Source organism: Ictidomys tridecemlineatus, chromosome 1 (genome assembly GCF_052094955.1).
Source record: "Ictidomys tridecemlineatus isolate mIctTri1 chromosome 1, mIctTri1.hap1, whole genome shotgun sequence".
Taxonomy (NCBI): Eukaryota; Metazoa; Chordata; class Mammalia; order Rodentia; family Sciuridae; genus Ictidomys; species Ictidomys tridecemlineatus.
In genome coordinates, this window is record NC_135477.1 from 84,162,712 (window position 1) to 84,451,069 (window position 288,358).

The 288,358-nt window shown below is 37.7% G+C and overlaps 7 protein-coding genes and 1 long non-coding RNA gene across 30 annotated transcripts; 3 read left to right on the forward strand and 5 right to left on the reverse strand.

The window, feature by feature from the left end:
- Positions 1-7,321: 7,321 nt before the first annotated feature.
- LOC110598511 (uncharacterized) lies at positions 7,322-51,277 on the reverse strand. 12 transcript variants are annotated; one of them, XR_005728566.2, is made up of 5 exons: positions 23,766-24,377; positions 20,156-20,285; positions 19,696-19,789; positions 14,385-14,570; positions 7,322-13,903 (listed from the first exon to the last, which is right to left on the reverse strand). XR_005728566.2 is itself a non-coding variant. In XM_078043515.1 (2 exons), the coding sequence occupies exons 1-2, from the start codon at positions 23,659-23,661 to the stop codon at positions 22,681-22,683; spliced, it is 798 nt and encodes a 265-aa protein (XP_077899641.1). In that variant the 5' UTR covers positions 23,662-24,389; the 3' UTR covers positions 20,663-22,680. The 12 variants fall into 12 exon arrangements, 1 of the variants encoding a protein (XP_077899641.1); XR_013436589.1 differs by lacking the exons at positions 7,322-13,903; positions 23,766-24,377 and adding exons at positions 42,814-42,958; positions 51,123-51,277 and having other exon boundaries at positions 14,380-14,570; XR_013436599.1 differs by lacking the exon at positions 7,322-13,903 and having other exon boundaries at positions 14,380-14,570; positions 19,718-19,789; positions 20,220-20,285; positions 24,197-24,405.
- On the forward strand, positions 23,253-93,466 carry Fam169a (family with sequence similarity 169 member A). 6 transcript variants are annotated; one of them, XM_078043479.1, is made up of 14 exons: positions 23,253-23,392; positions 37,830-37,942; positions 43,990-44,124; positions 46,137-46,236; positions 46,557-46,642; positions 50,308-50,479; positions 68,723-68,902; positions 76,615-76,743; positions 77,246-77,358; positions 80,303-80,342; positions 80,829-80,979; positions 84,448-84,604; positions 88,046-88,249; positions 89,235-93,466. In XM_078043479.1, the coding sequence occupies exons 3-14, from the start codon at positions 43,993-43,995 to the stop codon at positions 89,781-89,783; spliced, it is 2,013 nt and encodes a 670-aa protein (XP_077899605.1). In that variant the 5' UTR covers positions 23,253-23,392; positions 37,830-37,942; positions 43,990-43,992; the 3' UTR covers positions 89,784-93,466. The 6 variants fall into 6 exon arrangements, with proteins under 6 accessions (XP_077899605.1, XP_077899619.1, XP_077899625.1 ...); XM_078043488.1 differs by lacking the exon at positions 23,253-23,392 and adding an exon at positions 23,628-23,822; XM_078043491.1 differs by lacking the exon at positions 23,253-23,392 and adding an exon at positions 23,628-23,817.
- Positions 68,109-101,469, reverse strand: Nsa2 (NSA2 ribosome biogenesis factor). 2 transcript variants are annotated; one of them, XM_078043548.1, is made up of 6 exons: positions 101,314-101,469; positions 99,521-99,708; positions 99,277-99,427; positions 97,633-97,812; positions 94,913-95,105; positions 68,109-69,695 (listed from the first exon to the last, which is right to left on the reverse strand). In XM_078043548.1, the coding sequence occupies exons 1-6, from the start codon at positions 101,314-101,316 to the stop codon at positions 69,649-69,651; spliced, it is 762 nt and encodes a 253-aa protein (XP_077899674.1). In that variant the 5' UTR covers positions 101,317-101,469; the 3' UTR covers positions 68,109-69,648. The 2 variants fall into 2 exon arrangements, with proteins under 2 accessions (XP_077899674.1, XP_077899668.1); XM_078043542.1 differs by lacking the exon at positions 68,109-69,695 and adding an exon at positions 93,957-94,177.
- A 77-nt stretch (positions 101,470-101,546) lies between these two features.
- On the forward strand, positions 101,547-164,846 carry Gfm2 (GTP dependent ribosome recycling factor mitochondrial 2). Of its 6 annotated transcripts, none has more exons than XM_078043458.1 (22): positions 101,547-101,732; positions 106,080-106,161; positions 108,021-108,105; positions 111,742-111,799; positions 112,672-112,769; positions 114,469-114,594; positions 115,646-115,734; positions 120,200-120,288; positions 125,031-125,091; positions 125,336-125,515; positions 128,872-128,952; positions 130,199-130,347; positions 131,698-131,838; positions 131,921-132,020; positions 133,472-133,655; positions 138,534-138,610; positions 140,792-140,930; positions 143,162-143,341; positions 143,644-143,759; positions 147,898-148,080; positions 148,978-149,134; positions 164,495-164,846. In XM_078043458.1, exons 2-21 carry the CDS (start codon positions 106,099-106,101, stop codon positions 149,104-149,106), a joined length of 2,328 nt encoding a protein of 775 aa, XP_077899584.1. In that variant the 5' UTR covers positions 101,547-101,732; positions 106,080-106,098; the 3' UTR covers positions 149,107-149,134; positions 164,495-164,846. The 6 variants fall into 6 exon arrangements, with proteins under 6 accessions (XP_077899584.1, XP_077899592.1, XP_005329007.2 ...); XM_078043466.1 differs by lacking the exon at positions 164,495-164,846 and adding an exon at positions 162,148-164,205; XM_005328950.5 differs by lacking the exon at positions 164,495-164,846 and having other exon boundaries at positions 148,978-149,575.
- Positions 149,373-174,608, reverse strand: Hexb (hexosaminidase subunit beta). The gene is given in 15 exon segments (XM_005328951.5): positions 149,373-149,495; positions 149,497-149,536; positions 149,868-149,972; positions 150,117-150,207; positions 151,073-151,247; positions 153,851-153,923; positions 155,111-155,197; positions 155,848-156,028; positions 158,338-158,467; positions 161,037-161,138; positions 164,705-164,815; positions 165,089-165,135; positions 166,911-166,976; positions 170,360-170,505; positions 174,260-174,608. Coding segments are annotated over 15 exon segments (1,629 nt in total). The 5' UTR covers positions 174,514-174,608; the 3' UTR covers positions 149,373-149,474.
- A 52,468-nt stretch (positions 174,609-227,076) lies between these two features.
- On the reverse strand, positions 227,077-228,219 carry LOC101961156 (solute carrier family 25 member 53). The gene is given in 3 exon segments (XM_005328952.4): positions 227,077-227,275; positions 227,277-227,592; positions 227,595-228,219. Coding segments are annotated over 3 exon segments (978 nt in total). The 5' UTR covers positions 228,058-228,219.
- Positions 228,220-232,213: 3,994 nt separating this feature from the next.
- Positions 232,214-240,465, reverse strand: LOC144376303 (uncharacterized). The gene is made up of 2 exons (XR_013436609.1): positions 240,256-240,465; positions 232,214-232,403 (listed from the first exon to the last, which is right to left on the reverse strand). It is a non-coding gene; the product is annotated as an uncharacterized LOC144376303 (long non-coding RNA).
- On the forward strand, positions 239,748-252,386 carry Enc1 (ectodermal-neural cortex 1). The gene is made up of 3 exons (XM_005328953.5): positions 239,748-240,230; positions 243,666-245,468; positions 249,773-252,386. The coding sequence occupies exon 2, from the start codon at positions 243,679-243,681 to the stop codon at positions 245,446-245,448; it is 1,770 nt and encodes a 589-aa protein (XP_005329010.1). The 5' UTR covers positions 239,748-240,230; positions 243,666-243,678; the 3' UTR covers positions 245,449-245,468; positions 249,773-252,386.
- The last annotated feature ends 35,972 nt before the right edge of the window (positions 252,387-288,358 follow it).

The following is a 288,358-nucleotide window of genomic DNA, read 5'->3' on the forward strand; positions in this document are numbered from 1 at the left end:
AAACACAACCAAAAAACTTATTTTCCTAAATAGTCTTATTTGACGTTCTGTACTACTTTGGGGGATTTCAACTTAAATCTTCCTGTAAGAATCACCTAGAGAATTAAAAACAAAAACAATTCTCACAGCCACTTCCAGAGAGGTTCACTCAGTTGGTTTGAAGTGGAGCCCAGCTGTACTTCTTTTTATTTGTAAAGTTCCTCAGGCAGCTAGGATAGAAGATTTACTGATGGAGTTCATTGACTTACACCCCAGGGGCATTTCCTTTGACCTTTCTTTTAACAGGAAGATCAAGATTTCCTAGGGATTCACTGGTAATCAATCTCTTTTGGCCATCTGGCTGCCTCCCTGGGTCTTCCTCCAAAATTCTAGCAATATATAAATGTCTCCACCCCTGACACGAGAATTTTACCCTTCACTTTCATCACTTTTTGAAAAACTATCCTTAAAGTTTTACAAATAATAATTTTTTGTAATTTTGCCTTTACGGCTTACTATAAATGTCTTTTAAACAATCTTTCCAAATTTACTGTTTAATATTAAATATATATTTATATTATACATATAAACACATATATTGAATGATGAAAATCATTCAAAGAATCTTATTGTGGGATAGATAACTTTTATTACACATTGCAAATATATAAGGGCACACACACACACACACACACAAGAAATTGACAGCCGATATATAGAAGCATAAACCCAAATGGCCAATTAACATGCGAAAATATTCTTTTTTTTTTTAGAGAGAGAGTGTGGGGGGGGACAGAGAGAGAGAGAGAGAGAGAGAGAGAGAGAGAGAATTTTAACATTTATTCATTTTTTCTTAGTTCTCGGTGGACACAACATCTTTGTTGGTATGTGGTGCTGCTAAGGATCGAACCCTGGATCCCCAGCCCCGCGAAAATATTCTTAATCTCATGGTAATTAGATAAATACACACTCAAATAAAAGTAAAAGTGTATCTTGCATCTTTTGTCAGAAGTCTGACAAAGGCCCATGAAAGCTATGGGAATGTTCATACACTGCTGATTTGAGGACAAGTTGGTACCATCACTGTTGAGAACAAGTTGGCAGCACTGAGTGTATTAGTTAGCCATTGCCATAATAATGGTGTGTAAAAATCATGCCAAGGAAGCAAAGATTTCTTAAATAGGACACAAGAGGGGGGAAAGAAAAGGAATGAAAGAAAACTTAATGAAAGAAACCTTTAATAAATTAAACATCATTAAGTATTCATTAACACCATTAAAGAAATGAAAAGACTCTTCAGACTAGTGAAAACATGAACAATACTATATTGTACATAGGACTTGTATCCAGAACACATAAAGAACTTCTACAAATCAATAAGAAAAAAGACAAAAAGAAATTAAAAGAAAAATGTGAACAGGTGCTTCAAAAAAGAGGATACTCAAATGTCTAATAAGTATATTTAAAAAGATATGCTATTAAATACCAAAATAAAAGTAAAAGGATTAAAAAATATACTATAGAAACAACAAAAGGGAACAAGAATGGCTTAAATGTCAAAGTAGACTTTCATATAAGAACCGTACTAGAGGGGTTGGAGTTGTAGCTCAGTGGTAGAGCACTTCCCTAGCACATTAGAGGCACTGGGTTCGATTCTCAGCACCACATAAAAATAAATAATAAAGATATTGTGTCTACAATAATCTACAACTAAAATTTTTTTAATTAAAAAAAAGTTACTAGAGATAAACAGACAATTTTTAATGATAAAATGGTCAATCAGTCAGAAAACTATAACAACTATATACATACATCCCTAAAACGGAATCCTAAAATATAAGAAACAAAATCTGACAGAATTGAGTAAAGAAATAGACAAGACAACGACCATGGGTTTAAATCTCCCACATTCAATAATCCAACAACAGAAAAATACACATTCCTCTCACGTGCACATGCAACATTCTAAGATAGACTATGTTTTAGGCCATAAAACTCATTTCAATAAATTTTAAAAGATCAAAATCATACAAACTATATTCTCTGATAGCAATGGAATGAAACTAGAAAAATAATGTACAAAAATTCTGAAAATTTTGTGAATATATAAAAATTAAACAGGCTCCTAAATAAATAAGGAGAGAGACATTACTATTGTTTTTACAGAAATGAAATGGACTATGAAGGGATACTATGAATAATTGTACACCAATAAGTTAGATAAACAGATGTTTTTAATGATAAAATGCTTCATTGTTCAGAAAGATACAATAATTATATACCCCTAAAACTAAGTCCCAAGATACAAGAAGCAAAGCCTGTTAAAACAGAAAAATTTTTAAAAACACACAAACCAGCAATAAATAAAATAAAGATCTATCAACAACTAAAAACATATATATTTTTTGAGAGAGAGAGAGAGAGAGAGAATTTTATTTCCTAGTTTTTGGTGGACATAACATGTTTGTTTGTATGTGGTGCTGAGGATCGAACCCTGGCTGCACGCATGCCAGGCGAGCACGCTACTGCTTGAGCCACAACCCCAGCCCTTAAAAACATATTTTTTAAAAATTAGTAATCAAAACTACTTGCAAAATAGCCCAGGCACAGATGACTCTACCTCTGAATTCTGCCCTGTTTAAAGAAAAATTAACACTAGATCTTAAATTAGTGTTAATTTAAACTGCCAAAAAACAGAAGAGGTAATCATTCTCTGAGGCCAGTTTTGCTCTGATAACAAAGCCAAAGACATCACAAGGAAAGAAAGCTTTATGAAAATAGGTGCAAAAATGCTCAGCAAATACTGGAAAACCAAGTTTCTTTCTTTCTCTCTGTACTGGGGAATGAACATGGGGTACTTTAAGAGTGAGCTATATCCCCAGACCTTAGTATTTTTTCCTTTGAGGTAGGGTCTCACTTAGTTGCTTAGGACTTCATTAACTTACTGAGGCTGGCTTTGAACATTTGATCCTCCTGCCTCAGGCTCCTGAGTCACTGGGATTACAGATGTGTACCACCATACCCTGCTGGAAAACCAAATTTCTGTATCATATAAAAAGCATCATATGGGGGCGGGGGATATAGCTCAGTTGGTAGAGTGCTTGCCTCACATGCACAAGGCCCTGTGCACCAAAAAAAAAAAAAAAAAAAAAAAAAAAAGCATCATACCCTTTGATCAAATGGAATTTATCCCACAAACACAAGGTTGGTTTAGACACTTAAGTTAGTCAACATAATGTAGTTTATGAATAGAGTAAAAGAATAGACAAGGAAAAATCCAACACACTTTCATGATTAAAAACACACAACAAATGTTATAGGAGGGAACTTACTTAGCCTACTAAAGGGATCTGTTAAAAACCCAGAGCTAACATCATAGTGAAAAACTGAAATAGACACACACAAAAACACACACACACACACACACACACAAAAAAAAAAAAAAAAACAAAAAGCCAAAAAACTGAAAGCTTTTCCCCTAATATCAGGAACAAAATAAAGATGTTGGGCTGGGGATGTGGTTCAAGTGGTAGCGCGCTTGCCTGGCATGTGTGCGGCCTGGGTTCGATCCTCAGCACCACATACCAACAAAAATGTTGTGTCCACCGAAAACTAAAAAATAAATATTAAAATTCTCTCTCTCTCTCTCTCTCTAAAAAAAAAAATGATTTAAAAAAGAAAAAAAAAAAGATGTTTGCTCTCATCATTTCTATTAAATTTTGTACTAGATATTCTAGTCAGAGCAAATAGACATAAAAAAGAAAAGGAATCAAAATTGCAAAGGAGAGCCAGGCACACACCTATAATCCCTGTGACTCAGGAAGCTGAGGGAGGAAGATTGCAAGTTCAAAATCAGTTTCACCAATTTAGCAAGTCTGTAAGCAAAATGAAATATAAAAAGAGCTGGTCTGGGCGTGGTGGCACACACCTGTAATCCTAACAACTTGGGAGTCTGAGGCAGGAAGACCATGAGTTCAAAGCCAGCCTCAGCAGATTAGTGAGGCACTTAGCAACTCAGCAAGACCCTGTCTCTAAATAAAATATAAAAAAGGGCTGGGGATGAGGCTCAGTGGTTAAGTACCCTGATTCAATTCCTGGTACCAAAAAAAAAAAAAAAAAAAAAAAAGATTGCAAAGAAGGAAATAAAATTTATATTTGCAAGTGCAATGATCTTGTACATAGAAAATTCTAACAAACAACACACACAAAATTTTTTTGAGGTAATAAATAATCAAAATTTTGGAATAAGAGATCAATATTTGCCAAATATGATGGTGCACATTTGTTATGCCAGGGACTGGGGAGGCTGAGTCAGAAGGATCCCAAGTTCAAAGCCAGCCTCAGCAAAAGTGAGGCACTAAGCAACTCAGTAAGTCCCTTCTCTAAATAAAATACAAAATAGGGTTGAGAATATTGCTCAGTGGTTGAGTGCCCCTAGGTTCAATCCCTGGCACAAAAAAAAAAAAACCAAAACAAAACACAAAGAAAAGAGAAATCAATATCCAAAAATCAGTTGCGTTTTTATAAACCAGCAGCAATAAACAATCTGACAATTAGACTGAGAAAACAATGTCACATATAATAGCCTCAAAAGGATCAAAAGACTTAGAAATAATCTGAAGGAATTTGCACACTAAAAACTATAATACTTAAAAAAATAAGTAAAATGCAGATTTTTTCATTTGTATTCTAGATCTCTTGGTTTGGAATCTTTAGAGGGAGAAGATATAAAATTCTAAATTTTAGGGCTGGGGATGTGGCTCAAGCGGTAGTGCGCTCACCTGGCATGCGTGCGGCCCAGGTTCGATCCTCAGCACCACATACCAACAAAGATGTTGTGTCTGCCGAGAACTAGAAAATAAATATTAAAAAAATTCTCTCTCTCTCTCTCTCTCTCTCTCTCTCTCTCTCTCTCTCTCTCTCCTCTCTCACTCTCTCTTAAAAATAATAAAACAAAATTCTGAATTTTAATTATTAATACATACTAATTATAGAAATTAATGGGTTTATTGGGACATTTCAGTATCACACTTTCAACACACCAAGACTCTGAATTTTTTCCCCCAGTACTAGGGAATGAACCCAGCGTAAGTGATCTACCACTGAGCTACATCCACAGTACTTTCTGCAATTTTATTTTGAGACAGAGCCTTGCTAAGTTGCAATGGCTGGCTCCTAACTTGTGAACCTCTTGAGCCTCAGCTTCCTAAGTAGCTGGGATTTACAGGAGTGTGGCAGGAGTCTGAATTTTTAATACTGAAGTTTGCAATATGTCTGGAGAGGCCAAGGAGGCAGGCCCCTCAACGAAGGCCTCTTTCCACTCCATCCCCCACCCCAGCTCTAATCAGTTCTCTGGGAGCATTTTCAGAACAAGGACAGGCTGAAAAATTGAAAGGCATTGTGCATTGTTTCAGCCTTGGTGTGGGGGAAGCAGAAGACTGTCCTTCCGGAACCCTTGACAGGACAGGCCTTTCTCAGTGGGGTGTGTTTTGTTTGCCTTGAAAGTTCATTTCTGTTCTTGTCTATCCTTTTTGCTCCTTTCCAGTATAAAAGGATTCAAGTGTGTTGTTTGATGTTTCTTCTCCCCACTAGTCATCCTTGTAGATCTGGAGAATTCAGTTTCACGGGTTTTTGTGTGTCTGACTGATTTTGTAATTGAAGTCAGAGTCAATGAGTCTTTGCTTTGTTTTTTATTGATTACAGCATCTATTGCTTCTGTATGCAGATTTTTTACTTTGAAATCATGTTATATTAGCTACAAGACAGATTTGGCTGTTAATCTAATCCTTTGTTTGGGAAACTAAGTGACTTGAAGGAGGTCAACCAGTAATGTCGCTCCCTTCTGCATTGCAATATTTTTGAAGTTAGTAAATGAAGCTGGTGCAGGGAATGTTGCCCAAAGCTTGGTCTTTGTCCCTGATGCCAATTCAATAATGAGGATACGGTTTTGAGAAAAAGGAAAAAGACGGTTTACTGCTTGACTAACAAAGGAGAAGCACAAGGGATTCCTGTCCCAGAGGTTGTGATTCTGCCCATCAGGGGGAACGGGTTTTTTAAAGAGTGATTCAAAGGCTACATTCCACATGTTCTCTGTCCTGAGTTGTGATTCACATAGTCATTTCTGAGATCTTCTGGTGCCATCCCCAAGCCCGAATGAATTACTTTTTCCTGTAGTGGGTATATGTTCAAGGACAGATAACTCTGCCTAGGATGCCAAAGAAAGGTAATCTTGTTTCCTCTGGGATTAGGGAGAAGGAGAGATTAGAGAGGAGGAGAAAATGAGAGAAAACAACATGCCCTGTTTAACAAAAGTCTCAGTGGAAGGGCTATATTTAAAGTATAGGACTGAGGATATAGCTCAGTTGGTAGAGTGCTTGCTTTACATGCACAGGCCCTGGGTTCAATTCCCAGCACCACAAAACAAACAAAAAAATAAAGTATAAAGTAGCCCACTGTTTCAGGGGCATTAGAGGGATAGGGAGAAGGATGAATGGGGGAGGGGTGGGATTATAATGTTTTTCAAACATTAGTAAACACAGGTGTTTATAGTACATATGCTTTGGTAAAAGGGGTACTTGTATAAAACTTTCTATAACAATGTTATAGAACATTTTTTTTCAGGTTGATATCTAGTTTCCATTAAGTATAATAAGTAATCATTGCATATTATGTGTTATATATCATAAGTTTCTTAAATAAAAAAAATTAAAATTTTTCTTATTAAAAAAAGTATAACAGTGACCCAGCTATCCTATTCCTTGGTCTATATCTCAGAAACTTAAAATCAGCATACTATAGTAATGCAGCCACATCAATGTTTGTAGCAGCCCAATTCACAATAGCTAAACTGTGGAAGCAACCTAGATGCCCTTCAATAAGTGAATGGATATAGAAACTGTGAGATATATATATATATATATATATATATATATATATATATATATATATATACACACAATGGACTATTACTCAGCATTAAAAGAGAATAAAATATGGCATTTTGCAGGTAAACGGATGGAGTTAGAGAATATTATGCTAAGCAAAGTAAGCCAACCCCTAAAAACCAAGCCTAATGTTCTCTCTGATAATGGATGCTGTTCCATAACAGGGGAGGGGGGGAAATGAAGGAACTTCAGGCAAAGGGAGGAAGGATAGGGAGAGTACATGGGGGCAGGAAAGATGGTACAATGAGATAGACATCATTACCTAAGGTACATGTATGACTGCACATATGGTATGATGCTACATTGTGTACAACCAGAGAATGTAAAGTTGTGCTGCATTGTGTACAATGAATCAAAATGAATTCTGCTGTCACATATATTTAATTAAAATAAATAAATTAATTTTTAAAAAAATATTTATTTTTTAGTTTTAGGTAGACACAATTTTATGTGGTGCTGAGAATCGAACCCAGTGTCTCACGCATGCTAGGCAAGTGCACTACCACTTGAGCCACATCCTCAGCCCTTAATTTTTTAAAAAAGTATAACAGTGGTCCACTTTGCCTTTAGAATATAGCCCTTGATATTAGATACAGAAATAACAAACCCCAAAATAGTAAGGCCTGGGAAAAGAGTGTGAGAAAGAAAGCCATACAATGAGGGCATTGATCCTCTCCCAATACATTCTTTCCCAGTGATACAGTGATAAACCAAATCCTAGGGAGGAGGTGTCCATCAAACCTAGAAGGACAGTCTCTGGGAACAGGCCAAAGCATTGATCCTTCCCTAAACAAATTCTTTCTGGATATCAACCACTGATCCCAGGCCCTCCACCTAGTCTTGAATAAAAGGCTGAGATGATCCCTGAAGTTTGTGTAGGGCCCAGTATTTATATGCTAACACTTGCTGCTTATTTTTTTTAAATTGGTTGTTCAAAACATTACAAAGCTCACGACATATCATCTTTCATATATTTGATTCAAGTGGGTTATGAACTCCCATTTTTACCCCAAATACAAGTTGCAGAATCCCATCGGTTACACATCCACATTTTTACATAATGCCATATTAGTGACTGTTGTATTCTGCTACCTTTCCTATCCCCTACTATCCCCCCTCCCCTTCCCTCCCATCTTCCCTCTCTACCCCATCTGCTGTTATTCAATTCTCTCCCTTGTTTTTTTTCCCCTTTCCCCTCACCATCTCTTATATGTAATTTTGTATAACAATGAGGGTTTCCTTCCCTTTCCATAAAGTTTCCCTTCTCTCTCCCTTTCCCTCCCACCACTCGTCTCTGTTTAATGTTAGCCTTTTCCTCATGCTCTTCCTCCCTGCTCTGTTCTTAGTTGCTCTCCTTATATAAAAGAAGACATTTGGCATTTGTTTTTTAAGGACTGGCTAGCTTCACTTAGCATAATCTGCTCTAATGCCATCCATTTCCCTGCAAATTCCATGATTTTGTCATTTTTTAGTGCTGCGTAATACTTCATTGTGTATAAATGCCACATTTTTTTTTTATCCATTCATCTATTGAAGGGCATCTAGGTTGATTCCAGAGTCTAGCTATTGTGAATCGTGCTGCTATGATCATTGATGTGGCAGTATTCCTATAGTATGCTCTTTTAAGGTCCTCAGGGAATAGTCCGAGAAGGGCGATAGCTGGGTCAAATGGTGGTTCCATTCCCAGCTTTCCCAGGAATCTCCATACTGCTTTCCATATTGGCTGCACCAATTTGCAGTCCCACCAGCAATGTACCAGAGTACCCTTTTCCCCACATCCTCGCCAGCACTTGTTGTTTGACTTCATAATGGCTGCCAATCTTACTGGAGTGAGATGGTATCTTAGGGTGGTTTTGATTTGCATTTCTCTGACTGCTAGAGATGGTGAGCATTTTTTCATGTACTTGTTGATTGATTGTATGTCCTCCTCTGAGAAGTGTCTGTTCAGGTCCTTGGCCCATTTGCTGATTGGGTTATTTGTTATCTTATTGTTTAATATTTTGAGTTCTTTGTATATTCTGGATATTAGGGCTCTATCTGAGGTGTGAGGAGTAAAAATTTGTTCCCAGGATGTAGGTTCCCTATTTACTTCTCTTATTGTTTCTCTTGCTGAGAAAAACTTTTTAGTTTAAGTAAGTCCCATTTGTTTATTCTTGTATTTAACTCTTGTGCTATGGGTGTCCTATTAAGGAATTTGAAGCCCGACCCCACAATATGTAGATTGGAGCCAACTTTTTCTTCTATCAGATGCCGTGTCTCTGATTTGATATCAAGCTCTTTGATCCATTTTGAGTTAACTTTTGTGCATGGTGAGAGAAAGGGGTTCAGCTTCATTTTGTTGCATATGGATTTCCAGTTTTCCCAGCACTATTTGTTGAAGATGCTATCCTTCCTCCATTGCATGCTTTTAGCCCCTTTTTCAAATATAAGAAAGTTGTAATTTTGTGGATTGGACTCTATGTCCTCTATTATGTACCATTGGTCCTCCTGCCTGTTTTGGTACCAGTACCATGCTGTTTTTGTTACTATTGCTTTGTAGTACAGTTTGAACTCTGGTATCGCTATACCTCCAGATTCACACTTCCTGCTTAGAATTGCTTTTGCTATTCTGGGTCTTTTGTTTTTGCATATGAATTTCATGATAGCTTTATCTACTTCTACAAGAAATGCCATTGGGATTTTGATTGGCATTGCGTTGAACCTGTAGAGAACTTTGGGTAATATCGCCATTTTGATGATGTTGGTTCTGCCTATCCATGAACAGGGTACATTTTTCAATCTTCTAAGATCTTCTTCTATCTCTCACTTTAGGGTTCTGTAGTTTTCATTGTATAAATCTTTCACCTCTTTTGTTAGGTTAATTCCCAAATATTTAATTTTTTTTGAGGATATTTTGAATGGAGTAGTTTTCCTCATTTCCATTTCAGAAGTTTTGTCGCTGATATACAGAAATGCCTTTGATTTATGCGTGTTGATTTTATATCCTGCCACTTTGCTGAATTCATTTATTAGTTCTAGTAGTTTCTTTGTAGACCCTTTTGAGTCTTCTAGGTATAGGATCATGTTGCCTGCAAATAGTGATATTTTAAGTTCTTCTTTTCCTATTTTTATGCCTTTAATTTCTTTTGTCTGTCTAATTGCTCTGGCTAGTATTTCAAGGACTAAATTGAATAGAAGTGGTGAGAGAGGGCATCCCTCTCTTGTTCCAGAGTTTAGAGGGAATGCCTTCAGTTTTTCTCCATTTAGAATGATGCTAGCATGAGGCTTAGCATATATAGCTTTTACAATGTTGAGGTAAGTTCCTGTTATCCCTAGTTTTTCTAATGTTTTGAACATAAAGGATGCTGTACTTTGTCGAATGCTTTTTCCGTATCTATCGAGACGATCATATGGTTCTTATCTTTAAGTCGATTGATGTGGTGAATAACATTTATTGATTTCCGTATATTGAACCAGCCTTGCATCCCAGGGATGAATCCTACTTGATCATGGTGCACAATTTTTTTGATATGCTTTTGTATTCTATTTGCCAGGATTTTATTGAGAATTTTTGCATCCAAAAATTAGAGATATTAGTCTGTAGTTTTCTTTCTTTGAAGTGTCTTTGTCTGGTTTCGGGATCAGGGTGATGTTGGCCTCATAGAATGAATTTGGAAGAGCTCCGTCTTTTTCTATTTCTTGAAATAGCTTGAAAAGTATTGGTATTAATTCTTCTTTGAAGGTTTTGTAAAACTCCGCTGTATACCCATTCGGTCCAGGGCTTTTCTTGGTTGGTAGTCTTTTGATGGCTTCTTCTATTTCTTCCTTTGTTATTGGTCTGTTTAAATTGTGTGTGTCTTCCTGACTCAATCTGGGCAGATCATATGACTTTTTTTGTTTTTAACTTTTTTTTTTTTTTTTTTTAGAGAGAGAGAGAGAGAGAGAGAGAGAGAGAGAGAGAGAGAATTTGCTTTCAATATTTATTTTTTTAATTCTTGGCAGACACAACATCTTTGTTTGTATGTGGTGCTGAGGATTGAACCCGGGCTGCACGCATGCCAGGCGAGCGCGCTACCGCTTGAGCCACATCCCCAGCCCCAGATCATATGACTTAAGAAATTTATTGATATCTTCACTGTCTTCTATTTTATTAGACTATAGGGTTTCAAAATACTTTCTAATTATCTTCTGTATTTCTGTAGTGTCTGTTGTGGTATTACCTTTTTCATCCCATATGTTAGTAATTTGGGTTTTCTCTCTTCTTCTCTTCATTAACATGGCTAAGGGTCTGTCAATCTTATTTATTTTTTCAAAGAACCAACTTTTAGTTTTATCAATTTTTTCAATGTTTTTTTTGTTTCAATTTTGTTGATTTCTGCTCTAATTTTAATTATTTCTTGTCTTCTGTTATATTTGCTGTTGTTTTGCTCTTCCTTTTCTAGGGTTTTGAGATGTAGTGTGAGTTCATTTATTTGTTGTTTTTTTCTTTTTTTGAGGAATGAACTCCAGGAAATGAATTTCCCTCTTAAAACTGCTTTTATTGTGTCCCATAGATTCCGATATGTTGTCTCTGTATTGTCATTTATCTCTAAGAATTTTTTGATCTCCTTTTTAATGTCTTCTGTAACCCATTGATCATTCAGTAACATACTGTTTATTTTCCATGTGATGCAGGATTTTTCCTTCCTTCTTTTATCATTGATTTCCAGTTTCATTCCATTATAATCAGATATGGTGCATGGTATTATCTCCACACCTTTATATTTACTAAGAGTTGCCCTATGGCATAATATATGATCTATCTTTGAGTAGGATCCATGTGCTGCTGAGAAGAACGTGTATCCAGTTGATGATGGTTGATATACTCTATATATGTCGGTTAACTCTAGGTTATTGATTGTGTTACTGAGTTCTATAATTTCTTTATTCAGCTTTTGTCTGGAGGATCTGTCTAATGGCGAGAGCGGTGTGTTTAAGTCACCCATAATTATTGTGTTGTGGTCTATTTGACTCTTGAACTTGAGGAGAGTTTGTTTTATGAACGTTGCCACACCATTGTTTGGTGCATATAAATTGATAATTGTTATGTCTTGTTGGTGGATGGTTCCTTTTAACAGTATATAGTGTCCTTCTTTATCCCTTTTGATTAACTTAGGTTTGAAGTTGATTTTATTCTATATGAATATGGCTACTTCTGCTTGCTTCCGAGGGCCATGTGAGTGGTATGATTTTTCCCAACTTTTCACCTTCAGCCTGTTTATGTCTTTTCCTATCATATGAGTCTCCTGAAGGCAGCATATTGTTGTATTCGTTTTTTTGATCCAGGTTACTAGCTTATGTCTCTTGATTGGTGAATTTAGGCCATTAACATTTAAGGTTACAATTGAAATATGATTTGTACTTCCAGTCATGTTTATTTATTTATTTATTTTAGTTTGGCTAGTTTTTACTTTTTGGTTATTTTCCTCCCCCTTTACTGAGATACCTCCCGCTGTTAGTTTTGGGCACTATTTTTCAATTCCTCTTCTTGTAGTATTTTGCTCAAAATGCTTTGCAGTGCTGGTTTTCTGGCTGCGAATTCTTTTAGCTTTTGTTTATCATGAAAGATTTTAATTTCATTGTCAAATCTGAAGCTTAATTTTGCTGGATACAGTATTCTTGGTTGGAATCCATTATTTTTCAGCATTTAAAATACATTGTTTCAGGATCTTCTCGCTTTCAAAGTCTGTGATAAAAATCAGTCGTTAACCTAATTGGTTTACCCCTGAATGTAATCTGCCTCCTTTCTCTCGTAGCTTTTAATATTCTCTCCTTGTTCTGTATGTTGGCCATCTTCATAATTACATGTCTTGGAGTTGGTCTATTATGGTTTTGAATGTTTGGGGTCCTGTAGGCTTCCAGGATTTGGCAATCCATTCCATCTTTCATCTCTGGGAAGTTTTCTTGAATTATTTCATTTAATATGTTGTCCATTCCTTTGGTTTGAATCTCAATGCCTTCTTCTATCCTCATGACTCTTAAATTTTGTTTTTTTTATGACATCCCATATCTCTTGAATAAATTGCTCGTGGGATTTAAGCATCTTTTCTGTGTTGACTATATTCTTTTCAAGTTGATAAACTTTGTCTTCATTATCTGATGTTCTGACTTCTACTTGATCTAGTCTATTTGTAATATTCTCGTTTGAGTTTTTAATTTCGTTTATAGTTTCCTGCATTTCTAAGATTACTGTTTGATTTTTTTTAAGATCTCTATCTCCTGGTAAAGCTCGTTCTTAGCCATTTGAATTTGTTTGTTTAATTCCCCAAGGATCTGGTTACACTTTCAGCCCCACTGTGTGCCCTATTTCCCGAACGACTGAGCATTCTCTCTATCGTTCATCTAAGCCCCAGTGCTGTGGAGCTGTGATCTGGGAGTCAATAGTTTAATTTTTCCAGACCCCTTTGGTGGGCACACCCTCGGAAGCTGGTGACTAAGACCTTGGTTGTCGCCACTGGTGGTAATGAGAGTTGGGGGTCGAGAATCCCCTGTTTCCCTCAGCCCCTACAATCACGACCCCTCCGCTGGCGGTAGGAGGAGTTGGGGTTCAGGAGTGCCCTCTGTTTCCCTCTGCCCCTACTGTCAAGTCCTCTCTGTTGGCGGTTGGGGGAGTTGGGGGTGGGGAGTCTTCTCTGCTTGCCTCCGCCCCTACAGTCACACCCACGTCACTGGTGGTAGGGGGAGTTGGGGGTCGGGAGTCCCTTGGCCCTTACGGTCACGCCCATGGAGAGATTTTTGAAGTTTCCCGGTTGTTTGTATCTGGTGTGGGTGGGAGTCACACACCTGCTAAAGTAGATTCCGCTGAGAAGGAATCTCATTGTCGAACTTTGGTGACTTCCCCTCTCTGCGATGGCGGGCCCCTGGCTCCTTGGCAGAGTGTCCGAAGGGAGGGGTGAGACTGGCTTGTCTCTGGTCTGACTCAATCTCTGGTTTTAGTTCCCAGTTCACTATTTCTTTCTTTTCTTTTTTTTAAAGAGAGAGTGAGAGACGAGAGAGAGAGAGAGAGAGAGAGAGAGAGAGAGAGAGAGAGAGAGAATTTTTAATATTTATTTATTTATTTATTTATTTTTTTGTTCTCAGCAGACACAACATCTTTGTTGGTATGTGGTGCTGAGGATTGAACCCGGGCCACACGCATGCCAGGCGAGCGCGCTACCGCTTGAGCCACATCCTCAGCCCAGTTCACTATTTCATAAAGGCTTGGTTAGAGGCCTCCTGCGCCGTGCGGGCGGGGCCGTTCACCTGAGGCGGGCGGGGCCGTTTGCAGCGCCGGGCCACTGTTCACAGAGCTGGGCCAGCGGGAGCCGTTTGCAGAGCCCGGCAGGCAGCGGCCGTTGGAATGTTCGCCGCAATGGGCAGGCGGCGGCCGGCAGGACTGGACCTCTGAGCCACGTGGCCGGGATTCACTTGTCTGGGACAAACTGACACCTCCAATAAACTTACTAATTCCTGGCAGGTCTCCTTTCCGCGGAATTTTGCTAGATGTTTCTCAGCAGGTAGAATCTAGGCGTATTAATGTGTCTCTCTGATCCCGTTACTGTGAAGGTACTGAAAGTGCTGCTTCCTCGCCGGCCGCCATGTTGGGTCCACTTGCTGCTTATTTTGAAAGGGACTTGTTTTATTCTCTTCCTTTTTTTTTTTTTTTTTTAAAGAGAGAGTGAGAGAGGAGAGAGAGAGAGAATTTTTAATATTTATTTTTTAGTTCTCGGCGGACACAACATCTTTGTTTGTATGTGGTGCTGAGGATAGAACCCAGGCCGCACACATGCCAGGCGAGCACGCTACCGCTTGAGCTACATCCCCAGCCCTTATTCTCTTCCTTTTGAAGCTAGATTTTTTTTTTTTTTTTGGCATTTCTGGGGATTGAATCTTGTGCATGTGAAGCAAGACTCTACCAACTGAGCTATATCCCTAGCACTTGAAGTCAGATTTAAAGGCAGGTTGTCAGTGTACCAGGTAAATCGGGTCTGATGGAGAAAATGGAGTCCAATTACAGTCCAGGAAATTGGAAACAGCCCCTGGGAGAATGGAATATAATACCTCTCCCCAAAACTTTTTTAATGAAGCAACTCCTGAGCAGACTGGGAGGTGCTAATCTATACCCCCTGGGCTGCGGAGCATTCCACCTAGGCCCCTCCAGCCCACCTGCTCACCTCCTGGTCATTCCACCAACATCCCCCAGTCATTAAGCAGGATGAGGGGAAATGAACCAGATAAAGGAGAAGAATGCAAGAGACTAAGGGAAACTTTACATGTAAAAAAGGACAGGACTTCCTCATCCCAGGATTCTGCCTATGGGTCCCCTTCTTCCAGGGCAGGGGGAGTCTGGTTTACTCTCCTTTAATAAAGCTTTTTTTTTTTTCTTAAGCTTCTTTTTTTTTTAATATTTATTTTTTAGTTCTCGGCGGACACAGCACCTTTGTTTGTATGTGGTGCTGAGGATCAAACCTGGGCCGCACGAATGCCAAGGGAGCACGCCACCACTTGAGCCACATCCCCAGCCCAAACTTCTTATTTTCTACTCCACACTTGCCTTAGTGTGCTTCCCTGGTGTTATACTTCAAGACTTGAGGAAGCATGACAAGGTACTGCACTGTTCCCCTCCCTAGCCTGGGAGTGGGGAACAAGACAACCTTGAGTTATCTGTTCTCCATAGGAAGGAGATGTCACCAGAAGAACAAGGAAATGACTATGTCCCAAATTAACAAGTTAATTTCAACACACCATCAAGGTGCTCCTGGGACGCCCTGTCAGAGCACACCTGAAATGTAGCCTTTGAAGAGCGTCTTTAAAAGCCCTCAGGTTTTTCTGATGGGTAGAATCACAGCCTCTAGGACAGGAGTCCCCTGTGTTTCTCCTTTGCTAGCAAAACAATAAAACTTCTTTTTTCCTTTTCTCAAAATCGTTTCCTCTTATTGGATTGATGTAGTGGACAAGGACCGAGATTTCAATAACAAAAGGACAATATAGAAAAAGGATAAAAATCTAATAAACAAAATACCATCATCCACCCAGCAACTCACTACCCTATCTTACTTGTTTCTAATCCATCTCCAACTTCTGATGTTAAGATTTTTATATAAATCTTCGTGATCTAAATATTCTGTGAATATATCTGCATAATTAAGCATAATTTTAAAAGCAAAAGTGGAGTCATTATTTTTAAATGGATGCTTTTTCTATTTAACATTTTCCCATGTCATTCTTCAGCAATATGATTTAAAGACTGTATAACATTCTATGATATGGATGTTCCAACATTTATTTAACAACTGTCTTATCATTTGGTTTTCCCTTCCTTTCCTTGCCACGAATGTTTTCTCATTACAAACAATATTGAAATAGTCTTGCAGACAAATCTTTGTGTTTATCCTTAATTAGTTCTTTGGACAAATTCTAAAAGGAGCATTTTACTCCATTGAGGATTTTGTCCCTCTTCGTATATTCCTTCATTGGGCCCTTTTAGATTTTGCTTGGGCTGTGTTTTCTCCTCCTTCCTCTTTAAGCAAGGTCCCTTATTCCATGGCTTCAGTTACCATCCCTGTACTGATGACTCCCTTTCTGTATGCTTTAGTCCAGTATCACCCTTGAGTGAGGTCCTAAAGACTTCACTATATTGGATGTCCCACCCAGACGTCCCAAAAGTACATAAAATTCTATGTAAACAAAAGGGAATTCATGAATTTAACTCCCCTCCCATTCTCCTTCTAAAGGGATTCCTATTTCAATAAATAACAACACTATGTATCCAGTAGCTGGAGCCAGAAATGTAGCAGGCTTCCCTGTTACATTGCACATTCTGCCAAGTCCTTGATTTGATCTTCTACTTTTGAGCTCTTTACTTTTCTCCATCCTCACGGTCACTTCTAGACCACACTGCCATTTCTTTGCTAACATACAAATGTGGTCCTATCACTCTGAAATTTGAATTCCTTAAATGGCTCACTATTGTCTTGGACTTATGTCCATGTTCCTTACCATGGCCTATCAGAACTTTTAAAAAAAAGATAACTGGTCTTACTGGTCATGGTTGCTCACTCCTGTAATCCCAGCAGCTCAGGAGGCTGAGGCAAGAGGATTGCGAGTTCAAAGCCAGCCTCAGCAAAAGCAAGGCACTAAGCAACTCAGTGAGACCATGTCTCTATATAAAATACAAAATAGGGCTGGGGATGTGGCTCAGTGCTCAAGTGGCCCTGAGTTCAATCCTTGGTACTGAGAAACTGATGTGACTCCATTTTTAAGAAACCAGCTTCTACCTCAAGCCCTGTCCTAAGGAAAGGGGCATGACTCTTGTCCTGGGAAAAACCCACAGAGCACTCCTAAGCACATACCCACCCTGCTGAGTTGTTTGTCTAGAAATAACAGGAGAAATCTGCTGCGCCAGGTGTCCCTGAATCAGTTAAGCTAGGTGAGGACCCATAGCAACCCCCTAGCAACCTCCAATCAGCATAAGACAGGGAAAATACCTGGGATGTCAAATGACCCCCCAGTAGTTTATGGTGGTTGATAACATGTTTGGAAACCATGTATACCTCTTGTGGCCTAAACCAATCAGTTCAAAGGAATCCCCCTCTTGAACTAACCAATCACCCCTACCCAACTTGTTTCCGCCAGTGAATGTGCTAATCAATGTTAAGTGTTGTTGTATGATTTTCCTGTGGTATGGGATGATTTGCTGTGTGATGTTATGATGCATAGAGTATCCCCCCAAAACCTATAAAATCTCACTCAACAAATGACCAGGACTCACTCCCTGGGACCCTTGTGAATCCAGGCTCGAACTTGCAATAAAGACTCTTATGTGATAGCATTGGATTTGGCACCTGGAGGTCTATTGGGGTCCCCCAAATCTGTCATTACAGTACCAAAAACCAAAAAAAAAAAAAAAAAAACCAGATAGATAATTGGTCTAGCCTGTTTCTCCAGCTTCATTTCTTGACATCCCACACTCTGCTATAAGCTATCATTCCACCGGCCAAGTTCTTATTGGCTCTACCCATCCTGTTCATCACATTATCCTAGCACAGGATCTATCCATCTAGCATAGTGTCTGGCATAACAGACATTTCAAAAGCCATGTTTTAAAAAAGCAGAAATATTGTAGGGCAATGTTTTAATATAAATACATTCTAGAAGCTGGATATGCAATGATTGAGAAACTGTATAGTTAAGCCAATAATCCAGCCTCTAAAAGTGTAGAGTAATTCAGAACAAGGGTCAAATTCCTTCTCCACAAACTTAGGTCAAATTCTTTACCTCTCTAAATCTGTTTTCTCACCTGTGAAATAGGATAATATACTCTACCTTAAATTAGACATTTTGAAGATCAACTAAGATCCCTAACCTAAGTGCAATATTTAGAACCTCTGGTATAAAAGTGTTTGATAAATGTAGTCCAATGATTATGACAATGGTGATCAGGATACATCACCTCCATACAGGGGTTCTGCTTTACATACCAAACTGTTACAGGGTGCATAGTTTTTTCAGTAAGACTTGCAGTTTGCTATTAGCAATTTTTAAAATGCCTCTGGTTGCATGCAATAATATAGGTGAGATTTTTTATTTCTTTGATTAATATCAGTATACCTAATATAATATATTCAAGGTATTTGCACATTTTGACTTTCTTTTGAAAAAAGTTCCAGTGATATCTTTGTGCACTTAACTTTTTTTCTTCTGACAAGATTCCTTTGAATAAATTTACAGGAGTGACATGATAGGTAATATATTTGCATTTTCATCATTTTCACATGTATTGCCAGGTTTCTGTCTATAATATAGACTACGTAATTTTAGAATACAGTCTATACTCTGATTCTTTATCTTGCTTTTAACTAAAAATGAAAGGTGTAGCTGGGTGCAGTGGTGCATACCTGTAATCCCAGTGGCTTGGGAGTCTGATCATGAGTTCAAAGCCAGGCTCAGCAATTTAGTGAGGTCCTAAGCAACTCAGTGAGACTTTGTCTCTAAATAAAATGTCAAAAAAGGATGGGCTGGGGTACTGGCTCAGTGACAGAGCACATGCCTACCATGTCTGAGGCACTGGGTTCAATTCCCAGCACCACATATAAATAAATGAATAAAATAAAGATCCATCAACATCTAAAGAATATTTTTTAAAAAAGGGGGGGCTGGGGATGTGGCTCAAGTGGTAGCGCGCTCGCCTGGCATGTGTGCGGCCTGGGTTCAATCCTCAGTACCACATACAAAGATGTTGTGTCCGCTGAAAACTAAAAATAAATATTAAAATTTCAAAAAAAAAAAAAAGGGGGATGGGTTGGGGATGTGGCTCAGTGGTTCAGTGCCTCTGGGTTTAATCCCCAGTACCAAAATAAATAAATAAAGGTATAATTACATTTTTTTTTTTGGTTTATTCTTTATCTACTTGGTATGGTGATGACTTATAGTAACTTGTTCTGGACTCTTGCAGTCATTTGAAATCCCTTCTCCCAGTAATATTGGAGACTAACTGAAGCAATGTCTGAGATGAATAATGCACTATGCGAAGAACTAGAAGATATTCTTTTCATAGACAGAGATCTGTATGTCTTCATCAAACCCTAGGTAGGTGAGGCAAAGGGCAGTTGTCTAATATAAGAGCAAAATCAAAGGATACTATGTGTAGGACATAGATACTACAGAAGGGTGCTTTTCCTCCCTTAGCTATATGAAGAAACAGTTTTAAACTTTGAATATTAGCTAGGATTGCAATTGCTGGCAAGCAACAAATAGGACAGCAGCTCCATGATACCATTATTGTCGAAGGTTCCCACCTCTGGCCTCCAGCATGCTTATTAGATAAATTTCATTCTCAGGATCACAAAATGGTCACTCTGCTCCCAGACCTGGTAGGAAGGAGGAGAAAGTACAAAAGGCAGTTATATGCCACTTGAGTCCTTCCATCTATCCTTCCTTCTCTCTTTCCAGGAAAGCAAACACTTTCTTGGAATCCGTTCTAATCATCCTTTGCTTACATCTCATTGGCTAAAATGACCATATTGCTATCACAGGTGCAGGAGGAGCCTGGGGAGGAAAACAGTCTCTAAGTGGGGCATATTGCCACGCTGAATGAAATTGAATGTCTTAAAAAACAGGAGAAGAGATAACTAGATAATTTGTAGTATTTATAGTGGATGTAAATCTGAATGTAATTTTTTATTAGTAACGTGGAACATACCATGTTTTTTCTCTTCAACCCCAACTAAACTTACCAAGGACTCTGTCTTAAACTTTCTTCAAAGGCAAAAGAAATAAATGCAGCTGGGCTTCTCAAACCTGTTATTTTTCTTGTTTTTCAGATTCTTCTTCTCCCATGCATAGTATTACTCAGGAATTTGAAATCTGAAGATATTAATAATTGACAGAGAAAACCAAGTCAGAAAACTGCTTTAAATCCTGAAAGTATTACTGTTTCCTTATACAATAGGGGAAGATATAAAGCATTCTTCTTTTAATGCCAGGAGAAATGATTGTTTTCTCAGTTTCTCATTACCACCACTGAGAGTATTAGTTCATTAGTTGGTTGATTGGCAAATAAAATAGATCTAGAAGTCTCTGGGCTGCCTCAGTCATCAAAATTTTCTTAATGTGATTTTAAGAATTTATTTTTATTTATTTATTTTTTAAAATCATACTATCATTTATTTTATTTTATTTTTTAATTTTATTGTGTGTTTTTAACATTGTAGGAAACTAGAAGGTTTTATTTTTGAGAGAGAGAGAGAGAGAGAGAGAGAGAGAGAGAGAATTTTTTAATATTTGTTTTTTAGTTCTCTGTGGACACAACATCTTTGTATGTGGTGCTGAGGATTGAACCCAATCCGCAAGCATGCCAGAGGAGCGTGCTACTGCTTGAGCCACAACCCCAGCCTGATTTTAAGAATTTAAAACATATATAAAGGATCCCAATTCTACCCTATTATGTTTCAAAATAATAAATAAATAAATAAATAAAAGGGCTGAGGATGTAGCTCAGTGGTTAAGTGACTCTGGGTTCAATTCCCAGATTCCTCCCCCTCAAAAAAATTAACCATGATTTTAGTTATTAGGAATTCCTCATCCCCAGTACAACTAAAGGGCTCTTTTTTGAATTATCTCTATAAACACCAAAATCCAGTGTTGTGACAAGCTTCTCTTATTTAAGATGGTTCCATTCTTATTTAAACATATAATAAAAATACAATGAAAATTCTTAACATGCTTCCTTCTGCTTACAACATAACAATTAAAGCAAGCATATGCAAAAACAAACAAAAAAGCAATAACCTTTTTCATCCTTTACAAACTTTTCAGATGAAAGCCTCAAAGCATTTTTCAAAATATTTAGGTAGTGATTTACAGCATGTAATAATCTGATAAAGACCCATTTTTTAGCCCCTCCCCACTAAGATTTAATATATCTCAGGCAAAGAGAGAAGTAAATGGTGACTTTTTTTTTTTTTTTTTTTAAACTCTTAAAGCAGGGTCATGTTACAAGTAGAGAAAAGAGGATTCAGATAGTGCCCTAATGGAAGCTGGGTCCTTGATCCACATAGGCAAGAGAGAGAACTTCTTGAGTAGGTCTAAACAGGATGGTTGCTCTAGGAAGGGGGCTGGGTTTAGCTACCCTGACATGTGCTGTTGAACCCAGTCTTTTGTCTAGCTGGGTGAACTAGTTCTGAGTCCTACTAGAGGGACCAGACATTTGGGAGCAAGGTCTGCAGGGGACAAATTAACAAAGGTTTCTAAAAGAATGGCTAAAAGCCAACCACATATTGGCATTTCAAACTTTATAAACAAGGCACATTGGCTAGCTTTACACTAAGACCTGAGGTTTCAAAACCCACAGGGAATAGTTTACCTGCCAAAAAACCATTATCTTTTCAAAATGGCAATTGTTTGGGATTACCCAGTGAACTCCTTACATACAGCTTTAGAAATATGTTCAGAAATTATGTAACTACATTCTTCCATGATTAGCTGTGGATAGAACTATTCAAAATTCTTGTTCAATTATGTCTAGCTCATTGTTACGCTACACTAAAAATGGTAAATGTTTGATGTGTAATATTCAAGATCTCTAATTAAATATTACACTTTAAACACAATAGCTATAAGGTTGATTCTTACGTGCAACTAGGGGCAGAAAGCCCATTTGTAAAAACAACAACAAAATTGGAGACAAATATGGCTATGTCAAAAAGTATTTTTTGAGATATTTATTGATCTTACTGATTAGTAAATTTGTGAAACTTTGGCGTTGTGATTGCTGAATATATCCTGAAAATGATAAGCCATTTAAAACTTTTATATGGATGAACTGAAAATAATTCCATGGCCCTTGGACGATTAATTTTTTTTCCCCAGAGTTTATGTGCAAGAAGTCTTAAGATTATTCAAATAGAGTACTTTTTCTCAGCACATTTATTAAGTATAGTTAAACCATGCGTTCATTGCTTAAAGAAAATTGACCATGCTTTCAATGCTTGCCAGCTTATTTTTCCTCAGCGGGAGTGTAATTAGCAAAAAGGCCCTGGTGAAGTGAGGTGGGAGGATAAGGGGAGTAAACAAGAGTGGAGCCCTTTCTCCAGTCTAAGGATCGTTTATATTCATTAGGTTCTGAAATAGGAAAGGTCAACATCGAAATTGATGGCTCCTTATCTCAAGATGAAGTCAGGGGTGTAGGACTTCTCCAGATTGTGACTGGAGTCCATGATATATTCTCTCCCTTGAGAGTTGCTAGGTGGCAGTGGGATGTTTAGGAGGGAGGTGTTGGGGCGGAGGGAGGTCCGCGGTCCTCGCAGGCGCCCTCAGCATCCGCGTCCCCAGGCCTTATCAGGCCCAGATGGCCGCGCCCCCCAGGGGGAAATTTCTCGAGGTCCTGCTCGGGGCTGGAGGCGAAGTCGGCAGGGTTGTGCAAACGGGATTCTACAAAGGCTGACAATAAAGAAATAGCAAATTCAGCACGTATCCCCCGGGGCTTATCGCATCTATTTTTATATAAGCGCCAAGGTCATTCTTTAACGCCAGGCCCTAGCCCTGAGGGGTAGCGCTGCCAGGTGACAGCGCCCGACGCGGGGAGGGGTCACCTAGTCGTTCCGGGCCCTGTCTGGCGCACACCTGCGGGGCGGGCGCCTGACAGCGGGCCCGGAGGGAGGCTGGGCGGCGTCCCCGGCGCCGAGGAGGGGCCTCGTCGCGCGGGCTGACGGGGGGATTCGCGGTGGGCGCGGCTGCGAGGGCTGGAGGCGCTGCGGCGCGAGTGCGTCACGCCGGCGGAGGGCACGGTGGGCTGCGGCCGACCCGCGACGAGGAGCCCGGCGTCGCGGGCTAGGGGCAGAAGGCGCCGTACCCGCCCGGGCAGCGCGGCCGGGAATCGGCCGGGGGTCGCCAGCGAGCAGCCGCAGGCTCCATTCATTCGCGCGGCTCCGCCTCCTTGCTCGGGCACCGGCGGCTCGCAGGACGCGTCAGAGGTGAGTTCGCTGCTCGTCCCGGGGGGCGGGGGGGCCGCGAGCGAGGCCGAGTCTCCCACACCGACCCCACGTCCCCGTCCGCACCCGACCCCGCGCCCACCGGGAGGCGACTCAGGCCTCGAGCTGCGGGCGCCTCGCGGACTCGGCCCGGCGCAGGCCCGCGCGGCCGCCCGGGCCTGAGGCGCTCGTCCAGCTGGTGGCTGCCGGCGGGGGCCCGCAGGGGCGCGTGGCGCCCCCAGGTGCGCCGGCGTCCGCGTCGGCGCCACCATTTTGTGTGAGGGAATGCCCCCCTCGCCTGCCTTCGCTCGGCGGCGGTCGCATTCCGTGTCGCAGCTGCTGCTGGCGGAGCCCCCTCCCCTCCTACGCTTCCCACCTGGAGCCCGTGCGTTTTCGCTGACTGCCTGGGCCGGTGGAACGCAGAGCTGGTGAGGTGCGGAGCTTAGGCGTGTGGGCTCGGGGTCTGCCGCGCAGGTGGCCTCCCAGGATGCTCTGACCACCCCCTTACCTTTAACTACTCTGCCCTACCGAGGTATTGTGTGGAATCTGCCCCCTCTGGAATTCGGGTCACTGCAATCTTGTACTAATTTCGTTCTCAGCGGTCCGGTCCGTTATGCAGTTTTTGCAGAGGCCTGTGCCTCTGGAAATGGAAGGATGAAACCTTGAGCCCTGGATGGTTTATGGCCCAGGGGTCTAGATTAGATTTGATCCCAGTATTGTCCTTGGGGAGAAATGATGAGACATTTCATCATTTCAGCTTCAGGAAGTTGGTTTGGGTATATTACCAGTAGATTCCAAGATAACCACCTGATGCAGGCCCCCTCCTCCTCTGGGAAATCCTTTCGAAGCCCAAATTTAAACGCTTCTTGTGGATGTTTGAGGGGGTTGGGAAGTGCTGAACGGGCTCCTAGAGGAAAAGTTTGGTGGTGCTCCCAACTGTTACACGATTCGTCATTGTCAAGATTTCTGAGAATTTGGTAATTCTTGTTTTGGTTCCTTGTTTTCTTGTGAACGTATTACTTAATACTTAAGTACTTAGTGGATTATGTCTTCCCCATTGATATTTTATCTCTGCATCACAGACTGGGATTAACATCTGGAATGGAGGCTGTTGCATAATACCTAGATTTGAGCTCTGGAGGGAATTCTCCAAAATGAATTTGGGTTTAGTGTACCATATTTTTATTAATTTTTTTTTTTTGCGCATTGTAGGATGTAAAGGTACTCTTGGCGAACTCTTGTTATTTTACAATGAAGTATTTACAAGAGGAAAGACTTTTAATGACTAATGTAGGATGGACCACACTCATTTGTATTTTTTTTTTTTTAAACCTTGTTTGGGGTTGGAGACAAGGAATGAGAAGCACCTGGAAAAGCCCATTTGTAATAAGACTTTCAATACAAACAGAAGTAACAGTCTTTCCCAGGAAGCTTGTAGTTGTTATAGTGTATTGTTTTTAAAATTTATGAGCTCATCAGTTTGGGAACTTAGAAATAGCTTATTTGAGTAGCGACATGGATTCTCCACGTGAATGATTATAAATTAGGATGTTTTGCCCATGGGTTTTAGATTTTCAAAGGTTTCCTATTAGTCTGACTTTCGAAATAGTATTCAAATTGTTACAAGTAGTATAATTTCTTTAATAAATATATATTGTAAAAATATGTATTATTGTATATTATTATTTAATAAGTATATATTAGAAAACTCTAAATTGGAGAAAACAAAGTATTTAATAATTGAATGCTTTTGAGTAAAATTATCACATTACTCTCCTTATAAAATTATCTTAACATTTTTTTTTTTTTTTCCTGTTCAGTCAGGGACCCTCCCATTAATTCTGTCTACAAAAAAGTGATTGCATATCCTTTACCATCCATGGCATAATAAATACCATGCTTCCCATTAATGATATGTTTGCTCCATAGGGAGGATTACTGACTGTGGAAGGGTCCTTGACATTTAGGGAATTTAAATAAGCAAAGACTACCTGCTCCAGATTGCCACTGATCTGTCTGGGCCTATTGTAGGTCCTTGGGGGAATGGGTTGTTCTGGCAAAGGCACCTTGGAGTCAAACACAACTCTTACACCTTCACAGTGATTCTGTTACTATGGAAGTCAGAGAGATTCATTGACTTGGAACAATTGTATTTCATTGACTTGGAATTTGGAAATGATGTTGGTGTTCTTATTATTTTTAAAGTAGGTTGAGATTTTGAGCATTATTTTACTACTTGAGAAATTGGAAGAAAAAAAATCTAATATTTTTCTCCATAAGCTCCTACCTAGATAGCTCTTCAAGTCTTGTTATGTTCAGTCCTCTGCCTAAAAATACAAAAGATTTACTTTAAAAAAAAGTAATTTGAGTATAAAATAATTAAATATTCAGGTGGAGGTTGAGAAATCTGTCAGTGATTCTGTAGAAAGGATTGTTGGTTGGGTAGGAAGTTAAATGAGTATTCATATTCTGTCTTTTTTCTTTTATGATTCTAAGTGGAAAAAAAAGGAATGGAGTGATGATTATTGTGTTCTCTTCACACACCATTAGGCTTCTGCTTTGTTTATCTGGCCTTGAAATTTAAATTCTAAATTTGGTGTGCCTCATTGGTAGAGGGATATTTCACAGTTCCTTCAAAGACAACAACTTAATGTAGAGTTCCATGAAGGGAAATATGTGCTTTAAAGATACTCAGGGAAAAACTGACAATTTACTAAAGACATAAAATAATCATTAGACAGATGGAGTTTTAGAGCTGGTATATGAGGGCAGAGGTTGTGGCTCAGTGGTAGAGTGCTTGCCTCCCACGTGTGAGGCCCTGGGTTCGATCCTCAGCACCACATAAAAATAAATAAGTAAAATAGAGCTGGAATATGATACCTTAAGGTTAATGTACTGTAAATAAGGATCTTTTATTCATCTAGTTTAAGGTATTACAAAATTTGTGACTACCTGGGTTTCATTCACATGGACTTTTTTTTTTGTACTGGGGATTCACAAATGCCAGGCAAGTGCTGAGCTACATCCTCAGCCTCTGTATGTTTTTTTTTTTTTTTTTTTTTTTTTAAGAGAGAGTGATAGAGACAGAGAGAGAGAGAGAATTTTTTAATATTTATTTTTCAGTTTTCGGCGGACACAACATCTTTGTTTGTATGTGGTGCTGAGGATCGAACCCGGGCCGCACGCATGCCAGGCGAGCGCGCGCTACCGCTTGAGCCACATCCCCAGCCCCCTGTTTTTTTTTTTTTTTTTTTAATAGTTTTTTTTGTTGTAGATGGAGACAATACCTTTATTTTATTTATTTTGATATGGTGCTGAGAATCGAATCCAGTGCCTCACACTTGCTAGGCAAGCGCTCTACCACTGAGCTATAACCCCAGTCCATGTAGACTCATTTTGTTTAGTTTTATGCTAAGCCAAAGGTTGTATTTATTTACTCAACAAACTTATGTTATAGGACACAAAGAAATAGGTCTTTCTATCATGTCTGTTGTTTAGAGAAGTAGTGTGGATTAAAGTGTTAGAGGTTTTCTTAAAATTGAAATGTACAGAGAATTTTGAAAAATGAATGGGAACAAATCAGTTTTGTAAATTTCATTTTTTAAAAAAGTGTCAAATTGCATGTTGTCGTACTTTGTTACTTGTGAGGTATGAAAATATTTTAATTTGGAAAATTCATTCTAGTAAGATTTTTTTTCTTTTTTGGTATTGGGGATTGAACCCAGGGGCACTCAACCACTGAGCCACATCCCCAGCCCATTTTTGTATTTTATTTACAGACAGGGTTTCCTGAGTTGCTTAGGACCTAGCTAAATAGCTGAGGCTGGCTCTGAATCTTCACCTGCTCCCTTAGCCTCCTGAGCCACTGGGATTATAGGTGGGCACCACTGCACCGGCCTCAAGTAAGATTTTAACGTGAGCCAGACACTCTTGGTCTGGGGATCAAATCCTGAATGTGCTAAGTAATCTAGAAATTTGCTCTTATATGTGGGACATGCATTCAACACTCTCTCCTGTGAATGAACTTATCAAAGTGATATGGATATGGAGAAAATGGGTGCATTAATTCTTTCTGAATGAGTCCGGAAGGGCTTTACAAAATAACAGTTGAACTTGGTCTTGAACAATAGAAGAATGAGAATTTTCCAGAAGTTTTTGGAGGTGTGGGACATGATGAGAAATGGTCCCAGCAAACACTGCAGCAGTTACAACTGGTTTCCTTCCACAGCATTGAGGTCCAATGGTGGGTTGGAGCCTGCTTGTGAATAGATGTGTGTGACCTTATGAGTTTTGCTTAGCGATGATGGGAACCACTGATGGATTTTAGAAGAGTTGACAGGATTTTTTCTTTTTAAAAAAATCATTCCAACAGCAATTGAAAGGCTAAATGTAATGAAGAAACCAGTTAGGAACTCTTGTGATCTCTGTAAGGCTCTGAAACAAGGCAGTGGCAGTGATAACAGGAGGGGCTAGTTCTAAGAGACATTTGCTGAAGTAGGAAGGCAGCATATTTGATGGAAAGGGCTGTGCTTAGGTGTCAGAAAAATTGGGTTCAAATCAGGGTATCAGGGTCCTGCTACTTATGGTTGTATAAATGTGGGACAGTTAGCTATGCTTTTTTGAGACTTGACTTTAGCTATAAAATGAATGTGAGACATCCCTTGTAAGCATTTTCTAAAAAACTTTCTTTTGTACTTGCAGATGGACAGAATGCCTTTATTTTATTTGTTTATTTTTATGTGGTGCTAAGTATTGAACTCAGTGCTGTACACATGCTAGGCAAGCGCTCTGTTACTGAGCTACAGCCCCTATCCCCCACCCCACTTTTCTTTTCCTTTTTCCTCTTTTTCACATATGAGAGAAAATACGTGACTCTTGACTTCTGAGTTTGGCTTATTTTGCTTAACATAATGTTCTCAAATTCCATACATTTTCCTGCATATGACATAATTACATTTTTCTTATTACTGAATAAAACTCCATTGAGTACATACACCACATTTTCTTTTATCCACTTATTCTTAGACACCTAGGCTGATTCTATAATTTGGCTGTTTCGAATTGTGCTATTATAAACATGGATATGTATCACTGCAGTATGAATACTAATTCAGTAGTAAATACTGAGGAGTAGTATAGCTGGGTCATATAGTGGTTCCATGTCTTTTGAGGAACCTCCATACCGATTTCCATAGTGGCTGTACTAATTTACAGTCCCTCCAACAGTGCAAAAGTGTTCCTTTTGTCTCTACAGTCTATCATTTATTATTGTTTGTATTTTTTTTGGGGGGGGGTTATTGGGCATTGAACTCAGTGGCCAAGTATCTCTGAGCCACATCCCAGCCCTATTTTTTGTATTTTATTTAAAGACAGGGTCTCACTGAGTTGCTTAGCACTTTGCTGAGTTACTGAGGCTGATTTTGAACTTGTGTTCTTCCTTCCTCAGCCTTCCCAGCTGCAGGGATTACAGGCATGCACCACAGTGTCCAGCAATAGGCAATAGCTTATTTCTTTTATGCACTGAGTATTATTATTTATCCATTAACTGAAGGACATTTTAAGCAACTATGAATAAAGCTTCTTGTTCTTTGGCTCTTTTAATGAACAAACTATTTTGATTCAGGTTATGCTGTCTTTTATATGAAAGTATGGCTAATGAGCTACTCTTAGCAGTAAAGTGGACATTTGGACTGCTTATCAATACACATTCTTTTACATAATTCACTTTTGGAAACATAGTCTATATGTTTTTATCATGTAGTGGCTAGAGATGTGGTTTCATGGTGTTTCAATGGTTTATCTGTAATTCTGAAATCCAAGAAGTTCTCGAAATTGTAAGCAACAAGTGATCCTCCTCCCAAGCCACTGGGATTATAGGCATGAGCCAGGATTCGTGGCTATTGTTTATATATATATATTTTAAATTTATTTATGTATCTTTTGTCTTGGGTGGATACATTAGTTTGTTTTTGTGTGGTGCCGAGGATCGAACCCAGTGCCTCATGCATGCTAGGCGAGCACTCTACCCCTGAGCCATCACCCCAGCCCCTGTTTATATTTTTAATGATTGCCATTCTGACTAGATTGAGATGAAATCTCAATGTAGTTCTGATTTGAATTTCCCTTATTGCTAATTATGTTGGACATTTCCTGGTTATTTGTATTTTTTCTTTTAAGAAGTGCCTGTTTAGTTCAGTTGCTCATTTATTAATTGGATTTTTAAAAAAGTTTTTTGAGTTCTTTATATATTCTGGATATTAGTTCTCTATCAGAAGATCAAGTATATTGAAATGATTAGAAATAACATAATAACTCACTGCCTGACATCTGTGATCTGTATGTAATAATAATGTCATCAAATTTTGTTTATGGTGATGATAAATGGTTATGGTCATAAAGGAAAGGAATGATTGAGTGTAGGATGATTCCAACAGGTCTTAGCATACAGTACGGTCAATATATGTTTAGTTAACATAGATTGTGGAAAGGGGAAGAAAGAATTAAGTTTAGAGAGGGAGAGATTCAACTTTGACATTATTTTTTTTAGCGTTTTCTGAGGAAGAATCTAGGTAGAGGTATGGAGTGAGCTGTTGCAAATAGAATAACTTCTGCCTGATTTATCTTTCTGGGACTCAATTTTCTCATGTGTAAAAGAATAGTTAGAATCTATCTGAAAGTGTTATTGACAGAATTAAATGTGATGACATATCTAAAGGAGAAGCTAGTATTATCTGTGACATTAGGCTACTTCTTAGAATCTAGTTCAGTGGTTCTCATCTATTTTTCTCCCTTTTATTAAAAAATATTTTTTAGTTGTCAATGGATCTTTATTTTATTTATATGTGGTGTTGAGAATCTAACCCAGGGCCTCACACATGCTAGGTATATGCTCTACCACTGAGCCACAACCCCAGCCTCTTTTTCTCCCTTTTGTTATCTCCTCACTTCCACCTGATGCACAACATTTTGTTGAGGTACATTTCTAAGTAGTATTTTACTTTCTCATTTTAAAAATTAAGCTTTTGATATGCATGAGAATGAAGTGTGGGGATATAGCTCAGTTGGTAGAGTGCTTGCCTTGCATGCGCAAGGCCCTGGGTTCATTCCCCAGCACCACCACCAAAAAAAAATGAAGAAAACCTTTAGTCATTGCTATTGTTTATGTTAATGTAGGGGAAATGTACTTTATTTGAAAAATTGAAATAATTCTTGTTAGTCCCTTAGTATGTATCCTCAGATAAACAGCCAATCTTATGTTAGATTTGGTACTGTTTTTTTTTCACTATTTCTACTCATGAATGGAAAATATACGCAAAGTAGCAAAAAGCACTGAAATTTTAGGTGTTTTAATATTTGGCTTTGGAACATATAAAAATATTGACATTAATTTCATGAAAGAAGAAATTAAAACAATTCTGGAAAAATTTTGTCTGGACATATTAACTTTTTGTATCAGAGTGGCTTTCAAGAGTGGGGGAAGGAGCTGGGGATGTGGCTCAAGCGGTAGTGCGCTCGCCTGGCATGCGTGCGACCCGGTTCGATCCTCAGCACCACATACCAACAAAGATGTTGTGTCTGCCGAGAACTGAAAAAAAAATATATTAAAAATTCTCTCTCTCTCTCTCCTCTCTCACTCTCTCTTTAAAAAAAAAAAAAGAGTGGGGGAAAAAGCACATTTTATTTTATAATATGATTCATATAGTTTTACAGTTTCATGTACAAGTGACCTCAGTTGAAGTCTAGGGATTCTTGGTCCTGCTTTTCAGAACTGTCTCATATTGGCTTGGATGGAGTCAAGAGAAGTTCTTGTGCTTTTGAGAATACTGAAAATGGGAAGTTTCTCTGATCCTAGTTGGAAACAAACCAGCTATAACTAATAGTATTTCTTGACTAGCTACTGGTTGGTCTATGTTTTTATGTAGTGTGATTCATTTGTGGTGAAATCAGTTGTTGGGAAGTGCTAGTTCTCTTATGTTTTAAAGATTGGTAGAATATACTTTTTTTTCATTTGCATATTAATTCTTCAGATATTTGAAGGGTAGCTTTCTTGCTACCCTTCAGCAAGAATTATTTTTCCCAATTTCTGTTCTTCATCTATAGTGCCATGGTTTAGAGCTTCTTGGCCACCTTGGTGTTTTCCATTGGAGGCATTCCAGTTTTTCAGTGTTGAGTTCTCTCATAATGTATCCTTGAGAAGGGGGTAAATATTGCAGAACTGAATCATCATAACACTGATAATGAAGCTCAATTCTGTATTTATTTTGCCTTAATTTAAAAAAAATTTGGTTATGTTTCATAATGAATCTAGTATCACTAGATATCAAGGTCTTCTTATTTGTATCCTTTAGTAGTGGACATTTAAAAGACCAAATGAGGTCCCATGATGGATGCCTGTAATCCCAGCGACTCAGAAGGCTGAGATAAGGATTGTATTTTCAAGATGAACCTCAGCAACATATTGAGGCCCTAAGGAGTTAGTGAGACCCTGTCTCAAAATAAAACATTAGGGCTAGGGATATAGCTCAGCTGGTAGAGTGCTTTATGCGCAGCATGCATAAAGCCCTGGTTCAGTTCCCAGCACCACAAAAAACAAACAAACAAACAAACAGAAAAAGCAATAAAAAAGGACTGGGAGGGAAGCTTGGGGCAGAGGCTTGGGGAGCTGAGGCAGGAGGATTGTGAGTTCAAACCCAGCCTTGGGAATTTAGCAAGGCCCTAGGCAATTTAGGTAGCTCCTGTCTCTAAATAAAATATAAAAAGGGCTGGGTATGTGGTTCAGTGGTTAAGCACTCTCCGATTCAATCCCTAGTTACACCACCCCCAAAACAAAAACAAAAACAAAACAAAAAAGCAAACCAAAAAGAAGCTACAAGAATTATAGTGAATTCTATTGTTTTCCGTAACTCTTTTTATTTTTATTTTTTTGGGGGGGCTACTGGGGATTGAACTCTGAGGCACTTGACCACTGAGCCACAACCCCAGCCCTATTTTGTACTTTATTTTAGAGACAGGGTCTTGCTGAGTTGCTTAGTGCCTCACAGTTGCTGAGGCTGGCTTTGAATTTGTAATCCTCAGACTCTTGAGCTGCTGGGATTACAGGTGTGCACCACTGCGCTGACTCTTTAGCTCTGTTTTGAAGTAACTTGTTACGTATTTGGTAGGCATTTTGCTTTCTCAGATTTATATGTTCCCCTTCATTTTTTAAGCTTAAAGGTTAAGATACTTGGCCTTGTTTTTGGTTGCCAGTTTGGGAGGTGGAGGTAGGAAGATTGCCAAGTTCAAAGTCAGCCAGCCTCAGCAACTCAAGGCCCTACGCAATTTAGTGAGACTCTTTCACAAAATAAAAAAAGGGTGGAAATATGGCTCAATGGTTAAGCATCCTTGGGTCAATCCCTGGTACAAAAAAATAAATAAATAAAAAAAAATAAAAAAAAACTCAGAAAATGTATCTAGTGATTAGACTGATCAACAGTAGAAAGTCTGAAGAAATTATTGCAAGGTTTTAAAAATCTAAACTCCTCAGGAGACAGATTGGTTGTCTTCTATAATAATTGTATTTCACTTAGATACATTATGGTTCATATGACTTTTGGTTTTTACGGGGGAACCTGCACATCAGGTTAAAACCTACTGGAGATAGGTCTCTTAGGTTCCGAGCCTGCCTCTGCCCCTTGGGCAGTGTGCTTAAGTGCTCATCATCTGGAAAGTGAGCATAGGAATGCCTGTCTCATAGGATTGTTTTGAGGAATAAGTGAGATATGTAGGATGTTCAACCCTATACAAGGTAAGCAATCAGTAAATGGTGCTTCGATTATCATCAGAAACATACCTTCTGAGTTTAAAAAAATACTTACAAATGAAATTTTGGCCCTTTGTAAATTAAGACCTTTCTTCCCAGCTTCCGTCTCTAAATAAGCTATAAGTGCTTTGAAGGAATGTAATCAAGTGTAGAACTCTGTTATTAATTAGAAAGGAAATCAGAGATCATTTCTACTTTTTACATGTGTGGAAAAAAATGGTTTTGCTTTCCTGGAGTTTGGGCTTTGTAGAATAGAAAAAAATGAATCACAGTTTTGTGTGTTAAGTATTGGTACATGATAAGTATATTAAAAGAAGTGTAGTCTACCCTCTTTTTCTATGGGTTCTGCATCTGCCCATTCAACCAAACTCCAGTCAGCAATATTTTGGGAAAAAAATTTGTCTATTGAACATGTACAGACTTTTTTCTTGTCATTTCCTAAACAGTATAATAAAACGACTATTTACATAGCTTTTAAATTGTATTCAGTATTTTATAATTTTTGTGGTGCTGGGAATTGAACCCAGGACCTCACAAATGCTAGGCAAGCACTTTGCCACTGAGCTACACCCTGGTCCTTTAATTGGTATTACAAGTAATCTAGGGATGATTATGGTGTATCAGAGGATGTACATAACTATATGCAAATACCGTGCCATTTTATGTAAGGGACATAAGCATCTGAGGATATTTGGGATGGGATTGGGTCTGTGAACCAATTGACTGGACACTGAGGGACAAGTAAAGCCATTTAGTTCTTTCTGTCCATCCATGTTATACATGACTGCTACATAAATTGTCTTAAAGCATACTTTTGAATGTTTCTTCCCTTCTCAAGTTCCATTAACAGCCTTTTGCTTGTATAGCAAATAAAACCCAGATTTTTTTTTTTGGTACCTGGGATTGAACCTAGGGGTATTCAATCACTGAGCCACATCCCTAGCCCTTTTAAAAAAATATTTTATTTTTAGATGGGGGCTCACTAAATTGTTTAGGGCCTTGCTGAGTTGCTAAGGCTGGCTTCAAATTTGCTATCCTCCTGCCTCAGCCTCCCAATCTGCTTGGATTACAGGTGTGCTCCACTATGCCCCAAAAGCCCAGACTCTTTTAGCCTGGTATTCTTGATCTGCTGTCTTCTGTCCTCAATTTATTTTCCTTTTATTTCTGCTACTATTTGTCTTTTTGTAAATCCAATGACTAACCATTCTCAGTATGCTTTCTGGGTTTCATTTATCATCTTCCTTCCTTCCCTCCTTTTAAAGGGCTTCCCCACTGTCGAAAAGCCATCTGTTGCTATTTATCTAACAGAAAATCTTTGTTCATCTGTAGCAGCTCTTCCTCCTAGTACCAGAATGGTTTATTTATTACAAAATTTTATTTGTTCATTCGTTCTTTCATTCATTTTTCTCAGCATATATGTTTGGAATTTAGGAAATCTAGCTCTCCTTTTGTTTTGTACCAAGGATTGAACCTAGGGGCACTTTACCACTGGGCTACAACCCCATTCCCAGCCCTTTTTATTTTTATTTTATGACAGGTCTTGCTAAGTTGTTTAAGGTTTCACTAAGTTACTGAGGCTGGCCTCCAATTTGTAATTCTCCTGCCTCAGCCTCTGAGTTGCTGGGATTATAGGTGTGTGCAGTGTTGGAGAGGTCTGGAAAGGAAAAAGAAATGACAAAGCTATGCTTCAGAGATTGCTGTTTTTCCAAATTGGTGTTGTACTCTGCATATAGTGGTAATCCTGGTTGCATTTCTTAGTTAATGGGTTAAGTAGCTTTGTATTGTTGTGACAAAATGCCTGAGATAATCAACTTAAAAAGAAGAAAGGTTTATTTTGACACACAGATTCAGTAGTTTCATTCCATGGTTGCTGGCTCCCTTGCCTTTCACTTAAGGTGGTATATCATGGTGAGAACTAGCAGAACAAAGCTGCTCACCTCACGTGAGGTTAGGAAGCAAAGAGAGAGGAAGAAGTTGGGCTCTAATGCCCTCTTCAAGAACTGCTTCAAGTGACTTGACTTCCTCTCAAATAGGCCATACCTTTCAATTCCAGCACTGCCCCCATATCACCATAGGCTGGCAACCAAGCCTTTAACACTTGGGCTTTTGGGGGAAATTATCCACACCATAACAGTTACCCAGTAGAAATGGTAGAAGTGAGGAATGCAGTCCAGTGGTGGTGATTGTGACTAAACAGATTCTTTTTTTTTTTTTTTTTTTTGATATGGGGGTGCCAATGTCTCGGCTTGGCACAGAATCACGAGCCACCACACACCTTGTAGATTCAAACAGCAATCCTTTATTCCCGAACTCACACCGGCCTCTACACAAACAGGTTCTCCTCCAATCTCCAATATGCCGCCCCAAAATACCCTACGCCACCCCAAAATACCCTACGCCACGAGGCTTTTTTCCCAAATCCCTTTTGAATCTCAGGAGAACTCAACGGGAACAAGCAGCAGGAACACCCTAATCCCAGCAGCAATAATCTTCAACCTCCAACTTCCCTAAAACCCCTATTCTCTTAAACCGGGAACGCCTTAAACTCAAGGAGCGGGGAAACTTCCTCAAACCTGATCAGCTCTAAACCCGGATCCGCCCTGGTCTTTGAGCAAGGTCACCTTACTAAAGCATGCATGCAATCAATGTCCCATCGAATGTCCTCTAAGCAGCATGGGGTAGCTGGCAAGGAAATCTCGATGTGTCATTCCTACTTGGCAATGGCCCTCAGCATGGGGGATTGAACTCAAGGACACTTTACCATTGAGCCACATCCCCAGCCCTATTTTATATTTGTTAGAGACAGGGTATCACTGAGTTGCTTAGTGCCTCGCTTTTGCTGAGGCTGGCTTTGAACTTGATCCTTCTGTCTCAGCCTCCCAAGCTATTGGGATTATAGGCGTTTGCCATAATGCCCAGCTCTTTTTTTTTTTTGAGGCAAGATCTCACCACATTGCCTGGGCTCAAGGGATCCTTCTGTCTCAGCCTCCTGAATAGCTAGGACTATAGGCAATGAGTGCTATCATGCCCATCACAAATGCAAACTTTTTTAAAAATATTTTTTAGTTGTTGATTTTTAAATTTTGTTTATTTATATATGCGGTGTTGAGAATTGAACCCACTGCCTCACACATGCCAGGCAAGTGCGCTACTGCTGACTGAGCCACAGCCCCTAGCCACAAACACTTTTAATATATATTAGCAATTAGTTGCAGTTTACTTCTTTCTCAACCTGAAATCTTTGCTTCTACTTAAAAAAATTTTTTTATTCGTTCTTTTTAGTTATACATCACAGTAGAATGTATTTTGACATACATACAGGGAGTATAATTTCCTGTTTTTGTGATTGTACATGATATGGAGTTATACTGATCCTATATTCATTTATGAACATAGGAATGTTATGTTCGATTTATTTTATTGTCTTTCCCATTCCCATCTCCCCTCCTTTCCCTCCACTCCCCACCCCCATTGTGAGTCAGCATCTGCATATCAGAGAGAACTTTCAGCCTTTGGTTTTTGGGATTGGCTTGTTTGACTTAGCACCATAGTCTCCAGTTCCATCCGTTTACTGGCAAATTTCCTAATTTTAATCTTCATGGCTGAGTAATATTCAACTGCATATATGTACCACATTTTCTTTATCATTTGTCTATTGAGGGGCACCTAGGTTGGTATCATAGCTTAGCTATTGCCTCCACTTGTTCTTGTATTGTCCAGTAATTTGCCCCCAATCACAAAACTAGTAATCCTATCAGTTTGGCTCAAGAGCACACAACCTTTTATTTTTATTTTTTTTTACTTTGAAAATAATATAATTTATAAAAGTTATTTTGTAAATTACATTTGGTTACAAATTTCAGAATGTTAATTATGACAAGTTTCAAAGACTTTTTAAAAAGCTGTTAAAACTGAGTAAATAAGACATTTTCTTAACAGTTGATATTTTGGGCACTAATTATTTTAGAAGGAAGGCTCTTTTGTGAGGGCTTGAAGTTCATCATGAAGAGCACACACACCCTTAATGAGCATTTTATACTACCTTCACACCTACAAAATCCTATGTCATACGTCTCTGGATTTTGTTTTTGAAACTCTATAACATCAAATGCTCAGTACATATATATTTAAATGGTTTTTTTATCTAAAAGGTTTTATCTGGACATGAAGAGAGAATTAAAGCTTTAGTTAGAAAAATCACCTGCAAATGCCCTTTGAGAAATATTAAGCAATTTTTAGCCATCCTAGGGCTCCTAAAAAGCTATGCTTTTAGTTGTACCATTGTATCAACAGAATAGATATTGGAGTTAAATACTAGCTCCACTGCTTACTAGTTTTGTACAAGTTATTCAACTGCTTTGTGTCTTAGTTTTCTTGTCTGACAAGCGAAAATAATTAAATTACCCACCTCATGGAATTGCAATAAAAATTATATCAAGGAATTCATATCAAATGTTTAGAGTCTGACACATAGTCCACTATTGGATTAGTGATTATTACTTCAAAAGATGGTTTTGCTTCCTACTTGAATAAAAGAAGCAACCTTTTTTTTTTTGAACCTTGTGTAACTTTCCCATCTTTTACCTACAAACTTATAGAGAGTTCTCAGCTATATATAATTAAATCTTTTTCCCTTCACAGAGAGCAGAAAGAGATTGCAGAACGAGGTTGAGACCTTCCTGAAATTTGGATAGTTGTAGCAGTCTGTTCAGTTACTTCATTTTGGTCATACTCAACCTCAGCTCAGAGTGGAGGTGAGTGGTTGGATGAACCTAAGATTTGGGGCCTTTTATCTGACAAGAGGGCTAGATGAATAAGAGGTAAGTAAGATGAAGAGATGAATTGATATATTGCAGGGCCTACATTATAGAAGAAAATGTTAGGGGGGGGAAAGGAGAGGAATTATAGTAAAGGTTCAGAAACAGGCTTTCTGTGTAAAGCTTGAGAGCGTTGCTGATTGTGTTGCCTGAATACCTAGCTTGTCCCCCACAGTGGAGTAATAGTCCTTAGAGGTAGGATCACGGCTTGAATTGGTCAAGATCATTATATTTTTTCCGAGAATCCTTTCAGCTCTCCAATATTCACACGTTTATTTTGGATCTGTTCCTCCCCTTAAATAATCCCAGATAATAACCTAGGGAATTGTGCAGGAATTTAAGAACTGAACATATAAATAGATTCCTCTTTATAGAATACAGTTGACAACTAGTAATCAACAAAAAAAATAAGGTAAAAATTAAAATATAGCAATTTATTTCCCAACTCTTTTTCATGTTATTTTTAGAGCATTCTTTTTTTTCAAATAGTTATAATTCCTGGGCAAAAGGGGTGAAATTATTAAAAGTTGGATACAATCAGCTGGAGCTAGTGGTGCTGTCAAGTTCTTATATAAGAGGTCTGCTTATTACGTTTTTATACAGGTTAACCAGGATTTAATGAGCATACCATTTGCTTAATTTATAAATTAATTTGGACACTTTTTACACTTCACTGTCCATTCTGTGTCAATTTTTTGATGAATTAGGTGGCTTAAGGCTATATTAAGCTTTCTCAGCTATATAGAATGTAGTTAGGCCTTTTGGTTTATCTCAGGGGCAGAGTTTACAGTACTTGACAAAATTTGATCTGACAGCTTTATAGTTACATAACCTAGAAGAGAAGTTTAAAAACAACAAAAAGAGGAAGAATTGGGAATTTATCTTGGCAGCGGAATCTAGAGAGAGATCTAGACTTTATACCCTTCCCTTGCCTCTCTAAACTAGGGCAAAACCATCATAAGTCTAATAATTTACATAGTCTTTAAGTTCACCAAGATTTAAAGAACCAATTATCCTAAAGAGGTGAAAAGGTCTTTAGGATAATCCTGTCCAGTTGCATCACCTTACCAATGAGAATACAGAAGCCTAAAGAGTAAAGAGGGTAAGTAATTTGACTGCAGTCATAAAGCTGGTTAGTGGCAGAGCAGACCCAGGACCAAGGTCACAGAATTCTAGTTCTAGTGTTCTTTCGGGTAATATGTGAATAGAAGATCTGTTAATAAGACAATTACTAGAATATTTTACAAAAATAAATTTTATATAACCATAACAAAATACAATAATGTTTGATTTTGCATATTGAATAAAAATATTTATATTAGAAAATGTATCTGACTACCTAGGTTCATATTCTTGCTTCACTAGTGGTATGATATGGGTCAACTTTCTTAAACTCTAAAACTGAGTTTCTTCATCAATATAATAGAGCTAATCAAAGTATTTTGTTATATGTTAAATGTAAAAATCTCCTTAAAGCGTGTCATATGGACAATTCTCAGTAAATGTTTCCTGATTTTGCTACTGATACATAATCATTTCTAGTTCTTTCAACATTCCTTTAAATTTAATAAAATTTAGCATTGAGCATGACTGGTAAAGAAAATAATGGTGGATATAAGGACAGATTTACCTTTTTTCCTTCTAAAATATTTTAGAAGGTAGGTGTGTGGGGGGGTGGATTTAGACTTGAAATTATGGAAATATTTTTTTGTATTAAGAATTTAGGATGGATTTTTTTTTTTAGAGGGAGAGAGAGAGAATTTTAATATTTATTTTTCAGTTTTCGGTGGACACAACATCTTTGTATGTGGTGCTGAGGATCGAACCCGGGCCGCACGCATGCCAGGCGAGCACGCTACCGCTTGAGCCACATCCCCAGCCCTGATTTTTTTTTTTTTTTTTTTTTTGTACTAGGGATTGAACCTGGGGTACTTTGCCACTGAGCTATATACCTACCCTTGTTTCTTTAAAAATTTTTTGAGTGAGTGATCTGTGTTGCTTAGGGACTTGCTAAACTATTGGGGCTGGCCTTGAGCTTGTGATCCTCTTGTTTCAGCCTCCTGAATTGCTGGATTACAGGTGTGCACCACTGTGCCCTGTGATATGGTTGTTTTTATGTATTCATAACTTTTATTTTTTCCCCCAGTGCTCTTCTGTATGAGAATTGAGGGTATCTAAATTCCAGACTCAAGAAATAAGTTATTTCTATCTAAAAACAAGTTATTTTTCTACATTAAAACCTTAATCTAGGGCTGAGATTATAGCTCAATGGAACTAGCACATGTATGGCATTGATTGAATCTCCAGCACCACATTAAAAATATAAATAAATAAAACAGAGGTATTGTGTCCATCTCCAAACAACTAATATATATTAATATATACAATAAATTTTTAATCTACAAAGATTTAAGAATGAAGGATAATGAGTTGTGTTTTCACACTTGAGTCACGGTTCACTTACTTTTGACCTATGGGAAAGTGGAGGGAGAGAGCTGACTTGTGATGAGCAATCTCATAGGGACAGGGCATTGTTTTCTAAAGTGTACTGTTACTCACATTATGTAGTGGTTTAGGAGGTGTTTATAAATGGTATTTGAATGACCATTTAAGTTATGATTAGGTCTTTTAATGCCAGTTAGGAAACTTTATAATATATCAAATTGGTTGTCATAGGTCTTAATATTTAAGGAGCATACAATGTTTCCAAAAAAAGCAAATTGAAACTCTGATACACAATATCACATAGATGGACCTTGAAAGTGTTATGCCAAGTGAAAAAAGTGTGTCCTTTTCACTTTTTGTATGATTCCACTTGAAAGGTTCTTAGAATAGTCAGATTCATAGAAGCAGGTTATCAGAGGCTAAAGAGAAGGAGGAATGGGAAGTTACTGTGTAATGAGCACAGATTTTCTATGTGAGGTAATAAAAAAGTTCTGGAAATGGATAGTTCACTTACTTTTGAACTTACTTTTGGTTGTTGCAAACATTGTGAATGTACTTTCTGTGAATGAATTGAACACTTTAAATTGGCTAAAATGATACATTTTGTATACTTTACCACATATGTATACTTTACCACAGGGGAGACAGCATTATGATGAGATGTGTATGTGTGTATAGATTATTAAAAGAAGTGGTTAAGAAGAATATTAAATAGTGACATAGGCGCTTGGCAATAGAAAAAGGTTGAGGTAGTACAGAAATTATCGAAGTTTGGGCAGCACTGGGATAGAGATCAATGGACTGGGGAGACCTGTAGCCTATGTCTCCAGTCTTCCCCTTGCCATGAGCTAGGAAGGTGGGCCTATACATGACTTACATACACCATATTAGTGAGAAGCCAAGACCTCTGAGATTGTTTGGTATCCTGAAGTTCTCTGATTTTTGTGTTATGTCGTTGAGTTCTTTATTCAGAATTCCTATTTTACCCATTTCATAGAATTTTGTCCTTTTTAATAAAATTTAAGAAAGAAATGCATATTTAGAACTTTAAATGTGGCACTAGCATTTAATCTCTTAAGAACCATAATATTAGAGCAAAACATGAAAAAGAGAAAAATCATGTAAACTTGTTTGATTGCACTTTTTAAAAAAAAAAATCTTTATTTATTAATTTATTTTTTATGTTGTGCTGAGGATGGAACCCGTGCCTCACATATGCTAGGCAAGTGCTCTGCTGCTAAGCTACAGATCCAGCCCCCTTGATTGCACGCTTGTTACAATGGGTCCATCTTGTATTTCTTGCTTAGGCTGCCATATTGTTGTTGATTTTTTTTTTGATTTATTTTTTAGTTTTAGGTGGACACAGTATATTCATTTTTTATTTTTATGTGTTGCTGAGGATCTAACCCAGTGCCTCATGCAAGCTAGGTGAGCACTCCACCACTAAGCCACAACCCAGCCCCCCATATTATTTTAAAATATATATTTAGTTGTAGATGAACACAATATTTTTATTTTATTTATTTTTATGTGGTGCTGAGGTTTGGACCCAGTGCCTTACGCATGAGAGGCAAGCACTCTATCACTGAGCTACAACCCCAGCCCATGCCATATTGTTTTTATGTGGTGTAATCAACTTTGCTTTTTAGACTTTGGTCTGCAAATATTAATTTACAGTTCACCCGATTATAATCACTCTTAGCAAATGAAAATCTTAAATGTGTTTAAAATTTAAGATTTTAAATTTTTAAGTAAAATTTTAAATTTTAAACGTGCCTTATTTTGGTAGGTGTTATTCAAGTGAATCTTGTGAATTGTTTTAATATTAATCCTCTTGTACTTTATGTAGTCAATATCGAATATTAAACGTCTCAGTATTTTACTAGGATATTTGGATCTTTGTTATAAATATTTAGGCAGTTGGATATTTGATATTTGGAATCCCATCTATAAGAGGGGAGAAACACATAATAACATTCTCTTAACTAGGATCCTAAACAGTGCTTCTTTTTATCTGCTGTTGGCCATTTGTTCTATGTTTATGGTTTCATCTAAAATTTCAGTCAATTGTTGGATCTGACTCTGGAACATAATGTGTTTCCTTAGTTTGCTTTCACATATTGAATTTATTTTATTTATTTTTAACCTTCTTTTTAGTTGTAGATGGACACAATACCTTTATTTTATTTATTTAGTTTTATGTGTGCTGAGGATTGAACCCAGTCAAGACTGAGCTACAACCCCAGCCCGACATGTTGAATTTATGATTCAGATATGAAAGAGTTGCGCAGGCTAACACTTAAGTTTCTTTTACCAGGACCTACTATTTCATTTTGTGTCCTTTCCGAACGGATACATCTTACCTTATCCACGCTTCTGCCATGCTCCTGCTCTCTCTTGAAATTCATTGGTGTTTTCCTTTTCCCTCTTCTTAAAATTTGGCTAGAAATCTTGTTTCATAGGGATTTCCACAGTCATTTCATAAATTTGTTTGTTTGTTTGTTTCCCCTAAAAGGGAAAATTTAAACATTTACATTTATTAACAGCTGGACTGAATTTGGGTATTTTGACTTTATGTTTTTATATCAAGGTATTTTAGCAAATGGTTTCCAATTTAGTATATTTGCAAATAGTAATGCTAATTCCTTCTTCCCTGCTGCCCCACCCTATCCCCTTCCATCAATCAGTACTAATTGCTTTCCCTTGTCTGGTTGCATTGGCCAATACCTACATAATGTTCTGTAGTGGCAGGGGAGTCTGTATTTTTCTGAAATTTATAAGTTTCTTTATCATAGTGCAAAAGCCTATAGTGTTTCCTCATAAAACTAAACTATAAAACATTCCAAAATGAAATAAAAGAATAACAGGTTGGTTTTGTGTGTGCATGTTTTTATACATATTTATGAGATATAATTTTCATATAATATTTATCCATTGCACAATTTAATTAATTTTTTAGTACATTTATGGGGTTGATTTTTTAAAAAAATATATATTTTAGTAGATGAAAACAGTATTTTTATTTTATTTTTTATGGTGCTAAGAAGTGAACCTAGTACCTCACACATGCTAGGCATGTGCTCTAATAACTGAACTATAACCCCAGCTGTGAGTTTTTTAAAGTAAGTTTGTAGGTTTTGTAACTATCACCACAGTCTAGTTGTGGAGCATTTGCATCATTCCAAAAAGTTTCCATGTGTCCTTTTACATTGACTTATGTTGAGGGGTATATGAGGATATATTTACATGGATATTTTTGTGTGTATCTGCATATAGTAATGTTTTATACCTGTGTAAATCATTTATTTTTATCATTTAAGGTAGTGTCCAATAATTTCTCTTTCATTGCCTGCTTTTAGTTAAAAGGAGTAACATTAGAAAGTTTTCTTTTTGACATACATGGTTAAATCATGTGTATTTTGTTATAGTGAAATAGGAGGGTTTTGTTACAATAAAATGTGGCAGTATTACAATAGAATTTGTAAAGGAAAGTGGCATTTTATATTCTGAAATGTGTTGTTCCATGTTGTTTGTTAAAGAGGATGGCATTCCCTGTGGATTTACTGAATAATTGCAGTCATGAGGAATTGGAAAATGCTGCTGAAGATTACATGTCAGATTTAAGGTGTGGGGACCCTGAAAATCCAGAGTATTTTTCTTTTCTCAATATTACGGTAAGGCATTTTGCGGTGATTTTTTTTTTTTAATCAGTCTTTTCAGTCCAGTTTTTACATGAACTCAATATCCTTTTTAAAACGATCATTTAAGAGTTTTAATCATTCAGTTTTGTCCAGTAAAATTTATTAATATTGGTTGATTAATAGAGCATCATGATCAATTTTGGCTTTTTTTTTTTTTCCTTTGATATTAGACACTGAACCCAGGAATGTTCAGCCATTGAGCTACATCTTCAGCCTTTTTATATTTTATTTTGAAACAGGGTGTTGCTAAGTTGTTTAAAGCCTCACTTAGTTGCTGAGGCTTGCCTCAAACTTGGGATTCTTCCACCTTAGCCCTCCTAAATTGCTGGGATTACAGGTATACACTACTCAAGTCCATTGATGATCAGTTTTTTTTGGTACTGGGGATTAAATCTATGGGTGCTTAACCACTGAGCCAGAACCCCAGCCCTTTTTTTATGTTTTATTTAGTGACAGGGTCTTGCTGAGTTGCTTAGTGCCTCATTAAGTTGACGAGGCTGGCTTTAACTTGGGATCCTCCTGCCTCAGCCTCCCTAGCCATTGGAATTACAGGTGTGCGCCACTGTGCCTAGCTATGATCAGTTTTTAAAAGACAAAATCCTCAGGTTTTCACAGGTTATTGCTTAATGTTTTTCTTTTGATCTTCAAAATCAAATGTAAGAAGTTTATCAATTTTGCTTAGACTGGTTATCATATTGGAGCTGACTCAATTAAATTTACTTTAGATTTAGAATTTGTGAGTTTAAACATTTGTTTATAATTAAAAGAATCAGCAAAGTCGGCATTGGTTATAAATACCTGTAATTCTAGCGAATAAGGAGGCTGAGGCAAGAGATCACAAGTCCAAGGCCAGCATTAGTAGAATAGTGAGAGACCCAGTCTCAAAGTTGTAGATAAAATTCCCAGTACAATAAAACAAGACTGGAAAAAAAAATCAGGAAAATACTACATTACATTATTGTGTAATGAATCTTTTCTTCCTCTTTTGAAAAATAGTAAAATCAGATTTTCTTGTCAGTAAGCCATGGTACATTATGACACAAAGATCATTAGACTTTGAATCATTTGAATTCCATTGTGAACTGAGGTAAGCAGATTCCTTTAATCTCTGCACCCCAGTTTTTCCTTCTAGAAATAATGTTGATTTAAAGGATTTGTAATTCTTCCCTACCATCATAATGATCAACATTGAGATATTGACTTTAAGTGAAGAATTAGTGTTAGATTAATGCAAACAGAAAAATGTAATTATATGTAACTTGCTGAAAAATGAATTACCAAACTGGTTTATTTTACTAGAAAATGAAATGTATCCCCCTGATGTAGTCTATTTTAAATAAAGATAATTTATTATCTTTATTTAAAATAAAGATAATAAATTATCTTTATTTAATTATCTTGATTTTCAGTGACTTGGGGGCCTATTGTATACGGCTTTTGTTTTTATTCAGTGATATGACTAGAGCCTAGTAATATTTATTGAAATAAATTTTTGTTTTTATTCCCCCAAGACAATATAATTCTTTCAAAAGGTATTGATTTTACTTTTTTTTTTTTAAATAAGAGACTAGGAGGGGCTGGGGCTGTGACTCAGTGGTAGAGTGCTCCCCTAGCATGCATGAAGCACTGGGTTCGATCCTCAGCACTACATAAATGTAAAATAAAGATATTGTGTCCACCTAAAACTAAAAAAATAATGTTAAAAAAAATAAGAGACTAGGAATATTGTCTTCTGTCAAATGAAATTATATAATTAAAATTAATATAAGAAAAGTTTGATACTTTGATAAACACTTTGGTGTTTTTTGTCATGTATTTTCTTAACAGACTTTAAAAAATTCTTTTCAGTTATACATGACAGTATAAGATATTTTGATGAATTATACATACATAGAGTACAACTTCCCATTTTTCTGGTTGTGCATCTTATGGAATTACATTGGTTAACAAACTCTTCACTAATCTTTTCTCAATTGTCATTTCAGATACCTATTAGCCTGTCAAACGTAGGCTTTGTACCTCTTTATGGTGGAAATCAGACCCAGAAAATTCTTGCTCTTTTTGCACCTGAAGATTCACTCACAGGTCACTCTTTTGCTTCATTTTTGTAAATCGAGGAGTTTTTCAACAAACTATTAGAAATTTATAAACATGATAGTGTCATGAAGGAATTTGTTTTTGAAAACTTGTTTCAAATTTTAATTTTAGAAAAATGTAACTCTTAATTGCTTATAATTTAGTGTTTAATGGATGAAATAAAATAAATGGCATAAATTGGACTGTATTATGTTATAAAGTAGAATGTATGGGTCTATTTAAGAGTATCTATAAACCTTATCAGATAATAATATTATAGACTTTAACACTTAAAATTTAAATGTTCATGATTGTTTATTCTGTTTTAGCTGTGGCACTTTACCTTGCTGATCAGTGGTGGGCTATTGATGATATTGTGAAAACATCTGTCCCTTCTAGAGAGGGTCTTAAGCAGGTAATGATCTTGTAAATCAATATTTTCTATCAACAGTGCTTGTTTTTGAAGTTATGGAACTCTTTTCCATTTTAATATAATCTGGTTATATTAAGACCTTAGAGTTTTATTTTATGATCAAACCAGCACTCAGGTTGGGTTTTTTCTATTTTATGTGATTCTGAAAATTTCTGTGAATTGGGTTAGGGAGACTGAATACCTGTGGGTTAGTTGAGCTGTGGCATTCTTTATCCACTTTAGCTTCTGATTTTCTTATTTGGAAGAGGAAAGCCTAATTCTTTTTGTGTGGTTACTTAACTTCTCTGCCTCTAGGAGACACTGACCAGGAAACTTGTTCTATTAGTTGGGCCTCCTCTAGTGACCTGTTTCGGGTTCTGAACAGTGGAGTAACCAGGCTCTGGTGAGAACAAGCTTCAAAAGCCTCTGTGGGGTGTGGAGTATAGGCCAGCCAGAAGCCATCCACTGCAGTGTTTGTTACAGAAGGAACCCTGGCTTGCATGCTGGTGTTGAAAAGATTTAAGAGACATTTCAGGTACTATGGTTTTTAGAAGATAACTAGGTCGGGGAGGGGAAAGTCCACAGACACCAGTTGTAAAAATATTTGAGGAATCAAGGTCAAAGATTGTAGACATGTTTGGTGGCTGGAAGAGTGCCATTTACAATGAAAGAGAATAGGCCCCTTCACTGGCTAAGGTACATCAGATCCTTCTTATTTAAGGAGAATACTGACTTTATAGGTAAGCACTACTATTCAATAATAGGTACAGAGATCCTTGTTAATTATGCCTAAGAGGAAGAGAGTTTTGCTGAGAGGAATGAAGTTAACATATGCAAATATGTATTCTGATAATTCTTTCAAGGTTTTTAGGATAGGCCAAGTGTCTAAAAACTTGTCAAATCTGGAAGGTGTCAGCTATTTCTGTTTACTTTTATGGGATCATTGGACTGTTCAGAAGAAACAAGGAAAGCATGAAAGCATGTCAAGAAACTACAAAATCTGGGAAAAGAAAGCAAGAATCTTGCAGGTTACTGAGGTGTTCTCATTTCTTCCTTTTGGGTTTAAAAGTTTTTTTTTTTTTTTCTTTTCAATATTTGGAATTGAACCCAGGGTACAGTACTACTTTACTACATTACTACATTCCCAGCCCTTTTTATTTATTTATTTAGAATTTTGAGATAAGGTCTTTCGAAGTTGCCTGGGCTAGCCTTGAACTTGTGACCCTCCTGCCTTGGCATTCTGCTTAGCTGGGATCATAGACATGCACCGCTGCATCTGGCTTGAGATTACAGCTTTGAAAGTGATCACGCTTGTGATTGTAGGAAGAGTATAATACAGTCAGCATTTATCCTTTTGGATGTTAATTTTTGAATTTGCCTTGAAATTTCAGAGCAATAGGCACCTCTCACAAAAGCTAGGAGAATGTGTATACGTGGGCATCTGCCAGTCTGATAAAGAACTTTGAACCAAAAATGAAGGGAAGGAGGGAATTTATAACCTGCATAAAGCCATCAGATGGAAGGAGTAGATAGTAATAGAGGAGAATAATTTCTTCTCAGGAATAGCCCCGATAGATAGAGGAAATGTACATGTTAAGAAAGGTGTATAAAAACTTGACTGAAGTTTGACATATTATACAGGAATGTTAAAGGCTGGAGAAGGGGAAATCTTACGCAGCCCATGTAGCCTCTCCTACACAAGTAAAGAAACTATGAAACCTTCAGGTATGAATTGGATTCCTACAGTAGGTTTCCTCTAACCTAATTACTTTATGACAGCAGCATCTTTTGAGAAAGTAGGAAAATGAGTGAAGTAGCACTGCTGCTGTTGCCAAATCCTGACCACTATGGAAAAACAGGTTGGTAAAGTCACAGGAGGGCATAATCGTTATTTTTAATGAACTCATGACCTCAAGTAAATGACTTTACTTGAAAACTAGGAACTCATTTCCCTCTGTCTCATATATTGTGGTAAAATTAAATGGGATTATAAAGATCATAACTATGTTCCTGAAACTAAGTGCTCATTTATATGAAAAGGAAGTCTTCAGTTACATACTGCAAAAGTTTATCCCTTTTTCTGTCCTGGTCACCATTACTGGGAGGAAGACATAGGTGGCATACTTATCAATTCTGCCTGTCACAGCACCCAAAAGGGGATCTAATCTTTGAAAGGTAGCATTAAGAAACACAGAGAAGGGGCTAACATGATGAAATTAAACAGGAAAATCTGTAAAGAAATACCTTAGTTAAAAAAAAATAAGCTATATATACACACCATGAATACCAAATTGAAACAGCAGCTCATGTGAAAAAGACTTTGGCTTTAGTTAATTAGTAAAATGAAGCTACAGAAACCTTAAATCCTATTGCCTCATTGGCATCTTCAGTATTTATTTCTACAGTTCCTGTGTGCCAAACATGAAGAGAGATTTAGGGATATGGAGCACTTCCAAGAGAGGACTAGAATGGCAGAAGTACCACACATTGTATTAGATAAGCTTTTTCCTTTAGTTGTTCCATTCCGTACCTTTGGTGTGAAACTTAGGAGAATATCATGGCCATCTTTAAATATTGGTGGTCTGTATGGCTGCAGAATAACAAAGTATAGTCTTTGGGAGCTAGATTTCAGCTTAGTATGGGAAAGAATTTTGATCAGAGCTGGGCAAGGAAAGAACAGGTTGCTGACTATGTTAGTGTTAGTCAATGCTGTCATTTCTTGTTGTTTGGTATGGGAGATCTCCTGCCAGGGATATTTTTGAAAGTAGTGTGTGCATATGCTTAATCCTTTCTTCTCTTCAATTGACTAATCAGAGGATGAACTTGTTCTTATTTAAGGAGACTTAAGGGAAAATAGACTTTATGTAGAGAACTCTTTTGTTTTTAGCATGAAGTACTATGAGGGGTGGTGAGAAACTGACTCCTTTATGTTAGAAGGTTGTTGGTATTATTGGGGTACCAGTGACCATGTGGTCCTGTGTGTATGAGGTGAGGCTGTTTCCATTCTGTCTTTGCCCCAAGAATGTTTCACTGGATGTTTTTGGTGTTAGTGTCCTCACTCATCTGGTCTAGGAGAAGGACATGGGGAGTGGTATGGAATATTCTTACAGTTACAGTAAGAAGAATTGTTAAATGAACATTCACCTGGAAAAGGTGGGACAGATGTCTTTCCCAAGGGCTTAATTATGGCTTCCTTCATCAAATGAGGTAATAGTTCTTAAAATCTTTAGGGAATAACATTTTTTTTACCCCCCCCTTTTTTTTTTTCCATTTTCCTCATTTTATGTGGAGGATGGAATGGGGTAAAAGGGTTGAAGCAGGTTATATTGGGGGAGGGGGCTGCATTTAGGGCTGGGAGACCATGGATCTGCGTGGCTGGAAGCATAAAGACAACACTGAGCCCTGAAAGAGATGCTGGGTGTTTGGTGTGTTGGGAACCTGTTTTATCTGTTTTAGAATTTGCTAAGAGGCTGTATTCCATGCATAAAATGTGTCTATGAAAATAGATTGTCTCATCTCTGTGATATAAAATGTTTTATAAATTGTTTTAAATGTATTTGAGGTGCTCTGGATACCAGTGTGAGATGTGGGAGCAGGAGCAAGGTGACTAGCCGTACTAATGGCTGCATATTGTAACTGCTGTGCCTGCTGTTTGACTTTCTTTGTAGGTGAGCACTCTTGGGGAGAGAGTGGTTCTATATGTTCTGAATCGAATTATTTATAGAAAACAGGAAATGGAGAGAAATGAGATCCCATTCCTGTGTCATAGCAGTTCTGATTATGCTAAGATTCTGTGGAAGAAAGGAGAGGCCATTGGGTTTTATTCAGTTAAGCCTACAGGTGAGTCTTTATAAGTTATTTAAATATATATAATGGAAATCTCCATTTTAGAACCCTACTGTGTCAGTACTGTTAAATTAGTTTCTACAGTGCGAATTGAGGTGATTTTATTTAGTATTTATTTCTTGGGAGTGCTTTGATTCTACTATCCCATGAAAGTGAAAGTTATTGGGAAAGTCTTTTGGAAAAATAAATAAATAAAAATAAACATTTAGTAAAGGAGGGACAGTTTTTCCACATACACAGAGAAAGGGGTGTAGTTGAGCCTCAAATTTTTCTTTCTTACCCTTGCACTTCCTTTCTTTCACAGGTGGTTTTTTACTTTGATTTCTGCTGCTGTGACTATTACTGGCTCCTTCTAAAACCCCTGGGACCTAACTAAATGCATTGTTCATTTCTGCTTAGAATGATTCATTCAGTTTGACATATTAATGAACACCCTAATTGTCAAGAGAAACATAGGGTTTTAAAATATAGAGAGGATATAAACAGCTTCAAAGTTGTCAGTCTCCTAAAACCCAGCTCTTCCCTGCTATTAAAAGCCTAGTGTGGCTTCACACTTGTTTATTCAGTTCCCTCCAGCCCCTGAGCAGGAAAGTTGAGTCTGTTTCCTCTATGTGCATGTACACCCATGCTTTCTTACCTCCAAGTCACCCAGTCTGCCTTGTTCTGTCTGCACCTTGATCAAGAGACTGTTTGCAGAGATCAGTTGTTAGTTTCTTTCTTTTTTTTCATTACCAATATTCCAAATAGAGCTCTTCTGGTCAGATCCAGTCTACAGATCATACTGAATTAACTGCTGAGTTGAAGGACAGTTGTGACTAATACCTTAATCCCATAATCACTACACGTGTGACTAGAGTTAACATTTAAAGCAAGGCCACTTTTTTCCAATAATAAATTATTGTGATTATAATTTTAAATGTTCTTTGCTTTATAGTAAATACTTTGAGTCTCTTTTATATGTTATATTATTCTTGTGTACCTTTGAAATAAACCAAGGATTTATGGAACTTCAAAATAATATTGAGTATGCATGAGGAAACAAGAATGTTGAATGGAAGTATAGTGCTCTTTTGAATAAAAGGCATTGGTTTAAATGTTTTAATGGTTAGAGTTGAGGTGTCGTTTAATTGCTTTATGTTTTATTTTATGTGAGGTAATGTGAGGTAATTCCTATGGGAATTGGAGGTTTTTTTTTTTTTTTTTTCTCCTTTGCCCCTAATAGTGGCTCTAGGGGTTTCCTACCTGAAATCAGCTAATAGACATTTGGAACACAGATTAGTTTATACCCTTTTTTATTGAGAACTTGCTTTCTATGCAAAACACACAGTTAACTAGTATTTCTGATCAATATTTGACTCCAGAAGTGTTTTTCTGTTTGTTTCATGTGAATATTGGGCTCCTTCTCTTTTGGGATCTGACCTCTGTTCCATGTTATGATAGTTTACTCCATTTTATATCCTGGAGCTTCCAAGCATTTTCCATGCCTTCTTCTAATTGCCTTATATTCTTAGTTTTGTCTCCCTGGACCAGGTAACAATAGAATTAGGTATGCTTGTATTAGTCTTTGAATCATTTTCCTAAGACTGATTTGTTTTCTATTTGTTGCCAAATGTACATTGTATCCATTAAGTCATATACTACTGGTACAAAGGAAAGTAACAACAAGATTCCCCTCCTTAAATAGACAACTAAAATGACTTTCTAAAAGATAACCTAAGTCAGGTGTGGTAGCACATGCCTGTAATCCCAGTGACTCAGGAGGCCAAGACAGGGGATCGAGTGTTCAAACCCAGTGTCCGCAACTTAGCGAGGCCATAAGCAACTCAACAAAACCCTGTCTCTAATAAAATATAAAAAAAGATGTGGATCATTGGTTAAGAAATTGTCTTTTTATAAAAATCAAGATTTAACATGTAGAACACTTGATTAGTTTCCAATAGATTTTGGGTTTAGTTGTATTGCTGCTATTTTGTAAGTTGTTACAGTCTATTTGCCTTTCAGTTTTATCCTTTAAGATATTTGGATTGACCAGGCTCTGAAGTTCTTTGAATCTGCAGTTAGAAGTTGGAATATCCATGGGCAGAAATCCATGGACTCAGGGCTGCCTTTAAACGAAAAAGCTGAATTTAAAAGAAATATAGTTCAGACCTTAAAGTTGAAAGACTGTGTTGGGAAAGCGGGAGTTATTTCCTGTAGTCTTGTGAAGAGAAGGCTCATCAAGAATAAATGAAGAGCTGGGCATGGTGGTACATGCCTATAATCCCAGCTTCAGGAGGCTGAGACAGGAAGATCTCAAGTTCAAAAGCCAATCCCAGCAAAAGCAAGGTGCTAAGCAACTCAGTGAGACTGTGTCTCTAAATAAAATACAAAATAAGGCTGGGGATGTGGCTTAGTGGCTGAGTGCTCCCGAGTGCAATCCCTGGTTACCTGTGCCCCCCCACCCACCCCTCAAAAAAGGAAATGAAGAGTGTTTCATCATCTAAGCTCCAGGGCTTGACTGTAAGGCCATTCTAGGGTGAAGGTTACTTCTCAGTGGGCAAAGTTATGAGAATAGCCTTAAAGCTTTTCACCTACTCAGATTAACATTTAGAGTCAAGTGCTTTCTTTAACTCATTTCATTTTCTTATATTTTATTCTCAGTAGTTAAAACTAAGAAGTTAGGGCATTCTCTTGGTTTTACTTCCTATATGTAGACTGACCAAAGTCTAGATTCTCAGACATTAAAAAAAAAAAAAAAAAAGGGGCTGGGGATGTGGCTCAAGCGGTAGCGCGCTCGCCTGCCATGCGTGCAGCCCAGGTTCGATCCTCAGCACCACATACAAACAAAGATGTGTCCGCCAAAAACTGAAAAATAAATATTGAAGAATTCTCTCTCTCTCTCTCTCTCTCTCTCACTCACTCTTTCTTTAAAAAAAAAAAAAAAAAGAAGAAGTGAAATAGGTCTGTAGTGGGAACCCAGTCTGTGTCAAATTGGGATATATACATTGTTTTTTGAGTAATATTTCCATGCTAAGTTAATTATTAAGCTGAATAATAAGCAGCAGTTTTTCATGTACTTTACATAATCTTCTATGTCTATTGGCACAGCCCTTACAGACCACTTGGGTAGTATTTGTTTTCTTTCTGTATCTGTCATTATTACTTATTGGGATAGATCACATCTTCACAGCATCTATAGTTATCAGTGCCCTCTGTTAAGTTTGGTTTTGATTATGCTTGTCTTGTTTTTAAGCCTCTAACAACAGGTCATGAATAGCAATAAAAGGTATTTATCGAGCTCTGGACTAGGCACTTGGGAATTAATTTCTTTCATAGCTGCACTATAGCATACATCCATATCACAAAGGACTTCTTTTTCTCTTCTCATGCTATCTTGTGGGAGGGGTTCTTATCTTGGTAAATGGAATTATTTAATTTTTATAATATTGTGCTTTTACCTTTTTTCAAAGGGCCCAATACATACCAAGTTGCTCCAGCGTTTACCATGGTATTAGAATACTCATAGTGCTTTCTCTCAGAGATTAACCATCAGACCATCTTCATTTTCTTTCTTAATGGCTGACAGTGTGTCTTTGGAAATTCTAAAAGGACCAATTCCTCTTTCTTTCTGGTTATCAGCAATAGATTTTAATATGTAGTTTACTCTAGTTTTACTGCAGGGTCTCTCGTGTGCCCTTTAGAGTGCTCTGAATAAAGTTACTGTGATGTAAAAGCTACAGTGCCATAGACTCCCATCATCATCTTAATGATTGTGAATTTTTTAAAAGCACATGTTCTATTTCCTTACCTTCCAGTTTACGGAGCAAATTCAAAACAGGCGGGCATTTATTTCAGTGTTAAATCCAACACCACTGATTTCTTTTGTCTTAGAATAGGTGTTTATAGGGGTTTCTTCTTGAAGTTTAGTAATCTTACTTTGAAAGTTTAATTTTAAACCATGTATTATCAAAGTAAGCATATTTGCAATTTATCATATTAAAACTTAACATTATATTTTAAAATCCTAAATTCTTAGAAACCTTATTTTCCCACTAACACCAGTCTAGCTATATGCACAGACCTTATATTTAATAGTAATGATATTAGCAATAATGATAATATTTCAGGGCATAGATGTTGCCACTATGTAAATGGTCTTAATTTCTTGATGTTTCACAGTTTGACATTTTTGTTCGTAAATAATAATTTTATCAGTCTCTTGTTTTCGTTTTTTAAATATGATTCCATTGTATATCTGTAAGTACTATATTTTTTAAGTTACAATTCCAAATTTTTGGAAGTCATCTATTTATAAAATAATGTACCTAAGGAGCAACCAGAAATTTAATTTAGAATTAACTAGAAAGAGTAAGAATAAGAATAAGAGAATAAGAGAAAAAAAAGAATAAGAGAAGTTAAATTATTTTTCTTTATTTGGTACCAGAGATTGAACCAGGGGCACTTAACTACTGAGTCACATCCCCAGCCCCTATTTTTATTTTTTATTTTGAGACAGGATCTTGTTTAGTTACTTAGGGCCTCGCTAAGTTGCTGAGGCTGGCTTTGAATTTCAGCCTCCTGCTTTAGCCTCCCAAATTGCTGGGATTATAGTTGTGTGCCACCACACCTGGCTACAGAGGCTATTTCTTAAGTTAGAAAATTTTATATCCTTGTTGACTTTATTTTCCTTCTTTTGAGGATTCAGAAGGAAAATAGTGTATCTCTATTTTAAATGTTGGTATCAACATTTAAGTGGAAATTTAGAAAAATAAATATGGAAAAATAGGCTAAGAAATAAAGATGATTACATATAGTGGATCTATGAATATTTAGCTTTCTTTTTTCAAATATAAATATATTTGAGGTTGGTGTTGTGGCTCAGTGAGGGAGCATGTGTGAGGCACTGGCTTTGATCCTCAGCACCACATAAGTAAATAGATAAATAAAATAATTATGTCTATCTACAACTAAAATATTAGTATATGTTTTAGTATTTTTAGTTGTAGATAGACATAATTATTTTATATGTCTATATTTGGAAACTTAATTCTATTAAAAGAATTATTATTCTACGTTTAAAAAAATTATGGTTTGGTGGACAAGTTTGTTTACTTAATAATATTGTTAAAGGAATTATTATTACACATTTTAAAAAAATTATGGCTTGATTTTACTTCTATTTTATTGCATAATTACCAACCAGCTTTTTATCATTGTGAGGATTATTATTAACTTTAATTTTTAATTAGTAGACTGTAACCTGTAATTATATCACTGAAATATATTATGGTTGTTTTGTTTTCAGTCAGTTGTAGGGCTCACAGACTAAAATTATATTTCTTTTTTTTTTAAACAAAACAACAAGCAGATTGGTCAAAAATAGCAGTTTACCACAAAAAGATGTCTGAGAAAATACATTCTCTTTTGTTTTTAGAGATAAATATATTAGTAATATCTTCCAAGTTTAAAAATGTTTCTTATAATACAGGATTCTTTTAAAAGGACAGATACCTCCCTAACATTAAGAAAAATATTGCTTCCAAATGAAGAGCAACAAAACATAGTTTCTACATTTCAAGTCAAAATCTGTGATTGACTTGAAATGTAGAAAACAAAACAAAAAACAAAACTGCAGACTAATTTAAGCTTGTAACTTCTTTTTTTTTGGGGGGGGGAGGGAGGTACCCCCTGAGTTCTCAGGGACACTCGACCAGTGAGCCACATCCCCAGCCTTATTTTGTATTTTATTTAGAGACAAGGTCTCACTGAGTTACTTATTAATGCCTCACTATTTCCTGAGGCTGACTTTGAACTCAAGATCCTCCTGTCTCACCTCCTGAGTCCCTGGGATTACAGGCATGCGCCACTGCCTTCTGCCATCTTAAATGTATTTTTAAGATAATTTTTACAAGGATTCATTCATAATTAAAAACATTCCACTGCAAAATACTAGTAAAGTCTTCAGGAAGCTAGACCAAACACTTGTTCTCTGACTTCATATCTTCCCCAGATGCCTACAAGATTTTATTTAAACAGTTCTGAGGGACAGTAAGTTTTCCTGTCTCTGTTTAGATGTATTACAAATTTGTATTTAGGTTATCTTTTATATCTTTTCCAATTTTTATTTATTTATTTATTTTTGGTACCAGGATTGAACCCAGGGACACTTAACCACTGATCCACATCTTTTTTAAAATATTTTTTTTAGAGATAGGGTTTTGCTGAGTTGCTTATGGCCTCGCCAAGTTGCTAAGGGTGGGTTTGAACACTCGATCCTCCTGTCTGGGTCTCCTGAGTATTTTTCATGGGTATTAACTTTCGCTGGGATTACAGGTGTGTGCCACCCACGCCCGACTTAGACAACTAAAATGACTTTGTAAAAGGTAACCTATTTAAGGGGATGAATCTCATTCTTACTTTCCTTTGTACCAGTAGTATATAACTTAATGAATACAGTGTTCATTTGGCAACAAATGGAAAACAAATCTGTTTAGGAAAATTAGATTACTACCTTTCCTGAACCAGTACATTCCCTGGTATTCACAGTAACCATAGATGCTAAAGCCACAGGTAACATTTGTCTTGGACTTGTCTTTGGCATAGCACTGAAGAGTTAAAAGAAGGCACTTAATGAAAAGTAATTGAAAATGTTCCTGCTTGCAAAATCACACACTTTGTAATCTTTCCATTTGGGGGTTTGTTATGTGATAAAAATTTGTCTGCAACAATAGTTTACAAAAGGATAAAAATTGCAGAAAAAGGTTTCTTATGCCAAAGAAAGAGTAAAAGAATTCTAGATCAATGTTAATATTTTTAGCTCGTGCATGATACCATTCAAAATTCATTCACATGAGGTACAGAACTTTGTATTCAAAGTTTCCATCCAAGTTGCATTTATAACTGGGAGTTGAGACACATATCTTAGTCATATTCTGTTGATAATAATACCATATTGCAGAATGAGTAAATTTTAAAGAAAAGATGTTTTTTTTTTGGCTCACAGTTCTGTTCCAGGGGTTACATCAGGTGATGGAATAATCCCAAGGTGGCACAGGCATCACATGGTGAGAAACAGGGAGCATGAGAGACTTATCCTGACTGGCTTTTTGGTTTGTTTTTTTTAAGCAGAAGCAACTCTCAACCCATTAATCCATTCATGAGGATAGAGCCCTGGTCACCTCTTAAAGGGTCCATCTGGTTCCACCTCTTAGTATCTCATGTGTATTAACTTTCAACATGAGTTTTGGATGAGACATATCATCCTCAAACCATTGCAACCTCCTTTTTTTTTTTTTTTAAACAAACTCTTCTCAGAAGAGTTTTATAGTTAAAATTTATATGCTGGCCCAGTAGTAGAGCTTATGCCTTTCGTGTATGAGGCCCTGGGTTCAATCCCCAGCACCACAGAATCAAATCAAAATCAAATCAAAACAAATCAAATCAAAACAAAATAAATTGGGTGGCATTTTGAAGAACTTTGATTGGCAGGGCATTGGGTCAAGATATGGCTATAGTGATGATGCTTTAGTTAAAGCTGAGGATTGGTTCTTCATAGAACCAAGTCTTAAAATTCACTAGGAACATTAAAAGACACAGAACAGTGAAAGCAGTACTGAGCAAGAAGAGCAGTGGTGGAGGCATCACAATTCCTGATTTCAAAATAATAGTAATACAAAAAAGAACAATATAAAAATGTTAAAATATATAAATACAGTAACAGAGCTATAGTAACAAAAACAGCATGGTATTGACAGCAAAACAGACATAAAGGCCAATGAGGGATAGAATAGAAGAGGGAGACCCACATGCTTACAGTCATCTGATACTCAACAAAGGTGCCAGAAATATATTTTGGAGAAAATATAGCCCTTTAAACAAATGGTTCTGGGAAAACTTGATATCCATGTGTTAGAAGAATTAAACTAAACCTTATCTTTGACCCTGTACAGAAGTCAAATCAAAGTGGATCAAAGTACCTAGTAATTGAGCCAGAAACTATTGAAATGCTAGAAGAAAACAGGGCCAACATTCCCAACATATTGACTCAGGCACCAACTTCCTTAACAAGACATCTAAACCTCAAGAAATTAAAACAAGAATCAGTAAGTGGGGTTATATCAAATTAAAAAGATTATGCAAAGGAAATAGTTTAGAGCATAAAGGGAGAGTCTACAGAGTATAAGGAAAATCTTTGCCAGCTGTTCCTCTCATAGGAGATTAATATCCAGAATACATGAAGAACTCAACACCAAAACAAACAAAACAAAACAAAACCTCCTCATCTAATTAATAAATGGGTAAAAGAGCTAAAGAGACATTTTCTTAAAAGAAGAAATAAAAACAGCCAACAAATACATGAAAAAATGTTCAACATCCTTAGCAGTCAGGAAATGCAAATGAATACAGCATTGAGATTTCATCTCCAGTTAGGGTGACAGTGATAAAAATACAAATAGTAAATGCTGGCATGGATGTCGGATGTGAGGGAAAAGCAATACTCATACATTGTTGTTGGAACTACAAATTAGTAGGATCACTTTTTTTTTTAAGAGAGATTTTTTTTTTAATATTTATTTTTCAGTTTTTGACGGACACAACATCTTTGTTTGTATGTGGTTCTGAGGATCGAACCTGGGTCACATGCATGCATGCCAGGCGAGTGCGCTACCCACTAGAGCCACATCCCCAGCCCCATAGTAGGAGCACTTTGGAAAGCAGTTTATAGATTCTTCAGAAGACTAGGAATAGAACCACTGTATGACCCAGCTATCCTACTTCTTAGTGTTTATCCAAAAGAACTAAAATTAGCATACTTCTGTGATACAGGCACATCAGTGTTTGTAGCAGAACAACTAATAATAACCAAGTTATGGCACCATCCTAGGTGTCTGTCGAGATGAATGGATAAAGAAAATGTGGCATATATACACAAGAGAGTTTATCCATAAAGAATAATGAAAGTAAGACATTTGCTGGGAAATGTGGACCTAGAGAACATCGTGCTAAGTGAAATAATCCTTATTCATTTAAGGGTCAAATGTTTTCTCATGTGGAAGCTAGAGAAAAATAAGGAGAAAAATGCATGTGTGGGGGGGGTATACTGTGAATACAGGTGAGAGATCAGTACTAGAGGAAGGGTATTATGGGGGGAGGTAGGAGGGTCAGGAGAAGGAAGGAATTGTGGAATGAAATTCACCAAATTATTCTGTTGTACATATATGAATATTCCATAGTGAATTCCATCTTTGTGTATCTGTAAAACACCACTTTAAAAAACAATATATTTGAAGGAAAACCAGTAGAGGAGAGAAGTGAACAGGGGGAGGTTGGAGGGGAGGAAAAGAAGAAGTACTAGGGACTGAAATGGAGCAAATTATATTCCATGCAGGTATGATCATGTCAAAATGAGCCCCACATATATATAACTATAATGCACTAATAAAATAAGAAAAAAAAAAGGATGGTGTTTTGAACACATGCATGGACCATCCTCTGTTCCCATTTTCATTACCACTAAAGAGACAATAAAAACATAAAGGAATATTCATTGAGGGCTATGTTACTTTACTTGAAGGAATTATCAAACTGAACTCTGTAGTGCAGTGTATTTTCATGGTACTTTATTGCCCTTTGTTATCAATGCCTTTAAATTCTATTAAAAGGAGCTTACATGGACATCTTGAAACATGATTCTGAGACTCTCTTTAAAAATAGAACATAAACAGCATAAATCCAAAATGGCATAGTGAAAAAGAGGGTAGGTGTAACAGCAAATATTATAGTCTGGGAAAAGGTTAAACTTGTGGAAATGGAATGCTGAAATCTGAATCTGGAAGTCTGGAAGCAACCAAATTTAAAAAGGTTTCTGCAACAAAAAAAGGACATTAGTGGAAAATTTGTTGAAATTCGAATGAAGTCCATAGTAAATGGTTTAATATCAGCTTTCTGGTTTTGATAATAGTATTTGGCTATGGAAGATGTTAATATTAGGGGAAGTTTGGGAACAGAGGTCTTTGTAATAGTTTTGTAATTTTTGTGAGTTTAAAATTATCTTAAATATATTTTCAAAAAGTTAATATTGACAATATGCAAAAATTTACATCCTTTGTAATCATTGAAACTTAAGATGGAAATGTTATATGTGTGAATATGTGATATTTCAAAATTATTTTAATGGTTACATGACCAAAAAGCTTTCTTTTGAGGAATTTGACAAGGTTAAGAAGAAAATAAAAGTCTAAAAATATTAAGTGCTTCTTCTGGGAAAGGCCCCAGGGTCAGATTAGCCTGCCTTGGTGCTCATGGTCAATATGCCCCACTATACATTTCATGAAAATGAAAACAAGATATATTAAAAGGATGTTCATTGACCTCTTGGATATTAAAATTTAATGCAGAAATCAGGTGCACTGGTGCAAGCCTATAATCACACCAGCTTGGGAAGCTGAGGAAGGAGGATAGGGAGTTCAAAGCAGCCTCAGCAATGGTGATGTGCTAAGCAACTCAATGAGACCCTGTTTCTAAATAAAATACAAAATAGGGCTAGGGATCTGGCTTAGGGGTTGAGTACCCCTGAGTTCAAATCTTGTTACAAAAAAAAAAAAAAATCAGTGCAAGGAAGATAAAATTGAGCAATTAAGTAGAACGGAGAGCAAAACAACAATAAAGCCCTAAATGATGGACCATACAAAAGAAAAAAATAGAGGAACAATGTGAATAATAGATGTTCGAAGAAGAGAACAGAGAAACTAAAAGAAATTACCAATGAAATAAAAACATTTCCAGATTGAGCATCCATCATGATGAAGAGCAGTAGACCTATATTAAGATTATTATAAAATTTCCAAGGATTTGGGATAAAGAAAGGACAGTGGGTTTCCAGAGAGTGAAAGATTTATATGAAAGATCTAAAATCAGAATAATAATAATTTCTCAAATGCAGCACTTTAAGATATTGAGAAAAAATATTTCTAGGGTAATTCTGTGCCTCAAGTTTCAGTGAAATGTGAAAGCAAAAAATTTCTAGTTGACCAGTCTCAATGATTTAGCCTTCATGCATTTTTCTTTTAGAAATGAGTAGGGTTTGTGCTCTACCAAAAAGCAATAAAGAAAAATAGAAAGATTAGGAAACTAAGGAGAGAAAAGGGACCCCCAGATCCAGAGCTGTGTCATAATTCTGGACCTGTTGTTTCCAGTGTGGCCAAATGCAGCTTTACATGGCAAATGCAGAAAGGAAGAAACAATTACAACACATGGCTTAGTTGTCTGAAGTATTTACATAGATATGACTAACTAAAATTAGAAATTACTATTTTGGAATGACTGTATAGGGGCATGTGTAGGAGGTATGTTTATGGTAGAGCTGAGATCAGGGTCTGTGAATCTATTTAAGAGTTAAGTTCTCTTCCATACTGGGAAGTCAGTTGATTTTGCTTAAAATGAAAGAAGTAGCAGCAAGTCATTGGAAGGGGTTGATGTAAATAAGAGAAAGACCAGGTAAGTATCTGGAGGATACAAAGTATATTTAGAAATCTGGATCAGAGAGGGGGTTGGGTCACAGAACAGCTTTTTTTCCTAAAATGTGTTCTAGGGCTATTGTACTTGTGTAACTTTAATTAAAATAAGACCTAAATATTTTCTTTTTTAAATTTGTTCTTTTTAGTTATACATGACAGGAGAATCTGTTTTGATATTTATGCAAGTATGGAAAACCAAAATCTTTCAAAAGATGGAACTATGCCCAGAGTCTAATCAATGTCTACCACAAAACTAGCTGAACTTTAATAATAATCTTCAGCCGTCCCATCAATTACAAGGGCTGTTAAAAGGGTTATGCTGACTAGAAAACAATGAAAGTCTTATATTGTTATTAATACTAAAAATCTCACTTTTGAGATGGCCTTCATATTCTCTTTGAGTGCATAATTCTTGCTTTCCTAATTTTTAACGACTTTTTGCCTTGTCAGGAAATGTATAAATATATACATTCATATAAGCTGACACCACACTTTAATGTGGACAAGCTGAGAGAAACAAACAAAACCCCCAAAACCAAAATTAGCATTTTGGAAATTCACTTGATTATTTGGCTTCAACTGAACCATTTGGATCTACTCTGAAGAACCATACTTTGGGGAAGCACAATTCAAACAACTACTGTAAGATTAATTCACTAAAGGGATTTGTAATTGGAACTACGGGGTGTACTTGTTCGTTTTTTGCCAGTTTTTAAAAATATGTTTTTAGTTGTCAGCAGATTATCTATCTATCTATCTATCTATCTATCTATCTATCTATCTATCTATCTATCTATCTATCTATCTATCTACGGTGCTGGGGATTGAACCCAGGGCTTCACACATGCCAGGCAGGTGCTTTACCACTGAACAGCAGCTCCAGCCCCATACGTTTTTTAAATAGTTTTTTTGTATTTGGCCACAACTCCTCCATTTTATTATTTTTATGTGGTGCTGAGGATTGAATCCAGCGCCTTGCACATGTAAGGCAAGCACTCTACCATTTAGCCACAATCCCAACCCCTTATTTGCTTTCTGTAGTCTCCATTTGAAATACCAAATATAATGGAAGTGCTTTTCCCCCTCCTCAGCTGCGAGTCGGTTTTCCTCATGACTTTTGGTCTTTTTTGAGGGAGATTTCCCGTCTTCCTATATTTTTGGACACATTACTTACTTCCTGTTTACTAAAATTACGATTTCTGGTCTATTTTAAGATTATTTTTATATTGAATGATAAAGACTGATGATACAGCTAAAGGCAAAATGTAGCTGAAGTTGGTGGTTATATGTTAGGGACTTAGCATCTTCCCAGGTCATAGTCATTTTCCTAGGGAATAGAGCAACCCAAGTGGGAGTCTGGGGCTCCTGAAATGTGCTGTTAGAAATGAAATAGGTTTTTTATTCAGGTAAAGATCTAGCTATCTAAAAAGCATACCTCCTTTAAGGGCTTTGTTTATTGAGGAGATAGTATTGAGACACAAAGATGACCAACTGGTTATGGGTTCATCCCTCAAAGTACCAAAAATCTAGTGAGCAAGGCAGAAAACTTTAGTCAGTAAACATCTAATTACAGTCCAGTTTGTTAAGTGGTGTGTTTGAGGTGCATTCATTGAAGAGTTAATTCTAGCTGAAGAATTGTGTCACTGAGAAAATGATATTTAAAATGTATCCCTTTTAAATAGTAGGTTGTCAATAGTTCGAGAAATTAAATTTTCAGTGGACAGTACAGTGAGTCCATTGCCTGTGTGTGGGGAGGGAGTGGTGGAGCAGGGTTATCTAGTTGATTTGGCGTGGGTACCTAGGTATTGGCCATTGACTAAGACTGGGAGTACAAAAGGAGGAGCAGTTTTGGTGATATTTGTGTTCAAGTCTGACATGGAAAGGTCAGTGTTCCTGTGGGACATGCAAGTAGACATACATACTTGGAAATGTAAACTGGTGGATGTGGGAGAGGCATGCATATGTATGTGGACCCCAGAACTCAGTATAATTTTTTCAGTGTGGATGAGCTCAGTCAGAACTGTTGTTTAAAGGGCTGGGACTGTAGCTCAGTGGTAGAGCGCCTGCCTCACATGTGTGAGGCACTGGGTTGGATCCTCAGCATCACATAAAAATAAATAAATAAAGATATTGTGTCCATCTGCAACTAAAAAAAATATATTAAAAAAACACTATTGTTTAAAGAGTGTGTAAGTGTGAATATTGATGTAGGGATGTCAGTTACTGAAAACAGCCTAAGGTTAGCAGACATAATCAGGAAATGGGCTGGCAAAAGGTATTCCCCTCAGATGTGATCATTGATTTTCTGAAAGTTTAAAAGGAAATGTTAATCTGCTGACAGAGAAAAGTCACATGAGGCTGACAGGAAGTTAGGAGAGAGAGCTAAGAGGGAGAAATTGAGAGAAAGTAAAAATTTCATAAGCTCTGTCCTTAGGAAATTTTAGATTTTAGAGGAGATAGCAATGAATGGACAAGCCGATGATATTCTGTCAGGTGCTATGAAGAAAAGTCTAGTGGATTAAAAGATTAGAATGTGTATGAGTGGATATCATTTTTAAAATAATGGCTAGGGAAACCTTTCTGAAGGAAGGATTCAAGGACGGGTTCTAGACTTTTTGCTCTGGGTAACTAGGCAAATGGTGGTGAGGTTTTCTGAGAAATTGGTGAACTGGTGGAAGAACTGTTTTTAGAACAGTCTATGAAAAATCTGACTAAAGGGTTTATTGGAGTCACGTGTATAAATTGCTATTTTGTTTTATTAACATCTATGATGGATTTTGAGACATTCATATATGGTATCATTTGCCCATTTAAGGTGTATGATACAATTTTTTTAGTGAATTTACACAATTGTGCAATTGCTACCACAACCAATTCTAGGTAGTTTTCATCACCCCAAAAGAAACTTTGTACTATTTAGAACATTTCAAATAAATGAAATAATATAATATGAGCCTAGTTGGGTCTGAATTCTTTAACTTAGCATAATGTTTTCAAGTCTCATTTGCATTGCAGCATGTATCAGCACTTCATTCCTTTTCATGATTAAATAATATTTTCTTATATGATTCAACAGTTTTGTCTTTAATTAGTTGGTTAACTTTTTGATTTTAAAGCTATTTTGAATGATGCTGCTATGATGTTTAAAGATGTGTACATGTCTTCATTTCTCATTCTATTTTCAGTTACTCTCTAATTCCAGAGCATTTTCTTTCTTTTTTTTTTTTAAATTCTTAATGGGGATCCAATCCAGAATCACGTGCCGCATTCACTCACTCACTCATTTATTTATTTGGTGCTGGTTATCGAACCAGGGCCTTGTGTTTACGTGGCAAGCACTCTGCCAACTGAGCTATATATATACCCCAGCCCCCAGAACATTTTCATTACTTGAAAAAAAGAAAAAAAGAGAATCCTTGTGTTTATTAGCAGTCATTCCCTTTTCTCGTACACACAGTCCCTGGAAATAGCTAATCTAGTTGTTGTGTTTGAGTTGTAAGAGTTCTTGGAATTTGGAATACAGTTATTCTGATATGTAATTTGGAAGTAATTTTTCCCATTCTGTGGGTTGTGTTTTTATTTTCTGGATGGTTTTCTTTGAACCATGTAAGTTTTTCATCTTAATACGGTCCATTGTATCTACTTTTTCTTTTGTCATTTGTGCTTTTAGTGTTCTGAGAAGACTTTGTCTAACTCAAGGTGATGAAGGCTTACACCTTTGCTTTCTTCTAAGATATTTATAGTTTAGCTCATTAATTTAAATTTATGGTCTGTTTACTGTTATGATTTGTATATGGTACAGGGAAGGGTCTAACATCATTCTTTTGAGTTTGTGAACATTCAGTCTTTCTGGCACTGTTCATTGAAAAGACTTCCCCCTATAAAATTGTCTTATTCCTCTATAGGAATATTAATTGACCATAAAAGAGTGTTTGTTTCTCCCTCACTTCTGTTCTGTTGAACCCTGTATCTATATTCCTGCCATCAGTGCACTGTCTTGATGACCATAGATTTATAGTAAGTTTTGAAATTGGGAAGTTTTTTGCCATAATTGTTCTGGTATTTAGGATCTTTTTTATATCCATGTGAATTTTTGGATTAGCAAGTTAGTTTTGCAAAGAAATCTAGCTCGGAGTTTAAACCTATAGGTCAGTTTGGGAAATTTATTTTTTATTTTAAATTTTTTTTTTTTAGTTGTAGATGGACACATTACCTTTATTTTTTATATATATTTTTTTATATGGTGCTGAGGCATGAACCCAGTGCTTTATGCGTGCTAGGCAAGCGCTCCACCACTGAGCTACAACCCTAGCCCAGTTTGGGAAATTTTGACATTTTAATGTCAAAATTTCTTTTCAGCTTCATGTACATAGAATCACTTTTCTTTTACTTAGGTGTTTTTGATTTCTTTTAACAATGTTTGTAGTTTTTTAGTTTTTATAGTTTATTAATGGATTCCTTAATATTTTTGCTCATACAAAATTATATCATGTATATGTAGGTAGTAAGAGTGACCATCCTTGTCTCATTTCTGATTAGGCAGAAATATCTAGTCTTTTACTATTTACTATGATGTTAGCAGTATATTTTTTGTAGGTTATTGTGAGTATTTTTATCATGGTTATTGGGCTTTGTCATGTTTTTTTCTCTGACTGTAGAAATGTTCATGTGTCTTTTGCTTTCTTTACATTTATCCTGCATTATAGAAGTTAAAGATAGACATTAGTGTTTGCATAAATGGCAGAAACCTTGAGAATGGAGAGCATTTGTAGAGAGGAGCTCAAAGATGGAATTTTGAGGAATACAAATATTCAGATTATCATATGTGCTATGAAATTTGATTTAAGTTAATAATTTCAATGAAATCTTCACCTGGTACCACAGGTTGTGTTTTTTGCTTTTTTTTAAAACTAGGTAATTATGCTTTCTGCAACTGTTGATATTTCTGGTAACATGTACATTGAACCCTGGAGAGGTTTAAGTATTTAAAGTATAGGCAAGTGAAGAGAACCAGAATGCTATTTTTAAGATGAACATGTATGTGATGAGTTGATAGTAGTAAGAACTTTAAACTTCATGAACACTATAAGTGAGCATTTTAGATTGAAGAATTTACCTTTTCTCACCTAGAAGTAATATTACTGTGAAATAAGACAACTTATAGGAAAGTTCCTTCGTGTAATTAGTATTTTCTTGTAAGAAACTCAAGGCATACACAATTAACAATTATAGATCTTTGGGTTTTGTATTGAAAACCAGGTAGATAGTGCCTTTTCTTATTTGTCCTTCTTGTGTACTTTGAACTTGAACTGCTACTAATAATAATGTTTCTTTTGCTATGAGAAAACTGTTTTCAAGGCATTAAAAACTAGTAATGGTCATTTAAGCATGTTGATGGAACTACTTTTAGGTTAATGTAAGATACTTAGTCCCCTAGAAACATTCTAAGTCCATGTTGGTAATTAAGATCTAAGTATATTATAAAATATTCATTATGTATTCTAAATTTATTTATTAAAAAAATTTTTTTTAGTTGCAGATGGACATAGTACCTTTATTTTATTTGTTTATTTTTTTATGGAGTGCCGGGGATCGAATCCAGGGCCACACGCATCCTAGGCAAGCGCTCTACCAATGAGCGACAACCCCAGACCTCTACATTTACATTAATTGATTGTCTTGGAGATTGTTATAAGAAGTTATTGAAATTCTCCAATTAAATCATAAATCATAGATTAAATCATAAACAATTCAATATTATTTGGTTGAACTGTAAAGTCTTTTGTTTTACCAGTCAACTCATCAAATGATATGATTGGTAGAAGTCAGTGAGATATTATCTGACATTTTGTTTCTTATTGGAACTACATTGTTAGAATTTTCCCAAATACTATGAATTAGTTTATTTGAGGCAAGAGGGAGAATATTGATTTTTTTTAAATTATGAATTCTAAAAGTAATGGAAAGTGGGAAACCGTGTCATCTGTCCTCAACTTGCAGACTGTCTTCATGCATATTAAAGGAGTTCAGATATCCATTTGGGGTGGTAAGAACCCAAATGTATATACCAAGATTCTTAAAAGAAATCAGCCATACTTTACAATAGAGACATACTTGGAGACCACAAATCATTTCATGACATATAAAATGTATTTAGAAATATATTCACAGAAAAAGTTTGCCGACTTAGCCATTTCTAATGTCCCCAATTAGTCTAATTCAGAGTTCTTAAAAGTTTGAGAACTAAATATTTTCTGTTATTAACAAATAGATCAAATGAGATGATACTCATTAGGGAGAAAGTGAAGGGCAGTGTTGAATGTTCAGGTTCTAAAGTTTGAAGTAAATATTTAAGGTTACAAAATCATCAAATACTGTTTTGAATTTGAAATTTTGATATTTGAGTTTGAAAGTTGTATGTCTATAGACAATGATAGTACATATAGTACATATAGTCAAGTATACTGTTGACTATATGTATACTGTTTACATGTCAGTAAACAGTATTTGTCCTATGTTACATAATGCTGTTGGCAAAGAAAATACATAGTTCTCCTTGTATGTATACATTGTGATAAGTAGTAAAAGCTGGAAAACACGTTATAAAATTTATACATTGCTCTAACCTTCTTGATGTAGAAAAAAATAAATGTTTTTGGGAAGATTGTTAACTCAGTTTCACTAAATATATATGTACTTTTTAATGTGAAAAATTGTTGGGTTTCTGTTCTTACTACCACAGGAAGCATATGTGCCTCATTTCTTACCCAAAGTTACCAACTGCCAGTTCTTGATACAATGTTCATAAGAAAGAAATTCAGAGGCAAAGATTTTGGGCTTCATATCCTGGAGGACTTCGTAGATTCCTTCACAGAAGATGCACTTGGTTTGCGATATCCACTGTCTTCTCTCATGTATACAGGTCAGTAGAGTAAGTTGAAAAGGGTGAGCTGGTCTTATTGTCACTTCCAGCTTGTTTCTGCTGAATGTTATATAAGTGTATATTAGCAATATTAAATAGATTTGGAATTTTTTACTCTTTTAATTTTATAAATATGCCTTGATCTCAGATATATGACTTTTGGGGATTATGGTGGCTCATACCATAAAATTCACCCGGTTAACATGTACAATTCAGTGATTGTTCACAGCTGTGCAGCTCTAAGTACTAACTCTAGAACATTCTCATCACCCCAAAAGAAACCTTGTACCAATTAGAAGCCATGCTGTATTCCCCTCAACCCCCTTTTTTTAACATCCCATGATAGGCAACCTCTTATCTATTTTCTGTCTCTGGATTTAGCCATTCTGGAGATTTCATTTAAATGAAATCACGTAGTATATGACCTTTTGTATTTGGCTTTTTCTTAGCATAATACTTTCAGAGTTCATCCATGTTGTAGCCTGAATTAACTTCATTTCTTTTTATGGCTGAATAATATTCCATTGTATAGATATACAACATTTTGATCCAGAATGATTGCAGTATTTTGTATTTCCATAAACAGTATGTGAGTGTTTTAGTCAGCTTTTTCATCACTATGACCAAAAGACCTGACAAGAATAATTTTAAGGAGGAAAAGTTAATTTGGAGGTTCATGGTTTTAAAAGATTATCAATCCAGAGATGGCTGACTCCATTCTTCATGGCCTGAGGCGAGGCAGAACATCATGGTGGAAGGGTGTGGTGGAGGGAAGCACCTGGGAACCTGACACCTGGAAGTAGAGAGAGAGAGATATACTGACAGAGACAGACATAGACAGAGAGATATCACTTGCTCTGCTCAACTAGGACAAAATATATACCCTAAAGGCACACAACCTATCTACCCTCCATTACCACTCCAGTTAATCCCTGTCTGGGGATTAATTCACTGATTGGATTAATGCTCTCATGCCCCGATCATGATCATTTCACCTCTAAATTTTCTTACATTGTTCCATATATGAGCTTTTGGGGAATATTTCATATCCACATCATAACAATAGGATTGCGTACATTCTCTACCCTCTTGCCAACATTTGTTATCTGTTGTTATTACAGTCAGCCTAGTGAATATGAAATGGCATTTTATTGTTTTGATTTATGTTGAGCATCTTTTCATGTTAGCATTGACCATTTATATGTCATTTTTGGAGAAATGTTTATTGAGTTCTTTTGACCATTTTTTTTTTCATTGGGTTATTTGTCTGTGGTATCTTTAAAAAAAATTTTTTTTAGGTGAAGTTTGACACAATACTTTTATTTATTTTTATGTGGTGCTGAGGCTTGAACCCAGGGCCTCACACCTGCAAGGCAAGCACTCTACCACTGAGAAACAGCCCTAGCCACTCTCTGTGGTAACTTTTTAATGAACAAAAATAAAATTCCAGACACAAAAAGGTACAAAGAGGGCTGGGGTTTGGCTCAGTGGCAGAGTGCTTGCCTCACACGTTATGAGGCACTGGGCTCGATCCTTTATTTATTTATTTTATTATTTTAAAATAAATAAATAAAGGTACTGTGTCCATCAAAACTAAAAAAAAAAGAAAAAAATTAAAAAAGTATAAAGAATGAGGTAACAAGTACTTATACACCTTTCAGCATGTACCTTTCATGAGAAATGCATTGTTGCTACTACACTTGAAGCCTCTTGTTCACTCAGTTGAACACATTCCCTTTCATGAGACAGGTGCTATTCTGAGTTTAGCATTTACTTTTTCCATGCATTTCTTAGACCTTTAATACGTATGTGTGTATTATAGATTATATTATATATTGTATATTATATTGTTTTATGTATTTTAAGACTTTATACAAATATATATTCTGTGAATTCTTTTGAAATTTACTTCCTTATTCATCTTGTAAGTTTGTGGAAGTCATTAATGTGGATTCATTATAACTGTAATAATTTTCAATATTGTTTAGTTTCTATTGAATAAATATACCATTTGGTGATGTTTTAAAAACCATTAGGTGATTTAAGCCCATACAGCTCCCTCTTTTTTTTTAATGATGTAAGATTTAATCCTGGAAAATAATTAATTTAGAAATATAAAATATTATTTATTACTGATTTTTTTTTCAGTCCAACATCCGATGTTTATTTCTACTGAAAACCTTTTTATTCCAAGTCCTCCCTCCCACTCTAATATCAGAAGTGATCCAAAAAGCTGGATGTTACCTGCCCATTTTGAATCATTTTCTCTCTAGCTCCATTTGGGGGAGTAATATGGGCATTGCATGCCCTAGGATAATTCTGAATTAGATTATTTTAATTACCCCTTTACTGAATTTGGGAGAGGAATGCAAAGACATCCCTTGCAGGTAGATTACCTTCTTAGTATTAGTCTTTTCTATGATTTTGTAATGACAAGAAGAATGAATTATAGAGGAGTATTTGCTAATTTCTGTCTTTTTGTGAAGTCTTGATGAGCTCTTCATTTTTCCTTCAGTTTAAATAAGAGAGTTTCTCACAGTGTTTTATTGATATCATCTATATAATTTTGTAAGAATTTGAAATATGAAAATAATTAAAAGTATAAATTTTATTGGCACATTGTAATTATACATAAGAGTAATATTCATCGTGACATATTTGTACATACTCGTAACATAATTTGGTCATTTTCATTCCCCACTGTCTCCCCTTTCCCTTCCCTTCTTCTCCTTCCTTGTCCCCTCTCTGTCTTCTTTTTGGTCTTCCTTCTAATACTCCTATTTTAATCTATGTGGTCCCTGCATCACTATATTTCTCTTTCTGACTCTGTTGGAAGAAACAGTGCTTACTACATTTGAAAAGGTAGATGTCATTCAATTTTTAAACTTTATTAGTAGTTCCTTGATGTTGCAGTAGTTCTTTGGTGATTTCCAGTTGCTTCCAGTAATACTTTTGGATGTTTTAGGAATATGTTTTACATTGCAAGTTTTTTTTTTTGTACCAGGGTGCTTAACCCCTGGGGCCACATTCCCAGCCCTTTTTTGTATTTTATTTGGGGACTGGGTCTCACTGAGTTGCTAAGTGCCTTGCTAAGTTGCTGAGGCTGGCTTTGAACTAAGATCTCCTGCCTTTGCTTCCTGAGTCACTGGGATTACAGATGTGTTGTGCCTGGCTGCATGGCAGGTTTTTAAAGAAAGAGATAAATTTGTTCACTCTCCAAATAGGTAGTGAGTGCCAGGTGTGGGAGGGGGAGTTGATCTAGAGTAGATGATCACCTTCATATATGAAATTGGTTTGCATAGTACTGTAGATACATGAAATAAATAGGCCAAGATTTTCTACAACTTAGTTAATGTATGATTTTTGAAAAATTTGGAGCTATTTCTGCTGCCAAATAGAGTCTCTGACTTTTCACCAATTAAAAGAAGTTTTGTGGGCTGGGGAGGCTCAAGCGGTAGCGTGCTCGCCTGGCGCTCGTGCCGCCTGGGTTTGATCCTAAGCACCACATACAAACAAAGATGTTATGTCCGCCGAAAACTAAAAAAAAAAAAAAGAAATAAACATTAAAAAAAGAGATTCTCTCTCTCTCTTTCTCTCTCTCTCTCTTAAAAAACATAAAAGAAGTTTTGTAAATACTTATTGAGATTATTACTAATTGAGCATTCCTAATCTGAAAATCTAGAATCTGAATTACTCTAAATTTGAAATTTTTAAAGAATTGATATAATGCCATAAGGTGAAAATTCTACACCATGAAATTGTTTCATGCACAAAATTATCTAAAATGTTGTGTAAAATTACCTTCAGGTTATGTGCATAAGGAGATTATAAAACATAAATGAATTTTGCATTTTGACTTGGGTCATATCCAAGATATCTCATTATGTGTATGAAATATTTCTACCTCTTTGTCCTCCCAATATCTGAAATTGGAATCACTCTGGTCCCTAGCATTTTGGAAAAAGGATACTCAACTTGTAACTTAAATTTTCCCTTGAGTGACATAATGCAAATTGAAATAGCTGTCAAGAACAACAACAAAACAAGGTAATACTTTGAATAAATTTAAGGGTTATTAAGATTAGAATGTCACATATCCAAAATCTACCTTAGTTCATCTTATCCTATTTTTATTTTATTTTATTTTTTTGTCCTGTCAGTTTTTTTTTAAATATTTTTTATTATACATAGTATAACTTCTCATTCATCTGGTTGTACAAGACACAGATCATGTAATCATGTATACACTATATGGTAATAGTGTCCGATTCATTCTGCTATCATTCCTACCTCTTTGCCCCCTCCTCTCCCTTCACTTCCCTCTGTCTAGTCCAAAATACCTCTATTCTCCCCCCACCCCATTTTGAATTAGCATCTGCATATCAGAGAAAACCTTTGGCCTTTGGTTCTTTAGGATTGGCTTATCCTATTTTTAATTTAACAATAATTTTTATATTTATGTTAATTTGTTAAAAATTTTTGTTTTAAATATTGATTTGGTCACATTTTGTAACTTAATAACTGAATTGCTTCCACTAAATAGGAAGTACAGTCAGAAAATGTAAGATATGAACGGTATTTCAGTAAGAAGTTTACCATTTTGTCCTCTCAATCATCATTTCTGCTCCTGAGGCAAATAATATTGCCAGTTTCTTATGTATCTTTGCAAACATACTTCGGTGTATACAAACTGTGTACCTGCCTAAATGTTAGACTTCATACAGCAGACCTTATTTAAGCAACCTTATTAAGCAAATACATTATTTACTTAATGTATTTTATTTCATATGAGTGATAAAGGGCGTCCTCTCTCTAGAGAATGGGGAATGGGGCTGAAATCTCCAAGCTTATTTCTATCATGGCTTTACTTTCTGGTGACCAGTCTCCACCAAGAGTTGCTGTTTTGGAACAGAAAACACTCTTGTCACCCAGGAAATTCCAAGGAATTTAGGAGCTCTCTGTCAGAAACAGAGGTCAGAGACCAAATATTAGATCAAAGGATTCTCTGGTCACCTTTATTCACAAGGGTGTTAGGAACTGTGTTTCAGGAACCAGGGCAGAAACCAAAAGGTTTTCTTTTCTTTCTTTCTTTCTTTTCTTTTTTTTTTTTTTAATTTTTTTCAATATTTATTTTTTAGTTGTAGTTAGACAAAATACCTTTATTTTTTATTTTATTTTTTTTAGAGAGAATTTTTTAATATTTAGTTTTTGGTGGACACAACATCTTTATTTTACTTTCAAAAGCTTTTCCTAATAATCACATCACTCAGGAAATTACAAGAGTTTTAGGGGCTTTGTATCAAAAGACTGGAGTCAGAGATTATAATTTAAGTTTCTTACGTTGCTTGTTTCTGTACTGTGCTATGGTTAACCGCCCCTCCCCCCCCAAAAAAAACCCCAAACAACAACAACAACAACAACAACAACAACAAAAACCAAAAAAAAAACCCAGGGGATAGAAATCGGAGGTTGCTTTCTTCCTTATGGTATATGTCCATCAGTAACCATCCTTGTCTTCCTTACCTAGGTGACTGAGCAGTTACAGCTTGATCACCCCTAATCGGAAAACCTGAAATTTGAAATGCTCTAAAATCTGAAATTTGCTGAGCATTGACATGATGCCACAAGTGGAAAATTCCACATCCAATTTCATGTGATGGATTGTAGTCAAGATATAGCTCACTAAGAATATTGAATAAAATTGCCTTCAGGCTAAGTATATAGGATAGGCATGAAACATAAACAAGTGTTGTGTTTAGACGTGGGTCCCAACCCCAAGATATCTCAGTGTGCAGTGCAAATGTTCCAAAATATGAAGCAAAGCCTGGAATCCAAAATACTTCTGTCTGAAGCATTGCAGATAAGGGGTATTAGATCTGTAATACCCAGAACATTGCCAGTGAGTATGTACAGGTGTATGTGTGAGCTTCCCTCACTCAAAAGTCCGTTGCTCCATAGAAACCTCTCTTGTAACAATCTATGGGCACCCTCTTTGTGGCTTGAAAAGAGGAACAGGAAAATGCCCAGTTATATGTCAAGCTGAACTTGGGGAGGCCTACAAATATGAATTTCCAGTAGACATTTATAATTTATTCATATAATAGAATAGTATACTAGGGTCCATTCATCCAAGTATACAGATTTTTAAAATATTAAGATTTTGCCTAGTTGTTTTAGTTTATTTTTAGAGAACTAAATACAGGTTGAGCATCCTTAATCTGAAATAAATAATGCTCTGACATCTAAAACTTTTTTGAGTAGCTTTGGGCTCTAGAAGTTTTGAATTTGGAATTTTTAGTTGAGGGATGCTTAACCAGATCAAATATTTTAAATTGCAGATAGCTCTGAAATCTGGAAAATGTCAAGAATTTTAGATTAGGGATAATCAATCTGTTCAACATCTGTTGTAGATGCCATTGATTTTCTCTTTGAAGCCTTTCCTCCCTCTTTCTCCTTTTCTTCCCAGAGGTAATTGTACTCCTGAAGTTGGTATGTATCCTTTCTGCTCATGGTTTCATATTTATGTTCAAATATTGTTTTTTTTTTTTTCAACCAAGAGATATTATTGGCGGGCTGCCCGAAGAAAAGGAGAGGCAAAGAGCAGAGAGAGGAGAGGAGGAAGGCAGAGAGAAAGAAGAGAATAGTCAAATATTGTTTATTGTAATTTTATTTTTTATTTATAGTTGGACACAATACCTTTATTTATTTATTTAATATGTGGTGCTGAGGATCGAACCCAAGACCTCACACGTGCTAGGCGAGCGCTCTACCACTGAGCCACAACCTCAGCCCCATTTATTGTACTTTTTAATTTTTTTTTTTTTTGGTGGTGCTGGGGATTTAACCCAGGGTCTTGTGCTCGCAAGGCAAACACTCTACCAACTGAGCTATATTTTCAGCCCCCTTTGAATTTTTTTCCTCCCAAGTTTTTTTTGTTGTGTTAAATATATGTGTAAAATAAAATTTAACATTTCTTTCCTCCCTCTTTCTTTTGGTACTGGGGATTTAACCCAGGGGTGCTTAACCACGGAAACCATATTCCCAGACTTTTTTATATTTTATTTTGAGACAGGGTTTTACTAAGTTGCTTAGGGCCTTGCTAAATTGCTGAGGCTGGCTTTGAACTCCCTCACTCTGCAGTTGTTTCTCCCTTGTGGTTATTGTGTATATTATTGTTTTGAACATTTGTTTACAAATATCTGAGTTTCTGTTTTCAGTTCTTTTGGGTATATATACCTGAGAATGAAATTTCTAGGTCATATGTTTAACTTTCCGAGGAATTGCTGAACTGTTTTCCATAGTGGCTTTAACATTTTTGTTTCTTTAGTTTTTTTTTTTTTTTCTCCCTTGTGGTACTGAGGATTGAACCCAGGGACTCATGCATGCAAGGCAAGCAGTCTATCTCTGAACTATATCCCCAGTCCCTTTTTAGTGTGTTTTTAAACTTTATATAAATGATACCATTTTGACATGTGCTGATTGTTGTTTTCGATTCATCAGTGTGTTAAAACTTGAGATTTTATAGGATTTTTCTGGAGATTTTATAGGATTTCTCCTTATATGAGACTGTTTCATACTTTTCTTGAGTTGCTTTGGTCATGTTTTGATATCAGGGTTATTCTAGCACTGTTTAGCAAGCTTATCTTTGATCTTCTGTTTTTCAAAACAATTGATATTTGAGATTTCTAGAAAATTCTAAATATTTTTTTCAGCTTGCAAGCAATACTTTGAAAAATATCCAGGAGACCATGAACTTATTTGGGAAGTAGAGGGTGTTGGACACTGGTACCAGCGAATACCAGTCACCAGAGCATTACAGAGAGAAACACTTAAAATTACAGGTGAGAGTGTTTTCAGCTTGAACACAGTTCAGTTTAAAAAGAAGTGTCTTATAATGGTGGTGTCTTACAGTCCATAGTAATGGTGTGTTACAAGATCTTTCTAGTAACAAACCTTCTTGTCTGAATTTTTATTATACATTGACTTTCAAGTCACCAGTAATGAAGGGACCTAGAAGAGCCCAGCTGAATGTAACAGCCCAGTGGGAATTGATGGGTACAAAAATGAACACAGATTACTGAAACAGCATAGAATAGGCTTCTGGGGGCCAAAGTAGTGTGTCATCACAAGCATCTCTCCCTAGCACCATTAAAATGTAAGGTAACTGAGAATCTTCATAATAATAATTCATTATAAGGTGCTATAGAGGAAACATTTGCATCTAAATTTTTAGTACCTTTCTGTTTAGATTGCTTTTAAGAGTGTTTATGAAAATCAGTACAAACAGTATTCTATAAAACCAAATATTGATTGGGTTATAATTCAGAAACTTTCTGCACACAGTGGGTTCTCAGAATGAAGCCAAAAGATTTGTGTCTGGAGAATATGGTCTTGCAACTGTTCCAGAGTATGAAGTGGGAACTGAGGAAAATCAATCCAGTGAGATGCAGCTAACTGTAGGTACATTGTATGTTCATTAAAGGAAGTAATAGTGAGTGATGTTTCCATTTCTTTAAAGCAGATTAAGTTTACATTTAGTGTGGGTTTTTTTTTTTTTTTTTTTTTTTTGATACCAGGGATTAAACCCAGGGATGCTTAACCACTGAGCCACATCTCCAGTCCTTTTTAAAAAATATTTTTTATTTAAAGACAGGGTCTCACTGAGTTGCTAAGTGCCTTGCTGAGTTGCTTAGGCTGGCATTGAACTCGAGATCTTACTATCTCAGCCTCCTGAGCTGCTGGGATTATAGGTGGGTGCGTCCAGCTGTATTTAAGTTTTAAATGTTATAGTTAATTTCTAGAAACTTAGATATTTCATCTTCATTAGTTTTCTTGGCACCTTCTGTGTATTGTTTATTAAGTACTTAATTTGCTTTGAAAAATACTGCTAATCATATTAATACTAATTTTACAAACTAATTAAAGGAAATCTAGAATAAATAAAAATAATATGGAAGACAATAATAGTACAATCCTGCTGCTCAGTTATAGTGCTGTTATAATGTATACTTATTAGTATACATTATCAGCATGTATTTATATATATTTTTATAAATATATTTATTCTCAAATAATTCTAGTTGCTTTGTTATTAATAAAGATAATTAAGGCCCATATTAAAACATGAAATAGCACACTATATTCTTTTATGTAATATAATAGCATTTTTAATTTCCTTAACATAGAACATTTAAGTTTTTAACTTTTCAATTGGTTCAGGAGCAAAAACATTTATACATGAATCTTTGTGCAAATGTAATTATTTCCCTGCACATAGGAATTTCTAGAAGTGGAAATAATAGTAGGTTAACAATTATGTAGTTTTTTTTTTTGGCAAGTTTGAGGCTATATGTGCTAGGTCTTTGTAGAAGGGATATACTTTACAAATGTTAGGTATGCTGCTAGTAGAACAGGTTTCATTACTGAATTCACAGGACTTAGCAGATTCTTGTCTAGAACTGATGTTTTTGGTACTGTAGAAGAAGTTCCTGTTCTTTTCTGTTATAGCCCAAATTCCTCAGATACACAAAGGTCCATTTAGTATTTGCCAAATATAATAAAATCAAAGAAAGTGGAGTCTTCCTTTTCCATAAATATATTGAAGGAAATTATTTATTTTAATATTAAGTTAAGCAATTTTAAATGTGTCATTTGAATGAGAATACATTGTAGTGATACTTTGTCTAAGGTTGAAAGCATAAGTTTTCTTTCACTTTAGAAATTCCGATTCTTCATATTAGTTTAAGGCTTAAATAGTTCAAGGAAAATATTTGTATCTCTTTAGCTTTATATTTAAATCTCTTTTTATCAGTAACCACACGGGGATGTAGTTATTTACTACATGATTTATTATGTAGGTGATGATGGTGTTTTTTTTTGCTTTTTCTTATTTAGATACATAAAATACTAAATGAATTGCTTGTATATCTTTTCGTATCTTTTATTTATTCATCTTTATCTTTTCTAGTTGAACTATAGACTTTTTGAAGACAAGATTTTTTATCATACCATTTGTCTCAGTTATTCCTTTGTGTTCTATAAATATACTAAATATCTTTAGACACAAATAATTTTACATATTTGTGGGGTACAGTGTGTATACATGTATACAATGTGTCATGATCAAATTATATCCATATGCATCACTTTAGTCATGTGTCCTTTCTATGTGTTGGTAACATTCAGATTCCTTTCATGTAGCTATTTTGAAACATTATTAATTACTGTCAACCATAGTTTAAATAGAGCTTCTGAAGTCTGCATACCTCCTATAAGGTAGGATTTCAATAAGTGTGACATGGAGAAATGAATGGATGATGGTTAATAATGGAGTAGATGTACTTGGGCATACAAAGATGGTTCTTGTATACATGGGAAATAATAATCCATTGTTGGAAACAGGTAAGTAAACAAATATACTACAGGACAAAAATTGTCTTAATTATTTGAGCAAGTGATTAGAGGTATATATCAGGGGAAGACTTTAAAAGAACATATGGGAGTTCAGTGCTAAAAGTTCTTATGGCATTTTGGAAGATATCATGTAAAAAAAAAAGAAACTACATAGATGTGAAAGAAAATGGCATGTTTAATATAAAAGAGATGTTTGTTACTGAAAAGTTTGCAAGTTTGTATTCTGTGCAGTAACAAACCATTAAAGTTTTAAAATTACTATTTTAAGCAAAGCTGTGACATAGTTTGTAATTTGGGACCATCATTCTGTCATTGTGGTAGAAAAAATTAGAATGTTATTAGAACAAGGTATACCAGTGAGGAGGCTGTTGGAATAGTTCACATTAAAGATAATTAAGGCCCATATTAAAATAATGGACAGGGTAGTTCTGAGATATTCAGCCACAATTGACAGGCTTTGTGATTGACTGATTGATTGATTGATTGATTGAATGAGGGATAGGAAGAGGTAGTCCTGCTTCATAGGTTTCTGGCTACAATGATTGAATTGCTATTACCATTAGCCTCCATAGGGAATAATGTTGGAAAAAGATAAGGTTCATTTTGGGATAAACTGTATGTGAAATTGGATGGGCTGTCCACACAGGAGATAATTCCTTTGGAAACAGTGTTTTGGAAATCAGGGTAGAAGATGGGGAGCTTAAGTTGTATGTTTAGATTCATTAGCAAATAAATATTAAGATAAAGATAGGTAAAAAAAGTGAGGTGGCTGAGGACAGAATACTGGGAAACTCCACATAACTTATTAGATACTTAGGTTCTTAATAAACTGAGGCTATAACATAACATTTTCACTTTCAAAGTAACTTTAATGAAAAGTGCTAGTTGAAAAAGTTAAATTTTTTTCTTTCAAACTGAATGAAAATAAATTTATAGAGGGAAAAAATAATTTCAAATGTTAGATTTTAATCTATATCTCTATTTTAGATTGATTCTCTAAAGGAGACCTTTGCAAGCACGTCTGAAGGTAAGAAATTCATCTGATTCATCATAAGTGTTTGAGATACTGAGGATCAGGCATGTGTGGGACTAGAAGTGAAGACTTACACAGTTCTAAGATCCACATCTGGGTCCTGAAGCCATTGCTGCCCCCGGTTTTGCTGTGTATGAGCACTGAGGATGCTGTTACACCTCTCTCTTCCTTTTTTTCTTACTTGTGAAATAAGGACTGTAATGTATGACAGTATCTCCCAAAATCATTTGGAGAGTATGTAAGAGAATATGCAAAACTTGCTTTCAAAAGTGAGGGTAATGTGAAAATGTGAAGAATAAATATTCACTAAGTTATTTTAGATAAAAACACCTTGTTTTCTTAGCTTTGTTAGGAAAGGGTAAACTTGTGCAGCAGTGGGGATGTATGTAAACTATCATAGTTCTTAAACTTTTGTGTATTTTAATAGATAATCCTTCTGCATAGCCCCAGTTGAGTACAGTTTTCCTATTTTTAACTCAGGTCATGAAAAAACACCTGTTTCTACTCGTACTCGAAGCAGTCATCTAAAGCGGCCAAAGATTGGAAAGCGGTTTCAGGATTCTGACTTTAGTGGTTCTCAAGGGGAAGATGAAAAAACTGCCCAGACCTCACTGACAGCTTCAGTAAATAAGTAAAGAATTGTTTATTTTACTTCCATTATTATTATTTTATTTTTTTCTTTTACTTCAGGTGGGGACTATTTCATTGTGAGCAAATGCCTTTGGTGTGGGAGTTTATCTTTGGATTCTTCTACAGGATTATTGATTATGCTTCCCAGAGGTGTTTCCTTGACATTGTGATAAGAACAATTGCTAGTAACAGAGAATAAACTCTATTGAATAATCTTTCATGTATGAAAATAAAGAATATTTTAGTCATTGTATTATCCCAGCTGTCATTATCACCATTTTGAATTCAGTGGTGTAGTTTTTAGTAATGACTGAAGCTTAGTCAACTTTTAAAAACCCTCAATTTTCTTTTTTCAGCAGGTGGGGGTGCAGAGGGTACTAAGTGTTGAACTCAGGGGCACTCAACCACTGAACCACATCCCCAGCCTTATTTTGTGTTTTTATTTAGAGACAGGGTCTCACTGAGTTGCTTAGTGCCTCACAGTTGTTGATGCTAGCTTTGAACTCATGATCCTTCTGTCTCAGACTCCTGAGCTACTGGGATTACAGGCATGCCTGGCTAAAACCCCTTAATTTTACTTTATAATTCATCCATTTTATTGGGCTATTGGATATAATTTCTAAGTGATAACCATAAATAATGCAGTCAGTTCTTCACAGACTTAGTAGTCAACTGAATCAACAGAACACTTTGGGTGGAAAATCTATTCTCTGCCTTCCTTGTGTCTTAATAAGATTTTAAATTTTATAATAAAATTAGACTTCAGCTTGAATAGATCTGTCAACCATTCTGGAGTCAACCATTTAGTTATTTCATAGCTTTGTTCTTTTTGCTGTCAGATTGTTTTGTTAGATAGAGGATTCTGTAGTTGTGTTAATTTCATTATGTAAAGAATTGGAAATTTTTGTAATTAAGTATTTAAAGGTGTTATTTTAGTAAAGAATCTACAATGTTAAAAGCAATATTTAAATCTAGTAATTAGTGAAAAGAATAAGACTTTAGACAACCCCAGTGTTTTGTCACTGAGCAGTGTTTTGATGTAGTACCCTTTTAGAAGGGAATATAATAGTGCATTTTAAATTGAATATCAATTATTGTGTAATTTGTTTACTTTTCATAAACAGAACAATAACAGTAAGAATAAACACTCAGATGCTACTTTAGGCATAGTGAGGAGTACAACATCATCTTTGCCCTTGAAGAATTTACTGCCTCTTGGTAAAGACAGACATGTACATAGCTAGGAGCACTACAGGCTGGATTGTGATAGAGCAATAATAAAACTGAAGAATGCAGGGGATGCAGAGAAAAAAGGGAGTATGTTCAGTTGAGGGAATGAAGAGATTTGGCGTTTGAAGTGAGGGTTTCAAAGATAAAAAGACAATCAGCAAAGTTGGGAAAGAAAACTTTCTAATCTGAAAGTTCACCAACTATGATCTGCAAGCCAAATTGCCACTGGATTTTTAATTTTTATTTATTTATTTATTTTTAAACTACTGTAATTTTCTTTCATTGCTGGGAATCAAACCCAGGACTTTGCACATTCTAGGCAAGTGTTTTACTGTTAAGTTATACCCCCCCAGCTCTGCCACCTGGTTTTGTCCTATTGTGTTTTTGTAAATTTTTTATTGTAAGATATCCATGCTCATTAGGTTTATGCATCTTTTATTTTGATTGTTTTTTGGATTAGGATTGCAGAGCTGAGAAATTGGAACAGAGATCATGTGGCTCACAAAGATTAAGAGAAAAGTTACTGATCCCCTGATACAGACCAGAGCTGTCCAATAGAACTTTCTGCAATGGGTGGCGATGTTCTCTAGGTAGTGTACCACGAAGTGTGGTTAGTGCAGCTGAAGAATTGGATTTTTAAATTTCGTTTAATATTAATTAATTTAAATTTAAAAATAGTGACTTGTCTTATGGCTATTGTACTAGTACAGATCCAGACTAAATGCACAAAATTAGGAGCACTGTTGAGTAGGATAACTGATACATAAGGTGAATGATAGCATCTGTTTAGTAGGAAATAAAAAATAATGCTCTGGTAACAGGCCTTGAGAGGAGGAGATACACTTTTAATCAAAGAGCTTGTAAAGAGCCCTCCAAGTTTTGCTTTTTCTTTTCTTTCCTTTTTCTTTTTTTTGTAATAGATTGAACCCAGGGTCACTTAACCACTGAATCATATCCCCAGCCCTTTTTAAAATATTTTATTTAGAGATAGGGTCTTGCTGATTTGGCTTTGAACTCGAGATCCTCGTGCCTCAGCCTCCCAAACTGCCAGGATTACAGGCCTGTGTCCCCAAGTCCAGCTACCCTTCAAGTTTTCGAACCTGGTCTGTCACAAGTAAAAATAGGTATATTAGAAAGACAACTATGAGAGCTTTGATGAAGAATGCTGCAGGTCCAAAGTTGAGTTGAGAAGTTACAGTGATCAACAGAGAATTGGGGATTGAAGCAGAGCCTTGAAAATGGCAATAGAAAGTGATTTTCTGGAATATCATTTTGGAGTTAGTATTAAACCATTATAACTTTTTATCCATGCTGATATGTTTGAGTATGACCGAGATGTTTTTAATAATTGGGCTTGGGTTGTTGGTCAGTGGAGCATTTGTTAAGTATGCAGGAGGCTCTGGGTTAGATCCCCATCACCACAAAAATATATAATAATAATGCCAGTATCCATAATTTTGGACTGTTCAGATAAACTTGGGATACATGTTCATTCTAATAGAAGGAAGAACTGATAATATACAGGTAGAATAAAAGATAGGTCTAATTCACATGATTGAGAAGAACAATAATGTGGGAAAGAGAACAAATTTATGAGAAAATGAAGAGATTAGTTTTCTCCCTGCAAGTTTTTCCATTTGTTGGCTGGAGGATACTGTTTGAATCTCTGAAATGTTACTTTGTTAAGAAAGGATTCCTGGGGGTCTCAGTGGCTCAGGAGGCTGAGACAGGAGGATCAGGAGTTCAAAGCCAGCTTTAGCAATGGCAAAGCCAGCTTCAGCAACGGCGAGGCACTAAGCAACACAAGAGACCCTGTTTCTAAATAAAATACAAAATAAGACTGAGGATGTGGCTCAGTGGTTGAGTGCCCCTGAGTTCAATCTGCAGTATCCCCCCACACACACACCAAAAAAGAGAAAGGATTCCTGAAATTTTTTTTGGAGGGGGTGGTACTAGGGATTGAACTCAGGGGTACTCACCCACTGAGCCATATCCACAGCCCTATTTTGTATTTTTAAATAAAAATACAAAATAAAATAAATATAAATAAAAATACAGGGTCTCACTGAGTTGCTTAGTGCCTCCCGTTGCTGAGGCTGGCCTTGAACTCGTGGTCTTCCTGTCTCAGCCTCCCAAGCTGCTGGGATTAGAGGCAGGCACCATCATGCCCAGCAGATTCCTGAAATTTTATACCGATCCTTAAGAGAACAAGGAAGAATGGTTTTCTTTTGTGTTCTAGATTAGAGTCTACTACACGCCCCTCCGAGAGCTCAGAAGAATTCCTGGAAGAAGAACCTGAGCAGAGAGTGAGTGAATTTGAGGATGAAAGTCGTGATAAAGATACACGTCCTGCACCTGAAACCCAGCTACGAATAGAAAAGCAAGATGGTGAAAAGGTATGAGGTCACTTGTGAAATAAGATGAATGAACGTAAAGTAAGATTTTCCTAATCATGTATTGGTAGAATAATATAATGATATATTTTAAATAAGTTACGGTTAGTGTTAAGAAGGAGATAATAAATAAGGGCACCCAGGTGCTACACTTGGGAGAGAGAATAAAGTTACAAGAGTAATTTATATCAAGCTGAGTTTATAGAAATTTGAGTTGTATCACATATGTAGGAATAATCAAGTACTAAGATGCTTCAGTGTACTTCAAAGAAAGGAAGGAAGGACTTGGGGATGTAGCTCAGTGGTAGAATGCCTGTGGGCTCAATCCTCAGTACTACAATAAATAAATAGATAATAACATGTAAATTGATTTGTGGAATTAAATACACTGAAGAAGTACACAATTGATGTGACCTTACAGACCAGTTAGATTGCTTTTAGGTCCAAAATGCTCTTAGTTGCATCCCTATTTTGGATAGAAGTATAGGAATCAGTTATCCAAAATAAAAAAAATATTTAACCATGATTGATCTTACAGATTCCTATAAAAATAACCTTTTACCCCCTAAAACTGGAGAAAACAGGCAAAGCCTTTATAACTAGTTCAACTATTTATCTGCTTGATTTCTGTTGTTCTTCAAATATTCTTATCCTCTTTTTTCCTCCTGTTTCTGTTCTCTTCTTTTTCCAATAGCTTCAAACCTTTGCTCTCTACAGATTCCTTATTTCATATGTATTAGAGTTTCTCAAAAAAAATCTTTTAAATTGTTTTCCAAATCTGTATATCAGGTGAATAACTACATAACTGATTTTATTTTATTTTTTTAAGATATTGCATCCACCTATAACTCTTTATTTTTTTTTAAAGAGAGAGAGAATTTTTAAATATTTATTTATTTATTTTTTTTTAGTTTTTGGCGGACACAACATCTTTGTATGTGGTGCTGAGGATCAAACCCAGGCTGCACGCATGCCAGGCGAGCACGCTACCGCTTGAGCCACATCCCAGCCTTATTTTATTTTTTTAAGACACACCAATTTAGCTACTACTTCTTTAGCATTTTTATTATATGAAATTGAGAAAATAAATTAAAATACATATGGAAAAATAAAGAAAAGCACTTTTGAAAAACCCAAGATTTGTATGCATCTAAATGATGATAGAAATAGATATTTTGTTTTCTTCTCCCCCTTTAAACTCTAGAATAAACTGTTGTATCTACAATCTACTGTACCTCATATAACCTGATTTATTCACTCAGCAAGACATTGTCATCAGTGACAACTTCCTTTTTAATGCAGATGGCTTCCCTTACCTGGATTAACTACTTTCCCCACCTAGAAATTCTCTGGTTCCCTGTCTTTATAACACTCATTTTTTTTTTTTAATCTCTGCAGTTTTTTTTGTAGTTATGTATGTATGTGTGTATGTATGTATGAATGACTCCTTTTTACTTTGGTCCTTATTATGGACATTCTAGAAAACTCGGAAAGATTTAGAAAACTTTATGGTTCATGGTCTCTCTTTTGAAAGTACATTCAATCTAATGACTTAAACTGTTATCTCTATGGGGATGGTCAGTAACTCTAGATTTTCAATATTTATTCAGATTCTGGTCCCATAATGCCACTTGCCTACTGAATATTTCTATTTAGACAGATATCTTCTGTCATCTTAAATTAAACTCAAATCTCTCTCTCTCTCTCTCTCTCTTTTTTTTTTTTTTTGTAGGAGGGGATATTAGAGGTTTTGCCCAGAGGTGCTTTACCATTGAGCTACATCCCAGCCCTTTTTATTTTTTATTTTGAGACAGGGTATCTTTAAGTTGTTCAGGTCCTCACTAAATTGCTGAGGCTGGCTCCAATTTGCTATCCTGCTTTCGCCCCGTGTAGCTTGGCTTCTGGGTATGTGCCACTGCACCAAGCTCTAGTCCTTTTTTTTTTTTTTTTTAAATTATTATTTCTGTATTGAACCTGGTTTTCCTCGTTTTTATCTTTCATTCTGTTTTCAAACTTAAAACTTAATGGACTGGCCTTTTCATTTCTTACTTTCAGTTACCACAGTTTATTTTTTTAAGCATTTGATTTATCTAATTTTCTTCCTTTTAACATTCTCCCACTCTGGTTGGTCCTTTTATTAGTTTATTATAATTACCTTATGTGTGCATCTGATTCTGTGTACCACCTGGTATAATAATAAAATATATATTAATTATAGAAAAACTTTTACTTTAAGCTGGTCACGGTGGTGCCTGCCTATATAATCCCAGCTGCTCAGGAGGCTGAGGCAGAAGGATCATGAGTTCACAGCCAGCCTCAGCAATTTATCGAGGCCCTAATAAACTCGATGAGACTTTGTCTCTAAATAAATATTTGAAAAAACAGGCGAGGGATGTGGGGATGTGGCTTAGTGTTTAAGTGCCCCTGGGGTCAGTCCCTGTTACCTGGTAGTAAAAAGAAAGAAAAGAACACTTTAGAAAAAAAAAATTTAAATATTTTTTTAGTTGTCAATGGACCTTTATTTTTATTTATTTATATGTGGTGCTGAAGAGTGAACCCAGTGCCTCATACCTGCTAGGCAAGCGCTCTGCCACTGAGCTGTAACTTCAGTCTTAGAAAAAAAAAATTTTATAGAAAAGATAAGTCTCTGACTTCAACCTCTCTTTAGAGAACTTTCCTTAATATGCTTTCAGAAATCTTGTATTCTATTTCTGAATACTCAAATGTATTTGTTTCTAATTTTTAATATGGTAATAAAATTTCTTCTAATTATTAGACTTGTCACTAGAATTAATTTGAAATATTTATCATTAAATAGAAATAAACTGATAAACACTGGAAGAAGAATTTCAGAAATTGGAGGATTTGTGTTATCTGATCGCCTTCCCATATTTTAATGTGATGCAAGTAGTCAGATTGTTCAGAAATGATCCTGGGTTGACTAACAATGAGCTAGATGAGAATGGGGTTCTCTTTTTTTCCCAGTAAGAAGCAGCACCCAAACTCCACTTTCCAGGAGACTTTCACTGGCAAGATAAAATAATTTCCAACAGGTCTCAAAGATTCCAGGTGATGAACCTTAAAAAGTCTAGGCTCCCTCTGGGGCCTTTTTACTGAACAAGTTCCTCTCATGATTGTCAGGCAAGAAAGAAGAGCAGGAAAGTTCAGGGTCTTTTCACCAAATTTTAGACCCATACTCCTGTCCTATCTCCATTAGAACACTGGGAGTATGAGCTATTTATGGGTTCTTTATTGACCTTTCCTCATTAGTTTCCCTTTTCCTCCAGTAAGACTATTACTGAAAGAGGGTCAAATAATAGTTCTGATACCATATAATGTTTTAACTCCATCATGAGTCCTGAAGGATGATAGGAACTGAGAAGGGATGAATCTTGCATACCAAAAAGTTTGCTTTAAGGTCTCTGCTTTTCCCTCCTGCTATAGGATTCTGAATTAGAGCCTATGAATGGTGAGATAATGGATGATACTCTTAAGACTTCACTTACAACGGAAGAAGAGGACTCCATTAGTGAAGGTTTAGAAGAAGAATTGAAAGCACAGTCTTGTAATTCCAGTGAAGACACTGTAAATCTTGTTCCACTGGTGGTAGAATCCTCAAAACCTCCCGAGGCTGTTGCACCAGATAAGGTAAGACAGAAATAACCCTATTTTTTTTTTTAAATCATTTAAAGTGTGCTATTGTAAATGCCATTGAGGATAGAGGGGATTGCATACTATATTTTCCTCCAGCTTAACTTGTACAGTATCTGCCTTCTGATTTCAATCCCTAGCAACTGCCCCCTGCCCAAAAGGCACATCTGCTTTATGATAATGAAATGAATTTTTACTTTATTTACTTAGGGAATGCTTAGAAAAGTGGATAAACATGATTTACCAAATGTCAAGTATCCTATCTGCTTTCATAGTCTATGACCAATATAATTTTAATTAATGAGGCAGAATAGATTAGTGGGAAAAAAACCATGGTGTAGTATTTGAAAAGAAATTTCTTTTACTTTTAAATATTCTAACTAAAGGCTAAAATATTATATTACACTGATTTACTAGTCTGTCAACCTAATTGCTGAATAAAACTTACATTGCTTTTACCTAATGAAACCATAATCAGATTTAGTGGAGTAGCATAGTGTTAAGCAGTTCTTGGTTCTGGCTCCAGTACCACCAGAGACTAAACTCTTGGAAGTAATTCATGGTTTTGCAGAATCTTGGTATAAAATTTTAAAATGTCAGGCTGGGGTTGTTGATCAGTGGTAGAGCACTTGCTTTGCATGTGTCAAGCCCTGGGTTTGATCTTCAGCACCATATGAAAAAAAAAAAAAAACAAATAAAAATATAAAGATATTAAAAAAACTTTTAAAAGTCCTAAATACTCTTTGAGGTAAAATAATTATTATATCTAGTAGTGTATTAAAATTACTATGAAAAATTTTTTAAATAAATTGTATTTGGAATATGCAGATGATTAACAAAAATAATGTATACTGAATTCTTTTAAATTGTAGTTCATTACAGATTAATGTGAAAATAACTCATTTTAGAACTATATTGCAAAAGATGTGCAACTATATTGAACTATATTGCAAAACACAAAACCCAAATTTTGTGTTTTCAGACTCCACATATAACTGATACAGAAGTGTTGGTAGACCAAGGCCCATCTGATGACAAAGGGCACACCGAAGAGAAACTGTCTCCAGTTTCAAGAAAGAAAGCACATTTTGGAGGTTCAGACAAGGTTGACAGTATCTCAAATGAAGACCGATCTGACAGTGGTTTTCCAAACTCCGTGATAGCTGAATTTTCTGAAGAACCGGTATCTGAGAATTTATCACCCAACACTACTTCCTCACTTGAAGATCAGGGTGAGGAGGGGGTGCCTGAGCCCCAGGAAACATCTACTGCTCTTTCTCAGAGTTCTTTGATAGAGGTTGAACTTGAGGATGTGCCATTTTCACAGAATGCAGGACAGAAGAACCAGTCAGAGGAGCAGTCTGAAGCATCTTCTGAGCAACTGGATCAGTTTACACAATCAGCAGAAAAAGCTGTGGATAGCAGCTCAGAGGAGATAGAAGTGGAAGTGCCTGTAGTAGATAGGCGGAATTTAAGAAGAAAGGCCAAAGGGCATAAAGGACCTGGTAAGAAGAAAGCTAAGCTGACCTGAATGAAGAAGGAATGTGTATGATAAATCTTCTTTGTAACATAATTGTTGTTTTTAAAACAGTGATTAATAAACAGCATGGAGCACAGGACAAAAATTTCTAAAATTTCAATTTGAACTGGAATTTATGATGCAGTTTTTCTCTCCCTTTAGGACCTGTGGTTCAACATTCTTTTTAATTTTTCAGACTATTTTGTGTAAATAGAATTTTTTATTTTTATTAACCATATTTCAATTTTGGGAAACCAGATCATATTATATTTTTCTTTAGCAGGTGGGATACTTGACCATAAATATTTCAAAAAAATATAAATTTAAAAAGTGAGTAGTCGGCTTTCCATTACTTGTAAGGATCATAGAAATCTTTTATACTAAGGGTTTTAATAGTGAAACTTGGTGAAGGGTCTAGAAGTTTTATCTTGGATATCAAAACTAATTCCCATTTTTTAAAAAGTTGGCACACCTCAACAAAAATGGCAGTAAATTAGAGTAAGTAAAACCTTAAGTAAATTACAGCCCAGAAATAGAAACTTATGTCACAGGTTTATCAAGATATTTTGGTTCTCCTTTTAATCTTAGTTGGGATGCAGTTTCTTCCTTTGACTTCAATGTTTGCAGAAAGCTACATACAAAATATACTTTTGACTCTGACTAGTAACAGAATTGCTAGAGATTTAATTAGCATGTGGGGAAATTTTTAAAATTCCATTTGAAGTAGTAGTTTGTTGTAATTTTTGTATTACCTTTAATCAGGGAAACATCCTAACTATAGAATTTAGGGATACAGTTTAATTTGGGCTATCTAGTCTTTATTTTTTAGTTGTAGATGGACACAATATCATTTTTATGTGGTGCTGAGGACCGAACCAAGGGCCTCGCACGTGCTAGGTGAGTGCTCTATCGCTGAGCCACAACTCCAGCCCCTATCTAGTCTTAATCTAAGATAAATGACCAATACGTTTGTTCCTACCCAATTAATAGCTATACTTCAGAAGATCCTTTTCTGAGCTTTATCCTTAATTCAGTAACCCTATTTTCCATCAGCTTTCATCTGGTCCTCTCTCATTGTGATTCTTCAGTCAAAAGATCTGCCTGCCTGTCAGTTTATGCCCTTGGTAACCATTTTTGTGTAGAATTGGAACTGTACCCACAATCTCAGGCCTAGATGGCAGGAGAAAAGCTGCCTTGGGAGCTGTAGGTACAATAGCTTAAATCAAATTGAAGGGTTCAGTTGTCCCTTTGGTCTTGCTCACTTTTAGATTTGTTCTGAGTATTGGTTGCAAGATAGCTTCTGTATGTACTTTTTGGTGCCACAGCAAAGTCATTAATTTGCTTAAAAAAATTTGGAGGGAAAAAAATCCCTAAACTTAAGTTTTTGTATGGCAATTTGTTTTAAAATAAACAAAATAGTTACTCTTAGAATTGAAAGAGAATCTCAAAATAGATCCCAATCTTTGAAAGTATTATGTGAACTTCAATTTGCACTTTATGTTGAGAATGTTTTGAGATCCTTTCAGTTTGTTCTTGACAGCTTGTAGATTCCTGTGTGAAACATGTTATGACTTTCTGTCATGATTTGAGGTGCTATGGATTTATGTTGAAAGTTTATTCAGTCTTAAGTCAGGTGGTCTGATGATGTCGTGTCATTAAATTTTATTTTGGAATATTGATATTTAGATCAATTAGTTAAATTTTTAAGCAGGCAAAACAGTAAGTCCTTCCTGTTCACATAAGATCTTGAACACTTGTGTTCTCTCTTTTCTTTAATTATTGGTCAGAGGAAATTAGATAATTCTATTCTAAGTGAAAATGAAAGTACTTTGGTCATTTGTTTTCTCAGCATATAAGTGTGACTAATGCTAGTGAACCTATCCAATATTCATGCTATTTTACAGTTTAAGAAACTTGTTAATATCACAACTAGGAAGGTAACTTAGATCCTGGTAAGATCCGGAAAATTCATAGTTTCCATCTTTCATTTGTTAAAATAGACTTAAACTTTTAGATAATTTACTGATTTACTAATTTTTTTTTGCTCATTGCTGTCTTTACTTTCTTTAAAACTGGTATAGTTTTAAAAGAAGATTGTACTCACAACTCTTGGTGTGTGAAGTCTCTTATTCATGTATGATCACTGGGGACTAACAGTGTAAACACTTGTTCAAATCTTTGCTCAGCACATGAGAAAATGTTATTATATCTATGATAGTTAGAAAATGTTATTTTTGGGTTATAGATCATAGAGCAAAAAGTTAGATCACATGGAGAAACCTAACTTTTCTTGTTTAGTAATTTATGTTGATATATACAGTTTATAACAGTTTATCCTGAATAGAGATTCTAAATAAACTTAATCAGATACTTGTAGTTTTTGCAACACATTAGAAAAACTTTCAGAATTACAGTAGACTGTAATGTGATTTCAACCAGCTAGTCTAGTTGTTGAGTGTTCAGTCACATTCTACATAGTCCTTTGTGAACTGCTATTTTCTATTCAGATGTCTGCCAAGAAAGGAATTGACTTTTGTGTATATACGTATATATTTCCTTGTGTAATATAAAGCAGATGGTTATTAGCAAAATTTTAGTTCTTTCAAGTATAAATTATTCAATTGCTAGACCTCACAGAAATTAGTATATTTAAAAATTAACAAAGCTCCTCTACAACTTTTAAAGGTGAGAGGCTCTATTACGATTTTTTTATAAAATCAAACAGCATGACTTAAAATGTGTTTATATTCATGGTGTTTCCATACAGTGCAGAGATGGTAAAGATAACATCTAGTTATTAATGGTTTGCTTTTAGCAGATTACTGTAACACTATTTAAAATGGTTTTAGTGACTTTATAAAAAGTGTCTTGAAGGTTTATGATTGAGTCTTTACCTAATATCTAAATTATCTGCTCTTATGTTCCACTTTATCCTTGGGGGTTATCTTCTAAGGTTAGGTCACACCAGCAAACTGCAAGATTTTAATGTAAATAAAGAATTTATACTGACACTACTCATCTGTGTAACAATATTTTAGAAACAGATTTCTGCCTTGTATGTCCACTAGTAGCAACATGGTGTTTCAGGTGTGATCCAGTCTTTTTACAGGTGATTTATTACAAATGTTATGCTTGTTTTCATATTGAGTATCAAACCTCCTTTTTACAAGATAATTTGTTTCTTTAATTTGGGTCTAAAAATTGAGTAAACGTCCTTTCTGTAGTATTCAGTTATTACCTAAAGTTAATTTTTTCCCTCTTCTAGAACTTAATTCACACATTACCCATTTTTATTAGTGGCAAAATCATTTGTTAAATTCTAATTTAAGAAGGGTTCAGCTTCTGTCAAATGATTCTATTGTACTGAAACATCATTTACATGGAAGTAGCCTTCCTTTTCCTATGTGTTCTAGAACTTCGATTATGTTTATAAAACTTAGGAAAAATGAAACATTATTCAGAATAGCAAGTCTTAAAGAATACTTTTTTTTTTTTTAAAGTTTGAAAATAGTTGTTAATATAATTTGTGATTGTTTTCTGGTCTGTTTTAAAATTCTTTCATTTTACCCCTACTTTCATTCATGAAAATGTGTTTAGATACTGAATTTGTTTAGATATTCAGTTATTTTGTTAAAGAAATAATCACTATTGGCTGTACTTTGCAGACTTAAAAATAAAACAGAATTTAAAATGTTGTGGTGATTAATGTAGTATATAGATACCCTAAAGCTTAGAGTTATGACCATGTAATTCAAACCACGGAATTGAATTAGAACCCTAAAACATGACCTTTTTATTTACATTAACCAATTAATTGCAAATAATTTTCTCTTTAGGGCATTAAAGTGGAATTATCCAAAATTTTTAGTACCATTCTGAAAGCACAAGTATATATACAGAATATAGAAAATGCTAACATAAAAAAGTATGTTAATTTACTTACTGAACAAGATCACTGATGAAAAGATGTATCTAAGAGGTCTGAATTTTTTCTACATTGTAAAGTCTGCTTTTCTCTTAGATATTTTTTCAGTTATACTGGTGGTTTTTTCAGAAATGACAGATCTGCATTGCTGAATATCCACTCTTTAATGCAGATACTGGTATTTATGGGTTTGCTTTTTCAATTGTTGATTCTTAAAAACATGTAAACCCTTAACATAAACCCCCAAATAAAGAACAACCTGCAAACTCCCTCATTTTAATGTTTTTTTTTTTTTTTAAACAGTTTAATATTAAGGCTGTTTGGTAGTATTCAGAACTATCACTGTACAGTAATGGTGGTTTTCCTGATTGATTTGTAGTCTTATAATAATTCCAAGAAGTGTAAAACTGTTGTCAAACAAGTAAGACCGCATTTATGCATCCGTCATTTTCAGGATTATTGGTAACCTGGGCATATTTCCCTGATGGGGAGAAAAAAAAAAGATGTGAGAAATGTTAGCTAATAAAAATTAAATATAATTTCACTTTGGGTGCTGGGGATCAAACCCAGGGCCTTGTATATGCTGGGCAATTGCTCTAACACTGAGTTATATCCTAGCCCCCAAATTTAAAAAATATAAAATTAAACTCTTAATTATAATATTCCTAAAATACATCTAATAACCACTTTTATTAAATATGAATAGAATAAGATTTTTAAGTCATTCAAGACCAAGTTGTGTTCTGAGTATAATTTTCTTAAAATATTTTTTTAGTTGTCAATGGATATTTCATTTATCCATCCACATATTTATTTATTTATAAATAGTAATTGGCTCTATTCTATTAGTTCATTGCATTAATACGCCTCTACTTTTCTGACTCTTCCTTAAAAATGCACCATGTTGAGATCAGTTGCCAACATGAATTATGAACCAATTACAAGAATTTCGGGTATATTCTTCCCTTTTGAAGAACATCACAGTTTAAAGGTACTTTAAGCACTAAAAAGAGTTTAAAATTGCTGCATGACAAATTACCCCTTATTTAAATGAAACCAATAAGCTCAATTTTAAAACTTGCTATATAAAGTAGTGTTCCTAAAGATTTACATAAAGTTTTAGCTCACATAGCTCTTCCACATTAAAAACGTGTGCTCTGTACTATCAACTTGAAATGTAGAACACCAATAGCTCCATATTCAAAAATTGACTTACCCCAAATCACTTTGCCTCCTTGTGTTACAAGGCCCAACTCGCTGACATTCACCTCAATGACTGTACCTTTGGTAATAACACCCAAAGTTGTATACAGTGGGGATGACGGATTCTTTTTCACACCAAGTATTGGTAGGCAAAAGGTGGCTTTCAGTTCAGGATGTGTTACATGGGCCTTCTTGAAACGTAAGCCCTAGTAAACAAACATAAGCTATGAGTCCAAAATGTTAATGATGAGTAGTCCTTTTTACTTATCTTTTGCACCATCAAAGAATCATTGGTTCAAGCAAAGGGGAAGAAGGGTGCATGGGGGCAGGAAAGATGGCAGATCGAGATGGACATCATTACCCTAGGTACATGTATAACTGCACATACGGTGTGACAATCATAGAAAGATAAAGTTTTGCTGCAATTGTGTACAATGAATCAAAATGCATTCTGCTGTCATATATAACTAATTAAAATAAATTAATTAATCATTGGTTCAATAAATGTCAAATCTTTCAACCTTTCAAATAAAATACTATTATTTCTAATGACTAAAAAATTAACAGGATAAATGTGAAGAAAAATCCTACATATATACTCCTGCAAAGTTTTTACTATGTAACAGTTACCTAGAAAAATACTCCTATTTTGACTTTGTCTAGTCATCTGTACTTATTGAAAATTTGGTACATGCCAAGCACAATGCTAGAGCTGATGATACATGATAACCTTACCATATGCCCTTCCTTTCTTTCTGTTAAATGATGAAACAAGGGTCAGCAGTCTTAATGACTGTTTCCTGATTAAATGAGCTGGGTGGAGGCCTGTAATCCCAGTGGCTCAGGAGGCTAAGACAGGAGGATCCCAAGTTCAAAGCTAGCCTCAGCAAAAGCAAGGCACTAAGCAACTCAGTGAGACTCTGTCTCTAAATAAAATACTGAAAGGGCTGGGGATGTGGTTCAGGGGTTGAGTGCCCCTGAGTTCAATCCCAGTACAAAAAAAAGAAACCTGATCAAATGATGGAAAGGGAGATAAATGAAATCAATCAAATGTAAATGTCCCAATTCTAAGTCTCCATATACTTTAGCTACCATGCATGATACAAAAAGGGGTGGACTGTCAGTTTTCTTCAATGATAACAGGTACAAGAGTGGAGAGCACCCAGAGAGGCTTTGTTACAAATATGGAACCACCCAGCCATCTAGATAGGATCTTTTGGAGTGTAGTACTTATGTCACCATACTTTGTAGTCTTTATTTTTACTTATATGGTGGGAAGGGATAATATTAAATCAGGTTCTTAGTAATAGTTTCTTTAAATATACTTATAAGAATAGCCTGACTAATATAGTGTCTCCCTATTGAACCCGTTGCCAAAACATTCAGAAAATTTTGAATATGAAATTGAAAACAAGGGTAGTTGATGATATAATCCAAAAGTAGATGAATAAAATAACAGTAAACATTTTAGGCTTTTCAAGTCATATAGTCTCTTGCAACTCTTCAAGGGAAGGGTGGGTATGCAATGTATACACAAACAGGTGTGACTATGTTCCATTAAGACTTAGTTTAGGGCTGGGGATATAGCTCAGTTGGTAGAATGCTTGCCTTGCATGCACAAGGCCTTGGTTTAATCCCCAGCACCACAAAACAAAACAAAACAAAACAAAACAAAAACAGTAAGACTTAATTTACATAAACAGACTGCCAGTATTTTACTTAATCTATTAAACAATCACCCTGAGCAAGAATTAATACTAGCTTTCTGATTCCTTGTTTTAAGCAGGCTGGTTTTCAAGGCATTTTACAAAAATATATTCAATTATATCTTTCCTGAAGCAGGGGTGGGCAAATGATGATTAGTTTAGGGGCATGTTAACATCACTGACATCATAATAAAGCTACTTTTATAGCTATATTATATGGTAGTATTCAGAAACTACTACTAATGGTAGTCGTAGTTTGTAGTCTTGATTGATTTGTAGTCTTATAATAATTTTAAGGAGTGTAAAACTGTTGTAAAACCAGTAAGACCGCATTTATGCATCCATCACTTTCAGGATTATTGGTAACTTGGGCATATTTCCCTGAAGGGAGAAGAAAAAAAAAGAAGAAATATTAGCTAATAAAAATTAAATTAAATTTTACTTCATGGTGCTGGGGATGCCAAGCACAATGTAGTTTTTTTTTTTTTTTGGTCTCTTTTTGCAGTGCTGGGGAACATGCTAGCAAGTGCTCTACCACTGAGCCTCACCCCTAGTCCTCTTCTCTTTTTATAATGATTACATACTGAATGTTTTCAAAAGCATTATTATATTTCCCTGACTAAACCAGAAGTGACTCAAAACTGTCCTCAAATTTTCTAACTGATCTTAAAGACGTGTTTGAGGCCTAGCAGTGTCAGACATATAATAGTCACTTATTGAATGAGTAGAGTGTAACTGTGTGGATAGAGAAAGTTCTAATATATCATGTTTCAAGGAATTCGATAAAGATGTCTATTATGAAAATTCTTTTTCACTTGAAATCTCCATTTATGAAGTTAAAGACAAGATTCTTGATTATAGTGGAAAAAGTGCTAAGTACTTACTCTCAGAGTAACAAAAATAGCATAAAAACATTTTTTAACCTGTTTTTCAAACAAATTTTAGGAATTTCAGGAAGTTGTAATATACTTTATCCAGTTTAACAAGGACTAATATTTAGGTGACTAAACCCTTGCAAAGGACTTACCATTGGCCTAATGAATCTTTCATATTTAGGTGGTTTTCTTGTAAAGCCATCTCCAACAAAGCAGACTTTAGTAACCATCCTCTTCCAGGCCTTCTTTTTTCTCTTTCCTGTTCGAATCACTTTTAATACTTCTGTTTCTCCCTGGGCACGAACCTTGGGAAGGGGGACTTCCCATTTTCCCTAATGATACACCAGAGTTAAAATCTGTATTGTAAGTAAGACTATAGCTTAAATATGTTTTTAGTTGTTCAGAGCTGTAGATTCACTTTTTTCCTTAACCATTAGCTTATGGTTCAGTTGTTTTTTAAGTCTGTATTCATGGGTATGTTAAATAATTGGTTTGTTTAAGCTAAAAATCTTATTGCCCTGTTATGGGTAAAAAATACCATCTGTAATAAAGTAGTGACTTCTATAGAGCATATATGCATTACTACTAGTTTGTAAAATTGGAAGACTGTTTCCATTTAATGTACTTTGCATTTCTACTGCAAATGGATATTTAGATTGTAGGAGATAAAAGTCCTTCACTAGATGTTTTATATCTCCTTAGAATACAAATTCATGTGCATGTGTATAAACATACATATACATTAACATTCACACACTAAATATATAAAACATTATTTAACACACACTGTAGCAGTATAAGGCAGCATAAAAAATTTTGGACTTATTTCTGAGACATGGACAGGTTCTAGGAGCAGCTCTACCATTTTATAGTTAAGTGACCATGAAGAATGATTTATCATCATCTATACAATGAAAGACTTTAAGTAGATAACCACTAAAGTTTCTTTCACTGTTAAAGTCATGCCATTCAAGGCTGGGGATGTGACTCAAGCGGTAGCGCGCTCGCCTAGCATGCGTGTGGCCCGGGTTCGATCCTCAACACCACATACAAACAAAGATGTTGTGTCCACCGAAAACTAAAAAATAAATATTAAAAAAAAATTCTTTCTCTCCTCCCTCCCTCTCTCTTAAAAAAAATAAAATAAAAAAAATAAAGTCATGCCATTCTAGTTTTGGATATTTACAAATCAAAAAAAAAAAATAAAATAAGGCAGTAAGACTTAAAAAATCAAGCCTGGAGACTACAAACTCATTCTAATACAGATACTGCATATTTTTGTGTTTCTGTCAACACATTTCACATTTAAAAATATCTATGCCCCCCTTCACAGAATTTTATGTTTCTATGGCAAAAGTAATCTGAATTTTTATTGAAATCAAATTATTTAGGGAATTTGTAATTATTTTCCATTTGAACCTGTGCTGGCACTGCAGAGCAATAAAACCAAAAGTAGTTGTGTTTACTCTACAACAGCATAGCATTAGGAGCATTCAAGTACAGGAAGTCATTAAATATTGAATTTTAGATTTACTCGTTATTCGCTTAATTTTTTAACACAAAAGATATGACATTCTAATACATTTTAAAAAATCATTAATATCTAAAAGCCGGTGATAAGTCAATTTTTAAATATAAAATTTACAAAAATTTTAAAGACTTTTAACATCTAAATAATGGTAATAATACTTTCCCTTCATGTTTCAAATTAAACTGAAAATATAAACTAAGAACTTCAAATTTAAGTAATTCTCCCGAACAAATAAGAAATAGAGACTTAAATATTTATTGCTTACCGCCTTTTCTTTTCGCTTTTGTTTAATCATGTTGGAAAGTACTTTTGCTCTAGTCTGTCCTTCTCTGTCCAGGAGATAGGCAGGCACTGCTCCCTGTGGAGTCTTTTCATCATTCTTTTGTTTGGTGTTTCTCTTTTCATGCATCTTAATACTATCAAGAAAGAAATATATTCAAAATTATCTGTTTAATGACTATTATCCAAAGAATATTAACTTGTTATAAGAAATAAATGGGTTCACTTACGTCTTTTTCATTTGTATTTTCTCAGCATGGCGCTGTTTATGGTAGAGCTTAGCCTTCAGGCCAATCATTTTTTTTGCCTTCTTTGAACGTTCATGAGCCTCTCGACTTTCCTTCTTTCTCTTTTTCTCATGGTAATCCAAACGGTATCCATAACGTTTACGGTGTAATTCAATGTATTCATTTTGTGGCTATAAGTATGCAAGAAAAGTTAATTTTTTAAAGTAATGACAAGATTACTCCAAAATTATTTTACAGCACATAAAGTACACATGATATCATATCATCCAAATGTTCTTGTGTAAGTGACTCTGGTATTATTAAGTTTATCCACATGATGTAAGTTAAATAAATTTAGCTTAGATGATATGAAGTAGAATTTACATCTGTAATAATCTCAGTGACAATTACTGTTCACTGAAGGGAACTGTCCAAAACCCACTGGATCACTGAAAAGATGAGCTGACTACATGATTTTCTATTGGTTTTTCTCTGACATAGGTAATCTGTGAATTCAATAACATTACCATTATTTTGTACTTTTTATTTTAAAAATTTGGTCCATTAACACCATAAGCTTGCCCTTTTTAGGTGTAGGTGTACAGTTCCAGGTTTTGAGCAATTATTCAGTTCTGTAATCACTGTAATAAAGATAACGAATTTTTTTCCATCACCCCCAAAAGTTCCCTTTGTATTACTTTGAAATCAATCCCCTTTCCTAACCCCCAATCTGATATCTATTTCTATGGTTTTGCCTTTCCCGGAACAGAGTGCTAATGGATACAAGGAATTTGATTTCAGTCCCCCTTCACCCTCTTTTCCTCTCTCCCCACTTTCTCTTTACTGATCTTCCTTTCACACCTTTCTTTCTTTATTTTTGATTGGTACTTTCTACATATACATAAAGGGGAAATTCCTGAATCTGGCCTCTTATTTCAGAATAAGAATTTTGGGATTCATTCACCTTGTATCAGTTCTTCAAACTCTTTTATTGCTAAATACTATTCCATTCTATGAATGAAACACCATTTGTTATTCAATGACCAGATGATGGATGTTGGAATTGTTCACAATTTTTGCTAATCAGGAATAGTTTAATAAACAGTTATATGCTGGTCTTGTCTGTTTACTGCTTTACCAAAGTTGCTTGGGAGTTATATATGGGCTCAATTTTGCATTTTAAACAACAGTTGTTTTAAACACATAGCCAGAGTCTATCTGGATTTTAAGACTGAAAAAATAATGATGCAAAGCCAATTCCAGCTCAGAGAACAAATTTAAGTTAACGAAAGTATTGTTTTCAACTGCTATCACATAAACTTTGCATAAACAGGGAAGGATGAGGAATTTCATTTTAAACAGAGATGCAGTCGAAAGAGAAATGATTTGGCAGTTAAACCCAGCTCCGTAGTTCATTCGCCATCTAGCCTTTGACAAGGACCCATCGGTTTCCTCAGCAACAAAATGGGATGGCGCGATTAATACCTACCGTGGAGTTTTAACTCAAGGCTCAACCACATTCCAAATGGGCCCTGGCACTGGTGACCACACACGTGTTGAAACCAGGAATTTAACAGAATGAAATCTATTTCGCTCCAAGACTCGTATTCTGACCAATACTTCACTATTTCTCAAAGGTAAAGTTTCTTTTCCCTGGAGCTTACTCCGCGGCAGCTACCCCTCTTCAGCATTACGTCTCCGCCTGCCACTTCTCCCTCCCCGCCCCATTACCGTGGGCTCCGAGGCTCCACTTACTCAAATGCCTTATGCCGCGAGCGCCAGAGACAACTTCTTACCATGATGACAGCCGCAGAGCTCCCGGGTGCAGTCTCCGGGGTGAGTAGAAGCTCTCAATCTTCGGGTACCCAAGACCCAAAAGCCGACTCCGCGCAGTGCGGAAGCGGAAAGAGCTACCCTTCAAATCTGCCGAGTGAAGAGCACGCGCAGCGCAACCGTTCCGAGCCTCTCTTCACTTTAAACGAGAAGGGCGGAAGTTGCTGGTAGGCGGTATTTGGTTGATGCACCACCGGAAGTGCCGAAGAGAAGCTGCCTGAGGAGTCAGAAGGATAGGAATCTAGGTTCTCTGGTTGGTAAGAGGGTGGACGCTGAGTTGGTTGAAACGTGGGGCTATTGCAGACTTGAAAGTAGTCGGTGCCTCTTGCTCCTTACAACCTTTCGAAAAGAAGGTGGCCTCTAGTGCACGACTGAGTGCAAGGTGGGTACCGCCCCGAGAGACTACTGTGACCTGTGTGCTGTGACCCTGCCCGGCGCTGGGCACTGCTGACCTTCCTGGCTGCTTCTGACGGAGCCAGCCACAGAGATGGACGGCAGGGCCTCTTGCCCACCGCTCCTAGATTTCTCCTCATTTATGGACGTTTTTTCCTCTATTCTTCAGCGAGGATGACTGATGTTTCCTCCTGTCATTATAATGTATGTACAATTAAGGATATAGAATATAGAAGAATGAAAGTTTATTGTATGGGAAAGTAAAATTATTGGAGTTTATCAACTGCCAGAAAAGAAATAGACTATTGGTTTTCTGGAATTTCAGGACTAATTCCAGAATTTTCTGAGACCTTTTGGTGCATTGGAGGAAGACCTGGGTGGACTTGCTTTGCAGTGCCCCTTCAGTAACACCAGGGAAATAATTCACAAGAAAGTACATTTAAGAACGTTGTTAGTTTTACCTTTTTATTTTGCACCGAAGTTCTCTTAATTACCCTATAGTTTGAAACCTTTTTCATTTATTGGAGGAAAAATAACTGTACCAAAGGAGAGTATTCGTTTCATTAAAACAGTGCTTTGGATGTAAGGCTCCATCTTCTTAATGAAATCTTACTTTAAAACAGACCTAATACTAACTAGCTTAAGTGTATTTTCACGTGCAATAAATTATATAATCCCTCTACTTTGAATATGCTCCCCTTCCCATTGCCTTCCCTACCTACTTTAGGTCTTTGCTTAAATGTCATCATTTTAGTAAGAACTTTCTTGACCTTACAGTTGTGCCCCAGTTCCCTTATCTTGCTTAATTCCACCTATCACCATAGAAAATACTGTGTATTTTATTTATTCTCTTGTTTATCTGCATCCCTTGAGTACAATAGGGGCAGTATGAAGACACAGCTTATTTGCTTTTGTTCATTGCTTTAACCCCAACGCCTAGAAGGCAAAGGTAGACAGTTCTTATTGAATAAGAATTCTTAGGCCAAATCCTGTGGTGTGCTATGTGAAATACTGAAGTGCAGAGATTTTAAGTGATTTATCCAAGATTTCAGAAGACTTGGGACTCTAGCAATATCTCTGATTCTAAACCTAGTTTCAATCTTTTTTTTTTTTTTTTTGGTAAGACTTTTGTAGTGTAACAATGTGGAAAAATGCATATACTGTATATGAACATTTCAGTGGGTTTTTAAAACCTGAACATGTTAGTGTGGGCGGCACCCAGATCAAGAAATTACTTTAACTTGTGTCCCAGAACCTACCTCTTCCTTCTTTCTTGTTATTAGCACTCCCAAGAGTAAACACTATCCTGACTTCTAACATAATGGATTAGTTTTACCTATATATTCTTGACATAATTGAAACCAGATGGGATAAGTTTGTATAGATTTTTTTCCCCTAACATTTGAGATTTATCCTTATTGTTTTCTGTTGTTATAGTTCTTTTATTAGATTGTGGAAAATTTAATCAGTTGGTTTAAATTAATATATGTTTTCATTTATAATTTCCTAAATCATTAATTACCTTTTTCTTTCTGAATCAGGAAGGGAAAGTAAGTGAAGTTAAAGGTTGAGCAATTAGCACTCCTTGATTTGTATAAAATAGGGAAGGCAAAGATATGGCTATGTTGTTTATCATTTGTTCTTACTTTCATCTATTATTGTGGGATAAAAATAAGCCAAACAAATCAATGCTAGCAAAATGTTCTCTTAAAAAACTATTTCCTGGGGCTGGGGTTGGAGCTCAGTGGTAGAGCGCTTCCCTAGCTCGAGTGAAGCACTGGGTTCGATTTTCAGCACCACATAAAAATAAATAAATGAAGGGCTGGGATGTGGCTCAGTGGTCAAGTGCCCTGAGTTCAAAATGAATGAATGAATGAATGAATGAATGAATGAATGAATGAATGAATGAATAAAATAAAGATATTTGCCTGTCTATAACTAAAAATATTTTTTAAAAACAGTATTTCCTGTATATGTGTCAGTAATCAAATTGGATTTCATAACTATTTTGTTAAATCTACCAAAAGTATATAGTAGATACCCAGTCTTGAAATTGTGGTGATCAAAAGCATATAATGATATTGATGTATGGTTGGAAAAGATGAGTATTTAATGGCCTTTGCAAAAAATTGTGGACATCTTTGATACTATTTCAGACTTTGACAAATGATAGTTTCATAAAGATTAGTTACAATATAGAATCAAATTATATTAGTTAATCTTTTGTGCTCTTTTGTATTTGTGTCTGTTGTATTTTAGAATAGATCTTTTATTCAAGCATGATTTTGGAAACAATGTATTGATTGGGAAATCTCTATTTACTGAGTTATGAAACCTTCCAAATACACATATCATTAAGTCATATCAAAAAAATCAATTCATTAGTATCACCATTGATTTCTTCATGAATATCTTTTAAGTTAGGCTGTCAAGCCTACAGTGACAGATGCCAGTTTTTCAAGGTTCTGTTATCATTTGAAAGCTTGAACTTGATCACTGGCAATAAATACTATCAATTGCTTTCTTTGAAGTGAATTATCATTTTAAAGAAAAAGTCTACAAAATACCCAAGTTTGAATAACATTTTTTTTAATAAATGGTGTTCAATGAAAAAAAATTAGCAAATGCAGCTTGCAACTGCATTTTATGCATCCTATTTGATTTCCCTATCATATAGGTACCCTTGAGTGTGTTTTCAAGGGTTGAGATATAATAAAATTAAGAATTTTTACTGCCTCATCAAGGATATTCTTAATTTAAACTTTTATTTTTATTTATTTATTTATTTTAAAGAGAGAGAATTTTTTTTATTGGTTGTTCAAAACATTACAAAGCTCATGACATATCATCTTTTGATTCAAGTGGGTTATGAGCTCCTATTTTTACCCCAATACAAATTGCAGAATCCCATCAGTTACACATCCACATTTTTACATAATGCCATATTAGTGACTGTTGTATTCTGCTACCATTCCTATCCCCTACTATCCCCCCTCCCCTCCCCTCCCATCTTCCCTCTCTATCCCATCTGCTGTTGTTCAATTCTCTCCCTTGTTTTTTTTCCCCCTTTCCCCTCACAACCTCTTATATGTAATTTTGTGTAACAATGAGGGTCTCCTTCCATTTCCATACAATTTCCCTTCTCTCTCCCTTTCCCTCCCACCACTCCTCTCTGTTTAATGTTAATCTTTTCCTCATGCTCTTCTTCCCTGCTCTGTTCTTAGTTGCTCTCCTTATATAAAAGAAGACATTTGGCATTTGTTTTTTAAGGATTGGCTAGCTTCACTTAGCATAATCTGCTCTAATGCCATTCATTTCCCTGCAAATTCCATGATTTTGGAGAGATAGAATTTTTAAAATTTATTTTTTTTAGTTTTTGGTGGATACAACATCTTTATTTTATTTTTATGTGGTGCTGAGGATCGAACCCAGCACCCTGCACATGCCAGGCGAGCGCACTACCGCTTGAGCCACATTCCCAGCCCGCCTCCTAGTCTTTGGAAAGCAAAATAATTGCCAGTTTCTCCTAGGCAGGGGTGGGTACAAATTATTTTTATACTTCATTCTGTATATTTACATAAAAATGTACTTTGGTTGGTATGGTGTTTTTGCAATTTCAATAAATGGATTTCAATAATATCTCCATATCTTTCCTTAAGAATTAAAGTGTATGAAAAAATAAAGATCATTTTAAGTTTAAGAATCTTATTTCTCTGCCTGGAGTTGGTGCTCAGTGGTAGAGCGCTCATCTAGCACGTGTGAGGCCCTGTGTTCAATCCTTAGCACCACATAAAAATAAATAAATGAAGGGCTGGGATAAATAAAATAAAGGTATTGTGTCCAACCACTTCTAAAAAATAAATGTTTAAAAAAATCTTATTTTTCTATAATGAGGGTGGGAGGAATGGAGGAACTTTGGGAGGAATGGAGGAACTCTGGCTAGGGCAATGGGAAGGGAGGGGTCATGGGAGTAGGAAAGGTGGTGGAATGAGATGGACATCATTACCGAAGTACATGTATGAAGACAACAATGGTGTGACTCTACTTTGTGTACAATCAGGGAAATGAAAAATTGTTCTCCATTTGTGCACTATGAACTGAAATGTATTCTGCTGTCGTGTATAACAAATTAGAACAAATAAGTAAATAAATAAAAATTTAAAAAAAGAATCTTCTCATATTTAGTCAGAATTTTAATTTTTGAATGATACATTGAGTTTTTGATACCTAAAATCATTCCTATTTTCTAAGAGTAATACATTTTTACCTTATATAAGACTTATATGTCTTACAGACTTGTAATATATAGTTTTATGATTTTGTATGTTTTTTTCAGAGAATAACAGAGGATCAAGATGTTGGCCTACTTGAGGATATTTGCAGTGAATCATCAGAAAATATCCAGTTTGCACATTAACGTAAGCTTTTCTTATAAAATTAAATGTAACAATCTCAGTTATTTTACTCCTAAAGGCCCAGTATATCTCATTAATTTTTTTTAAAATTTTTTTATACCTTTGTTTTATTTATTTATTTATTTTTTATGTGGTGCTGAGGATCGAACCCAGCACCTTGCACATGCTAGGTGAGTGCTCTGCAGCTGAGCCACAACCCCCACCCCTGTCTTAGTCTTTAAGCTCTGATTTAACTTCTGAATTCCCTTCAAAATACTATAAATTATTTTGTAAACTGGCGTATCTTTAATATACTTTAGAAATGTTAATCCTCAAATGAAACTATACTCTTTATTAAACTAGATAAGAGACTGAAATTTGTCTGACTTATTTCTCTTCCAGCAGTGACTAAACAGGAAGTATAGGAGAACCTTTAACAAAGAAGAAGCTTCCTTATCATTAGACTATAATTTAATTTTTGCTACTTTAAAATCATCTGTGCAGCATTTTAAAAATAAATCTATATTTGTACACTTTTGATGTCAGTAAGTGGCTCAAGGAGATGCACAGTTTTGTTCAGTATTTTTATTGACTATACTTTCAGATTATGTACCTTGAGACATGTAGTTGCTGAATCTTCTTATCCCAGTTATTATGCAGTAGAAATTTAAATAGTATTGAGTTTGTGCTCTGAAATATTTTCTTAGGATAAAAGTGTATTATTACCAGAAACTCAATAAATAATATAGAAGGCACAGGTATTCATTCCACAGTAGCATAAAAAGCAGATTATGTGCTGGACTTGGTGATACACACCTGTGTTCCCAGACTGAGGCAGGATGATCTCGAGTTCCAAGCCAGCCTCAGCAACTGTGAGGCGCTAAGCAACTCAGTGAGATCCTGTCTCTAAATAAAATACAAAATAGGGCTGATTTTGTGATACTGGGATTTGGACCTGCGGCCTCAAGCATGCTAGACAAGCTTGGCTCAGTGATTGAGTGCCCCTGAGTTCAATCCCTGGTACAAAAAAAAAAAAAAAAAAAAGCCCCTAATCATTATACATTCTAATAGTTCCAAATATATTGGCAGTTGTTAAGTCTGTCTCTAGTAGTCTAGGGGTGCATTAGGGTGGAGAATATCCATGTTGACTTGAGAACATTCCAAGAAGAGAAGGGAAACAAATGCTTTCTTGGTCTTATGTAGATCTGTTCCAACTCGGGGATTTTCCATTGCAGTGCTGCCCTGGGGAAACTTGAAAACATGCTACTGCCCAGTTACCCCAACTCTCCTTTCCTTTTCTGTACCCAGTGTTTTCTAGGTGATTCTCATGTGTAATTGCTATTTTAAATCCTAAAAACAGCAAATGGTTTTGAAGTTCATGACTCTCCACAAACTTCTAGCAGCTGTAGAAGAGAACCAATATTTATCCAGGGGAAGATAGATAACCTTTTAAAGTATTTTTAATTCCCTTATGTAAACATAAGTGTCCTGGTTTTCAAACTGTAGCTATCAGAATTACCCAGAGTGCTTGTTGAAACCAGATTGCTGTATCCTGTACACAAGAGTTAGATTTTCTTGTCTGAAAGAGCCTGAGAGTTTGCATTCCAGATAAGTTCCTACTTTATGCCAGTGATGAAGGTCTAGGAGAACCATTGTTTTAAGGTCAGCTAAAAAGAGTAAATCAGTTTTAATTTATTCCTTATTCTTTTTTGTAGTATAAATTTGGGTCATTACTTTTTAAAATAATTGGAATTAATAAATTGGCACTATAAGGTGATGCAAAATATTTTCTGACAAAGCATAGTTACAAGGATAAACCACTGTAATAATAATTTGTAATGCTAAAATAAAATTAATATCAAGTTTCTTTTTCTTCTTACTAGAATATGTGCTGCTGTAAAAGAAGAGCAAGTTTAAAAAAATCAGAACTGCATGTACTTTTTGGAAGAAATTACAGTTCCTTACCAGGTACAAATGTTAGAATTCTCATTTTACCTCAGCTGCTTGCTTTCTCTGTTCTGTTTCTGATTATCTTTCACTTTCTTTTGTTTGTAAAAATCTCCCTTTTTAGGGGTCTCCAATTATTATTTACTTTTCGGCTATTTTCCTGAGATTATGAGGAATAGAAGTATTCTGATAGATGAGAGAAAGGGTTACCAGCAAAGTTGTGCTCCTCAACTACTGGACGTGATGATGAGCTGAGCAAAGGGAGGGTTGGTGGCTTTAGTAGCTAGCAGATAAGTTTAGCATGTGAGCCTACTGTAGAGTGCCTTTGCCACAAAATATTTATTTTCCAGTTCATTTCTGGTTTTTATGCAAAGATGTTTTCTGTCAGAAGAGGCTTGTAAGTTCTTAGAAGTAGTTCTTATTAAATATTTATCTAGAATAGCTTAAACATATGGCTATTAGAAGCTGGAAAGCTGAGGAGGTAATTAACTCCTAATGTGTTTGAAATAAGCAAACAAAGTAGACTCCATAACACTATTATAGTGTTGCTGTTCTCATTACCTCTTTGTTAGGTGAGAATAGAGTAAAAATACTGATTTGTTGTTGACTTACAAGGACATGTAAGTGTAATGGCTACATTATTTGTGTGTATAAAGGATTTAGCAGAATAGATTTTATTTTGATCTTCAGACTGCAATGAGATTTGAAAAATAATATAAATTCTTATGGAAATTTGGAAGAAGTGGTTTAAATAGCAGGAAGATACAGATTAAATTTACACATTTGACTGTGTTGTTGCTTTAATATTACTTACTAAGCTATTATAAGTATGAAATTGGTCATTATGTACTTTATTTTTTAATGTAAAATGCTACTTGGCTTTTTAGAAGTATTAGATTACTACAGCTTCTGTTCAGTGATATCTCCTAAGCCATCCTTAAAGGTATGATTCCTCAAGACAGGGATGCCCTCTCTTACCACTTCTATTGAACATAGTTCTTGAAACACTAGCCAGAGCAATTAGACAGACGAAAGAAATGAAGGGCATAAATATAGGAAAAGAAGAACTTAAATTAGCACTATTTGCCGATGACATGATCCTATACTTAGCAGATCCAAAAAAATTCAACCAAGAAACTTCTAGAACTAGTAAATGAATTCAGCAAAGTGGCAGGATATAAAATCAATACCAATAAATCAAAGGCATTCCTGTATATCAGTGACAAATTCTCTGAAATAGAAATGAGGACTACTACTCCATTCACAATATCCTCAAAAAAAATAAAGTACCTGGGAATCAACTTAACAAAAGAGATGAAAGAGCTGTACAATGAAAACTACAGAACCCTGAAGAAAGAAATACCTTAGAAGAAGACCTTAGAAGATGGAAGGATTTACCTTGCTCATGGATTGGTAGAATTAATATTATTAAGATGGCCATATTACCAAAAGCACTTTACAGATTCAATGCAATTCCCATCAAAATCCCAATGATATTCCTTGCAGAAATAGAAAAAGCAATCATGAAATTCATCTGGAAAAACAAGAGACCCAGAATAGCTAAAGTAATTATAAGCAGGAAGAGTGAAATTGGTGGTATTGCAATTCCATATTTTAAACTATACTATAGAGCAATAGTAACAAAAACAGCATGGTACTGGCACCAAAACAGGCTGGTAGACCAATGGTACAAAAGAGAGGACCCAGAGACAAATCCACAAAATTACAACTACCTTATATTAGACAAAGGTGCTAAAACCATACAATGGAGAAAGGATAGCATCTTCAACAAATGGTGCTGGGAGAACTGGAAATCCATATGGAACAAAATGAAATTGAATCCCTTTCTCTCACCATGCACAAAAGTCAACTCAAAATGGATCAAGGAGCTAGGAATCAGACCAGAGACTCTGCGTTTAATAGAAGATAAAGTTGGTCCTAATCTTCATCACGTGGGGGCAGGCCCCAAATTTCTTAATAAGACACCTATAGCACAAGAGTTAAAACCAAGAATCAACAAATGGGACGAATTCAAACTAAAAAGTTTTTTCTCAGCAAGAGAAATAATATGTGAGGTGAATAGGGAGCCTACATCCTGGGAACAAATTTTTACCCCTCAAACATCAGATAGAGCTCTAATCTCAGGAGAATACAAAGAACTCAAAAAGTTAAACAACAAAAAAGCAAATAACCCAATCAACAAATGGGCCAAGGACTTGAACAGAAACTTCTCAGAAGAGGATATACAATCAATCAACAAATACGTGAAAAAATGCTCACCATCTCTAGCAATCAGAAATGCAAATAAAAACTACTCTAAGATACCATCTCACTCCAATAAGAATGGCAGCCATTATGAAGTCAAACAACAATAAGTGCTGGCGAGGCTTGGGGAGGGGGGAAGGTGCACTCATACATTGCTGGTGGGACTGCAAATTGGTGCAGCCAATTTGGAAAGCAGTATGGAGATTCCTTGGAAAGCTGGGAATGGAACCACTATTTGACCCAGCTATTCCCCTTCTCGGACTATACCCAAAAGACCTAAGAAGAGCATACTACAGGGACACAGCCACGTCAATGTTTATAGCAGCACAATTCACAATAGCTAGAATGTGGAACCAACCTAGATGCCCTTCAATAGATGAATGGATTAAAAAATGTGGCATTTATACACTATGGAATATTACTCAGCACTAAAAAATAAAAGACCATGGCATTTGCAGGCAAATGGATAGCAATAGAGCAGATTATGCTAAGTAAAGTTAGCCAATCCCTAAAAAACAAATGCCGAATGTCTTCTCTGATATAAGGGGACTCAAAATGGGATAGGGAAGAAGAACATGAGAAGAAGACTACCACTAAATAGGGAAGAGAGGTGGGAGGGAAAAAGAGGGAGAAGGGGAGTTGCACGGAAGATGGAAGGAGAACCTCATTGTTATACAGAATACATATATGATGTTGTAATGAGAAAAAAAAAAGTGTGTCACATTAGATTGGATAGAGAGAAAGGATGGGAGAGGAGGGGGGGAGTAGGGAGGATAGGAAAGCAGCAGAATAGAATTAACAATATGATTGATGTATGTACATTCCATGTGTGTATTATATGTCAAAATACATTTTGCTGTCATGTATGACTAAAAAAAATAAAAATAAATCATATGGGTAAAAAAATAAAAGGTATGTTCCTAAGATTATTGAAGTAAGGAAGGTTCCTCATTGTACAAACATTAATTATCACCTCACATGAGAATCACTCTGGCCTCTTCAAGCCTTAGGAAATGCATCTAGGACTGGGCATTTAAAATTTTTTTTTGATTCAGGATCTACTAGTCCCTTACTGTTACCATTATGAACACTAATTCCAATTGTACAATTCTATAAATAGAGGTTTAGTAGGTGACAAAGAGTAAATCTGTATTTTTTTAAGAATATGATCTAGAAACTGATGTTTAAAAACTTTTACCTTGTACAATTGTAAATTACCATAGCTTTTTCTTTACCAGTTGTAGGAATGTAAATTTTAGTTAATTGAATTTTATTTGGCTTGAATTTTACTTTATTTACAGTCACAGTATTTACTTTATTTAAAAATTTTTATTTGTAAATTCAAGGAAAATTTGATTTTTAACAATTCAATTTTAATCTTCTTTTCATTAGGCTTAATAGGAAATGATATCAAATCTCTTCATTCAGTCATTAATCCTCCTATAGCTAAGTAAGTACTATAATTGCTTTTTTTCCTATAAGCTCTTGAGAAAAGTTACAAGTTTTCTTTGATGGGCATTATTCATACACACTGTAATTTCTATGACTTTCTACCCTAGCTAGCTATAAATAGTTGATATATATCTTAGAAATTATTTTCTTGCCAGGTGTGGTGGTGCATGTTTGTAATCCAAGCAGCTCTAGAAACCGAGGGTAGGAAGATTTCAAGTTCAAAGCTAGCCCCAGCAACTTAGCAAGGCTCTGAGCAATTTAATGAGACTCTGTATTAAAATAAATAATAAATAAAAAAGGAATGGGGATATGGCTCAGTGTTTAAGCAAACCTGGGTTAAATCCCCAGTTACCCACCCACCCCCAAAAAAGTGATTTTTTTTTCTCAATTTAAAATTTTATGTGTAACAACAGTACACTTTTCATAGAAATGAGCATAAGGTATTCTCAAGGTTATAGCTGGCCCTTTTGTTATTTAGCTGTTTTACCAGATAATGTTGTAGAATATACACTAAATCTGTTTTTCATTTTTCTAGTTTTTCTGTAATTATATGTAATTATATAAATAATAACCCACTTTGCTAGGCTTGGTGATGCATTGTAATCTTAGCAACTCAGGAGGGCTGAGACAGGGAGAATCACAAGTATGAGGCCAGCCTCTGCAACTTATACCTTCTCACAAACTAAAAAATTAGAAAGTGCCAGAGGTATAGCTCTGTTGTAAAATTCTTCTGGGTTCAATCCCAGTACCAAGAAAAGAAAAGAAAAATACTAACCAACTTTGAATTTTGCATAGCATAGATATTTTGATTTTACAGTTTTATTAATGTACACTTCATAATGCCTTTTTTTAAAAATTCTTTTTAAACAGAATCCGTAATATTGGAATTATGGCTCATATTGATGCAGGCAAAACTACCACAACAGAAAGAATATTGTACTATTCTGGATATACAAGATCACTGGGAGGTTAGAATGGATTCCTCCTCTCCCCATCCCCATTAGCCAAGGCATCAATGGAAAATATTTTGATTAAGAAGTCAATATAGAGAACTTGAGTATGGTATGGAGTCACTGATGCCTAAACCACAACATGAAGATAAGGTAGTTGCAATACCCACTAAAGGGTCTTTTTAGATTCAGTTAAACATTCAGACTCACAAGACTGTTTTGAGTCCCATCTAGTACTGATCTACTTAAAAGGATATAAGACAAACTGTAGCTTACCAACAACATGAGTATTTCTTTCTATGAGAGCTACCCTAGTTTAGAAAACTCGTGCTCTATAAGAATGAATATCTCTTGTTACAACTCCATAGGCAATTTCCAGGTTGGAGATAAGGGACATGCCATACGCCCTTGGGCAAGCTCAAGTTATTTATCTCCAAGTAATAGTTCTTCTCAATTCACATTTAGTTTACCAGTCAGAAGTTATTTTTTTACTGTTTCGCCTAGTAAGTTGACATCCTTCTATTATCTGGTTTCTAGAAGGAAAGAACTGGAAAGTTAACCAAAGATTCTCTTATATAAAAAGAAAGGATTTTGTTTATTGTTAACCAATAATAGTAGTTTTCACCTAAATGTAGAATTTATTTTGTAATTGTAACGTGGAAATTGTGGTTCTTGGCTAGGCATGGATCTTCATGTAGATTTTTTGTTTGTTTGTTTGGTTTTTAAATAATGATTCCCTAACCCCTCTCTGGAACATTCAGAAGATCTAGTTTATGATATGCACCACATTGGGAACTATTTCTCTAGACTCTTGGCATTGGCTGAGACTTACTATTTATGGAGGACTCAAGAACTCCAGGATTTGAATGTTCTTGATGATAGGTTGCTAAATGTGCAGCCATTCGAATTTCTCATAGAATTTCTCTTATGTAAATGGACATACGACAGAAAAAGTGGAACCTTGCTAGTTTTCCTCCATTGTGTCATAAAACTTTTAGTAATCCTTCCCTCATATCCTCAGACTACCTACCTGTAGTAAGGGTTGATTTCAAATCGTCATTTTTAAAAAAATATTTATTGATTTTTAAGTTTTAGGTGGACACAATATCTTTATTTTACATTTATGTGGTGCTGAGGATCAAACCCAGTCCTCGTGCATGCTATGTGAGCACTCTACCACTGAGCCACAACCCCAGCCTCCGTCATTTTTTTAATTGTAAAAAAGTTTCAACAATTTTTGGGTATAAAATTCATAACATTTTAACTATTTTTTAAAAAAAATTTTTTGTAGTTGTAGGTGGACAGAATGCCTTTATTTTATTTGTTTATTTTTATGTGGTGCTAAGGATCGAACCCAGTGCCTCACGCATGCTAGGCAAGCGCTCTGCCACTGAGCTACAGCCCCAGCCCAAATTTTAACCATTTTAAAGTGTACAGTTTAGTATAGATTATGTAGATTAAGTATTCTTTCTTCAAAATGTTTGAAATACCAGAAGTATTTCAGAGTTGTTTTTTTTTTTAATTTTGAAATATTTGCATGGACTCTCTTTTTAAAAAAGCTTTTTCTAGAATGAAGATTTACATAGAGAAAGATGAAGAGCTCTATATTAATAAGCCAAATATTTGGGAAAAGATTTTTTCTTAAAGCAAATTAAACTGTGTAATTAAAACTAAACTTATCATTAAAACTAAACTATGACTTTTTTTTTCTGTTTAGATGTTGATGATGGAGACACAGTGACAGATTTCATGGCTCAGGAGAGAGAAAGAGGCATTACTATTCAGTCAGCTGCTGTTACGTTTGATTGGAAGGGGTATAGAATCAATCTGATTGATACACCAGGTATGGTACTGTTTTTACCAGTACAGAGACATTGCATCATTTGGGTTTTTTGGTGTTGAGGTTTTTGTTTTTGTTTTTATTGTGGTAAGAAACATATAAAATTTACTATTTGAACCATTTTAAAATATATAGTTTAGTAATGTTATGTATATTCACATAGCTGTGAAAAAATGTCCAGAACTATTTTATCTTACAGAACCAAAACTTGGCACCCATTGAACAATTTCTCCCCTTTATCTGTGACTTGACTACTTTAGTTAGTTCAAATAAGTGGAATCATAGTATTTGTCCTTTTGTGCTGGATTTATTTCACTTAGCATAAAGTCCTCAAGGATCATCCATGTTGTAGCATGCAACAGGATTTCCTTCCTTTGTAAGATGATGTAGTATTCCAGGGTATACTGTAGTTGTCCCTCAGTATTCATGAGGAATTGATTATAGGACCCCTGCAGATGCCCAAATCTGCAGATGTTTAAATCCTTTATATAAATTGCATAAATTTGCATATATCCTAAATATATCCTCTCATGTACTTATAGCTAATAATATTGTAAATACTTAATAAGTAAGTAGTTGTTATACTGTGTTGCTTAGGAAATAATGACAAGGAAAGAAGTCTGTACATGTTCAGTACAACAGTTTTTTCTTTCAGAATATTTTCAGTCTGTGATTCATTGAATCTACAGATGCATGTGCATGTACATGTATACATATGCATATATATATGTACACACACATATATTTGCATATGTATATATGTGTATACAGACTTTTCTTATTGGTATATGTATATAGGCATATATATTGGTATGTATTCTTGCACACACACTTTTTTTTTTTTTTTTTGGTACTAAGGATTGAACCCAGGGGCGCTTAACCACTGAGCTACATCCCTAACCCTACTACTTATTTATTTTCATTTTTATTTTGAGACAGGGACTTGCTATGTTGCTTAGGGCCTCATTAAGTTGGGATTGTAGATATGCACCACCATGCCTTGCTATTTTTGTTTTTTAAAAAGAGTTTTAAATAATTCTCATTTTTTTCTTAGGTCATGTGGACTTCACATTGGAGGTTGAGCGCTGCCTTAGAGTGTTGGATGGTGCAGTCACTGTATTTGATGCCTCTGCCGGTGTAGAGGTAAAAAATATTGCCAAAATGAAGATAGAATACCATGATGTAAAAAAATGTAGACTGTATTGGAATTAGTTAACTGTAACCTTTTATTTGATGTGTTAAATAAATCAAAGGAAGTTGGAATTTCATATTGAAATGTGATCTGTATGTGATCTTGGATCTTTCATAGTGGAAGGAGAGTTTACTTGTAGGAAATATAATTAAGTGTCAAGAACTGTGAAGGGCAAGTGGGGCACATGCCTGTAGGCTCAGCTACTTGGGAAACTGAGACAGGAGGTTTGCAGATTCTAGGACAGCCTGGGTAATTTAGTGATGTTCTATCTCAAGAGGAATTTAAAAAAGGGTCTCAGAATGTAGCTCAGTAGAAGAGTGCTCGTTTACCTTGTTTGAGGCCCTGAGTTCAATCCTATTATTGGGGGAAAAAAACTGGGAAGGTCCTGAGGTTCCTGTTACTTTCAAGCTAACAAGTTAGCCTGCCCTAGTTTCATGACTGGCTGAAGACAAAAGATTCATGAGTGGTAGAAAAAGGATGTTTTTAGTTACAGAAGTAGGAACAGCCAGGGTATCATCATTTTCTTGTGCTGATTTCTCAAGTACCAGTTTCTAGGGAGTGACATGAAAGGAGTTAGGTGGCAGCTGCACATGTAATGGGTTAAGAGGATTCCTGTGCTTAGAGAACAGAAATATTTTATATAATATACAACAAGTAGTCCTACCCTTTGCTTTGCAGGGAGACATTATTTTTCAAGGTTATAAGCAAAACTGCCTTTTGCTATAGAGGGAGACACTATCTATATCTTTCTCAAGATTGTTTTCTATACAAACATTTTTGAAAATGTAGTCCAGAACAAGGGGAATCAGTGTCTTTTCTAACATAACATGAGAGACCCATTGATAATTGTTTCTCAACAGTTAACTTAAAGGTTCTTGGGCTGAGGATGTAGCTCAGTGGTAAAGCCCTTGCCTAGCATGAATGAAGCTTTGATTTCAATCACCAGTATTGCATAAATAAATAAGTTCTTGAATTAATTTTGAAATGGATTTATAATAAATAATATATTGCTAGTGGGATGAATTATATCCTCTTTATAGCTGGTCCCTCCTTCATCTTATAATGTCAAGGTCAGCTTCGTGTTAAATGTAAAACCCACATTAGTTCTTTAAACCTTAAAATTATTAATTGTAATATTATCTTTATTAAGTGGTCAGAATTAACATTCCTTAAAAACAGGACACATCAACACAGTATAATGCACTCAGAAGCATATAGCATTACCTGCGTAGTATTCTTGCAAGAAAGAAAAATTAACTTGTATCTAAGCATGAAATCTAAATGAAAAGACATTCTGGGAGTTGCAGGGGAACAATTGGCCAGAACATTTTGAAATTTGGGAAAAAAAGAAAAACAATGCAAGCATTACAAATGTTTGGGACAATGATAGGGGGAGATGAGATTAAAGGTTCTAAAAAGCAGAGAAAATGTAATTTATGATTCTTGATTGGATCTTGGATATAAAAAAAGGTTCCAGAGAGCATCATTACCATTGGGATGGTCAGAGAGATTTGAACATGGACTAAAGGTATTAGGTAAAAATGTATCAAATTTAAAATTTTCTAAATGTGATCCATAATTGATTATTTAGGAGAAAGTCCTTATTCTTTGGAAATGTATGCTTGAAGTATTTAGGGTTGATGTGTCACAGTATCTGCAACTTACTCTCGTGATCCAAGCCTCATACATACCTGATATTAATTTGGGTCTTTGGGAAGGTAGATGCCCAGATATATGGGAAATTTTTGGAGGAAATGCCTATGAAGATCAAGAGAGAAGAATAAAGGACGAGCACTGAAACCACAGTGCAGGTCCGACATCTATAAAGGAAGCTGGAGGAAGAATTGGACAGGAAAAATCTCAGACTGCCATATGGTTCCATAAAAGATTTATCAGGCCAATGTGAAGTCCTTGAGCCAAAGTTACTTGGTAGAGGATTACTGTGTATAGCGGGAATAGGTGTATATTAATACCTGTGCTGTGCTCAAGGCTTATCTGGGAATAGCTTGGCCTTGACAGGAGTATGGCATTAGATCCAGAAGGTCAACAGTTTGGGCCATCAATCAGTTGTATTCCTTATATTGTAGGTGATCTGAAGTGCATTTGCATAGGTACCACATGCATAAACACATGTGCACACATGTTGATAAAGACAGAAAAAGTAAATATGGCAAAATTTTAGTATTTGGGGAATCTAGAAGTACATGAAAATTTATTCTTTCAACTTTTCTATAGATTTGAAATTTTTCAAAATGAAAAGCTAGGGGGAAATAATACAATTACTAAAATCCTCATCTGAGAGCCCTGGCAGTGGTATTTACTTGCTATAAAGACTGACATGTTTAGCCAAATCTCTAGCTTTTAGAAGAAAAAAAAATATCACCTCAATCTTAGTGTAGGTAACAGTTTCTTAGATCATATAAGAAGCATAAATCATAAAAGGAGAAACTTAATTCATTTAACCTTATCAAAGTTACATCTGCACATTTAATAGCAAAAATAAAAAAAGAACAAGCCTTGAATATGAGAAAATTTGTAATGTAAGTATTATATAAATGTTAAATTTCCTGATTGCAAAATATAGTGTTGTTTATATAGAAGAATATTTTTGTTTGGGGGAAATATGTACCAAAAATTTTATAATACATATGTAATTATAAAATACAAGAAATTATATACAGAATTTATGAAAAACTGCAATTAACATATCCCAGTAAAAAAATGGGCAAAAGATTTGAGTGAACATTTTACAAAAAACTTTTGAAAGATCAGAAAGCACAATTTCATTATTCATCAGGAACATGTAAATTAAAGTCGCAAAGAGGTAACCATTTTATAATCCATAAAAATGACTGAAATTTAAGAACGTGATAGTGCAAACCTATAATCTCAACTATTGGTAGGCTGAAGTGGGAGAATAGTTTAAGGCCAGCCTGGTCAAAATAGAGAGACTGTGTCTCAAAAAATAAATATGTAAAAATATAAAGAGTGATAGCAAACATGCAAGAGTGTGGAGCAGTTAGTACCCTTATGTTGTTGATAGGATTGTAGTTAGTACCACCACTTTGGAAAACTATTTGGCAGTTTCTTTTAAAGTTAAATATATACCTACCTTAAAACCCAGCAGTTCTATATCTTATTCAAATGAAAACATTTGTGCACCAAAGACTTATTCAGAATGTTTATAGCAGCTAAATTCATAAAAGCTCCAAACTAGAAACAGCCCCAGTGCATATCCACAGGTGGATAGAAAAAATAAACTGGTATGTTCATATAAAACAATGAGCCAGTGTATCTAAAAAGGTGAATGAATATCACAAGCACAGTGTTCAATGTTTGCTTCATGTCTGTTCATTGTGTTCTGTGTTCAAGAATAGGCAGAATGAATCTGTGGTGACAGGAATCAGAACAGGTTGTTTATGGAGAGGAAGAGGCATGAGAAAAATTTCTGATGAAAGCATGTTCTCTATCTTGATTGGGGTACTACTTACATGAATGTCTCTCTGTATCAAAACTCTTTGAGCTATATACTTAAAAGTTTATATATTTTATTGTATGTAAATTTTACCTGAACAAACAACAAGTTGGCTTCAATTATAACTAGTATCAGCACATTCAGCTTTTTATATTTTGCTTAAAAGCTTTCGGATTCCACAGGCACAGATGTTTTAATAGACTCAGACTATATTTATATTGTCAATATGTATAAAAATTAAAGTAGTAGAAAAGCATATAAGAATTACACCTTTTGAATACAGGTATTGGTTTCTTTATTCCTCTTAAATCCTCCTCAGTTTACGTGAACATTCAAATACTAATGAAATATGTTGTTTTTAATCATAGTAGCAATTATATTTGTTCTTTTTAACTCACATCAGTTGTCTGAATTAAGGCTAAATTTCCTGTATCACACATCAGAAAACCAACATCCAAATAGTTTAATATTGTGAAATGTACTAGGAAAGATGAAGCCAAACAAAATATAGATTTTCCCATTCTTAACTTTATCCTCTTTCCATGACTTGATACCTTCCAGGTGTTAATTCTCTTTGTATGGAGCCTAGTTCACCCAAAATATTCTCAAACCATTTGAAACACATACTTTATCACATTCCCAGCTATGTTAATTTAATAGCAAAGGAGTGACCTTAGCATTATAAGTACAATGGTATTGTTTCTTTAAATTAATTAATTTATTTTAATTATGTCTGTATGACACTGCATTTTGATTCATTGTACACAATTGCAAATACTTTACATTTCTATGGTTGACAATGATACTAATTCTGTGTTAGAGTTAGGTGTAGTCCATGTTACCATAGGTTTTTGTATCTACTCATTGCATGTCTACCAACAGTTATTTTTGTCTTTTGTGGGCATGTGTATATTTGTTTTACCTCTTCTTCTTTGCTTTAGGCCCAAACTCTCACAGTGTGGAGGCAAGCTGATAAACACAAGATACCTCGAATTTGTTTCTTAAACAAGATGGACAAAACTGGAGCAAGGTATATAAAATGTGTTTCTTTGGCTTATCAATGTGAGAATATAATTGGAACTTTTCATGTACTACAGACTTAAGTTTAGCAATGGCAGTTCTTTCCTAAAGGGTATAATTAGTCTTTAGAATACTAATTTATTCCCATAAAAATAACTTCAAAACAGTATAAGTTTAAATAACAGTTTAGAGAGCTGATAGGAGGTAAATCATCTGTGTCTAATGTAGAGAAGCTGAATTGTACTTCCTAGGATCCTAATAAAGTGGTGTTTCACTGATTCATTTTAGAACTGTACAGAGTAGTGCCTGTATTGCTGAAGGTGACCATGCTCCCTATTGTTGCTAGAGGTAGAGAGTAGAGAATTGTTTCCTGCAGTTGCCTATCATAGTGGCATTCTTCCTTGTCTCTTGATTTTCTTTAGCTACTAGGTATCAAGTTCTGAATAAAAGGAATTGTTAGGGGAGAATATACTTGCTGTAAGACTTGCATATAATGTAAAAGTGAGTTAATGCTGAGATGTACTGGTTATGCTCATTGACTTATAGAGTGATGATTTATCATTCAAAATGGATACATTGTTCTGAGCATGCATTTTATTTATTTATTTATTTATTTTTTTTTAAATGTAGATGAATAAAATTTTTATTTTTTTATTTATTTTTTTATTTTTTTTTATTTTTTATTGGTTGTTCAAAACATTACAAAGCTATTGACATATCATGTTTCATACATTAGATTCAAATTAGTTATGAACTCCCATTTTTACCCCAAATACAGATTGCAGAATCACATTTGTTACATATCCACATTTTTACATAATGCCCTATTAGTATCTGTTGTATTCTGCTTCCTTTCCTATCCTCTACTATCCCCCCCCTCCCCTCCCATCTTGTCTCTCTACCCCATCTACTGTATTTCACTTCTCTCCTTGTTTATTTACCCATTCCCCTCGAAACCTCTTATGAGTGCTTTAGTATAACAATGAGCATCTCCCTCCATTACCATGCAATTTCTCTTTTTTCTCCCTTTCCCTCCCACCTATTGTATCTGTTTAATGTTGATCTTTCCTTCCTGCTCTTCCTCCCTGCTCTGATCCTGGTTATTCTCATTATATCAAAGAAGACATTTGGTATTTGTTTTTTAGGGATTGGCTAGCTTCACTAAGTATAATCTGCTCTAGTGCCATCCATTTCCCTGCAAAATCCATGATTTTGTCATTTTTTAGTGCTGCGTAATATTCCATGGTGTATAAATGCCACATTTTTTTTATCCATTCATCTATTGAAGGGCATCTGGGTTGGTTCCACAGTCTAGCAATTGTGAATTGTGCCGCTATGAACATCGATGTGGCAGTATCCCTGTAATAAGCTCTTTTAAGGTCTTCAGGGAATAGTCCGAGAAGGGCAATAGCTGGGTCAAATGGTGGTTCCATTCCCAGCTTTCCCAGGAATCTCCATACTGCTTTCCAAATTGGCTGCACTAGTTTGCAGTCCCACCAGCAATGTACAAGAGTACCCTTTTCCCCACATCCTCGCCAGCACTTGTTGTTGTTTGAGTTCATAATGGCTGCCAATCTTACTGGAGTGAGATGGTATCTTAGGGTGGTTTTGATTTGCATTTCTCTAACTGCTAGAGAAGGTGAACATTTTTTCATATATTTGTTGATTGATTGTATGTCCTCCTCTGAGAAGTGTCTATTTAGGTCTTTGGCCCATTTGTTGATTGGGTTATTTGTTTTCTTATTGTTTAATTTTTTGAGTTCTTTGTATACTCTGGATATTAGGGCTCTATCTGAAGTGTGAGGAGTAAAAATTTGTTCCCATGATGTAGGCTCCCTATTTACCTCTCTTATTGTTTCTCTTGCTGAGAAAAAACTTTTCAGTTTAAGTAAGTCCCATTTGTTGATTCTTGTTATTAACTCTTGTGCTATAGGTGTCCTGTTAAGGAATTTGGAACCCGACCCCACAATATGTAGATCGGAGCCAACTTTTTCCTCTATCAGGCGCAGAGTCTCTGTTTTGATATCTAGTTCCTTGATCCACTTTGAGTTAACTTTTGTGCATGGCGAGAGGAGGAGATTCAGATTCATTTTGTTGCAAATGGATTTCCAGTTTTCCCAGCACCATTTGTTGAAGATGCTATCCTTCCTCCATTGCATGCTTTTAGCTCCTTTATCAAATATAAGATAGTTGTAGCTTTGTGGATTAGTCTCTGTGTCCTCTATTCTGTACCATTGGTCCACCCGTCTGTTTTGGTACCAGTACCATGCTGTCTTTGTTACTATTGCTCTGTAATATAGTTTGAAATCTGGTATCGCTATACCGCCTGATTCACACTTCCTGCTTAGAATTGCTTTTGCTATTCTGGGCCTTTTATTTTTCCATATGAATTTCCTGGTTGCTTTATCTATTTCTACAAGAAATGCCGTTGGGATTTTGATTGGGATTGCATTAAACCTATAGAGAACTTTTGGTAATATCGCCATTTTGATGATGTTAGTTCTGCCTATCCATGAACAGGGTATATTTTTCCATCTTCTAAGATCTTCTTCTACTTCTCTCTTTAGGGTTTTGTAGTTTTCATTGTATAGATCTTTCACCTCTTTTGTTAGGTTGATTCCCAAGTATTTTATTTTCTTTGAGGATATTGTGAATGGAGTGTTTTTCCTCATTTCCATTTCAGAAGTTTTGTCGCTGATATACAGAAATGCCTTTGATTTATGCGTGTTAATTTTATATCCTGCTACTTTGCTGAATTCATTTATTAGTTCTAGTAGTTTTTTTGTGGACTCTTTTGGTTCTTCTAGGTATAGAATCATGTCGTCCGCAAAAAGTGATAATTTAAGTTCTTCTTTTCCTATTTTTATGCCTTTAATTTCTTTCGTCTGTCTTATTGCTCTGGCCAGTGTTTCGAGAACTATATTGAATAGAAGTGGTGATAGAGGGCATCCCTGTCTTGTTCCAGATTTTAGGGGGAATGCCTCTAATTTTTCTCCATTCAGAATGATGCTAGCCTGAGGCTTGTCATAAATAGCTTTTACAATGTCGAGGTAAGATCCTGTTATCCCTAGTTTTTCTAGTGTTTTGAACATAAAGGGATGCTGTACTTTGTCGAAAGCTTTTTCTGCGTCTATTGAGATGATCATATGGTTCTTATCTTTAAGTCGATTGATGTGGTGAATAACATTTATTGATTTCCGTATATTGAACCATCCTTGCATCCCAGGGATGAATCCTACTTGATCATGGTGTACAATTTTTTTGATGTGCCTTTGTATCCGATTCGCCAGAATTTTATTGAGGATTTTTGCATCTAAGTTCATCAGGGATATTGGTCTGTAGTTTTCTTTCTTTGAGGTGTCTTTGTCTGGTTTCGGAATCAGGGTGATGTTGGCCTCATAGAATGAATTTGGCAGAGCTCCCTCTTTTTCTATTTCCTGAAATAACTTGAAAAGTATTGGTATTAATTCTTCTTTAAAGGTTTTGTAAAACTCCGCTGTATACCCATCCGGCCCTGGGCTTTTCTTGGTTGGAAGTCTTTTGATTGCTTCTTCTATTTCATCTATTGATATTGGTCTGTTTAAGTTGTGGGTATCCTCCTGACTCCTGAGCATGCATTTTAGAGAATCAAGAACATATGAAGGATTTGGAGAAAATGTAAAAGAGAAATCAAGAGATTTTTGTTGTTTTTTGCAGTGCTGGGATTAAACACTGGGCCTTGCACATGCTAGGCAAGTGCTCTATCACTGAGCCACATTTCCAGCTCTGACAATCAAGAGTATTAAGAATTTTGGGGAAAATGTGATAGGGAGATATCCTGGTCTATTGTGGGAGAATGGAAAATAAAAATGTAAACTCTCCTTCCCCTAAGACTATGCTTTGTATTAATATAACTCTTCACTAATTCTAAGGCTATTTGTTTAAAGGACTTTTGATTAGTAATAGTACAGCAACTTTTAAAATGTGCTAGACTTAGGTTCTGACCCTTCCTATTTGGTATTCCTTCTTGTAGATGGAAGTTTACTGACTTTGTTGAAGTTGTTTAGTGAATGACAGTGCCTATGGTGATGGGGAGGGAAACACCTGATTAGTAGGCTGGTTCTCAAAGACATTGGTGCCTGAGTGGTCTGCCTGTTTGTATAAATAAGCTTGTGTTTCAAAGATGGTGTTTGTGCCATAGTAGCCAGCTGTAGTGTTAGCATAGAAATGAGTAGTGGAGCATATGCTCTGAAAATGCCTAAGATAGGACTGGGGAAATATCTCAGTGGTACTTGTCTAGCATGTATGAGGCTCTGAGTTCAATCCACAGTACTGCAAAAGCAAAGAAAGAATGCCTAAGGTCAAAGTAAAGAAAAATCAGTCAGTTTGGGTCTTGGAAGAAAGCTGGTAACCTGTTGTGGTAGCAAACACAACAGTTATAGAAGAAATAATCATCGATTCAAGTGAAATCTTGCATTGAATCTTGAGATTACTACTTGTGTGACTTTAATTCATTTAACTTTAATCTCAAAGTTTAATTATGTGATGTTCACAGTAATAATACCCTAAACTCCTGTGTAATAGGCTTATGTAGATATTCAGTCACTGTTATCTGAAATTTATATTGAAATTTATTCAAGTTACTGTAGTGTAGCAAACTGTTAAATACTGAACATTAGGGAAAATAAAGGGGTTATTTGAAAGAACATTCAAATAACCTGTTTTAAGAATTTTTGACTATATTTTTAACCATGATTATTTTGCTTTCTACAGTTTTAACTATGCAGTTGAAAGTATCAAAGAGAAGTTAAAGGCAAAGCCTTTGCTTTTACAGGTAAATTGATTAGTAACATCAGCTCCTTCTTGAGTTTCCTTAGCAATTTATTTGTTGCAATATATATATTTAAGCTCTTTAAAATTCTTTTTATAAAAAGTTGGTATATAAATAAAAATGGTTATAGATTATGGTAAGAATGATAATTAGCAGTTTGGTCACAGTGGTGTAATTAGATAAATTTTAACACCAGTGCAGTTAAGTGAGTGACCATTAATAATGCTAGTCTCATTCTGTCTTATAGTTTCCAATTGGTGAGGCTAAAACTTTCAAAGGAGTGGTGGATGTAGTAAATAAAGAAAAACTTCTATGGAATTCTAATTCAGATGATGGAAAAGACTTCGAGAGAAAACCCCTTTTGGAAACAAGTGATACTGAATTGTTTAAGAAGACAATTGAAGCAAGGAATACCTTAATTGAACAAGTAAAATAAATATTTCAAGTTTAAAATTATATAAGTATTTAGAAACTTTTGAACATTTTATTTATTGTGAAATTTTATGTAAAATTACGTTTGGGATATGTAAAGTATAATGAATAATAAAAGAAACACCAATATGTTTACCACCCCCATGCATAAGTAGAGTGTTAGCAACTATCTTTGAATTTGTGTGCCACTTCCTGTTCATATCTTTTTCCTACTAATCTTCCTGTTCCTGTAGACAACATACATACATACATGTGTATATACACACACATACACACACACACACACACACACACACACATATAACATTTATATATTTTTATCTTGATCCTGGGGAACCCAGAGCCTTGTGCATGCTAAGCATACACATACCAGTGAGCTGTATCCCCCATCCCCCAATGTATTATTTTAGTATTTATCTTCATTTTCTTTATAGTTTACTGTAAATATATATAATACATATATATTGTACGTATATATTTTATGTATATATTTTATTTATGGTATATATATTATATATCATAGTATATGATATATACATCTCTAAAGAACTTAGTTTTGCATATTGTGAAGAGTAATGATACTATTTGTATTTTATTGCATTGTTTCATGTTATGGAAATTCATCCATGTTCTTATGTGTAGTTCATTAACTTTTAGTCTTGTATAGTGTTTCAATATGTGATTATATCAGAGTTTGTTGTCTTTTCTCCTGTGAATGGACTTCAAGGTTTTTGTTTTTTTGCTCTTAGAAACAGCATTGCTGTGAACTTCTTTATATTTCCTATGCATGTGTGCAAGAGTATCTTGAGGGTTGAACTGTAGAAGCAGAATTGCTGGGTCAAAGTATTTGCCTATCTTCTATTTTACCAAATGTCAATTATTTAGAAAAATTTAAAACCATCAATTTTATAGTTAGTGTAGCTCTGGACTTCATCTGTCTTCAAATTTGATAGAAAAATATCAAGATTGTTAATACTTGCAATATTTTATTATTTTGTTAGCGTATAGGGCAATAAGTAAATCAAACCTTAGACTCACTGATTTTTTTTTTTTTTTGGTTCTGGGAATTGAACCCAGGGATGCTTAACCACTGAGCCATATCCCCAGTCCTTTTTATTTTTTACATTGAGACAGAATCTCCCTGAATTGCTTAGGGCTGCAGTAAGTTGCTGAGGCTGACCTTGAATTTGTAATCCTCTGCCTTAGCCTCCTCAGTTGCTAGGATTATAAGCATGTGCCACCAACGCCCAGCAGACTCAGTGAATCTTAGAGTAGAGAAAAATATGAGTTTGAGTCCTTTGATTTTTCACTTCTAAATTGAATTGGTCCAAATTCTGTCAACATTTTTTTTTTTTTTTTGGTTGTAGTGGACACAATACCATTATTTTATTTATTAATTTATTTTTAAATGGCGCTGAGGATTGAACCCAGTGCCTCACACATGCTGGGCAAGTGCTCTACTGGTGAGCCATAACCACAGCCCTCATCCATTTTTGTAAGTAGTTATTTTTCAAGTATTTATAAAATACAGTTATCAATTTATGTTTTTATTAGAGGCTAACAGTTATTAAAGGCCTGTTTTAGGCTTGGTTAACTGTTTATTATGCTATTTTCTTTAATCCTTACAGCAGCCTTTTATTGTGTCTCCATTTTACATGTGAGGAAGCAGAGCCTTAGAATGCTTAAATGAGTTGTTGTTACACAGCTAATAACATGGCAGAACTAGAATTCAAACTCAGGTCTGTCTCAATTCAGAGCTAGAGCTCTTCCCACTTGTTGTACTGTTTCTCTAGGTTAGCAGGGCATAGAAAGAACAAAAGTGGAATTAACATTAATCAGTAACTAGATGCATGATTGGTTCCTCATTAAATTTTTTTTTTTTTAATCTTAAAAGTGCATAGGGATAAAGAAGGCTCTTGTAATCTAGTGGAGGAGCCAGTACACACTTGTACATACTATCCCATCTTCTAGGATATGATAGTATATGATGGAATAAAGGTTATCAGTAGTTGTTAATAGGTGCTAATTACAAGAAATACATAAGTGTTTAGAATTTAGAGAACAAAACCCTCTTACATTTACTAAGATGCTGATAATAATTTTAAAAAACAGGGGATGGGGTTGTGGCTCAGCAGTAGAGTGCTCGCCTAGCACACGTGAGGTGATGGGTTTGATCCTCAGCACCACATAAAAATAAATAAAGGTATTGTGTCAACTACAACTTAAAAAAAATACACATAAAAAATAATTTAAAAAAACCTCTGAAAATTTGTGTTGGCAAGGATGTAGAGAAATTATGACCTTGTGTATTATTAGCAGCAACATAATGTGCAATTGCTATGCTTAACCACATGGAGGTTCCTCTCAAAATTGGAAATAAAATTACTATGTGATCCAGACATTTCATTTTAGGTATGTACCCCAAAGAAGTGGAAGCATGATCTTGTGGAGATATTTGTACACCCATGTTCCTAGCAGTGTTATTCACAGTAGCCAAAAGGTAGAAGCAACCCAAGTATCCATTGGTTGATGAATAGATGGACAAAATTCAGCATATACATGCAGTGAAATATTACTGAATCTTAAAAAGGAAGGAGAGTCTGGTACAACATGAATAAATCTTGAAGACACTATGCTAAGTGAAATAAAACAGTAATGAAAAGACAAATACTGTATGATTCCACTTTTATGAGATATCTAGAGTCAATTCAGAGAAGAAAATAGAATGGTCATTATTACCAAGGTCTCAGGGAGGGGAAAACGGGAAGTTGATTAACACCTGTAGAGTTTTTAGTTTTGCAAGTTAAAAGGTTAGGAGATTGTACTATTACCAACTTTCAAAACTATTATCAGCTAAATTATCATATTTCTTATAGGTACATGGTTATGAAAAGAACATGAACTAGATATTTTATTTTTACTATTGAAGTATTGCCAACACCTCTCAACGTAAATATTTCCTTATCTGGTGATCATTCAGAATGCTGGAGGGACAACACCAAATGAAATTTTCTGTGAACTTAAACTCTCAAATTTATCTAAAAGACAAGTATTGCATTGTATATAAATTGTGCCTTTTACTTCTTTTGCATACTCTTAGTAGGTAGTGCTTTATTGAGATGCTTTATCAGACTCTTTCTTTGAATTTAGGAAATACATCTTCAATTTCAAATTTACTTTTCTTTGAAAGAAAAACCATCTCTTTGAAAGATATGAAGAGGTATTTGGCTTCTGTAAGGTAGATCATGTAGCTGTCTCAAAACATTTTAATAATGAATATTTGTGGTGTTTAGATAAGTTTCTTATGTGAAAATTAATGCAAGTTATAAAACTTTAACCCTTTCTTTATAGGTTGCAGATTTGGATGATGAATTTGCTGACTTGGTTTTAGGAGAATTTAGTGAAAATTTTGATTTGCTACCAGCTGAAAAGGTATTTATATTGTTCTATTACTTTGACAAAGTTTTTCTATTTCTAATTGGATGTAGTTTGATTTCTTTGTCTTAGATTTTTTTTTTATTTTGCATACTGTTAGAAAATCCTCTTTAAAAAAAAGGTAAATCGCTCTGAATATAGGTACTTAGACAATGCCAACAATGTACTGTTTCCAGATATATTTTGCAAAATTAGATTAAATCTTCTTTACTTATGTAGTTAGGATCAGCTAATTGTTAACCTTCCTCTATGATTTGACAAATTTTTTACTTTGCTTTATGAAACACAAAAGTATCAAATGAATGTTGCTTCCAAGTGGTAATCTGTAAAATGAAACCAAAGATGAGCCCAACAGATTCACTTAAACTGAGTCATACTTTTAAGTCATGTGAAGTTAAAGATAGGAAAAAAGAGTGGTCTCTTTTTCTTTTGAATGAGAAGCCACCATTTTTGAAAAATTTTATTTTGTATTTGAATGTTTAAACATGATATTTATTATGCTCCTTGTCATATAACATGATATCTATTTTTAGAGAGCTCACAATCTAAAGTAGAAAATTGCCCTACCAGTTTTCTTGTTATCAACACACTAATCTTTTCTTGAGTTTTGAGAATTAAATTATTTTTTTTTTTACTTTCTCATTTTCCTTTGGATTTAAAAAAAAATTTGTAGTTGTAGATGGACAGCATACCTTTATTTTATTTGTTTATTTTTATGTGGTGCTGAGGATCGAAGCCAGTGCCTCAGACATGCTAGGCAAGTGCTCTGTCACTGAGCTACAGCCCTAGCCCCTGGATTTTGTTTAATTTGGACCTTAATTTTGAAAAATTCTAACTCACATTTATATATTTTTATTTCTGACCAGTCCTCTGTTAGACTATCAAGGTTGAATCACAAGAATATCAATTTGTTTATTTAAGAAATATTTTTACACAACATCTATATCTTAAGCTTTTCTGGTTTCTGGGGACTTAATGGTATTTTTATGGGACTTACTGCATGCTTATTAGGGATTTTATATTTTAATGAACAAGAGGCAGGTAATAAATATGCAGCTGGACATGCCAGATCTTTACAATAATTATCATTATAAAGAAAAAGCCATAAATAATGGTGGAAGTATGGTAAAGAGTGCCACCGTTTTACATGGATGGTTTGGGAAGGCCTCTTATTTAGAGAAATTCTGGCAGAATCAGTATATGCTACACAAAGTTAATGCTTGTTTATATTTCTGCTTTGTAGCTACAGACTGCAATACACAGAGTAACAGTGGCTCAGGTGGCTGTGCCTGTTCTTTGTGGAAGTGCCCTGAAAAACAAAGGTGTACAGCCTTTATTAGATGCTATTACTATGTACTTGCCTTCACCTGAAGAGCGCAACTATGAATTTCTGTAAGTAGTAGTCTCATAGATTAAATTCCAAGTCTTGAAAACACAAATAGACCTCATCAGTGGTGAAGAATATCTTTGAACATAACATAACATAGAGCCATAGTAACTTTTATGTGAAAGGGACATTTGTCATCATCTCTTCTATTCCATGTTTATAAATGGAGCTAGGTTGTGGCTTTTCACTGTGTATGTGTTTAAGTGTTGACCTTGTCATCTTAGTTTAAAAAAAAAGTTTGTTAAATAATCAGTAGATACATTTATATATATCTAGACTTATGAATTTTTCATAAGTCATTGTTTTACTCCTGTTGCAGTTAACAGCATTATACTTAGGTAATAAATTCTCTAAAATCTGAGCGAGCATTATGCAGATGAGCAGAGAAGTGGGCTTTAATTTGCTAACTAGGACATTCATTCATTAATAACTTTTCTTTTTTATTGATTTTATTATTTTTTCATTAATAACTTTTCACATCTGTAAATTTGAAGGGCATAATGATAAAGTGATTGTGCATGGAATATGTATTGATGGATTTAAATCCCAGCTCTTCCAAGTTGCTTAACATCTCCATTTATAAAATCAAAGAACAGGATCTACATCCTAGGGTTCTATCAACTCAGTGAATTAGTGTTAAACACAAGAACAAACTGGTATATATAGTAAGTACTCTAGATTAGTATTTGTTAAATCGTAAGGAATAGGAGTAAGATTGAAGAACTCCTATAATAGAAATGTTTAATCTATTTTGAGTCATGTAGACTTCTTTGAGACTAATAAAAATGGTCTCACCTCAGAAAGATGTACCTATGTGCAAAATTTGGCAATTTGGGGAAAATTTGGACTTTCTAAAAACCCATCAATAAAGAATTTAAGAACATAATTCTGTAAGAACGTTGGCTATATAAACAAGTTCATGTATGTACTGTAGATATTTATGGTTATACAGGGAACAAAAAGTGAGGGAGAGTGAAAGCAATAATGGGAAAGAACCCATTTGTTCACCCTGTGTGGGCTTCTTGAGAATGGTATGATGTTCCCAGATATGCTTTTTGAAAGAGAGGTCTTAGCAAATAAATTATTTGCAAATAGAGGTAATATTTGGAAGAGAATTCACTATTTTTAGTTTTGAAGAATTAGTGGTAAGATCTCCATTAAATAATTTAGTCAGTGGAGGAAGAAAGGTACATCACATCATTACTTAATAGACATAGATAGCTCTACTCCAAGAATATGAGGGGTCTTTGGAAGACATTAAAATTAAATTTCTGCAGTGATTCTGGTTTGCTCTGTATAGATATGTGGGAAATATATTTTATAGACCTTTCTGTAATATCCTCTTTCTTTTATAGGCAGTGGTATAAGGGTGACTTATGCGCACTGGCATTTAAAGTTCTTCATGACAAGCAGAGAGGCCCAGTGGTTTTTATGCGTATTTACTCGGGAATGCTAAAGCCCCAGTTGGCCATCCATAATATTAATGGAAACTGCACGTAAGTAGAAGCTTAGGTTATTTTTCAAAACTGTACTCATTTCTTTAAAATTACTTGACTAACATAAATCATGGTTTTAAAGGGAGAGAATAAGTCGTCTGCTTTTGCCATTTGCTGACCAACATGTAGAAATCCCTTCATTGACTGCTGGTAACATCGCTTTGACTGTTGGGCTTAAACAGGTAAATGACCAAATGATTTCTCTAGAAAATAGTAGTTTAAATATTTAGTTACAAGTATTTTTTTTTTTTTAAAGAGAGGGAGAGAGAGAATTTTAATATTTTATTTTTTAGTTATCGGCGGACACAACATCTTTGTTGGTATGTGGTGCTGAGGATCGAACCCGGGCCGCACGCATGCCAGGCGAGCGCGCTACCGCTTGAGCCACATCCCCAGCCCCACAAGTATTTTTTAATAGCAAAAAATTTATAAAAAATCTAAATGTCTATCAGTAGAATAATGAATATTGTGGCATATTAATTAACATGGTTGACTATCATTCATTTGATAGAAAAGTAAATTATAGAAGGTAACAGGATGGATTATATACATATAAAGTTCACATCCAAGTAAAATATTCTATTTATGGATACATATATGTCTTAAGGTTGTTTAAATATTGCCTTTTTCCCATTGGGTTTTTACCTGTCTTGATCATACAGAAAATTAAATCTAACTTTATAATTAGATAATAACTAAAAGATAATTTGCTAATAAAGGCTCCATGTGGGCAAGGGTTTTTGTTTCTTTTGCTCACATTTCTACCACAGTCTGTAGATCAGTGATTGTGTATAGTAGACAGTATGAAGAAATTTTTAGGATGAATGGATAAAAATACTTGATTCTGATTATATTTTGGGTGGATTAAAACTAAGGACATTTCCTTTACGTGGATTAAGTCAGGTAGAGTTTTATCATTAAACTTTGTATCTGTCATTTGGATAATATTACTTTTAACATTTGGAATGCTTCATGATTGATTGCAAGTTCAGTATCCTTTAGTAAAAAATTCTCATAGTGTGGATATTAGATTTCTGGTATTAAAGTGTCCTGTGCTCCTTATTTGTATTTAAAGGAACTCTAAAGGTATTTTTGGAGTATTGTATCAGTAGGACTGTCCTTAATGAGAAGGAAACTGGCTTAGAACTTCATGATATAAAAGGTTAAAAGTGAAATTTTAGTTTTAAAGAGTAACTGGACTCTTAACTATGTAGACACTATCAATTATGGCTGGTCAATGGTATTCTGGTTAATTTTATAATTAATACGCAATTTTCTGTAAAAAAAAAATTCTTACTGATGTTAAAACACTGTAAGGGACCTCTACTTAACCTCTTTTTTTGTGATTGAAAATGTAGACAGGTACATTTATTTGTTAAAGAAATGGATTTTGAATATGAGGTGTGTGTTTGTGTGTGTGTTTTATTGTTTATTAAAATTTATTACTGCAATATTTTGGATAGAATTCTTATACCAGTTGAGTTTACTTATGAAAAGTTGTAATGAACTTTCTGAATTTATTTCTCCTAAGTTCTGATGAGAAAAGTCAAGATTTTTCTTATTAATGATTCTTAGTGGGAGATTAATGTTTTCCAAGAACCTGTTTCATTCCAGTTGTTCTGTTTTCTTGCAGACTGCCACTGGAGACACCATTGTCTCATCCAAATCCAGTGCATTAGCTGCAGCTCGTCAAGCCAAACGGGAGGGAGAAAAGAAGCATAATAGGGAAGCAGACAGACTTCTGTTGGCTGGAGTGGAAATTCCAGAACCTGTTTTCTTCTGTACCATAGAACCTCCATCAGTGGCTAAGCAGCCAGGTACAAATAGTCTTCATATATCAGTTAAATAGTGTTCTGATGACTTACATAAAATGGTTACAATATACCCTAAGGAAATGTCTTATGTGATTGAATTAGATTTTATTTGTACTTTTTTTCTTTTATCTTGTCCATTTTTTTCTTTTCATATTCTTCCTTGTTCTTGTGCTATCTGGGATTTCAAATAATTGTCCTTAGACCTTCCCTTCTAGTATATTAGATTAGATAGTAACTGATTCATAACTAATTCAGTTTCTTGTGTATAAAAGTGCTGTTTTACCTTATGTTCTAATCAATCTTTAGAACCCAGTGAAAATATTAATATTTACAATGGCTAATATTGCTTGGGCTTTTGAGAGTTACGTACTTTATTTGGCATATTAGCTAAAAATTCTTCAGTGGTTTCTTATTACTTATCACACAAACTCCTTAGTGTGAAATATAAAGCTCATGACTCCACCTATATAATTTCCAGTTAGATTGTCTTAATAATATCAAAGTTTATTTTTCTCTCTTGTGAAAGATTTGTTAGTCCCTTGGTTAGAGGATTGCTCCACAAATCCCCAGGGCACTCGGGCTCCAGTTTTTCTGCTCCACTGTCTGCATGCATAGTTCCTATGGTGGCTGGTAGAGCCATGGATATCATTGTGGAGCTTCTGAGAGCAGAAAAGAGTAAGAGGGAGGAACAAGCTATACCCACTTCCCTCTTAAGATTTCTTATATGGGGTTGGGGGTGTGGCTCAACTGGTAGCGCGCTCACCTGGCATGTGTGCGGCCCTGGTTCAATCCTCAGCACCACATACAAACAAAGATGTTGTGTCTGCCAAATACTAAAAAATAAATATTAAAATTCTCTCTCTCTCCCCCTCTCTCTCACTCCCTCTCACTTTCTCTTAAAAAAAAAAAAAAAAAAAAAAAAAGATTTCTTATATGTCATTGGCCAGCACTGATCTCAAGGGAGACTGATAAAGGTCTTAAGTAGGGAGCCACAGAGTGGAGTGGAAGGCTAGCAGTCTCTGCTATAGCCTTCTTGCCTGCCCTCATTTCCTAAAACTTTCTCCTTTTTATACCCTCTTTTTCCACTCAAACAAAAGTAAAAATAAAGTGAGTGCTTATGTCTTATGCTTCTTTGGTAAAGTAGATCTGATTTCCTAAAGATGTTATGTTCTTTTTGCATTGCTGTTTTTTTTTGTTTTGTTTTTTTGTGGTATTGGGGATTGAATCCAGGGATGCTGTACATCCTCAGCTTTTTTTATTTTTATTTTTTTCTTTTGAAATCTTTTAAAAATAATTTTGAGTAAAAATAATGATGAGTTAGTTTGTAGGACAAAAATAAGGAATATATTAGGAAGCCAGGTGCAGTTGCGCATGCCTGTAATCCCAGCAGCTCTGGAGGCTGAGGCAGGAGGATTGTGAGTTCAAAGCCACCCTCAGCAACTTAGCGAGGCCCTAAGCAACTCAGTGAGACCCTGTCTTTAAATAAAATATAAAAAAGGGCTGAGGATGTGGCTCAGTGATTAAGTGCCCCTGGTACCAAAAAAAAAAAAAAGAAAAGTGAAGAAAAATTGTGAGATGGCACCCTTATGATTGAAGTTTGTAAACACTGTGTGATCTCATTCTTTAAAGTTCATAGGTTCATCTAAAATCCTCTGAGATCATCATGGAAACAGAGAGCAGAATGTGGTTACGAGGGGCTGGGCAAGGGTAGAGCAGGGGAGGATGTTGGTCAAAGGGTATAGAATTTTGGTTAGACAGAAGAATAAATTCAAGACATCATTAGTATAGCATAGTTACTGAGTTAATAACAATATATTATATACTTGAAAATTCTAGCCCTTTTTATTTTGAGACAGGGTCTCACTAAGTTGCCTGAACTGGCCTCCCTCAGATCCTTCTGCCTCAGCCTTCTGAGTTGCTGTAATTACAAGAATGTACCACTGTACATGTGCTCGGCTATTTTCACATTAGGATGGTAACCCCTGCATGTATCTCCCTGTAAAATGCTTACTTTTTCTCTATGTCTGAAATCAAGTTGTGCTTCTTTATCAAGCTCTCGGTGAATTGCTGTATTAGACTAAGGACAGACCTTCTAGTTTTTTTTCCCTGGACTTATAGGATATAGAAAAATAAAAACTTTATTTCCTTCCCATATCTTCTGGAGGATTCAGTGGGAAAAGAAAGAGAAAATCCTAAGCCATGAAAGGGATTCAGTTCCTCACCTACCCAGGTGTAGTTCACATGAAAAAAATCTAAGTGTAGATTTAAGAAAGCCCCAAATATAGAAGGAAACTGGGTCTTTTTTGTCCAGGTGGTGAGGAAAAGCATTTAAATTAAGACAGGTATAGCAGCAACTATCCTGGTACCTTAAAATGCCCTCAGGCCAGTAGGTGTAGTGTGGACTCTGATGGAGAAGGATCATGTAATGAAGAATCCTGCTGGGCTGGGGTTGTGGCTCAGTGGTAGAGCGAGGCCCTGGATTCAATCTTCAGCACCACATATAAATAAATTTAAAAAAGGCATTGTGTCCAACTACACCTAAAAAAATAAGTTAAAAAAAAAAAAAGAATCCTGCCACTTGTTACATCGAAGTGGGCACACCTAGTTATTTCAGGATTGACCTGGTGTTTAAGGGATGGGTTGCCTGAAGAAAATAACGTATGAATTCTTTTAAATATATATGAAAGTAATTTTAAATTTCAAATGTAGTGTAAGGACCAGAACTTAAGTTTCAAGATTGCAGTTAAGTTGCTCCAGCCAATTTTATATCTAAGAACCCAAACCTTTAATTGCTTTAGGAGAAATAGTTTTGTGTCCAAAGAAGGTCTTATCAGTGGGCATTGGCTGGAAAGTCCTAGGCCCTGAGAGCCGGGGACTTCCTGGGACTCCCTGGGACTCCCTAACTTTATTTTAAGCAGATATACATGTTCCTTTTTCTGTGCTCCTGTTATATTTTCTCAATAGTCTTGTTATAGGACTCAGTACCGTTTGTTATAATACCATGTTTTCATCACAGTAAGCCCTCCAGAGGGTAAGTCTTTTTAACTACTTTTGAATGAATTTATTTTATAATAAAGTTTAAAACTACCTTTTCATTCCAAAAACCAGAGTCATACATAGTTATTGAGTATCTCTAGGTATTTAAAATATTATCTAAAATAATGCTTCTTAATCTTGAATGTGTATGCACATCTCTTTGGGATTCTTGTTAAAATGTAGACTCTGACTCAGTAGGTTAAACCTCAGTCTGCATTTCCCTCAGTCTCTAGGAGATGCCAGCGTTGCTGGCCCTTAGGTCCTACTTTCCAGTGTCAAGGGTCTAAAAGCATTTTCTAGATGGGGTGAGGTTGTAGCTCAGTGGTAGAGGGCTTCCCTAGCATATGTGAGGCACTGGGTTTGATTCTCAGCACCACATAAAAATAAATAAATAAAATAGAGTTATTGTGTCCATCTACAGCTAAAAATTTGAAAAAAGAAATTAACATGATCCACATATGTAACTCAAAATTTCTTACAGCTGAATAAAATATTAGTTTTAATAATAAACTTCATTTAATCCAGTATATCAAATACAGATTGAGCTTCCCTAACCTGAGAATCCAAAGTACTCTGAAATCTAACTCTTCTGGTTCCAAGTATTTCAGACAAGGGATATTCAATCTGTATTTTTATCATTTCAATATGAAACCAATATTTTAAAAAAGTATTGATATTTTACATTCTCTTTTGTATTAATTTTTATAAACTGGTATGCATTTTACATTTGTTACAGCATCTACTAGTTCAGACTAATAATACAAATGGCTAGTGACTTTTGTTCATATAGTACAGGTCTAGAAGTCCTGTTTTATATACCCAAGAACACTTTGAATGTGTGACTGATAGATTAGCTCATTAATCTGTAGCTTAGTTTTTTATTTTTGTTTTTTTTTTTTTTTTGTCTCAGCTATACTTTAAAGAAATAAAGAAAATAAAGTTCTTTTATAAAGAAGAAGTATCAATTGTATTATTGGTTGTATTAAAATATCACTTCACATTAGATACCGTGTTTAATGCAGATAGTATTTCTCCTGTGGTTATGATAAATATATTTCTCCTGTGGTTATGATAAATCATCATGGAGGGATCATATCAGTATCTGGTTATTCATGATTTAATTTTGTTTTTTGCTAGGTTCTTATTATTGCCACTCTTCTGAAGTCATTTTGCATTTTTTTCAGCTCCTAGATTGATCTTTGTAAAATATAATCAGATAATGTCAAGTGTCCCCTTTAAGTGCTTCCAGTGACTTCATAGTGTAAACCCAAACTTCTCACCGTGGTCTGTAAGACCTTTTATGATATGATTCCTGCCACACATCTTCCTTTCACTGATACTACTCTTCATTTTACCCACATATCTTTGGTTGTCAGCCTTCTTGCTGCTTTTTTTAAACATTAAATCATTCTTCGCACCACCATTCCCTCTATCTAGAATTCTTCTTCTTTTTTTTTTTAATATTTATTTAGTTGTAGATGAACATACAGTATCTTTATTTATTTTTATGTGGTGCCGAGAATTGAACCCAGTGCCTCACACATGCGAGGCAAGCACTTTACCATTGAACTACAGCCCTAGCTCCCCCTTTTTTTTTTACATAAAGATTTTGCTTATAGCTTGCTGTTTTGTTTTTTGTCTTTACTTAAATTATCCTGGAGATGCCTTCCCAGATTATCCAGTGTCAAATAGCCTTCCCTCACTATTATATCTCTTTGGTTTATTTTCTACAAAACATTTTTGGCAGTTTGAAAATTCCCTTGTTCAACAAGTTTCCCCATTAGAACATACAGTAATTATATATAAAAAAATGCAATATAAAGATAACAGTTGTTTATCCCCTAGATTTGGATCGTGCATTGAAATGCCTTCAGCGTGAAGATCCCAGTTTGAAAGTAAGGCTAGATCCTGACTCTGGACAAGTATGTACATTATTACTTAACCCCAGAAGTGCTTCAGTGAGTGTGTGTGCACATGTGTGCATGTATCTAGAATGTTGATTGATCTGTGCTCCTGAAAAAAATAGCTTTTTTTATTTGTAATATAAAATTCCGATTATTTATGTTGATTATTAAGCTGAATAAACAAATTCTCCTTAATTCCCTATGTATAAACTGCATTTTTTGACCTTCCATCAAACCGCATTCTGTGAAATTTCAAGTAAAGTTTAACTTTTAGGGCAAAGCCTTGAGCCTCTTACACTAAGAGTTTTTTACTAGGGGGTCTGGAAGGTGCTTTAATGACACTAGCACATGTAAAATGGATAGGAATGTCAGATACAGTCTGATAACTTGGGAGGACATAGATTCTAAAGTAGGTGCTGATATGACACTGAAAAGTAGGTGTTCCTGATTTATTAAGAAAAAATTAAATAACTTTCTGCACCTCTTTTTAGGAGGGCAGAGCAAAATTTATGTGAGGTAATTCCTTTAAATATTATAAATTTGTCTTTAAAAAGAATAAATTGATTTAATCCAGAAAATATGGAATATTTCATGTTCCCTCATACCAGGTAAAAGAAGTGGTCATTTAAATTGATCCTAAAGACCACAATAACAGTAACTAAAACAGAAAATTTTATTCAAAAAACAGTTTATCTAAAAGATGGTAAATAATTTTTTTTTTTTTTAAATAGCAGATAATGTGCAGTGTATGAAGTAAAGAATTAAAGTCCCCCTCTCTGTCCCTTCATCCCATTTTACACAGGAAATCACTGTGGAAACTTGATGAATGCCTTTCCACTCTTTGTTCCCAAGTATCTCTTTTATAACTGGGCTATATTATTCAGCACAGTATAATTTTTTCCAAATATATATGTACAAATACATATTACTCATTCTGTTTGTATTTATACACAACTTGCTTTTTTCCTAAGTAATTTGCTTTTTAACTTTGTATTAAAAAATAGCAATTATATACCAACCAGTCCTTTTTAAAAAAAAAAAAAAAATTGGATTACAGTTTTACTATAATGAAAGGATACAAATTAGAACCAGCCAAAGGAAGAAGACACATGGAGCGAGTCTGGGAGGGTTCTAAATGCAAAGTGTTCTTCATCCTTCATCCTCAGGAACATGTTATCCTTTTGGCTGAGTATTGCCAAACAAAGATGCTCACCCAAGAATTGTGTGTTCAGAATTTTTATTAGAACTTGATACATACTGCCTTTCTGGTTGACCTTTAGTGTCTAGGCCTCCTATAGTTTTGAGCTAATAGTTTAGTCTCTAGTTTTTCTAAAAGGTAGAGTTGTTAGTATGGGTTCATTCCAAAGTCCACATCATAAATCACATTATTAGACTGTCTGATGGGCTAACCCACGAGATATTTCTATAAGGTAGGACTTTCCAAAGGCTACCTCCCAGTAGCCAAGATCAAAGGCCAAGTCTCTCTGGGTGTAGTACACAAATGGCATATGAACAAAAGCAAATACATACATCTTGCAATGTGTTTTTTCTTATTCACAAAAGACTTTCTTTATGTGTAACTTTCATTGTTGAGAAGAAATGATTACTTCATTGATTTTGATGCCAGTTTGGTTGTTCTAACAAGGACCCAAAAAAATATTAATTCAGAAAAGTGAAAGTTTCTCTGTCACATGAAGATTCAAATGAGTTTGCAGGTTTTGACTGTTCATAAAACTGTAAGGTACCTAGGATGGTTGGAAAATGTTTTGGGAGAAGGCTGTCTTCTCTGTTCACTTGGTATTGCCCTCAGCCAGTTTCAGCACAGTTGCCTACTTCATTGATTAGAAAAAGGGCTTTACCCTCCTCTTAAAGGCATAGTCCAGGAGTTATAAATATTATTTGCACTCATGTTCCATTGACTAGAGCTTAGCTTTGTTGTCAGGAAGTGCAGTTCTAGTTAGATGCAACCAACTCAGATTATAATTGAACTGTCATGGAAGGAGAGAATAACCAAGTGATTTGATTTATTATTCTAGTCAGAAAAGTAAAAAAACTTTTGATGTAGGAGCCTGCCCCCCCACTAAAGAAATTGCAAAGGAAACTGAGTTTATAATTGATGAAAAATTACTTAAATACATTAGTAATCATACTTTTATATAATATTTTACAATACATATCCTTTTTCCCTTGTCATCCCAGACTATCCTATGTGGTATGGGGGAATTACATATTGAGATTATTCATGACCGGATCAAGAGGGAATATGGCCTAGAGACCTATCTAGGGCCTCTCCAGGTGGCATACCGAGAGACCATCCTAAATTCAGTTCGTGCCACAGGTAAAAAATAAAAGATTTAGGTCTTGATGCTTTTATTTTCTCCTCTTTCTCTTGCTTAATATAGGGTTCATAGTCACTACTGTCTTCCACAGTTTTAATGTATATAGATCTTTTCATTTGTTTTAAACAGACTGTCCTGTGTCATTACCATAGACAACATCTACTGGATGAGCCACTCATCAAACTGATGTGCTGTTCAGTGGTCATAGGGTATGATAAGGCAGTGAAATGGGTGGCTTATCCCAATCTTCAGCACCAAACAAGTATAAGAATTTGAAGTCAGTGTGTTATTTTTACTCTAAAAGTGAAGGGAAAGTCAATTCTACTTTAATAAATATGGAAATCTTTTACTGATAATATTCTTGAGAAAGTATAGTTTTTATATTTTTCATCTGAAATGTGAGAACTCATGGCTTTTCTACATATAATTTCAGATTAGTTCCTTTAAGCAAAATAACAAAATTATTATTGCTACTCAACCCCAAGGGAAAACATAGGTTTGTGAAATAATGTAGAAAAAAGATGTTCAGTATAACCAGGTACTTTTAAGTACCTCAATAATTTGTGAAGGCTGGGCATGGTGGTGACTCTTATAATCCCAGCTATTCAGGAGGTTGAGGCAGAAAGATCAAAAGTTCAAGGGCAGCATCAGCAACTTTGTGAAACCCTGTCTCAAAATAAAAAATAAAAAGGGTTAGCGTGCTAAAGCACCTCTGAGTTTAATCCCTAGTTACAATAAATAAATTAATAATGAAATGTCTAGGTGATTGTATTTCACTAAAGTTTAAAAAATTAAACTATAGGAACAAATGATGCAAGAGTTCTGTTTTTGGACTGTATACCTGGAACAAACAAATAATACCCTTAGAATGTCTGACCTAGTTAGAATGTAACAAATTTCCAGAGACCAAAAGGAAGAGGAAACAGATATCGAATCTGTTATCATCTGTAACCCAACAGTGGAGAATCACATCCTGATAGAAAGAGTTAACAATGAAAAATGTCCACAAGAGCATAGAGCAAGGAAACATGGTTGTCTCTGAAGATAGCCGCAAAATTTTTGAGAATTTTTAATTATAGGCTTCTGATATGGCTTTTTAGTCTAATTTACAGTATCAATATGACCTAAAAACTCCGAAAGGAATTTAGTGTTAAGTGTTCATTGTTTGGTAGCATCCCAGGGAAAAATCAAAAAAACCTCTCCAGAGAATGGTAGGTCTTCAACCCAGGCCTCAAATTCCCACAGATAAAGGACTATAAACTCAGATTTTCTTTCCTTTTTTTTTTTTTTTTAAATCATGAAACTGAGAAAAAGCTCAATGAGGAAAAAAAAAAAAGGGCAGTAAAAATAACAAAACGTCAGTCAGACCTGCTAAGACTTTGGATATTGGAATTAACAGATGGGAAATACAAAATTTATTTATTTTTTTTGTGAAATAAAAAGGGGTAGGAAGTATTAATAAGGAGCAAGTTACTATCAAAAATAAGCAGGCAGTGGAACATTGTGATATGGGAAGAAGAAATGTTCAAAAAACTAGTGGTGGGAGCATATTACATTATGATTTCGAGCTTGGGTCACTGTGCTACATGATTCACTTAAATACCTCATAGTTTTTGTTTTAGTTAAATATTTGAGTTTGGTAATAGCTGTTGGCTGTTGAGTTTTGTAATAGCTGTTGGTTGAGTTTGGTAATAGCTGTTTTTAGTTTTATAAAAAACATTTTTACTTATTTTTTGGGGAAGGAAATCATAAACAATAAGTACATAAAATATTGATGAAAGAATATATGATATTGAACAGTTTATAGGTAGGCAGTATTAAAAGTTTTCATTAGCTAGCCTTTTGCATTCTTTAATTTTTTATCATTTCATTATTACATTTTAATAAATGCTTTTAATTTAAAGAATTTCTATCTCAAAAGATATTTGGGAAGTTTGAAAGTATAATATCATGTGCCTCAACATATTTTCGCACTAAGGCATTATTAGCAGGTGGTTCAGAGCAGGTTTTTAACGGTGGTAAATATGGAAGAAGAGGCTTTGTATCTGGTAGAACTATTTACCCAGATCATTATTTTTTAATAGTATTTATGGTATTTAGTACCATTATTAAATCTCTCCTACTTTATCTTCTTTGAGACTGTGAGCTTACTGATTGTAATTCTGCCAATTATAACACCTTAATACCTTTCCAGAACAATTCTCTGAGATCATGTTCAATTTGTTTTTAGATACCTTAGATAGAATTTTAGGAGACAAACGGCATCTTGTGACTGTAGAACTAGAGGCAAGGCCAACTGAAAAGCCATCTGTTGTGCCAGTGATTGAGTATGGTGAAAGTGTCAGTGAAGACCTTTTGAAGGCCTCCCAAGAGGCCATTGAAAATGGAATTCACAGTGCATGCCTTCAAGGTAAGATACTTCAGTGAAGGTAAGCATATAGTATTCCACCTGACCATTTAGTCATCCTTTTTCTTTTTTCTTTCTTTTATTTATTTTTTTCACTTCTCTTTCTGGTGCTGGGGATGTAACCAGGGTCTTGCACATGCTAAGTATATAAGGTACCACTGAATTATACTCCCAGCCTCCTAATCATTGCTTCTGTTAGATTATTTTAGTTTTTTCCTAATTTCACTAGTGTTTTCTGTTTCTTTGCACTTCTGTTCCTCCTCACTACATATGGAGTACTAATACAGTTTTCCCTCTTTGTATAGGACCATTGCTTGGATCCCCCATTCAAGATGTGGTAATTACTTTACATTTGCTGGTAATTCATCCTGGTACCTCCACAACTATGATTTCTGCCTGTGTTTCAAGATGTGTACAGAAGGTATAGACTGTCTTAATCCTTTTGCTTTAACTTGATTACTTAGTGTACCACTGATCTGGCTGGCAGCTGTGCTTACAGAACCTGCCCTTCTGTTCTTTCCTCTGAGTCTTAAAGTTAATAGGTGTTGTTATGGAGAATTTTTGGTTTCTAAATCATAAGTTTTATTTGAAAGAGGAGCTTAGAAATTACCAGTAACACAGATTGGAATTAAAATATTCTCTTGATTTTTGGGAAAGAGATAAATTTCCTTAAGTGGCATTCTGTGCTTTTCCATCCCTGATATGAGCCTTTAGAGACAAGCTGGTTGGTAGGTTTGTATAGAGGACAGATGTGGGGTTAATTCAGTTTGGATGATAATCCAAAGGACACTGAAGATCAATATTGATTCCCTCCAATTTTACAGTTCATGTTTATTCAAATTAGATTGCTCTCATCAAGAAACCAGAAAAGTCCTACTGAATAACACATTTAGGATGTGTTCCCTTCTTAAAGCATCAAGCCTGTGGCCTTGGTATGGTTATCTGGAGCAATGTCCTTGAGTGTTACAGATCCTCTTCGTCTTGCCTCAGTGACCCACCAGAGCTGGATCAATAGGAGTGTGGTGTACTGAATGCTGATCTTGTGTGTTCATTCTAAAAGTTGACTGTTTTTCAGACCTCATTTTCTGTGTTTTTTATATTTGGTACTGGGGATTGAACCCAAGGGTGTTTAACCACTGGGCCGTATCCCCAGCCCTTTTTATTTTGAGACAGGGTCTCGCTGAATTGCTTAGGGCCTCAGCAAGTTGGTGAGGCTGGTTTTGACCTTGTGATTTTCTTGCCTCAGGCTCCTAAGCCACTGGGATTACAGGTGTGCACCACTGCACCAGGTTCTCTGTACAGTTTTATTTGCGTCCATACTTATAAACACTCCAAGTTCCTGACTTAAGAAGGCTGAGCTTACTGTTTTTTTTTCATGAGTTCAAATTTGTGGGGTATTTTTTGATTTGGGGATTGAACCCAGGGCCTCATGCTTGCTAATAAGCATATACTTTACCATTGAGTAACACCCCTATACCCTAAATTCATACTTCTTAAAAAGCTTTTTTTTTTTTTTGACATTTTACATTTTATTCAATTTTGAATATGTATTCTTATTTTCATTAAGAATGTCAATAGAAATAAGAGGCAACATCATCTGGTTTTCAAGCTTAGTTCTTCACTATTTCAGTCACTTTGTAAACCATTCTAATTCTAGAAAAAACATCCTCCTTAAAATCTGTTCTTAAAAGGCAACAAAATGAACAAATAATGGTTTAGTTATTACAAAGCTAAGCCATTCTTTTTTAAATATTTATTTGTTTTACTGATTTTATATATTTTTTAAATACACGACAGTGGAATTCTTTACTGTTCTCATTACACATACAGAGTACAATTTTTCATATCTTTGTATATAGTGTATGTTCACATCAATTCATGCCTTAAAAAGCTTTTTGATTTTAAAAAGAAAAAGCTATGCTTAGAAATTTTTTTTTTTCTTTTTTTGGAGGGTGTCACCAGGGATTGAACCCAGCCATACTTAACCACTGAGTTATATCCCTAGCCCTTTTTAAAATATTTTATTTAGAGATATGGTCTCACTAAGTTGCTCAGGGCCTTGCTATGTTGCTGAGGCTGGCTCAGCCTCAGCCTCCTGGGCCACTGGGATTACAGGTGTGTGCTACCGCACCTGGCAAGACTAAATATTGTTCACTTAAGAGTAAGAAATATCACTTGCAGTCATGATTTTATTGTTGAGAACATTTATCTTCAAGTAAATTTTAAAGTTCTCCTTAAATTAATACTGAAATAACAGTAATTAAAAAGATGCATGTTCCTAAATTAACCCTATTATATTGTCCTTTAAAATGTAATATGTTTTTAAAAAAAGAGATTCAAGTATTTCTGATTAGCCTTTTTATACTGGAAAATGAGAATTAATTTATAGAGCATACATTTAGATGTAATTTATTAACTAGAGAAATCTTTCTATTGAAGTTTTCCTACCATGTTAATCTTCTAGTAAAAGACTGCTTATGAGAAGTTAATGGTGCTTCATAGTTATTGAGCCATCTATAGTGTGCTTATAGTTCACTGGTCATGAAGACACAAATAGGACAATTTTATTATTTCTCCATCCAAAGGAACTTGTGATTTAGTAAGGGAAATAAGTATGCCAGATAGCCAAAGTATTATAATAGGTTGAATACCATAAAAACTGAGGAGGAGAGAATTAAGGAGACTTTTTAGAAAGAACATAGTATCTGAGCAATGTTGATTTGGAAGGATTTGGACACAGAGGGGATTTCAGACAGAGAGAAAAGCATTCCTTTAGGTAATGTAACAGATGAAGGGAGGAGTAGTGCAAACACAGTGTTGGAAAAGTAAAATGAGGTCACTGTAGAGAAACCTTTATATGCTGTATTAAGGAGTTTGAACTCTCTTCTGAGAATAGTTGTGAATAATATGTTTGAAGATAGAATTATAATTAGAGTACAGAAGGGATTGAAATAAGGAAGAGATTATCTAGGTCAGGAAGTAGATGAGGTGTGAATTAGGATACCAGCAATGGGAAAGGAATTGTTAACAGCTTACTGGGAAAAGGAAGTAGAAGATGCATGTCCAGTGGGGGCTATGGTGCACACCTGTAATCCTGGTGGCTTGGTTGGCTAAGACAGGAGGATCACAAGTTCAAAGCAAGCTTCAACAACTTAGTGAAGGTGGTAAGCAACTCAGTGAAACCCTGTCTCTAAATAAAATACAAAAAAAGGCCTGGTGATGTGGCTTAGTGGTTAAGTGTCCTGAGTTCAATGCCCAGTACCAAATTAAAAAAAAAAAAAAAAAAAAAAGCATGTCCAGTTGATCAGGAATCTGGTGATGTCATCAGCAGAAATGGACAAGCTGCATACTGTAATCCCAATGGCTCAAGAGGCTGAGGAAGGAGGATCACAAGTTCAAAGCCAAACTCAGCAATTTAGTGAGGCCCTAAGCAACTCAGCAAGACCCTGTCTCTAAATAAAGTAAAAGAAAGGTCTGGGGATATGGCTCAGCTGTTAAGCACCCTTGGGTTCAATCCCCAGTATCAAAAAACAAAAAAGAAACAGGGACAAGCAGAGGAGTATTTAGAGAAGAAAATGACCTGAGTTTGGGGTACATGGAGAAGCTTCAGACACTATTCCAAAGCTGGCCACTGGAGCAGACTGTGTACTGGCAAGTATTTTTGTGGAAGCTGTGCAGAAGGTGCTTTTAAGTTCTGCAATTAGGTAATACTGTTAAGGAAAAGACTCTGAAGGAGAAAGAGAACTGAGAAGAGTTTCATGGGCACAGTATGTCCCCTTTAGTTATAGAGTTGTCTTTAGTTTTAACCTATTTCTTCTTTTCACTTTTTCCTGCTACATCCTTTTATCCTGAAGGACATTTTCTTTATGTGGTACTGAGGCTCAAACCCAGTGCCTCAGGTGTGCAAGGCAAGTGCTCTACCACTTAGCTACAGCCCCTGAAAGACATTTTCATTTTCCATGTTTTTTCTTTATGTGCTTGTTCTTCTTGATCTTTGAAGTCTTTTTTTATTTTTTTTTTTGGTACCAGGGATTGAACTCAGGGGCACTTGACCACTGAGCCACATACCCCAGCCCTATTTTGTATTTTATTTAGACAGGTTCTCACTGATTTGCTTAGGCTGGCTTTGAACTTAAGATCCTTCAGCCTCACTATCCCAAGCCACTGGGATTACAGGCATGCACCACTATGCCTGGGTTGGCCTTTGAAGTCTTAAGATTCTGAACAAAGTGTTATACAAGAAAGGGATCATTTAAAATGATAATGTTTCTATTATCTGTGTTAAATTTCTTGTATTGCTTTTTTAAGCTCTCCTTTATTTGCCCTCCTTGATTGCCCTCTCTGGCATGTGGCTACTAGTATGTATAAGCAAATACTGAAGTCCTTGACTTATAAAACATGATCTCTATGGATAGAGAGTTAAAGCAGGCAGGTTTGCTAGAGCCCTTGGTTTAAGAGTATGAGCAATATTTCATTTTTTATGAATCTTCCTTTCTTCTTTAGCAGAAACTTGATTTCCAGTTTATGAAAGAGGGGTTAACATTCCTTAATCTCTTTAGGCTCTGAAGAAAGCCGACAAGCAAGTTTTAGAGCCCCTGATGAATCTTGAGGTTACAGTGATTAGAGAATACCTCAGCCCTGTCCTGGCAGATTTAGCACAAAGGAGAGGGAACATTCAAGAAATCCAGACTCGCCAGGACAACAAAGTTGTTATTGCATTTGTTCCCTTAGCAGAAATTATGGTAAGTACTTTTAAAAAAAATATAGATGTGTTCACCAAGTAAAAAAAAAACAGTACTTTGATTTAGAGAATGCTTGTTAAGTTTCAACCATCAGAACTGGGTAGGACTGGGGCTGGGGCTGGGGCTCAGTGGTAGAGCGCTTGCCTAGCACGTGTGAGGCACTGGGTTCGATCCTCAGCACCACATAAAAATAAATAAATAAAATAAAGGTTAAAAAAAAAAAAGAATGCTTTACCTTAAAAAAAAAAAAAGAAAGAAAAAGAAATGGATAGGACTTTAGAAAGAACCCCTGAATTACTACAGTCCTGGCTTCCCCCAGTTTAAATCTAATCATAGGACCACAAAGGTTGAGATGCGCTCTGGCACCTTTTTTACTTTCTGTGCATGCATTTCCTTCTGCCATTGGTTTAAAGCCAACATCATTCACCTGGATACCAGTAGAACAGTAGGAGTGGCAGTCATCTCACCAAATACCAGAGACATAGTTTCTGCTGCCTACCTACATGTGAAGAAAATACCGTTCTCCACAGTATTTTTAAAAATATATATATTTTTTTATTTCTAGATGGACACAATACCTTTATTTTAATCTGTTTATTTTTATGTGGTCCCAGGGATTGAACCCATTGCCTCACTCATGCTAGGCAAGCAGTCTACCACTGAGCCACAACCCCAGCCCCTCTCCACAGTATTTTTATATCCAATATTTTTCTGAAAAAAGTGCTACGGTCAAGCCTCATCAGCAACATGTCAACTTTCACTTGTGTCAAAAGATAATACAACATAAAAATAAATAAACAAAATAAAGGTGTTGTGTCCAACTACAACTAAAAAACAAATATTTAAGAAAAAATATTTTTTAAAAAAGATAATACAGTAACAAATTATTTTGATTAGGGTTATTCAACTGTGCTTCGAACGCTTACATCAGGCTCAGCTACTTTTGCCATAGAATTATCTACTTATCAAGCCATGAGTCCTCAAGACCAACGTATACTGCTCACCCGGAGAAGTGGTTCATCCTAAATGTTTTTGGTCCTTGGAAGGAAATTCAGTAAGATCAGTTTTTATTTTAAAAAAACAAATCACTGTTTCGGTACATTCAAAAAACTGGGACTGGAGTTGTCCATTCTAACTTAAATGAGAATGTGCTTTGTTTATAGTAAATATACCTGAACCATGTTGTTTCTCTATGAAGTTATATGAAGATTTGTTGTAAGGTTTTTATTCCTTTGTTTAACTTCTCTCACAAGAAAGATGCCAATTTTCTGTATGTAATGTAAAATAAGAGATTGAATCATAAAAATAATTTATTTCAAAAAATTTACATGATTTCAAAATCAAGTTGATTGTAGTACAGATTGTTGTGGTCTTTTTCTCTCATGTTTACATGGTTACAGCTTGTTCTCATGGTTAACAATATCCAGTAAACAGCGGTTCTGCTTCTATTCCACGTCTGTAGGCAGATAACATGAATAAAATATTTTTGTTAGAAGCTTTTTTCCCAGTTATTAATGCTGTAATTTAGCAATTCTCAATTATTTAATCTACTTTTTAAGATGGCAGATAAGTTACACTAATTTTTATATACTTATAAAATATTTGTAAAGGTCCAAGTATATCTTCTTATAATGTATTCTCACCTAAAAATGTTCCTTTACATTAAGTCACCACTTCTTAGTTGACATTGCTGTTTATAGCAAAAACAAAACAACACAATCCCAGAAACTAGTTAACAACAAATAATGAACTTCAAGGTACCCTAGCTGGAAAAATATTTGTCTTACTTGACCATTCTGCAGCGGTGCCTTGTTAGTCTAGCATAAGCATCACCAAGGTCCCTGATATCTCCACGACTCCAGAGTCTTTCACCAACAGCACTTGCCCGAGGCCTGAAATTTAAACCATATGTCTCCCAAAGCAGTTTGAATTCATGTTTTCTTAAGTTACAGATTGGAGCAAATTCTTAATTGTTTCCTACTTGCACAGGGAAGGAAAACTAAAGCATCTTAAATCTTTTCACTTAAATTCCTTACCATAATCTTGGAGTAAGGTTAGTTGCATCCACATATTCTCCCCAAAGACATGCTTCTCCACCAAGGATAAGTTTTTTCTGTTTTTCAGTACCTGCATTAAAATCATTGAATTGATATAAGTTGAGCAGTTGCAATTCAAAGTAAGTACAGAGGCAATACTCCTCTCCTGTAGGCAGCAGGACCTTTATAACTTCACAGTGCTTATTAGCATACATAGACTAATGTGGTGGGCTAGTATTATAGATACTTTTTCATTATGATTTTATACAAATATTTGGACAGCAGAATCCATCTTTCCCCCATTTTCTATTAATAGTTTCCCAGGAAATACAAGTTGGACTATTTTTTTTTTAATGGGCTATGATCTACCTTTAATTTTTAACTCATGGTATTATAGGGAGAAAAAAACACTGCATACCTAATAATGTTTTTATAGTAATTTTGACCCTTTGATTCTCATTAAATGCAGAGAGTCATATCATTTGTCAGATCTTTAAAATTTAATAGCAAAACCCTTTTTCAAAGGAAACTTTATACTAAAGACTAATGTACAAAGGAGAACTGTTCATGAGGGGGGGGTCTGAGAGCGTGAAGCTACTGCTCAGACATCCCTTTCCACTCCCTTCCCCTCCCAAGATACCTATTTCCAGGACCCTAGGACTACAAAGCCTGAATTTCATGGAATAAATGTCTTAAAAGGTAACAGTCAAACATCTTCAAATATAGGAAGCAAATGACAAGACTGATCAGTAAAAATGGACGTAAAATTTAAGGGTATACTTTTAAGTTTTTATTTAAATAAGTAAATGGTTTCTTTTATAAAGTTTAAAATGATACTGAATCTTTTTTAAATAATAAACAAAATCAAGTTTAAAAGGAAGAAAATTAAGTTTTTGTGGGTGGGAGGTTAAGGAAGAAAACTAACAAACCAAGGTAATGATGTTTGTTTCACTTACCTGAGAAATTAAGAGGTTCCACTGTATAGTATTTTCTCCAATCTTGCCCATAACTAATCCAATCCAAGTACCAAGGAGCAGAAAGGATTACAGGGAAGCCAGCTGCTGTGATGAGCCTTAATTCCTCAAAATAATTTAAATCTTTCCACACTTGAATTACTGTACCTGGAATAAGCTATTAAAGTCACGATTGCAATATACATTATTAAGTCTAGTAAATACAATTGATGACAGTTTTAACACATTATGGCTAGGAACATAACTTTATACGGTTCTCGAAAAACATTTTCTTTCCCCTTTTCCCTAAGATTAGTGCAGTGTACAGCTATTTACTCTTGTGCATTTCCGTCACTATTCACATTTCATCAACTGCAAGATTGGATACTTAGTTTTTTAAAAAATATTTTTAGTTATAGATGGACACAATACCTTTATTTTGTTATTTAGTTTTTTTATGTAGTGCTGGGGATCGAACCCAGTGCCTCACACGTGCTAGGCAAGTGCTCTACCAATAAGCCACAACCCCAGCCCTGGATGCTTAATTTTTGCCTATAGAGGATACCTGAGTGTGCAGTGAACTGAGATGTGCACTGTAGTCCATTTTTTACCACACTACTGTTTTACTTACTTGCAAATTCCTAGTTGCCCCAAGGAAAATAAAGAATTCTGACACTCAGAAAGTACTATTTTTTCAAAAGTTCACATCAACAATACTACCTCACAGATTGTTTCTTTTGCTGAAAAGAAACTTTTTAGTTTGATTCCATCCCATTTATTGATTCTTGTGCTATAGGAGTCTTATTAAGGAAGTTGGGGCCTAATCCCACATGATGAAGATTAGGGCCTACTTTTTCTTCTATTAGACACAGAGTCTGTGGTTTAATTCCTAGGTCCTTGATCCATTTTGAGTTAAGTTTTGTGCATGGTGAGAGATAGGGGTTTAATTTCATTTTGGTACATATGGATTTCCAGTTTTCCCACCACCATTTGTTGAAGAGGCTATCTTTTCTCCAGAGCATGTTTTTAGCACCTTTGTCTAATATAAGATAATTGTAATTTTGTGGATTACTCTCTGTGTCCTCTATTCTGTACCATTGGTCTCCCTGCCTGTTTGGTGTCAATACCATGCTGGTTTTTGTTACTATTGCTCTGTAATATAGTTTAAGGTCTGGTATAGCAATACCACCTGCTTCACTCTTCCTGCTTAGAATTGCTTTAGCTATTCTGGGTCTCTTATTTTTCCAGATGAATTCCATGATTGCTTTTTCTATTTCTATGAGGAAAGCCATTGGGATTTTGATTGGAATTGCATTAAATCTGTAGAGTGCTTTTGGTAGTATGGTCATTTTAATAATATTAATTCTGCCTAAGAGCAAGATAGATCCTTCCATCTTCTAAGGTCTTCCTTGATTTCTTTCTTTAGGGTTCTGTGGTTTTCATTGTATAGATCTTTCACCTCTTTTGTAAAGTTGATTCCCAAGTATCTTTTTTTTTGTTTGTTTGTTTGAGGATATTGTGAATGGGGTAGTTTTCTTCATTTCCTTCTCAGAGGATTTGTCACTGATGCCTTTGATTTATGGGTGTTGATTTTATATCGTGCTACTTTGCTGAATTTATTTACTAGTTCTAGAAGTTTTCTGGTGGATTTTTTTGGGTCTTCTAGGTATAGAATCATATGGTCAGCAAATAGAGCTAATTTAAGTTCTTGTTTTCTTATATATATCCCTTTAATTTCTTTCATCTGTCTAATTGCTCTGGCCAGTGTTTCAAGAACTATGTTGAATAGAAGTGGTAAAAGAAGGCATCCCTGTCTTGTTCCAGTTTTTAGAATGAATGCCTTCAGTTTTTCTCCATTTAGAATGATGTTGGCCTGAGGCTTAGCGTAGATATCCTTTACAATGTTGAGATATGTTCCTGTTATCCCTAGTTTTTCTAGTGTTTTGAACATAAAGGAATGTTGTATTTTGTCAAATACTTTTTCTGCATCTGTTGAGATGATCATATGATTCCTATCTTTAAGTCTATTGATGTGATGAATTACATTTATTGATTTCTGTATGTTGAATCAACCTTGCATCCCTGGGATGAATATGTATACTCAGAAAAATGAGAAATTATATCCCATCTATGTATGATATATCAAAGTACATTCTACTGTCATGTATAACTAATTAAAACAAACTAAATCATCTCTGAAAAAAGTAAAAAAAAAAAAAAAAAGAGCACTTCAGATTATAAGTGAAGCACAACCTTTACGGGGGTGGGGGAGTAGCTTGACTATTCTAGGCAGGCCCATAATGTTATAGATAGATAGGATGAATGAGTTCTGCTGCTCTGTTGCACAGCAGGATGACATTAGTTAACATTAGTTAACAATGTTCTATATTTGCATGTCTCAAAGACACGATTTTAAATGTACTGAGCATAAAAATGATAAAATTTAAGGTGGATATGATAATTACCCTAATTTGATCATTACACAATGTATTCTTGAGTCAAAATATCACATTGTACCTCATAAATGTGTACCATTACTATATAAAAACAATAAAGACAATATATCCCCCCACACACAAAAAAAACCCAATACAACTTACTATAAAGCTACCTTAATATCCATAAAGAGTCATTTGTTTTTATCTGTTCTGCCCTTCTGAATAAAAAGGAACTTAATCCAGAATACCTCACCTTTTGATTAATGAGACAGGGGAAGAGATGAGAAAGAGGAAGCGTTAAATCAAACATATCATCAGGACCAGATAGTTTCACAATTCTTACCTGTGCTTTATTATCAAAAACTTCTTGCCAGACGATGGGTACTTTGTTTAGGGACGCAATAATATTCATAAGCCTAGCATTACAAAAAATTTACAAAGTTATTTCAGATTACAAGTTTAATAATATATTTGAAATGTGTACATTCTCTACCAAGGATTACTTGCAACATTGAAAGATATCTTTCAGTATAACACAGCTATACAAAATCAGCTAAAGTTGCACAACGACCCAAGGACTTCCTTCTTTCTAGCTATGGCACAAGAATCTAACGTAATAGAGGGAATTAATAGCCCTTTGCTATGTATGAGTTAAGTATGCCCCTAAAATACAAAGAAGTGGCCTCAAATTGAATTGGTAGCCAACTTTCAGGAAAGTACAAATAGTACTTTCTGGTAATTTCATGGTATCTTAGAATAAAGGACACCATCATCTAGCCTGTCGTATCACCTAAATTATATTCCACTATTGGCTGACAGTCCACAAATTTAGGCAGTACTGCAGGATAAATGGGAATGCATCTTATAGAAGGCTGGATAGGAAAAGGCTGGAATGTGGCCATGCCAAATAAATGATACAGAGCAAATTACTGCCTGCAACCTATTCTTGTATGACTCATGAGCAAAGCATGAGTTTTACATTTATAAAGTATTGTTTTAAAAGAGGATGTGCAACTAAATGTGGCCCATAAAGCCTAAAACATTACTCTGGCCGATTCAATTAGTAGTTCAGAGCAACACTGTCCGGTAGAAATTTTGCTGTGATGGAAATATTCTATATTTGTATTTTTTACTGTGGTGGCCACTAACCTGATCTAGCTGTGGAACACTTGAAATGGGGCTAATATAACTAAAGAACTGAATTTTTTAACTTGAATTTTAGAAACAAACAGCTGCATGTAGCTACAGCTACCATATTGTATAGTATGGGTAAAAAGTAAAAGAGGTGTTCTAGGAATTAATAAGAGGGAAATGAATTCCAGGACCTGCATGGTGGTGAAGATTTTGCAGGTAGCCAAGGGCTTTGAGCTGAGCTCTTAACAGGTGATTTCATTCCTGTATTTCAACAGTTATTGCAAAATAATTAAGTCACCATGTTAGTGATTTAAAAAAAAGCAGTGTACATTACTTCTTTCTTCAGTGGCTGTTCACAACATCTAGACTTTGGCAAAGTGTGGAGACAAAATGAAAAAATAACACATAGTACTAAATAACTTAAATTTTTACAAAAGCATTGATAGCAATAGGCATTCAAATAACTTACTTTAGCATATAGAAAGATTGTAGTTTTGTATAATCTTCACCAAAGCCTTTTTTCTTCATGAAATTTTGGATTTTGGGATTTGATGCCCTTAAACAAAAATGGTGATTAAAATTTCACTGAAATTTTAATATATCCAATTTATTTATTCATTTATTAATCTTAAGTGCTGGGGATTGGCTCTTCAGCCTTTGGAATCCTCCTGCCTCACCCTCCCACAGAGCTGGGATTATATAGCTACAGATCTATTATTTAAGTGCATATATCCCTAACATCAATGTGCAGGCTTAAAGTTGGTAGGGGAGAAAAGAAGCCTAAAATATTAATTATGAGTTATTTTAATTTTCCATTGCAATTCTTTTTCTAGAAGCTGACTTCCCATAAAAAAAACAAAACACCCCAAGCGTTTTCCCTACTCACTGATTTCCTCTAGCTAGAGCTATTTGCAAAATCTAAGAATATTTGAAAAATTCCTCATTTAATCATTGCCCTCTTAAAGTAAAGGTATTCTTATTCACTAGTCTCTTACTATTTAATCTCCATGATCTTTAGCAACTTGATTTCCTTCCTAAGCTTTTACTTTATAGTACTACCCAAATTTTCTTCAAAAATCCAAGTCAGGAGTTGTGTTGCCCAGTAAATACTTGAGAAAGCAGAGATACTGTATCCCAAATATTCCCTTTTCATGTGGCGCCCTATACACCTACTTCAAATTCAACACTTAAAAAAAATAGTCATACCAACATTCGAAATTCACTTCATCTCCTCCCAAATGAATGAACTGATCTGGAAACACTTTACTGACTTCTGTGAAAATTGAAGTCAAGAATGCATAAGTTGTATTTAGAGTGGGGTTAATAGGCCCAACACCTTGTATACGTTGCTCTGGGCTGTAACATGCAGTCAGGAGGTTTTTCTGACCTAGAAGAGAAAACAGATTCAGTTTTAGAAAAGAATATTCAATCTCAAAGACCTGGTCTTATGCATCATCGTGATATAGATGCTTCTTCATTTATGATGGTGTTACATCCTGATAAACCCCATTGTAAGTCGAAAATACTGTTAAGTAAAAATTGCATTTAACCCAGCTAACCTACCAAATATCACAACTCAGCTTCACAGTACACTATGAGCATGGGTTGTTTATTCTTGTGGTTGCTGAACTGGCCAGGAATTGGGCTCCTTAAGTGCCCTTTCTATTGAAGCAAATCAGTGATCTAGGAAAACTTCAAAATTCAGAGTATGGTTTCTAATGAAAGCACATCAGTTGACACCATGGTAAAGCAAAAAGTGTTAAGCAGAACTTTAAGTCAGGATCATCTGAACTTTATTTTGTTAAAGCTATAAGAATTTTTCAAAAGAATTTTTTTTTCTTTTTAAACTGGGGATTGAACTCAGGGACACTTGATCACTAGGCCACATTTCTAGCCTTGTTTTGTATTTTATTTAGAGACAGGATCTCACTGAGATGCTTAGCACCTCACTTTTGCTGAGGCTGGCTCTGAATTTGCAAACCTCCTGTCTCAGCCTCTTGAGCTGCTGGGGTTACAGGCGTGCGCCACAGCACCTGGCTAGAGATTTTATACAGAAGAGATAAGCATGTTTACCAAAAGTTACTATGGAAATTTCTATCAAGTAAAACAAGGGAGAATTGTTCCTTGAACGCTCTTTGTCTCTGTTTCCCTTTCCACCTGGTGTCTGAGATTTTATTCACTGCAGATATCAATGATTCCCAAATCTTCAGCTTCTTATAACCCTTTTTCTCAGGCTCTAACCCATATTTCAAATTTCCTGCTTGATACTACTTGAAAGCCTAGCTGCACTTCAAATATGATCTAACAAAAGCCAAATTTTCCATTCCTATAAGCTTATAATAGAACCTCTTTGAAATTAAAAGCCCAAATTGTTTTTTCCCCTGCTTCTTGACAAATGATTTTTTTTTCCTTTAAATTTCATCATGTTGAGAATAGAGACTGAGAAATCTCTCCTGTCCTGACAAACAGAAGTTGTGGCATATCCTCTGGCTAGCAGTTTACCTAGCTAACTCTACTTGCTAGCTTATGTTTCTGTAAATTGTAACCTCTTCTATAGGACCAGGGAAAACAAATTAGCTGCTTTTCTCCAGTTTTGGAAAAATTCAATTTTCCTTTTTACAATTTTTGTTAATTTCTTATGCAGGAAGACTACTGACTCCAACCAGCAGGGATATAGTTTCTCTAATTTGGATGACAAGCTCCCTCTCTAGCTTCTGATTGTCACTTCTAGTAAGGAGATAACCAACCTGTATAGTTCATTTTCCTGGAGTCAATCAGTTGCAAAGTTCTGTTAGTTATATTTGTGGAATATTTTTCCATTACATTTCATTTCCATTATCACCCTCCTGGTCTAGAACCTCAGTCTCTTCCCAAGCTATCACTTTTTACAAAGTTTTTCCCCCAAATATGGCTCCCATCATGTTACTTCTCTGCTCAGAAACTTTACACTTGTGTCCTGATAAAGCTCATATTCCTCAACCAGGGCCTTCTACACTTTCTCAAATATATTTCTCACTATTCCTTATGTTTGGCATAACAACAACAGTATTTATTGGGCAGTGGTAAATGCCAGGTACTGTAAGTTTTATATTCCAAAAAAAAGTTTTATATTTGTTATTTAAACCTCCAAATAATTACATAGTACTTATTTTTAATAGCCCCATTTTACAGAAGGGGAAACAGAAGATGAAATGTTATGTAAGTTGCCCAAGGTTTAGCTTCTAAAGGCAGAAGCAGAATCCAAACTCAAAACAGTGTAGCAACAGAGCCCAAGTTCTTAATCACTGCCCTCTGTCGCCCTCTGCTGTTTGCCATACTCTACTCCCATGAAATTCTTGTTGACATCTCACTCTTTGCATGCCTTTCCTCATGCTATTCCACCAGAAAAATGAATGTATTCTTTGATTTCTCAAAAGCATTTTAAGTGTTTCTTCATCCATGAAACTGTTTCTTCTATTTGCTGTAGTCATTTTTTATGTTTTCTTTTTCCTTCAGTTTTTTACTTTAGGCAGTATCTAGACAAAGTGATTTGTTCACAGTAGATATGTAATAATTACTGAATCACATCTGTCAATAGCACTACCACTGTGCAAACCACAATTAAGAAAAAAAAATGACCAAACAGCAATCTGTAAATGAGAGATGTGAGACCTGAAATGTTCGCTTTTCACAACTTACAAAACACAAATGGCTTACCTTTTCCCCAAGACTCTGTATGGCCGGGGCTATCAAATTCTGGTATGATTCGAATCCCTCGTAATCGGGCATATTCAATCACCATATGAACATCATTTGGTGTATAAACATGAGACGAAGAATAGCTTCCCTATAATATTCAAGTTAAAATGTTCAAAGTGGATTTGGACTTGGGAATTATTAACAATTCTGTTTGCATTTTGATATTAAGTAGTCCATGAAATGCTGGATGATTCATTTAAAAATAATAAAGTATTAGTTTCAGGAGTAGGAGATCTATAGAAAACAGCAAATTTTTGCCAAATCACACATATTCAAAGGACAACCATCATTTGGGGGCTTTTGTTAAATCATTTTACCAATATGTTCTTGGAACACTTTGGATTAATCCCATATTTACTGATTGCTCTGTCTCCACCAGTATTCTAACTTCATGGAACCATACAACAAAACAGAAACAAAAAGTTTGTCTCCAAGTTGAAACCTCTGAAAACACTACCCTTATCAATTTTAGAATTGAAATTTACCCATTATAACAAAGCTTAGCTTTTGTCTGTCAAAGCTACTTTAATCCATCTTATCCCATTATCACAGGTGCAGAACACCTATACAAATATAGTAATTGACATAATTATATAACATACTATAATTATACAATATTAATATCGAAACTATGATTTCCAGCCTATTTTAGTGCATCTATGTCAATTTCATTGAAATATTCACAGAATTGGAAACTTGGGACTTAATGGGCTAATTACTATGTACTTAGAAAAAAAATTCTGCCCTAGAGTCTGAGTGACCCAGTTGTTTTTAAAGAATACTTCAGTCCCATTTGTACCACTTGAAAAATTAGAACTCCATGTTGATTATAACCAAAGATAAGGTCCATTAAAAGGCATTGCTTAGCACCTTTCTCAAAGCATAGGCCATAAATACTCAACTTGTGAAAAATAGTCTTGAACCTCCACTCCCTATACCAAATTTGTATCTAATCTAGAGTACATCTGATTGTCAGTTTACAGTTAAGTACAGGGGAGAAGTGAGGAAGCAATCAGCAAAGCCCAGACTGTGGGAAGCTATGGGGCAAACATTTCAAGTTTCTTCAGCCACAATTCATAATAGAAAAAAAAAGAGAGAGAGAGAGACAGAGAGAGAGAGAGAGAATTAGCAGGTGTATTAATTGGCTACAGTGTCCGGACCTCACCTATATTTCAATGCAAATAAATAAAACTTTTTTTTTTAAATTATAAAAAAGGAGCTGGGGTTGGTAGCACACACCTATGATCTCAGCAACACAGGAATCTAAGGCAGGAGGATCATTAAGTTTCAGGCCAGCCTCAGCAATTTAGTGAGCTCCTGGGTTCAGTCGCCAGTACCTGTCCCCTGCTCCCCTTCCCCAAAGAGGAAAAGATACTTGGGTAAATGTGAACACTGAGTATCTAGAGTATTAATTTTTTAGCTGCAGTAGCATATTGTTATTTTTTTTTCATAGTACTAGAGACTGAACCAGAGCAATGAGGGGTGCTCTACCACTGAGCTACTCTTGCAGCCCTTTTTATTTTATTTTATTTTACTTTCTATAACCTTTATTTTATTTTTACGTGGTGCTGAGGATTGAACCCAATGCCTCATCCATGCTAGGCAAGCGCTCTACCGCGGAGCCATGACCCCAACCCCAGCCCCAGCCCTTTTGAGACAGGGTCTTGTTAAGTGCTGAGGCTGGCCTCAAACTTGTAATCCTCCTGCCGCAGTCTCCCAAATTGCTGGGAGTGTAGACATGCATCACTGTGCCTGGCTATGATTATGTTTCTTTAAAATACCAGGTCTTTCTTCAAGTGAGAGATGATGTCCAGAAGTGGTGAGACAGTCTGCAGAATACAAGTGACAGATTTCCATGTACATGATTGAAGCCGGGTGATGAAAACAAGGGAATTCAGTTACTCTTATTTCCATATATGCTTGAAATGGTCTGTCATAAAGGGTAAACCAAAACAAAAATACAAGTGCTGCTAGCGTTTCAGCCTAGACTACATCATAATATTGGAGAAAGTTTTGGCATTGTGGCCAGAGGACAGAATTTAGAGTACTGGCCCTGTTCCTTCCTAACTGCACTAAACTCATCTTCCTTGGCCTTTGTGTCTGCCTTATTGCAAGGCAGAGAACGTCTCTGTGTTGGCTGCTTACTTTGTATTATAGGGGGATTAAACTAGGTGACACCAAATATCTCCCCAACCCCACTTCCTATAATAGTCCAGTCGAATACTTCCAACAGAAACTACCAGTTTTCTATGAAAAGGCATTCATCTCTAAAATTCTCTACTTCATATGGGTTTTCAGAGAGAAAAAGAAATAACCCATTGACACAGTTCCAAACAATTCTGTTTAAAACAAATACATTGTTGGACTACTTGACAAACCTTAACTATTGATATTCGTGAATTATTCATGTTTCCTACATAAAGTTTTTAGAATTTTATTTGTATTGCCCATAGAGATTACTCACATTTACAATAACATAACATTTTCAATAATAATAAGAGGAACATAAAATCCCCAGCCCCAAAAACATTTTAAACCATAAATATCTTTTACACTTAAATGATAATTAATAAGAAAAAACACCTATGTTATAAACTTCTAAAGAAGCTATACCAGAGATTTTTATAAGACATGATACAGTAATATGAATGACTTACTTTATTGCTTAACTCAGGAAAAGTGGTGCTCTGATAAGGGAAAGACTGGTCATCCACTATGTGCCAGTGAAGAACATTAAACTTATTAAAAGCCATGGCATCCTGCAAGCAAAACATGTTACAAATTATATACCACAGATTCAATATACAATATAATGCACAAGATAATTACATATCTACATCTAGGTTTGCTTCCAATAAGTCAGCCTCCTTTGAAGATTTCTTTTTCAGTAAAGAAAGAACATGGAAGAAACATAAAATCTTTATCGTACATGGCTTACACAACATTTCAATATTCAAAAAGCCTACACAGACTATTTATTCTTGAGAGCTGTAACAATGCTCTATGGGAAGAGAAAAGGCCTATGAAATTCCTAGTACTTAGGGATCTGATGGGAACAGAAAATAGTTCTTGGCTGCTATTGTGTTTGGGAATTGAGCAGAGGGAAATGGGGCATTCATATAAGTATGAAGGCCGATAATCCTATAATTAAATATATTGAAAATATATGATTTTAGATACAGATACAAGGTGGTCATTGGAATTAATTGTGTCAGTACAAACTTGTGGATTTTAATATAGATAAGGGTTTAGCAAACTTTACATAAGGGTCAGATCGTAAATATTTCAGCTTTCAAGCCATGTAGTTTCTCTTGCCACTACTCCACTCTGTAGCTGTAGAGTTAAGACAGCATGTAATCAAACATGTGTAGTTGTATTTCTGTAGAACTTTATTTGCAAAGATAGAGGGTTGTGATACTATGATATATATATTTTTTGGTTTGGTTCATGGTTTCTGGCTCATAAATCCCTCTCCAAGCAGGCTATAAGAAATCAAAATTTCTCTTCCCCATGGTGAGTCATGGAAACTCTACTCTTCCTTGGCCTTTGTGTCTTAGAGCCGGCCATAAAGAAATTTTGTGACATACTCTTGTTGATAGTAGGTTTTAAGACCTTCCTCATTCCAAAGGGGTCCTACCCCATATCCTGGAGGGAGGAATGCTGCACAGACAGACCAAGAAAAATGCTAATGCAGACAGGCCTTAGTGGGTTACCCACCCAATCTGTTAGCATTAGGTCATACCCTTTCTGTCTACTACATTTCAACAGAGTTGTCCATACCTCCTTCATCCCTGTGCAATGATGTCTCCAAAAAACCCAAAAGGACAGGGTTTGGAGAGCTTCCAGCCTGCTGAACACAATGAGGTTCCTAGAGGTGGCACAGCGAGAGTGGATCTCTTTCTCTATGTCCTTTGCTGTATCCTTTATAGTAAAGTAAATGCATTTCCCCGATTTCTGTGAGTCATTAATTGAACCCAAGGAGGAGAAAGGATATCTGGTCAGTTAGAAGCACAGGTAAAACAACCTGGAGCTTAGGACCAGAGTCTGAAGAGGAGTCCAGAGAGTAAGCCCTCAACCTGTGCCATCTGACACCATCTCCAGGAGGATAGTGTCTGAATTGGATGTGATCAGAGGACACCAGCTATTATCTGTTGCAGAACTGATTATTTGCCATCCAGTGGGAAGAAATCCCCACATCTCTTAAGGTCACAGAAGTTTTCTGTGTTGATTGTTGTGTCGCAGGAAAAAAAAACAAAAAAACACCACCACATTTTGTTCTTCCTGACAAACAGCTGGATTCACCCCATGGCTTGTGGTTTACCAACCTCTGATGCAGACAAAGAAGTAGGCACAACACTTAAATCTGGGGTGTCTTGGTAAAAAGTACAAGTTTTTGATACTTTTAAAAATTTAAAATTACTTTAAAAAAAGAAAAGCAAAAGACAAAATTTCTACAGCTTTAGAAACTAAAGCCATCTGTACGGGTGCAAGAAGATAAACTAGTAAAGACAAAGTTAAAAAACTGACTTGTTACATTTATGGGAATTATTGAAAGCAATGGAGAAATTATAGATTGCTCAAAAATGATGTTGGGATTATTGGGTAACCATTTGGAAAATCTAAAATTAAAATATCTATCATTATAATACACTAAAGTAAGTTCTAACTGAATCAAGAATTTAATAGGAACTAAAACACTAAAAGAAAATTTCAAGTTATTTTTATATGTATACCCCTGTCATGGAGAAGGCCTTTCTTGTATACCTCCAAAGGCCAAAACAACTAAAGACTGAACGATATTACTTCATAAACGAATTAAAAACCACTGTAAGCAGAAGATATAATGAACACAGTTTAAAAAACAAAGTTAGAAAATCTTACAATAGTATATGAAAAGTATATAAAAGTATCAATGACACATCTACACATATAACATTGAAAAGGAAGGCATTAGCATTCTAGGAGACAGAATGAACAAGGAAGTCCAAATTAAAACCAGGAGATAAAACTTTATCCGCCAGCAGAGTATGCACAGATGTGCCTGCTATTAGCCAAGCATATGGTATAGAGAGAATAAGGTCCTTTAAATAGGGAGAATAAGCATACCATATACTTGGCCAATAAGAAGATGAACCAAAAGACAAAATATGCATCTTTAAACCTAGAAGTTCACTTCTAAGACTTAATCCTCAAAAAATAATAATAATAATAATTTTGACAAGCATACAAATAAATACATATGTCATATATGTAAGAATGTTTATTCTGCAGTTATGTGTATGATTATAATAAATTCAACCTTGATGTCTCAGCATCAGAGAGCTTAAACATACAAAACGGAATATTCAATTCTTGAAAAGGCTGCTAAAGTACAATCTCATTTCAGTTTCTTAAAAAGTCACATCATAGGGCTGGGGACATAGCTCAGTGATAGAACACTTGCTTAAAATGTGCAAGACCCTGGGTTTGGTCCTCAGCACCAGAAAAGTCACATTGAATTAACATTTTTAAAGTCTAGACTAAGAGACATAAAAGTTAATGTTGATATCTTTGGTAAATGAAATTATGGGATGACTACTTGTTCTGCCTATTTTATGCTTATGTATAGTTGGAAATTTTTACACTAAGAATTTATTTCTTTCATAAAAGTGACAATGTCTCTGGGAAAAGAATGCCAGGTATTAATATAAATGCAGAAATAATTTTTAGTAGCATGATATATTCATAAATCAAGTGAAGTTGCACAAAACATGAGAGGAAAATCCCTACCCCCACAAACTGGGAGGTAACGGTGGTGATGACCAATAAAAAGTCTGTATGAGAAAACTGTTTTGAGCCTTCTTCCTAACTCCCATTATGAGGTTCCATGTTCCTTTGGAATACTTCCCTAGGTATAAAGAAGCACCTAGTTCCCTTTCTATGCCACTTTTTAAAAAGTAGAGGTCACAATATCAAAGAACAGTAATTAGAAGTATGATAGCCTGTATTTCAAACCCAAAATTTAGCACGATTTGACAAAGGAGGTACACATAGAGGGCCAGTGACAGCAGTCAAACTTTTTTTCTTAACCAACTTCGCTAAATACATGTTGTCTGTGATCCTCCAATGAAAACAGGAGGGTGATCCCTGAAGAGAGCCTTCACTTCACAGCTGAGGAAATACACTACCTAAGGAGGGAGAAGAAAGCCCAGTGGTGGGACTTCTTAGAAGAAAACAAATCCTGCTCTCCAACCTGCATGGCAACATAATTAACCAGCATAAAATCAAAACACCAAGGGGACATATCTCCCAATGGACAGTGGAGAAGAATAAAGTGATTACCTACCAGAGTTTTAAGAATAGTCTTAACGGACAAGTAGTGTCTGGATGTATCAATTAAAATACCTCGATAAGGAAATCTTGGAGAATCAACAATGCTGGATTCATTGATGGTGAACTATGAGACAAAATAAAAAATGAAATTTTGATTTAGCTTTAAGATTTGGGTTCAATGAAGATTATATTCATCTATACAAGTACTGGGTACAAGATTCATTTACAACAACAGAAAATGAAATTTACATTCACTAAGAACTATTTTGGGAAAAGAAATTTCAGGAAGTTACTGAAGCTAAAAGCTGAATAGGTTACATTTTTCTAATAGTAACAGTAATTTTTAGTAATATATGATATTACTAAGTAATTTTTAGTAATATATAATAATACTTACAGCCCCAAAAGAATCTTCATAAACTAGCTGGCTAAAGGTCTCTAAACCTGAGAAAAGTAAAATTTATTGCATTAACTTATAAAAACAATAAGTTGAGACCAATGTTATACCATCCAAACAGACTCTTAAGCAGGTAAGGCAAATAAAATTAAATATAGTTATAGCTATACCCTCTAAAAGGTAGTGTTGCATCTAGGCTCTAACATATTCTCTAATCAAGGCTTCCTTGTGGTGTTTTATTTATGGCTGCAAAGCTTTCTTCCTGAACATCTTTTACTCAAGTGGATTGTTTCTAGTTCAGGCTAATTCTCTGGCTAGACTTGACTTTATCCAGATTCATTCTAGCTGACCACTACACAGCCAGGGAAAATTTTAAACTTAGTTCAGTCATTTTTGCTATTCCTTCTCAACTGATCCTCCTTAAGTACAAGTTTGGGAAGGATAACTACAAAATTTCCCCTTAAACGACATTCTACTCAATTTCAGTTTAGAGTATATTTCTTTGAAAGTCTGATAGTAAGGAGAAAATAAAGACTCTTTAGGATCTAGTTGTTACATATTCTCTAAAGCTCTTCACATTGTTAAGGATCATGACAAATAACAATAAGGATCTGTTCTCCTGAACAGACCCCAGATAAAGATCCAACTAATAAAAGCTTAAAACCACATACTATTATATATAAAAACTCCAAGTGATTATGATCACAGTAATATTTGTAGTAATATCTACAAATATTTTCATTTTTTATTTTGAAATATGATTATATCATATGGCTATGGCTATAAAAACACATTAACAATGTTATTTTAGACAACCTGAATCAAATCCAAAGCTTTTATAAATTTTAATTACTGCAATTTTGGTTGGTTAGCTCATGTGAAAAATTTCCTTTAAAAAAAACCTGTTATAATTGGGTGTGGAGACACATGCCTATAATCAAAGCTACTGTGAGGCAGAGACAGGAAGATCTCAAGTTTGGGGCCAGACTGGGAAACTGAGTGACTGTCTAAAAAGAGAGAGAGAAGAAAAAGGGCAGGAAATGTAGCTCAGTGGTGGTGCATCCTGGGTTCAATGCCCAGAGTTGCTTAAAAAAACAAACAAAAAACTTGGTATTTAGAAGACAGAACAGTATCTTTCTTACCTACCTAGAAGAGGAGGTAAAAGAAACTTTGAACAGTAGAAGTAAATGTTCCTAAGCCAAATTTTCAGGTTTGGATCATGAAATTCATAGGAAAGCTTTCAAGGTTTCTCCTTGCCAACTGCCTGTGCCCAACTCTAGAGCACATTTTTCTTTTTACATTGTTCCTATAAACTTGGTTATATTTATCCACAGGAATTTAAAACTGGGGAAGAGTTTGCTTGCTACTGAAGACAGCAAGAAATGATAATTGACACAAAATCCTTTAATCAGAACAGATTGGAGTCATTTATAGCCTTATACACATTATAGTCCCAGGAGCATCAATGAACAGCAGCTCCACCGGAGTATAATAACACTCACTTTTTAAATTTTTTTTTTTGTGTGTGTATATGTGTGTATAGACAGTACTAGGGATTAAATCCAGGGCCTTGTGCATGCCAGACAAGTATTCTACCAGGAGCTACATCCCTGGCCCAACCCTCATACATTTTTTTAAAAGGCCAAATGAGGTTTCTTTGTGCTTTAAGTAGTGAATCTTTCACAGAATTCATTTTGGAACTATTCAATAAAGCATTCTGTAACAGGTCCAAGGCAGCAGTTTTGCTGTGCTTGATTTCACAAAGCATCAACTGAATATGTTCCTTTACTAGAAATTAACAATGAAATGGTATAGAACTTACCTCGCAATACTCCCCAAACTCTGTTGGCCTTGAGGACAGCCACTGGTTCTTGCACAAGTAAAGAATCTGTGGTGGCAGGGGGTAACTTCTGTTAATCCCTCAATAGTACACAATATATTTGTTAAACATATCATTGATATTTCTGCACCATTCTTTTCTCTGAGCACCAACTTGCTTCTCTAACTGCCTTCCATACATCTCCACTTAGGTGTCCTAAACTTAAGTTCTTAAGCTCTATCTGCCTAAAAATGAGCTCTTCACTGTATTTGGATTCTGCATTTCCATTTCCCTTGGTCCCAGCATCAGCATGCACTCTGTTGAGTTGCTCCAGTCAGGGACTTGGGAGACATCACTATGATACCTCATTTTTCCCTTCAGGAGAGTTATGCTCTCCAATTGTGCCTCCACGGTGTAGGATCCAAGTTAAGCTAAGGTTTTGGGGTCAAAAATAAAAACATTCCTCAATGCCCACAATTCCTTGGTCACTCGAAATTTCTACTCCCCTTACGGCCAGAAAGTTATCTCCACTCTTTTCCTTTTCCCATTTGTCCTTAACCCAGCTTCCCTCAATAGTATCTGAAATCTGCCTTAAGACTCTTGTTAATTCCCTTTAGCTTAATTCAGCTTTGTCCCCTTCTATAATGGGGCTCTCTTTGGCTGCCTCTGGGCAAAGAGGGGCTCATCTCTCAATTTTTGAAATCTTACTCTGCTAAGGTTGACCTAATATTTGTTTCATCTTTCAGAGAGGTCTGGGGAGCCAGGAGGGTACATAGCTTAAAATATAAAGGGCATGACAAATGTAGACTTTGCCTTAGGGAAGACACTCAGGGCTGGAGGTTAATGATTTGATACTGCATCCTTTGGTCTGGATCATTACCCTCTATCACCCAGACTACTATCACAAGACAATTGGCTGCAGATAGGGAAAAGAACTGTATCAGTTAGGTGACTTTCAACTGAGAGTCTTCTGACAGCAACCCTTTCCATTAGAGTTAGCAAAACACAGGCGGTATTGGTACTGTATTGCTACTCTGAGTACTGCCATACCCTTTCCTCTCTAGATAGCAAATTCTTAATCAGCTACTATCCCCCACTGACATTGTAACTTCACAGTCCCCTAGAAGTAGTACTAAGAGTCAACTAGAAACATGAACATGTTGGAGTACTTGATGACAATCATTTTCCAAAAGCTGAAATCTAGATGATATGAAAAAAGGATTCTAATTCAACTCACTGGAAAAATAACACTTATGGTAATTAGAAGGTTTGGTTTTCTAAATACATGGATATACAGCTATAGAATTTCAATTTTTATTCAAAAACCAAATTATTAACAATTATCTCCCTGATGAGTAGAAGCAATATCTTGACTCTTCAGTTACCTCCTTCTGTACCTGTCTGCATATAAGTATTTTTGTTTTTGGAAGGTCCATATACAAATAATATCCAAAATATTCTCTAAAAATAAAATATTACAGATAAGGCTGAAATCCCCTTTGAGATGTCTTGACTAACTCTTTCTACCTTCCTCAGAGGAAACACTAGTTCTTTTCTTGGGCATGTACATACATGTAAAAAGAAAATGTATTGTTTTATGTGCAAGTTCCTGTGTGTGTTGACATAAAAATAGTATCCTCAGGTATATATTATACAACTTCCTTGTTAACTCAGAAGTTTATCTTGGCAGCTCTGCCTGTATGTTCTTTATAATACTTTTTCTTTATTCTTAACTGTTGAACCTTAAGTGTGGAAAAACTTGATAGCCATTCCTCTATTGATAGATATTTAATTTTTTTCCTGTAAACTTTTTTTTTTGATTAGAGCTTAATGGTTAGACATTTAATTTTGTTTATAAATCCTGATTATTACAGATAAACTGCATTGAACATCCTTGATGTATGTAACTATGTTTCTATAGCAAAAACTAGTTCTTAGGGTATGCCTGTTTTTATTTTTAACTAGATAGTATTTATTTGGTTTTATTTTAATTTTTTTTTTTTTTTTACTTTTTTGCAATGGAGATGGAACCCAAGGCCTTGTATTTGTTAGACAAACACTCTTCACAGTAAGCGAGCACTCTTCACAGTGAGCGTCATCCCCAGTACCTAATGCTTTGACACTTGTCATTTCTTTTAATGTTTCCTTACATTCTGGACATTTACTATCTTGTTATTTCAATTCATATGTGTTACTTTTATCATTATCATCAACTGATATAAAGACTTAAAATTAGTCTATTCTTCAGACTGGAAAAATTCACAGTCATCTATCTGAAGAAGCTTCCCTTTCAGATTAAAGAGTCTGCAGAGCTGACTGGAAGATAAGCTATGAGATTCCATTCCATTTCCACAGTCCATTTTCTAGAACTGACAGGCTGACATTGTATTGTTGATGTTAATAAGACAGAAAAGGTTCCTTGGCAACACACTGGCCACTTCTGTCTCAATTCAGACTGAGAAAACATGTACCCTCTGAGCGCTGAGTACCCACTGAAATCACATGGCTGATGTTGGTAAATTATCCTGTTACTCTCTGGAGAATAGTTGTAGAACTAAAAAAAAATGAACCTGTTTTTTCAAAGGGATGCATTAAGAAATCTCATCTCTACCAGGAAGATGAAGACCTGCACTTAACTGTCTGTGGAAAGAATTCTGAGAACAAAGAATATCACTCTTTTCTAAAATATTTGCTAATCTTTTTCAAATAATTTTTTTTTCTAAAATATTTCTATCTTTACATCCAGTTCCCCACTGTGGTCTCTCTTGCACTAATCTTAAATTACATATATTCTCACATTGCCCCTCATTGATTCCTAGTGCAATTCCACACTATTTCTAGGTAGCACATCCCTTAGAAAAGGCATGTCTCATTGTTTATACCTTCCAAACAATTTAGGAAGAGTCCTAGGGAGTAATATTCTAGTAACAACAAAAAACCCATAGGGCAGATGTTGATTATATTGTCATATGAACACCTCTAATCACCCCAGCCCCCAATTCTGTTTTATATATGTAAAATCAGATTATAAACAGAGATCATGCCTATAAGCACAGATTGTCTTCAAAGACCAAAATTATTATGAAATTATGTCCTAAAATAAGAGTTATCAGCAAGAAAACTCATCAATACAATGATAGAACATTATTGAGCCATTAAAAATGAGGTCACAAAAGAATATTTAGTGACATCCTAAATGTTTATAATATATTATTATACAAAAGAATACAATAGCAAATATCCTAAAAGCAGAATCCACATGTACAGAATTACTCCTGTTTTCAAGGCAATGTTTATGTGCTTATATTTACATCTAGGTACATTTAAGTTTTGCACTGCCAAACAAAATACACACACACACACCTGAAAAAACTGGTTAATTCTGAGTGCTGCATTTATTGTATATATAGATTTTCTACTGTATTTATATTACTGTTATAATAGGTACTTACAGGACTCATCTGAAGTCACACTGGGGAAAGCATTACACTCTGACTCAAGGACAACTGAGACAAGAAGTTGATTTAATTGTGCTCCAGTTTTAAATTTAGTAGGTCGACGCTGCTGCTTGTAGGGACCAAAAATATAGTCATGGTATCTGTGGAAGGAAAAAGTTTAAATAAAATATAAAAGTGTTTTAGCCAAATTTTAAGTGCCTATGAGCTCGTGGACACTATTGTCAATTCTCCAATTTATGCCACCCACTCAGTCCAGCTAGACATTTTTACCCCAAATTGCATATATTTGCCTGGGCCACTTTTAAAAAATCTTGATGTCTAGACCTTCAGAATCAGAATTTCTGAGAATGAAATTGTTACAATTTCCTTTGTTAAAACAGGAGGTGAACCGATTAGATTATGAGACCTATATCCAAACCAATCCATCCTTGTTTGAATGGACTAACTTGGTGGTAACCTAGGCAAGGTGGGGCATGGCTGGAGGCAGTGGGTCACTGGGGATGTGACCTTGAAGGGCTGCTTCCTGGCTGCCAAGAGGTAAGCACGTTCCTCCACCAGGCCTTTCAGCTATGATGTTCTGCCTCATCTTGGCCCAGAGCAATGGAGTCATCTGACCATGCACTGAACTTTTGAAACTGTGAACCCCAAAAAACTTTTCTTCCTCTAAGTTGACTTGTCAGGTATTTTGGTCACAACAAGGGGAACCTTGACTAACTAATTTTTTCTCAGGGTCTCATTAGTTGGTTAGGGCCTTGCTAAGTTGCTGAGGCTAGTCTTGAACTTGTGATCCTCTTGCCTCAGCCTCCTGTGTTGCTGGGATTATAGGCATGAGCCACCATACCCTGCTAAAAACCATTTTTTTTTCCTCCTGTACCAGGGATTGAACTCAGGGACACTTAACCACTGAGCTACATTTTATTTTATTAGGGACAGGGTCTCACTGAGTTGTTTAGGGCCTCATTATATTGCTGAAGCTGCCTTTAAACTGATCCTCCTGCCTCAACCCCACAAGCTGCTGGGATTACAGGTGTGTGCCACTGCGCCTGGATAGAAACCAATTCTTAATAGTTATGGGGCACATATGTGTGTTCCTTTCCAGAAAAAAACACAAGAAAACTCTTGTGATGCCTGAGTCAGTTGCAGTTATGCTAGAGATGGCAGAGAAGAAATGGAAAGAATATGGCTCTGTGGTGACACAGTTGAGCCACTTAGTCAGCTAGCCATAAATTCTTCGCTACCTGTGGACTTCCTAATGTGTAAGTAAAGTTTTCTTGTTGCTTAAACTAGATTGAGTCTGGGTTCCTGTTACCTTTCAACAAGAGTAATGTAGCTAAATAAGGTAGGTGATAGGTAACTCCAAAAAGTTCACACCCACCAGCCCAGAATTCTCACCAGAGCCTTTAAAATGTGCCTTATGTTAGCACATATCCGAAAAAAGAGAATATTAAATAAAAATTTTAAGGTGCTGAAGAATAAAGATCAGATAGGCTTTAGAGCAATGGTTTAAATATTTTATAAATTTTGATAAGTCAGAGGTTGTATATGCTAAGCATATGTAAGAACATATTGTAGCTAGGCTCAGTGGTGCATGCCTATAATCCCAGTGATCAGGAGGCTGGCAAGTTCAAGGCCAACCTCAGCAATTTAGTGAGGTCCTCAGCAACTTAGGGAGATCCTGTCTTAAGATAAAAAAAAAAAAAGTTTTTTAAAGGGCTTGGGGATGTAACTTAGTGGTAAAGCACCCCTGAGTTAAATGCCTCGAATCCCCCCCACCCCCCCCTCATCTTGTGCTTTTCCAGAAATAGAAGGATAATCGGGAGGTGAACCAGTGAGAAAATAGAATGGCTGAACTTTCTCACTGGAAAACCTTGACATACTTAAAAGAAATTAAAACCATAAAACATACAGTTAAAAATAAGATGATAAATTGTATATATATTTTGCCACAATTAAAAATAAAAAATATTTTAAAAGAACTTAAAGAAGTTGAGAATAAAGTTAGTGGTAAAGCACTTGCCTAGCATGTGCAAGGCCCTGGGTTCGATCCCCAACACCACAGAAAGTGAGGAGGGTTAAAGCTGCTGGCCATCTGAGAACTAAATTAGGTGCAAGTAAAGCTTTCAGGAACTCAAGGAGCAAAGACACTTATTCATTTTAAAAATAAGCATGTGGGAAATCCTATTGCAGGTGAGACGGCAGGCTTGCACCTAACAGCCAAACTCCCTGACTGTGAACAGCATCCTATTTCAAAGCAAAGTGTGTGATATAGCTCAAGCTCTTCAGAGATAGGAGCCATGCAATTCTGAAAACTCTAGAATCTGGGCTGTGTGTTCCTGACCACCTGAGGCTTTCTGAACACCCCAAATCTCCAAATCTTTCCAACCCCATTATGCTTTTACTCTTGAGACAAAACCTGCTGCTCCTGAGCTCCTAGAATGCTTGTCTGCATGTTTTCAAGTCTTAGCCATGCTTTATAACTTGCTTCCTGACAATGGCAGGTATAATTATTAGCTGCTTCCTATACAGGTCATGAATTAGTCAGGCAAACTTCAGGTAATAACATTTATACCTGTCTTATAATACCAAGCCTTGTTTTCAAACCATCTCACAGCCGATTCAAGTCCTGGTTATTTATCCACCATTAACTTACATCACTCAATGCTTTCTTGCCATACTCCTATCACCATGCAAAATGAAAATCCAATTTTACAACCTGAACCCCAAAACATAGTAAGGGTGTAGTTTAGAGATTTCCAATCCTGGTCATGATCTTCTTTTAGATGACCTTCTAGTAAATTTTCATACAATCCTGAATATCCCCAAGACAAGCAACCACATTGGTTTTATATCTTCACAGTGGGCACAGCATTCCAAACTCTTAGCAGATTCAATACCAAAGACTCATTAGAGCACATCTTCTTCAACAGGGTGCCAACATCCATTTAGTTGTATAAAGCAAAAGGAAAATATGAACTTTCTTGTGGCAGAGAATGTGCCATTTCTTCCATTAACATCTTGGGCCTTTCTGAGCTCCCTTAAGCTGGTTTTATGTCTTCCCAGCAGCTGTTTGGTGTCCTGCTGGTGAAATTAACTAGACTTTTATCTATTGGGCATAGAGACAGAATCTGGGAGTGGATGAAGGCAGAATCCTTCAGGGCAGTTCCACCTACATAGGTCTCACGATGAAGGGTCAGCAGTTGGCACATTCAAACATATCCCCAAATGCAACCTGTATTTGCAAATTGTGTGGTTAGCAAGCTAGCTCTATGTGCTGCCCTCCCTGGATTGGAGAAAATGGGAGGTTAAATAAATCAAAGATTTGAGGGGATCTGTAAAAGAGGAAGCAGAACAAACACATGACTGGTGTTACGAAACAAAAAGTAAAGCAGATATTGCCGAAGCACTGGCCACAACAACTAGATTAGAACATCTAACACTGTATATGGAAACAGTTGAAGAGGAGTTTTCTGCAAGCAGCGGGAGAGACCCCCGTACATGAAGTCAACTTTGGGGAATCCCTGGTCCTTCAAACGGAGCTTGTCTGAGCCCTGCCAAATGCACTCTTCTTGCCATAGAACTCCCTTCAACTAAGCTGTCACTTCCTGACAAAAAGCGGTGTCCTCATCCATCTCATCTGACCTTCCAGGGCGAACAGGGCGACTGATTCTGGACAACTTACACGTTCCATTTAGTATCCTGCACTCAAAACAGGGTACCTGAGCACCCCGGGCGTCTCTCAGGAGGCAGAAAGGGGAAGGAAAGCGATTTTCCGTCCCCGCCCTGCCATTTTGCACCACTGAGACCTAGGTCAGGTCAACTAGAGTGCTCTGGGACGGGGTCCGCGCCTCTCCCGCCCCGGGACGGATCCCTTCCCCGCGGGGCCGGAGCGCTCACCGCCGAAAGGCCTCTTGCAGCAGGGAGCAGGAGGGACCCGCCGTGGAATTGGGGCCGTGACCGATGGAAAATTCCTTGGGGGCTAGGTGCAGCTGGCGCTTGAAATCCTGCACCGACAGCGGCAGGGGCCACAGCGCGGGTCCGGGCTGGACCAAGGCGCGCGGGGTGTGCGCCAGCAGCAGCAGCAGCAGCCGAAGAAGTCCCGGAAGCCCCGGCCTTCCAGAACCGCGCGGCGATAGCTGGCGCTGCTCCATGGCCGCTGGGCTGCAGTCCACAGCCTCTGCTAAGCCGGAGTCCAGAGGTCTGACTTCCCGCCCAGGCCTTGTGGGAAGAAGGCGACTGGGCGTGAGTCACCGAGTCAGATGACCCGGGCGCGGTTCGCGGGACTCCGCCTCCACGCGGAGTCAAACCTTCCCAGTGCGCCCCTGGCTGCTCGCCAAGGCCACATCGGAGACTATTCCCGGGATGTTTCCCTGGTAGCTGCAGAACCTCAGATGCATAATGGCCAAAGTCGGAGATGAACCAGGTTCATCCCGGTGCCAGGGCTTTCAGACTTGGCGCTCCTTCTGGCCACGCTCTGGCTTCTGTAAAACGGGAGAACTCATACCTTTGGGTCACCTCTTTCTTTCCCCACCCCCAAATACCAGATAATAGAGATGGTAGTTTATTTGCTCCGAAGTCTAGACTTTTGTGCCTAGCAAACTAAAACCACAGATCTACAGCAGATATTCAAGAAACGTTGAAGAGCTGCTAGGAAAGACTTAAAAAAAAAAAAAAACAAAAAAAAACAAAAAAAAACGATGCGTGCTCAAAGTCAAGTTCTTCCATAAGAGCAAGCCTCAGTGCCATGCTATTTCCTCCTGTTATACTTAGCATAAATTTCACTTGCAGTACCCACTGTCACTGCCACGTTTATTATCAATTAAAGACTAACAGCAAAATGTTTCCAAGATTCTGATCCTGGTGATTGTAACAATGGTCCACTTCACCTTTTGAATGTAGCCCTCATTGTGCTGAGGCTTATTTTTAAAAGGACATGTTTTGTTTTTTTTTCTCTCTTCTCCCCTTCCCTCTCCCTAACAGAGGACCTAGGAAGTGAATAGCTCCCAAATTAACAAGTGAATCCTAATGCACTATCGAGGCACCTGGGCCCTCCCTATCAGGGGCCCTCTCTACCAGAACACAACTGGAATGCAACCATTGAAGAGTTTCTTCTGAAACTCTGTTCCTCCTGATGGGCAGAACCACAGCCCCGGGGACAAGAGTATGCTGTGTTGCTCCTTTGCTAGCAAAGCAATAAACCTTCATTTTCCTTTTTCTCAAAACCATGTCCTCATTATTAAATTGTCATGAACTGGCATCAGACTTTCAGAAACAAAATTGGCACCCCACATGGGACCCAAGAGCAGATCCTGCTCCAGCTTTCTTTGGCAGGCCTGGCACTCCAAGCAACCACATTTCCATGCTGAGGATATAAGGTGAACTTTTTTGAAAGCTGACTACTGGAAAGTTAGGAGGTGAGCAAGCATGCCCCTGGTCAAACCAGAGGAGCCATTCCTGTGAGTAAAAGGGAGGGATTGAGAGATGTCCCAGCAGCTGCCGAAGCCCCTTCAGGGAACTCCCACCTTCCTTCCCTGTACTGTTTGGATTGCTCTACTTTGGTCTACTTTCAGAAAAAGGGAACTGAACACAGTGAAGTCGGACACCTTGGCCATTTGGTAAGCTCCCCCAGTGTGCACACCAAGACCCTGATTCTACACATCTGTTCTCCTTTGTAGGAACATCTGGTCCCTCTTCATGGGAACATCTGTGGCAGGGCTGGTGGAGAAGTTATGGGTAAATGGGTGTTAGAAACTTGGGGGGAATTTTCCCTATGTGATCTGTTTTAAAAGTTCCCGTTAGTGGACCATGGATGGGGGAATCCTCTTGTTATGCTTGAATTCAGGACCCCCAAAAGACCACCAGAGACCAAGATGATGTGAGCAGCAAAGAGGTGTTTGTTGCGAGCTAGCTCGGTCCTCCGTAGGCACACAGCAACTGGAGATGCTGAGAGGCCCCGAGCCCAGGGTTTGCAGCTGTTTTATACACTCTTTGGGGAAGGCAGGGACTTAACATACATCATAGCATCTTTTAGCAAATCATCACACACCGAGGGAAAATCATAAAACAACTCTAAAACATGATTAGCACATTCACTGGTGGGAACAAGTTGGGTAACGGTTAGTACAGGAGGGGGATTCCTTTGAACTGATTGGTTTAAACCATGAGGGAAGTACATGCTGAACTACATGGTTTCCCAACATGTTATCAACACCATAAACTACTGGGGGGTCATCTGGCATCCCAGGTATTTTCCCTGTCTCATGCTGATTGGTGGTTGCTAGGGGGTTGCTATGGGTCCTCACCTAGCCTGACTGAGTCAGGGACACCTGACTGCAGATCCCTCCTGTTATTTGTAGATAAACAACTCAGCAGGGTGGGTATGTGCCTAGGAGTGCTCTGTGGGTCTTTCCAAGGACAATGGTCATGCCCCCTTCCTTGGACAGGCTTTGCTCTGAGGTAGAGGCTGGTTTCTCACTCTCTGTCTCTGTTTGTTTATGTTTGTTTCTGGCCTTTTAAGACAAGGGCAATATTGGGTTGATTCCATAGATTGTTTCTTGGGAAAGACCTTGGTTAAATGGGCCACCTATAGATATAAACCTGTCTAAGAAAAAGATGATGTTTTGAAAGACCCCCGTTTCCCTGTCCAAGGAGAATCACATAAAAGCTACATATCTGCACTCTGGTCCTCCTGTCCCTGCTCATTCAGGCATGCCTTGGGACCTGGTCCTTTGTCCTTTCCCAACCGGTTACACCTAACTAATTATCTGAAAAACACCTCTGGTGCCTGCGTAGGTTTGTGACATGCCTCGGTGGTTTTGCAACTAGGCCTGACGTTGTTGGGCTGGGGTCTTTCATTCCCCCCTTTTTCTTGATCATGGATAGAATCTTATATCCATTGTCCTGTGTTTTTTCTGAGTCATTTCCAGCATGGCTTCCATTTTAGATTTCACTCGGTATTAGGCCCGACTTACCTAACTACACTGACTGCCTAACTCCAAATCTGGCTTCATTCCCCCCTCTAATTTGGGGAGCTCCTTACTGCTGTAAGGAAAGGGGGCGAAGATCTTTCTGGCTTCTTCAGGCTGACAAAAGGGACGATGTTGGGGCAAGCAGTTTGGAGTCCCCTTTTAAAAAATCGGGTCTATCGAGTGGTCCATGATAGGCTGGAGGGCCATTTGAGTGATGGGTGGTCTATAAAAGAAACAAGAATTTATTAGTACTGGAACCATATTGATGCAGCAATAAATGCCATAGCACAGGAATATGCCAATGAGTATGATGGCAAAGACAGAGACTAACAATGTTTTCCACAAGGAAGTACCAAGAACCAGAAGCTAAGATATTGTTTCCATGATAAAGTTGCTGAGGACATGGCTTCTATCTGAGCATGTAAATCTTTAAGGATATTTGTCACATTGCCAGAATTGTCAGGGATGTAAACACATCTGGCAGAGTTATACATTATAATCCCCTGTTTGAGGTCCTGGCAATCATGACAAAAACCAACTTTTGGACACAACCTTAAATGCACTGAAATCTGGCCTACTTCTTTTATAGTCACTTTTACATGGAATGGGACATAGAGCCTTATCTCAAGTAAGGCGGGGCTCATATCACATCTAAGATATGGATTGAAGAAAAGCTGAAAGCTTTTAACTTTTTGTAGAGAAGTAGCAAAGTACTTTTGTGTTTTGCAATAAAACCTTTACATAGATTAGGCTCTCATTAACTTAAAAGTACATCTAAATTGTATCTCAGTGTAAAAAGTAACGTGGAACATTATATAACTTATTGATAACAAGTCCAGTTATAGAATAAAAATGATATAAATAAATTTCCAACATGTTTTTCCTTTAAGCCTAAATTATCATACACTTTTAGAATACCAGCTTGATATAATGCTCTTTCTAAAGCTTCTACCGTACAGACTTGTATACCTGGAAGATATGAACACATTAATGGCACCAATTACATTGATGTTTTTATATTAACCAAGTTTAGCTTTTAAAGAAATGACTAAGGGGGAAATGGCAGGGCTTAGATAAATAGAAGGCAACCCGTCTCTTGACAAGTTTTTCCAGATATCATCACCAGCACCTGAAGAAGATCAGAGCGAATAAAAACAGAATAAAGATAAAAATTAGAGCAAAGATCAATTTCTGGCAGAAGTTCGTGCCTGGTAGTGAGCTTCAGCACTGAGTGAACTGTTCTCTTGAAGATGTTGGGGGTCCATCAGTCATCAGAGGCTGGTAGTGCCTAAGTAGAAGCTGGTTGGAAGTTTAATCTGCAATTGGATTTGAAGGAACTTCATTATGTAGAGCAAGAGAGCACAAGAAAAGTATTGAAAAATAACAGTTGTTGTTTAACCATAGTTGTGTAACTTACTCAAAAACTTATACACATAACCAATTTACATAAACCTCCTTTTGTTCACATTTTGGAACAATACTTGTAAATTTTTGAATATAAGCAGATTATTTTATAGACATCAACATTTTATTAGGGCCTTTTTGAACACCTAGAAAAACTTATAAGCTTAATTTTAAAGACATCTTTACTTTCATCTGTTTACCCAATTTAAATTGAACCATTTGAATCACGTGAATCAAAGATATTTGGATCCATTTTTAAATTTTTCATGAGCACTCCTCCTCTGTCAATTGTCATATCACTGCAGGATATATGGACATATACACATACAGACATACTGACATACAACATGTAACACAAGTGTAACACATAACACAATGGTGAAGGTCTTACAGCTTTCTCAGGTGAAATCTCACTGCAATGTTAGAAAAACTCCAGTTGATCAAATAGAACTTATCAGAAAAACATTAACTTGTCTGTAGGAACAAAATCATGAGCTCAAAGAAAAAAATACAGAATCTAAGGAAAAAGCAAAAGTCCTAAAAAGTTGACCAGCCAGTAATTAGTAAATGCCATACAATTTACTCTTTGGTTTAATCTAGTTTGAGTTCAGGTAAAAGACACCTTTACATTCTTTTTTTTTTTTTCTTCCTTGGGCCTGAGCTCCAAGCTGCTTCTGTTTGCATATCAGCTTAAGCCCTGGCTGAGGTCTGGAAGGAACTGGGAAAACCAGAATTCTGAGCAGAAACTTTATGTCTAAGGCATTTTAACCATAAGTTAAAATTTATCTTTCTACACTAGAAAAATTTGCTCATAAAAAACTGAAAATAGGATCTTTCTTGATAATATAAAAGCCACCATCAGAAGAAGTACCTTCAGGATCATTAAGCTACTTTCTTTGTTCTGAAGTTCCTAAAGTAATATTAAGTTACATTAAATCACCTGGAAAAAAAAATTCACACACTACCCATGTATATCTAATATTAAGCTTTGAAAATTTTCAAGACTGTTGCTAATAAATGTCATTTCAATAAGCCAGACCAACGTTTTAATTTAACATTTTTTTTCCTAAATCTTATACAGAGAGAAACATATACCAAATCATAATTTATTATCCTTGCCCAAATCAATGCACTGTAAAACTGAATGATTGGAAGTTACTTGCCAACTTGGAAGTAGAGTTCTTTTAATTTTCTATCCTAAGTATTTAGGTTCTCTGGTATGAACTATCTGAAATCTTAAACTAAACAATTACTTAAACCCAACTTTTAACTGCAAGATTGTGCAATGCTTCAGAAACCCATTCAGATACCAGATCTATAATAATCTTTAAAACAGACTATTGAAAGTTACCTATGCACCTTAGGGAACCTGGGCAGATTTTACTAATTATCTCATGTCTTTCTCAGTCCTGCAACCTGAATTGCTAACATTTCTGACCTGCGAAAGGAGGGAAGCATCCAGGAGGAATGGATGCGGGGTTGGGAGTGTTGCATGGCCCATACGGAGGCAAATGTGATTGGGGCTTTATGAATGAAAGTTCGGCTCCCATCCTCAAAGACAATTAATGCCAATGGTCGAGGGTGAGACTCAAAGGGGTCGTGATTGATTGCCCTATGTTAGTTTTAGATGAGGAGATAGAATACAGAGACAGAAACAGTAACACAACAATCACAATAACACTACAATCAGACCGAATAGAAAGAGCGCTGCGCGGCTTCAAAACAAATGGCTTAGGCGGAGCAGAAGCCCCACCGCTGCCTACAAAACCAAATGGCTTAGGCGAAGCAGAAGCTTCACCGCTGCCTACAAAGACCAAATGGCTTAGGCGGAGCCAGAGCTTCGCCGCTGCCTACAAAGTTATCCCTGGGACGTCTCCCGGGGTGGCAGGGGAGAAGTCCGAGTTCGTCAACTCCTTCTCAAGCTGCCCAAAATACAAAGCGACTACGCATAATCGTACAAATGCAGCGCATAGAAACAAAGTATCAGTCAAGGGTTACAAACATAAAAGTGACACCAGACGACACGACAAACACGACATGAGCTGGCCAGCTTACCTCCCAGTGATGCCAGGTGGTCCTTGGGCAGGGATCCGGACGGGGTGGGGGAGGAGCAATTATCTCGGTGGAACCTCCAAAATGAAAGACCCCCGTTTCCCTGTCCAAGGAGAATCACATAAAAGCTACATATTTGCACTCTGGTCCTCCTGTCCCTGCTCATTCAGGCATGCCTTGGGACCTGGTCCTTTGTCCTTTCCCAACCGGTTACACCTAATTATCTCAAAAACACCTCTGGTGCCTGCGTAGGTTTGTGACATGCCTCGGTGGTTTTGCAACTAGGCCTGACGTTGTTGGGCTGGGGTCTTTCAGTTTTACTGTAACAATCTGGTCTTTGAATGGTTTCTGAACTATTGTACAATCTTGAAGTTAGAGTTGGTCCGTCAGAGATAAAATAAGTGAAAAATTCTGTATGTGCAAGCATGTACACAATTACATAACGAGTCTAAACAGTCAAATACTAAGTTGGAAGCAAAAAGGTGCTGCCTATAATGTGTGAGAATAGCAGGACACCAAAAGAAAGGATTTAAAATTTTTTTTAATTTTATTTTTTTCAATCCTTTCAACCAAAGGCTGACAGTCTTGAGTACTGCTTCTCAGCCTGGCCCCATGCAGCTGCAACTATCCTGCTGTGGTTCAGGTTCACCAGTTCCTGGGATAAAGGGGGTGGGGGTGGGGAATCCCAGGAAAGCTGCCCCATAGAGAAATATGCAGAGAGGACCTGGCCTCTACCCTACTTTCCATTCACTCTTTGTGCAGGGGAATAAAATTGGAGTTTGGGAACAGGGCTCAGTTCACTGCTTCTGCAGACAAATGAAATCTGTGTGCACTGTCTCTGGGTACAGTTGACAGTGGGAACTCACTTAAATTTGAGGACATTATGGTGATGATAAGGGAGATTGGTCGAACAACAATACTGTGTTCCAACCCCTTGAGTGCAAAATGAAAGGAAAAAGATTTAAGGCACAGTTTTTTGTGTGTGCCAGACTGTGATCCTTCTCCTGGGATAAAAATTGTTGTGTAAGATGTACAGATAACATCCTTGCCCCAAAGCAACAGCTTCATTTTAGAGTGCCTCCTAGGAAAAGAAAACTGAGCCTGCTCTGCTGGAGGTCCACTAGAAGTGAGTGAGGCCTTTTAGGCCAAAGGGACCCTGAGAAGGTGATCAATGTCATCTTAACCAAAATTTGTTTTAGGAGAAAATAATTTGCCCCAAAGGGAAAAATAACCCCTTACGAGAGAGGCATTAATGGGGATTCAGTCTCTTCTGGACAGTTGTTTAAAAGGTGAATTGAGTCCGCTTTGTGCTTTGTCAGATATAAATACTCTGCCTATTCTGCCTGACTCACGTTGATGAGTACCAATTTGTGCAAGATTTGAGAGCTATAAAGTATTTATTAAAGTGTGATGTCCATTGCTGCCAAGATCTCAGCTTGGCACCAGAATCACGAGCCACCACACACCTTTGTAGGTTCAAACAGCAATTCTTTATTCCTGCTCTCACACCACCTCCACACAGGTCCAGGGGGAAGCGCGTTCTGCCGTCTGCCCACACAATTCACCTACTCCAGGAGGCTATCTCCAAATCTCATTTTAATCTCACGAGAACTCAACGGGAACAAGCAGCAGGAACACCCTAATCCCAGCAATAATCTTCAATCTCTAACTTCCCTAAAACCCATTATCTTCAACTGGCAACGCCTTAAACTCAAGGAGCCGTTACTTCCTCAAACCTGATCAGCTCTAAACCCGGATCCGCCTTGGTCCTTGAGCAAGGTCACCTTATTAAAGCATGCATGCAATGTCCCATCGAATGTCCTCTAAGCAGCATGGGGTACGCTTGGCAAGGAAATTTTGATGCGTCATTCCTACTTGGTAATGGCCCTCAGCACATTGCTTTTAGGATTTTTCTTTGTCAGAGAAACAGATGACTAAAAATTTTGAGAAGGCTTGATTTTCATGAGTAATCTAAATATAGGTGTATGTGTCTGTGTGTATGTATATGTGTGTGTGTGTAACCAAAATATATGTGTGTGTGTTTATATATATATGTGTGTGTATACATATGCATATATATCTGAAACTAAATGTTTGAGCTTTATCTAAATATTCTGTAAAAGTTTATAAAATGAAAGTTCATATAGGCTTGACCAATAAGTGCTGTATTTTATAAACTGCATCTGGCATGAAAGGTTCACACTGCCATTTGAAAAACCAGCTTGTATCTGTCTTCTTTGACTAAGCCTAATTCTGATCATTAACACTGTTTCCTAAATGTATAAGAGACTTAAGGCTATCCATGATTTTTGCTAGTATGACTAAACTCTACAAGCTTGTATTTGTCTGTGGATTCTGAATTTTTCTGTGAGAATTAAACCTAGTTAATATAAGGACATCTGTGTAATTGTGACACTATTAGTTCTTCTTTGTATATTAAATACATTCATGTTCTTCCAGTATATAAGTTTTAAAATGTAAAGCTTAGGAAAACACTTTATCAAGCTGGTATTCCCAAATTAAAGTTTTGTAATGGTAATTTTAGACTTATAGAAATAGCAGATTTAGTTGGGATTTATTTATATCATTTAATATTCTGTAATTGGACATGTTATCAATGAGATATATGTAAAATTTTGTGTTACTTTTCACACTGAAATAGGAATTTAAAAGCATTTTTGGAAGGTAATAAGGAGAGTCTGATCTGTTTAAAGGTGACATTATAAATGAAAGCATTTTGCTACTTTTTTCACAAAAAACAAAGTTAAAAGCTCTCTTAGCTTTTGTTTGATTTGTGTTTTAGATATAATGTTGTATTATGCTATTTATGAAGAGCCCTATCTTACCTGAAATAAGGCTTTGCCTCCTAACTTACTCCATGTTAGAATGGCTCCAAAATAGTCTAGACTTGAGCTCATTTAGAGTTGTGTTCAAAATATCAAATTTTTGTTATAAAGATTACTGTGATCTCACAATAAACAGGAGATATTTAACTATGTAAGGTTTAAGATTATGAAAATTATGTTTCTTGGAAAACAGCTATTATATAAACTGAATGTTTTTACTATTGTTAATTTCATTTTGTATTTTCCTTTTAAACTTTATAATTGTTGCCTGTTAATGTTTTGCAGAGGTACTCTTTCTAATAGAACAGCCTGACTAATTTGAGATAGTAAGCCATTATCTATAGGACAGACAGGATATAAGGCTGCCAGTGCTAATCCCGAATTAAATGGAAAGGGTAACTGTAAAATTAAAAGCTATTACTTCCACTTAAAGACTGGTTAAACTGGTCTGCTGGGTGTTTAAAGCCAAAATCTTGTAGACTAAAGTCAAGGAATTAAAAAGGACAAGGAAAAAGCAGCCTATATTTGGCCCTTGCCCTCTAGGTCATCCAGACCCAGAGAATGATGGGACCAAGCTTTTGGTAATGTGATGATGGGAATCAATCAGGGCTGAGTTCTGTTTTCCCAGATGTGAAAATTGAACACCCGAGAAATGCTGAGGAGGCAAGTGTAGAAAGCAAGTTTTATTTAAAGGATAGAACAGAGATAAACTTTCTTCATTGAGAAGGGGACCCAGAACTTCTATCCAAAGAAGTGGGGGTGTCCTGCCCCTTTTATACATTTTAGATTTCCTTTGTTCTCATGGCTTCTCTTCTCCCATCCTGCATACATGACCAGTGGCCAAAAAGGTGGGCTAAAAAGTGAAAGTGGAGAGATCCTAGGGCCCAGGCGCCATTAATTACCTATTCTTACAGCTCCCTGCAGGGAGGAACAATTCCCAGGAGGCAGATCACCTTGGTAACAGGTTGGAAGGGGAGGGAGAAGAGCATTTGGTTTCCTTTCCTTTGGAACCAGCCTTCATCTCCCTGATGGGACCCAATTATTTATTATCTACACTGACTGCCTTGTGTCCCTGGCTTCAGTGCCCCCTCTGAGAATGCAACTCTAGCTGCTGTTAGAGGAAAATGGACCATGACTTCTCTGGCTGTTTCAAACTGAGATGAGGTGACATGGGGCAAGCAGTTTAGGTTTCCTTTTTAGGAATGTTTTGGATCAGTTGAGGGGTCCATGGCAAAAGTCTGTTTTGGAAGGAACTGGTTATAAAGTCATCTGGTGGGGGGCAGGGTTTGCTTCTATGAGAGAAACAAAAGGACATAAGTACTGGAATGAGATTAATATAAAATAAATGTTGCAGTATCTGAAACATGCCAATGAATTTCATGAAGATGATATAAATCATTAATCTCTCACCAGGAGGTGCAAGAGCTAAGAAATTTTTTCCATCACAAGGCTGGTGAGGATAAGGCCTTTATTTGGGAATATAAATCTTTAACATTGCCAGAGTTATCACAACACTTAGTTTTTATAATGTAAAAATGCTCCCATAAGATGTAGTTAACTTATCTAATGTCATCTGGTTTTTACAAAATACCTTTTTATTGCATAACCTCTGTGCTTAGTAGAGATAACTTTATTTCTGTTACTTAGGGATAAATAATCATTATATCAGATACTGATCAAGCCAACCTGTTTAGAAGATTAAGAAGATTTGTAGGCCTAAAAGACTTTTCACTCTGATAGTCTCTCTTTTCATACTTATCAGGCACTACTGTCTAAGAATCGATCTTTTGTAGCCTCCAATCTTACTTACTCTTGGTGGGGTTGATACAAGTAGACACCTTAAGTTACATTAAAAGAACTATTGTTTTTCCTTTTAAATGCCCAGAGTGGCTGTGCTTTGGTTAGAAATATTTTGCTAGGTGTTTAAGACCAAGTTGGTCAAATTGACCTTGTTCCTATCAATTGTTAAGAGTCAGCTGAGTTCCCTCAGGGGTCACTTTTGGGAACTTGAAAGCAGCCTCTAAGCTCATCTAGTGCCATCTGCCAGGACAGGTCAGGGTTTTGCTGACCATGTGGCTTCCTTTGGAAGTATCAGGGATGTCTCCCTTCTCCAATGATCCTCCTCTTTTGCATCGTGTGCACTGGCCAGCTTTCTATTCTCTAGGATCTCCCTGATTGGAAAGTCATGTGGCTCAGAGTTGCAAAGCCCTTAAAGAAGTTCCTTTATTCCCTGGGTTTAAGCTAACTCAAAGGGTAAGAACCAAATGTTGTCTATTTTCTTTCTTGGCTCTTTTAGTCTTTAACTTTAATCTCTAAGCTTTGGTCTTAAATATCTAGCAAGCCAGTTTTACCAATCTTAAAGTAAAAGTACTGGGTTTTAACTTTAATGTCTATAACTTTATAGTCATTTACCCCTTCTATTTTATTGGGGTTGGTATAAGTACTGGAAGTTAGCCTAACATCCTGTCTATAGATGATGGCCTATTATCTCAAATTTACTCAGGTTGTAATATTAGAAGTTACACTTCAGTAAGGCAATAGAGTTAAAGTTTACAAGAAAATTATAAAATGAAATTAACAGGATTAAAGTTGTATATTAACTATGAACCAAGAAATACTATTTCCATAATTCCAAATATTTACTTTAAACCTTAGTTTGAAGAACAATAGGTTGGTAAAATGTTCTTCTAAATCTTGTATTTTAAAGACTTATATAGTTGGAAGATATGACAAAGAAGCCACTAACAGTTTTATGATTACACTGATGTTTTAATATTAACCAAATTTAGTTTTTAAAGAAAAATATGGACTTTAATATACTGTAATACTCTAAAATAACAATTGTTGTTTAATCAGATTTGTATAAACCCTAATTTCTATAAGACTAGTTTTTCTAAATAATAAAACTTAACAGACACAAGAAATTATCTTGATAGATAAGAGCAGATTAATGTTTTAAGAAATCTTTTGTTTCTTTAACCCATAGAGGATCAAACTTTGGTTTAAATCAGTACATTAATATTTGACCTTAGGAAAAAGCCTTAAATAACTTTGACTTGATTATGCTAGTTATATATGTAACAAATTTAGGTACACACAAACTTTTAAGTTTACCATCCACAAACTTTTCACAACCTGTTTAGACATCCTGCACACAAAATACTTTCTCATCCACAAACATTTCCTTTTTTCTTCTGCTTTTCGTACTAAAATATATTTCCATGGCTAGAACCTTCTTATCTCTTTCTTAGCTATTGAAACTTTTTAAAAATTCACATTCTGAAAAAAACCCTTATGAAATTTTGAATTTAGACAAATTACTTCACTCTAATAAGATGAAATACTTTTATATTTTTATGGTACTTTAATTGAACACACCTGAAACTTTCCATTGATGTTAAATCTAATTTACTCATCTTTAACTGTAAAAACCAAGACATCAGACAAGTGTACTTAATAGTACCAGCCATTTCTTCTCCATTGAAGAAAAATCCTAGAAGCAATGGATAATACATTCTACACATTTTTTAGAAACCAACACTATATTAGTTGTCTGACCACTTAGAAAAACTTGTGAGTTAGTGCTTTTAAAGACATATGTACTCTCATCTGTTTAACCTAATTGAGCCCCTTTTTTAAGTCACATGAACAGAAAGTATTTGGATCCATTTTCATTTAAATTATAATTTATGAGCACTCATTTATCTATATGCCAATTTTGATACCATATATATGATCCAGGAACAGAAGCACATGTAGACACAACAACACCATACAGAAGTGTGCATACGTGCACAAAGCAATCAAGAAACAAAGACCTTGTAGCTAATAGTAGGTAGATCTCCACTGCACTGTTACCCATAATTATTAAAACCTCTATTAAATTTATTTTCAGCATCAACATGTCTATTGTCTATTTAGGATCTTGAAAGAGGAAATTTTTCCAATGTGTTGAAAATTTTTCTCTTGAAAATTGGCTAATGAACAAAAACAGAGTGTAAAAACCACCATAGTTAGATGAAATAAGACTGACCAGAAAAATATTTTAATTTAGGTGTGCAGAATCAAACATTAATTCACCATAAAACCATGAACTAAAAAATGTAGAATTTAAAAAAACAGTAGTTCTAAGAAAAAAAGAAACATCCGTTATGAGATCAGAGTTCACTTTTTGGCTCAGATTAAAGTGAGTTCAGATATTGAAAGGAGGAGAGAGAATCCTGAAATCCTTGAGTAAAGATACTCAAGGTAAAGAAGAGTTGATCATTCTATTTTTCTGTGTAGTAATGTTTAGGGAAGAACTTGTAAAGAAACAGCAAGGTAAGATAGCCAGCCATAAGTAGCCTGGATTTCCTTTTGTCCCAAGTTGGTTCCTTGCTGAGCCTTGCAAGCCCTGAAAAACCTGCAGGCCTCCACAATTTAATTTAAATGTAAGCCTTGGTGATATAGAGATCTGGCTGAAGTTAACTATAGAAAGCTGTTATTTTGAGGGCCTTTTAACAATCTTTTCATTTCCCCAGTTGGTAATCAGGCCAAGTTTGGATGCAGAAAATTTTGAGATATCATCTCCCATTACTTTTGAGGACAAGGCTCTCTTCTGAAAAACATGAACATGAACTGAGTAAAAGAGAACAGGACCCATAAGTGCTTGCATGAAGGAACTTTCTCTTTGACTAGGGGATATCTCCCCAATGCCAGAGCCTCTAGCTCCTGCAGCCTCTAGTGGTCAGTGTTCTGCTCCTCCTTCTATGTGTGACCTTTGGATATAAATGCTGCCTTACTAGCTTGGTCATGACCCATGTGCTTTTTCTTGGTGGCCATGAAAAGGATGTAAGCCTTCAGATTATCCACCTTAACCATGTGACTTTTGATTCCCTGAGGAGAACATGTGACCTGTTTGAGAAAGGAATTTTGATCAGTCTTTGTTGAGCCTCCCATTAGCTAATAAAATTTTGGAAGGGGAAATTTGATTTCACTTAGAATGGGGGATCATAGCTGAGTCTAATTTACATTTTTGGCATAATTTAGGTTGTATTAAACAAGGTTGGAACCTTGGACTATCTCCTTGCTTTTTACAGAACAGTCTGAGCTATAAAATGATGTTAAAATTTATATTTTCCTCTGATGGCCATGATTCTCTATCAGATACGAGTTGGTATTGAGACCATGTTTGGGAGCAGAAGAACACTAGGGGTAAAGGCTGTAATAAAGAGTTTATGCTTGATGTGGGCCAAAGGAATCTTCAGAGGGCTGTGGTATAAATCTCTGTTTTTGCAGTAAAAAAAAAAACAAACTAGCAGAGCACATAGGGACAACCATGGAGAGAATCTATACAGGCTTGTAAAGGCTGTGAACAAAGGGAATCCAGGCACTTCCTTATGAACAATTCCATGTCCCTCTCTCAACCCTAGAGTCTGAACAGCTAGGGTCTGATCTGAGGGGAGGGGAGTGCTCAAGATGTATGAGCATGGGAGAGTGCAGCAAGACTCATTTGAAGGCACGCATTTGGCCCTTTTGCTCAATGCAGTTTATTGACCAGTCACTGCAGGATACTCCATTGGGGCATTTAGGAGAGGAGTCAGGAGAAGAAACCTGTGGGGTTCATCTGGGAGTGGCCCAGGCCAGAACTCAACAGTTGTTCCAACCCTTTGTCCATCTCCATCCAAAGGTAGACCAGGATTAAAGACATTGTGTACTCACACTCAATGATCTCTGAGCCTGGATAGAATAGTGGGAAGTGGCTTTGGCAGAACTCAATATGCCTGGCCCACAGAACAGTGATTTGGAATTGCATAGGCTTGGAATCCTCTCACTCATGTCTTACAGAATGGCAGCTTGCACTAATTGCCAATGGGTGCCTGTTGGGACCTCTGCTGACCACGGAAGTGCAATTGCTGGGGAAAGAGGAGGAAAAACCACTGTTGGGAAATCCCCAGTCTTGTGATTCTGGTTTTGTGATTCTCCATGTACGTGACAGTTAGAGCTTGAGAAATGGCTTCCATATACGTGCCTGAATGGCCCCAAGATATGGCTTATGCAGACACAAAGAATAATCCCCAGCAACGGGGCATACATACCTAATGGGGTATTGTTTCTATAACTAGGGTAACGGGGCTCTGTTTCTGTAACTGGGGTGCCTACGCTACCCCAACCTGGGGGACTCTCCGATGTCTGGTTGGCCCCTGCCTTTGCCCCCCCCTTCTCCTCTCTCTATATAAGTCCTCTCCCTCCACAATAAACTGAGTTGCTGCGCCTTCTCGACTGACTCAACTCCCAACTCGGTGTGATTTTTGCCAGGCTGGGTGGTGGGCCGGGGTCGAGACACTTACCCTCTCGCTCAGCCTGGAGACACTCACTAGCTGGTCTAGTGATTCTCCTCAACCTCTGTTGGAAGGGTGGTTCCGACAGGTGCCCATTATTGTCCTCTAGAAAGAAAGAGACAGAAAGACCTCAGAAAGATGTGGGCTGTGTGTGAGGAGCTTACCTTGGTGATGATCTTGGTGGGACCTCCAAATATTCCATTAGTGATGATGCGAACCAGTCAGGGCTGAGTTCCATTTCCCTAGATGTGAAGGTTGAACACTTGAGAAATGCTGAAGCAAGTGTAGAAAGCAAGTTTTATTTAAAGGATAGAACAGAGATAGACTTCTCCATAGAGAAGGGGACCCAGAGCTTGTATCCAAAGAAGTGGGGATATCCTGCCCCTTTTATACATTTTGTATTTCCTTTGTTCTCACGGCTTCTATTCTCCCATCCTGTAATACATGGCCAGTGGCCAAAAAGGTGGGCCAAAAAGTGAAGGTGAAGAGATCCAAGGGCCCAGGAGGCATTGATTAACAACAACTCCTTCCAGGGAGGAACAATTCCCTGGAATCAGGTCACCTTGGTAACAGGTCAGAGGAGGAGGGGGATGGTCTCTGGAGCTTTTGATTTCTTTTCCTGATGAACTGGCCTCCATCTTCCTGATGGGACCCAATTATTTATTATCTACACTAACTGCCTTCTGTCCCCCAGCTTCAATTCCATCTCCAATTCTTGTTGCAATTACCAAATGTGTAATGATAACTTCAATTTGTATATTAATTATCTATTGCTGTGTAACAAATTACTCAAAAAACCAAAGAACTTGAAACAACAATAAATGAAAAGGTAATAAATATTATACAGTTTTTGTGGGTTAGGAATTCAGGAGTCTTAGTCGGGTGAGTCTGGGTTAGAGTCTCTTATGAGTTTGAAGTCATCTGAAGGTACTTTTCTTTTTAAAAATTTGTTTTATAAATAAACATGCTAGAGTTAGAAACCAAGGCTCTGTGCATGCTAAGCATGTGCTCTATCAATCACTGAGCTATAACCCCAACCTAAAGGTTCTTTTCTATTTTTTTAATGTATATTTTTAGTTGTAGATGAACACAATACCTTTATTTTATTTATTTATTTTTATGTGGTGCTGAGGACCAAACCCAGTGCTTCACACGAGTGAGGCAAGCACTCTACTACTGAGCCTCAACCCCAGCCCGAGGTTCTTTTCTGAAGGTTTGGCTAGCGCTGGACAATATGCTGCCAAGCTAACATGTGAGTGTTGACAAGACACCTCAGTTGCTTGATGGCTGCTGGCTAACAGCCTCAGTTAACTCACCAACCACATGAGCCTCTCCTAAGAACTTCTGTGTGTACTCAACATGGCAGCTGGCTTCCCCAGAGCAACTGATGATGCTGGGGGAGGTGGGGGAGACCAAGCATGACACCTTCATGTAACCTAGTTTTGTAAGTGACATACATCGTCTCTACCACATTCTGTTCCTTAGAAGCAAATCACAAATCATAGCCCATATTCAAGGGAATTAGGATCCACTCTTTGAAGGGAGGAGTCAAACTATCGACCACAAACTATTTATATTTTTTCCCATATACAAAACACAATCCCTTTCTCCCAAGAACCCTCAAAATATCATCTCTCTAGTGCATCAGCTTGAAATCCAGAATATCAGCATGTAAATTACATCAGGATGTGGTTGAAACTCATAAGATGTAGTTCCTGAAATAGAGCACCTCAAATACAATTCTTCATTTGAAAACCTGTAATCTAAAGAGACAAATTATTTGCCTCCCCTCACCCCACACACTCAAAATACAATTATGGGATGGGCATAGGATAATCAATGTGGACATTCCTGCTCAAAATGGGAGGGAAATGGAGGCACAAACATGTCTGTAGCAATTCTAATTTAAGCCATGTGAATGCTGGGGATTCCTTGATAGAATCCAGAGCTTTGTATTAATCAGTTTTCCATCATTGTGATAAAAATACCTGAGATAATGAACTTATAAGAAGGGAAGGTTTATTTTGACTCATGGTTTCAAACTATGCTCATTTGGCCCTGTTGCTTTGGGCCTGTGGCAGCACAGTATATCATGGTAGGAACACATGGTGGAGATCTGTTCACTTCACAATGGCTGGGAAGAAAGAGTGGCAGGAGGGGCCTGGGTTCTAATATCCTCTTCAAGGGTACACTCCCAATGACTTAAGTTCTTTCCACTAGAGGCCACCTCCTGACAGTGCTGCAGGCTGGCAACAAAGCCTTTAAAGCATCAGGCTTTTGGGCACAGGGGCTTTAAGATCCAAACTGTAGCATCCTGGAAATAATTCTCTATGACTCCTGACTCCATGCTCTGTGCCGTTCTGCTTGCTGAGTCAGTCTTCCTCTTCATGAGGATAGACTGTGTTGCAGGTTTCTCAGCCTTGCCACTTGGAGAACTTTAAGGACAAAGATCTCTTTTTAGTCAATAGTGCCCCTGTACCTTTCAGTTCAAGCTGGCAGTGTCTCTGCTGATGTAATTTTATTAAAAATTTTGTTGGCTCCATGTGAATCTCATGTGTGACTCATTCCATTAGACAAAAACCACATCCACAGATATCTTCAAGATGTTCCATATTGTTTGAGAGGATTTGTCAGGATTATTCCTAAAATATTTAGGTAGAGCTGGGGTATGATTGAGTGGAGAGGCCCTGGGTTTAATCCTAAGCACCGAAATAATAATAGCAATAATTATAAAATAATAATAATAATTAACTATTTACTATTGAAAGGTCTTTGGTTAGCATCTGGATTACCATCTTAAGTGATTTTGTTTTCCGGCCCCATAGGCGGATCTGAGAAAGGTTCAGGAGGCCCTTGCCCTCATACCAACCCCACCCGTAACTGCCTGCATTAGGACCCACCGGGCTCTAATCTCTGAGCTTGCCCCATGAAAGTCCTGAACTCCAATCCTGTGGAGTTGTTTTGTCTGTGTCCATCTATGGAGAGATGGCCCTTATCTGTCAGCTCTGACAAATAAACTCTTGTGTGTATCTCTGCCTGGTCTCCAGTCTTTCATTTCTTGCTTGCCCGTCTCCCAGTTCCTTGCTTTCCTTTCAACTATAAATTACTATTTACTTTTTAATATTTACTATTATTATCTTAATATATACAATATTTAGGTGACTTTTTGCTTGATCAAAAGGTATCCTGGCCAGGTGCAGTGGCGTGCACTTGTAATCCCAGTGACTAGGAGGCTGAGGTAGGAGGATTGTAGGTTCACAGGCAGCTTTGGCAATTTAGTGAGGTCTTCAGTAACTTAGTGAGACCCTGCCTCAAAATAAAAAATAAAAAGGGCTGGGGTTGTGGTTCAGTTGTAAAACACCCCTGGGTTCAACACCCTCATCTGAAAAAAAGGGTATTCTGAGGCACCAGGAATATGTTTCTGAAGTCGTAAAGAATTTCATATGCCCAGCTTGGTTTTCATGTTTAGATCTAGCTAGAAATCTCCTTCAAATACCAATTCATTAGGTAGGTGTGTCTACTTTCTGCATGACTTCAGGTTGCTGTGTTAAGCTTTCTGCCATGACATAATAAAGATTTTATTTCCTTCAACTGCCAGTAAATTTTCCTTATTTGTGCTCACTCCCCCCCCCCTGAAATCCCCACTCTTTTGGGCAGGGGTGGGGGGGACCAGGAAGAATAGAACTCAAGGACACTTAACCATTGAGCTACATCCCTAGCCCTTTTTATTTATTTTTATTGTGAGACAGGGTCTCACTAAATTGCTTTAGGCCTTTCTAAATTGCTGAGGCTGGCTTTGAACCTGTGATCCTCCTGCCTCAGCCTCCTGAGAAATGGGATTATAGGTGTACACCACCACACTTGGCTTTTTTACTGTCCTTTAAGTGAGTCTTCTCAAGTCTATGCTTCCACTGAAAGTCTTTTCAATGTATTTCACACTTTCTTTATTCATGTCTTCAGAATTTTTCCAGTTTCTATTCACTACCTGATTCCAAAGTCTCTCCAACAATTTCATTTTTTGTTATGGCAGTACCCTGCTTCCAGGTATCAATTTATCTATTCCAGGTATCATCTAGTGTTGTAAAACAGATAACCAAAATTTAAAGTATGTTTTCAATTAAAATGTCAATAGACAGTACTAAATTTCTCAGCCAAAAGGGTAACTATATGAGAACATCCTTTCCTCTGCCAACAATATCATTCACCTCTTTCAGTAAATGTGTACCTCTTTGATTCTTTGTGAGATTAAATAAAATACCCATGTGATATCTTCTAATAAGAGCCTTTTTATACATTGAAATTGTTTTCTCTAGTGATTCATTTTCTAATTTATTCTAATTATACATGCCAGTAGAATGCATTTTGACACATCATAAATAAATGGAGTATAACTCCACCAAGCGACCAGTACACTGGTTTCATTAAAAAGGTTCATGGCATAGAAGTTAACTAGTGAGATAAAAAATAAACACACACAGACTCAATTACCTTTTTCTATGACCAGGTCCGAGACGGCTCTCCCCTCTGGCTCCTGCCTCAAGCCACCTGGTGGGGCGGCAAGGCTTACTCAGGACTAGCAGGAGAGAGAGAGAGCACGCCAGAGGATGGCCTTTTATTGGGGAACAAGAAATTCAGGGGAAAATTCCATCCAATGAAGGTCGAGGGGGGCAGCATTCCAAGGTCAGGGTCAATGATTGGCCTCAGGGTCAGTGGTCAGTCACACCCCTACACAGACGGGCTCTCGCACCTGGAGAGGGCTGGGATAGCTCCCACACAGTTTGGCCAGAACGCCTCACACCCAATCAGGGAGGTGCCAATCACGTGCGAGAATGGCTTCCCACATATAACTTCTCATTCTTTTGGTTGTACATGATGTAGAGTCATACCCATTCCTCTTGTGATTCATGAAGGTGATTTTTAAGTTATGGATATTAATCTGTCCTGTATATTGCAAATATTTTCCCAGTCTATCAATTTTTTTAATCTTTATTTCGTGATAATTTATCTTCCAGCGGTTTTAACTTTTCTAAAATCTGATTTGTCAATCTTCCTTCTAGGTGTTGGGATTTGTCCTGATTATGATTCAAAGATAATAAAACTTCTAATATTTTTATAGTTTTGTTTTTGAATTGGATACTTTATTCAGCTAATGTTTTTTTTATGCATAGTTGAGATAAAGCTATCTAAGTGGTTAGCCAGTCATCAAAATGCTGTATATTGAACAGGCCATTCTTTCTTCATTGATTTAAAACACTTCCTAAACTCTATTCTAAATTTTCATAAAGATGTATAGTTCTGTTTGGATACCTTGTAGGGCATATGTACATTGTTTTTACTTCTAAAGTTTCTTAGTCCTTTAAATAATTTTTTCCTTTCATGTGACTGCCAACATAAAAAGCAAAAACAAAAACAAAAGCAATAAATGAAAAAAACCTTAACTGTTGGACTACTGGTTGGAATTTCATTGACACTGTACATCTATTTGAGAGAGCTGGTGTCTTTGAGATATTGAATTTTCCTACTTATAAATATTTTCTCTTAATTTATACAATTTTTGTATGCTTGACACTAAAACCTTACAATCTACCCTGTATAAATCTTTTTTATTTCTTGTTTAGTATATCCCTAGGCTTTTTATTCTATTTATTGCTGTTGTTAATAAGATTCTCTTCCCAGTCACTATTTCCCCCCTAGAAATCATAAAAGAATGAAGAAGACGTTTAGGTGTTGATCTGGAAAGATCTTTGCTGCTTATTCCACCGCTCTGACTTCTCCCCCTCATCCAGTTATGGAAATAAACCCACTGACTTCTTTTTTTAAATTGATTTTATTTTTTTTAAATACACAACAGTGGAATGCATTACAATTCTTATTACACATATAGAGCACAATTTTTCATATCTTTGTATATAAAGTATGTTCACACCAATTCATGTCTTTATATATGTACTTTGTTTTTTTTGCAGTACAATTCTTATTACACATATATACCACAGTTTTTCATATCTCTGTATATAAAGTATATTGACACCCAATTCATGTCTTCATACATGTAATTTGGATAATGATGTCCATCACATTCCATCATCCTTGCTAATTCCCTGTCTCCTCCCTTTCCTTCCCTCCCCTCTTCCCTATCTAGAATTCATCTATTCCTCCCACGTTTCCCCTCCCTACCCCACTATGAGTCAGCCTCCTTATATCAGAGAAAATATTGGGCATTTGTTTTTTGGGATTGGCTAACTTCACTTAGCATTATCTTCTCCAATGCCATCCATTTACCTGCAAATGCCATGATTTATTCTCTTTTATTGCTGAGTAAAATTTTTTGATCCATTCATCTGCTGAAGGGCATCTAGGTTGACTCCACAGTTTAGCTATTGTGAATTGTGCTGCTATAAACATTGATGTGGCTGTGTCCCTGTAGTATGCTCTTTTTAAGTTTTTTGAGTATAGTCCGAGGAGAGAGATAGCTGGATCAAATGGTGGTTCCATTTCCAGATTTCCAAGAAATCTCCATACTGCTTTCCATATTGACTGTACCAATTTGCAATCCCACCAGCAATGTATGAGTGTACCTTTATCCCCACATCCTCACCAACACTTATTGTTTGTATTCATAATAGCTGCCATTCTGACTGGAGTGAGATGATATCTTAGAGTAGTTTGGTTTTTTTTTTTTAATATTTATTTTTTAGTTTTCAGCGGACACAACATCTTTGTTTGTATGTGGTGCTGAGGATCGAACCTGGGCCACACACATGCCAGGTGAGTGAACTACCAATTGAGCCACATCCCCAGCCCTTAGAGTAGTTTTGATTTGCATTTGTCTGATTGCTAAAGATGATGAGCATTTTTTCGTACATTTGTTGATTGATTGTATATTCTCTTCTGGAAGTGTCTGTTCAGGTGCTTGGCCCATTTGTTGATTGGGTTATTTGTTTTTTTCGATGCTTAGCTTTTTGAGTTCTCTATAAACCCTTGAGATTAGTACTCTATCTGATGTGTGAGGGGTAAAGATTTGCTTCCAGGATATAGGCTTTCAGTTCACCTCACAGATTGTTTCTTTTGCTGAGAAAAAACTATTTAGTTTGATTCCACCCCATTTATTGATTTTTGGTTTTAATTTGTGTGCTATAGGATAGGAGTCTTATTAAGGTAGTTGGGGCCTAATCCCACATAATGTGAAAGGGTAAAGTTTCTAAGCTGGAAGGCTTGAATTAAAATGTAAAAGATTAGGTATTATTGAGTTCCTCTGTTACACCCAGATTCCTGAGATAGTTAAGACAACACCCTACTAGCCATTTAGCCTAGGGCCCTGTGCAGTTTGTCACAGGGCCCGAACCAATCAGTTTGAATGTGTACCCCGCTTAGGAATGACCAATCACCCCTGCCTGAGCTGTTCCCGCCAATGAATTTGCCAATCACATCTCAGAGTTGTTGTTCAATTTCCCCGCGCCTCATGATGATTTGTTCTGATGTATGCAAAGCCCACCGCCCTCTCCAAAAAGTGTACTTAAGCTCTGCTTGACCTTTGCTCTGGGCTCTGGGCTGCTCTCCCTTCTTGAGTGGGCACAGAGTCCCAGCGCGCTGGAATGGATCCCCAATAAATCCCCTTTTGCCAATTGCATGGAGTAAGTTTCTTGTGTGGTCTCTCCCTCCGATGATCCGCCGGACCCCCCTTACAAATGAAGATTAGGGCCTACTTTTTCTTCTATTAGACGCAGGGTCTCTGGTTGTATTCCTAGGTCCTTGATCCATTTTGAGTTAAGTTTTGTGCATAGTGAGAGATATGGGTTTAATTTCATTTTGTTGCATATGAATTTCCAGTTTTCCCAGCACCATTTGTTTTTCCAGTGCATGTTTTTGGCACCTTTGTCTAATATAAGATAATTGTAATTTTGTGGGTTAGTTTCTGTGTCCTCTATTCTGTAACGTTGGTCTACAATCTGTTTTGGTGCCACTACCATGCTGTTTTTGTTACTATTATAACCACCAAATTCTTTGTAAAATATAAACTAGATCATGTCACTTCCTAGTTGAAAACATTTCAATGGCTTTCCCATTTCCCCTAGAATAAGATAAAGAATCCTTAACATGATTCACACAGTATGGCAGAAGTTAGCGTCTACATCTCTCACCTTTTGCCCTGGATTGCCCTGCTCCAGGTACTCTGATCTTCAGTTCCTGAATCCTTTAAGAGTTCTCCTCTCTAGAAGCTATAGGTATTAGCAAAATAGGGAAGGACAAAGAAGGTAGTAAAACCAATTGTTAATCTATGCTGAGAACTTTGACATGTACAAACTGACAAAATCTCTTTTAACCTGAGTCTTTTTGAAAATAGGACTCAACTTTGGCCTCCTTGCTAGGCCCCCATAGTTCATTTGTAGCAAGAATCCTGATGAATCAATTTAGCAGGAATTCTCCATCCTTGATATCTGATCCAATTCCTTCTCTCTTATCCTTGGCATCTGAGCACTTTGGCCTGTCTGCACCAAGAATCCCTCTACTCTTCATATTTAATCAGTCTTGGTATCAGATAAAAAAACCTAACCCCTCCCTGATTACCTTAGCTTTCCTTTGGCCAGAATCCTATTAACTTGGTTTATCAAAATTCCCCCTACCCTTGTCTCCTGTTAGCAATTTTCTACCTGCTTATTCTACTGATTTTCTATGAATTTCTAGCTGTCTTTGTGGAATTCACAGTAGACTAATGGGATAGTTTTGACAATTATTGGAATAGTCCTTAATACTTGTCCTTATCATTTTGATGAATGTCAGAATAATTTTTTTCTTTAACACAATTTAATTTTTTAAAATATATTTTTTAATTATTGATGGACCTTTATTTTATTTATTTATATGTGGTGCTGAGAATCAAACCCAGTGCTTCACACATGCTAGGTGAGCACTCTACCACTGAACCCCAACCCCAGTCCATAACACAACTCATTTAGATAGTATTTGTGGATTAATTGGCTATGGAGAGTGAGGGAAAGAGGAATTTAGGAAACTTGTTAAATGTCTAGTTCAGACTAACAGGCAGTTTATCAGCATTCAAGGCTTAGTTACAGAGAAGAACATACTCCTGCTAGTCGGAGCAGAAATGAATTAACAACAAGTATCAAGAATCTCATGGATAGACTCTTTGTGAGAGCTGAAGAACTTAACTCTTGGCTAAAATTCTTGAGCAACTGCTTCAGTCATGACTAGGAAGCCACATACTAGTTTGTAAGGATGGCCTTAGGCCTGAGCCTAAGAAACTCCATTTTAAAACTCCAGTTCGAAACCTGCAGTCTCACCAGGCATGTATGGCTCTCAGGCACAAACAAGTCACTTCTCCCCACACTGACAAACTCAGAGTGAAGTCTCTGGCATGTTGCCCTCACTCAGATAAGATAGAGAAGCAAGAAAATCAAGGTGGGGACCACCAGACCAGATAGTTTAACCTCAGGGCAAATGACATCACGGAGAAATCCAGTGGCAGCTGATAGGGTTTGAAGGGTGGCCAGAAGCTCAAAATTTAGTATAAATGGTGGAACAAAGGAACAGACATTCAGCCAGGCGACACTGATGCATACAAGCTAGAGAGCCTGATGAGGACCTAGACTGATATCCCAACTCTTCTCATCTACCTGATCCTCTGCGTTGTTCTCACCGCTCTCAAACTCTACAGCAGCCTCTTGACTCTGGTGAGAAAAGGACTTTTTCCTGTAACAGCCTCCTCAGCCAGCCATCAGCTCCACTCCAGGAGAAGCCTGCCTTGGTTCCTGATCTGATCACCACGGTCTGAGGTGTGTGCATCTGCTGAACTTAGAGCCTAAGACTTGAGACTTCTGATCTGACATTTGAGCTTAGCATGCAGAGGGAATGTCTGTCATGACCCTGTCATGATTAAGTGTATTTGCAGTGCTTAGAATCAATCTAGAATTGTTTGCTGTGAATTGATTATGTCTATTGCAGCACCTAGCATTAAGGATTGTCAGTTTCTTGATTAAAAACCTATAAATTGAAATTATATTGAGTGGTTTGAGTGAATAAAGCATTGAAAAAGGAAGAAACGCCTGGACATTCTTTATTTCTCCCCCTCTACTGCATAAGTCGCACGTTTTGCCCATTGCGACATAAATGGAGAAACCACTGCTACAGTTGCTGACTCTAGAATTATACCACTTTGGCTCCAATCAGCATGGTAAAAAGGCATATCTCATATCCTGTATTGTCTCCACTTAACTGACATCCAAATTTAAGCCTCAGGCAATTACTCAGTGAAGAACATGGAACCCTAGCAGCAAAGGAGCCTGGGAAATGTAGTTTCCAGCTTTGCTACTAGAAGGCAGTGAGATGGATTGAGTTTGAGTGAACCAATTCAGGTCCTCATGGAAGGTGATATAATTAACTGAGATGGGTGGACAGTTTAGGAACCGGACAGACAAGTGATCAAAGCAGCTTAACTCTGAACATGTGTGAACAGTCTGTGTCAGGAGGGATCTCCTGATACTTAGTGTGAATCTTCTTTGTTTCTCTGGTCTCATGGCATAAGCAATCCTACAGAATTTGTGAATTCTGTTGCTGAAATCATAAAACCTGACGCTGAGCTCCATTTGGGAAGGGGCTACTAAACTGGGCTTTCCCATTACAGCAAGAAGAGAGTTTGGAATTAAATCTGCTCTGGCAATGACAAGCGTTTCTCTCTGCTTTGCTAAAATTAACCATAGAAAGAATTCCAGCTTCCTATTCTGCTACATAGTGCCACCTGGTGTGAATCTATGCTCTTGTTCTCTAACTCCACCCTCCTCTATTGATGAATAATATTTATATAATTTGGGAATTTGATTTGTCAAGGTAGACCAAGATGCTAAAAATGGAAAGAAAAACAAAACACACAACAACAACAAAACAAAACAAAATCCACGTAGAAAATTTTTCATGACCACAGGCTGCTGGGATGCCTCAAAATGCAAAGATCCAAAAGCAGCTAAACTCTTAAGGCTTCTAAAACCAAAATCTCCAGACTGGGAGCAAAAGTCATGTTGGGGACTCTATGACTCCTACCTCTCCTGAAAAGTTTCCTTCTTTACCTTGTTCCCACCCTCCACAAAATGCATATGAGATGAAGACAGGAACTGAACTAGGACAGTAACTGAAAAGGGATCTAGATTTGAGGTGTCTGTGAACAAGGGAGAATGAAAGGATGCTCAGGTGAACAGAAATGGCACGAGCAACCCAACCCAGTGCAGGGTGTGCCAAGAGGCCATTGCTGTTGCACCCGTGTGTCCTCTTGTCCTGTTCTCCCATGTTGAAGAGGTACAGAGACAGATGGAAGTTTGTCTTCTGGGGCAGAACAACATTTTTGGGTTAGGGTTGGCACTGATCTGTTCCCTGCCAGGGGTCTTCAGTGTGATCTGTTCCTTTAGGGGTTGGGGGTCCTGCAAGGGAATCCACAAAATATGAGTTTGATTCTGGGTCATGGACTGAAGGTTCACTTCTCACCAGCATGTGTAGGTAGTAGGCACTGGTTTAAGTGCTGTGTGCAATGTTGGCATGAAGCTGTGTGGTGTGTGTCACAGACCAGAAAACTGAGCTGGAAGTCTCCAGGAGGGTGTGGAAAAGAAATGGCGTTCATTTTGTTGATATGTGCTGATTAGCTGAAGGCCAGTGGGCTGCCTTGCAGAACTGCCCCATTTGAGCAAGGGCCACATTTATACATAACCCTAAAGGGATTGTGCTATGTGCCACAGACAGGGAGAGAGGGTTGGGAGCAGGGAATGTTGCCTAAGAACAGGCATCACATACATCAGGATGGTGGCTGCCTGGATCGGGTGGCAGCCTGGGCAGGAATACACCTCATAGACCTCCTCAGCCCAAATTACAGCGTGAGTCAGAGAAGCAGGAAGCAAGCAGAACCAACAGCAAAGAAGTGGCCACTTCCTGCTCACAACAAAATACCAAAGATGCCAGACTTTATATGAGCAAGAAAATACCTTCTTAGCAGGCACCAAGGAACCCTCTTTTGAAAGGAGATAGACTCTGAAAACTAGGAAGCATCTCAGTTACCACAGGGTCGAGGGGTGAGGGGTTTCCAATCTTATCCTGTTTCAGGCTCATCTTGGGAACTTTGAAAAAATATCTGTGCATGAGTTCTGGCCTAGATCAACAGGAATTGGCAGTTGTAAAGCATTTTTGTTTTGTACTGCCAAAGCCAATGTCTCGGCTTGGCACCAGAATCACGAGCCACCACACAGCTTTGTAGGTTCAAACAGCAATTCTTTATTCCCGCTCTCACACCGCCTCCACACAGGTCCAGGGACAATCGCGTTCTGCCGTCTGCTCACACAATTCACCTACTCCACCAGGCTATCTCCAAATCCCATTTTAATCTCACTAGAACTCAACGGGAACAAGCAGCAGGAATACCCTAATCCCAGCAATAATCTTCAATCTCCAACTTCCCTAAAACCCATTATCTTCAACTGGCAACGCCTTAAACTCAAGGAGCCGGTTACTTCCTCAAACCTGATCAGCTCTAAACCCGGATCCGCCTTGGTCCTTGAGCAAGGTCACCTTATTAAAGCATGCATGCAATGTCCCATCGAATGTCCTCTAAGCAGCATGGGGTACGCTTGGCAAGGAAATTTCGATGCGTCATTCCTACTTGGTAATGGCCCTCAGCATTGTACAACAATCTTTTTTGTATGGCAATTTTAAAAAAATCTTTATTGGCTACAATTGACATAATACACTGCATCTATTTAAAGTGTACCGTCTGGTTTTATGTGTGTATCAGTGGAACCATCACCACAATCAAGAGAATGACGTATGTCACCCCTCCTAATGTTTCTGGGAGCTTTTCACCCTCCTTCTTGCCCTTCTTTCCCCTCCCTGCCCCCACTACTCCCATCTCACCTCCCACCCAGACAACTACTGCTCTTTCTGTCACCATAGGTTAGTTTTCATTTCCTAGAATTTTTTAGCAATGGGATCAAATAGTGCATTCTCTTTTGGAGTCTGGTTTCTTTTATTCAGCATAATCACTTTGTGACTCATCTGTGTTGTTTTCTTACTTATTGCTGACTAGTGTTCCATTGTGTGAAGTTTGTTCATGAATTTACCCATTGATGGGCATTTGGGTTGCTTTCCACACTCCTACGGGTTCAGTAAAGGTATGATCACTTCTGGGTAAGATGAATGAGGAGATTATTTCTACGGGCCCTGGAGCACTTGGTTAGTGGTACTATTTGACAGTGACATTTCTCATTATAGCTATTTTATCATCAGTGTTGATGTGTACCACCTTTATCCCAGGTGAATATATTCCAAGACCTCTGAAAAGATGCCAGAAACTGCAGATAGTACTGAACCCTATAAATGCTATGTTATTTCCTATACATACTTGCCTGTGATAAAGTTGTAAAATCAGACATGGTAAGAGATTAGCAATTACAACTGGTAATAAACTAGAACAATTATAACAACATATTATATTGAAAGTTATAAAAAACTCAAGAATTCTGGGATATTCCATTTAATAGCTTAGGACTACAGTTGACCACAGGTAATGAAACCATGGAAAACAAGACTGTGGACGAGTGGGGACTTCTGTACCTTCTCAGCCCTTGAAGACGGAAGTGATATGTTTTACACTGTTTCACATCCTTTATGATATTGTATTTGGTAAATCTGTCTTAACTGTGGCTCCTTGCCCGTCACATTCTGCACTCCCTGCTACCTTCTCGTTCTCTTGTCTACAGTATCTTTTCTCCCCAGTGGAGATGTCTCCTACCATCCTATAAGGCCTTGTATTTCCCCTTTTCCCTGTTTATGCCCAGGCTTTATTGCTTGCTCCCTCTTCTCTCTCAGCCTCTGCGACAACACCCTTCTGCAGCTCTGCTTATTAATATTATAGTCCATGTGGCACAGTTTAAGAAGAAGCAAACAGATCAATAACATAGAATTGATAGCTTCTATATGGACCTAATTAGAGCTAATAATTTAATATATACTGGCATCATAGATCAGGGAGGAAGGGAAGTGAAGGGGGACAGACAGACATGAGTGGTGGGAACATGAGGTGAAGGGGATACTTCCATAAACTGGGCCCACTTGCTTTCCTCATGCTTCCACTTTTACTTGCTACTCCGGCTTAAGTCCACAGGACATATTACATTCCTCAGCAAACCACCTGTTATCTCCTGAGAAATGCAAGTCCTGAAATGTTAAAATGCAGATAAGAAGAACACAAGTTATTCGGAGATGGCAGGGGGGCTTTTGTGACACTTATACATACCAGATCACAGGACCCAAGAAGATAAGGATAATTCCCCCTATTTAATAGGTTCCAATTAGAACCAGTCAGCATGGGCAAAAGTCATCTGGAGTTGTCATGGCAGTGTGTACTTTAAAGTCGGATGTCTTTCTATTGCCGGTCAAAAGTCAAGAAGTGGACCTGGGCAGGACCTTGGGACCCTCAATAAAACTGGAGGTCAGGAGGGCATGTGTCCTTCTCTCTTAGGGGATCTACTCTCTCCCTTGAGAGACCCTCTTTTCCCCTTTCTCATTCCTTCTGATAAACTCATGCCTGTTACTTTGAGCAACATGTCTGAAATCTTTCAGGCTTGATCACCAGAATTGAGGTTTGAAGTGAGGATTTGGGGAGTGTTTTCCTGCTGCCACAGTTTCTCATAAAGCCATTGCCTATACCAGAAGAATTGTCAATAAATGGCCTAGGAACAATTGATGAGCTTCTTGGGGGTAAAAATCAATTTAGATAATTATTTCAGCCTTCCCAAAATTAATTCTAGATTCATCAATGAGCTTAGTTAATAACAACAACAACAATAACAACAACAACAACAACAAAAAAAAAACTAGAGAAAATTACAAGTATATATTCAATCACTGGCAGTGGGGATGACTGTCTCCCTTTTATTTAGATTTGGAATAGGCTCATAAAGGAAAAAAAATCAACAGTTTAAAAAAATCTATTAAATTTTGAATATCAAAAAATAACTCAAGGGCTGGGGATGTGGCTCAAGTGGTAGCATGCTTGCCTAGCATGCATGAGGTACTGGGTTCGATTCTCAGCACCATGTAAAAATTAAAAAAAAAAAGATATTGTGTCCATCTAGAACTAAAAATGAATATTAAAAAAAATAGCTCAAATTAAAGCATACTATTGGAACCTTAAAAACACTGTGGTGAATATGGTCATCGAGGGCCTAATGTATTTATTATGTAAAGTGCTCACACACACCAATAAATATTCTATAGAAAAATTGGCAGAGGACATTTGTCCCAATAAGGAAATGTAATTGGTTGAGGAACATTCAGATATAAGTTTAGCCTTCTGTGCTGCACTCAATTTGTGTGCAATTTAAAAAACAATGAGATACAATCCTTTATAGATTAAATTACTCAAGATGAAAGACAATTAGACACATAATGAATTACACTACAGCTACTTATGTGTCAGCATGGCTCCTGTATATTTGTATCTCACTGGGTACTCTGCTCATAGCAGGAGACCCCTAGGGACTAAGAAAAGCTAGTCTTTTAACAAGCCAGTTATATACCAGGTGCTTCACACAGAGCACCTCAAACCCTCCTGATAACCTGCAAGATGCCTTGAGCTGGGTTTTTTTTTTTTTTTTTTTTTTTTAACAGATGGAAAAAGTGAGGCTTCCTGAGACACTGGCATGTTTGAGGGTAGGATTTGAACTCCACTTGACCTAACTGCACCCCCTTTCCTCTTCCCACCGGGCCAGTCTGCCATTCCTCAGTGGCTACATGGCAAAGAAAGCAGCAGCTTTTATTATTGCAGAATCCAGAAGGACTGTTTTCCCTGAGGACTGCCCCTCTATCCTGAGGAAATATGAACAAGAAGTTGTAAGAAAGCAGAATGAGGACTGGAAAAGGAAAGCAGAGAAGTCAGCTTCGAAGGCAAATCCTGGCTGGGTAGATGAGGGGACATCCGTTTGGAAATAGAATTGATCTAACTGGAAAACATGATTGGAGGAAAAGTAGCAATCTTGGGGATGGAGTGGGGTCTGGGGGGCAAAACAAAACAAAACCCCACTCCCCAGGTGAATGTTCCCTGTGTCCTTCAGGCAATGCAGCCTCCAAATGGATCACAAGGCTGGCTACTGAAAGCCAGGCTCCATCACCTCCAGAAGCAAGAGGGCAGGTGGTCTGTCCCCTGGAGTCCTTTGTCCTTTTCTAATCTCACCCCTTGTGCATGGTAGATGTTATATAACCTGTTTGGTAATTTATGTTAATATAATCCATTATAAACAGTGTGATGGGATGGTGGCAGTTAGCATTTGAGGAGCCATAATCAGGAATCCACACTTTGGGGATGATTAGTGAGCTTTTGAAGTGCCTAATCAAGAAGACACACTGCATTTGAATTTTTTTTTTTTTTTGAAATTTAGCAACAGAGGGTTGGTTAAGCCGGTAAAGTTCAAGTGGAAATCTGTGGCTGTGGCTGACCAGACAGGTTATGGCAGCCATGCTGCCCTCACGTAAGCAATCATGGGAAACCAGATGACCCAGCCCAGTACTTTGGAGCAGCACTTGACCTCTAGACATTCACTTGGCCTCTGTGTCCTGACCCAGTGAGAAAATAGCTAATCCTGCCATCAGAATATTGTTCCTCCTTGGAATGAACCTCTCAGACAAAGGGCTGTTGGAAAGCCTGAAGAGAGACGGGACCTTTCTCAAACACAGAAGAATGAACCGTATAATTTGTGTACCTGTTTGTTAATAAACCTTGGCACATTTGGAATAATTTGGTTTCACACTCCCTTTTGTTGTAAGATATGTAGTCTGGAAACAAGGTTGTAGGGAAGAAGATTACAGACCTACTGTCTTTAATGCCAGCATTTACAAGAATAACAAAAACAGCAAAATAAATAAAATTACTTCAACACTTGCTGTAGACATTTTGGTTTAGATGGGTTTACAATGTGGCCCTTTTGGCCGAAGAACATATTTTTTTTCCTATGAGAAACTGATGTGACTCCATTTTTGAAAACAGCTTCTACCTCAAAGCCTGTCCCAGGAAGGGGGCGTGACCCTTGTCCTTGGAAAAACCCACAGAGCACTCCTAGGCACATACCCACCCTGCTGAGTTGTTTGTCTGCAAATAACAGGAGAGATCTGCAGTGCCAGGTATCCCTGACTCAGTCAGGCTAGGTGAGGACCCATAGCAACGCCCTAGCAACCACCAATCAGCATGAGAGGGGGGGGGGAATACCTGGGATATGAGCCCCCAGTAGTTTATGGTGGTTGATAACATGTTGGGAAACTGATTGGTTTAAGCCACGTACACCCCTCGTGGCTTAAACCAATCATTCAAAGGAATCCTCCTCTTGTACTAACCAATCAGCCTCTGTAACAACACCCTTCTGCAGCTCTGCTTATTGTAGTCCGTGTGGCACAGTTTAAGAAAAAGCAAACAGATCAACTTGTTCCTACCCAACTTGTTCCCGCCAGTGAATGTGCTAATCAATGTTAAGAGTTGTTGTTTGACTTTCCCGCAGTATGAAATGATTTGCTGTGTGATGTTGTGATGTATAGAGTATCCCTCCAAAACCTATAAAATCTGACTGGACAAAGGACCAGGACTCACTCTCTGAGACCACTGCGTCGGGAACCATTGTGAGTCCAGGCTCGAGCTTGCAATAAAGACTCTTGTGTGATTGCATCGGATTCGGCTCCTGGAGGTCTACTGAGGTCCCATGAATCTGGCATTACACCTACACATATGTATGAAACAAAAAGACAGAGCTGCTAACTCAGGAACTTCAGTGAAGTGAAGCTAAAAAAAATTCTAGTCCCCCCTGGAATCCCTACTACTTCTGCTAAGCTGGTTGATTGACAGGTGAAAAGAACTAGCCTCAGTGAGGTGCCTTCTAATTAGCAGCAGTGACTGGTTGCCAGGGCCAGCTCTGCTAATGCCCCTAAGGCTGTTGCTTTGCAGAACAGGCAGGACCCATTAGGGCTTTGAGTGTAGGGGGCAAATGAAGGGAGGGGCACCCTTGTTGGGGTAGGGGTTGGGGAAGAGGCACCTGCTCTTGTTGAATCTGGTCCTGATGTCTTTATGAGGACAAGACTTCTCTAAGTGAGAATGTTGCCAGCCTGGAGACAATAGAAATCAGGCCTCCAATCACAGCCAAAGGCCATTTTCGATGTCACTGCCAACTTGACCTACTATTATGAAAATTGCTCCAATTAAGTGCATACACATTTGCATGTGAAATGACAACTAAGAGCTTGCCTAAGAGGCAATTTTTGCAAATGAAGCTGGGAATTACAAAAATAGGATGTTTTGTCTTTTGTAGGGATTATTTGTGACCCAATGAGATGACAGCCCCCTCCTCAAGCTTTGCCTTGTGGCCTGTAGTAAATTATTTGTCCCTTGAATGCTTCCTAAGGCTAGCAGAGGAGCCCCTTGAAATAAAGGGGCTTCAATCACCAGTTTCAACAATTCTCCTGTCTCCAAGTAATAAAACATCTGGAAAATTGGGCTAAATGGATAAAACAGTTCTCTGTAATAAGTATCTGGCATCCATACAACTCTGTATAATGCATTTTTTTAATGACCAGATGTGGTACTTCTGTGTTATGAAGAACAGAGGCATGTTTAGCCATGCTTTTTATTGCATTTAAAATGCAAGGTATATTTTCATAGCTCCCCAGAGAAAGGCTATCCCATTGATTGAGAATTGTTGATGTGTTGGTTTACAAACTTGAAAAGTAAGCTAACCACTCAGAAAATTGCAGATATAATTTAAACCGTCATTAAACTGGACACGAGAAGGGAACTGGCTTCAGAAAAAGCATTTGGTCTATAAATTTTTCCTTCTCTCCTAGTGAATTTGTTCCATAGAGTCTTTGATCTTGCAGTCGTTTATGTTCTTATCTGTCTTCTGTGATATTTATGGCTTTATGCAGAAATGATTTCATCAAACTTGCTATTCACTTCTTCCCAATTTCTCATTAAGAAAGCTTAGCTGGTAACCCACCTGTGCAGTCTCCATTTTTATAGTCCTTTGTGGGGTTCCAACAAGATGTTTTTAACATGTGTGTGTTGGGGGAGGGGTAAGGGAGATGCCTAGAATATTGTCCACTGGGCTACATTTTAAAAATCTCCCCTGTATGTATATATATATATATATGCATATATACACACACATAGTGTGCTTGTGTGTATATATGCTTATACATACACATGTATCATTTTTAAAACTTTCTTTTTTTGTATATAAGTACATATGTAAAGTTCGAAAAACAGCAAATTGCAAAAAGAATTTAAAAATCCTCTGTAAATCTATTCAGTTATAAGCACTGTTTACATATGTACTTTTCATTTTATAAAACTGCAGCCATATCTTCCTAATAGCCGTGCCACTTGCTCTTATAACCTTGAATGCTGTGAACATTTTTCCTTTTCTGAAACAGTCCGTTGAGGTCTGCGTTTGGATGGATTCATTTTTATGGAACCCCTTTCTTAGTTTGGGATATTTTAAATATTCATGATGCTAGTCTATGATAAATAAACATCTTGATGCAAGTGTCTTTTTGTAGATCTCTGATTCTTTCCAAAGAGTTGAATCACTGGATCAAAGGGTACGAGTGCTTTCTCTCAAATCTTTATTTCCATGCATGCTGCCCAGGGTGTTCTTCAGGGAATGTGTAATGATGTATGTCGTACTCTCCCACAGCAGGAGTGTGAGTGTCCTGTTTTCCTGCACGCATGCTGGGTCCCCTCATTAGGAACAGTTCCACAGAAAATGTATTAATCCTCTGCCTGCTATGAGTTCTATTGTTTCCCTAGTTTGATATTAGCCTTTTAACCTGGACGATGAGCTGGAAAGTTCTGTTTTGCCATAGTTTCTTTTCTTCCTTTCTTCCCCCCTCTGTCCTTGTTTAGAAGTTTTAAACATTCATTTCTTCAAATCTTTTCCTTTATGGAGTCCTCTTTTGCTTTTAAACTCTCCCAACTTGAAAACAGATGACTTGTTTTCATTTTTCTTGAATTTGGTTTTTTTCTGCTTCATTTTTTATACTTAACACAAATCCGTTCACAACTGACTTGGGCATATTGCAAGAAGTGGGAGAATTTAATTTATTCTCTTTCAAATGGTTAACAGATTGTTTCAGCACCATTTATCCAGTATTCCATTTTCAAATAATCTATCTTTCAAAAATTAAAAGAAGAGGTGCTTGTATTCTTGGTCTAGGTCTTTCTTAAATATGCTGTTGTCACAAATTGTTCTCTGACATTCTTTCAGTTTTTTCCTTGGTGAACTTCAGTTGTCTGAAAATTGGATTTATCTGTTTCTCTATGGTGAGCCTCAACTCTGCCTGATTTTGAAGTCCTTGACTCTCAGCACTTCTGGGTAGAAACAAATTTTTGAGTTTTTCTTCTATTTTATCCCTTATATTTCATAAAACAAATCTCTAACGTGTGAGCATCTGAAGTCTTAGGCCTGAGATAAAGTGGGCAAAAAGGGCTGGGGATGTGGCTCAGTGGTTAAGTGCACCTGAGTTCAATCCCCAGTACCCCCTGACCCCCCACCAAAGTGCTTATCTCAGCCTGGTGTGGTGGTGTGCGCCTGTAATACCAGCTACTTAGGAGGCTGAGGCAGGAGGAGCCTAGGGGGCTGAGGCTAGCCTAGATAACCTAGTCACAAAAAAAAAAAAAAATTATCTTAAATATTACAGATCAATTTAAGGAGTTAAAAAAATCTGAAAAATGTGGTAGTGGGGAAGGAAAATTACTTAAGCAGTCTTCAGAAAGCCTGAGCTGGACTTCTTGTCTTGCCATTTTAATAATTGTGTTGTCTTAGGAAAATGCTTTAAATTCTGCCAGCTCTTACTTCCTCTGAAGTAAAATGAGGTTTATTTCTGTTCTAGGACCAAATCCTTCCCCAAATTGAAATATAGCTGGTTAATTTCTCAAAAGTTGTTTAACTTCAATGATAATCAAATATGCATACATTAATACACATAATTGTGATTTTTTAACCTATTAATCAGCCAGTGTTTTAAAAATGCTTCCTCCATGCTGGTGAGGGTGTGGTCAAATGGACACTCTGAAAGTGTAGGTTGGTACCATCCATTCTCTTGGGAAGCCACTTTGCAATCAAGCACCTTAAAACACACATCCCTTTTGCACTAGTAATTCTGACCCCAGCAGTTGATCCTAAAAAAAAAAAAAAATTCACCTTAGATATAGACAAAGATTTATACATAAAGATATTCATCAGAGTGATTGTTAGGAGGAAAATCTCAGCAATAGAGAGAATGATTAGGTTGGTAGAGTGTATAGTGGCATTAATAATTTACATTTATTGTTTAAAGGACACAGACATGGAAACCCAAACAAGTTGGGCAAAGAAATATTTCAATTATTAGAAATAAGTGCAGTATACTGTGCAGCATTTTGAATGATTCCAAAACAAAGACATGTAAATGTCTGAAGAGATGGAGATACCAACTACCTTGATGTAATCATTATAGATTATTCGATACCTTACCTGTATTGAAATATTACACTGGGTTGGGGTTGTGGCTCAGTGGTAGAGCACTCACCTAGCATGTGCGAGGTGCTGGGTTCAATCCTCAGCACCACATAGAAATAAATAAAAAAGATAAAGGTATTGTGTCCAACTACAACTAAAAACAAAAAACAAAAAGAAAGAAAAAGAAATATTATACTGTTACCTATAATTAGGTGTCAATTGAACATATATATTTTTATAATTGAACATACCTATTTAAAAAATGTCATTTAGTCAGAATAGCTTAATATCCTGAAAAAATATTCATGTTATAATGTGAGGTGACAAAAAAAGGAATATTATCTAATTGGTATTATCATGCCTGTACAAAAATAACTTGCATAGCACAAAGACTAAAGAAAAGCTTAAAATCATGTTTTTCTTCAGGGTAGGGAGGATTTTTTTCCTTCTGTTTTCCAACTTTCTGCAATGAACACATAAGTTTTATAGTTAAATGTAAATATATTTTTAAAAATTAATAATTTATTCTTTGAACAAAACCATGATTATGGAAATAATATTTGTTTTTCTCATAGTCATAGTTGTCAAAAGGACTAACAAGCCTTTGTCAACTATGAAGCACTTTCCACGTTTAAGAACATGTACATAATGCTAAAAGATTCTGATTAATTCAGAGTAAATGTACCAGGAAAGCTCTTTTTATGAAAAATGTCTAAAAATGTAAAATGAACTATCCATTCATAATGTGAATGATCTTTCAATTTGTTTTTTGGTTTCAATTTTTATGTAATGGATTTCTTTTAAGTAGAACTCAGCTACAAAATGTATCATGCTGCTCAGAACAAAGAGAGAAGAGACTTCTTTTAACATATGTATGTTCACCTGACACCTATTTATAGGGAACAGTGTAATATTTCAATATAGGTAATGTATTGAGTAATCTGTGATGATTAGATCAGGGTAGTTGGTATCTCCATCTCCTCAGACATTTACATGTCTTTGTTTTGGAAGCATTCAAACTCCTCTCTGCTGGCTGTTTTGAAGTAATCAGAAGACTTCCTTTGAGAGAAGGGGACATGAGATATCAATTGGTTTATCTAGTGTCTTCTCCTTTTCCGGATTTTCACCCTAGGTACACTTGTTGATTTCACCTATTCTCATTTTCAGAGGATAACTCTTGGGGTTAAGGTTGTGGATTTCAATTTACACTCAGCATCTGGAATGGTATGGAAATCTTTATTTTTTTCTCTAGTATTAGACGGAGATTGAACCCACAGGTGCTTTGCCACTGAGCTACATCCCCAGCCATGCTCCTCACCCCATGCCTTCTTAATTTTAAGGTAAATTGCTGACGCCGGACTTAAACTTGCCATTCTTCTGCCTCAGCCTCCCAAGTATCCTGGATTACAGGCACTAGCACCACTCAGCTGGAATCAGAAGGGCAACTGGCTTTTGCTAATGATCTGGGCTTATCATCCTAAGAGCCAGGAAGGGGATTTCTCTGTGGCCTTGCAGTCAACACCAACACTGAGCTGTGGCTGAGTCTGCTGCTGTGTATGAAGGGAGGAGGCCATGCAGATGTGGTTTCTTGCTTCTATTTTCCCTCTACCAGGGCAGGTGTGCCTGGCTGCCTTTCCATTTACTACACTCTTCCTTTCTTCAGTTGACCTTTTTTCTTCCAGTCTATGCCTTATCATTTTTAGTCTGGCCATAATTGCTTCTCTGGCTTACTTTGGTTCTTCTCAAACTGCACTAGAAGTTTCTTTGATGGGATCTGTGAGTTCTAAAACAATTTAAAAGTTTTTAAGAGCTTTCTTCAGTGGTTTTGCCAGTTAGAAAGGTAAATGCCTTTTGGTGCAGTAATTCAAAATGGAAGGGCATTTTCTTGGAATGTGAGTTTTGTCTCAGGGTTGAGTTCAGTCACTGGTAGGAAGAGCAGACATAGACAGGATAGCTTAAGGGAGCAAGTTCTCCTCTTCCCCACCTACCAAGATTTTTGGAAGTGGGCTGTTGCTGACTTGATATAGTGAGGTAATGATGTCATTGCTTGTGTCTCTGTGGTTTTCTTGTCTTGTTCCTTAGAGCTCCAGGCTGGAAGCCACAGACTCAAGCCTCTTGGTCTGTATTTGAAGCAGGAAGAAGCAAAGAAATGGCATCAACCACATGGGTTCCTTTTAGCAGAAAAGTAAATAATTTCCCAGACACCTCCATAGGCTGCTTTTTACATTTCCATGACACAAATGGACTCATATGGTCATTCCTAGCTAGGTTGGGAAATCACTTACAGGGTAAAGAGAACAGGATCGCCATGGTTGATTTAGACCAATCACAATGCATTACTTAGGTCTGAACAGATTGTTGGGAATAAAATCAGGGTTTGGATATTGAGGAAGAAGGCTGTTGGGCATGAGATGCAGGGCCTCTATATCATACCCTCTTTCTCTTGCTTCCTTTCCTTTGTTCCCAACAATCTGGGTCTCTCTTTTCCCTTTGCTTCTTGCTGAGTCAATGTAATTTCCTTTTGCCTTTGAGCTCTTCACCTCCTTTTTGATTCTATCCATTATAGATAGAATTTGTCCCCTCAATCTTTTCCTCTTCCCCTGCCCCTTGGGGTGGAAAAGAACATTATTTTTTAAGCAAAGAGTTATGTTTGACTTCCGAGGTATATGATATTTATTAAATTTTAAGTTTTAAATTTCATTCAGCCTCATAAAGTTCAATATCCTAGGTTGAGGAAGAACATTCATGCTCAGGTGATAATAACTCAATAACAGATTTGGTTGAAGGCCTTTAGTGTTAAGTGTTGGCCACTTAAAAAGATCAGAGGGAAAGAATTTAGCAAAACCTTTGATTTATCCCAGAGCAGGATGAGCTGGGTTTATTTCCCAGCCCTTGCCCTTTCACCTCTTCTATTGGACACCCACCCCACTTTTTCTCCATACTCTAGTAAGTAACATCCTGTCCTCTTTATACCTTCTTTTTTTTCTTTCTACTTTCAAGTCTCCTGTTGATCTGAACTTGATTGTTCGCCTTGTGATTTCTTTGAATTCAGCAATGCCTGTGGCATTTCATCATTTCTGTAATTTTCCTGAGGCATACAAATTCCAGGGTCAGCTCTTCAACCTACCCCGCTCTGGGGTTTGTGTACTTTCTAGCATGTCCCCAACATTAATGTGATCATGGTCAGCTGGGCATTGCATGTTCTGTCCTCGGGTTTGCTATGAATGTTATAAGGCCTTAGGCAGGTGGCTTAATTTTTCTGAAAAATTCATACTGTATTTGGAAATCATTTTGAAATTTAATATTTTAAAAATACATTGGGTTCTACTGTTTTAAAAGTTCCTTTCCCCACTAAAGCTTTAAAATGTGTTACACAGAAATATTAAAATAAAAGTTAATGTTAAGCAGGAGAAAGAAGCTGCATTTTGCAATAAAAAGAGCTTGGAGCAGAAGCTCCCATCTTCCCCTGGCACAGACATACCCAAAGTTGACCAAACTGTGAGCTTGTAGGGCACAGTCACCAAGGCTGCCCTTACTTATGATGCTAACTGCAAACCACCCTCAGGTTCAGTAATTGACTAGAAGGACTAACAGAATCCAGTGAAAGCCATTTTATTCATGCTTATAGTTTACAGATGAAAATCAGATCAGCCAGAGGAAGAGACCCATAAGGCAGTCTGGGAGGGTTCTGAAATGAAGCCTCTGTCATCCCCAGATCACATTAGGCCCTGCCATGGGATAACATATGACATCACATAAGAGGTATTACCAACCAGAGAAGCTCACCTGAGCCTTCATGTTCAGAAGTTTTATTGGGCTCCGATTACACAGGCATGATTGACTGATGGCCCATCTGGTTTGTCTCAGCCTGCAGGTAGACTGATATTATGTGATCCAAAGCCCCTACTCCAAGTCACGTGGTTGGTCTCCCTAAAATTAAAGGATGTAGACCATCCTACCCTAAAATCTGGTAGGTCCAGGCCCTGCTCTAAACAAAGACAGAAGTCAAGGGAAGACATTAACCTTTCTAGGCAAGGTCACATTTTTTTACACCACAGGTGATGTTGCTTTTTACTCCTTGTTGACATCAGTGGTGGCTCACCAGAAAATTGCTCTCTGCAAGAGGACATCCTGGAGAAGGCAATTGGGTAGTGGGTACCAGCATTCAAATACAGTTGCTTTAAGGTTATTTTTCTTTTTTTCCAGAAATGTCCTCACAGTGCTGGGAGGCACATGTGTGAAGCTCCCAGTGCTGTGGCCTCCCCGCAGCTCACAGACACCAGAATGCCAGCAGGGCCCTTAGTATTTTAAGAAGCCAGTGCCCTGGAGCTCAGAAACAGTTGACATTTCTGGAAGCTGATGACCTGCCATCAACTAGGTCAAAAATCTGTGAACACCTGCACTGGAGACTTGGGAGAGTAAAGTCTTAGGGGTTTCAGATAGAATGAGCTTGAGGCAGGAACTGGGCAGGAAAAGCTAAACTTCACATACACAGCAGGGTGAGATCGCCCTGGGGGGCAGAGACACCCCACAACTTGGGAGGCTGAGTTGACAACAGTTGTAGCAAAGGGAGTGCAGTGCGTAGGACATAGAGGTTTATTAGACAACACGATGACTCAAATCACTGGCACCAAATTCAAAAAAGGAAAGTGTGCCTTTATTAAGTTAAAGATTTGTTGGCCTTCCAAAAAGATTTTGATGAATAATTACTATCTATTCACTTATTTAACAAGTATGGGTTCATGATTGGCTATGTACCGTATCACATTCTAAGAGCTGAAAATTCAGCAAAGAACAAAATCCACAAAGTCACTCCCCTGGTGGAGCTTGCTTCTTAAGGGGAAAGATAAATAACAAATAAACACTCAACATTGAGATGGCAATAAGTGCTCTGGAGAAAAATAAAGCAGGGTGAAGGGATGGAGAATGGGGAGGTTATCTAGACTGGCTTGCTTAGCATGAGATATTTGAACAGAGATCTAAATAAAAGGAGGGCCCTAGCCATGTGGTGATTTATGGAAAAGTGTTCCAGGCAGAAAGAAAGTTAAGTGCAAAGGTCCTGAGGTGGAGGGTGTGTTGTATTGAGAATGAACAAGGCAACCAGCATGGTTGCCACCGAGATGCACTGGTGTGACTGGAGCAGAGAGGAGCCACATAAATGGAGCCTTGTGGGTCATGGAAAGAAGAAGAAAGCCTTTGGAGGATATGAACTGTTAGCTTATGAGACTGAGATAACCAAAGTTCTTACACACACAGACACACACACACACACACACACACACACACACACACACACACACACACACACCGCTGTGCCCATCCACAGCCTGGAGGCTCCATGTTATCTCCTGCTCCTGTTATGTTGACCAGGGTCACTGTGGAAGAGCCTAACCAGGAGCCAACAAGCTGATTCACAATAGAAAGGTTGGATTGACCACTAAAGGAATGAAATCTGGAAGGCACTAGGGATGGGGTTGGCCAGTGGAGCTGCAGAAAGGGGCAGCTCTTAAGTTGAGGGACACTTTGGGGAGAGGTTTTAGAATGTTTCACTGTGGGCCATAACACACAGACCTCTTTTGCTGCTTCTCCAAGAGACTTCTCATATTAAGTTACAGGGCTTTTGCGGAGTTGGATTTGTGTTTCTTTTGGATGCAGCACTGCTGAGACCAGCCCCAGTGTAGCCCAACTTTATTCAGGTTTCATTTCTGTTTCTAGTGTCCTTGACATGATTAATGAACTAGCTATTGAATAGCCTTTTCTAGTCAACTCTAAATATTTTCTTTTTCCTTGAAGACTTTTTTTTTTTAAATCATCTGTTTCACTTGAGAATGTTTATGTGACTATCATCGTTCAACAGGTAACTTGAGCTAGAATCTCAGATTTGCTCGTCACGTGAGTTCAGGCATGCCACCTGATCTAAGCACTAGTAGGCTTATCTATAAATGGAAATAATTTTTAGGAGAATTCTACATAGAATTTTTGAGGATTCAATGTCAACTTGATTGTCATGCATGTGAAAAATAACACAAATGACAATCATTATTTTAACTGGTTACTTTTAATTATGAATTTGGATAACAACATATTCAATATATGTGAAAGAAATTTAAGAAATTAAAATTAATGATTCTGTACAATATCAATTTAACTGGGTATAATTTTTACAGGCAGATCCATTTGACCAGAAAAGATGAAATGTGTACATCAGAGTGAAACTAATTTTATCAAATTGCTAAATTCCCTTTTTTATCCTATATTAATCAGAAAAGACAAAGAAAATGTTACCTCTTTTTCATATTTCAGAGTTTGTAGTATTGAGAATAAATATCTCTTATTTATAATAAAAATAATTTCTCCCAAACTATAAAATATATATCAAGCTATCTAATGTTTATTAACATTGCAACTTAAAAATAAATACCAGGAAGATATATATGCTCACAGAAATTTCCTATTATGTAAAGTTTTAGAAAATCACACCTGAAACAGCAAGAATAATCATTGTTACAACATTGACTTTGTCGTGGAAAGGGGATTTGGCTTCCTAAAAAAATAACACACTGTGTTTTTTTTTTTCCCATGGCTTCAAGTCATTTGCATTGAATGACAGTGCAGTATCTAATTGTGTGATTTACATGACTTATTACTGACTAGTTAAAACCCACTTTCTTAGACAATAATGAATGTGAATTTTTATAAGTTCTGAGAGATCAACAATCATAGTTTAAAATTCTATTCCAAGTTAGAGAAAAATAATGTTTTAACACTTAAGGGTTGTGCTGATTAATTTTAATTGTCAACTTGATTGGAATAATAGATGCCTAAGATTAAGAGGCTTCTGAGAATCTCAGTGAGAGTGTTTCTAGGAATGATTGGCATGTGGGCTAGCAAACCAATGTGGAAACCCATTCTAAGCACAGTCCAATAGGTTGAGGTCTTTGATGGAATAAAAAGATGGAAGAATAAGGAAGCAGCAGACATAATCTTCATTCTTTTTGAGTGGGTTCTTTGATTGTTGCTGTGATCACTGAGAGCGTCAGACTGTAGCTCCTTCATTCTTCAAAAATAGACTCTAAGCAGTGACTCTCCAGTGAGTTGGCAGGCTATTCGTTCTGAACTGGGGTTATATCATTGATTCCTCTTGTTCTGAGGCTTCAGCTTCTTAGACTGAGCAGCCACTGGTTCCTCCAGCTTTCCAACCTGTAGACAGCCATTGTGGAACTCGATAGCTTCTGATCATGTAAGCCAACCTAATCTAATAAGTCCCCCTTTTTTCAATCACACACACACACACACACACACACACACATATATATCCTGTTGGTTCTGTTTCTCTAGAGAACTCTGACTAATACAAATTTTGGTACCAGAAGTGGGGTCATTGCTGTGACTGGCCTGACCATGTGGTTTAGAAGCTTTTGGAGTTTTTTGGAGTTTGCCAGAGGAATTTTGAAAAGTTTAGAGATGCAAGTTGGAAAAGCTTTAGAGTGTTCTCAGTGGAGTTTAATGTGTGATTCTGGTGGGAGTTTAGAAGACCAGAATGCCAATAAGGCAGTAAAGACTGGGCTCATGAGGTTTCAGAGCAGGTGTAGCAGTATTGGAGATTGAACTAGAGGCCATTTGTGTTATGTTCTAGCTAAGAAGTTGTCTACATTTTGCTGGTGTCCTGAAGACTTTTTGTGAGACTGAATTTAAATGTGACAAACGAACTAATGTGGCAGAGGAAATTTCAAGGCAGCACAAGCATTCAGGCAATGGTGTGAATATTCCTGGCAGCTTTCAGCCAAGTTTACTGTGATAATCAGGAGCAGAAAGCAGAGCAGAAAGATTTGAAAAACTTGACGTTTGTCCAGAAAACTGTGAATAAAACTTGGGCTAAGGAAGCTGTGATTGTTAAAGAGAGTACAACTACTAAAGAAATGCTAAATACTTTAACAGAAACAATAGGAAAAATGGCTTGAGGAATTGGCAAGACTACACCTATATCAGGCTCAAGGAAGTAAAAGTAAAAATTCCTTTGAGAAGAGACCAGGGGCTGGGGATGTAGAGCATTTTCCTAGTATGTGTGAGGACCTGAGTTTGATCCCTACCACTGAGAGCAAAGTTTGGAGAACACAGTGGGGCACATTGCTTGCTCAAGGGGACCTAGGTAGTTGTTTCACCATGCTCAGTCATCCAGGCACTCAAAGTACGCAGCAGCTATGGTCCCTGGAAGATATGGTCCCTGCTTGAGATGGTGGCAGACCTTGGCAGCAACCATGTGGGGTTAGGGGGTCATGTAGGCTTCCACTGAGATTTCAAAGCAAGCCCTGGGAAACCAGGCATTGTGTAATAAGGACAAAGTCCCTGCAGACAGTTCCTGAGCTGCTGATGCATGGTGATATGAGAAGGAAACTGAAGCTGCAATGGAGATCTCCAAGTTTTAAGAGATGCCAGTACCAAGAAATGTCTCCTGAGGAAAGCTTCAGGAAGTGAGCAGAAATAAGCTAAGAAAGAGACCATGCAGGCTGCAGTCAGCAAGTTCATAGTGGCAGAGCTATGCAAGCACTTTGGAGAGAATATCATGATGCTAAGTGCCCCAGATTCTGGATGTGGAGCTTCAGACTTGTTCGCACAGCTGGACTTCAGTCTTACTCTGGCCCCATCCCTTCTTTCCATGACCCTATTTCTCTCTTGTGGAATAGAAGTGTTTATTCTGTGCCTTTATATACTGGATGCTTGTAACTTGCTTTTGATTTTTACAAGAGTTCCCACTGAGAGTTTGCTGTGAGTCTCAGATGAGTCTTTGGACTTGGACTTCTGGGCAATACTAAAACTGTTGGAAATGGATTAAATGTATTTTTCATTGTGAGATGGGCATGAGCTTTTGGGGGCTGGGATGAAATGTTATGCTTTTTTTAGTTGTTGATGGACTATTTTATTTATATGTGTGCTGAGAATTGAACCCAGTGCCTTGCACATGCAAGGCAACCACTCTACCACTGAGCCCCAGCCCCAGTCCCAGCCCCAAAATGTTAGGGTTTGTTTATATATGAGGTGTCCCTCAAAAGCTCATGTGTGAGACAATGCAAGAGTTTTAAAGGTGAAATGATTGGGTTATGAGAACCTTGACTAAATCAGTACATTAATCCCCTGATAAGGATTAATTGGGTGGTAAACTGTAGGCAGGTAGATGTGGCTAGAGGAGGTGGGTCATTAGGGATGTGCCTTTGGAGTATGTGCTTTGTCCCTGTTGATTAAGAGCTCTCTTCACTTCCTGATTGTCATGTCCTGAGTTTCTTTCCTCCATACACACTTTCATCATGATATTCTGCCTCACCTTGGGCACAGAGCAAGATAGTTGCTATCTTTGGACTGAGACCTCTGAAACTATTCCTTCTCTAAAATCATTCTTGTCAGGTCTTTTGGTCACGGTGGCAAAAATATGACTAAAATGAGAGTTTTCTTCTTGTTGAACAAGGTATCCATTAGAACATCCTCAAAAACTGTTATCACAGTCTGTATTAATGCCAGCCGTGTTATTTGTATCCATATCTTAACAAATACTGGATTCTGTTGCTTTTGGGAAAGGGCACTTGGAACCAGAATGGGGCTTTCTCTATGTCTTACCTAATCTCACCTCTCCCTGAGAGGACTTACCACCTCCATGTCCGGTCACCATTCCTGTGTGTGCGTGTGCACGTGTGTGTGTGTGTGTGTGTGTGTGTGTCCATGTGTGCACACATATGTGTAGGGGATATAGGTCCACCAGTGAGCCAGAAACCAGCTTCAGATCCCACAGAGTCAATAGCACTTGCCCAAAGAGCCCATTGCTCCCACACTGGTAGGTTGCATAGATCCTGCTTCTCTGCTCTCTCTCAGTGCAGACCCTCACCATTTCTTTCATTAGAGTCAAAGCTTGACCCATGGCCCAGATCCCTCTAGCTTATACCCACACCATAGTCAGAGTGTTCTTTCTAAACACATATTTCATTATGTCTTTCTAGTCTTACTTTTCAGAGGCTCCTGTGGCTTCATGCTTTGTGTACCTTGCAGAGATACATTCTTTTGTGTTCCTTCCTCCTCTCCTCCCACTCAACTCCTCTCTTTTATACCCAGCTCACAAATCACCTTTCCCCACCCCGGAAGCCTTTCTTCTCTTTCCCAGAGAGCCCGTTATTTTTATAATGTAACCAATGTTTCTATTAATATATAGGATTCCTTTACAGATGAAGTTTACATCTTTTTCAAGGAGTCATAGTCCCAGGAGTTTGAAAGCCCTTTATTTAACTCAGGAAAATATCTTTGTGTGATTCTATGGTTACAGCTGGCTTCCGTGATACTGTATCTTGTAAGATCACTATACTCAGATGCTGTCTGTAGACCAGGAGCACATGGGAGCTTGTTAGAAATGCAGTATTTCTGTCCCTACCCAAGTCCTCCTGCAACAGAATCTACAGCTTTACAAGTTCCCCAGGGGTTTTGTATGCATAGGAAAGTTTGAGATGTGCTGGTGTGAAGAAACACCTGCTAACTCTTGGCAACAAAGGTTTTCAATGAGCTACATGCCAGAGACATGTTGGCTTCTCACACTCAAGTGAGCTGCTGCTTTTGGATCCACGTGCATGTGCCTGAGTGAGGCAAAGGAGTGAGGGCAGCTTTCCAGGGAGGGCTGGGTGGACTGTCTATACCCAGGGGCCACTCAAACAGGCATCCATAGGTTAAATTCCACTTTATATTTTAGATGTTTGGAAATTGAGATGTTTGGCATGTGTGTGTGTGTGTGTGGAGGGGAAGTGAGTGAGTGTGTATGTGGGTGTGTGTGTGTGTGTGTAGAGGAGAGGCTTATCACTGGTTTAGGATATAAAGACTAGAAAATGACCCTACTATTTTCTGAGCTCTTTGAAGGAATGTCTTACTGATCACCATAATCAGACACACAGTAGACATTCGGTAAGTACATATTGTTGAGTTTCAGCTTATGTTGTCTTCATTGTGCCTTCTCATCCTTCTCAGGTCAACCTAATGTATAATCTCACCCAGTTTAATAGAAGCAACTCAGTCACAGTTGTGACCTATAATTTCAGGAACTTTATCAGGGATTGAAGGCATCACATTTAGCCAAAATTAGCTACAACATCAATGTCACCATCACAGTAATTCCCACAGAAGCTTCACTTGGTACAATGCAAATTCACATCTGTATATTTAAACAGGGAGAAAAATGTATTGAATGTTTTTTAATTGTGGCCCTGTCAAATAGATCATTGGAAGTCCTGATTCCTTGGCCTGTAAATTTGGCCTTTCTTGCTTGTAATTCAGTTTTTCACATACTTCGACAGGTGTTAGTTGTTTCAGGTAGGAAAGGAATATTACATTCATCTTGCCCAGAAGAAGTTGCCCACTTCATTTATAGTTTTCACATAGCATCTAGTGTTTTAGTATTCACTAAGTCATCCAGGAGTGGGACTATAAACTGAGTGACAGCTGCTCTTTATTAGGTTTTTCTTTTCCTTCCTTCCTTCCTTCCTTCTCTTTCTTTCTTTCTTTCTTTCTTTCTTTCTTTCTTTCTTTCTTTCTTTCTTTCTTTCTTTTGTAATTTTATCAAGAACTGATCATCATTTTGTAAAAATCTTATAAAAACTTTACTGATGTAATGTGAATCATGGTACTTGAATGGCCAGTATAACACCTGGTTTCAGTCTCCACTTGCATATTCAACGTGTCTATATGCTGGCCATAAGATTCCTTTATAACATCTTTTAGGGAAGTTGTGCTGGGACATTCACTTCTTTTTTTTCTGCATTCAGTCTTTCTCTATCTCTCTTTTTCTGCATTCACATATTTGAGTGCATATAATTTTATTATAGTTTTCCATTTGTTTCTCCTTTTTTATGGTTAAGGAATTTTACTCAGTCTTGAAGTTATATCTGACAGGTTATATATCTATGAATTCCATTCCAGTAAAGCAAAGAGGGCATTAAAAACAATTGAGGGCTCAGGGGCAGAGCACTTGTCTAGCAAGCCCAAGGACCTGGGTTCAATTACCTGCAGCTAAAAACAAAACAAAACAGAACAGAACCTACAAAAATGACTGATATAAAAAGGGACATTGCATCATTAGTGTAGATGTGGGTAGGTCCCTGGGGCTGGGACTAAACCTCAGAGGAAGAAGGCTGTGTACTGTGTTCCTGCAGAAAGGGTCTTTTGCAACCTAGAAGAGCTTCCAGCAGGGAACAGAGCAGCCAGATGGCACAGGGGACTCTAACGGGCAGGGAGGTTGGGTGACCAAGGCATCAGGTGGTTACCTGCTGGAGATGGGAAGCAGTGATGCTGTTGTGGGCATATGTGAAATGCTATCAATAGGTGGCCTCTATCCCTGATTTTTTTGGTTCCTCACAATCACTTTGGAACTTTGACACAACCCTGGGGAAAAGTTGGGGTGAGGGGAACAAGAGATGGAATCTTTTTGTTTTTCCCTCACAATTTTTTTTTAAATCAGATTTATTTCTGTGTTAGCATATCATTTTTGATACTTCTACGTATGAAACATTTAAACATTTTTTGAGTGATAACATATAGCCAGAAAAGCACATACTTAAATTGTCAAGTGGATAGTTCAATGAATTTACATAAAGTGAACACAACCATGTGACCAACACCTACATTAAGAAATAGAATGCCACTTGTATTCTGGAAGCTTCCTCATGTCCCTTTCAGTGGTTACCCTCTGAATGATAGCCTACTGTATTGACTTTAACACCATAGATAGTTCTGTCCTTTTCAAACTCCATGGATTTTTTTTTGGGGGGGGGAGGTCTGGCTTCTCATAAAAGTCTATTTGTGAGATTTGGGTAACAGTTTTTTTGTGCATTTTCATATCTTTATAGTCTTCTACTGAATGCATATACCACAATTTATGTATTGGTTCTATAATTGATGGACATTTGGATTGTGTTTAGTTTTGAGCTAAAATAAATAGGGCTGTTGGGAACACTCTTGTACATGAGACAAGTATGTTCCCTTTCCTCCTTCCTCTTTCCCTTTTGTCCCCTCTCCTTTACTAGATTGGCTAGGAACAGAGGAGGCTTTAAAAATTTGGAGGAAAAAATAGGCTACAACAGGATATGATGACATAATTTTTGACCCAATGGAAAAGAAACAATTAGATTTGTTAATGTGCACCATGTTCAGAAATGACAAATGTAATTGTTAATAATAGGCATTCTAGATTTATTCCTAACTTTTTAGGTAACACTTCTTCTTTCTTTCTTTATTCTAATTAGTTATACATGACAGTAGAATGTACTTTGACGTATCATATATAAATGGAGAACTTCTCATTCTTCTGGTTGTAAGTAATGTAGAATCACGCCAATCATGTAATCATATATGTACATAGGGTTATACAGTCTGATTCATTCTACTACTTTTCTTCCCGCCATACCCTCTTCCCTCACTTCACTCCCCTCTGCCTAATCCAAAGAAACTTTATTTTCCCCCAGCTATGCTCCCTCATTGTGAATTAGCATCTGCATATCAGATCAAACATTTGGCCTTGGTTCTTTGGGATTGGTTTATCTGGCTTAGCATGATATTCTCTAGCTCCATCCATTTATCAGCAAATGCCATCATTTCATTCTTCTTTAGGGCTAATATTCCATTGGGAAAAAATATATATATATATATATTCAATTTTATTTATACATTCATCTGTTGAAGGACATCTATGTTCGTACCATAATTTAGCTATTGTGAGTTGAGCTGCTATAAACATTGATGAGGCTGTGTCATTGTAGTATGCTAATTTTAAGTCCTTTAGGTATAAATGGAGGAGTGGGATAGTTGGATCAAATGGTGGTTCCATTTCAAGTTTTTTGAGGAATCTCCATACTGCTTTCCAGAGTGGTTACACCAATTTGCAGTCTCACCAGCAATGTATGAGTGAACCTTTTCCTCACATCCTCACCAACATTTGATAATCACCATTCTGATGGAGTGAGATGAATTCTTAGAGTAGTTTTTATTTGTTTATTTATTTTTTTCCCATTGAAAGTCATTTATTGTTATGATTATTATCATCATCATCATTTGTGTTATTATTATTATTATCATCATCATTGTTGAAATCATTATCATTAGCACAAAACTAAATCCACTATTAAAAGAAAACAAAACACACCCCAAAAGGGATGTATCTTGCTGACAATGAGTCAGTAACATTATCTTCATGTACAAGGGACAGCACCCTGAGGATATAGACCATATCACAGCTTGATAATCAATTCAATAATTCACCAACATTATTGAGCACCTAGGCACAATGGAGGATTTAAAAATTCATATACAAGAATCCCTGCTTTCAAGAAGTTTTACAGTCTAGTAGGAGGTACTGAAGAACACCAAGAATACGAAGCCAAATCAGTGACATTATGGAAATAGTGCCACATTGATGTGCTGTTGGAAAGGGGCATCATAAGATACTAATGTCACATTCAGGTAGGGGAAATGGAGAAGAAGCTCCATACAGAAGGTGGTATCTGAGCTGGGCTTTGAAGAACTAGAAGGATTTGGGCAGACTGGCCAAAAGAAGAACTGCAGGCAAAGAGGGAATAGCATGGGCCAAAGTATGACCATGGGTTAAGTTCATGGCATGTTTGGAAGGAAACAATAATTCATTTTGCTGGCTTATGGGGTCCACGTAAGTGGGAGCAGTGTGTTAATGTTTAAGTTATAGTGAGACCATATTTTTAATGTCTCTGAATGACAGGACTAAAATTTCTGATCTTTATGTCATAGTAACTATCCACATTAACAAAATACATAATTATTTGTGAAGAGATATGGTGATTTCACTTCCAGATTTCTTAGGGAAACTCAAGTAGTTTCTAGGCCATGTTACCTTGATATCAAAAATGTCCCAGCAGGTAACACCAAGCAACCCATTGTATTTTTTTTTCTATTTTGCATGTAATTAAATCTCATCTTTCAAAATCTATATTATTTCCATCAGGAACCAAATTTCTTCACATTTCCATTTTTAGCCCTACCAGATCTTGTGGCACCTGATGAGATGAAGCGAACCAAATTTAAGATTTCCAGCCACAGCTGCTACCCTGAAACTAGGCCCTATAGCCTGAAGAAGGGTTAGTGATTGGGGTAGAGGCAGTGAATGTGACAATCTGAGAAGGTTCATGGAATCTCCATCTTCAATGTCAAGAATAGTTCTTTGAAATTGGAGATCTCAATTTGGTCTGGAGGACACCTGGAGTGGTCCCAGAACTCAGAAAGCCTGAATCAATTCATCTGCTGAACTGTCTTCTTATTAAGGAATCCCGTAATAGAATGACATTTAATCTAGGTTACAAGTTATTTAAAGGCCTCCTGGCTCTGAGGCTACTGAAGCTGTGGATAGACTGGAGGGACTTTCCCTTTCTGACCAAAAGTTCCTGTTGGGCTTTGTCTGTTCCCAACAGGCTAGTAGTTGGGAACTTCTGCACTGACAGATGCTAAAAAATGGCTGCATTAGGCAACCAAGCCAAAGAAGTAAGTTAGATAGGAGCAACCATGGAAGATTGAGAAAAACAAAGATGCCATGGCCACACTTCCTGCAGCTAGTCAGTCTTTCAGCTCTTTCCTGGAGTGAGACTTCCTCTGCAGGAAGTCGTGAATAGCAGTAGTGAGGCCCCACGTCACGCTGGACCTTAGGATAACCAGGGAACCTCCTCGGTAGATCAGGAATACCTTTCGACTCCGAGTGTCCCACACATCCAGGGCAGAAGCCCACAGGCTTGGCATTCTCTGCCAGCCAATATATATTGGCAACCAGCACAATCAGAGGATACAGAACTAGACAGATGATTGTTCCATTGACACTACCAGACACCAGTGCAGGAACCCAATGGGGCAGGCCTTGCTCTGCCAAGCCATCCTGGATGGGGTCCTTGAAAGAGAAATAGAGAGCACTCCCCAGGCTATTGCTGACAAGGACAGGCCAGAAACCCCCTTAATAGCCCAGTGACAGCCGCCCCCACAGCCCATAAGAGTTGAATTCCTTAAGAATGCTGAAGGTGCTGGGGAAGCGAGCTTGCTTGCGACCATCCTGGAGGACATTTTGAACTCTTTCAAAGGGCTGAGTGCCACAGCCTCCACCACCCCAGACATGAGCCCTGCAGTCCATCGGTGTCCCAGGGAATGTGGCCCATCAGGGGAAAGAGAGCATAGCAGGCTATCATAAGTCCCGAATAGCAGAGTCCCTTGCAATGTCTTGGAGAGAAGAGGAGGGTAGATTCCCCTGTAGAAGTACTGAGGACCTTCATGCGAAAGCTGTCTCACAGCCTCTGACACTGCCATAGCATGGATCTGCTGCCGGAATACCACCTTATAGATAGGAAAGGTCAGAAAAGTAGACATAAAGTTGGAAATGGCCCCAAGAGTGTAGGCTTGGGGGTGCCAGTTTTTCTTTGCTGGAGCCTCTGTCCTGTGCTGAAGCTCTTTCCCTGCAGAGTGGTTCTGCTCCCCCATGCTGAAGACAACTGGTTGCAGCTGGAAGAAAATAAAATGCTCTCCAGGCAGCGCAGCAGGGCAAAAACCTGGCATCAACAGAACAACGGACTGGGGTGCAAAATCGGACACTGCTACTTATTTGCTGCAGGATACAGGGCAAGACGCTTAAGCTCCTTTTGGTTCAATTTCCTCATGAGTGAAATGTTAATGGGCCGGGTCCGTGGGTCCGAGCTGCACTTGACGCCGCGCTGGCTCCAGCGCCTATCTGCCGCAGCCCCCGCCAGCCCGCTCCCCCCTCTTGCTAGCTTGAGCATCAGGGCCCTTGGCTGCGCGGGGAGGCCAGTAGTTTTGATTTATATTTCTCTAATTGCTAGAGATGTTGAACATTTTTTCATGTTTGTTGATCAATTGTATTTTTTATTCTGTGGAGTGTCTGTTCAACTCCTTAATCCATTATTAAGTTTCCACCAAGCCAGCAGATTAAGGGCTTATAATAGAAGGTAAGTTCTGTTGTAGAACAACAAAGTTATAGCATAATTATGTACTATCCAACTATTAATACCTCTATCAATGTAAAAAAGACTTTTTTTTTTTTTTTGAGGATTGTCCACCAACATGAGAGCTGCTAGAATACTAGTATCTATGGACTAAGAAAATCTGTGAAGGTAAAATGGTATGGTGTATCTAGGAGCTGCTTGCTTGCTGGTCAAGTGGATCAGTAGGCCTCCAAAGTAGGAGAACACAGCTTCTGAATAAGAGAGCCTCGCATCTGGATTCTGCAATTTGCTAACTCTGGGTTCCTGGGCAAGTTCAAAAGCACACAGTAGTAACACAATAAATATTTATAAAATGAGTAATTTAATGGTTTAACAAAATAGAGATAATGGCAGTATTCACCTCAGAAGTTTGTTGAGAGGATTCAACACACTATAAGCCTGGTGTGACTGTAAATGGACATTATTATTTATAGATGATCTATGTCTGTGTATTACTCTAACACAAACAGATTCATCAGTTTAGTTTCTGTGTAGACTCTTCACCTCAGAGTTAAGTATTAGACAAAACAAGAATTTTGAATATATAAGGTAGCTGTCTGTAGAACTGAGCACAGACCAAGAGGATTCGTTCTGGCACTTTAGAATGAAGGGCCCACTTCTTACTGTGGATGATAGTCTGTGCTTTCCATTGCCTAAGTCTGATCATGTCTAGTAACCAAGGAATATAGACCAGTTAATCACCTGGAAAAGAAATAAATTAGCTTGCTTCTGACTTGCTCTTTGGGTGACTTCTTATCTTGAGAGGAATGGCACAGGGATGCCAGTCAGTTCATACATGAAATTGTCTCAGCTTCAAAGAAGACCAAGTTATTTGCATTGTTTTTTTTTTTTTTTCATCAATGATTGTTCTTGTTTAGAGATTTGGGGACACTTTCTTTTTAAGTGATGTCTCTGAATGTGATCCTATCAATGAAATTCTGATTAAGCCAAAAAATGTGGAAATGCAGTTTTCCAGATAACTTAAGGCAAATCATTTGGGTTCAGTCCAAGTTGAACATGTATTAAAAATGCATTATTAGGTCTTCTTGCCTTAGCAAGCATAAAGCAATAAGCATAGTTTTGATACTTCCTTGTGAGGTAAGAGGAAAGAGCCATTCATTTGCTAAACCATTCACTTACTCATTTCGTAAGTATTTATTGTGTTATTAGTGTGTGCTGGGCTAGGGTGGACACTGTGTCAAAGGAGGGAAGCTACTGGTGGCCAACAAAGTCTGTGTTCACTTGGCAACAAAACTGCTTGGCAAATACATGATTCTAGGCAAGATGTTTACTTCTCAAACTCATTTCTCATTAGCAAAATGGAGCCCAATAAGGATACTAGCTTCCTTTCCATGTTTATTTGAGGGTTACAAAGCATAAAAGCACTCTAGAAACTGAATTTCTCTATGAGTGGTTATGGTATTCAATGCCTGAGAAACCTGTATTGCTTTTAGAAAATTATTTCAAATGGCCCAAACATTAGATCATTGTAAGAGATGCAGCCGTTTCCCTGTTGACTTTCTATTACATGAAAAAAAAAATAACCTTTATATTTTTAGATGACTTTAAAAAATTCTTAACATTAATTGAAGTTCTAAATACATGTGGATGCACAATAGTAGAGGGACAGGACCCCTCCCCAGCTCCAGCCCATTCTGCAGGGGCCCACGGGGAACAGTTTCTGTTTTTGTTCTTCAGCTTCATCTCACATCAACATTGCCCTCTTACTGCTAACTCTTATTTACCAGCTTGAGATAGTACGTATTGATTTGTTGCTTAGCTAGACATTATTTGCTTTTAAAAGAAAGGTCCAACAGGGACATATTCTCTTGTGTTTAGCATCTGTTTTCTGAAAGTTGAGTATAGGGAACATGTTTTCTTAATCATTCTAGTGGGTTGGCTTCTAGACCATTGAAGTTTTACTCTGTTTGATTCTTCAAGGAGTGAAAAGCACCACAACATGCTCAAGGAGGCCCATGCCGACTTGCTGACAATGTCCCTCCCATCTGTAAACCATTGTCCAATAAAAAGATTTCAAATTTTAGCATAATCTGTGTATCTTGGGGTTTTAAACACAATGTCACAGTTGCTGGAGACAGCCCAAAAGTTAAAAGCTTCCTTTACTTTCCATTGCGTGTTCTCTCCAGTTCTTTCCAGGAGGACACACAGAACTCCCCTGGGCCTTTGGCTAGCAGACACTGACATGGGAAGAAGATGTTTCTCTATTTGGAGCTTGATCATGACTGTGGAGACGGTGTTTCATTCCATAGTTAAGAAAGTTGGTCTGAACTAAATTTAAGAGAGCAACTTGATTAGGGCATTCATTTGCTTGTGAAGTGTTGTACCAATCTCCAGTGGGTACAGTGTGCCAGGTTGAAAGAATTGGTAAGATGTTTAATCAACAATGGTGAAATGGAGAAATGGATTTTTAAAGAACTACATAATTTTAGTCAATCAATTCCAGCTTCTCATTTGTCACACCTTTATCAGACCTGTCAACATGAAGCAAAATTAACCAAGTAATTCATTTCTTCTCTTTAGTAAACCCACAGAGTGTGTGCCAGGCATACAAAGCTGGCATTCCAAAGGATAGAAAAGCAGGCACCTTAGCTAATTGGGAAAATGGAGGAAGCAATGTAGTTCAATGGTTAAGGACTCAGCTCAGGAATGGAACCACCATTTGACCCAGCTATCCCACTCCTTGGTCTATACCCAAAGGACTTAAAAACAGCATACTACAGGGACACAGCCACATCAACATTTATAGTGGCACAATTCACAATAGCTAAACTGTGGAACCCACCTAGATGCCCCTCAGTAGATGAATGGATAAAGAAAATGTGGCATATATACACAATGGATATTACTCAGTGATAAAAGAGAATAAAATCATGTCGTTTGCAGGGAAATGATGCAGTTGGAGAATATAATGCTAAGTGAAGTTAGCCAATCCCCCCAAAACAAATGCCGAATGTTTTCTCTGATATAAAGAGGCTGATTCATAGTGGGATTGGGAGGGGAAGCATGGGAGGATTAGATGAATTCTAGATAGGGCAGAGGGGTGGGAGGGAAGGGAGAGGGCATCGGGGTAAAAAAGATAGTGGACTGAGATGGATATCATTACCTTAAGTACATGTATGAAGACACGAATGGTGTGAATATACTTTATATACAATCAGAGATATGAGAAATTGTGCTATATATGTATAATATGAATTATAAGGAGGAAGGAATTGAGACCCACACATGTGATTAAATGTTCCCTGAAAGACTACAGTTACTATTGTAAAAAAAAAAAAAAAAAAAAAAAGAACTCACATTTTGTGGGGGTAAAAACCACTTATGTTCTGTTTTCACATAATGGGAATTTAGTGTTTTAGAGTTGTTGTGAGAATTAAATAAAATGGGCATATAAAGTCTTAGTACATGATGAGACTATATAACTATCAAGGTCTAGTTGTCATTAACACCCAGCGGCTTTCAGAACAACTTATATTAGCATTGTGTGCAGAAGGGGCAGCAACATTGGGATGACTGGGAATTGCTGTTTGTGTCAAGGAGACATGACCTAGATATAGGGCAGAGGATCATTGTAAGACTGGCCATCCATTGCAGACCGGCCAGACCCAGATTACATTTCCCATTGCTCATTTAGATGTAGAGTTCTGAGGGCAAAAACAACAACAACAACAACAACAACAACAACAACAACAACAACAAAAGAGTAGCTTTTTCAAAACAGAAAGATTTGCACAGCATTGTTCACTCTTCTTAGTTGATTCTTCATTGTAGCCAGAAGAGGGCACTGTTACCTCACCCAAAATCTGCACTGTTGTCGCAAGAGTGTCTGCATTTGTGTCCCATTCCTGGCTTTGTTGGGTGACAGTTTCATTTCTTAGATGACTAGCACAGAAAAAGAAAAAGGAAAAAAATAAATAAAAGCAAACTTTAGTCTGTAACAGGACTATGCAAAAAAAAAATTGTGATGTGACATGACAAATGGTTTATATTCTGTTAAGCCATGGAAAATTACATATGGAATTTCAAAAATAGACAAACTTGACAGAGAAAATATATTCAGATGAAATTGATGGAGGTTCTGCCTGGAAAATCACTGTCTGAAAATAAGAACATACCGTGGTATTTCTGCTCATTTTCAGCATCACGAGTGTCTCAGAAAAGGTATAAAAGGAATTGATGGAATTTGGGGGACCCCGGGCTGTTTCCTCCTACTTTGCAAACCTGGGAACCTCTTGAAAACAGCAGCCTTTGTTAAGAACAAGGAGTGAGCCACGTTGAGCCCTGTTCCTTCTGCCCATGAGTTCTGCCTTTTCCTTTCTTGGCCAGTGGGACTATGAGCCACTTTACCATTTTTAACAAGCCAATTTTTAATGAGGCAATAATGGGTTTATTTATAATCCGTGCATGAAAAATGGTCATTGAAGAGGACCAGTTCACAGCCCAGGCGGTCTGGGATCCCAAGGCTCTCTTGGAGACTAACAGCCTAATAAGAGTGACAGAAATTGAGCTCTTTCTATGTTTATGTTCTTTTCCCTTTCATTCCTCTCAAATTTCCCTATATATGATTTCTTTCCATAGTTTCAGAGTTAGAAGGAAACACGTTCAAAATGCAAATACAAGTACACGGATGGCAAGCCAAGCCTACATGCTGTAAAATCACAGTGGAAGGCTGGAAAAAGCCTCATGGAACTGAGAAATATTTCCTGCACCATGTATTAATGAGTGACTAATTGGCTAAATAAATGAATGTATGAATAAAACTACAACTTCACAGATAATCGTGGATATGAAAACTGGCAAAACTATTTGAATACACTTAACTTTTAAAAGATCCCATTTCCTCCTGCTATTTAAGTATATCCAAATATCATCAGATAAGGAAATAGCCAATTTTCCACCTTTGATAGAGGAATTTACAGAAAACTTTAAAGTTACTCGTAAGGCTCCGAGAAACTTATGCTTGCATGTATGATTCTATATTTGCTTATGTTGTATTTTCAACATCATGAGGAGAAACACTTGTGGGAATCTTAAAACGTCACGTTTATCAGCATCCCCTCTTTCATTCTTTCTTCATTAAATTCATGTTAATTTGCAGCCTCCTGATTTCAGTTCCATCTGAGGCTGCATTGAGGAAGGTTTGTGCTCATAGACTGCCATAAATTCTTTTAATAGTTGTTCAAAGGTACAAGCTCTTGGACCACAAAGGTCCCTTCTTCTGGTCCCTTCTTCATGCCCAGACCTGCTCAGAGACTTGGCATCTTGCCTTGGAAGCAGAGCATGCAGGCCAAACAAAACCTTCATTTTCATTGCTTGGAACAACGGTCAATTCTTGAATGTAATTACTTACAACAAATTAAGAGTTTAGATCCAGGAGCCTTGGGGCACTCAAAAGATTAGGGAAAAATAGTTCAAGATTCCCCCAGCCTACCCAAGGCCACACCCTCAGAGGCCTGGTGTGATTCTGATAGGTGCAGGTGAGCTTTTACCACGCACACCCTGCAAGATCATCAGAACAGGAGTGGCGCCTATATTTCATATATATGCTCTGTTTGGGCAGGACTGCCCTCTTCTAAATATAGCTAGCTGCTTTCTTTTTAAACATGTGGTTTCTTAAATACTTTTCCCTTTACAGCAGTTTTGTTTTTTAAGGTAATAAAGAGTGAAGAACTATTTTTCCACCATCAATTTCAGATCCATTCAATATCAGACCCGTTCAAAATGAGAAGACAGTATCCATAAAAGATGGAGGCAAAGGCAGACCCCATGACTTTGAGCTTGTATGATACAAGCTGTTAGCTTCCTGGGTGTGCAGGAAGAGGAGAGACTCACAGAACCCCTATAGGAGACAGATAAGTTCATTCAAATCATGAACGTATCCTCTCACCCAGTGCTACTAAACAGAAGTAGAATAAGAATTTGATAAGAATTTTAGATCTTTAGGAAAGTTACTGGAAATATATATAGGTTCAGGAATATCATTATTCTTAAACAGTTTACTAAGGAATCATAAAAGAAAGCATTATAGAGGGCTTACCACAAGCCAAGTACTACTGTTATATATTTAATCTGCAAAACAACCTTCTTTCCAGGTATCCCCACATTGTTATTACCCCCCATTGTAGCTTAAGGTATCAAGAATTTACAGTACTTACCCCCAGACACCCAGCTAGTAAATATGGAAACTGGAATTCAAGCTCAGTTCTAGAGTTTCTTCCCTCAACCACTTAACCACTAAAAATAAAATACCATGCAGGCGAAGAAAAACTGGAACTTAAATACTTGGTGTCATTATCTCCAAGTGGTAAGTTAGGGTTTTTCTTTTGCTTTCCTGTAATTTTCCAAACCTCTACCATGCATTTGCTTTTGTAATCAGAAAAATAATAAATACTGTTTTAAAATCCTGCCTCTAAAATTTAAAACCCACAACAGGGTGTGAAGAGCATTGTCTTAAAGGGTCTGGAGTAGAAATAACAACCAGTCTAGATCACTTGATTTACTAATGACCACACTTTATAGAGTAATACCAGGGAAAAGTGACTCAAATGTGTTCCTCTGCAGTCCCGTTAGCAGCCAATAAACTGTCTACCCTTTGAAATGTCACTTGAGGCTGTAGAAGGTGAGGGGGTCTCAAAGGAAGAATGAATTTCCCAACTATAACAGCCTTTAATAGAGGAGGGCAATGTGAACAGTGGAGCTTAGTACTTGAAAAACAAAGAATTTCACACAAAACTTCCCATTAACCATCATAATAGAAAAATCAGTTGTATTCATATATAGCAGCAATGAGCAACTGGAATTTGAAATGCAAAAGCATACTGGAATCAAATTTAATTCTGAAAGTACCCATAAGTTGGCACCTATAATGGATGTAGGAAGCAACTGAAATTTTAAAACATGACCAAATCAATGTGGATGCAATCTGAAAGAATACTTTCTACCTTTATCACAACAGATTATCAACACAAACACAACAGTCTTTAAAAAACCATAAATGCAGAAGATGGCAAATCAAAATTAAGAACATTTACTGTTAATTTAGACCTTTTGTTCTTCCCGAGTGGAAAAAACTTGATTACTGACTTATAAAATGCAGATAACTTCTTGTATTGATGACCTTTCCCTTCTCTTTGCCTCACTGATAAAAAGCCAGGTAGATAGATACTCCTCACCCTCTGCTTTCTTTTGAAAAATAAGAGAGTTACTGATACAATTTCCTAGGTTTTTGTGTCTGATAGGGTGAAGTGTTGATCTGAGCTCTGTGCTGAGCCCCCTCAGGTCCTCCTTCAAGAATGAAGGACAGAGTGATTTTTCTAGCAGGTAAGGATAATGATGACAGAAGGCTTGGCTGTTAGTCTTCAGAACAGCTTCTGCAAAAAAAGTGCCACTCTGCCCAAGGCCGGTGGTCCCTTCCCTGGGCAGCCTGCTTTCAGAAACTGGTTAATACAGCCCTTATGAAAGTTTAGCCTTCTCACCTCTCTGATGAGACAGGGGACAACTCCGCAGGGTAATTTCAGTTCCAGAGGTCCTTGTGGGGCTGGCTGAAGCCTTAGCAAGTTATATCCCAGTTCAACTTCTCCTTCTACTCATACTCTTTCCCTCCCTCTCAGAGGTGTTGATTCCGGAATATGTGTGTGGCCAGGAGATGTCATTCCTGGCTGGGGGTCCACTTCCCCAAATGAATCTGACATGATGGAAGTCCTAGGAGTACAATCTTTGGTCATCTGGACAAGGTGATGCATACTTGGAATCCCAGTGAGTCTGGAGGCTGAGGCATGAGGATCACAAGTTTGAGGCCACCCTCGGAAACGGAGCCAGGCCCAAGGCAACTTAGCAAGACTCTCTCCAAATAAAAAATAAAAAGGGCCGTGGATGTAGCTCAGTGGTAGAACGTGCCTGGGTTTGATTCCCAGTACAAAAAAACAAAAACAAAAACAAACAAACAAACAAAACCTTGGGCAGACACTGGCCCTATGCCACGCTGAGTCTACCAGACATGGCTATGAACACTATCAAGCAAGCAGTACACAAAAAAGCTGGGCCATCTTCCTCAGAAGAAGTGGATCAAAGAACAAAGAGGACACTTTTGGATTACCAGCAGGGAACATGTTGGAAATTTGGGTGGGGCTTTGGGCGGTGGCAGGAGGCAGGATGGCAGCTGCTTGGCCCACTATTTGGTCTAATCCCCTGAGCTGTCCTAGTCCCTGGTACCGTGATCACACTGTGTTAATTAAATCATTCTCATTAATTCAGCCTGGGTGTAAATTAGGAAGGAATGAAGATAAATTAGGTTTGAAGGCAGCTAATACATTTAACCCCATGCTGCTTATTTTGCAGCCTAACAAAATAACGTTGTTAAAGGAGATAACAAGGCCAAAGCCTTGGGCACAGCTTCCTAATAGCATTAAAAAAATGAGACCTTGGTTTGGTGTCACAAGCAGAGGCAAAGACAGGTTCCCAGGGGCCTATGGACTGGCCTGATATCTTGAGTAAAGTGCTGGCTATTGTACAATACAGAATGGGCTGAATTTCCTGAGTTGTCTGTGACTTAGCTATCTATGACTATTGTCCAGTTTAATTACAGTCCGGTTCAAGCTTTCTTCCTGTACAGGTACAAGACTTACTCACCTTTTCTTCGTGTGAATAGAGTGATAAGAATTATCTTTAGGACTGGCTTGGAGATGCTGTAAAAATTATATTTTGAGTTACTATTGTCATAATTATACTAACTTGAAAATCACTTTTAGCCACAAGATAAACATTAATCCAGTGGCCCAAAGACTCTTCATACATTGGTTCAAGCAAGTTGGTGTACAGTTAGTAGAAGGTCATCAGCAGCACACATGCTTTCCTAAAAACTAAGTTTAGTTCCTATGTCTTTCAGCAGGAAGTTGTTTCCAGTTTTTACAACCTACATTAACTAATGTCTTTATCTTCTGTTGCTAACCTCCCTGAGTCAGATGAAACAAATGTATATGGTCATTGAATACATTTCAGGATTTTCCAGTCTGTAACTCACCCCCCCACTTTCTTGACACATAAATAATAGCAACATTAGGTAGAAAAGACACTGTAAAATGGTTGATGCTTGATGACACAATGGTCAGATATTTCATTCCTCTCTCAGTCATGTCTGCTTAGCAGAAACAGATTACCTGTCTCTAGCGTGGTGGCTTCTGGCGTGATAGTTCCTGGGGCAAAACCCCTAGACAACCTACTGAGCTACATATGTACACCATTTCAAGACAGGATCATCCAGGACAGTTCTGGGTAGATTTGGTAAGTGAATGGAGTAAAAAGGGCGTTATCTCTCCTTAATGAGAAAAAGTGTTAACCTCTTAAAATGTTTCCCTCGCTGGAAGACATTAACACATGGTCTTCAACACCAATATTTGCCTTTGACATACAGTCCAGACAAAGGCCTGATGGAGGTGTCTAGAAGGTACAAGGGAATCTGCCTCTATCGGCTCCACCCATACCTTACCACAAGCTATAAAATACATACAATAGCTACACATTCCCGCCTCCCATCTTTTCAGCACCTATTTCTGGTGTCTACAGTGTTTCTATCTCTTTGGTCTTTGCTGAGTTGGTCTTTGTCTCTTTAAGGAACTAAGCTATATGCCTGCTGGTACTCATCTCTAAACCTCTACTCTGGCAGACCCTCTACACCTGGTTCCCACCTTGAATCAATCACCTTTCTGGCTTTGTCAAGCACCCTTGAGCCAATATTCTGCATTAAAAATTAAAATAGGAAGCAGATTTTTAAAGGCTCTTAGTGAGGCTGATGAGTTAATGCTAACAAAGGACTTCAGAGGGCACTGTCTTTCTTTGTTTGCAAGGAGGGAAATTTCACAGCAAGAATTACCAGGAGGTAAGGAAGATAAGTGGAACTAGAAAAAAAGAACTAGGAGTCTTGGTTTCAGCAGTTTGTGGTCTCTGGAAGCGCTGTTTGGAGCCTCCTTAGCCCGTTTAAACCATTTCTGAGCTTAGAATCTTAAAGAAAACTGGGGACAAAGACTGGGGGTTGATGGAAGGACAGAGTAAACTCACTGGAACCGCAGGGCTGGGCTACTGCTGAGTGGTTGAATGACCTGGAGCCAGGTAATTCACATTTCCCGGACAACAGGTGATAAACTTTATCCCAAATACCGAATAAAAATCAAACAAACTAAGTTTTAGCTCCCAGAGGGAAGACAACCACTTAGTACAAAGGTGAGAAATGGGATTCATGAATACAGATCTCCACGCGAGATTATTTTTCGTATATTCTTCCTTTCTGCCTGCCACTGAGGATATTAAATGTGTGCGTGCTGGGCCATTTCTTTAATGACCTCTAAACACCACAATACCATAAACAACAACAAACAAACAAACCATCACCAACAACAAAAAACCCAGGAAGGGCCAGGTCTGAGAGGAAGGGCCAGGTCTGAGAGAGTGATTGAGACTTTATCGCTACGGAGAAAGGCGGCGTGGCCGCTTCTTTTGAGTTCGCTTTGAATCAAGCGGCCGCGGCTATTGGTTGCGAAGCACGTGGTGCGCGCCGGCCGGACAGCACCAGGGCTGCTGCTGCCGGGTATCGAGCAGAGTCCGGCCGAGGGCTCCACCCGTCGGGAACGGGGAGGGAGAACGCAGGGAAACTCCTCAATCTCCAGTCTAGCTGGCTCCTTGCCAGCGAGAAACCCTACGTTCCGTCTTGTCCTACCTGTCGTGTCCCCAGTGTCCCGATTTGTGCCCCTTCCCTTGCCACTGACCGCTCCTCGGGTGTCTATCCCAGCGCACTGACTATGCGCCCCCAGATCGCGTGCTGTGGACACCCAGCTCACCCCTGGCCACCCTTTCTTGAACAACTCGTGGGCTCCGGAGCCACGGAGACCACAGCCCCGGGCGGCGCTCTGCTACCTTGGGTCCCTCCCTCAGCTCCGGGGCTATTCATAAATTAGGCTGGCCTAGAGAGGCGCAGACACTTCAACCCGGGAAAACTTATTTTACTCTCGGTCCCTAAGGGTTGCAGCTGCCAGTGGCTGAGATCGTCTGCCCGCTTTGTCTCACTGCACTCTCAGCACCCCTCCCCCGCTTCCTCCACCGATTAACTCCCCCTACGCGCTCTTCACCAGCTCCTCTCCTCCTCCTTCTCAACGTCCTCCCTCTACTTCTGGGGCCGCGTTCTTCCTCCCTCCCTCCCTTGGTGTCAGTCTCTTTGCATACGCGCCCCCTCCCCTCCCCTCCCCGCTGCGCCTCTTATAGCCCGGCGCGCGGCTCCGGGGCGCAGACTGCTCCGGCAGCCAGAGTAGAGGTGGCGTGGCTGTGGCGCTGTGGAGACCGGGTCCAGACGCCAGGCGGCCGCCGGCGCTCACAGCGCTTCCTAGCTCCCTCCCCCAGAGTCCACAGCCCGCCTTCTTCTGCGGCAGGCGCCGCAGGCTCGCTCTCCCCTCTCGAGACGCGTTCGGGGAGACGCTCTGCGGATCCCGCGCGCACGGTCCACGGCTAGGAGACCGTGAGACCGAGGCGAACCGCCAGCGGTTAGCCGGCCCTGAGCCTGTGCTCCAGGCGCGGTCCCCTCTCTCGCCGGCGCCCCATGCGCCCTTCTTTCACCCGGGCTGTCGCCACTGCTTCCCGGGACTGAGTCGCCCGCTTCGTCGTCTCCACCCCTGAGACCGAGGCAAGAACCCAGCCAGTTGTTTGCGGAGGCCAGTCACCACTGCTGTAAGTTTTCCCCACTGTCCCGAACCTGTTGCTAGCGGGTGGGTTTCAGTGGCCGCTGGGGTTGCGGGGGTGCGTTCCCAAGGGTGAGCGTGCGTCGGGCCGCCCTGAGTTCCCATTTAGGCTGGTGAGAAGCTGTTCCCCGGGTGGAGAACTGGGTGTCCGTCCCTGTCCTAGCACTGGAAGCGGGAGCTGGACTTAACTGGAAAGCCGACCCGCCTGCCCTCCGCCGCGCAATGCCCGGGCAAGCCGCGGGAGGAGCCGGGGCCGGATGTTACCAGCCTGGCTCCCTGCAGCGTTCAGGGTTCAGCGCCTGGGGTCGTTGGCCCACGTTGCATGCTACCGGCTCTCCGGAGAATTGGGGCCACGCTCAGACACTCCTGCGGGCACTTCATTGCGGCCAAACGTCTATGGGAAATGAATGAAAACTGGTTTCTGAAAATCTATCATGCAAGCTTTTGGCTTCCAGTGTAACATTATTTTCAAAGGATAGGAATTGGTGGGCTGGGTGGAGATGAAACATTGAGCTTGTTCGACACATGCTATGTGGTGTCATCCTCACCGGCATGGCCAGCGTGTTAAATAGAGTTGTAACTGCTATAGGGGATTATATGGTAAAACATATATTTTTGTTAAAATGGAACATCACGAAATCTTTTGTTATCAATAATGTGAATTCTTGAGAACATCTGCCTATTTCTGCTTTGATAGGTTTGAGATCAGTTTTAAACCTGGAGAGACGTTAGAGGGGCTGAATATTAGATGTAGAGCTCCTGTGTGAGCATAGAGTGAAGTGAAGTTATTGTAACTGGAAGCCCTTTTGATGTTCACAGTAATAGCAGCCCTTTTCTCTGTCTTCTTTGTAGATGCAGGTTAAGTATATGTGTGCATTTTCTTGGCCACTTCTTTGGCATGCAAATATTATGTCTCTGGGGGCTTAAAAAGTGCCAGAAGAATGATTCATTTCATGTTGAAGGTGTGTTTAGTGACTGTATAAATGATTTCCCCTGATATTTTGATGTTTGAATAATTCTAAACCAGAAAGCAAATGGTTTCTCTTGGGTCTTCAAGTGTACCTTTTATTTCAATCATACATTGCTGCAAGAATGTTAGATTTTGACAGTGACATGTTTTTTCAATTGGATGGTATCCAAGATGACAGGGTAGTTTCTTCCTCCTGGCTTATAGAGCAGCCTAATAAACACAGGATGCAAAGAGATGCCCATCCTGTATCCTAAAGTCTTCTAGACAAACTGTTTTCTTAAATGTACACCTGGTTCTGAAATGTTTTACACCACACCAATTTCATGTTCAGGGCCCAGCAGGATTCCCAACTCAAGTGTCCAAAGCATTTAAATGCTTGTGGACCTGCTTACAGGGAGTCTGGAAGCAGCTTCATAGGAATGTTTAGACAATCTTTTGAAGTTTGGGTTCAGACATATCTGAATACTTCAGAATCCTGGGACATTCACAGAGGATCTATTGGTCATTCTCCAGAGCCCTGAGCATTCCTAAAAATGGACTAGAAGGTAGAGGCTTAGCTGGAGTTTGGAGTGATGCTTGGCTGCTCTCCATTTTTCATATCCCTAGTCATTTCTTGATGTTTTTCAAAGTCTTCCTAACATCGGAGTTCTAGGACTTTGTTACTTTCTTCCACTAAGCCATGTTTACTCATAATGAAAGGTAACATTCCAAATATTACTGCAAACAAGTTACATCACCTAATAATATGTGGTCTGAGTGTCAAAGCCATAGGGCACCTGCCTTTGTTGTTTTTCTGTGCTGTCTCGCACCTGGCCGTGGAAGAGCAGTTTAGTATTTTTGTCCGTGGATCTGGTAAATCATTCATTCATGTGTATCTGTTAACAATTCCTGGAATATAAATTTAAAAAAATAAATATCTGAATGGTTGAAGGAAAAACAGACTGCTTCAGCTGTGCTGTAAGGACTGGCTGTTCTGCTTGGAAGAGATACTGTAACTAACCTCACAGTTTACCCTCTGGGTATAAACAACTTCCTCAGGAATCCTTGGACAGGCAGGTTCTTAAAGGGCTTTATTCCTTTGAAGTAATAGAAGGGTAATATAAAAAGCACAAGGGTGGGGGAGTTCAGTTTTCAAAGATGGATAATAGGAATTTAACATAACTTTACCCAACACTTCCCATATGGCAGAAAGTCAAAAGATAGCATTAGATTCTGTATTAATTTAAATAGATACCTCGGAAAGCACTTTAGTTAGTAAATAAATTTTAGGGTGGCCCTAAATGAATGAGAGCTGGCAAAATACATATCCACTTAATGGTGTATGTGCCTGCGCGTGCACATGTGCGCTCGTGCCCACACACAGGAACCTGTGTATTTTTATTTAAATTTAAATAAATAGTACATGCATTTTGAACTCCCTATATGCAGGTGCCAGCAATTGCAGGTACATAAGAACAGTCCTGGTGAGGTACTGTTTAATCACAAGAGGAGGTAGATGCCTCCTTTGTTCTTGTGACTGGTTTTCCAAGAGTTGGTACAGAGTAGTAGGAAGAACCAAAAAAAAAAAAAAAAAAGCATGAGTATATGCTCCTTTATAATTCTTCCTTTTTTTGGTGCCAAATCCTCCTTTTGAAAACTGTCTAGAGCATAAAAGATGGGTGATGATTGTGGCCAGAATCTATTCTGTGCTTTCAGTAAAGCTTTTGATCAATATATGGTTGTGTATGTTGGTATATTTAGAACCTCTGTAGCAGTAGAACTGTCTGGCTAGAAATATATTATTGTTTATTTATTTTTATAGTACTAGGATTCGAACCCAGGGCCGTGTTAGGCAAGTGCTCTACCATTGAGCTACATGCCCAGCATCTGTTAACATTTAAATTGTAGAAGTTGGGCATTTACTGTATATGCAGAGTTTGGATCTTACCAAAGGAATTCTTAATGGAATTAATTAGTAGGTTTTTTTTTTTTTAAACACATGGTTTTATGTTGCATAGGGCATTACAGCTGGTGCCTGTCCTGGCTTTACGAGAGCAGGAGGCTTGGCATTTTAAGTGGCCTTCAGTGAATCAGCTGGACTGGCACAGGAGCTGAGAATGAGACCTGCTCCCCTTGGCTTTGCTGACTTACATTCTCAAGGACTTCAATATCCTCGAAGTTGGCAATCAGGTTTTCCAAGATGAACCTGCTTGTAGGCAGTGAACTTTTTTTTTTTTTTAAACAGTGTATAGTTTAAACAGCTCAATAGGATGACAGTGAATTCCTTTCCTTTCCTTCCAGGTAGTTGTCTCTGGCTTTGTTTTGGAATGGCTATACCTTTATTCAGAATGGCAGCAGGGTTAACAACAAAGTGTTGTTTTCTTTGTCCAAAACAATTGTTGCTTTTGGTCTGCTGCTGGGAACATCAGGAACATGTTGTTCAATAATTTTGTTTTTGTTTTGTTTTGTTTTTAGGAGTGGAAACAAAATGTCAGTCAGCGTTCATGAGAACCGCAAGTCCAGGGCCAGCAGCGGCTCCATTAACATCTATCTGTTTCATAAGTCTTCCTATGCTGACAGTGTCCTCACTCACCTGAACCTTTTACGTCAGCAGCGTCTCTTTACCGATGTCCTTCTCCATGCAGGAAACAGGACTTTTCCTTGTCACCGGGCAGTGCTGGCTGCGTGTAGCCGCTACTTTGAGGCCATGTTCAGTGGTGGCCTGAAAGAGAGCCAGGATAGTGAGGTCAACTTTGACAATTCCATCCACCCTGAAGTCTTGGAGCTGCTTCTTGATTATGCATACTCCTCCCGGGTGATCATCAATGAAGAAAATGCAGAATCGCTCCTGGAAGCTGGTGATATGCTGGAGTTTCAAGATATCCGGGATGCATGTGCTGAATTCCTGGAAAAGAACCTGCATCCCACCAACTGCCTGGGCATGCTGCTGCTGTCCGATGCGCACCAGTGCACCAAGCTGTATGAACTATCCTGGAGAATGTGTCTCAGCAACTTCCAGACCATCAGGAAGAATGAAGATTTCCTTCAGCTGCCCCAGGACATGGTAGTACAGCTCTTGTCCAGCGAAGAGCTCGAGACTGAAGATGAAAGGCTCGTATATGAGTCTGCAATTAACTGGATCAGTTACGACCTGAAAAAGCGCTATTGCTACCTCCCAGAGCTGTTGCAGACGGTGAGGCTGGCACTCCTGCCAGCTATCTACCTCATGGAGAACGTAGCCATGGAAGAACTCATCACCAAGCAGAGGAAGAGTAAGGAGATCGTGGAAGAGGCCATCAGGTGCAAACTGAAAATCCTGCAGAATGATGGCGTGGTGACCAGCCTCTGTGCCCGGCCTCGGAAAACTGGCCATGCCCTCTTCCTCCTGGGAGGACAGACTTTCATGTGTGACAAGCTGTATCTGGTAGATCAGAAGGCCAAACAAATCATTCCCAAGGCCGACATTCCCAGCCCTAGAAAAGAGTTCAGTGCATGTGCGATTGGCTGCAAAGTGTACATTACTGGAGGGCGGGGGTCTGAAAATGGTGTCTCAAAAGATGTCTGGGTTTATGATACCCTGCATGAGGAGTGGTCCAAAGCTGCCCCCATGCTGGTGGCCAGGTTTGGCCATGGCTCTGCTGAACTGAAGCACTGCCTGTATGTGGTTGGGGGGCACACGGCTGCAACTGGCTGCCTCCCAGCCTCCCCCTCAGTCTCTCTAAAGCAAGTCGAACACTATGACCCCACAACCAACAAATGGACCATGGTAGCACCACTTCGAGAAGGCGTTAGCAATGCCGCCGTAGTGAGTGCCAAGCTCAAATTGTTTGCTTTCGGAGGTACCAGCGTCAGTCATGACAAGCTCCCCAAGGTTCAGTGTTATGATCAGTGTGAAAATAGGTGGACGGTACCGGCCACCTGTCCCCAGCCCTGGCGTTACACAGCAGCAGCTGTGCTGGGGAACCAGATTTTTATTATGGGGGGAGATACAGAGTTCTCTGCCTGCTCTGCTTATAAATTCAATAGTGAAACTTACCAGTGGACCAAGGTGGGAGACGTGACGGCAAAGCGCATGAGCTGCCATGCTGTGGCCTCCGGAAACAAACTCTATGTGGTTGGAGGATACTTTGGCATTCAGCGATGCAAGACTTTGGACTGTTACGATCCAACTTTAGACGTGTGGAACAGTATAACCACAGTCCCATACTCACTGATTCCTACTGCTTTTGTCAGCACCTGGAAACATCTGCCTTCTTAAACATCCTAAATAAGCATGAGGTAAGACAAAAGTTCAGCTGGAGATGTGTGCATTTAATTAGGGTTAGTTGTCTAAGTTCAGAGTATGGAGTCAGACACAATCCATGTAACCTATATTGAAGTACTACAGAAACTATTAAAATGAAAGATTTTGCACCTCCAGAACTTAAATACCTGTGTTGATCACAGCCTTGACTCCCTATAACATAAGTCAGTGGTTCTCAGCCTTCGCTGAGCCTGCGAATCTTCTAAAGAGCTTTTCACAAACTGTGGGTCCCAGAAACATTGTTTCTTCTGGTCTGGGGTGAGACCTAGGCATCAGTGTTTTTAGAAAGTTTTCTCCTTTGCTAATATTCCACCAGGTTGGGAACACTTGACCTCTGTTAATAATGCCAGCTAGTGTTTATTGAGGCCTTGCTTTATGCTGTGTGTTTCAAATGAATCATCCCATTTGATCCCACAGCAACCCTATGGGATATTATTACTAGCCTCATGTCTAGAGGAAAAAACCTGATTCCTGCAGAAGCTAAGTAAGTTGCCCAAAGTCTAATAAGTGGAAGCGTTGGTCAAGAATTAATCCAGGGCCTGGAGCTGTAGCTCAGTGCTTGAGCGCTTGCCTCACATGTGTGAAGCACTGGGTTTGATCCTCAGCACCACATAAAAATAAATAAATAAAGATATTGTATCCATCTACAACTAAAAAAAAATGTTAAAAAAAGAAAAAAGAAATTAACCCAGGCAGTCTGACTTCAGAGCACGTGTTTGTATATTATGACAAACTGCCATTTAATAAACCTGAGCTTCACGTTAGTGTCATCCCAGAAGATACTTGGTTGATATTCAAATTCCACTCCCTCAAACCCATTCTGGACTGAATAGGGTTAAAGAAAATGCATTTCTCAAATTTGTTCCTTGTTTATTCTCTCCAGAATTATTTATTGGCATATTTAAAACTTTTCCTCAAAGTATAGCCCCACCTTGAGGGTATTTATTAACTTCATAAGGGAATCTAGGTTTGTCCTTGTGAAAGGTTGGTTGCACCTACATTGTACAATTATGTTTGATGTGCAGATACACCCAGCTACCTAAACTGCCCCTAACTATATCTTTTCAGAGTTAATCAGTCAGGCTGACCCTATTGTTGAGGCTAACAAAAGTTTTGTTCTGTGTCATATATCTGAGTACATAATGGTTGTCTTGTGTACTTAAGAGTATATTATTCTCTTGGCTCCCATAATTAATAGGCCCACACAGCTCAATGTTCGAAAAGCTCATGGTTGCTCTGCAGCTAAGCATTCTTAGGGTTGGCCCCAGGAATGGCTTATGCACAAAGCACACAGAACTTGTTGATTTGTTTTGGTGATTCATGGGCTTATTACTAATAACAAGAGGGAAAGATAACCGATTTGGAGAAACTACAAGGAAAATGTAACTCATTACTTTGCAGTTTTGGGCTCTGTTTTCTCTAGCATGTTCATGTAGCATGGGGAAAAAAGGGAATCTAACGGTAGTTGTAAGCTAAACAAGGAGGGGTTTCATCTTGTTTTTTTTTTTTTTCTTTCCCCATTTCTTACAGCTCACTTACAAACACCATTAAAATTGGCCTCACTTTCACATTTTATCTTTCTATTTTTTTCCCCCAATTCTTCAGTTATCTCCTCCAGCCTGTTACAGTTAACAGGGCTCCTGGTAATGCCTTATTTCTCTGAAATGAAAGTCTTTGAAAGGAGCAGGAACAATCAGAAAGCTCCTCTGGGCAGCACTGGGGCTAATGGCATCCCATACCAAACTGGTTTTTGTAGCCTTGCTGGCATCTCAGTAATCCTGAACAAACAAATGCTTTGCAAGAGGTTATTTCATTTGAGATATGAATGCATGACTCAACCCTCAAGCAGGTTTAAAGAACCTCCTAGGCAAAAGCATCAATTAACAGCACTAAACTAGGTGTTAGTCCAGAACTGGCTGTATTTGTACAAAATTCCCTGTTGTTGTGGAGGTAATTGGTGGACTGGCTAGCATCCTTAGAGCAAGGTATGGAAACTGAGGCAGAAAGAAAGACCACATGTGGTTCTAGTCCTAATTTTAAGTTCTAGATCTTTGTGGACTTAAGATTGCTTCTCTGTCAAATCAGTGGTTTGAGACTATAATTCCCTAAGACCTGTCCCGGTTCAAACTTGGATGAATTGACAACAGGGATACCTAGGTCAGTGCCTGGCAGATATTAAGTGTTCTGTACTCTTAGTTTTCTTTTTTCTCTTCAATTTAGACCTTGCTCTGTGACCCAGCAGTGGAGTCAGCTCCGTGTGTGTGTGTGTGTGTGTGTGTGTGTGTGTGTGTGTGTTGGGAAAATCAGGTTTCTTTGACTGTTATCTGTTTCTGATCTTTATTCTTCATATTTGGTTCCTCCTTTTTCAGCCCAGAGTGAATATATTGGCAAACATTTGAACTCAGCCTGTCCTGGGTATCTAAACTTAAGCACATGCTTCCGGGCCCTGGAAAACAGAACAAATAAAATGCAGGGTTATACGTGAAACAACATCCTCTTCACCCTTGGTGCCACCAGTGAGACAAGCACATAAAAACTGAATTTGACAGGGCCAGGTTTGCTGCTTTTACAAGGTGTCAGAAGTGCCTGATCAAAGCCACTCTTTCAGTTTCCGACAGGGAGAATGTAGACTTAAATTTCTAAATTTATTACACACAAGATAGTGTTAAAATGTTTTAGTTGGATGGAGTGATTTGAAGGAGTGCTCAGTAGGTATCCTCGGAAACTGCTGAAGCCCTCATCCCTCTGCTCTCCAAATGTAGGTGCTAAGTGAATTAATCCAGTGTTAACAAAAACCTTCCCTAGACTAAAAGCTCATCCACCAAGGAGGTTTTAACTGTCTCCTGCTGTTTTGTCAGTGGGTGGGAGGGACAAAAAGGAAATTACTTTGATTATCCTCTATTTTCATGGTGCCTCCTGGCCCCAACCTGACAGCACTTGAACTTCCATTTGCTTTGTTTCTTCTCTCTTAGATTTTCATGGAGGATGGGCTGGGTATTGTGTGTTGGGGGGGGGGGGGACTTTTTCTATTTTTCTGTGCTAGTATTCAATGTCTTGAAATTTTATATTATTACAAGATACATTCTTTTGGTTTAATGTGGATACACAGGTTAAAAGAAGGTGGGGGGAGGGGTATGACACTGTAGTCTAAGGAATGCCTTGAAGGCTTGGATCACTGTTAGGAAACAGCCAAAAGAAACAACTATCAGATGAATCAGACTTCTGAACACACAAAAGCAAAGCGAGGAGGATTTAATGCAGTTAATGAGCAGTCCCTCCAGAATTCCCTTTGTCTGTACTTAAGAGTTATAGTAATAGGAATACAGATTCCTAAACTAGTCTGGAAGTGTGCTTTATGAACAGATAGAGTGAGTCTTTTAGAAAGCCCTTTGCAAAACTTAAAACTTCCCTGTATGAAATAAGAATGAAATAAATGGGCAGGGTGAGTAGTGAGAGGAGATGCTAGCTCCTATGAAATATGCAGACTTCATGGTTTTGGTAATTTGAGTTTATATTCATACTTGATGTTGGTGGATTCTCTTCATAATAGAACCCGCATTCTGTGCTTCCATCTTCTGAGTGTAGACTAATGAACTCCAAGAATAAACTCCAGCCTTGGGCTGTCGAGACCTGGTACATTGTCATGTGAAAGGAAGCGAGACTGATGTCTGCCATAATGAATAGTGGGGATGCATTTAAATAAGAGGATTAATATGTCTGTCTTCTATATGGTGAATAAATTTAATTTGGAATCCTTTATGGTAAATGGGCCATGGAGGGTTTGCATAGGAATCTCCTTCTGATACCCAAGTGATCACTTTACAGTGGCTTTTTTTTAATCAGAAATTTTAAGATTATTGGAAACAGGATGGCAATTTAGATATCCAATAGATAGATAGATAGATAGATAGATATCTAAGTTGCCATCCTGTTTCCAATATCCAATAGATAGATACATATCTATCTATGTATCTCCATCACATCATCTATCTATTAGATACATAGATAGATAATAGCACAGAAGTGAGGGTCCTATATTGGATACTGTCAGGCCAGCCATTTGAGAGTGCATGCATACACACATACACCTCAAGGTAAGTACTTTCTGATATCTTTGCACAGTTCCTACTGAACATACAGTTAAGAAGCAACATTGCCCAGCTGTGTCCCAAGTTTAATTTTAAAAAATTTCATGGCTACTAACAAAAATCATAAAACTATAGCATCACACAGATCTTTCATGCCTTTTTTGTTTTGTTTTCTTTTCCTCCCATTTTAGCTCCCTCCATCACTCAGTGTGACAATAGGAGATTTCTACTTTGGAGCTGCCAAGTTTAATGAAGAGAAAGAACAAAAGGAGGAGAAGTTGCTGTAAGACTCGAATAACATCCACTGCACCTTGTCAATGCTCTAACTGGACATGAAGGAAAGGGGTGAGGGAGGGGGTGGGATTCTCAGTGCAAGTAGCACATGGTTTAAATATGAATGACTGAACCTGTGATCTAGTCCTTGTCCTGTAATTGTGGATTAATGTCAGCGTTAATCAGCCCCTGAAAGGGAGAGAAAAGCTGGACCTTTTCCCTTGCTGTACCACATTCAGCATTTGATTCCATGGGCTCCGCCATTTATGTGTAAAATTTGAAATGGTTGTCACCTCTCTCTGAGGAGTGAGCTTGAAGCCTCCACACCGGCAGCTGTTGGTGATTCAAAGCTTCAGCATGGCCAGGAGGGAAGCTGGCTGAGCTGGCTGAAGAATGAGGACCGGTGCGCTGGACTCTCCGTTAATCTCGAAGGGGTTGTTCCTTCCCCCAGGAACATTTCTGAACAATGGGGACATTGTTGGTAGCTGTTTGGTAGATGTTCTTTTCTATTTATAAGTGACTTTAAACTTTCCCTTGGCTGTTAAGAAGTTTGTTATAGATTTAGCTATTTATTGTTTGATGCCTGCATGCTGAAACAATGCTTACAGTTGTCTTCACGTGTATGGATGTGTGAATGGTTGTATGTTTTGCACATTTTGTGGCTGTTGGGATGTGCTTTGCTGCACAAAAATGAAAAACTTTTGAGTTTTGATTTGGAGTATAACTGGAGGGTGGGTGGGGGTGGGCTGGATTTTTAAAATGTTAAGACAGGGAAGGATTATAAGATGGAAACATCCCAGAGGTAGAGAAATCATGGAGGTCACTTTTCTTAGATTCACCACCTTTTTCTGGGGTTTCATGGCGGGGGAGGGGGGGTATGGTTAAGCTGGTGGCTGATGAGATGAAGGAGGAGTCCTTTTTTCTGCCTTTCTCCTTCCCATCTGATTTACCCAACATCAGTCTCAGCTGCTGGAATTTGGAAAGGACCAAATTGTTTTGCAGTTTTTGGTTTTTTTTCTTTGTGTAATATCCTGCAGTCCTGGAAAATTCTATGGAATAGTTCTGTATATAGGGTACAGGTAAAGACATTGTCCAAAGTTTATTTATTTATCTATTTATTACCCTATAAGAATGCTTTGTTGTGTAACCACAGTTAATGGGAACAACCTAAAATGTCACAATGTATATTAATTCACTGACCACATTTGCTTGATCTGGACTCATTGTTCTCTGTTCTTGCTGTAGACTTTAGCAAGTGCTAGAAGTTCTTCAGAAAACATTCACATGGGTACAGTGTACACATTAGTGCCCACCCTTAGGTAAATGTTGAAAAAAACTCTTTGGTATACAAAAGTGACACATTTGGTCACAAAACACCAAAGAATTGTAAGCAGTGGCCCTGTGGAGAGGGTTTCCAGGCTGGTTGGGAATCAGTTGTGAATACCTTCTTTGCTTGTTGGAGTGCTTGTTTACTAAACACGTGCTGTGGTAGCTCTTAGTGCTAGATTTGAGTAGGTGCTTCTTCAGAGGTGTCTGGGGAAGACCAAAGTTTGCAGCTCGGTCTGCTTTGGTCCATGTTTCTCACATTGCTGTATTTTAGAAAATAGGGTTTAAGGCTGATAACAACCTTTTACATTGTGTGTTTGCATTGTCTAATGACAGAAAAATCCTTAACATTTCTCTCCACCTCAGTACTTTAGACTAATTGTACATGTCCGTCCTTGCCATGAATAAGTGGGCTCTAGTTGGACCAAAATAAAATAAATGAGCTGTTGGAATAAAAGAATCACATTACTGTCCAGCAGCTAGTCGTGGTTCCTAGATGTGTTCTAAGCGATGCAAATGTCTAATTGTACTCTGGCGGCATAGTCGGTGTTGATCTGTTGTAGCAGTTACAGCTCTGTAGTTTATGATGCAAATCTGTCCAGAGATGTGTGTGTCACTGCATGACTTCTGAAAGCAGGAAGAATTTTCTGCAGCTGTTTCAAAGTTGGGGCCTGTCCTTGAATCCTCCATTAATTACTGTGTGTGAGCCAGAGGGAGCCACCGTAAGGGTGGGCCCCCAGCCTGCAGGGAACTTTCTGGACTCCTGCTCTTTGAATTGATGTAGGCATTTGTGCTCGCTACTTGACCATTCTCACCCTGTGAAACGTCCCACACTTTGAAGCAAATACAATTCACAGCACAGTACATACAAAAACCTTGGCATAAGACAGAGAAGGTTCTTCTCATTTTGTGAGCTGGTTGCTGTAGAAACGGATAACAAAGGGCAGCCTTCCACTTCTGGTATAATTGTGTAGCCCCTTTTCTCTGGGCTTGACACCTGTCTGAATAAGAGTGATTAGAGCTGCATAATATCCCTCTCTTGGCTATTGAATATGTGGTTCACGTACAGAACTCTGTATAAGTTAGTAAAATGTTCGTGTTCATATGTACTTGTTTGCTACTACTACATTTTTGAGGTTTTGTAAAACATTTTTTTTTCACAATGTGAAACTGAAGGTCAATAAATTATTAGAGATTTTCTCTTCATTGTGTGTGTGTGTGTGTCTTGTCATTATTTGAATATAACATGATATTAGGCATTGAAAACTGGAGCCTTTTTTTATTTACTCACGGATGGACATTTCAAATATTTTTTGAATGTGATTTATCTCACTGTTTTGTCACGTGTTTATTAAAGTAGCTCCATGCATGAAATAAAACCTTTGGCTGTTAGAATCTCTTCAAGCAAAGGAAAAGCCCTCATTTATGTGTTTATCATTATCATAGCTTGGTATATAAAAAGTCACAGGCTATGTAAGATTGAGATCGCATACTTTATATTAGATGGGATTTGGTTTTTGTATTCTTTGTGTGGGTTATACTTTGATAGAAAGCTGATAGAGGGGGCTGGAGTTCTCTTTACTGACATCCCCTTTAGAAACGACTTAAAGTAAGTAAAAGTGTATGCATATTTTTTTCTTTGTAATGGTGCAGGAGAGCCCAAGTGCAACCCCTTAGGCACATTTAGCAGCTTTCAAGTTGACAGATGAAGCCTCCTGCCCCGCCCTCATGGTGGCTTCATGTCACACTGAGATGCTCCTTTATCACTTGGGTTGGACGCCTTATTTTAGTGTGCAGAGCAATGTTCAGTGTAATCTTTTCTAGCCAGAAAATAAATACTACCTAATTGGAACTCTAGGAGACCTCACAAGTGGCACAATACAATTACAGTCTTTGGACTTTGACCAAGATGCCAGAGCAGATGCCTCGGGCTTGACAGAAGGATCATTGGGTTCCTTGCTGGGTGAGGCTGGTGTACAGCCAAGCCTCTGGGAACAAGTGTCTGAGCCTTCAGATTCCAGGAGCTCAATGCTCATGACCCATGGAAACCCTGTGGATGACACCATATGTATGACACCAAATGACAAGGAAGAAAGGCGAGTTGGCAGGAGTCAACGGGTGGGACTTGGTCTCTCAAGGTCTTGATGTTAATCCTCAGGAGGGTGGAGAATGGTTGCTGTGGAGATGACTGGACAGAACTTTCATTCTCTGGGCTTCCTTTTCTTTATCATCTTAGATGAAACATTAAATAAGATCTTTCAAATTCTTAATTTTTCACTCTATTCATACATTTAGAGTGGCTCACATGAGTTTGGATGACCTTAAGTTGCATGTTATAGGAATCTGGCTACAGTGGTGAAACCATTTGGAAGTTAGCAACTCATTGCTGGGGCAGCATCCACCATAAGGCTATTAGGGACCTGGGCTCTTCTGTTTGCTTTTCATTCTGGGCTTGAATATTTAGTTCTCGTTCTCAGGATGCTGTGAGCTGTATGTCACAGTATCACCTCTGCCTTCCAGGTGACCAGAATGGGGACAATGAGGAAAGGCATACACCAAAGGAGCTCTTCCTTTTTCTTGGGATAATAATAATTTACCCAATAGGTTCACCTGGAAGGCTTACACTTATCTCTTCTTGGCCAGAGGTAGGTCACATAAACTTCCCAAGATGGAAGGGAGGCTGGGGAAAGGAGCACATTGCCATTGCACATGATTATGTGATTCTATTTAGAAAAAAGGAAGAACAGACAATGGATAGATAGAGTGTCGAAGATGGAATTGCTTACTTAAGTGGATAATCAGTTACTGTAAACAGTAGCCCTGTTTATTGAGTAATTATGTTCAACTGGGGATATTGTTAAGGATGTACTTAACAATCATTTCATTAAAGCCTCACAACAAATTTAGGTAAGTACAGAGATGTTTCTTAACATATCTGCCAATATCTTGATTATAGCAGTATTTTATAATATAATAAATTTAAAAGAGAAAGCATCAAGCTCCTGCCTAGCACATAGTAGGTCCTCAGTAGTTTTCAGTTCTCATTTAAAACACAAGTTGGGAAAAGTACATAAAGACAAATCTGAGTGCTTATTCTGTACCAGGAGCTGTATAAAGGGTTTGCATGTCCACCTTCCTTGATTCATTCTCCCAGTGAGCAACCCTACAAGAGCAGGAGTTGTTATTACCCCCATGCTGTAGATGAAGAAACAGGTTTGGAGAGATTATACAACTTGCCCAAGGAGTGGTGGAGCTGGATTTCAAGGCATGCTCTCTGGGCTGTCCTCCAGGCCCAGGAATGTAGAGGGAGGTGATTCAGCCTGCTGAGCCTGACTGTGGGAAACTGGGGCTGCCTGGGTCCATCTTGTTTGGAAGACTCCATTCTGAATCTCAGTGGCACGGTCCTAGGAGGCCTGTAGCTGGTGGGCTTACCCTGACGTGACTGAAGGCGCACAGGGAAGGAAATCTCTGCTGAGACTAGAAATGTTCCTTGACAGCCGGTTTCCAAAAATGAGTTGTAGAACATTTAAATGGGGCCCCTGGATGTTTGTCACACTTGATGATTTACTGAGTTTTACGCTGATATGTTTTTGTATTTTTCTCTTTGTAAAATGTCCATTGATGATCATCGAGTCTACAAATGTATCATGGACAAACTATACATTTAAAAAAAAAAAAAGAAGTCTGACCCACAATTGACAGGAAGCAGCCCAGGAAACCAACCTATTATCTATAGTTATCAGCCTAAAAAACCAGCATGCTATCTGTGAATCAGACTTGTAGGAAGTCAGACTACTGTCTCTAGCAACTGTTCCAAAAAGCCAAACAATAGCCTCTTTACAAATTAGCTTCAAACCACCAGGACTTGATTAATAACTGATAGCTTTCCTAGGTTTTGGTCCTTGCTTCCAACCTAGGCACAACCAGAAAAAGCCAAATACATACTCCTAAGCAGTCACCATCGGATGCCCTGCTTCTACTTGGCCCGCCTGCAGCTTCCCCATGCCAACAGCCGCCAGTCAACCTGAAGCCTTCCCTCCCCACCATAAAGCTACCCCTTGTCCTTTGAGTCTCTGCCAACACTCGAATGACAGTGGTAGACTCCCTTGCTATATAGCAAGCTCTGAATAAATAGCCTGCGCTTGTTCTCAGTTGGTTGGTCTTTATTTCCACAGACAAATGTTTATTCAATAAAATAATTAAATATTTCAATAGAAAAGCCCACAAAGATGAAGTGAGGGCCAAATTGTGGGTTCCAGGCAGGATGCGGCGGGTGCGGGAGGTTCAAAAGATGGTTGTTATCATCCTGAACATCTAAGTAAATGAAATGTACAAAATACATACAACATGAGAAAAAATGGATTTTGAGTTAATGGGGTTGAGATGAGGGCATCTGTTTTGGCAAAAGGAGAGCTGTTGCTTTGTTTGGGAATATTTTGAGTAAAGTGCAAACACTTAGATACGTTTTATAGCCATATTCATGGTGCACATGAATGTATGAATAAATGCAAAAACTTAGCAGCTAATTCCTGGTCTTGCCTGTCGCAAATCTTAAGTGCTTCGCCTGTCTGACACATACTCAGACTAAGCCATCTGTCCTGCATTTGAATTTAATCACAGACAATGAATTTTAAAGCTCTGTTATTTATCAGACAATGGGCAACTAGGTGCAAGACCTAACTTTGAGAGGGACAAATGTACATTGAGGCATGACTATGAATAAAAAGCAATTTGATTAAGTAAATTATAAATCTACAATAATCTTGTCCAGCTCTGTTTACCGCCCAGCTTGCTTTGTGAGTCTGGGGGAAACCAAATGAGACAAAGTTTCTCTCTTTCTCTCTGGTCCTGTTTCCTTGGCAACCATAATCTTTATCTTTGCAAAGATGAGGGAGTGCAGGGAGGAGAGGCAGTTGGAATTTCAGCAAGTCTCTGGCTAATCCTTTTCTTGTGTTATCAGATGATTTGTTTTATTATAAAAAAGTTATTTTACACCCACTTTTTAGATAGTGTTGGGAGGTTTATTGGATATCCTGGAGAGGCTGGGAGTTTTTGTTTGTTTGTTTTACAGGAGATAGGCGAATATTGTAATCGCAAAGAAGATGAAATCAGCCTCTTCTTACATACAAAGCAGGCACCTGCAAAGTGGGAACTGAAATGTCTCTTTCTCTCTCTGAGGTTCTAATACATACGCCAGCTCTAAATTACAAATGCCCCTGCCCACTCAACCACCCACATACACTCTGGCAGAGGATTTGCTGCCAGGAGAACCATTTTGAGAAAAGGAGTCTTGGAATTTTGAAATAACCAATACCCTCTGAAGGGTGGGGAGGGAGAAAGAGGAAAAGCGGAAGTTCCCTCGGGTGTGTGTGTGTGGGGGGTGAGTCTGGCCAGTGGTGGCCCTCTTCACATCCTTTTCTGGTGCTTCCTGAGAGTCCACTTATTCCAGAGATGGGGAGGAGTGGGGGGTGGGGGTGGGGTCAACACTTGCTCAAAATGAGAACACCTGAGCTACATTTTGAGGTCTGTTAATCATTTACACATTCATCACAATCTGGCTAGTCTGAAGGGGGGGTGGGGACTTGGGAGTGGGGCTCCCTCAGACACTATGGCAGACCTAGGAGAACAATAGGAATGAAGTAGGTGAGGAAGGAGAAAGAGAAAGGCACATTTTCACTTAAGAATATGATGGCTAGGGAGGATGAGGAGAAGAATAGGCAGAGCACAGAGGATTTTTAGAGCAGTGTGAAACCATCCTGAATGATACTAGAGTGACGGATACATGTCCATATATTTGTAAAAACCCATAAAAGGTATACTATCAAGAGTAAAAACTAATATAAACTATGGACTTTGGGTGAAAATGATGTGTCAGTGTAGACTGTAACACATGTGTCACTGTGAAGCCAGATGTCAACAGAAGGAGAAGTCATAGCAGGGGTATGGGGGTATTGGGAACTCTGTACTTTGGCTCAATTTTGCTGTGAACCAAACTATGTTTTTAAAAAATTTAAATACCAACCCCCAAAAGACCAAATACAAACAACAACAACAACAACAACAACAACAACAAAAATCCCACAAAAACATTGAAAACAAAAGTAGTCTTTTAGGGATGTCAGATAAATTTTCTAACCTACTAAGGCATACTGTGTGTGTATTTTAAAACGTTACCTTGCGTGCGTGGACTCCATATACTGAAAAGATAGAAAACTCTTTCTCCCTGCGATTTTGTAAAATACCTAGTTGGTCATCCTCCTAAATCCTTGGAATCTCTGGAGTGATCTAGGAGATTCTAATGAGCTGACTGGTGGCATTCCCTAGGTAGCTTCAGGATGAAAACTGGTCACCAGAAAGACTAAGGCAGGATTAGAGGGTTGGGACGTTTAGTTCCATTCCTCAACCTCCAAGGGTGAGGGGGCACTGACAGTTAAGCTGATCATGAATGACCAGTGATGTAGTTGATCATGTCTACATAATGAAGCCTCCATATAAACCCCAAATGAATGAGTTTGGAGGAGTTTCCAGACAGTGGAACAAATGGAGATCCTTAGAAGGTGATGTATCCAGGGAGAGTACAAGAACTTCACACCCCCTTTTGCATACTTTGCCCCATGCATCTCTTCCATCTATATTCTTTATAATACCCTTTCTAAGAAACCAGTAAACTTAAGTCAAGTGTTTCCTGGAGTTCTGAGATCCTCTCTAGCAAATCACTGAAACCAAGAAGGGAAGAGGTGGTGGGAATCTCCAGTTTATAGCCAGTTAGAGAGAAGCACAAGCCCCAACTTGTGCTTGAGACTGGCATCTGAAGTGGGGGGCAGTCTGGTGGGACTGAGCCCCTAGCCTGTGGCATCTGATGCTCTCCCTAGGTAGACAGTGTCAGAACTGAATTGATTTGCAGTCTGCCCAGCTGGTGTCTGCTCGGGAATCAATCTGCAGGTTTACTTGGTTGCTGTGTAGGAAAAATCCCACATACGGTAGATGCCAGAAATGCTGGGGGACAAAGCATTTCAGTTTTTCTCCTAGTTTTAACACTCCTATTTCTGCATTGCTAGTCTCAGGACCCAGAATCAGGGCACCACCAGAGGAGGCACAAGAAATGGAGTCATGGCTGGGGGTGTAATTCAGTGGTACAGCATTTGCAAAGCATGCACAATACTTTGGGTTTGGTTTCCAGCACTACCACCATCAAACCAAACCAAACCACCACCACCATCACCACCACCAACAACAACAACAACAAAACACACACATACACACACACAAAAAAAAAAAAAGAAAAGAAAAAGAAAGAAAGAAAGAAAAGGAAACAGAATCATGATGGCTAACCAGGAGCCCAACCACAAATTATTACATCACTGCTAGAAGGATAAGTGTTTCACATTCCATGGAACCAACTTACAACTCACCCTGTCAGAACCAACTCACAACTTAATGCCTGTATACTTTGGCAGACACCTATACATAAATATCTGCCCTCACAGTATAAGTGCTGATCTGGAAATTTTTATTTCTCGAGTATTTTTTTCTTCCACGGTATTTAGTGTTGGAAATTTAGTTACTGCAATATATTTTTATTTCTCTTTTCAGGTATTTCCTTGGGGCAGAAAGCTAACTTCATAAATGATGTCTCTAAAAAGAAGAAGAAGCAGGAAGGAATAATAACCACAGAGAGAAATGTGGAAATATTCAAAGAGATGAACCAAACTGGGAAGAACAATGGCTCTTTCAAAGAGTTCTACTAGAGTTAGAGATAGCTGGAGGGAAAGAGAGCATTTCTCTTGGATGAGAGTAGTTTGGCCTTGCTAGGACATGGCTCCTCCAACTTTCCATGCAGAGGCACCTTTCAGTCTTGGGATCCCTGGGGGTGAAGAGCAGTAGGGTGGGCGTGGGGTACAGAGGCACAATGACAGGGTATAGATGTTGCTGGGGCCTTAGCTTCCAGCAAGCCATGTAGGAGGATGGTTGTGGGGAAGAGATGGCCTGCACAGTCCCTGGTGGCACTCACAGCTTCTCCTTCCTCCCCAGAGCCATTGCCAAAGGCAGAGGACTCTGGAGTCCTGAGGTCCCTGGTTGACACTGCTAGTTCTCCAACATTCTGTAAGTGACTCAGGACTGGGTGGTGAGTTGTCACGAGCAGATTCTTGCTACCTCTGAAAACAAGGGGAAGGTTCCATCCTTCCCTTTGCATCTCTGAGGCTGCTTGTAGGTATTGGCTGAGAACCAGAGCAGAAAGGAGCACACTTGATGTGGGAGGGGATGGCTGCAATTGCACCTGAAGACAAAGGGCCAGGCATCAGCCCTCAGCAGAGAGCAGGAATCGGAGAGAAAATCTGTCCACCTCCCCCCTTTGAGTTTAGCCTACACATGGACTCTTGTTCACAGGTGGGTCTGGCAAGGTGTCAGAGTCTTTGATGGGCAAAATATCACTCTTTGTAAATGATGGTACTGGATAGAACCTGCAAGGAAAGACAAAGCATAGGTCTTTGCTTTCCCTGCTACTAAGAGGGAAGCATCAGTGTTTAGAAAAGGGCTTTCTGTCCTTCAACCTCCTTCATAGAGGGCAGACCTGTGTGGCAGTCTGAAAGCTCTCCCTAATTTCCCTGGTTTTCTGTCCTTCATTCTTCATGTTTCTCTTTCTAAATCTCTTGTTCATCTAACTGTGTTTTGGCATGTGTTCTTGGAGGACACAAACTCTGGAGGGCTATAATTGAAGACCAAGACTGAAACCACCCCTTCCCTATCATCTCACCCTTTTAGCCCTGGGGGGTCCTGGTGGGCAAGGCAGGTATAGGGTAGGCGAGGGAAGATTTTAGAGGAAATTAGATGGCCCCAGTGATCCAGCTTTGAACATGTCACTTCTGTTTTCTTCATTTTCTTTTTTATATTTGGGGAGATGACTAAATGTTTTGAAAAACTTCTTCACATTTGGCACAATCTGCCTGAGCATAGTGATATGATTGCTCTGTTCACAACTAAGCTGCAATTTTAGGCAGAATTTTCAGAGCATCTCAGCATCTAACAACTCATAAAAACCTGGCAGTAATTTCAGGATGCATAACATCTGCTTATTTCATTTTGTTACAAGTCACCTGGGCAAAAACTCTTCCTAACTCTGCCCCATAAATGAGCTCATATCCAATTAGAACAGCAGCCGCAGTCATCCTGTGGCAGTCTGTAACAAAGCCTTGAAGGTAATGACACTTCTCCATGTTAACAAAGCAAAACCATTATTTTTCTTTGTAGCTCGGATGGGCTATTTGCTAATGTCTTACCAGCTCTAATAGCTTATTCTCTGAGGAGGAAGTAGTCTTGGATTCTTTGAGAATCAACTACTCTTTCTATCTGGGGGTTTTATATAAAAGGATTTGGGAGCCATTTAAAGTGTGTTTTAAAATAACATGGTTCTGTAATGGCATCACGGCCCAGCGTGTTCTGATGGTTTTAAAAGCCTGCCTATTGCATCTCTATTCAAGGTGTGCCAAAGGAGACCTTTGAGCATTGTTAGAGATAGATACAGAGCACACTGATTTCCCACTTTCCCCCTCTCCCATCCTCCCTGCTCCCCCATACTCTAATATTACTATAATATTACCCAGGAAAAATTTTGTTGAATGAATGAATCTGCAAGGACCTTCCTGCCTTGGAGCCTCAGAAATTCACACGGGTCTCCTTCAGTTTATGAAATATCCTGACCCCCAGCAAAGGTCTTTTTTAAGGTGAGTTTTCTCTTTGTCTTATTAAATTTTTGAGATGCCCCAAGGACAATGCCTTGGAAAAGACTACAAACTAGCACCACTCTCTGGATGCCATCCCAGGACCTGAGGAGTCTGAACCATGGGCATTGGAGGCCACAGCTGTTGACCTGCCTGACGGTCCCTTCGTCAAACTCAGAGAGGGTGGGAAATAACTGAAAATGGTCTGAATGGGGCCCAACCTGGCCACAGGTAGATGCTCGTCTCCAGCCAAGTTCTCCTTTGGTGCTCCAAGCTATCTTTCTCCGAAGCGTCTCTTTGCCCCAAAGACAGAGCTCTCCAGACATCATGGGATCAAAGCTGACTACCAGTTCAGGGTTTATAGTTGCCCTTCAATCCTGATGCTCAGCCTGTGCTTGATTTTCTGTGGGGACAATTAAGCCTTATTAAAAAGCTGACACATTGTTTACAGCCTTTAGCTTGTCTCTGTGGTTCACTTATGAGTCTTAAGGAAGGAGAAGCAGCCATATTAGTCACAGAAGAAAAAAAAGTTTGGGGCCTTTTAATCTCATGATTTTATCTCCTGAGCTATTAACATGAGTTCCATTAAGCATCCCTTCTGTTGAAATGTGAAAAGGAGGTGAAGTCAAACCTAATCAATCTGTTGTCCTTCATTTAGTCGAAATACTATTGAAGAGCTAAAATAGAATCTTGGACAGCCACATGTTACAAATTCATCCTTAGAATTTAACTGAAGAAGAAATGAAAGATGATGAAGAATACGTTATTTCAACCCTGAAATAGTTGGAGTGGTTTCATGTTTCCTTATGGTAAATACTTCAATATCCTTTTACCAAAAATAAAATATCCAAGTAACTTGGGCTGTTTTCTTTATAATGTAGTGCATAAAACTATATTAATTTAAATAGTAACAAGTACTCAACTTGCTATTTTACCTTAATCATGGCTCCAGGTGGGAATATTTCCCTGGGAATTTGAAGAAATAATTTTTGGAGGTGAAGTTTAGGTCTTTATGTGCCACCTATAGTGGGAGAGTGTACTAAAGTGCACTAAAAGTCTAAGTGAAAAATGAAGAGAATATGCTACCTTGTTACTGGGAGATAATATTTAAGGCTGCTTAGTTTTTAAAAAATAAAGATCAAGGTAAATCCAGTGGCTTGGGAGGCTGAGATAGGAGGATCGCTAGTTGAAAGCCAGCCTCAGCAAAGAAGAGGTGCTAAGCCATTGAGTGAGATCCTGTCTCCAATAAAATACAAAATTGTGCTGGGAATGTGGCTCAGTGATTGAGTGTCCCTGAGTTCAATCCCTGGTTAACCACCCTCCAAAAGGCTATAGATCCAGATTTAAGTGAGTTTGTTAGGAAAACATTTCAAAAAAGATATTCCATCCCTCACATTCTTCCCTATTTTGGACCAAGACAGAACTAGAAATAAACTATTTAGTTTTAACTAGTTTCTATAAAGTCTATCTGCTTCTCTCTTATTTGGGGAAAACAAAATTTAATCGTCATTACTAATAAATACATTGTCTAGTATGGCACTCTGTGTTAGCTTTCTTTTACTGTATCAATACCTGAGGCAATCAACTTATACAGTTTACAGCATAAAAAAAATTCTTGTATTTAAAAGCTGATAAATAGGGCTTAGGATGTGGTTCAGTGGTGGCTAGAATATAGGAGGCCTTAGGTAAATATCTCAGTAATGAAAAAAAAATAGAAATAGAAGCTGATAAATAAGAACTATTTGAAATTTAGAATACATTCTCAGAGAGGGTTTCATCCTTGATGGATGAAGTTCCCATGATGGTTCTGAAAGTCTTATGGTCCAAATGTAGCTGATCCATTAAAAAATAAATTATACAAGCTTGGTTTCTACACACAGGTGAATTTGGTGGAACAAGGAGGGCCAATCATACCATGTTTATTAATCAATAAATTGCCTTTTTTCTTAATAGGCCTTGCAATTCTTTAAAGTGAACATTTTCCAAATACTGTTTTGTTTTCTTCTGGAAGGAGGTTAAATATCTAGACTTGAGGAATAAAAGACATCTTGACTAAGGTTATATTTCATTCAATCATAAGATATATCCAAGCAGAAATTGCCTTTGTTTTTTGCTGTTTCACATACTCTATTGGCCTCCTCAATCCATGCTGCCTAATGCACTGTATTTCACTTCCAACTGCCTTCTTTGGTTCCTTTGACAGTTGAGACCAGGGAGTCCAAACATATTAGATTGGATGGAACCAGCAGTGTGTTCTCAGGTCTTTGGCTGTGGACAGAACTTCTCAAAACAATCTCCTATAAGCATCATTTTATTGAAGTAGAGTCTGTTGCCAAATTGCTCAAACCTCCAAGCCACTTTTCTTGGTATCATTGGAATGCATTTGATACCATCGTTATGATTTAAAGACTTGGCATTAGTGAATTTCTTATAGTGATGTGCCAAAATCTGCAGCAGTCGGGGCTGTCCTGGGGATGTAAGGTGTCTGGTGAATTGCTGATGCATTGAACAGCAAGCAGGTCTGTGACAGGACAATATGCCAAGTACATGGGAGAACAGGTGATCTGTTTATCTCAATAAGAAAATAAACATGCAGGCTAACTGATTTTCCTTACAAAACTTTTATGTCTTTAAAAGCAACATCAATATTTTTATAAAATCCATCTCTGAACTATAAGTGACAATGATGAACAAGTAATTGTGCCCTTTATTCTTGACTCTACTTTTCAGCCTTGAATTGGGTGACAGTGGAATAGAGTCACACATATTTGTTTATTGATGAAAGCTGAGTGTTAAAAATATTTCTTAATCTGATACTCTTTCTTGGGATTGAGAGCTTCTTTTTCTATTGAGGCAGATGCCTAAGACATGAGAATAAGGCAAAAGGACACCTGACTTCTTATTTTTCTAGCTTGCAATTACGTAAACCTGTGTCACTGGAAGCAGGATGTATTCACCTATCTAGTGTCTTTAATCTGGAATGTCTCTGTACTTGAGAACCATTTTTGCTTTGACCCTTACCATGCTTCTGGGAGGACCTACAGGTGGGAACTCTGACCAGCACCCCAGTATCCCAGGTGAAGGAGTTAAGGAGAAGATGCTGAGCGATAGCCTGCAGGCAGCAAGCCAGCACCAAGGAGTTGAGTTCAAATTCTCAGACTCTCAGCTGCACTGAACATCCAATGGCCAATGTAGTTGGTGACTTTGTGACACATTCAGGTATAGCAAAAGTCAATTGAATAGAGTCACAAAACCAGGTAAATAGTCCTCATTCCAACTTCATTGAGTATAAAAGAACACTTTTCTTGCATGAGGAGAAATCAAAGTAACTGCAAAGGATTTAGAACTACTGGATTCAGGCAGCCTGGTTAGAAAGTTAGAATTTAGTATTTATTGGCCATACTTTTGGATTCATCACCTTTATGTCACTTGGGCCATTAAGCGTTCTGCCACACATAGACAACATAGAGCACATGCACCAGGCACACATGAGCATGTATACCCCTGCTCCTCCCAACATGCTCTTTAGCTCCACATTGGCTTATGGATTTTTTTTTCAGTTTACTATTCAAGGAGAATTATAATATCATGACATTAAGAATAAAATTAAAATATATCATCTAAAAATTTCAAAGAACAAAATATCTGGTATCACTGAGCCATTTTCTTAGGCACTTGGTGTCTCTCAAAAAGAGCTAAAGATAATGTGCACATTCCGATGTGAGGCCTCGGCTGTGTGTTCTAGTACAGCTCTCTGCTGTGGCTCCGCTGGCTGCATTACATATAGCAATTACTTCCCTAAGGATCCGTTGCACGTGGGTGGAAACTCTGGAAAAAAAGTGCTGATGTGCTATGAAGCGGTACAAGACCATTTATTTTATCTAAGTTCTTGCAAAACAGTTACATAAGGTATTATTTTGAGTCTTGGTTAATTTCAGCATCTAACAAAAGCAAAGTTCTTACCCTAAGGGAAAGAATCTTAAGGAAGGGAGACCCTGAAGAGTTTACCTGGTGCAGTGGTTCTCAAGCCCGTGAGAACTGGTGTCTCTTTTTTATTGCAATTATTTTGTAATTTACTACATTAAAATTGCTAGGTACTATTACATCCCATGTCCACAACCATTATAACTGCTTCAACTGGGTTGCTCATCAGGTTCCCCAGGAAACAGAACCTGAGACGGCTTTAGGGGACATCATCTCAGGACTAACTCTGGCAGGAGGGAGCTGGAGGCAGGGGCAGAGGCAGAAGCTGGTTGTGCTGCCCTGCCATCCCACCAATGACTCAGCAGATCCCCAGGGAATTCTGGAGCAGGAGGTCTCAGAGAATTGTGTGTAATTGGAGTCTTATGATCCCCCAGTGAGCAGTTGGAAGATGAAGGCTGTTCCTAGGAAGGAGTCCTGGGGCAGGACCTCAGAAGGGGCAGCTGTCCTGAGATAGGAGCAAATGACTGGAAGGAGGAGGTGGCCCTCCTCCGAGGACTGTATGTGGCTGGCACTCCCAGAAGCTGGGGAAGGTCAGAAGCAGGGATCTGGGTGGGGCACCAGGACTCAGCACAACTGTGATAGAAAGGAAAAGCAAAAGGAAGGTAACTTACAGTAAAAATAAAATTGTTAGCATGACTAAAATCTTCACAAAGATCTTATGAAAATAGTCCAATACAACTCTTTCTAACAAATTAGTTTGAGTTTAAGAGATGCAAGGCAACAGTCAGCTGAATATTGTCAACACTTTAAACTGGACAGTTAGAAATGAGGGCTAAGTAAATCCATTTCTGTCTGTGTTTGACTTGACAGGTCCACAGAGTGATGACCCCATCGTTGGAGATGCACCAATAACAGTGATGGTCATTTTTGGTAAAATAACCAACAAACCAAAGTATTTACACAAAGTGGTTGCATTCTTGAAAAAGGCAATGTATAATTAGATCTGTGAAAAAATACTTGGTGTTAATTGGGGCTAGAGATCAGGCTCAGATAATTAAATCAGGTTTTTCACTTACATGATTGGTTGGACATTTGAAATTTGGGCAGAATATGAGAAAATTCTGTCACACACCACCACCAATGATAATAATAATAATAATAATAATTATTCCCACAAATTTCTACACTTTTCCAGGAGACAATATCCCTCTTTTGAGAACTGAACTAGTCAACTCTCTGCTTCTAGTTTAAGTCCTTTTCTAAAGATAATGGATTTCTCAAGTTTTTTTTTTTTTTTTTTTTTTTTTTAAGAAAGAAATGTGCAAACTTTCTTTAGGTTCCTATTTTAACACAGTGGTTCAGACTAAAGTATGGCCACCTGATCAAGAATGAAGTCATATCTGGAATCTCACAGTCTTGACTACTGGCTTCCCTAGTTTTCCCATAAAGCCTGGGGATGTAGCTCTCAAGTGTGTGACTCCCCACGACATTTGTCAAATCCACATTGGGATTTTTCAATGACTGACTCACAGACTTACCTCAGAGTGGACCTTGACACCTCAAGTTCCTTTTATTTTGTAGGATTTTAATTGTCTACTATCTGCTTGCCTGCTTCTTCTGGTGGTAAACATTTACTCAATTTACCCTCGCTGAGCAATTTGCATTCGGAAGAGTGGCTGCTAAAGAGATAGTGTATTCTCCCTGCACACCTGAACAACCTGCAGACAAATGAGTCACACATGGTTGAATTTCAATAGAGACTCCTGGGTGGAAATAAATTCTATCAGAGCTGCTTAAAATCAGCTGGGGGAAATTGTTTGTTTCTCATGAGCTTTGTTTGAGCCCCACTTGTGGGACAGATCCTGTGTATTCATTTTCTCCTACCCCAAACACAGTGGGCCCGCTCCAGCAAACACACACAGGGAAAGTCACCCACCAAAAAGGAACAATGAGCAGTGTCAGGCCAAGAACCAAGGAAATGGAACTAGAGAAAGGGAGCGATTTCTGAAATGATTTAAAGTACAAGATGACAGTAATGCCAGTTCAGAAACTGACAAGGGAAGACTCTAATGTGAATTACTTTATATAGAATGTTTCATGCTAATTCAGAGGTTAGGATTTGAATTTAAAGTGCTGACTTGGGCTAAACTACTGACACCAGCGATGGGTCAGTCTGCATAAGAAATTGTAGGATTTGGGGAATGATTGCTTGAGCTGTGGATCCAGATAGGGTTGGAGGTAGGGAGAGTCAGGAAATGATCTGGGGACAGATCATTGCTTGATTGCTTGAGCAATCATTAGAGTAATTTGCATTCAGAAGAGTCTATGCTAAGGAATGAATGTGCACTGTGCACCTAACTAGCATACAGAGGAGTGTTAGTCTTTGTTTATGAATATTTTCCTTTACCATTCATTTCCCAACATGTGGCAAACATTTCTTTCTATTTTGCTCTGTCTCCTCTTCAACAGGCTGCCATAAACAGCTGGCACATTTTTTTTAATGTTTTCTATGACTTTTCTGATGTACTGGGTTTCTTCCTGTGATTAGAATGAAACACTGTTGAACTACTAAACACAATTGTTTGCTGTTACTGAGATGCCCAAGAGGGTTTTTTAAAAAATAACCAATCAGATTGCTGATTCCACCTCAGAAAATGAGCATTGTAGGAATTTTCTAACAAATGTACATTGACATAAGTGTCGCTCCATACACCGTGATCACAGTGTGATAGAACTCTAAATTGTAGTATTATACCTTTGTAGACTTCACTAATCCACATTCCATCAGAAAGAGTGGTGCTCAAAAGTGTGGGCACACAAATACTTAGACAAAATCTTGTTAATTTGATATGGACAGTCTTACTAATTTTGATTTAGTCTCAGTTTTATGCAACTTTCCTGAATTTTTGAAAAAATAAGAGCAAGTCTGAGTATTGGAGCTTTGAGCGAGGCTTTGTCAAATGTGTCTTGGAGAAGCAGGGCGGTCACATTTGGTGGTGCGGTTATGCATGACACACTTGCTCATGGAGGCCTTTACGAGAGCCAATGCAGTTAAACCTGGACATTTTCAAGGTCTGTACCTACCTTCAGATGCTTTACATGGTTCCCTCTCTGTACCTGTGGGTTCAGCATCTGCAGATTCAACCAATTGCAGATTTAAAATATTTAGAAATAAACTCTAGTACTGAACTTATACAAATTTTTTTCCTCTTCTCATTATTCCCTAAATGATACAGTATAACAACTATTTATATACCATATTGTGTTAGCTTTCCATTATTGTAACAAAATAACAAAATGAGGTAATCAGTTTAAGAACACAAAATGTTTATTTTGGCTGACAGGTTTGGATTTCAGCTTATGGTCAAGGGTCCCATTGCTTTGGTCCTGTGGCAAAGCAATCATCATGGTGGGGAGTACAGGGTAGAAAAAAGCTGCTGTTCTCATGTGACCAGGAAGCAAAGAGGAAGAGTATGGGGTGGGGCCCTAAAACTTCCAGGACCTAAATTCCTGCCACTAGGCCTCACCTTCGGGTTCTTCAGGAAGGCTGGTAGGTGCCCTAAATGTCCCACTGAAGAAAACTGGTGAGGTGAATAATGGCATAACCAGTTGATGGCATGTTGTACCAAAGATTGTGTACAAGAGCTGGGTCAGGATTCGGGAACACTGAGGATAGACTAACTAAAATAAAAGAGCACTCAGAGTTATATGTGAGGGTTCCAATCAATGATATTAAAACAAAGAAGAAACCCAAAAATATATAAGGAAAAAGGCTGAAAAGAAATATAACCAAACGTAAATCATGGTTTTATTTGGAAGGTGATGCATTTCTTTTTCTCCTACTTTTCTAAATTTATTTGAAAAAACAAAACTTACTTCTAAAATTATAGTATAGTTGGATATTGACTGTCCCCAAAGCTGGTGTGGTAAGGTCTTAGTACCCAGGGTGGTGCTATTGAGAGGTGGTGGAACATATAGGAGGTGGGACCTAGTGGCAGGAGGTTAGGTCACTGGGAGTGCTGGCCTCAGAGGAGATAGTGAAATCCTAGCCCCTTATTCTTCTTGCTTTTGCTTCCTGGTCATAAGGTCAATGTTTTGCTCCACCATGTGCTTCTCATTGATACCCAGCATCTCCATCCAGAGGCCTAAGAGCAGTGGGTCTGCCTGATCATGAACTGAAACCTTTAAAACCATGAGCCAAAGTAAACCTTTTCTCATTATAAGTTGATTCTCTCAGGTATTTGTTATAGTAGAGGAAAGCTTACCTACACAAATCATAGACCTAAAAATTATCGGTAAATTATAATTGGATTATAGGATGTGATAAGTGAATGAATTGTGAAGATCCTATTCTAGGGTCAGATGAAAAGCCCTACTATGAAGGGAAATAAGTGAAGTTTCCAAAAATTCTAGCTGTTGACACAGTTTAAGTGGAGTGATTACAATAAAATGTGAGGTATAAAACTGACATTTATCACTAGATGCTTGTCACTTTGTATGATTTTCAGTTGTTTGAAATGGTTCCATTTACCAAATATCATTGAGTCACCAAAAAGACAGTGACATGTGACCTCAGTTTGACTTAGTTCTACCTACCAGCTCCTCCTCTGACCTGCTCATTGCATCCCCTTTTCTTTGCTTAGAAAGCCAGGCATCTGGATATTTCCACAGACTGGATGTTAGTAAAAGCCACTCCTGGACCATTCTGAGTATTAATTTCTAGTGATCTATTATTGCCTATCTACATAAAAGCCCAGTTTCATTGAACCTGATATTTCTTGTTCTCTTAAAATTGTGCCTATAGCTGTCAGTGACATCAGCAATTACAGCTAGAAAATTTATGGAAATCTTAACAACTGAGTTGAGGATTTTCAAAGTTTGGAGGGAGAAACAGATTAAAAGATAATGCTTTGGGAAACTCCTTTTGCAGTGCTTCACTGCAGAAAAAAAATTTGGCTTTGCCGTTCCCCCTTCACCTAGCTAACAAAGTCTACTTATCTTTCAGGTCTCAAATTAAGCATCATAGATGCTGCCTTCCACTACTGAATTAGAATAGACTCTGCACTCTGCATGCCACCCTGTCCTTCTCCTTCCCAGGACTTTGTAGTGAGTACTTATTTTAAACATTTCTTTCCTGCCGGACTCTGAACTCTATGAGAGCAGAGACCTTATCTGTCTTATTTATCATCATGTCCCCAGTACCAAGAACAGGGGCCTGGCATGCACTCAGTGCTGAATAAATATTTGTTTAATGAATGAATTTTCCGGTGTGATCTACTAAGGCAGAGAAAGAACCATTGGCACAACACCAAATAGTGATGGAGTTGGAAACAAAACTACTAAAAGCTCCATTATTTTCCTTTCTACTACTTTGAGAATAGCGGACATTTCGAACCCCTTGATAAGTAGAGTCTAAATATTCCTTGGATAACTTCATCCACTTGAGCAGTGCTTTTATATAAATAACATTTAGCACAACCCAAGAAATGCAGGGAAGATGTTCTGTGATTTGGCTTGTCAGTGACTCCTGAGCCCCCTAAGTCTGTCTTTCCTGAAGTTCACAATAAATTACTCCATTTAACACACCTGATACTCTGCCACTTGCACTTTTTTTGCCTTTTGTAAAAGCAGAATTCTTGGAATTTATCTTACAGGCACAAATCACCTGGTAATTCTTTGCACTTAGTTGGTAGCTATTGAGCATGTAACTACAGAGCTGAACAATTACCATATACTGTAATCACACAAAGATTTTAATCTTTCAAATTAGATCTCACCTCTACACTGAGAGAAAAAAAAGGAAATTTACAGAATAATTAGCTCATGGGCTACTTGGCACTTCCAGTCAGTGTCAGGAAGTCCTTTGCATTAGTGGTCTTAAGGTACCAGTTGCTTTTTATTAAGTGCCTTTCATTAAAACTACCCTGCCTTCTTTCAATGGAAGAAACTTGGAGGAAATCTTTTCACAAGCTGAGGCAGCCCTTCTTCTGTGACGAGCCTTGGGCAGAGGGATAAGTAGATGGACTTTTCAGTACAACAGGGAGACTAGCCATACTTTATTTCATGGAGATTGAACTGGGGATTGAACTCAGGGATACTCAACCACTGAGCCACATCCCCAGCCCTATTTTGTATTTTATTTAGAGACAGGGTCTCACTGAGTTGCTTAGCACCTTGCTTTTCCAGAGGCTGGCTTTGAACTCGAGATCCTCCTGTCTCAGCCCCCTGAGCCACTGGGTTACAGGCGTGTGCCACCATGCTTGGCAAAAAGCCATATTTTAAAAGTGAGAAGCAAAAAAAAGGAAAAATAAATAGAACTAACTGAAAGGAAGGGTGGAAGAAAGGAAGGGAGAAAGGGAAAGAAGGGAGAAAGGAAGGGAAATAAGCCGAATGAACTGGTTTCTCAGAAACTTTGGGGAAAGAAGATTTTGAGTTTCTGAGCTACCTAACTTCACACTCAAACTAGAGTCGGCCTCACTTTGCTCACTGGAGGGTTTGTGCCCATCTCTTCACCTCCACGTTCTGTGTAGACAGGCTCACACTTTGAAGACTGCCATGGTGGTACTGATTCCACCATGCCAATCTGCTGGAGGACTCTCTGCCAGTCTGGTTGTCACACATCACCAGTACGTCACTTTCCCAAATCTACCTTTAGCAGAGAGTAGAGAAAGGGAGGGAGACACACCCACACCCACACACAGACACCCACACACACTGTGAAGCCACCTCAGCGGAGTTCCTGGCTGGAGCATATACTCAGTAAATGGGAATTTCTCTTCCCTTTAGTAGCAGAGACCAAGGGTATGAGGGCCATGAGTTGAGTAGAGCAATGTGTGGGGTGGAGGGGTCTTTATGTCTGTTGAGTCAATTGTCTCTGATAAATGTGGCATTATCAGGGGTTTGGCCTACAAAAAATGAGCAAATGGTTAAGAGACGGGAGTGGCAAAGAGAGGAGCTCCTGCTGGGGACTGGGGGAAAGTGAGCTGGAAACTGAGCTGTAGGGGGGCAGCATTGCTGGTGATGGTTTGGGGAAGACTAGGAGAAATTTCTTCTGCAGATGTAAAAAATGAATCATTGAACGGTGACTTTGCAATCTTATTAGAAACTATAAACTATCCTTTTTCACTATGATAAAAAAAATATCATCATGATGAAATTAAACTGCCAATCAGAAAGAGTTCTTGTGAACTTGTCATGTGACCGGTCTTCGAGATGGTAGTACAGAGATGCAGACATAAGATAAAGCCCAGGACTTGTTTCCATGGGTCTCATGAGGGACAAAGGCAGCCCACAGAAAGCAGAGAGAGAACAATTAATTGCTAGGCAGTTTGATATTAAAACAATCCAATAGGGTTTAGAGAAGGGAGGGAGCACTGTGGGCAGATAATTCTTAAAGACCATGATAATAGAGTCCTTCTGAGTTTCCATGACTGCTAATGCATTTCTTTATATTATCATGAGCTCCATTATCATCAGGAGTAAAAATATAGTACTGCTAATAGAGATCCATAATAATAAATTCTTTTCTCTGGTTATAGACTCTTTTCATCCTTAGTTACACTCCAAAGTAGGATATATGCCAAGTACTTTAAATCCTGGCTTCATATTCAGAGTCAAGTTCAATACCTTGTCTCCAGCTTTTTATTGTGCCAGTAGCAGAGCCAGAGGGAAAATAAACCAAAGTCTCCACATGTGATCCCTGCCTGAGATGAAATAATGTGAAGACTGACATCAGATGTGAAGATGGAGGGTAACCTAGAGAAGTGCCCAAATGCCCGTGGAGATGAGAACAACCAAAGAAGTGATAGATGCATTTCTTGGATGTGGAACTGACCCAGAATTTCCATCTGTAGACCTGCAAATGATAGGGAGCTATCTGGACCAGAAATGGAAGCCTTAGAAGTCAGGGTGGGTTGAGATTAAGATACATACATGAGTTTAGATCTCGGCAAAGATCAGTTTTAAGAATGTTTTAGAGATAGTGCCAGGCAGACCAGCTGAGGAAAGGGCTCTAGGAACTCAGTAGAAGTTCAAGGGCTGAGGATGACTTTTAGACCTGAGGTCTTGGGGATAAATCACAGAAGAGAAATTCAGGAAACAAAAATATGCTTCTTTTCCCGAAGAAGAAATTTAACTAGAACAATACGAGACAGTAAAGGCAGGAAATGTTAGTGTGTTCTAAAAGTGGCAGAGAAGATAAATAAGGGAGAAAATGCAAATTTAAGGTCAGTCACCATCGTAAGAAATAGAATTTTTTAGTATCTAGGAATTGCAGAAGTTAAATATCAAGATATAAAAAAATGCAACTAAGCTGGGTGTGGTGGTGCATGCCTGTAATCCCAGCAGTTTGGGAGGCTGAGGCAGGAGAATAGCAAGTTCAAAGCCACCTTCAGCGATGGTGAGGCACTAAGCAAGTCAGTGAGACCCTGTCTCTAAATAAAATACAAAATAGGGCTGGGCATGTGGCTCAGTGGTCAAGTGCCCCTGTACCTGAGTTCAGTCCCTGGTCCCTGCCCCCCTCCCCCCCCAAAAAAAAGAAAAGAAAAAGCAATTAAGCCTGTAATAGTGCCAAAATTAAATGGGCTATAAATTTTAGTTAAACTGTTAAGAAATTATACGGCAGAACACATTTCTAAGACCTAGAAATGCCCATTTTTGTGAGTTGTGCTTTTGTACAGACAGGTCATGATAGCCAGTTTGACCAAAAGATACTGTTCTTAGTTTTCCCAGACCTCTGTGTTCAGAAGAAGATAGAGATTCAGATCTTGAATTCATTCTTTCAACATTTTATCTTCTCATTTAGCAAACATTTATTGAGTGCCTACTTTGTGTCAGTCTGCATGCTGGCTGTTGGGGATATGAAGTTAAGACACACATGGTCAATGCCCTTGAGGAGCCCCCAGTCAAGCAAATAAAACAGATGGCTTGGAAAACAGGTAATTGCAAAATAATATCATGATGTATTATAATAAGAGAAAGTTCATAAGCAATTGCATTGCCTTTTGTAAAAGGACCCCCATTTTATTTCTGAAGTGATACGTTGCTTACCCTGCTGAAGAGATCTATCCAAATCCTTGACATTGCTCTGTGGGGACTCTGAGAGCAATGACAGGCTACGTCAGATTCCCTCGTCATTGTGCAGAGGAAGCACAGATGTGACAGGGAGATATGAAGCTTGCTTCTGAAGGACATTTTTTGTTGGAGAAGCTTTCATTTTTACAGCATTCATCGTAGTTCAATATTGAGCATCAGTGCTGTAAGAATACCAGCATTATTCCTTATCTAGCAGAGCAGTCCTGGCCAGATGGCCTTGCTGTTTTGCACAATGACACGGGTCATCGTCAGACACAAAAGCAAACTACTCAATTGAAAAGTCAAAGATTCAGTCAATCAATAGGTTATCTTGTTAAATTGATATCAAAAAAGAAATTGTATTAATTGTGGAATGGAAAAGACTTCTTTTATCCTCCGGAGCATTAACTAAATTGAAGGTGTCTGAGGCCATAATGTGGGCAACCAAATACACTTTTTAGAGTTTTGTTTGAGAAAGGCAAAGACAATACTTGTAAGCATTCTGGATGAGGTAGGAGAGCTGTATATACCTTGTAAAATACACATGGGGGAATGGGAGTCCATCTGTAGCATGAATTGATGATAAAGCAAGAAGTTCTTTATTACAGGGTTATGTCTCAACTTGTGGTTGATGCCTCTAGCTAACTGGTTACTTTCTACATATTCTTCTGTAGTATGAAGACTAATAAGACCACTAATAAGACCCAAATTAGGAACGCTCTAAGTATTCTATGAACTACAGATACAGGAATTCTTACAAAATAATATTGAGAACTACTATGATTTAGACATGAAGTCTTCCCAAAAGCTCATGTAGGCAAAAATGTAAGAAAGTTTAGAGGTGAAATGATTGGATTTTGAGAGCCATGACCTAAGCAGTGCATTAATCCACTTGAAAAGATTAACTGGGTGGTAACTATAGGAAGGTAGGGAGTGTAGAGGAATTAGGTCACTGAGGGGTGTGCCTTTGGGGTTTATATTTTGTCTTTGGTGAGCAGAGTTCTCCCTCTGCTCCCCGATTGCATGTCCTGACTGTCATTCTCCTCCGTACCCTTCCGCCCTGCTGATGTGCCTCCTCTCTGGCCCGGAGCTTCCCAGTTGGTTATCTATTGACTGAGACCCAGAAACTGGGAGCCCCAAATAAACTTTTCCTCCTCCATGCTGTTCTTCTCAGTTCTTTTGGTCACAGTGATGGAAAAGCTGAGTAAAATAAGAACTAAAACAAGTTTTCAGGTAAATCAACAGTAAAAATACAGGATTTGCACATAGGGATGTTATAAGGGAAGAACAAAGACATTTTACAGGTCCAACGTCGTTCTCATGTTGTTGCTATTGTCATCTTCTCCTGCATGTGGCTAGGTGTGGTCAGTGATTCAAAGCATCCCTTCCCAATTCCCGCGCACCCAGGAGACAGTTTGAATGCTATTGTGCCGGGACCTTTGATGTGAGCCTGTAGAAGTGGATTCCATCACACCACTACCTGAAGCTCATGTTTATATATAAATTAAAAAATGTTTGTTTACTCAGTTTTTATTTTATGGGAGTGGCTGAGGGGGTGGTAGTGATGGAGATTATTGAGGGAAGAGGTGAAACTCTCTTAAATGACACCTCAGCCCTACCCTTCTCCTATGATCAAAACTTGGGAGAAATGGAATGGTGTTGCTCCTTCTCTCTTGAGAATCTCCGTGCTCATTACATATTAAGGAAACTGCTTACTCCACTTTAACTCAGTATTTCTCACACTTACCATGAAAACCAACTTCTCCCATCCCAATTTCTTTTCTTTTTTTTATTTTTTATTTTTATTTTTTTTATTGGTTGTTCAAAACATTACAAAGCTCATGACATATTATCTTTCATACATTTAACTCAATTGGGTTATGAACTCCCATTTTTACTCCAAATACAAATTGCAGAATCACATTGGTTACACATCCACATTTTTACATATTGCCATATTAGTGACTGTTGTATTCTGCTACCTTTTCTATCCCTTACTAACCCCTTCCCTTCCTCTCCCATCTTCCCCCTCTACCTCATCTGCTGTTGTTCAATTCTCTCCCTTGTTTCCCCCCTCTCTTTCCCCTCATAACCTCTTATATGTAATTTTGTGTAACATTGAGGGTCTCCTACCATTTCCATATGCTTTCCCTTCTCTCTCTCTTTCTCTCCCCCCACTCGTCTCTGTTTAATGTTAATCTTTTCCTCATGCTCTTCCTCCCTGTTCTGTTCTTAGTCACTCTCTTTATATCAAAGAAGACATTTGGCATTTGTTTTTTAAGGATTGGCTAGCTTTGCTTAGCATAATCTGCTCTAATGCCATCCATTTCCCTGCAAATTCTATGATCTTGTCATTTTTTAGCGCTGCGTAATACTCCATTGTGTATAGATGCCATATTTTTTTTTTATTCATTCATCTACTGAAGGGCATCTAGGTTGGTTCCACAGTCTAGCTATTGTGAATTGCGCCGCTATGATCATTGATGTGGCAGTATCCCTATACTACGCTCTTTTAAGATCCTCAGAGAATAGTCCGAGAAGGGCGATAGCTGGGTCAAATAGTGGATCCATTCCCAGCTTTCCCAGGAATCTCCATACTGCTTTCCAAATTGGCCTCACCAATTTGCAGTCCCACCAGCAGTGTACAAGTGTACCCTTTTCCCCACATCCTCACCAACACTTATTGTTGTTTGACTTCATAATGGCTGCCAGTCTTATCGGAGTGAGATGGTATCCTAGGGTGGTTTTGATTTGCATTTCTCTGCTAGAGATGGTGAGCATTTTCTCATGTACTTGTTGATTGATTGTATGTCCTCCTCTGTGAAGTGTCTGTTCAGGTCCTTGGCCCATTTGTTGATTGGGTTATTTGTTATCTTATTGTTTAATTTTTTGAGTTCTTTGTATATTCTGGATATTAGGGCTCTATCTGAAGTGTGAGGGGTAAAAATTTGTTCCCAGGATGTAGGCTCTCTATTTACCTCTCTTATTGTTTCTTTTGCTGAGAAAAAACTTTTTAGTTTAAGTAAGTCCCATTTGTTGATTCTTGTTATTAACTCTTGGGCTATGGGCATCCTATTAAGGAATTTGGAGCCCCACCCCACAGTATGTAGATTGTAGCCAACTTTTTCTTCTATCAGACACAGTGTCTCTGATTTGATATCTAGCTCCTTGATCCATTTTGAGTAAACTTTTGTGCATGGCGAGAGAAAGGGATTCAGTTTCATTTTGTTGCATATGGATTTCCAATTTTCCCAGCACTGCATGCTTTTAGCCCTTTTATAAAATATAAGAAAGTCGTACTTTTGTGGATTGGTTTCTATGTCCTCTATTCTGTACCATTGGTCCACCTGCCTGTTTTGGTACCAGTACCACGCTGTTTTTGTTACTATTGCTTTGTAGTACAGTTTGAACTCTGTATCGCTATACCTCCAGATTCACACTTCCTGCTTAGAATTGCTTTTGCTATTCTGGGTCTTTTATTTTTCCATATGAATTTCATGATTGCTTTATCGACTTCTACAAGAAATGCCGTTGGGATTTGGATTGGCATCGCATTAAACCTGTAGAGAACTTTGGGTAATATCGCCATTTTGATGATGTTAGTTCTGCCTATCCATGAACAGGGTACATTTTCCATCTTCTAAGATCTTCTTCTATCTCTCTCTTTAGGGTTCTGTAGTTTTCATTGTATAAAACTTTTACTTCTTTTGTTAGGTTGATTCCCAAGTATCTTATTTTCTTTGAGGATATTGTGAATGGAGTGGTTTTCCTCATTTCCATTTCAGAAGTTTGTTGCTGATATACAGGAATGCCTTTGATTTATGCGTGTTGATTTTATATCCTGCCACTTTGCTGAATTCATTTATTAACTCTAGCAGTTTCTTTGTAGACCCTTTTGGGTCTGTTAAATATATTATCATGTCATCCTCAAATAGCGATAATTTAAGTTCTCATTTTCCTATTTTTATGCCTTTAATTTCTTTTGTCTGTCTAATTGCTCTGGCTAGTATTTCAAGAACTAAATTGAATAGAAGTGGTGATAGAGGGCATCCCTGTCTTGTTCCAGATTTTAGAGGGAATGCCTTCAGTTTTTCTCCATTTAGGTTGATGCTAGCCTGAGGTTTAGCATATATAGCTTTTACCACGTTGAGGTAAGTTCCTGTTATCCCTAGTTTTTCTAGTGTTTTGAACATAAAGGGATGCTGTACTTTGTCAAATGCTTTTTCTGCATCTATCGAGATGATCATATGGTTCTTGTCTTTTAGTCTATTGATGTGGTGAATAGCATTTATTGATTTCCGTATATTGAACCATCCTTGCATCCCAGGGATGAATCCTACTTGATCATGATGCACAATTTTTTTGATATGCTTTTGTATTCGATTTGCCAGGATTTTATTGAGAATTTTTGCATCCAAAAATTAGAGATATTAGTCTGTAGTTTTCTTTCTTTGAAGTGTCTTTGTCTGGTTTCGGGTTCAGAGTGATGTTGGCCTCATAGAATGAATTTGGAAGAACTCCTTCTTTCTCTATTTCTTGAAATAGCTTGAAAAGTATTGGTATTAATTCTTCTCTGAAGGTTTTGTAGAACTCCGCTGTATACCCATCTGGTCCAGGGCTTTTTTTGGTTGGTAGTCTTTTGATGGCTTCTTCTATTTCTTCCTTTGTTATTGGTCTGTTTAAATTGTGTGTGTCTTCCTGACTCAATATGGGCAGATCGTATGACTTAAGAAATTTATTGATATCTTCACTATCTTCTATTTTATTAGAATATAGGGTTTCAAAATACTTTCTAATTATCTTCTGTATTTCTGTAGTGTCTGTTGTGATATTGCCTTTTTCATCTCATATGTTAGTAAATTGAGTTCTCTCTCTTCTTCTCTTCGTTAGCATGGCTAAGGGCCTGTTGATCTTTATTTTTTCAAAGAACCAACTTTTAGTTTAACAATTTTTTCAATTATTTTTTTTCAATTTTGTTGATTTCTGCTCTAATTTTAATTATTTCTTGTCTTCTACTACATTTGCTGTTGTTTTGTTCTTCCTTTTCTAGGTTTTTGAGATGTAGTGTGAGTTCATTTATTTGTTGGTTTTTTTTCTTTTTTGAGGAAAGAACTCCAAGAAATGAATTTCCCTCTTAAAACTGCTTTCATTGTGTCCCATAGATTCTGTTATGTTGTGTCTGTATTGTCATTTGTCTCTAAGAATTTTTTATTTCCTCCTTTATGTCTTCTGTAACCCATTGATCATTCAGTAACATATTGTTCATTTTCCATGTGATGTAGGACTTTTCCTTCCTTCTTTTATCATTGATTTTCAGTTTCATTCCATTATGATCAGATATGGTGCATGGTATTATCTCCATGCCTTCGTATTTACTAAGAGTTGTCCTATTGTATAATATATGGTCTATCTTTGAGTAGGATCCATGTGCTGCTGAGAAGAACGTGTATCCACTTGATGATGGTTGATATATTCTATATATATCGGTTAAGTCTAGGTTATTGATTGTGCTATTGAGTTCTATAGTTTCTTTATTCAGCTTTTGTCTAGAGGATCTGTCTAATGGCGAGAGTGGTGTGTTGAAGTCACCCATAATTATTGTGTTGTGGTCTATTTGACTCTTGAACTTGAGGAGAGTTTGTTTTATGAACATTGTAACACCATTGTTTGGTGCATACAAATTGATAATTGTTTTGTCTTGTTGGTGGATGGTTCCTTTTAACAGTATATAGTGTCCTTCTTTATCCCTTTTGATTAACTTAGGTTTGAAGTTGATTTTATTCGATATGAGTATGGCCACTTCTGCTTGCTTCCGAGGGCCATGTGAGTGGTATGATTTTTCCCAACCTTTTACCTTTAGCCTGTGTATGTCTTTTCCTATCATATGAGTCTCCTGAAGGCAGCATATTGTTGGATTTGATTTTTTGATCCAGTTTACTAGCTTATGTCTCTTGATTGGTGAGTTTAGGCCATTAACATTTAAGGTTACAATTGAAATATGATTTGTACTTCCAGTCATGCTTCTTTATTTATTTATTTATTTTAGTTTGGCTAGTTTTAACTTTTTGGTAATTTTCCTCCCCCTTTACTGAGATACCTCCTGCTGTTAGTTTTGGGCACTATTTTTCAATTCCTCTTCTTGTAGTATTTTGCTCAAAATGCTTTGCTGTGCTGGTTTTCTGGCTGTGAATTCTTTTAGCTTTTGTTTATTGTGGAAGATTTTAATTTCATTGTCAAATCTGAACCTTAATTTTGCTGGATACAGTATTCTTGGTTGGAATCCATTATTTTTCAGCTTTTGAAATACATTGTTCCAAGATCTTCTCACTTTCAAAGTCTGTGATGAAAAATCAGTCGTTAACCTAATTGGTTTACCCCTGAATGTAATCTGCCTCTTTTCTCTCGTAGCTTTTAATATTCTCTCCTTGTCCTGTATGTTGGCTATCTTCATAATTATATGTCTTGGAGTTGGTCTATTACGGTTTTGAATGTTTGGGGTCCTGTAGGCTTCCAGGATTTGGCAATCCATTCCATCTTTCATCTCTGGGAAGTTTTCTAGAATTATTTCATTTAATAGGTTGTCCATTCCTTTGGTTTGATTCTCTATGTCTTCTTCTATCCTGATGACTCTCAAATTTGTTTTTTTTATGACATCCCATATCTCTTGAATAGATTGTTCGTGGGATTTAAGCATCTTTTCTGTGTTGACTATATTCTTTTCAAGTTGATAAACTTTGTCTTCATTATCTGATGTTCTGACTTCTACTTGATCTAGTCTATTTATAATATTCTCGTTTGAGTTTTTAATTTGGTTTATAGTTTCCTGCAATTCTAGGATTACTGTTTGATTTTTTTTTAAGATCTCTATCTCATGGTAAAGCTCGTTCTTTGCCATTTGAATTTGTTTGTTTAATTCATTTTCAAAATATACTTTTATTGCTTGGACTTGCTGTCTCATGTCTTCTCTAATATTCCTTTCCATCTGAGTTAGGTATGCCTTGAGTTCTTTCCCTATCTCTGTTTCTGATGCTTCTAGGTCCTCCTGTAGATTTAAGTTGTCCTGCATTGTTTGTGCTCCTTTCTTCCCTCGTTTTTTCATGATGTTCACATTACTTTCCAGCTCTATTTGATTTCTGTGTTTCTGCTCTCTCCTATAGATTTGTTTTGGTTTTGTATATCTCTGTTGTCTCTCCTTTGTGTTGGTAGACTATGCCTGCTAAAGTGGATTCTGCTGGGAAGGAATTCCGACGGCCGAGCTCCAGTGACGTCACCTCTCTGCTATGGCGGGCCCCAGGCTCCTTGCTGGGGTGTCCGAATGGTGGGGTGGGACTGGACTATCTCTGGTTGGTTTCAGCTCCTGGTCGCCGGCGTGCGGGTGATCTCTAGCCGCCCAGTTGTGCGGTTGGTCGCCGGTGGGCGTGCGGTCTCCAGCCACCCAGTTGCGAGGGCCTGGCCTCTAGTCCCCTGGTTTCTCCTGTTAGTCCTGGTTTCTCCTGCTAGACCAGATTTCCCCTGAGTGATGCCTCTCGGCGGTTCAAACTGTACTCTGGGCCTGCCATTTGTTGGGTGTGGAGGGTGGCTATTGGGATCCCCGGCACTCTATTGTTTTGATTTTTTTCGCTTGCCCCTCCCCCAGCGCTGGCAAGACAGGTTTCTTTTTCGTAGCTGATGGGAGGGGGAGTTGAACATCAGGTGTCTCTAGTTTTCCCATGTCTTTATGCAGGCTCGCTCTGATAATCCCTCCCCCGGAAAGCCTAGGAGAGATTTTATGCGAATTCCCCACTGTATGGGAGATGAGCTGAGTAACACACACCTATTTTATTGTTGCAATCTGTTGGAGAGTGGCAGTGGTTACTTCAGCTCTCTAAGATGTTGGCCGCTGGTTTCCTTGGTGGAGTTTCCGTTGTGGGGGATAGAACTGTACCGCTTCCTTCCCCGTCTGAAATCCCGAACTCAGCCCAGGGCTCAGTGAGGGCTCAGTCGGCAGGATTCCACAGATTCCGTAGCAACGTTTCTCTCTGCTTGCTGGCCGCTTCTCGGCAGCGCCCTGCCGTCTGTCTGTAGCCGCGAGGCAGGCCGCGAGGATCAGTCAGCCGGGATCTTGGATCGCATAGTTGGCTCGTGTTTGAGTCTCAATTACCGGACCTCGGTGCTGGAAATCCTTCCTCTAGGTTTCGATGTACCCCCTTTTTGCTGTAAGTTCCTAACAAGATAGTTTTTTGTCGTTCTAACTCATTATTCACCTGCGCAGTGGCGTGGTACACGGGGTGTGATGCATTCTTGGAGTCCCCCCCAATTTATTTTCTTGCCAGACTCCTAACAATGTTCCATGGAAGTTGAGCATCTTAGAACTCATCTGCTTGGGGACTCTTTTGCAAATTTTTAAGTTAATGTCTGAAATTTTTTTTTAATTTTTTATTTTTTTATTGGTTGTTCACAACATTACAAAGCTCTTGACATATCATATTTCATACTAATGTCTGAAATTTTTCAGCTCAGATTTAAAGATTGTTCTTTGTTAATAGAAGGTAGAAAATATCCAGCATATTTGTTATTTTGAAATGATGAGAACTGACAGTGATTAAAATAAATTTTATGATAGATTTGATAAGATGGACCTTAAGGACCTTCCCTGAATGGTTTAAATCAGAAAGAATTTTAGTAAAATTTTTATCTGTGGGTTTATCTTTAAAAAGTTGGTGATTCTAGGAACTTTAAATGATCAGTGTCACTAATCAAAACTGCATTGATTATTCTGAATTTATAACCTTCCCCAAAGGTCAGCTTCATTCTCACTAACAAAACAAAGCCAAACAAAACAAAAACAACAACCACAAAAAACAAAATGTCAGGGAACAACAGGAAGCCCATGGGTTTGAGATGCCTTAATGAATCATTGGCCCACTAGAGAAAAGATTTGGGATAGGTGAAGGGTATGGCTTTCTTTTTCAAAGGCAATTAGTTAACAGGCATTTTTGGAAAAAACACCATGTAAAAGTTGAGGATCTAGCAACTGAGTCTCTTCAAACAATCCACTTAGCTGGGCATGGTGGCACACACCTGTAATCCCAGTGATTCAGGAGGCTGAGGCAAGAGGATTGTGAATTCAAAGCCAGCCTCAGCAACTTAAAGAGGCCCAATGCAACTTAGTGAGACCCTGTCTCAAAAAAATTAAAAGGCCTGGGTATGTGGCCTCAGTGGTTAACACTTCTGCGTCTCATACTCGATACCCACACAACAACAACAATTATTCACTTAACATATTATTCACTTAACTGGTCCACATCCCTTCTGGATGCCAGAAGATCTAGTACTTCTGTTTGAAGACCTGGCCTTAGAGTTCACTTCTGGGCGCTGTTGCCACAGTCTGGAGCAGTGACATCTGAACTGGCCTCTTGCCTAAGTCTCTTTTTGTCTCTCCCACTCATTTGCTTCCATACTTCCCAAGCCCCCTCTCTCTAGGCTGAAACACTCTCAGCCAGGTGGGAGAGCCCTGCTGTCCATGGCCTGGGCTGACCTCTGCTCTCTTCCCCTCCTTCCAGCCCCAATTCCACCAGCTCTTTGCTTCAGCCTCAGGGATCCATAGACTTCTTCCAGAATGTATTTTGCTCTTGCTACACACCTTTGTTTTCTCTGGAAATACTGTTCTTCAGAGGTCTGCTTCTCTTTCCTAGTTGGGAACTGACCCCTCTGGGATGGCTTCTCCTTCCAAACCTCTGTCTCTGTCCCTCTGTCCATGAGCATTATCTGCTCATGTGCTTGTCTTCTTAATTAGTTCCAAGTCCTGAGCAGCCAGCATTGTGCTGTGTCCCTTCCCAGTTCCTAGCACATGGTGATTAAGTGTTGGTTGGCTGATCCACTTACCTAGTTTATAAACTCATTTTGAATTTGAGAGGCACATGGAATGTCCAAGGGGAATGCTGCTCTACCCTGTAGAAGGGAAGAGGGATGGGGTCTGCCGGAAGTAGTTTGACTCTGGCATGAGCCACAGCTTGGGGAACCAAAGGAACAGGACATCTGTGCTCCCTCACTGTGATGGCAGTGGTATGTGGGTGACTTGCAAGCTGGCCTATGTTGGTGGAACAGCTGTGAAATTTGCAGGGCTGCCTTCAGCTATACAAAGGCAAATAAGTATCTCCTTTTGTTAAAGGGCAGGGGGACCCAACACCCAAAAAACAAAAAAACAAAAGTCTGCATACCCCAAGTATTTTAGGTACAGGAAAACCTTAATTTCCCCTAAAGGGTCTAACAAAGAATTCCAGTCTCTGTTGTCAGTAATGTCTTTTGTGGCAGGTCCCTAATCTTCCTTTTCAAGTTTCTTTCAAAGGATGGTTAAGAAGTCTTTAATTAACTATTAAAATGAGTGTTCTAACATGGAGGACAAGATTTAGAAAATCCCTTTAATTACTGGAACCAGATTTTCTCCTGATTTGTAAATACCAGTTTACTTCTTAACCAAATTTGGCTTTAATTAAATTGGGGGCAGGGGGTTAGGGAGGATGGTGAGTGCTAGAAAATGCCTTAATTTGCATCCGCCCCAATTTTAATGAAGTTGGCTTAACAGTGAGGATGAGATGCTCCTATAGTTTATTGTTGAAACTGGAAAATCAAGCAAAATAGGATTTGCTTTCCACACAGGAACTCATGGAAATCAGACACACCCTTGCCACCTCCAATTTATTCAAATGCTGTCGCCCTGAGATCACCACAGGTCCCTCAGCACCATGAGTTTATAAACCAGTATCTCACCCCCCCACCCCCCTTCTGTAGTGACATTAATGGGGCCAAACTAGGTTGATGGTTCTAATGACAAGGAAGGAAAAAGCAGAGCTTGCTGTACCATTCTCTCAACTCAATGTTTAATATTCAGTATGGCGCACAGTTTGTTGAGAAAATAAGGTCCATGTTTTGCCATTCCCCTTATGGATTTCAGTCAACACATGGAGGTGTTGGAAATGATCTGCTAATCCGGTTTCCTTTCCTTGAACCATCTGGTTCAAATTCTGTCTACCTGCCTGAAGTGCTCCAGTCTTGTCTGCATGCACATAATAAGGAAGTCACAACTCATTAACAGTTTAAGGAAAATCCCTGTGGAAATACACAACTTTACCATTGTGGTAGGGTTCCTCTTGGGAGCAAATTAGGCAGAGCTTTGATGTAAACCAAAGAAACTTGAGGGTTTTTGGAAAACCTGAGTGGTCTGGGGGAAAAAAAAATGGACTAATTTAAAAGCTTTTCTTTTAAATGAGAACAAAGTCACTGCTCAATGATAAGCAATCGAGTGCAGTGATGAGCAGAGAGTGGTCTTAGGGGCTTTATGATGGAACCTCTGATCTGATTTCCCATTTAATCCTCTAGTATAACATTATCATTGGCAAAGCCAATAAACCTGCCTACTCAAGATGCTTGTTGACACACTGTTTTCCAGCCTCCCTTGAAGCTAGGCATATCCATGTCACATGGTTTTAGCTGAAGAGTTATAAGTCAAAACTTGCTAGGCTTCTGGGAAACATGTATCTTTCCTGATAGAAGACAAAGGCATCACTGGACCCATCTCCATTCCCTTATTCTCAGGCTCAAAGGAAAAGATTGGATGTAGATGTGATATCTAGAGCAGAGGCAATCATCTTAGGACCATAAGGAAAAGGCTATAAAAGTTGCAGACATTAGATTGACTTTGATGAGGTCCTGAACTGAAACCTGCAGGTGTCTCCCTCTAGATTTCTTTCCTTTTTATTTAAGCCACTTTGTTGGTTACTTGCAGCTGAGAGCAATCCTTTAACTAACCTAAATCCTCTATATAGTTTGCCCTCTATATTCTTGGATTCTGCATTCATGGATTCAACCAACCTTGGATCAAAAATATCTGGAAAAAATTGCACATACAAATTTTTTTCTTGTCCTTATTCCTTCAATGGAACAGTTGCTAGTTAAAGGAACATCTACTTACATAACATTTACATTGCATTAGGTATTGTAAATAACCCACATAAGGATGTGTGTAGGTCATATGCAAATATTGTCCCATTTTATATAAGAGATTTGAGTATCTGCATATGTTTGGTCTCTTCTGAGGTCCAGGTACCCAGGAACAACTGTACTCGTGTGTGCCTGGAGAAAGATCTTTTTGAATATAGTAACTTCAGTCAACTTTCTTCCCTATATCATGGCACCTGGGGTTTCCTAGGGGTTGTGTTATCCATGTTGGCATAGGAGGTAGCATATGGGTGTTAGCATGTGGTGGTTGACTTAGTGCTAGTTGAAGGAATAAACTAAAGAGTTGAAAAAAAATCAAATTATTCCTTATTAGTGGGGGGAGTGACCTAATAAGCATGTTCCGTTCTATATTATATGATGTACGCAAACTTTTCATACAGTATTATACTCCCTCTCCCATCACAGGCCCATCCTCCAATCCAGAGACCCCTGTCTCCTCTATTTTTATCTTATTTCTTAAGAACTTAAGAGTCTCCTAATAAGGTTCATGCAATGGTTGGTTTGCTTATTTATTATAATGACTGAACTTTGATGCCCATTCATACCCCTTTTCCAGTTCTTTCCACCTCCTTCTTTTTCCTAAACACTTTGCTGCCCAGGTTTCCTCTTACAGAAGTTTGGTTCAAAGGTGCAACATAATCATCAGAAGTTACATGCAGAGTTATAGTGTCTGACATTTTAGCCAAGAATAGGAAAATATTTGGTGACAAGGAAACAACAAAGAGAATTCAGAAAAGCAGACACAGATGTTGTGCTTTCTCATCAAAAATGACATATAAGGTGGGCTGAGACATAGCTCAGTTGGTAGAGTGCTTGCCTTGCATGCATAAGGCCCTGGGTTCAATCCCCAGCACCAGAAACAAAACAAAACAAAACAAAACAAAAATGACATATAAGGGCTGGGGTTTGTGGCTCAATGGTAGAGCACTTGCCTCCCATGCACGAGGCCCTGGGTTTGATCCTATAATAACAAAAAAAAAAAAAAAAAAAAGCTGTCATAACCATTTTTCTTTTCCTAAACTAGATTTTGCTGAGAGAAGAAAGAAAGGGAGGAAGGAATGCATGCTTTCCATTGATAATATGTAGAACAGAATAGAAAATAAGACTACAAAAATCTGACTATGTTCATTTTTGGTCACCCCTCCCCCAACCAGGTGTGCTGTTCAAGGATAAAGAATCTTTCCAAGAGGTGTTTTTCCTCTGACATGAAAAAAAAATCTCAAAACTAGAGATCCCCAGTCTAGGGAGTCAAAGGCCTGCTGCACCAAAATCTCCTTTGGGCCTAGGGCTCCTTGGCAGGAAGTGGCCGATTTCCTCTTTCAGTGGGCAGCCCTCCCAGGGCAGAGCAGGTTTGGGGGAGAGGAGGCAGCGCTTTGACCACTTGATTCACAATTTAAATAAAGAGGGATGGATAGGAGCTGAGATCCTGTCCTCTGCCCTGTGGGAATGGGAAAATGTGTAGCCTCTTTTTTTTTTTTTTTTTTTTTTTTTTTTACAAATATCAAGTTAATCCTGGTAGAAATGCTGAATGGAAGTGGGAGGTTGCAGGGACATTCTGCAGAGCCTATGCCCAGGAGATGATGTTCCCTGAAATGCATGTTCCCTAAAATGCATTTTGATGTTTTCTGAGATTTTAATAAGATCTCCCTGAATTGCACTTTCCTTGGCCAAATAAATTTGGGGCAACACTTACTTAAATAAATTTAAACAATCCCTTCCCTACGAGGTTCTCCAAATGGACTTGATGGCAAACTTACTTTTTTGTTTTTCCTTTAGGTGGAAGAGTGAAATGTTTGTCAAATAGTAGCACACTGTTCTGCCTAACAAGGCGGGGAAAGGGAACCATGAAAGTCTGGCTGTGTCCCTCTTCCTTCCCCACTCAGTCTTCACCAGCTGCAAAGATACTAACCGCTAACTGTAATTGGTTACTTACACTTAACGTGTTCCTAACTCGGTTCTCCAGCCTGCAAGTGACCATTCATTTAGTATCTGAAGACTCTTAAGATGTTGGATGGGAAGAATGTGATCTTGCTCACAAAGAATTTGGAGACCAAGTACATTTGTTCCTGCCCCTGCTTACTGGCAATGCTGAGTTTACCTTTTTGAAGGAGAAAAGCTTCAGAGAATATGGTACTATTTACACAGGCACAGGAAATTATTGGCAAAACTGCAGCTGTATTTTTCATCGCCTCACGAATTATGCACTTCATTCATGTAGAAAGATGCTTGCTTCCTCTTCTTTGTTTTGTCTTGAAACAAAACCTTGACTAATTCCTTTGTTGGGAGAGAAAAGAATTTGAAAACGTTTGTTCCTTTTTAAAGAGAAATTACTTTTTTCTTTGCCATCTGGGATAATTCATGTTTAAGATTTCTATTCTCTTCAATATCCTTAAAATATTATATAATGCTGAGAGTTTGCAAATTGACTCCCCTACTCTAGAACTTTCTTTTTGAGTATAAACCCAA

Coding starts and splice junctions, on each gene's coding strand:
- Fam169a (XM_078043479.1), top strand. CDS start 43,993: ATGGCATTCCCTGTGGATTTACTGAATAATTGCAGTCATGAGGAATTG. Junction 80,343..80,828: donor CTTTGCAAGCACGTCTGAAG/GTAAGAAATTCA, acceptor TTTTTAACTCAG/GTCATGAAAAAACACCTGTT. Junction 88,250..89,234: donor AGGCTGTTGCACCAGATAAG/GTAAGACAGAAA, acceptor TTGTGTTTTCAG/ACTCCACATATAACTGATAC.
- Gfm2 (XM_078043458.1), top strand. CDS start 106,099: ATGTTGGCCTACTTGAGGATATTTGCAGTGAATCATCAGAAAATATCC. Junction 132,021..133,471: donor TGACTGTTGGGCTTAAACAG/GTAAATGACCAA, acceptor GTTTTCTTGCAG/ACTGCCACTGGAGACACCAT. Junction 140,931..143,161: donor AAATTCAGTTCGTGCCACAG/GTAAAAAATAAA, acceptor ATTTGTTTTTAG/ATACCTTAGATAGAATTTTA.
- Enc1 (XM_005328953.5), top strand. CDS start 243,679: ATGTCAGTCAGCGTTCATGAGAACCGCAAGTCCAGGGCCAGCAGCGGC.
- Nsa2 (XM_078043542.1), bottom strand. Junction 97,813..99,276: donor AAAAGCGAAAAGAAAAGGCG/GTAAGCAATAAA, acceptor GTGTATCATTAG/GGAAAATGGGAAGTCCCCCT. Junction 94,178..94,912: donor AGGAGGCAAAGTGATTTGGG/GTAAGTCAATTT, acceptor TCTCCCCATCAG/GGAAATATGCCCAGGTTACC.
- LOC110598511 (XM_078043515.1), bottom strand. CDS start 23,661: ATGGTGGCGCCGACGCGGACGCCGGCGCACCTGGGGGCGCCACGCGCC. Junction 22,860..23,042: donor GTCAGGCGCCCGCCCCGCAG/GTGTGCGCCAGA, acceptor CTTTATTGTCAG/CCTTTGTAGAATCCCGTTTG.